Raw genomic sequence first — 288,358 nt, 5'->3', positions numbered from 1 at the left:
ATATGTATTTTATGTAATGTATAATGCTCGTCTTTAGTAATCGTTAAAAATATGTTAAAATCATGTTTAATGTTGATTTGAAAACCGTCTCATGCTGTGTTTTTTGTTAGTGTTTAATTGATTGAATGCGTTATTGACTTTACATCTGGATGGTGGGGGCCATTTCGTTGGTGGAAATTTTTTGACTCTTTCTTTGTCGGTAGCCATTTTATTGGTGGGATACTCTAATCATAGCTGTTGCAAGATTTTACACGGCCAATTTGGATGTGATTTTATACTGAGTAAGACAATGACGGTTATCGTCAATAATTGGAGTCAATTTGCTGCTTCTCTATGTTTACTCATGAGACAGCTTTCAATTTTGTAATCATGTGTACTATAAAAATGTGTTTGGTACAATCAGACCATATACCCCATATGGCCGTGTCTCTGCAGAGTTCAGCCGCCATCTTGAAATGGAGCTCCGGTCCTGGGAGGGTTAATACCAGCATCATAGGTGTTAAACAATGGCGCTAAGTGTCGCATGTATACATGCAATGTTTTAATGTTTTTAATTAAAGTAAAAATGGTTTTGAAGGTGTGCTGCAGTGCAGCAAATGAAGGGTTACTGTACAAATGTATAGTTATAATGTGTAAAGTAATAAATGTATTTTGGCTGTTTGTGTGCGCTGCAGCGCAGGTAGTTAACCGGCCCGCAGCAGTGAATGGGTAAGCTCCTGGCGCTAGGCCCGGAAGTGCAACTGTGTAATGTATAAATATTTACGTGTAAAATGTGTGCATGACCTCTGTGTAGAAATAAAATGCACTTACCTGTCCCTAGTGGTCCAGTGGGGGATACAGTGGCAGCCTTGGATCCTTCAACCCCCGGCAGCCAGCTTCAGTGGCTGCCGGAAGGACTTACAAACTAGCCTCCTGGGATCAAATAGATCCAGGAGGTGCAGCGCCTCCTGGGGGTCCCAGGAAGCTAAGCCGCATACTGGAGCACAAAGAGCTTCAGGTAGTGGCAGGGCAGGCACTGCTGCCCCAGGATCTGGCTGCTTTTCCCCTAGTACTGTTTTCGGCCAGTGAGTGGGAGCCAGACCCCGGTGCAGGGTGCCTGGTAGTGGTTTTATTTTGTTCCTGCCTCTAACAGACGGGTACCAGGGGAGGAGAGTGGGCTGAGCCCCCCTCTCCCTGGCAGCTCTGGAAGCCACAAAGAAGTCCGTTGGTGGCAGCAGCAAAAGCCCCTCCTACTGCGGTTAGTGGGAGCATTTGGGAGAAAGAAAGGGAACGGTGGCAAGGCAAGCCAAGCCGGTCCCCATCAATGCAACAGACAGGGTGGCATAGTAGGTCCATCCTTTTGCACCCCTGACAAAGTGTTATCACGAAACACATAGGGTTGGTATTTTTGCACTCTGTGTTTTGTTTTAGTCATTGAACCTTGGTGGTGCTGTCTGGTCTGGACACGCTGCAGCTTTTCATAAAAGATGATAGGGCAGTGGTGACTCAGTGGTTAGCCTCACAGCACTGGGGTCATCAGTTCATGGCCCTATCTGTGTGGAGTTTGTATGTTCTCCCCGTGTTTGCGTGAGTTTTCTCCGGGTGCTCCAGTTTCCTCCCACACTCCAAAAACATACTGGTAGGTTACTTGGCTGCTAATAAATTTTCCTTAGTCTCATGCTGTCTGTGTGTGTGTGTGTGTGTGTGTGTGTGTGTGTGTTAGGGAATTTAGACTGTAAGCTCCAATGGGGCAGGGACTGATGTGAGTGAGTTCTCTGTACAGCGCTGTGGAATTAGTGGCGCTATATAAATAGTTGCTGCTGATGATGATGATTCAGATAATCTACATTATTGTTTTATTCTTGTAAGATTTTTTATCTGCTGTTTTGATTAAATACTTTTGGAAACAATTCCCCACATGTGTGGCCACATATTGTGGCTCTTTATTTTTCGTATCTATCCATTGGATTTGGTGCTATTTGGAGATTTGCCTATGAGGATTACAGATAAGCCTCATTGTATTTCTTAATTGTATGCATTTCATATTCAAAAAATATTTATATCATGGTGTTTAGTAATACTACACTATCAGTGCTCTTTGGCTGTATTTGTATTTCCATTTCTAGATTGCTCCCTTGCTGGTTGGTGTTTTTTTTATGTTGGAATAGCTGCAATCAACTTATGAGAAAACATCATTGAGCCCATGCTTGTTTGTGTCAGTTTTTCTTACAGACTAGAGAACTTCTGTGTATGTAAACATTTACGGCGTTTACAAAGATTTTCGCTTGCGTGTCTCTCGCTAGCAAAGGAAAGATGCATATAGGAATTTGCTGGCGCTATGTAAATAAATGTTGATGATCATGATGATGATTGTGTATGCTTAGTGAATTTAAATTCAATAGTGACATTATGTTACTAGGCATACTTGACAACATAACTTCTCTCCTAGAGATCATGGAGGGAAAGTGGCGTGTGTGTGTGTGTGGGGGGGAGGGGGGGGGGGTGGCATGACACAGTGATTCGCGTCATTTTTGCCTCACCAGCAACCTCGCGCCCTAGACTTAGTGGCATCAAGGGTGGAGAGGAGGCTGAGCCCCCCTCTTCCTGGCAGCTTGTGGACAGGTGGAAAGTACACTTTTCTCCCTGCCAGTAACTAGATTGTTAAAGTTGTGAGGTTAAAGGTGTGAGGTGTAAAGATTCAAGAGGCTTTATTATCTCCTGATAGGTTATGTGCCCAAAACTGTATAAAACAAACTGTATTGTATATTTCAACATATATTTCAACTATACTTCTGTATGATCATCAGTACCTCTAAGTAGTGTGTAATGGTCCTTGTACGGACCCTTTAGGAGCAATAAATCATCACTGCTTCTAAGATTCTGCTGACATGACGACTATTGCCTGCTGTAACCTATGATCAACAGACAAGAGCTTATACTCTACTCCGTTCCCCGACTTTCCTGTTTTGATCCCAGCTTCTCCGTGTCAACGTTCTGCCCGCTATCCAGCAGTCCTGATCCAAAGTAAGCCAGCCACTAGCAAAGAGGTGCTTCAGCAGCTATATTCAATACTATACATTACTAAGTAACCTATTTTAGGTACTGGTGAAGGAGCCTGATGGTGGCAGCTCTATCCTTGTATAACTATGGCACAGTTGGCATTCACAGTCAGCAAGTGTCTGGTGGTAGGTGAGACACCAGTAGCAGCGGTAAGTAACGGGCAGTTACTGACGGATGGAAAGAAGTCCAGATAAACTGCAGTAAGACCTATCCAAAAAATAAGTCCGACTGGCAGAGTAAGTCCATCTGGTCACAATGAGTGTAGTTTAATAACAATTCACAACATATTAATTGTATGAATTCTACTACTATAGTATATGAATGGGGAGGAGAGTTGACATAGCAAAAAGGTGATGGGGATTGGAGGACTGAGAAGAAATGAGGGTTTGAATAAGGATTGTTTGGTGAGGGATTGGGCGGAGCTGTAGGAGGAGAGGATAGATTTGAAGTGAAAGAAGTGGGCCAGGGAGCTAGATTTCCTCCAGAGCCACTCAGCAGGGGGCATGAAGGGAGACTGGAAGAGAGGAACATGGAGGGGAGGGAGAGATACAGGGGCAGAAGAAACAGGAAGAGTGTAGAGAGCAATAATAACATCTGTGAATCACATTAAAATGAATAAATGAAGTAATAGAAACAGTAAAATGTAATAAAATACAGGCAATAACAATTGGTAATGTTATATAGAGTAAATAGCTAGGCAGAGAAACAAGAGTTTACTAAAATAAATAATGAAAGACCTCAGATACAGGGAGTCCGGAAGGTAAGTGTCCACAGGAGTCTTCAGGTACAGGTGAGTCCAGAAGGAGCAGGAGTACAGATGATTCCATGATTCCAGGAGACCAAGTGAGACCAGCTGGGAGGGGTCAGGTGATTTCAGGAGATCAAGGTAAAGAGAAGTAGCAGATCCAGATGTAATTTGACAGACAGGAAAACTAAGGTAAATTCAGGAGGGGTAGTGAAGGTGGCCACAGGGGCCTACAGGGGAGGGGAGGTTGGAGAGAGGACAATGGCGGTAGTTGGTCAACTGCACAGTAGGTGGTAGGAGGAAGAGCAGAACAGGAGTCCAGAGGCACTGCAGGAGGGATGGGGGAACAAGGTACAAAGCAGGGGTTCTGCTGGCACAGCAGGATGCAGGGAGGAAAGAAGGGCAGAGCAGGGGTCCGGAGGCACTGCGGGAGGCAGGGTGGAGGAAGAGACACGGGGCCAATGGATCCGGTAATGTAGGCCACGATGAGAAAAACAAGCGGAGGGGTCGGTGGCTTCAGGGAGTTACTGGGAGCACAGATGGAGGCAATGGAGCAGGAAAGAGCAAGCAGCGACCTGAGACATTCAAAAATCGAGTCAGCGGGGAGTATGTAGGTAGCAGGAGTGGCAGAAAGCAGAACCATGAGCTGGAGACAGGACTAGAAGACATGAGGGCAGAGAGGGCCCAAGCCGTGGCCTGGTGTAAATGGCAGCATCAGCGGCTGGGGACGGAGTAGCAGGCGACAGTCGGCAGGAGCAGGCATGAGACATCAGGAACAGGCATCCAGGAGCAGACATTTGGTAGAAGGCATCAGGAAGGGATTCAGAGACTGCAGGGCCGGTAGTAGAAGCAGGTGAGGCCGGAGAGTAAGGGCCAAGTCACGACCTGTAGTAGATGCAGCAGCTGGGGATCGGATCAGTAGGAGGAAGCGCCCATAAGAGGGGGTCACTGAATTCAACAGCCATCAGCAGCATATAGCAGCAGCAGTAGCAGGTATCTCCATAGGTGAAATGTGGGGCTCAGATGGATTTCCAAGGTGGGTTCCAATGGAGAGCACATAGGACACGTCAGTCTTGTTCAGGAGCCGCAAGATAGTCGTATTAGTGGTTAATGAGGGTACAACTAATAATTAGTGATGTTGTAACGTACTGCACGTGTGATGTGTTGCAGACAATAAAGCATTTACATATAAGAGTAGTGTTTGTGCAGTAAAACCGTAAGAAGTGTTTTTCTTCTTGACATGTAAAGTGGTATTAAAGCATAATAAAAAGTAATGCTGATGTGCTAGAACACCTTAAATCCACAGTGTTATTATAAAAGGGTTAATATGATGTAATTGGTAAGAGCCAAAGATGTGTTATGGCTAATGAGTCTAAATGAGTCTATACGTGCATTTGTGTTTGGGCTTGGCTTACATGTAAATACGCCTACTGGAAAACCAGGCCCTTATGTTGCCAATGCCGATTTAGGCCCGTACGCAGGTGTTCTGCATATGGGTGTAAATACGCTATGTATGCACTTGGCGTAATCCAGGCACATATGCGTCCAAGGCAGAGCAATTGTATATGGGCAAAATTGCTTTCATGTGTTTTTTTAAAAAGAACGAAAATTGTGTTCCTTTTACAGTCAACTCTTCATCAGCATTTATTCAATAAGTTTGCAAAATGGAAACATGGCTTCTCTCCCTATCATTGCCGGCATGGCAGCGGTCCCGCCTCAGGTGAAATCTGGAGGTCCTCTAGATACATAGCTCCACTACCAGCAGTGACAAGAGCAAGGGCATAGAGCACCTCTAGAGAACGCTTTTTATTAAACAGTTTTATAGGACTGGTCTACACCAAGAAGGCTACATGTCTTTCACAGACAGATTAACTGTATATACATAAATACACACAGTAGCTTATAGAGCATAATAAGAATAACATAATTTGGGCTACTGACAAAACAGGGGCCTCTGTGGTCTTAACCTTTATTTGAACATTTGCTTTTTTGACATACCCACCTCTCCTTGAACATGTTAATAACTTGGGCACATAAAAGGGTAAAATGTATCTTGACCACTGTCCATTTATGATGCCAAGTTTAAGCCCTCATTTTACCTCAGCATTTTGAGCATCAAGTTTGTAAGTTCTCACATCTGGAACGTTTAAGCCCCCTAAATCATATAGTAGTCATTATCCTTATAGGCATTTCAGGGTATTTTTGTTTTACAAAGGAAGATGGTGAAGTCCTTAGATCTTTATGATCTACATGTTTAAGTAATAAAGGTAAGCCCTACAAAAAGTATAACAATTCTGTTTAATGCAGCTCTCTATGCCAGATATAATGGTAGTGTTAACCATTTAGTAAATTGTCATTTAGACCACTTATCTCAATGATAGAAAATATTTTCTTGCCTCAATTTACCAATAAACACTGAATGACACCGGTGCAGGCCCGGCCATGTGGTGTTCTTGGTGGAAGGTTAAAATCTTCTTGCCAGCACAACCCATCTGCAATATGTCATCTTTGTCCTCTTTATGAGAAAAGGTAAAGTTAAAAGTGCCAAACTCCACCTTAACAGTCATCACTTGTCCCCACCAGTCCAGAGGAGCCAGTTGAACGGGTTATGGTCAGTGACGACTGAGAATTAGTAACGATACAGGAAGGGCTGGATATTTTTAGGTACCCATACAAAGGATAGGCACTACTTCTTAATTGTGGCATAAGCCATCTCCCAGTCCAGTAGCATCAAAGAAAAGTATTTTGACCACATGGCTCAGCACCGCTCCTAGGGCACATTTCGAGACATCGTTCAACACTATGAATAACTGCTCAATGTAAGGCGATGGCACTCTACTTTCTATAGTAGCCGGCTATTTCGTAAAATGGCCAGCGCCTGCTTTTGTTTTTCAGGCCAAGGCCAATTCACTATGACTTTGGCCACTCTGGACAAATCTTATACCCTTCAACATCATGTCTTGGTACAACACCTCCACCATGTTCATCTGACATTTGTATGACATAATAAGCATCCTGATATCTCGGATGTGGTGTAGCAGCCTGGCTACAAGCTCAAGGTGCTCCTACTCGAGTGTCACTGAAAATAGCTAGATCATCCAGATGTGATTGTCACTTTGTTCAGCCTTCAATAGTCCAGGCACAACCAGGTAGTTCTGACCTTCTTCAGTACAAGCATGGCATTAGCTGCCCAGGAGCAGCGTGAAGGGACGTTTATGACCCAATGGCAGCATTTCATCAATCTAGTTCTTGAAGATGTAGAGTACCTGGAGACCATTCAATATGTGTGGTGCCTAATGAGCTGAGTCTCCCCAGTCTCAACATGATGGGCGCTGATGAGTGTACCAAGGTCTGCCAGAAAAATTGATGCTACTGTATTCTAGTACCTTCATCTACCAGGTCTGCATGTTGTAGGATCTCTGCATCTCTATCTGTACTACCTCTACCATTAATATGGGAGGGAATCTGGCTCCATCAACAGGCAACAAATAGCCATTGCCCTTCTTCCTTACTATATGTAATCCGCTGCCCATGCTGCTGCACCACGGTGTATGTACTGGCACAGGCACCTTGTAACCTTGCAGAGATTAATACCAGGACTCACTGACCAACCTGTAAATCCCTATCCCATGTGTGTCAGTATAGTCCTACCCCTGTTTGCCCTACGCAGATTGAAGCTTGAAGCAGGTTATCTCCAAAATACACCACAAGCTTTCCCTCAAGTACTTAATGTATTTAAGGAAATGTATTTTGGGAACACTAATGGCCCTTTCCCAGGTCTCCCACACCAACTCCAGCAGCCCTTGGAATTTCTGGCCATATAACTACTGGAACGTTGAGAACCCTGTGAGTTTCTGTGGCACCTCCAAATATGCTAATAGGGGTTGCTGCAGGGTTCACTACCAGTCTCCTTCTTCTAAGTTAAACACTTGAGAAACCTATGGTTTGGGAATAGTACATGGTGGTGTGCCGCTTTTTTCCAGAATATCTGTATCAACGCCCTGTGGAATTAAGACACCTGATCCTTGTTTCTTGGTAATCATCTAAAGATGTCCATAAAAAAACATATGCCACATACTTGGCTTCTATGGATGCCAGAGTAACATCATTGGGGGCATTGGGTAGATTAACCAGGGATGGGTTGGTCTGATGGCCTTTCGGGCAACCATTCCCATATCTACCCCTAAGTTGTTTGTTTAATTCAGATCATTATTCACCATTGGCAGTTCATTACAGGCTTATATGTTGGACTCCACAAGGATGTGGGCAGGGAGATGGTGTTGTGGTTGAATCCCTCTCCGGCATGGCTGTGAGTCACCACTTACACAATGTGGCTTGCCAGGCCCTTTTCTAGGTTGTTCTCTATGAATATATCAGTAAGACGTTTGTCCAATAAGTTCACTTCCTCAAAAGCTCGATCCTGTCTCCAATTGGGGTTAACCTGGGAACTTCCAAGTAGTGCCCTTCTGATTTCAGCATATAGTCTGCAAGCCACCAGAGTCAAGGCTTGGTACTCCTCAAGGGAACTCCTGGTCAAGCTTGGAACCACATATCAGGGCCACTCTAAATCCTCAGTTCAATGGACTCTAATCAAGAACTTGAATAAGTGCATATGGGTGTCTATGTCAGTCACTTCCTTGACAGTAAGCAAATCCATGTACCTCAATTGATGCCCTGGGTTTACCATTTTCAAACTGAATTTCAAATAATGTGCCACAGTCGGAGAAATTTAAAAAAAAATTAAAAAATATATACAACCACTGCTTCATCATCACTGTCATGTATCAATAGCAAATTTGTAAATAGATGCCTAAGATTCATTGAAGTGGACCTACCTGGTATAATACCAAATTGACCCAGGCTTACAATTTCATGAATTATTTTATTTAACTGAAAAGCGAATACTTAAATACAACTTTTAAATAAAAGTTAATATCTTAACATCCGTTGCCAATAGAGATATTGACCTGTAAAAGTCTGGATATAAAAGATTTTTACCTGTATTGAGAAGGACAATTATAAGAGCTTTCTCATTACAAAACAAATTGAATGTTTCTTGCAATTTAAGAAGAATAAACCTTTTATGTTTCTCGTACAGCTCTGTTGGTGTCCCATCAAGTACACGGGCCCCACCGTTTGGAAACAAATCAAGCACTACATCCAATTCTTCTAAAGTCGAGTATCTAAAAATGTATCACTGTCTTTAGACAGAATTGTCAAAACAATGACATCTTATTATGAGGATAAATACTCAGGAGTATACTGAACCCGTATGTGGGTGAAATATATACCAAATATATGTGTGTTTAAAATCAATTATTCCCCTGATCATCCACTGCTGCTGATATACATAGGTTATCATTTAGAAAATACCAGACAGCTGCCCGTTAGTAGTATCTGTATATTACCGGGTGCCTGGAGAAAAAGTAATCTATATTAGTTTTATCAATAAGATAATATCAGACCATTGTTTTTGAGCAAGTAACCACTAAATATGTGATTCCTCATTATGGGCCTGATTCATCTTCAGATATAAGTCCATACGTGTGCAGTATCTAGCGTGACATCGCTGTGCGCATCCGCAGGATGGGACTATTGCAAATTAACGCAATTGAATGCAATTCATGTCCAAACGCAGATGACTGCTTATGACTTGAAGGGCAGAACGGGGGAGGGAAGGGGCTGATGAACGTATCCCAGGTACAGTAAGGACGTTCCCACACAGATGCAGCCGATTCAAGTTCTGCCGTTCTCCTAAGTAGGCTTCTTTATAGACATAAGGTGTAAGTGACGGATGATAGTGATGACCAAACACGGCGCTCACTCTCACAATCTATTGGGATGATTGACACCTTTTTCATTTTTTACAATTTCATTGTGAGAAAAAAAGAATTGCATCAAATGAATTTGACAAATTGCATTGTATTGTATGGTTCAAAAAGTTTATACCTAGTGTCGAAGTCAGCATATTGGATAAAGTCATTTCAATTAAAATCGAGCAAACTTGGTTGTCTTTGTTTGAAAAGATGCGTACGGTACGCTACGGCGTGGAAGGGCACTCTACGGCGTGGAAGGGCGTACGCAGCTGCAACACGTGGCAACAACAGTATTTAGTCTTTTACATACATTCGCACAAACACGCACACTTGTAAAATAGTACACATTAATGGTAGTTGCAACACATAGTCATTTATGTCGAAATATAGTAGTATTTATATGTAATATTATAAGTTATAGGCATATCAGTAAAACATATGGTACACGTTGAAGGAATCTAGTCATGTGTGGTATCATACTAATCCTCTTCGCATTTGCAACTGTCCGGTTCACAGAGTGCATACGCAAGTTATTAATGTTAAGGAATTATGGACTATTATGATGAGTAATCTTGGCGGGAAGATCGGAGCTCATCCCCATGAGAGATGACCCCCTCCTTTGGATTCCTTAGCTTAAACTAGCCTATGATCTGCAACCCCCTGGACCCTCCTGATGCCTGGACCAATAGAAGCAAGCCACGCCTTTCCATTGTTTTACTGTATCTCTGTTTGCATATAAGCAGCAGCTCCTCATCCAGAGTTCAGTCACCTAGACCACAGACTTCAGGACTGAATGACTGTTCACTGGATCCAGAGCGCCTGCGATAAGTAACGGCTGTACTTATTATTATTTCGCTAAGATATATCTACTGCTACTTTTTGAGAATAAATCTTTGTGTGTTGGAAACACAAATCGAAATTCGACAATCGTTATTGGATAGCGACAAAACGCTCATAACACTAGTTGCATAAATTAGCAGTGCAGTGTTCCTGTAGAAATATTCAGTACTCATAGCTCTGTCTGTCATAGAAGGGATCCTAGTACTGAGAAGAGCTGCTGGAACTCTCTACTGGATAGAAAGATCTTTCTTCTCCTAGTCCCAGCACCTGGATGAACAGAACAGCAGTATATTACAGAGCTCGGGAAGAGCTGCTCCATTATCATTGTTTGCATATATAGTTCTAGTTCAAAACGTGGAGACCATCCCGGGAAAGATGGCCCCAAGTCCCATTACCAGACCTCTCCAGTCTTCACTGACATTTAAGGCTTTAGACTTTGATTTTATAAAAACATTTTTCACATTCAGTAAATGAATATGGCCTCTACCCTGTATGGATATTATGGTGATAAAACCAGCTAAGTTGGTTATGAAACACATGTTACATTCAGTATCTCAGGGTGACTCTTGTGTGTGAATCTTCTGGTGAGTGACAAGTAAAACACTTGCTGCATTCAGAGCATTTAAATGGTTTCTCTCCTGTGTGAATCCGTTCATGTTTTACAAGATTTGAGTTCTGGTTAAAACATTTGCTACATTCAAAGCAGTTATATGGTCGTTCTCCTGTGTGAATCCGCTGATGAAATAACAAGCTGTGACCTTGTTTAAAAACATTTATTACATTTAGAACATGGAAAAGACATCTCTTTTATGAGACTCATCATGTGTTTGATTAGTAACAAGTTACGAGTAGAAGGATTCTCCTATTGAAAAATAGAAAGAGCTTGTGTGAAAACCTTCTAGTTAAAGAATAATTAGCATCTGTGTGATTTGTTGGCTGTTTATACTCAGAGAACAAGGTCCTTTTCCAAGAAGTCTTCTGTTCTCAGTGGGAATCCTTGTAGATTACTTCTCTGATTGAAAAATAGGAACAGTTTGTGTGAAAACCTTCTAGTTAAAGAATAATTAGCATCTGTGGCCGATATGACTTGTTGGTTGTTGATGCTCAGGGAACAATGTCCTTTTCTGAGAAGTCTTCTGTTCTCAGTGGGAATCCAGCTCATTAATTCATCTGTCAAGAAAAGATGAGTTTATTATTTATATTGTTATTTAATAATTACCTGTGTGAATCTACATTAACAGTAGTAGTGTTATATTGTATAAGGAACATGAACTATGTTTATATAACTAACAAATATGACTCATCCATTGAACATTGCTTTCATCTTTGTGCACATTGTCACATTATTGGGATCCTTTTGCCAGTTAATTGTGCAGATAAGAGAACTCTATCCTCCTACAGCAGATACCAATTCTTATTAAGATATTACAAATAGTCTATTAAGAGATTATAAAAATTGCTTAAATGTTTGCAAAATGCTAGTGAAAATCTCCTGTAGAATCCACAGTACTGATAGAGAATATATAGATATATTACACACAGGACCCACAGTACTGATAGAGAATATATAGATATATTACATACATAACCCACAGTATTGATAGAGAATATATAGATATATTACATATATAACCCACAGTACTGATAGAGAATATATAGATATATTACATACATAACCCACAGTACTGATAGAGAATATATATGGATATATTACACATATGACCCCACTATACTGATGTAGAGTATATAAATATATAATACACACATGATATACCAGTACTGACAGATAATATATAAATATATGACACGTGATACCACAGTACTGCTACAGTACACTGATAGAGTTCCTTTAGATCCGTCATACATTTAATATAACGCGTTCAATGGATGGTTCATGCAACTATTTGGGACTAAATTTTAAGTTATTGTTCAAAAACAGTTAATTTAGATTATGTGGTATGTCTATTACTTCTGTATCTATCTATCTATCTATCTATCTATCTATCTAACCAAAAAGCAGATTGCGCATAAGATGTTCTAATCAAGATAAATACATGTGAAAATAAATATACAAATGACTCATAATGTAATTGTACCTATGTTTACTAAATGCAGTACATAAAAATGAATATAAATCACATAAACTGATCCACAGGCTCATAGGGACCTCGCAATCTGCTTTTTGGTTTGTTACGGAATCTTATTTTTGGTTTGTTAGAACATCTCATGCGCAATCTGCTTTTTGGTTTGTTATGTCTGTTTATTAGAGGATTTGCACTTCTTCTTTTTGATTTGCTGCATCTGATGTTCCTTTGATATTTGCATGTTTATAGTGCTACCTATTAGCGCCGGAGATATCTATTATATTGTCTATCTATTTATCTATCATACTATTTGAACATATAACTATATTTGCCCAAATAACATAAATAAAGTGATAAATCAGCACTAAAACACAGATAGAGGGCTAGATTAACTAAGCTGCGGGTTTGAAAAAGTGGAGGTGTTGCCTATAGCAACCAATCAGATTCTAGCTGTCATTTATTTAGTACTTTCTACAAAATGATAGCTAGAATCTGATTGGTTGCTATAGGCAACATCCCCACTTTTTCAAACCTGCAGCTTAGTAAATCTAGCCCAGAGTCTCATAGAGTTGGAAAAATGAGGGAAATAACGATAGGTCCTAAATGACTAAATTAGACTGATTAGCACATTAAAAATGACAATATGCAATTAATAATAAACATGCAGACAATGAGATAGATGAAGGATGTGATGTAATTGGACCAAAGACTTAAGGATAATAAAATTAACAGCATTTATTCTAAATACAAGATGAATGAATACTGATCACATAGGTTAACTGACTAATAAGCATGGAGAACAAAAATGCAAAATTGCAAGAGCTATACTAAACAACAAGGGTAAAAGTTTTTCCCCTCCCTATCGTTATTTTCCTAATTTGTTAACTCTATGAGACTCTGGCCAACATTTTGATCTTGTATCATAAAACTCCACCTGGTATGTGGGTCTCCCACATGCTATATTATAACAGTGCATCCCAGAACACTATCCCTTGGTTACAGCAGGGGGCAGCACAGAACTTCTGTCAGCAATGAGTGATGTTCTGTAGAGCCAGAGGCACAACTGTACTAGATGAGTGATGTATGGAAGCATCATGTGACTTCTGCTATGCTTCTCCTCTTGTGTTGGTGTTGGTGAGCACTGATAAACTATTGTTTCTCTCAGAGACAGACTGGCCTATTGGCCGTGCAGAGACTCCTGTGTTACACGGGCTCCTCGTGTGCCCGCTCTTCCCACACTAACATTATACTGCTACATAAGAGATGAAGGGGAAGGAAATTCACTGCTGAGGAACCTTCCTCTGCTCCAGGGCTCTGATTGTGACCTGTCTGTGCAACTAGCACTAACAAGGACGTGAGATGTAGATTTATACATCACATATTCCCAATGCATCTGGGGTACCAGATTTTGGAGAATCTAGCTATGTGGCACAAATGTAGAATTTGTGTGAACATTTCCTACTTATAAATGTATAATAGAATGTCCCATCATTATCAACAAATGCTCTGAATATACATGTATTTTATACATTTATAAATGATTATTCTATAGCTTATACTCGGGAGGATCGCTTACATAATTAAAACATATAAAACTGTCACTCTAAGATTTTTCTTGTGCACCCATCCCCTCCTTCACTGATCAGACAGTGGGGGAATAATTATCCTTTGTTTGTTACCTATAGTTAGATTTTGGTCCACTGCAGTTGTGTGAATGTTCCAGACTTTATGAGCAGCGGAGGTGCCTTAAGCCACCGCAACTCACTGTCCTTGATGAAACAACGGCCGGGTTGAGAACCGGAAGTGACGTTCCAGTCATCATGGAGACAACCGGGACTTCATTTCCGGTTCTCGGCCCGGCAGTTGCTAAGGCAATGGTGATGACGCTTTTGGTGGTTGAACGCCGTGTCTCAGCATCAAGGGCAGCCGGGTGTGTGCGCAACTTGTTTAATTAATCTTATTACAACCTTCTGGGCTGATTTATTACCTCTGTGCCTCCCACGTTTTCATTGGTTCATCTATGTTTATAAGGTAGGAAGGGCTTAGCCTTCCTGCCGGTTATAGCGTTTCTGTTCCAGATAGCTGACCTGCTCCTGCCCGTTCTACTGAATCTTGGATTGAATTTCTGTGGATGTCCCTTGACTTGTTTAATGGACCTTGATTGTATGCTTATTGCCTTGACCTCTGCCTTGTTGATTGAATACGCTTATTGCCTCAGTCCTTAGACACCAGCCAGTTTCTGACCATCGCTACCTTCAGCCTCCTCCTCCTGTTCTATGCTGTGGTGATTCATAAACTTGCCCTACATTAGAGTTTAAGACCTGGGAGCATTTGAGTACCTGTGAGCACAACGAGCTCTACGGGAAAGGCGGCTCCTATAGCTGAAGACCTCTAGTCCTTGTTCTGCAAGTCTATGATATAGCCTTTAGCCATAACACCAGAGTGCCAGTTTCGGTTAAGTGCTGAGGTAATGCAGATGTGTTTGATTTCCCAGAATTCCTTGGGGGAATGGGAGTCTGGCATTTATTAGTTATTATTTAGTGTTAAATAGATGAGAACTCAAATATTTGTAGTGAGATAAGCCCTATGCAAGGTTTTAAAATATATTTCCTAATGTAAAATAAAAAACAATTGTTGTTCCATTTTGATGTGGGCTGGTTAGGTCAATATGTGGGGAATAATTACCATACCTGTGGTAGTAATGTCTAAGTTCATTGTCTGGTCTGGAAAAAGAAAGGTAGGGAAGATATTTGGCATGAGGACGGCCGTTAGAGTAAGCTGTACATGGGCTCAGCTCTTTGCCCAAGCTTCCACTTTTACATATTCTCCCATCTATGAAGCATTGCAATCACTTGTCAGCATACTGGACCTCATCATGTTAGAGCTGCAGAAACTGCCTTCTCTATTACCCTCGGCCAGGGCTGGTAAAGTACACTTCACCTCTTCCATTGCCCTGCACACTGTGGATCAACTGTCCCTTTAAACTCTCTGATTACCTATATAGGTAATACACAGTTATTCATATCTCTGACATCTCTCCATCATGCACATACTCACCACACATTTACCAGCTTACATAAAACTAAATAAACCTCACATCCACAAATCATCCCTGCATGTCCTCTTTTTCACCCTGCTCCTACACATGGCTGCTGGTGACATCTCACTTAACCCTGGGCCCCTTACAATCCCCACTCTCTACAAAAATGCTTTGTTAATGAGAGTATTTAGAGAAGAACGGCCAGACTGGATCAAGCTGACAGGATGGTGAAAGTAACTGAAATAACAATGTGTGAAAACAATGGCATGAAGAAGAGCATCTATGACTCCCTCCCAAACGCTTCATTCTGCCAAAGACCGCTGCCCCTCCTCCTTACTCATTACATCCTCACACTCCTGCCTCCAAAATGTCTCATGTGTGTCTATCTCCTCTGGAACTCATTACCTCCTCAATCAGACTCCTACCTCTCTCCATGACTTCAGACAGGCTCTAAAAGCCCATTTCTTCATCGAAACGTATCAGCTCTCCTCCTTACTCACCCCTGCTCCCCTGTCTCACCCTCTCTGTATCACCGCCATTCATTTGCCTCTCCCCTTTAGACTGTAATATCTCACAAGTAGGATCTCTTCCTTTCTGTTCTTTTTCCCCCAATAATTTTGCCACCAGCATGTCAATGCCTTCCCCTCTATTCCTCAATAAGGAAATCTGATCCTGTTCACAGCGACCACTCTACTGGGTACAGGTCCATGCTCCTCAGTGCTGTTTCCAATATTCTGCCTATATCGTAGTGTATCTTTATTTGTTGTTTTGTTTTGTCTTGTTTTGCCATGTTAGGTTTTACTGTATACTCGCTGTATTGCATTGTGGACCCTTTGTGGTGACTTTAGTTTAAAGATAATAATAGTAATAATAATAATAGCTGAGGAGAAATTGACTGGCATAGAGATCAATAGATTTCTATAATGCACTGAGTCTGTTGTCCATAAGTACAGCAGTATTATACCAGTCAGTGAGTCATCTGCTTAGGAACAGTGAATTAATCTGGCCAAACAGTCTTGGGTATGACAATTGTTTTAGCACCCCCATATCCCCATAGCTGCATTGGACCAGTTAGCTGATATCAATGCACATGTGCAGCCGCCATTACACAGGGAATTGGTGTTTCTCTTGAGGATAGGAGACAAGGGAATACAGGAGATAACAGAGAATACTATATATATTTCCATCTACTGACCACCCTCTATAATTTTATTGGTTGCCAGATTGGCAGCCCGGCACGACCACCTAAATATCACCCCTGGTTCCATTTTACAAAAATTAGAAGAATGTACAATATTCATGAATGTTGAAAAAAAGAAATTAGTTCTGCAATCAAAATCAGATTCTACACATTTATCCTTATCAGTTTTTATTCAACATCAAGTGTTATGGAAACATCTGTCAGTAATGTAAATTGTACTCCCTGAGATTGTTTGAACATTCAGTCTATATGCAGGACAGTCCTGTCTGATTTGTCTCAGTATGTACTATGTTACATAGCTTATAAGGTTGGAAAAAGACATCAATCCATCAAGTACAACCTATTATGGATCTCCTGCGATCCCTCACTTATATTTGAAATTGATCCAGATTAAGCAACCGCCAATCTGTTTTAATTAGGAAAAATCCCTCCAGACCCAATACTGCAGTCCTATTTTTTTCCCTTATCCACTACTATCATTCATTTTAATTAATGGTCGTATCCCTGGATAAACTTTTTCACTAAAAAGTTGTCTAACCCCTTCCTTAAACATATCAATTGCATCTGCCATCACAACCTTCCCTGGCAGTGAATTCCATATCTTGACTGTCCTTACTGTAAAGATCCCCTTCCTTTGCTGGTTGTCAAACTTCTTCTCCTCTAACCTTAGGGGGTGACTGCGTGTTCGGTGTATAGTCCTTGGGGTAAAACGTTCCCATGAAAGTTCTCTGTATTGAACCTTAATGTATTTGTACATAGTAATCATATCCCCTCTTAGACGTCTCTTTTCTAAAGTAAACATGCCTCAATCTGGCTAACGTTTTCTCATAGCTTAATAACTCCATACCCTTTATCAATTTTATCACCCTTCTCTGAACCCTTTTTAGCTCCAAAATATATTATTTATAGAGTGGTGCTGTCACGGTCACTAGAGTTCTTGACCCAGCGTTCTGCCAGTTGTTATCACTACTCTCGAGGCGCGGAGTCTAATTTAGCGACTGGTCTTCTCCAGGGACCCCCGCAAGAGGGTTTGGGTGTTTGCGGCGTTACTAGGTAGGTCGCGGCCCTCAAGAGAGTGCAGCAACGGAATACCGCTAAATATAGAGATAGACAATAATGAAGATGCGAGGATACACAGGAGAGCAAATGTATATAATATATATATATATATATATATATATATATATATATATATATATATATATATGATGGTTGTAGCGACAACTGTCCAGCCAGGAGGAGAGATGAGACAGATTTAGGATAAACAAACAGAGGTAATGTTAGCCCATATGAGGCTAAAGGGGTCAGTCCAACAGGAGAGATATAGCATGGGCTATGGTGACAGAATGAGAGATGGCCAGCGAATTGTTAGAGAAACGATAATGGAACAAAAGTCAATGAGTGATAGGTTTACCACGGATGTGGCTGAAAAGTATCCGGCCAACAGGTGAGAAGCAGCGGTCACTACAGCATACAGCGGTTTATAGCAAATCCCTATCAGCAACTTCTCTGAACTTTTCCTCCACTGGATATTTCCACCCACAATGCCTCTATATTATCAGCAATATTCTTGTGAATAACTTCCTGAATACTTGGTTTTATCTCTGGCTTAATATAAAAACATACTCCTGCTCACATTTTTATTTACCATATCCCTCCTGAAGAGAGTATATCCTTCCAAGTTAACTGCCCAGTCTTATGTATCATCCCACCAGGTCTTCGTAATGCCTATAATATCATACTGCTCATTCATTGCTACTAGTTCTAATTCCACCACTTTACCTGTCAGGCTTCTTTCATTTACAAGCATAGACTTAAGTCCATTGCCTCCCTTAGGTATTCCTTTGTGCTTTAACAAAGGCCTTGTCACGGGCACTAGGAGTTTCTACCCAGGATTCACCAGGTGTGATTATGCTTACCAGAGGGGCGGAGTTTATCACAGCGATCCTCTGGGCAGTATGGTGAATGGTTGGAACAGTACAACAACTTGGGATAAGGAAAGTCAATGGAGAGTCAGCGACTTGCAGCTATGCTGCAGGAGAGTCAGCGACTTGCAACTATAATGCGGAGGTAGGTATAACAACTGATGTGCAGTGAAGAGTCGTGCCAGTGCAGGAGGGTAGCGGGGAGAGTCAGTGGTCTGCAGATAGCAAGTTGTACCACTGCTGTGATGGGAAGAGTTGTCCAGGTGCAGGTAGGAGCGGGAGCGTCAGTGGTCTGCGGATAGCAAGTTGTACCACTGCTGTGATGGGAAGAGTTGTCCAGGTGCAGGTAGGTAGCGGGAGCGTCAGTGGTCTGCGGATAGCAAGTTGTACCACTGCGGTGAGGGGAAGACTTGTCCAAGTGCAGGTAGGTGGCGGAATAGCGGGTAGTCTGTAGCGGCAAGTATACCACTGATGAGCAAGGGAGACTTGTCCAAATGCAGACAAGCAGCTGAATAGCAAATAGTCTGTGGCGGGTACATTACCACAGATGAGCAGAGCAGGCTTGTCCAGGTGCAGGTATGCAGCGGAATGGCAAGCAGTCTATAGCGGGTATGTTTACCACAGAAGAGCAGATAAGGCTTGTCCAGGTGTAGGCATGCAGCGGAGTAGAGGTAGTCTGTAGCGGGCAAGTTTACCACGGATGAGCAGAGAGGACTTGTCCACAGCAAAACCGATCACACGGGCAGAACACAAGAGTCTCAAGGGAATGAGAACCAAGGAGTCTCAAGGGAATGAGAACCAAGAACAGGCAACGATACTAAGGACACAGGTGCCTTAAATAGTGAGTGGTGATTGATTCACCAATAGGATTAAAAGCAAGGTTTTAAGTTCAAGAGTCCTGCACATGCGCAATCCAGTCAAGATGGCGGACGGCCGCGGCTTAGGACAGGCGCCGGCAGGCATGAGAGAGAGCCACGTGCCAGACCAGAGGCACTAACTGTCCGGTGAGTGACAGTACCCCCCCCTTTTAAAGGTGGGCACAGAACACTTGAAACCGGGTTTGCCCGGATATTTGGAATAAAATTTCTTTAGAAGAGCTGGAGCATTGAGATCTTCTGCTCGGATCCAAGAGCGCTCCTCAGGGCCAAAACCCTTCCAATGCACCAGGAAGCGAAGGTTTCCACGAGAGATTTTGGCATCCAGTATATGGGTAATCTCGAACTCCTCCTCTTGATGAGCTTGAACTGGGCGAGGTACTGAAGGAGGAACCGAGAATCGGTTGATGATGAGAGGCTTGAGTAATGAAACGTGGAAGGAATTGGAGATCCGAAGTTTCTTTGGTAATAACAACATTAAACACATGGGATTAATCACTTGAGTGATTTTACATGGACCAATATAACGTGGGGCAAACTTCATGGAAGGAACCTTCAGGCGAATATTCCTGGTAGAAAGCCATACGCGGTCTCCAATTTTGAGTGGTGAAATTGCTCGCCTCTTTTTGTCAGCAAAAAATTTATATCTGGAAGATTCCTTCTTCAGGGAGGTTTTAACCTGAGACCAGATAGTTTTAAATCTCTGGCATAAATTCTCCACAGCAGGAACTTGGGTGGGAGGGAGGGCAGGAAATTCTGGGAGAGACGGATGGTGACCGTATACCCCAAAGAAAGGTGTTTTCGAAGATGACTCGTGATACATATTATTGTGGGCGAATTCAGCCCATGGAAGCAAGTCTACCCAATTGTCCTGGTTGGCTGAGGAAAACATTCTTATGAAAGTCTCTAAATCCTGGTTGACTCTCTCAGTCTGCCCATTTGACTGAGGATGGTATGATGATGATAATGACAGTCGAATACCCAAGGTTTTGCAAAGGGCTCGCCAGAATCTGGACACGAACTGCACTCCTCTGTCCAAAACGATCTCAGATGGACATCCATGAATCCGAAAAATTTCCTTGATGAAATGGTCAGCCAATGTAGATGAAGAGGGTAATCCTGTCAAAGGAATGAAATGGGCCATCTTTGAGAATCTATCTACCACTACCCAGATGGTATTACATTTCTTGCTGGGGGGAAGATTAGTGACAAAGTCCATACTTATATGGGTCCATGGTTTGGAAGGAATAGGTAGTGGTTGGAGTAGGCCCGCCGGTGTTCTACGGGAGGTTTTAAATTGGGAACAAATGTCACAAGCAGCCACAAATTCTTTGACATCTTTTCTAATCGAGGGCCACCAATAGCTCCGAGAGAGAATCTCTAGTGTTTTTAGTTCTCCAGAATGTCCAGTGAAACGAGAGGAGTGATACCACGACAAAATCTTTTTACGCAGAGGTGGTGGCACAAGGGTTTTCCCAAATGGTAGAACATTGGTGGAAGAAGTGGCCAAACTCACAGATTTAGGATCCAATATAGGACGGTCAAAACAATCTTCAACGTCAGCGGAAGCAGCAACCGCCCGAGACAATGCATCAGCTTTTTTATTTTTTGAAGCCGGTTTGAAAGTTAGGATTAAATCAAAGCAAGAGAAAAAAAGTGACCATCTTGCTTGTCGGGGGTTCATACATTGAGCTGACTGTAAATAGATGTAACAGATTCTGGATACTATATTACTAATCTTGATTAGCACTGGCTTACCTGAGGTGCGGAGTCTAACGATCTCCCCGGTGTTCACCAAGAACCGCCGCAAGGCGAGGGTGGGCTTCGCTGCCAGGAGTCGCAGGTCGCGGTCCCCAGGTTCGCCTCAAGATGTAGTACAGCGGAGTGAAGCGGTGGTAGCGGAGTCAAACAAGCCGGTTCGGTACACAGGAATGGAGTCAGGCAGAATCAGAAGGCAACTCGGAGTCAACAAGCCAGGTTCGGTACACGGGTCACAAGAATAGGAGAATGGTCAGCAAGCCGGGTCGGTACACAGGGATAGGAGAGCCAGGGAAGTCAAACAGGCAGAGATCAGCACACAGGAGACACTGGAAACTGGAAGACACAGCAATCCACGAAGAGCAGGAGCCAGGAACAGGTAAGTGTTGCTCTGACACTCAGCGTTTTTATACTGAAGGGGATTCAAAATCCCTGCCTCTAAGGTTGTGGTCATGTGACCGCCTCCGGGTGCGGTCACATGGTCCTGAATGCGGAAGTGCGGCTGGACGGAGCGGCGGGGATCAGGTAAGTCCGTGACAGTACCCCCTGCCATAAAGGTGGACTCCGAACACCTAATAGGGTTTCAAAGGAAATTTTTTATGGAAGGATTTAAGTAGACGGGGAGCATGTAGATCAATGGCTCTTACCCATGAGCGCTCCTCAGGGCCGTAACCCTTCCAATCTACCAAGAACTGTATGGCACCTTGAACTTTACGAGAATCTAGGATAGTTTTAATCTCGTATTCAACTTGATCCAGATCCACAGCAGGAGGAGGAGTTCTGGATGAGGTGGAGAATCTGTTGGTTACCATCGGTTTTAACAAGGAGACATGGAAGACATTGGGTATGCGTAAAGAGGGAGGCAGACTCAATCTAAAGGCTACGGGATTAATAATCTCAGATATAGCGAATGGGCCAATAAACTTGGGAGCAAATTTTTTACTGGGAACCTTTAAACGAATGTTCTGGGTGGATAGCCATACCCTGTCACCAACTGCAAAACTTGGAGTCATTCTTCTCCTTTTATCGTAGAATTTTTTGGAACGAGTAGTTGCTTGCTTTAAATTTGTCTTGGTTTGTTCCCAAATATCAGAGAAGTTACGAAACAGAGAGTCCACTGCTGGAACTTCAGAAGATGAGACTTGAGAGAAGGTGGGTAGTCTAGGATGGCAGCCATACAGAACAAAAAAGGGGGAGTTAGAGATGGCCCCATGGAAATGGTTGTTATGGGCGAACTCGGCCCAAGGGAGAAGGTCCACCCAGTTGTCTTGGTTACTAGAGATAAATATTCTTAGAAACTTCTCTAATTCTTGGTTGGTTCTCTCAGTAGCCCCATTGGACTGGGGATGATATGCGGAAGAAAAGTCAAGCTTAATCCCGGATTTATTGCAAAAAGACCGCCAAAATTTTGATATGAATTGTGATCCCCTATCGGAGACAATATGTTGAGGACAGCCATGGAGGCGAAATATTTCTTTAATAAAAATATCGGCTAAGGAGGAGGAAGAAGGAAGGCCTTTGAGAGCAATAAAGTGGGCTGTTTTAGAGAAGCGATCCGTGACCACAAGCACTACAGTACAGGATTTGGAAGGGGGAAGGTCCGTGATAAAATCCATGGAGATCTGTGACCAAGGGTAATCAGGAATGGGTAATGGGAGCAAGCATCCATAAGGCTTCTTCCTAGAGGTCTTGTGTTGAGCACATTTGGAACAAGCAGTAACAAATCTCTTCACATCCTCCAGCAGGTAAAAAGCGACGGGAAAAGAATCCGCAGGGATGAAGTTTTCCAGAAGGACCTCGCTGTGATAGTACGGCTCCTGTGCCAACAGAAGAGGCATCTACCTCCAGGACAAAAGGACGAGAACAATCTGGCTGTTGAAGAATGGGTGCAGATGAAAAGAGAGACTTTAATAATATAAAGGCTTGGATAGCCTCAGAGGACCAAATACCAGCATCAGCAGATTTGCGGGTCAATGCTGTGATGGGAGCCACGAGAGAGGAGTACCCCTTGATAAATTGACGATAATAGTTGGAGAATCCTAGGAAGCGTTGAGTGGCCTTAAGGCCCGAAGGTTGGGGCCAGTCAAGTATGGCTTTCAATTTTGTGGGATCCATCTGTAGACCGGTGCCCGAAATAATATATCCCAGGAAGGGAATTTGTCTGTCACGGGCACTAGGAGTCTTTACCCAGGGATCACCAGGTGATAAGCTTACCAGAGCAGTATAGGTGGTAATATGGTACTCTGGTAGCAGGGTGATCACGGAACAGGAGACAGCAGATGATAGAGATGCTCAGGAAAGTCTATGACTAGCAGCACTGGTAATATATATGTAGTAATACACGAGGAACTGTATGGACAGAGGACACGTAAGGGAAGTCAGTGGTCTGCGGTAGCAAGTTGTACCACTGCTATAGTGAGGAGGAATGTCCAACAGAAACGAGGAGGTGATGAGAGTCAGCGGTCTGTGGTTAGCAAGTTGTACCGCTGTCTGGGTGAAGGAATGGAATCCAAGTGGAGGTATCCGGGGAGTCAGTGGTCTGCGTTAGCAAGTTGTACCACTGCTATGTGAGAGGATACTGGAACAGGTGACACAGGAAACAGGGATCAGTGGTCTGCCTCTAGCAAGTTGTACCACTGAATATATATGTGAGGAGGAGCACGGGGAGAGACTGCAATACAGAGGATACTCGGACACCTTGAACTTGATTCACAATGACATGCACAATATAGTAATGACTGAACAGCACTGCAATAATAGAAAGTCACAGAAACTATCCGGGCAAAAGATAACACAGTCAATGATGGCAATAGTCTCAGCGGATAGTAAACTCCAGAGGAGAACAACTCAGTCCAGCAAGATATGCAATACACCAGCACAGTCAATGAGAAGTATGCATACCGTGGTTCAGGAGCAAGCTGTCAGACAGGAGTGCAGAGATACCTGAACGGCTGATGGCCGGCAGGATGCGAAGTCCCTGGAGGGTGAAGCGGTAATCAAGTAGGTGCAGCGCACAGGTAGGTAGACCAGCAGGGGAACAAATACTCAGGAAGCAGTAGTATGTAGAACTGGACTCCTGGAGGACCCTGAAGAGTAGCGATGGTCTATAGACGAGATGAAAGCAGTGAGGCGCAGATCCGATGCAGACTGGGAGTAGAGACCAGCAGGAACACTTGAGAAGCACGGAGAGCGGATCAGCTGTTGTAGACACGAGTAGAACTGAGGAGTAGCAGCCAGCAGGACTCTGCAGGTACACGGAGGTAGCGGATAGCAACCAGCAGGTGCAGCCACGATGAAACACGGGAGAGCAGAGCTAAGCTGGAACTGTTGAGCGTGGAGAGCAGCGGATAGGAATCAGTTGTAGCAGTCTCGAGGAACACGGGAGAGTTGAGATGAGCTGAAGACTGAAGCGCACGGAGGCAGCAGATAGGAATCAGCCAAACAGTCACGATGAAACACAGGAGGGTTGAAGTGGTCTGAGGACTGTAGTGCACGGAGGCAGCGGATAGGAATCAGCTAACAGTCACGATGAAACACAGCAGAGTTGAAGTGGTTTGAAGACTGTAGTGCACGGAGGCAGCGGATAGGAATCAGCTAACAGTCACGATGAAACACAGCAGAGTTGAAGTGGTTTGAAGACTGTAGTGCACGGAGGCAGCGGATAGGAATCAGCTAACAGTCACGATGAAACACAGCAGAGTTGAAGTGGTTTGAAGACTGTAGTGCACGGAGGCAGCGGATAGGAATCAGCTAACAGTCACGATGAAACACAGGAGAGTTGAAGTGGTCTGGAAACCACAGGAGTAGAAGTGGTCTGGAAACCACAGGAATCAGCAGCGCTGAATACACGAGGAAACACAGGAACACCTTCAGAGGCTCATGGGGAATGAGACTCCAAGATCAGGCAACGTGGTATTGACCACAGGTGCTTAATATAGGGAGTGTTGCCTGATCAGCCAATTAAGTTAAAGGAACAGGTACTGAAGGTTTTGAAAGGGCTGCACATGCGCAGACCCTCAGGATGGTGGACGGCCACGGTTCCTAAACATACGGGAAGAAGCACTCACAGTCTGGTGAGTGACAGTACCCCCCCTTTTAAAGGTGGGCACAGAAGGCCTTGAACCGGGCTTGTCCGGATTTTTGGAATAAAACTTCTTAAGAAGAGCTGGGGCGTTGAGATCTTCAGCTTTGATCCATGAACGCTCCTCAGGACCAAAGCCCTTCCAATGAACGAGGAAACGGAGAACTCCTCGCGAAATTTTTGCGTCCAATACATGAGTAATCTCGAAATCTTCCTCCTGATGAACTTGAACTGGCTGAGGTGCTGAAGGAGGAGCCGAGAAACTGTTGATGATGAGAGGTTTGAGCAAGGACACATGGAAGGCATTGGAAATACGAAGGTTCTTAGGAAGTAGAAGTTTGAAACAAACTGGATTTATCACTTGAATGATCCTATATGGACCAATAAAACGAGGAGCAAATTTCATAGATGGGACCTTCAAACGAATATTTTTGGTAGATAACCAGACACGATCTCCAATTTTTAGTGGTGGAATAGCCTGCCTCTTCTTATCTGCGAAAGACTTATATTTGGCAGATGTCTTCTTTAAACAGGTTTTGACCTGAGACCAAATATTTTTGAAGGTCTGACAAACAGTCTCTACAGCAGGAACTTGGGTGGGAGGGAGGGCAGGAAATTCCGGAAAAGACGGATGGTGACCGTAAACCACAAAGAATGGAGTTTTGGACGATGACTCATGGTACATGTTGTTATGGGCGAATTCAGCCCAAGGAAGCAATTCTACCCAGTTGTCTTGATTGGCTGATGAGAACATCCTTATAAAGGTCTCGAGATCTTGATTGACCCGTTCAGTTTGTCCGTTTGATTGCGGATGGTAAGAAGATGAGAGTGCTAATCGTATGCCCAAGGTTTTACAAAGGGCCCGCCAGAATCTGGAAACGAATTGTACTCCTCTATCTGACACAATCTCAGACGGACATCCATGGATACGAAAGATTTCCTTAACGAAATGTTCAGCCAGAGTAGACGAGGAAGGCAAACCAGACAAAGGGACAAAATGAGCCATTTTCGAAAATCTGTCTACCACTACCCAAATAGTATTACAATTTTTACTAGATGGCAGATCAGTAACAAAGTCCATACTAATATGGGTCCAGGGCTTGGACGGAATGGGTAGTGGTTGCAGCAACCCCGCTGGAGTTCTGCGGGAGGATTTAAACTGAGAACACAATTCACAAGAAGCAACAAACTCTTTGACGTCTCTCCTCATCGAGGGCCACCAGTAACTTCGAGAGAGAATCTCAAAGGTCTTGCGTTCACCAGCATGTCCAGAAAAACGAGAAGAATGGAACCACAAAAGGATTTTCCTCCTAAGAGTAGGAGGCACGAGGGTCTTCCCAAATGGTAGCACTTTGGTGGAAGAAGCAGCCAGCGAGATACATTTGGGGTCTAGTATAGAATGGTTGGAAACCTCTTCAACGTCAGAGGACGTCACAAAAGCTCGAGATAGAGCGTCAGCTTTCTTGTTCTTGGCAGCTGGTTTGAAGGTTATGATTAATTCGAAACGGGAAAAGAAAAGAGACCATCTTGCTTGATGAGGATTCAAGCATTGGGCAGACTGTAGGTATGACAGGTTCTTATGATCCGTGAAAATCGTCACAGCGTGACGAGCTCCTTCCAATAAGTATCTCCACTCCTCTAATGCAACTTTGATAGCCAGCAACTCCTTGTCCCCGATCGTGTAATTTTTCTCTGCAGGCAGGAGACCCCGAGAGTAAAAGGCACAAGGATGGAATTTTTGTTGCTCCGAGCGTTGGGAGAGAATGGCTCCTAAGCCCACATTAGAGGCATCTACTTCTAGGAAGAAGGGAAGTGTCACATCAGGCTGTCGAAGAATGGGAGCAGAGGAGAAGGACTCTTTAAGAATTTGAAAGGCTTGGAGGGCCTCGGATGACCATTGCTTAGTATTGGACCCTTTACGAGTCAGGGCCACAATAAGAGATGCAATGGACGAGAAGTCTTGAATGAAGCGTCTATAGTAATTGGCGAAACCTAAAAAACGCTGGATAGCACGAAGAGTAGTTGGCTGGGGCCAATGTAATACAGCATTCACCTTTTCTGGATCCATTTTTAGGCCAACTCCGGAAACAATATACCCCAAAAATGGAATCTGGGGCAACTCGAATGAACATTTTTCTAGTTTGCAGAATAATGAATTTTTCCGGAGTCTGGAAAGGACCTCTGCCACATGTTGGTGATGAGAAGGCAGGTCCTGTGAAAAGATCAATTTGTCGTCCAGGTAGACAACGACACATACATATAACAAGTCCCGAAAGATCTCATTAATGAAGCCTTGGAAAACAGCGGGGGCATTGCACAACCCGAAAGGCATTACTAGATATTCATAATGCCCATCTCTGGTGTTGAACGCTGTCTTCCATTCGTCACCGGGCCGGATTCTAATTAAATTATAGGCACCACGAAGATCCAACTTGGTAAAGATCCGAGCTCCCTTGATGCGATCAAATAACTCAGTGATCAACGGAATGGGATACCGATTCTTAATAGTAATGGCATTGAGTCCACGAAAATCTATGCAGGGGCGTAGTGATCCATCCTTCTTTTTTACGAAGAAGAACCCGGCTCCAGCGGGAGAGGTGGAAGGTCGAATAAACCCTCGCTGGAGATTCTCCTGGATGTACTCAGATGTAGCTTGAGTTTCAGGTAACGAAAGTGGATAGACCCGACCCCTAGGAGGAGTCTTGCCAGGTAGAAGATCGATCGGACAATCCCAAGAACGATGAGGAGGAAGACGTTCAGACTGAGCTTTATCAAAAACATCGGCAAATGAAGCATACTGAGGAGGGAGTCCCGGTGAGGAAGATGAGATGGAAGATTGCTGTACTTTAAGAGGAATGACTTGAGAAAGACAACGATGATGACATTCAGCTCCCCAAGACGTAACTTGAGGAGTGCGCCAGTCAATCTGGGGAGAATGACATTGAAGCCATGGAAGGCCTAAGACAATCGGACTTGTCGTAACAGGAAGAATTAAAAACGAAATCTCTTCATGGTGTAGCACACCAATCTGAAGCGTTACTGGAGACGTACTCTGGGTGATGAGACCATTGATGAGACGTGATCCATCTATAGCAGTCACAGTAATCGGTGTTTTCAAAGTAATCACTGGTAGGGACCATTGATTCACTAGGGATTTAGAAATGAAATTTCCTGCTGCTCCAGAATCAATCAGTGCCTGAGACTCAAAGGATTTGGTAGCAAAGGAAATCGTAACATCAAAAGCGCAGACTTTTAATTTCGTAGAAGATGGAGAGGACTCCAGGGACCCTAACTTCACCTCTCCAGAACTAGTTAGGGCCTGGCATTTCCCGATTTCTTAGGGCAAGAACTGAGCATATGTGTGGAATCAGCACAATAGATACAAAGTCTATTCTTTACTCTTCGTTTCCTCTCTTCTAAAGATAATTTGGAACGTCCTATCTCCATGGGAATCACGGAAGGTGAAGCTGGACGAAATTGAGGGGTTGAACGAAGAGGTGCTTTAACTGAAGTTGTTTTCTCAGATTCTCTTTCACGAAACCTCATGTCTACACGATGGCAAAGAGAGATCAAATCTTCTAATGACGTAGGAAGCTCTTGGGTAGTCAGTGCATCTTTAATTTTATCGGAGAGCCCCTGCCAGAAGGCGGCAATTAATGCTTCAGTGTTCCACTGAAGTTCAGAGGCTAATATCCTAAATTGAAAGACGTACTGGCCTACTGTATGAGAACCCTGACGTAAACGAAGAATGCTGGAAGCAGCGGAGGTCACACGACCTGGTTCATCGAACACACTTCGGAACGTAGAAATGAATTTGGCACTATCTTGTAATACAGGATCGTTTCTCTCCCACAGAGGGGAGGCCCAAGCCAGAGCTTGTCCAGAAAACAATGAGATAAGATAGGCCACTCTGGAACGATGGGTAGAAAAATTTTGAGGTTGGAGCTCAAAATGAACTGAGCATTGGTTGAGAAAACCCCTACAAGTTTTGGGGTCTCCATCGTACTTTGACGGAGTAGGCAGGTGAAGCGTGGAAGCTGTAGACACCTGGGATGGCACTGGGGAAACGGAGGAAAGCACAGGAGCTTCAACATTAGCTGTAACAGGCTGTCCAGATGGTCCTTGGAAGGCTAACGACTGGTAGCATTGAAGTAACAGCTGTTGGCGAGCATCCTGTTGCTCCACACGGGTGACCAGATGCTGCAGCATCTCTTTGGCTGTAGGTTCCGTATCTGGGTCTGTCATGGCCTGATCTTACTGTCACGGGCACTAGGAGTCTTTACCCAGGGATCACCAGGTGATAAGCTTACCAGAGCAGTATAGGTGGTAATATGGTACTCTGGTAGCAGGGTGATCACGGAACAGGAGACAGCAGATGATAGAGATGCTCAGGAAAGTCTATGACTAGCAGCACTGGTAATATATATGTAGTAATACACGAGGAACTGTATGGACAAAGGACACGTGAGGGAAGTCAGTGGTCTGCGGTAGCAAGTTGTACCACTGCTATAGTGAGGAGGAATGTCCAACAGAAACGAGGAGGTGATGAGAGTCAGCGGTCTGTGGTTAGCAAGTTGTACCGCTGTCTGGGTGAAGGAATGGAATCCAAGTGGAGGTATCCGGGGAGTCAGTGGTCTGCGTTAGCAAGTTGTACCACTGCTATGTGAGAGGATACTGGAACAGGTGACACAGGAAACAGGGATCAGTGGTCTGCCTCTAGCAAGTTGTACCACTGAATATATATGTGAGGAGGAGCACGGGGAGAGACTGCAATACAGAGGATACACGGACACCTTGAACTTGATTCACAATGACATGCACAATATAATAATGACTGAACAGCACTGCAATAATAGAAAGTCACAGAAACTAGTAGCGATGGTCTAGACGAGATGAAAGCAGTGAGGCGCAGATCCGATGCAGACTGGGAGTAGAGACCAGCAGGAACACTTGAGAAGCACGGAGAGCGGATCAGCTGTTGTAGACACGAGTAGAACTGAGGAGTAGCAGCCAGCAGGACTCTGCAGGTACACGGAGGTAGCGGATAGCAACCAGCAGGTGCAGCCACGATGAAACACGGGAGAGCAGAGCTAAGCTGGAACTGTTGAGCGCGGAGAGCAGCGGATAGGAATCAGTTGTAGCAGTCTCGAGGAACACGGGAGAGTTGAGATGAGCTGAAGACTGAAGCGCACGGAGGCAGCAGATAGGAATCAGCCAAACAGTCACGATGAAACACAGGAGGGTTGAAGTGGTCTGAGGACTGTAGTGCACGGAGGCAGCGGATAGGAATCAGCTAACAGTCACGATGAAACACAGCAGAGTTGAAGTGGTTTGAAGACTGTAGTGCATGGAGGCAGCGGATAGGAATCAGCTAACAGTCACGATGAAACACAGCAGAGTTGAAGTGGTTTGAAGACTGTAGTGCACGGAGGCAGCGGATAGGAATCAGCTAACAGTCACGATGAAACACAGCAGAGTTGAAGTGGTTTGAAGACTGTAGTGCACGGAGGCAGCGGATAGGAATCAGCTAACAGTCACGATGAAACACAGGAGAGTTGAAGTGGTCTGGAAACCACAGGAGTAGAAGTGGTCTGGAAACCACAGGAATCAGCAGCGCTGAATACACGAGGAAACACAGGAACACCTTCAGAGGCTCATGGGGAATGAGACTCCAAGATCAGGCAACGTGGTATTGACCACAGGTGCTTAATATAGGGAGTGTTGCCTGATCAGCCAATTAAGTTAAAGGAACAGGTACTGAAGGTTTTGAAAGGGCTGCGCATGCGCAGACCCTCAGGATGGTGGACGGCCACGGTTCCTAAACATACGGGAAGAAGCACTCACAGTCTGGTGAGTGACATTGTCTCTGCTCGAAGGTGCATTTCTCCAATTTGCAAAATAACTTATTTTTTCGGATACGAGAGAGGACCTCCAATACATGAGTACGATGAGATGCTAGATCTTGAGAAAAGATGAGAATGTCGTCCAAGTAGATGACTACAGATTGGTACAAGAGGTCTTGAAACAATTCATTCATAAAGCTCTGAAATATGGCTGGGGCATTGCATAGCCCGAAAGGCATGACCAGATATTCAAAGTGGCCGTCTCGGGTGTTAAACGCCGTCTTCCATTTATCCCCCTCCTTAATGCATATAAGGTTATAATCTCCTCTGAGGTCAAGTTTAGAAAAGATGGTGGCACCCTTAATCCGGTCAAATAATTCATAAATCAGTGGCAGTGGATACCGATTTTTAACGGTAATGGCATTCAGGCCTCTGTAATCAATGCAAGGGCGGAGGCCCCCATCTTTCTTTTTTACGAAGAAGAAGCCAGCCCCAGCTGGGGAGGCAGACTTGCGGATGAAGCCCCTGTTTAGATTTTCTTGGATGTACTCCTCCATAGCCTTAGACTCCGGGAGGGAAAGGGGGTAAACACGGCCCCTGGGAATGGGTTTACCAGGTATCAGATCAATGCCACAGTCCCAGATTCTTTGAGGGGGAAGTCTAGTGGCCTCTTGTTGACAAAAAACATCAGAGAAGGTTTGGTATGGCTCAGGCAGGAGAGTCACAGGAAATTCTTGGGAACGTCTGGGACTATTCGGAGGAACCACTCTCTGTAGGCAGCGAGAGAAGCAGGACTGTCCCCAGGACAATATGTGACCAGATTTCCAGTCCAAGGTGGGAGAGTGGACACGAAGCCATGGAAGTCCTAGGATGACTGGGTTGGTAGATCTCTGTATTACTAGAAAAGAAATCTTCTCCCGATGAAGTGCTCCTATCTGAAGCAGAAGAGGAATAGTGCGTACCAGGATGGACCCCTCAGGAATTCTTCCCCCATCAATGGCCATCAGAGAGATGGGTTGTCCAAGGCTTGTGTGGGAATAGCGAATTGTTTAACTACTGTGGCAGAAATGAAATTTCCTGCGGCTCCGGAATCTAGAAGAGCCGACTGCGGGAAGGTCTTTTGTCCTAACTGAAGGGAAATGGGAATAGACAGGCAATCATTACTATTGGGAACTGACTGACACTGAGAAAAGAGGCCCAACGATACAGCTCCAGAACTCGTTAGGCCCTGTCGTTTCCCGAGCGTTTGGGACAAGAACTCAGAAGATGGCCACTCTCTCCACAATATAAACACAACTTGTTCCGAAATCTCCTCTCCCTCTCTTCGGCTGATAGGCGGGTCCTCCCAAGTTGCATGGGCTCTTCAGGGGGAAGAACAGGGGTTTGGAAGTTGGGGGCCAAGCGAATCATACTACGCCGCGACTGTTCCTTCTCGGAATTACGTTCCTTGAAACGCAAATCAACTTTGACACAGAGGGAGATAATGTCGTCCAAAGACGTAGGGAGTTCCTGGGATACCAACTCGTCTTTGATTCGGTCTGAAAGGCCCTGCCAGATTGTAGCTACAAGGGCCTCATCGTTCCAGCGAAGTTCAGAGGCCATGGTTCTGAAGTGGACCGCATACTGCCCCACAGACTGGTTTCCCTGGCGGAGACGTAGTAAGCCGGAAGCGGCATTGGACACCCTTCCTGGCTCATCAAATATTTTCTTGAAGGTGGACAAGAAGAGGTTGAAGTTATGTAGAATGGGGTCGTCCCTCTCCCATAAGGGGGAAGCCCATGCTAAAGCTTGACCGGACAATAACGAAATCACATAGGCCACTTTCGTTTTTCCGGAGGGGAAGTTCCCAGGTAGAAGCTCGAATTGTATGGAGCATTGATTTAAAAATCCTCTGCAATTTTTAGGGTCTCCATCGAACTTGGGTGGGTTAGGTAACCGTAGCTGCGAGGAAGAAGCTGCTGCTGCGGCCTGAGGTACAGGGGCCACTGCCGGCCCAGGTGATCCACCAGCCACTAGGGTGTTCTGGACAACATCCAACCGAGTGGATAGACTATTGAGGAATTTTAAAAGTTGCTCTTGGTTAGCTTCTTGCTTATCCATCCTTCCTACTAAATGCTCCACCAGATCTTTAGCTGTGGTATCCATGGTCAGAGCAAACTGTAACAGATTCTGGATACTATATTACGAATTTTGATTAGCACTGGCTTATCTGAGGTGCGGAGTCTAACGATCTCCCCGGTGTTCACCAAGAACCGCCGCAAGGCGGGGTGGGCTTCACTGCCAGGAGTCGCAGGTCGCGGCCCCCAGGTTCGCCTCAAGATGTAGTACAGCGGAGTGAATCGGTGGTAGCGGAGTCAAACAAGCCGGTTCGGTACACAGGAACGGAGTCAGGCAGAATCAGAAGGCAACTCGGAGTCAACAAGCCAGGTTCGGTACACGGGTCACAAGAATAGGAGAATGGTCAGCAAGCCGGGTCGGTACACAGGGATAGGAGAGCCAGGGAAGTCAAACAGGCAGAGATCAGCACACAGGAGACACTGGAAACTGGAAGACACAGCAATCTACGAAGAGCAGGAGCCAGGAACAGGTAAGTGTTGCTCTGACACTCAGTGAGTGTCAGAGTGAGGTTTTTATACTGAAGGGGATTCAAAATCCCCGCCTCTAAGGTTGTGGTCATGTGACCCCCTCCGGGTGCGGTCACATGGTCCTGAATGCGGAAGTGCGGCTGGACGGAGCGGCGGGGATCAGGTAAGTCCGTGACAATAGAGAAGATTTTTGTGGTCAGTAAAAATAGTCAAGGGGTGACGAGCCCCTTCCAGTAAATATCTCAACTCCTCTAAAGCCACTTTTATGGCCAATAGCTCTTTATCCCCGATAGTATAGTTCTTCTCGGCAGGTAGAAGAGCTCGGGAGTAGAAAGCACAGGGATGGAATTTCCTTTGTTCTGATCTTTGGGATAGAATGGCCCCTAGTCCAATATTAGAAGCATCTACTTTGAGGAAGAAGGGAAGGGTCACGTCAGGTTGTCAAAGAACAGGAGCGGTGGAGAACGCCTTCTTAAGGAATTGAAATGCTTTAAGTGCCTCAGCCGACAATTGCTTGGTATTGGCGCCCTTACGGGTCAGAGCCACGATTGGGTAGACAATGGAGAAGAAACCTTGAATGAAGCGTCGATAATAGTTCGCGAATCCTAAGAAGCGTTGAATCGCCCTGAGAGTAGTTGGCTGGGGCCAAAGTAGCACTGCATTGACTTTCTCCAGATCCATCTCTAGACCAACTCCAGAAACAATATATCCCAAGAATGGAATCTGGGATAATTCAAAGGAACATCTTTCTAACTTGCAGAATAGTAATGTCACGGGCACTAGGAGTCTTTGCCCAGGATATCACCAGATGTAGTCTTACCAGAGTAGTGTATACACACAGTGGTCCTCTGATAGTAGGGTGACTAGCGGAATAGAAGAATCAGCAGATGGTGAGAGAATGCTAAAGGAAAGTCTATGACTAGCAGCAACTGGTTATGGATTAGACAAAATGAACACGAGGATCTTGATGGACGTGAAGACGTGAGGAAAGTCAGTGGTCTGCGTACTGCTATAGTGAGAGGAGTTGTCCAGGAATAGATAGGTAGTGAAGTCAGTGGTCTGCGTACAGCAAGTTGTACCACTGCTTGTAGTGATGGGACTGGTTCTAGGTGTAAGTAGGTAACGGGGAAGTCAGTGGTCTGCGTTCAGCAAGTTGTACCACTGCTATAGGTGAGGATAGGCACTAGTGTAGATGAGTGAACATAGAAGGTAACACGGAGAGCACAAGGAACTTGATCCCAAATGGTATATACAATACAATAGCAAATGACAAGCGCTGCTTGAGAGATACAAAGTCACTACTGAGATCCAGGTCAAAAGAGGCAAAGTCAATAGCATCTATATCTTCTTAAGATAGAGGACTCCGTAGATGAGCAGGACACAGTCCAAGCGGATATGCAATAAACTAGTAAAGTCAATAGAAGGTAAGCATACCGCGATTCAGTTGAGCAGGCTGTCACGAGAGAAACACAGGGATAGCTGAGCGGCTGAACGCAGACACGAGTAGAGACCACAGGAGAGTGGTAGCGGTAATCCGTGTCTGTGTAGCACACAGGCAGAGAACTTGACACAAGTGGAGCAATGATGATTCTTGCAGAAATCAGCAGGAACTGAAGATACGATGAGACACAGGAGAGTTGAAGCGGTCTGGAAACCGGCAATGCAATAGTCAGGAATGAGCTGGGGCTGAAGACACGATGAAACACAGGAGAGTTGAAGCGGTCTGGAAACCGGCAATGCAATAGTCAGGAATCAGCTGGAACTGAAGACACAATGAAACACAGGAGAGTTGAAGCGGTCTGGAAACCGGCAATGCAATAGTCAGGAATCAGCTGGGGCTGAAGACACGATGAAACACAGGAGAGTTGAAGCGGTCTGGAAACCGGCAATGCAATAGTCAGGAATCAGCTGGAACTGAAGACACGATGAAAGACAGGAGAGTTGAAGCGGTCTGGAAACCGGCAATGCAATAGTCAGGAATCAGCTGGAACTAAAAGACACGAGGGGAAACACAGGAACAGTGGGGACTCGGGCCACCAAGCAGGTGGTAGCCGCCCCCTCCCCTCTCGGCTATATATATATATATATATATATATATGTATAATTTTATGAGGCTAATATCATATTAACAGTAAGGGACCAGCAAAAAAACGTTATGCCACACAGTAGTGCCCCAGTTCACTTCATACCCCCTAATTGTGTCCCCAATTCATCTTATGCCTCATAGTTGCCCCCAGAAACTCATAGTATGCCACAGTTGCCCCCAGAAACTCATAGTATGCCACAGTTGCCCTCAGAAATACGTAGCATGCCACAGTTGCCCCCACAAATACATAATATGCCACAGTTGCCCCCACAAATACATAGTATGCCACAGTTGCCCCCAGAAATACAAAGTATGCCACAGTTGCCCCCAGAAATACAAAGTATGCCACAGTTGCCCCCAGAAATATATTGTATGCCACAGTTGCCCCCAGAAATATATTGTATGCCATAGTTGCCCCCAGAAATATTTAATATGCCACAGTTGCCCCCAGAAATACAAAGTATGCCACAGTTGCCCCCAGAAATACAAAGTATGCCACAGTTGCCCCCAGAAATATATAGTATGCCATAGTTGCCCCCAGAAATATATAATATGCCACAGTTGCCCCCACAAATACATAGCATGCCACAGTTGCCCCCACAAATACATAATATGCCACAGTTGCCCCCACAAATACGTAGCGTGCCACAGTTGCCCCCACAAATACATAATATGCCACAGTTGCCCCCACAAATACATAGTATGCCACAGTTGCCCCCAGAAATACAAAGTATGCCACAGTTGCCCCCACAAATATATAGCATGCCACAGTTGCCCCCACAAATACATAATATGCCACAGTTGCCCCCACAAATACATAGCATGCCACAGTTGCCCTACAAATACATAATATGCCACAGTTGCCCCCAGAAATACAAAGTATGCCACAGTTGCCCCCAGAAATATATAGTATGCCATAGTTGCCCCAGAAACATATAATATGTCACAGTTGCCCCCACAAATACATAGCATGCCACAGTTGCCCCCACAAATACATAATATGCCACAGTTGCCCCCACAAATACATAATATGCCACAGTTGCCCCACAAATACATAATATGCCAAAGTTGCCCCCAGAAATACAAAGTATGCCATAGTTGCCCCCAGAAATATATAATATGCCACAGTTGCCACCAGAAATATATAATATGCCACAGTTGCCCTCAGAAATACATAGCATGCCACAGTTACCCCCAGAAATATATAATATGCCACAGTTGCCCCCACAAATACAAAGTATGCCAAGTATATGTGCCCCTCACTTTGCTGCTCTTACTTACCTTTGTAGACTCGTCTTTCTCCTGGACCTGGGTTGGAGCTGCTTCAGTAAAGCAGCCAATGATGGCCGAAACGGAGCTTCTGCGCATGCGCAGAAGCTCCGTTTCGGCCATCACTGGCTGCTTTGCTGAATGAAGCAGCTTCACTGTGGCATACTTCGTTAATGAAACAGCTTCAGTTAAGCAGCCGGTGATGGCCGAAACGGAGCTTCTGCGCATGCGCAGAAGCTCCGTTTCGGCCATCATCGGCTGCTTTACTGAAGCAGCTTCAGCGTCGGCGTGCCAGACAAAAGTGGTCAGCGTGCCACGTCTGGCACGCGTGCCGGGGGTTGCCGACCCCTGGTCTAGAGCGTCCTATCTCCATGGGTTCTACAGGAGGTGGAAGGTGACAAACTCGAGATGTCGGGTGAACGGAGACTTTAGATGAACTTTCTCTTTCAGAATCTCTTTTTTGAAATCTTATGTCTACTCTGTGGCACAGAGAAATCAAATCATCTAAGGAAGAGGGTAACTCTTGTGAGGTCAGAGCGTCTTTTATTTTGTCAGCAAGACCCTGCCAGAAGGCAGCTATCAGCGCCTCACTGTTCCATTGGAGTTCAGAGGCAAGTGTACGGAATTGGATTACGTACTGGCCTACTGAACGGGATCCTTGGCGTAGTCTGAGAATACTGGAGGCAGCAGAAATAACACGACCAGGTTCGTCAAAAATTCTTCGGAAAGTTGAAATAAATATGGCACTATTTTCTAATAGAGGGTCATTTCTTTCCCACAGAGGGGAGGCCCATGCCAGAGCCTGTCCAGAAAACAAAGAAATTAGATAGGCAACTTTAGAGCGATGAGTAGGGAAATTGTGAGGTTGAAGTTCAAAATGAATGGAACACTGGTTGAGAAAACCCCTACATGTTTTTGGGTCTCCATCATATTTAGCGGGAGTAGGCAGGTGTAGCGTAGAAGTGGTAGACACCTGGGATGGCACTGGGGGAGAAGAAGACACTGGAGGATCAACAGTAGCTGATACATTTTGCACAGGGTCTCCTCGGGCGGCTATGGCCTGGAAACATTGGAACAGCTGCTGCTGCCGAACATCTTGTTGTTCAATCCGAGTAACCAGATGCTGCAGCATCTCCCTAGCTGTTGGTTCCGATCCTGGGTCTGTCATGGCCTGTTCTTACTGTCACGGGCACTAGGAGTTTCTACCCAGGATTCACCAGGTGTGATTATGCTTACCAGAGGGGCGGAGTTTATCACAGCGATCCTCTGGGCAGTATGGTGAATGGTTGGAACAGTACAACAACTTAGGATAAGGAAAGTCAATGGAGAGTCAGTGACTTGCAGCTATGCAGCAGGAGAGTCAGCGACTTGCAGTTATGCAGCAGGAAAGTCAGCGACTTGCAACTATATTGCAGAGGTAGGTATAACAACTTATGTGCAGTGAAGACTCGTGCCAGTGCAGGAGGGTAGCGGTGAGAGTCAGTGGTCTGCAGATAGCAAGTTGTACCACTGCTGTGATGGGAAGAGTTGTCCAGGTGCAGGTAGGAGCGGGAGCGTCATTGGTCTGCGGATAGCAAGTTGTACCACTGCGGTGAGGGGAAGAGTTGTCCAGGTGCAGGTAGGTAGCGGGAGCATCAGTGGTCTGCGGATAGCAAGTTGTACCACTGCGGTGATGGGAAGACTTGTCCAGGTGCAGTTAGGTAGCGGGAGCGTCAGTGGTCTGCGGATAGCAAGTTGTACCACTGCGGTGAGGGGAAGACTTGTCCAGGTGCAGGTAGGTGGCGGAATAACGAATAGTCTGTGGCGGGTACGTTACCACTGATGAGCAGAGCAGGCTTGTCCAGGTGCAGGTATGCAGCGGAATGGCAAGCAGTCTATAGCGGGTACGTTTACCACAGAAGAGCAGATAAGGCTTGTCCAGGTGTAGGCATGCAGCAGAGTAGAGGTAGTCTGTAGCGGGCAAGTTTACCACGGATGAGCAGAGAGGACTTGTCCACAGCAAAACCGATCACACGAGCAGAACACAGGAAGCACCTAGGAGTCTCAAGGGAATGAGAACCAAGAACAGGCAACGATACTAAGGACACAGGTGCCTTAAATAGTGAGTGGTGATTGATTCACCAATAAGATTAAAAGCAAGGTTTTAAGTTCAAAGAGTCCTGCACATGCGCAATCCAGTCAAGATGGCGGACGGCCGCGGCTTAGGACAGGCGCCGGCAGGCATGAGAGAGAGCCACGTGCCAGACCAGAGGCACTAACCGTCCGGTGAGTGACAGGCCTCTTCTTAACGGCTGTGCTTTCATTTCCCCCCTCTCCACTCCCTTGCCTCTTGTTAAATTCCTCCTTACTACTCTCAATGTCTATCCCATAAATTCTTGCTTGACCCTCTCTCCAGCCTTCTAACCATCCTTTCCCCTAGCACAGCAGCCCCCTCCTCATTCAGGTACAATACATTTTTACAATAAAGATGACAACTGACCGAGAATTCAGCCCAGTGCTCTAAGAATCCAAAACCCTCCTTCCTTCACCAATATTTTAGCCACGCATTAACCTCCCTAATCTCCCGCTGCCTCCCTGGACTAGCGCAAGGTACAGGTAGTAATTTAAAAAAAAAACCTATTTGTTATGTGTATACATTTAATGTGCTGCTACTTAAAATAAAAAAAACCCCAATAAAAAACAGAATTTACACATTTATCCAATTAAGATTTTATTGAACATTAAGTGTTATAGAAACATCTTCCAGTAACGTAAAGTGTAATTACTGAGAGTCTATATGCAGACAGTCCTATCTGATTTGTATCACTATGTACTATGTTACTGTTTGTTAGTTATCTGTATTCTTCTAATGTGCAATATAATCTATGAAGGATCTTTATTAGTAACCTGGAAAACAGTGTGAGCTCCTTGGGATTTATTTAATAACATGGTGAGAAGAAAAAGAATGTGTTGTAGCCAATAGCAACCAGATATCAGCTATTAGCAGCCCGGTGTCATCAAACCAACTAATGGGATCATCTGATTGGCTGGTATGAAACACAGCAACCAGTGTTTTATTTGCATCGTGTTACTAAACAGTACAAAGTAGTCATGTCAGAGGGAGATAAGACAACAATAGAAAGGTATGAGGGAAAGAATAAGAAGGAATAACAGGGACCAATAGGAGCACTTCTAGTATGATACAGGGCAGTGTGCAGTGTTCCTGTAGAAATATTCAGTACTCATAGCTCTGTCTGTCATAGAAGGGATCCCAGTACTGAGAAGAGCTGCTGGAACTATCTACTGGATAGAAAGATCTTTCTTCTCCTAGTCCCAGCACCTGGATGAACAGAACAGCAGTATATTACAGAGCTCGGGAAGGGATGCTCCATTATCATTGTTTGTATATATAGTTCTAGTTAAATGGAGACCATCCCGGGTGAAGATACCCACAACCCCCATTGTCAGATCTCTTCAGTCTTCTCTGACATTTAAGGCTTTAGACTTTGATTTTAGATAAAACATTTGTCACATTAAAATAATGAAAATGGCCTTTACCCTGTATGGAAATTATGATGATACAGCAAGTTAGCTTGGTTGTGAAACACATCTTACATTCAGTATCTCAGGGTGACTCTTGTGTGTGAATCTTCTGGTGAGTGACAAGTGTTTTCTTTTGAGTAAAACACTTGCTGCATTCAGAGCATTTAAATGGTTTTTCTCCTGTGTGAATTCTCTGATGTTCAGCAAGATGTGACTTCTGGCTAAAACACTTGCTGCATTCAGAGCATTTAAATGGTTTTTCTCCTGTGTGAATCCTCTGATGTTCTACAAGATATAACTTGTGGCTAAAACACTTGCTGCATTCAGAGCATTTAAATGGTTTTTCTCCTGTGTGAATTCTCTGATGTTCAGCAAGATGTGACTTCTGGCTAAAACACTTGCTGCATTCAGAGCATTTAAATGGTTTTTCTCCTGTGTGAATCCTCTGATGTTCAGCAAGATATGACTTCTGGCTAAAACACTTGCTGCATTCAGAGCATTTAAATGGTTTTTCTCCTGTGTGATTTCTCTGATGTTTAGCAAGATTTGAAGCATGGGTAAAGAACTTACTGCATTTAGAGCATTTAAATGGTTTCTCTCCTGTGTGAATCCTCTGATGTTCAGCAAGATATGACTTGTGGCTAAAACACTTGCTGCATTCAGAGCATTTAAATGGTTTCTCTCCTGTGTGAATCCTCTGATGTTTAACAAGACTTGGCTTCTGAGTAAAACACTTGCTGCATTCAGAGCATTTAAATGGTTTCTCTCCTGTGTGAATCCGTTCATGTTTTACAAGATTTGACTTCTGGGCAAAACACTTGCTACATTCAGAGCAGTTATATGGTCGTTCTCCTGTGTGAATCCGCTGATGTTTAACAAGTTGTGACTTTGTTTTAAAACATTTGTTACATTCAGAGCAGTTATATGGTCGTTCTCCTGTGTGAATCCGCTGATGTTTAACAAGTTGTGACTTTGTTTTAAAACATTTGTTACATTCAGAACATGGAAAAGACTTCTCTCCTTTGAGGCTCATCATGTGTTTGATTAGTAACAAGTTACGAGTAGAAGGATTCTCCTATTGAAATATAGAGAGAGCTTGTGTGAAAACCTTCTAGTTAAAGAATAATTAGCATCTGTGGCTGATGTGATTTGATGGCTGTTTATACTCAGAGAACAAGGTCCTTTTTCTGAGACGTCTTCTGTTCTCAGTGGGAATCCTGCTCATTAATTCATCTGTCAAAACAGGATGAGTTTATTATTTATATTATTATTTAATAATTCCCTGGGTGAATCTACATTAACAGTTGTAGTATTATATTGTATAAGGAACATGAACTATATTTATATACACTAACAAATATGTCTCAGTAATTGACCATTGCTTTCATCTTTGTGCACATTGTCACATTATTAGGACCTGATTAGCAGTTAATTGTGCAGATAAGAGAACTCTATCCTCCCACCGCAGATACCAATACTTATTAAGATAATACACATAGTCTATTAAGAGATTATAAAAATTGCTAAAAAGTTTTCAAAATGCTTGTGAAAATATCCTGTATAATCCCACAGCACTGATAGAGAATATTTATATATATTACACACAGGACTCCACTATACTGATGTAGAGCATATGAATATGTATTACACACATGATACAGCAGTACTGATAGATAATATATAGATAAATATATTACACATGTGATTCCACACTAGTGATGTAGAATATATACATAGATATTACACACATGATACCATAATACTGATGGAGAATACATAAATATTTATTACAAACATGATCCCACAGTACTTATAGAAATGTATAGATGTATATTACAAACATGATCCCACAGTACTATTACAGTACTCAGAGAGATTTCCTTTATAACCTTCATACATTTATTATCACACGTTAAGGGATGGTTCATGAAACTACTTGAGCCTAAAGTGTAGTTATTGTTCAATAACAGTTGATTCATGTGGCAAGTATATTATTCCTGTACATACTATGTGTATTGATACTTTTGAACATATAACGGCACTGCCAAATATAGGATTAATTAGATACATAAAATATAAAGTGTATTATCTGAGTATTTAAAGCACATATCATGTAAACCCAGATTCATTTTGCAGCACAATATTTACTAATAGATAATACAACAAACAGAATATATAATTTATAGTAGTGTACCCTCATTATTACAACACTGTTAGATTGCAAAACTAACTATATAAAGAATATTAAGGCAAGAACACATTAAACATTGTTTAAAAGACAATATCTGCAACATAATATATGCAATAATTTGTGCATCTATCAATATATTATTGTGCATAATATAATTACCTTATTCTGTAGGCTTCTACTTCTCTCTCTCAATGGTCATTATTACTGTTCCATCCTTCCAGCTCTCCAACCTCCAACTAACTAACACCAGCCTGATACAGCCTATTTATAGTCATTACTCCCCATCTCTATTCAATAGTTTCTGGGATGACCAAAAAGTATTCTCAGACTGTTTGTCACCTAAGGTCACATAGTACAAAGGAGAATTCTAATTACACCTTGCAAGGTGGTAAAATATTTTATTCTAATTAGATCACAGCAGTCTCCAACATCTTGTTATGTAAACAAATGGACCTTTTGTTTAGGATCCACCTATTGTCTAGGCAGACAGTGTGACCTGTTAGGGTCTAGGAAAATATGTAAATTTTCTTTCCTCCCAGCAGCTTCTCATGTACACATCCTTCACATGTAAATTAGATATAAATATTTCTAAAGTCACTTACTAGAAATTAAAATTCTAATCAGGTATTTGGCAAATTCTTTCATTCTAATTAGATCACAGCAGTCTCTGATTCCCTGTTATATCAACAAATTGACTTTTGGCTTAGAAGTTACCTAGGAGACAGTGTGAGCAGAAATACCTGTATTATATATCAGCTGTAACTCTGATCCAAAATGATTCACTTTTAAAAATAAGCCATATAACACACACACCTTGTAATAAAAACAAATAAGCCATATAACATATGCAACCTATAATAAATACAAATAAGGCAAATAACATATACACCTTGTAATAAATATAAATAAGCCATATAACATACACACCTTGTAATAAATATAAATAATACATATAATACACATACCTTATAATAAATACAAATAAGCCCTATAACACACATCTTGTAATAAATATAAATAAGTCATATAATACACACCTTATAATAAATAAGTAATATAAACACACAAACACCTTGCATAAATATAAAAAAGCAGTATAACACACAAACACACCTTGAAATAAATACAAATAAGCCATATAACACACGCACTTTGTAATATATGTAAATAAGCCACACACACACACACACACCCACCCTGTAATAAATGCAAAAAATCCATATATCACATACATTGAAATAAATATAAATAAGTCATAAAACAAACACACTGTAAAAAATACAAATAAGCCATATAACACACACTTTCTAATAACTAAAAACAAGCCATATAACACACACCTTGAAATAAGCACACACAAGCCATATTACACACACACCTAGTAAGATATATAAATGAGCCATATGACACACACCGTGCAATAAATATAAATAAGCCAAATAACACACACACACCTTGAATTAAATACAAATAAGAGATATAACACACACATCTTTTAATAAAGACAAATAAGCCAAATAACACACACACCTAGAAAGAAATGCAAATAAGCCATATAACACATACCTCGAAATAAATACAAATAATCCTCATAACACACATCTTGTACTTGCAATAAGGTCACATAGTACAAAGGAAAATTCTAATTAGACCTTGTCAGGTGGTAACATCTTGCAGCTTAGTTAGATCACAGCAGTCTCCAACATCTTGTTATGTCAACAAATGGACCTTTTGTTTAGGATCCACCTATTGTCTAGGCAGACAGTGTGACCTGTTAGGGTCTCGGAAAATATTTAAATTTTTATTCATCAGAGCAGCTTCTCATGTACACATCCTTCACATGTAAATGAGATATAAACATTCCTAAAGTCACTTATATCAACAAATGGACATTTTATTTAGAATTTACCTAGGAGACAGTGTGAGCAGAAATACCTGTATTATATATCAGCTGTAACTCTGATTCTAAAATGATTCACTGTTAAAAATAAGCCATATAACACACACACATTGTAATAAATGCAAATAAGTCATATAACACACACACACCTTGTCATAAATATAAAAGCCATATAACACACACACATTGTAATAAATACAGATAAGCAATATAACACACAAACACACACACCTTGCAATAAATGCAAATAAGTCACACACACACCTTTTAATAAATAGAAATAAGTTATATAACATACACCTTGTAAAAAATACAAATAAGCCGTATAACATACACACACCGTGAAATAAATAAAATATTGTACGTTCATACAATATAATACAATACTTTCAAATAATCCTTAATATAAAGGCTCAACTGCTCTTTCTTCTTATACATCCTCAACCAGGAAACACAAAGGGATAGTCATAATAATATGGTAATAACATCAAGGTATGAAAAGCAGGCTCTACATATGGACACAAGTAATATTCAGTGCACATGCGCTGTAGTGAAACGCGTTTTTTCTGCCATGAAACGCACTCTGCGTCCAACTGTACATTAATCCTTCAGTGTCTTATTCTAGACTTCCATTCTTTATCTGTATGTACATGCATTTTGCCATATTTGAGTGTAATTGTCTTAATCTGCATATTTAGATACCTACACAATATTACTTCTTTTGTTCTGCCTCAGTTCTCAGTATGTTTTTATTCTATTTAATCTAAAATGTGCTTAAGTGTAATTTTTAAGATACAATTGTTCTGAGAATCCTCATGTATAATGTACAGAAATTACATTTTTTAAATATTAAAAACAACACATACAGCAGGGGAATGAGCTATTGTCCACGTGTCCTGCAATGAGACATATGTCATGGAGGTGACTGTGAGAGAATAATGCAGACATCATTTTCTTGCAGTTATCTCTGTGCCATGTATGTCACTGCTGTCTATGTGGCCTGGAAACCTTAGACTGTCATTACTGGTGGTATACTAGTGTCATATAAAGAGCTTCCTGCAGAACTATCTCACTGGGTGAACCTATTCCAAATTATGCTCAGATACAGGGCTGTCAGTGTAATTGTCTGTTCTCTTTGGAGAACTTTGATTCTCAGCTAAACAGATTTTTCGTTCAACTTCAGATTCTAATTTCTTCAAACATTATATTTGTAAGTGATTAGTACTGGCAAAAATTTAGCTTTCTGATTATTGCTGCAACCAGCCACATGGAAGACGTGCATTAATAACTACTGTCTGTCTGAAACACAGGGCCTAGCATTGAGGTCAACATTTTAGTGTCATAAGACTCCACCTGGTATGTGGGTATCCCACATGCTTTATTATAACAGTGCATCCCAGAACACTATCCCTTGGTTACAGCAGGGGGCAGCACAGAACTTCTATCAGCAATGAGTGATGTTCTGTAGAGCCAGAGGCACAACTGTACTAGATGAGGGATGTATGGAAGCATCATGTGACTTCTGCTATGTGATGTTATTGCTTAGATATGCTTAATGTTTGTAGACACTCCCTTATATGTTTAAGCTTGAATCTTTAGTGATGGTCCCTAAGACCATGGGGAATGCTGGGAAGTGGGTGTGGCCAGTGTGCAATGTACCCAGAGTCTGCAAATGGCTGAATAAAGAGCTCAGCAGTGCCCACCCATGCTTCAGTGTCCTGATGAACTGATTTACAAGTATATTAACAAAACATGGTGTCACAAGAAGTTTTAACTGGACTGCTAGAGCTCAGAGTGTGAAAGGATCCTGCAGAAGTCTGTAAAGCTGTGACACGCAGTGTCTGAATATCTGCCTTGTGCTCTGGTCACATCAAACAGTGAGTAACTATGGATAGGCTGTCTCCTCCAGCAGGCATGCTCATGTCTGGCAACTTGTCTGAAAACTGGAAAAGATTTAAACAAGGGTTTAATATATATCTTGCTGCATGTGGAGCTGATGCAATGGAGGATAAAACAAAGTCATCCATCTTCCTCCATGTGATAGGAGAGGATGTGCTGGACATTTATAACAGTTTTCAGTTTGCTGAAGGGCAGAATATGGTGCTATCTTCTATAATGCAAAAGTTTGAAGATTACTTTGTGCCAAGGAAAAATGTGACATATGAAAGATATAAGTTTTTCACCTGTGATCAGAAGTCTGAAGGAGGATTAGAGCAAATCTTCCGATAAGTGATGAACTGCTTAATACGCATAACTCAGCATTGGTGAGACTGAGTAAGGTACGTCAACAGGAGAAACAGAAACTGTACCATGATAGGCGAGCAAAAAGCTTATCTGATCTAAGATCAGGTGACCAAGTCCGTCTCCGAGATCATGAGAAAGGCATTTGGATGCAGAAAGGTATTGTGCAAGCACAAGTAGCACCAAGATCTTATATTGTACGTACAGATCGTGGAACAGAAGTAAGAAGAAATCGGGTCGATTTAAGATCTCAACCCAACCATAGTGATGGCAACACGACTGAAGAATACCCTTCATCTGACATGTATGATGGACTTGATAATGGTGAACAAACCATGATGGAAGAAAGGTCCAACATGGTTGACGAAACACAGACTTTGTGTGAAAGACCCATAAGAGAAATACGCAGACCTGAGAGACTCATTGAAACGTGTTAGATGATGTTCTTAATGTTATATCGTTGAATTGTTATACTGAAGGATACAGGGCTTATCTTTAAAGAAAAGAAGATGTGATGTTATTGCATTAGATATGCTTAATGTTTGTAGACACTCCCTTATATGTTTAAGCTTGGATCTTTAGTGATGGTCCCTAAGACCATGGGGAATGCTGGGAAGTGGGTGTGGGGCAGTGTGCAATGTACCCGGAGTCTGCAAATGGCTGAATAAAGAGCTCAGCAGTGCCCACCCATGCTTCAGTGTCCTGATGAACTGATTTACAAGTATATTAACAAAACATGCTATTCTTATGTTGGTGTTGGTGAGCACTGAAAAACTATTTTTTCTCTCAGAGACAGACTGGCCTATTGGTCGTGCAGAGACTCCTGTGTTACACAACCTCCTTGTGTGCCCGCTCTTCTCACACTAACATTATACTGCTACATAAGAGATGAAGGTGAAGCAAATTCACTGCTGAGGAATCTTCCTCTGCTCCAGGGCTGATTGTGACCCGTCTGTGTAACTAGCACTAACAAGGACTTGAGATGTAAATTTATACATCACATATTCCCAATGCATCTGGGGCATAGCCGGATTAAGGGGGGGGCACAGGGGGCACGTGCCCCGGGCCCCCCTATCTCCAAGGGCCCCCTGCCGCTGCACGAACTCTCCTGCTGTCAGTTTTCAGTGAAAAAAGGGAATTAAGCAGAAAGGCAAACTATGAGGAAAAAGGAGATGAGAAAGGCACAGTAAGGAATAAGGGGAGAGAGGCACAGTAAGGAATAAGGGGAGAGAGGCACAGTAAGGAATAAGGGGAGAGAGGCACAGTAAGGAATAAGGGGGAGAGGCACAGTAAGGAATAAGGGGGAGAGGCACAGTAAGGAATAAGGAGAGAGGCACAGTAAGGAAAAAGGAGAGAGGCACAGTAAGGAATAAGGAGAGAGGCACAGTAAGGAATAAGAAGAGAGGCACAGTAAGGAATAAGGAGAGAGGCACAGTAAGGAATAAGGAGAGAGGCACAGTAAGGAATAAGGAGAGAGGCACAGTAAGGAATAAGGAGAGAGGCACAGTAAGGAATAAGGAGAGAGGCACAGTAAGGAATAAGGGGAGAGAGGCACAGTAAGGAAAAAGGGGAGAGAGGCAAAGTAAGGAATAAGGAGAGAGGCACAGTAAGAAATAAGGGGAGAGAGGCACAGCATAAGAAAAAAAGGGGGGAGAGGCACAGATTGAGGAAAAATGGGGAGACAGGCACAGTATGAGGGAAAAGTGCGGGAGAGAGGCACAGTATAAGGAAAAGGTGCGGGAGAGAGGCACAATATTGGGGACTATTAATTTAAGATGGGGTGGTTTGGGGAGAATGAGGTCTCTATTAAATGTGCCTATGAATTATTTAATGGCAGTGACAGGTTCGGGAAATAGGTATATTTCTGAAATGCAAATACTATTCATTTATTGCTGGACCTGTTTGTAGGGAGGGAAATAGGTTTATTTATTAAATATGAATACTAATATTTTAATGTTGGGGCTGGAGAAAGGCCTAATTATTAATCGTGGGTGGTATTGATTTAACGCCGGGGCTGGCTGTAATTTTCTAAATGTACCCTTTTTTTCCCCAAATAGGTCCTCCAACATTCCAGGATCCAGACAAGCCGCAACTAAAGAAACCTGCAGCACAGGTGGTGAAAGTGAGAAGAACAGGTAGGAGAGAGCAGCAGAGTCTGTGAAATGTTGTAATTCTAGTGGGACAATCCTAATTTTTGGTGACCGTTCAATGGTGTACAAAACAATGCAGGTTTTTTTTTGTCTGTAGGAGGGTGCATCAACACACCCATTAGCAATTTTGAATAAATATTGAATAAAATTGTAGTATATATATATATATATATATATATATATATAAAATGTCAAAATATGTGTTATGTTATCAATGTTTATTTTTTTATGTTAATTTTAGTATGCTGTATCATTGCTAGTTTTAGTGTGCGGTATAGTTGTATTTTTAATGTGTGGTGTCAATGCCCATTTTAATGTGGGGGTTTTGATGATTGTTTTAATGTGAAGTATTTTAGTTTGTGGAGTAATGACTTTTCTTGTGCAGACAAGCTAGACGAGCACTCTGGGAGAGCTGTAAATGTCGTAATGCAGGATGTGTCAATGCTTACAGCCTTATACCCAATGAAGACACTATGCTCTTAATTTTAGATTTTAGGGGCCCCCCTGTCTTAAGTGCCCCGGGCCCCCCAAAGCCTTAATCCAGCTCTGATCTGGGGTACCAGATTTTGGGGAATCTAGTTATGTGACACATATGTAGAGTTATGGTGGACAATTCTTACTAATATATTTATAATAGAATGTCCCATCATTATCAACAAATACTCTGAACATACATGTATTTTATACATTTATAAATTATTATTTTATAGCTTATACTTGGGATTATTGCTTGCATAATGAAAACATATAAACAAAAAAACATTAAAACATATAAAACTGTCACTCCAAGATTTTGTTTGTGTACCCATCCCCTCCTTCACTGATCAGACAGTGGGGGAGTAATTATCATTTGTTTGTTACCTATAGTTAGATTTTGGTCCATTACTGGTGCATGAATGTTCCAGAGTGACAGTTTTCAGTAAAGTGCGCAGGTAATGCAGATGTGTTGGATTTCCCAGAATTCCATGGGGCTATAAGCAATGAAAAAGTTCAGCAATGGAAGTCTGTCATTTTTTTCAGTTGCTATTTAGTGTTGAATGGATGAGAAATCAAATATTTGTAGTGAGATAAGCCCTATACAAGGATTCAAAAGATATTTCCTTATATCAACTAGATACCAATTGTTGTTTCATTTTGATGTGGGCTTGTTAGGTCAATATGTGGGGAATAATTACCATAGCTGTGGTAGTAATGTCTAAGTTTATTGTCTGGTCTGGAATAAAGAGAGGTAGGGAAAATATCTGGCATGTGGGCGGCAGTTAGAGTAAGCTGTACATTGGTTCAATTCTTTGCCCAAGCTCCCACTTTTCCTTATTCTCACAAATATAAAACATTGGAATTCTCTGAATTCTGTTAACAAACATCACAGTAACACTGAAGACCAGCTCAACTGTCATCGCTGTTATACATATTTTCAGCTGCCCACTAAGCTCAACTGTCACCGCTATTGTCATCTCTGATTGGCTGCTGGACCCTCTGCACTCATCTGTCAGCATCCTGGACCTCGTCGTGTTAGAGCTGCAGAAACTGCCTTCTCTATTAACCTCAGCCAGGGGGCGGTAAAGTACACTTCACCTCTTCCATTGCCCTGCACACTGTGGATCAACTGTTCCTTCAAACTCTCTGATTACCTGTATAGGAAATACACATTTATTCATATCTCTGACATCTCTCCATCATGCACATACTCACCACACATTTACCAGCTTACATAAAAAGAAATAAACCTCACACCCACAAATCATCCCTGCATGTCCTCTTTTTCACCCTGGGCCCCTTACAATCCCCACTCTCTGCAAAAATGCTGTTAATGAGAGTATTTAGAGAAGAATGGCCAGACTGGATCAAGCTGACAGGATGGTGAAAGTAACTGAAATAATAATGTGTGAAACAATGGCATGAAGAAGAGCATCTATGACTCCCTCCCAAACTCTTCATTCTGCCAAAGACCGCTGCCCCTCCTCCTTACTCATTACATCCTCACACTCCAGCCTCCAAAATGTCTCATGTGTGTCTATCTCCTCTGGAACTCATTACCTCCTCAATCAGGCTCCTACCTCTCTCCATGACTTCAGACAGGCTCTAAAATCCAATTTCTTCATCAAAACTAGGGATGTGCACCGGCGACTTTTGAGGTCTCGTGTTTTGTGTTTTGGATCTGGATTTTCTCGATGTTTTGGGTTCGGATTTGTTTCGCAAAACACCTGCCGAAAGGCTTTGGTTCGGATTTAAGGTTTTGGATTCGGATTTTTTTTGAAAAAAACCTAAAAAGTGTAAAAATCAAGTTTTTGGGCTTATTTTCACTCCTACGCTATTATTAACATCAATAACATTCAATAACAACAATTCCCACTAATTTAAAGGCTATTCTGAACACCTAACACCTCACAATATATGTTTTTTTTTAGTACAAAACATTGCAATGAGGTATCTTTCTGGACTGCGTAGAGGAGTGTTCCCCACAATATAATTAAAAACCCATCAACTGGTCTGAATTACACCCAAAAATAGTATCTAGACTGCGAAGAGGACTGGCCACTGGCCACCACAATATAATATATAGAAAACCTTCAACAGGTCTGAATTACACCCAAAAATAGTATCTGGACTGCGTAGAGTAGTGGGCACCACAATAAAAAATATATAGAAAACCTTCAACAGGTCTGCATTACACCCAAAAATAGTATCTGGACTGCGTAGAGGACTGGCCACTGGCCACCACAATATAATATATAGAAAACCTTCAACAGGTCTGCGTAACACCTGAAAATAGTATCTGGACTGCGTAGAGGACTGGCCACTGGCTACCACAATATAATATATAGAAAACCTTCAACAGGTCTGCATTACACCCAAAAATAGTATCTGGACTGCGTAGAGTAGTGGGCACTGGGCACCACAATAAAAAATATAGAAAACCTTCAACAGGTCTGCATTACACCCAAAAATAGTATCTGGACTGCGTAGAGTAGTGGGCACTGGGCACCACAATAAAATATATAGAAAACCTTCAACAGGTCTGAATTACACCCAAAAATAGTATCTGGACTGCGTAGAGGACTGGCCACTGGTCACCACAATAAAAAATATATAGAAAACCTTCAACAGGTCTGAATTACACCCAAAAATAGTATCTGGACTGCGTAGAGTAGTGGGCACTGGGCACCACAAAAAAAAATATATAGAAAACCTTCAACAGGTCTGAATTACACCCAAAAGTAGTATCTGGACTGCGTAGAGTAGTGGGCATTGGGCACCACAATAAAATATATAAAAAACCTTCAACAGGTCTGCATTACACTGCACATACGGCTGCTCCTCCATCCTCTCCATCATATACATGTTGGAGTTTCAGCGTGTGAAAACCTCTTGTTTTTGATGTCAGTGCATTTTGAATATTTATCAATTTGCCCCACAACACTGAATGTACTTTATCTATGATACGCATCTATCTTTCTTGACTGCATAGTGTGGTGGCCCCGGTACACAATTTGGTACCGAGGCCACAATATAATTAAAAAACCCTCCACGGGTCAGAATTCCACCAAAAAAGGGTTTGGACTGCGTAGTGTGGTGTGCCCGGAACACAATTTTTTACAGTGCCAACAATATTAGTAAAAAATTGGGCATCAACTGTCACCATTGTTTAATATCTGATACACCTAAATATGGACTGCACAGTGGAGTGGCCCCGGTAGTAAATTTGGTGCCGGGGCCACAATACCTCCTCCAACTTCCAAGTGTAGTGTTTATAAAGACAGACAGCATCTAAGTGTTATTAGTTGACTTTCTTAACCCTAAAATTGTCCCTGTTGCAAATATTCGTGCAATGGAGAGTTACTTTTTCATTGAAAGACTCAAGCTTTCAAGTGTAGTGTTTATAAAATATAAACAACAATACAGTAGTTTTAGAGCACGTCAATACCTCTTGTTTTAAATTATGACAGAGCATTTTACTTTTGGTTTAATTTCTTGAATTTGTTTAAATTTGGTTTTACTTTTTGAACATGGCAAACGACTGTTGATTGGTCATATAATGCAAAAAAAAAGTTCCAAGATGGAATTGTCCTTGGGCCCTCACACCCACCCTTATGTTGTTGAAATAGGACATGCACACTTTAACAAACCAATCATTTCAGCGACAGGGCCTACCAAACAACTTTGGCTGAAATGACACAGGTGCCTTAAATAGTGAGTGGTGATTGATTCACCAATAGGATTAAAAGCAAGGTTTTTAAGTTCAAGAGTCCTGCACATGCGCAATCCAGTCAAGATGGCGGACGGCCGCGGCTTAGGACAGGCGCCGGCAGGCATGAGAGAGAGCCATGTGCCAGACCAGAGGCACTAACCGTCCGGTGAGTGACAGGCCTCTTCTTAACGGCTGTGCTTTCATTTCCCCCCTCTCCACTCCCTTGCCTCTTGTTAAATTCCTCCTTACTACTCTCAATGTCTATCCCATAAATTCTTGCTTGACCCTCTCTCCAGCCTTCTAACCATCCTTTCCCCTAGCACAGCAGCCCCCTCCTCATTCAGGTACAATCCATTTTTACAATAAAGATGACAACTGACCGAGAATTCAGCCCAGTGCTCTAAGAATCCAAAACCCTCCTTCCTACACCAATATTTTAGCCACGCATTAACCTCCCTAATCTCCCGCTGCCTCCCTGGACTAGCGCAAGGTACAGGTAGTAATTTAAAAAAAACCTATTTGTTATGTGTATACATTTAATGTGCTGCTACTTAAAATAAAAAAAAAACCAATAAAAAACAGAATACATTTATCCAATTAAGATTTTATTGAACATTAAGTGTTATAGAAACATCTTCCAGTAACGTAAAGTGTAATTACTGAGAGTCTATATGCAGACAGTCCTATCTGATTTTTATCACTATGTACTATGTTACTGTTTGTTAGTTATCTGTATTCTTCTAATGTGCAATATAATCTATGAAGGATCTTTATTAGTAACCTGGAAAACAGTGTGAGCTCCTTGGGATTTATTTAATAACATGGTGAGAAGAACAAGAATGTGTTGTAGCCAATAGCAACCAGATATCAGCTATTAGCAGCCCGGTGTCATCAAACCAACTAATGGGATCATCTGATTGGCTGGTATGAAACACAGCAACCAGTGTTTTATTTGCATCGTGTTACTAAACAGTACAAAGTAGTCATGTCAGAGGGAGGTGAGACAACAATAGAAAGGTATGAGGGAAAGAATAAGAAGGAATAACAGGGACCAATAGGAGCACTTCTAGTATGATACAGGGCAGTGTGCAGTGTTCCTGTAGAAATATTCAGTACTCATAGCTCTGTCTGTCATAGAAGGGATCCCAGTACTGAGAAGAGCTGCTGGAACTATCTACTGGATAGAAAGATCTTTCTTCTCCTAGTCCCAGCACCTGGATGAACAGAACAGCAGTATATTACAGAGCTCGGGAAGGGATGCTCCATTATCAGTGTTTGTATATATAGTTCTAGTTAAATGGAGACCATCCCGGGTGAAGATACCCACAACCCCCATTGTCAGATCTCTTCAGTCTTCTCTGACATTTAAGGCTTTAGACTTTGATTTTAGATAAAACATTTGTCACATTAAAATAATGAAAATGGCCTTTACCCTGTATGGAAATTATGATGATACAGCAAGTTAGCTTGGTTGTGAAACACATCTTACATTCAGTATCTCAGGGTGACTCTTGTGTGTGAATCTTCTGGTGAGTGACAAGTGTTTTCTTTTGAGTAAAACACTTGCTGCATTCAGAGCATTTAAATGGTTTTTCTCCTGTGTGAATTCTCTGATGTTCAGCAAGATGTGACTTCTGGCTAAAACACTTGCTGCATTCAGAGCATTTAAATGGTTTTTCTCCTGTGTGAATCCTCTGATGTTCTACAAGATATAACTTGTGGCTAAAACACTTGCTGCATTCAGAGCATTTAAATGGTTTTTCTCCTGTGTGAATTCTCTGATGTTCAGCAAGATGTGACTTCTGGCTAAAACACTTGCTGCATTCAGAGCATTTAAATGGTTTTTCTCCTGTGTGAATCCTCTGATGTTCAGCAAGATATGACTTCTGGCTAAAACACTTGCTGCATTCAGAGCATTTAAATGGTTTTTCTCCTGTGTGATTTCTCTGATGTTTAGCAAGATTTGAAGCATGGGCAAAGAACTTACTGCATTTAGAGCATTTAAATGGTTTCTCTCCTGTGTGAATCCTCTGATGTTCAGCAAGATATGACTTGTGGCTAAAACACTTGCTGCATTCAGAGCATTTAAATGGTTTCTCTCCTGTGTGAATCCTCTGATGTTTAACAAGACTTGGCTTCTGAGTAAAACACTTGCTGCATTCAGAGCATTTAAATGGTTTCTCTCCTGTGTGAATCCGTTCATGTTTTACAAGATTTGACTTCTGGGCAAAACACTTGCTACATTCAGAGCAGTTATATGGTCGTTCTCCTGTGTGAATCCGCTGATGTTTAACAAGTTGTGACTTTGTTTTAAAACATTTGTTACATTCAGAGCAGTTATATGGTCGTTCTCCTGTGTGAATCCGCTGATGTTTAACAAGTTGTGACTTTGTTTTAAAACATTTGTTACATTCAGAACATGGAAAAGACTTCTCTCCTTTGAGGCTCATCATGTGTTTGATTAGTAACAAGTTACGAGTAGAAGGATTCTCCTATTGAAATATAGAGAGAGCTTGTGTGAAAACCTTCTAGTTAAAGAATAATTAGCATCTGTGGCTGATGTGATTTGATGGCTGTTTATACTCAGAGAACAATGTCCTTTTTCTGAGACGTCTTCTGTTCTCAGTGGGAATCCTGCTCATTAATTCATCTGTCAAAACAGGATGAGTTTATTATTTATATTATTATTTAATAATTCCCTGGGTGAATCTACATTAACAGTTGTAGTATTATATTGTATAAGGAACATGAACTATATTTATATACACTAACAAATATGTCTCAGTAATTGACCATTGCTTTAATCTTTGTGCACATTGTCACATTATTAGGACCTGATTACCAGTTAATTGTGCAGATAAGAGAACTCTATCCTCCCACCGCAGATACCAATACTTATTAAGATAATACACATAGTCTATTAAGAGATTATAAAAATTGCTAAAAAGTTTTCAAAATGCTTGTGAAAATATCCTGTATAATCCCACAGCACTGATAGAGAATATTTATATATATTACACACAGGACTCCACTATACTGATGTAGAGCATATGAATAGGTATTACACACATGATACAGCAGTACTGATAGATAATATATAGATAAATATATTACACATGTGATTCCACACTAGTGATGTAGAATATATACATAGATATTACACACATGATACCATAATACTGATGGAGAATACATAAATATTTATTACAAACATGATCCCACAGTACTTATAGAAATGTATAGATGTATATTACAAACATGATCCCACAGTACTATTACAGTACTCAGAGAGATTTCCTTTATAACCTTCATACATTTATTATCACACGTTAAGGGATGGTTCATGAAACTACTTGAGCCTAAAGTGTAGTTATTGTTCAATAACAGTTGATTCATGTGGCAAGTATATTATTCCTGTACATACTATGTGTATTGATACTTTTGAACATATAACGGCACTGCCAAATATAGGATTAATTAGATACATAAAATATAAAGTGTATTATCTGAGTATTTAAAGCACATATCATGTAAACCCAGATTCATTTTGCAGCACAATATTTACTAATAGATAATACAACAAACAGAATATATAATTTATAGTAGTGTACCCTCATTATTACAACACTGTTAGATTGCAAAACTAACTATATAAAGAATATTAAGGCAAGAACACATTAAACATTGTTTAAAAGACAATATCTGCAACATAATATATGCAATAATTTGTGCATCTATCAATATATTATTGTGCATAATATAATTACCTTATTCTGTAGGCTTCTACTTCTCTCTCTCAATGGTCATTATTACTGTTCCATCCTTCCAGCTCTCCAACCTCCAACTAACTAACACATGCCTGATACAGCCTATTTATAGTCATTACTCCCCATCTCTATTCAATAGTTTCTGGGATGACCAAAAAGTATTCTCAGACTGTTTGTCACCTAAGGTCACATAGTACAAAGGAGAATTCTAATTACACCTTGCAAGGTGGTAAAATATTTTATTCTAATTAGATCACAGCAGTCTCCAACATCTTGTTATGTAAACAAATGGACCTTTTGTTTAGGATCCACCTATTGTCTAGGCAGACAGTGTGACCTGTTAGGGTCTAGGAAAATATGTAAATTTTCTTTCCTCCCAGCAGCTTCTCATGTACACATCCTTCACATGTAAATTAGATATAAATATTTCTAAAGTCACTTACTAGAAATTAAAATTCTAATCAGGTATTTGGCAAATTCTTTCATTCTAATTAGATCACAGCAGTCTCTGATTCCCTGTTATATCAACAAATTGACTTTTGGCTTAGAAGTTACCTAGGAGACAGTGTGAGCAGAAATACCTGTATTATATATCAGCTGTAACTCTGATCCAAAATGATTCACTTTTAAAAATAAGCCATATAACACACACACCTTGTAATAAAAACAAATAAGCCATATAACATATGCAACCTATAATAAATACAAATAAGGCAAATAACATATACACCTTGTAATAAATATAAATAAGCCATATAACATACACACCTTGTAATAAATATAAATAATACATATAATACACATACCTTATAATAAATACAAATAAGCCCTATAACACACATCTTGTAATAAATATAAATAAGTCATATAATACACACCTTATAATAAATAAGTAATATAAACACACAAACACCTTGCATAAATATAAAAAAGCAGTATAACACACAAACACACCTTGAAATAAATACAAATAAGCCATATAACACACGCACTTTGTAATATATGTAAATAAGCCACACACACACACACACCCACCCTGTAATAAATGCAAAAAATCCATATATCACATACATTGAAATAAATATAAATAAGTCATAAAACAAACACACTGTAAAAAATACAAATAAGCCATATAACACACACTTTCTAATAACTAAAAACAAGCCATATAACACACACCTTGAAATAAGCACACACAAGCCATATTACACACACACCTAGTAAGATATATAAATGAGCCATATGACACACACCGTGCAATAAATATAAATAAGCCAAATAACACACACACACCTTGAATTAAATACAAATAAGAGATATAACACACACATCTTTTAATAAAGACAAATAAGCCAAATAACACACACACCTAGAAAGAAATGCAAATAAGCCATATAACACATACCTCGAAATAAATACAAATAATCCTCATAACACACATCTTGTACTTGCAATAAGGTCACATAGTACAAAGGAAAATTCTAATTAGACCTTGTCAGGTGGTAACATCTTGCAGCTTAGTTAGATCACAGCAGTCTCCAACATCTTGTTATGTCAACAAGTGGACCTTTTGTTTAGGATCCACCTATTGTCTAGGCAGACAGTGTGACCTGTTAGGGTCTCGGAAAATATTTAAATTTTTATTCATCAGAGCAGCTTCTCATGTACACATCCTTCACATGTAAATGAGATATAAACATTCCTAAAGTCACTTATATCAACAAATGGACATTTTATTTAGAATTTACCTAGGAGACAGTGTGAGCAGAAATACCTGTATTATATATCAGCTGTAACTCTGATTCTAAAATGATTCACTGTTAAAAATAAGCCATATAACACACACACATTGTAATAAATGCAAATAAGTCATATAACACACACACACCTTGTCATAAATATAAAAGCCATATAACACACACACACATTGTAATAAATACAGATAAGCAATATAACACACAAACACACACACCTTGCAATAAATGCAAATAAGTCACACACACACCTTTTAATAAATAGAAATAAGTTATATAACATACACCTTGTAAAAAATACAAATAAGCTGTATAACATACACACACCGTGAAATAAATAAAATATTGTACGTTCATACAATATAATACAATACTTTCAAATAATCCTTAATATAAAGGCTCAACTGCTCTTTCTTCTTATACATCCTCAACCAGGAAACACAAAGGGATAGTCATAATAATATGGTAATAACATCAAGGTATGAAAAGCAGGCTCTACATATGGACACAAGTAATATTCAGTGCACATGCGCTGTAGTGAAACGCGTTTTTTCTGCCATGAAACGCACTCTGCGTCCAACTGTACATTAATCCTTCAGTGTCTTATTCTAGACTTCCATTCTTTATCTGTATGTACATGCATTTTGCCATATTTGAGTGTAATTGTCTTAATCTGCATATTTAGATACCTACACAATATTACTTCTTTTGTTCTGCCTCAGTTCTCAGTATGTTTTTATTCTATTTAATCTAAAATGTGCTTAAGTGTAATTTTTAAGATACAATTGTTCTGAGAATCCTCATGTATAATGTACAGAAATTACATTTTTTAAATATTAAAAACAACACATACAGCAGGGGAATGAGCTATTGTCCACGTGTCCTGCAATGAGACATATGTCATGGAGGTGACTGTGAGAGAATAATGCAGACATCATTTTCTTGCAGTTATCTCTGTGCCATGTATGTCACTGCTGTCTATGTGGCCTGGAAACCTTAGACTGTCATTACTGGTGGTATACTAGTGTCATATAAAGAGCTTCCTGCAGAACTATCTCACTGGGTGAACCTATTCCAAATTATGCTCAGATACAGGGCTGTCAGTGTAATTGTCTGTTCTCTTTGGAGAACTTTGATTCTCAGCTAAACAGATTTTTCGTTCAACTTCAGATTCTAATTTCTTCAAACATTATATTTGTAAGTGATTAGTACTGGCAAAAATTTAGCTTTCTGATTATTGCTGCAACCAGCCACATGGAAGACGTGCATTAATAACTACTGTCTGTCTGAAACACAGGGCCTAGCATTGAGGTCAACATTTTAGTGTCATAAGACTCCACCTGGTATGTGGGTATCCCACATGCTTTATTATAACAGTGCATCCCAGAACACTATCCCTTGGTTACAGCAGGGGGCAGCACAGAACTTCTATCAGCAATGAGTGATGTTCTGTAGAGCCAGAGGCACAACTGTACTAGATGAGGGATGTATGGAAGCATCATGTGACTTCTGCTATGTGATGTTATTGCTTAGATATGCTTAATGTTTGTAGACACTCCCTTATATGTTTAAGCTTGAATCTTTAGTGATGGTCCCTAAGACCATGGGGAATGCTGGGAAGTGGGTGTGGCCAGTGTGCAATGTACCCAGAGTCTGCAAATGGCTGAATAAAGAGCTCAGCAGTGCCCACCCATGCTTCAGTGTCCTGATGAACTGATTTACAAGTATATTAACAAAACATGGTGTCACAAGAAGTTTTAACTGGACTGCTAGAGCTCAGAGTGTGAAAGGATCCTGCAGAAGTCTGTAAAGCTGTGACACGCAGTGTCTGAATATCTGCCTTGTGCTCTGGTCACATCAAACAGTGAGTAACTATGGATAGGCTGTCTCCTCCAGCAGGCATGCTCATGTCTGGCAACTTGTCTGAAAACTGGAAAAGATTTAAACAAGGGTTTAATATATATCTTGCTGCATGTGGAGCTGATGCAATGGAGGATAAAACAAAGTCATCCATCTTCCTCCATGTGATAGGAGAGGATGTGCTGGACATTTATAACAGTTTTCAGTTTGCTGAAGGGCAGAATATGGTGCTATCTTCTATAATGCAAAAGTTTGAAGATTACTTTGTGCCAAGGAAAAATGTGACATATGAAAGATATAAGTTTTTCACCTGTGATCAGAAGTCTGAAGGAGGATTAGAGCAAATCTTCCGATAAGTGATGAACTGCTTAATACGCATAACTCAGCATTGGTGAGACTGAGTAAGGTACGTCAACAGGAGAAACAGAAACTGTACCATGATAGGCGAGCAAAAAGCTTATCTGATCTAAGATCAGGTGACCAAGTCCGTCTCCGAGATCATGAGAAAGGCATTTGGATGCAGAAAGGTATTGTGCAAGCACAAGTAGCACCAAGATCTTATATTGTACGTACAGATCGTGGAACAGAAGTAAGAAGAAATCGGGTCGATTTAAGATCTCAACCCAACCATAGTGATGGCAACACGACTGAAGAATACCCTTCATCTGACATGTATGATGGACTTGATAATGGTGAACAAACCATGATGGAAGAAAGGTCCAACATGGTTGACGAAACACAGACTTTGTGTGAAAGACCCATAAGAGAAATACGCAGACCTGAGAGACTCATTGAAACGTGTTAGATGATGTTCTTAATGTTATATCGTTGAATTGTTATACTGAAGGATACAGGGCTTATCTTTAAAGAAAAGAAGATGTGATGTTATTGCATTAGATATGCTTAATGTTTGTAGACACTCCCTTATATGTTTAAGCTTGGATCTTTAGTGATGGTCCCTAAGACCATGGGGAATGCTGGGAAGTGGGTGTGGGGCAGTGTGCAATGTACCCGGAGTCTGCAAATGGCTGAATAAAGAGCTCAGCAGTGCCCACCCATGCTTCAGTGTCCTGATGAACTGATTTACAAGTATATTAACAAAACATGCTATTCTTATGTTGGTGTTGGTGAGCACTGAAAAACTATTTTTTCTCTCAGAGACAGACTGGCCTATTGGTCGTGCAGAGACTCCTGTGTTACACAACCTCCTTGTGTGCCCGCTCTTCTCACACTAACATTATACTGCTACATAAGAGATGAAGGTGAAGCAAATTCACTGCTGAGGAATCTTCCTCTGCTCCAGGGCTGATTGTGACCCGTCTGTGTAACTAGCACTAACAAGGACTTGAGATGTAAATTTATACATCACATATTCCCAATGCATCTGGGGCATAGCCGGATTAAGGGGGGGCACAGGGGGCACGTGCCCCGGGCCCCCCTATCTCCAAGGGCCCCCTGCCGCTGCACGAACTCTCCTGCTGTCAGTTTTCAGTGAAAAAAGGGAATTAAGCAGAAAGGCAAACTATGAGGAAAAAGGAGATGAGAAAGGCACAGTAAGGAATAAGGGGAGAGAGGCACAGTAAGGAATAAGGGGAGAGAGGCACAGTAAGGAATAAGGGGAGAGAGGCACAGTAAGGAATAAGGGGGAGAGGCACAGTAAGGAATAAGGAGAGAGGCACAGTAAGGAAAAAGGAGAGAGGCACAGTAAGGAATAAGGAGAGAGGCACAGTAAGGAATAAGAAGAGAGGCACAGTAAGGAATAAGGAGAGAGGCACAGTAAGGAATAAGGAGAGAGGCACAGTAAGGAATAAGGAGAGAGGCACAGTAAGGAATAAGGGGAGAGAGGCACAGTAAGGAAAAAGGGGAGAGAGGCAAAGTAAGGAATAAGGAGAGAGGCACAGTAAGAAATAAGGGGAGAGAGGCACAGTAAGGAATAAGGGGAGAGAGGCACAGTAAGGAATATGGGGGGGAGAGAGGCACAGCATAAGAAAAAAAGGGGGGAGAGGCACAGATTGAGGAAAAATGGGGAGACAGGCACAGTATGAGGGAAAAGTGCGGGAGAGAGGCACAGTATAAGGAAAAGGTGCGGGAGAGAGGCACAATAGTGGGGACTATTAATTTAAGATGGGGTGGTTTGGGGAGAATGAGGTCTCTATTAAATGTGCCTATGAATTATTTAATGGCAGTGACAGGTTCGGGAAATAGGTATATTTCTGAAATGCAAATACTATTCATTTATTGCTGGACCTGTTTGTAGGGAGGGAAATAGGTTTATTTATTAAATATGAATACTAATATTTTAATGTTGGGGCTGGAGAAAGGCCTAATTATTAATCGTGGGTGGTATTGATTTAACGCCGGGGCTGGCTGTAATTTTCTAAATGTACCCTTTTTTTCCCCAAATAGGTCCTCCAACATTCCAGGATCCAGACAAGCCGCAACTAAAGAAACCTGCAGCACAGGTGGTGAAAGTGAGAAGAACAGGTAGGAGAGAGCAGCAGAGTCTGTGAAATGTTGTAATTCTAGTGGGACAATCCTAATTTTTGGTGACCGTTCAATGGTGTACAAAACAATGCAGGTTTTTTTTTGTCTGTAGGAGGGTGCATCAACACACCCATTAGCAATTTTGAATAAATATTGAATAAAATTGTAGTATATATATATATATATATATAAAATGTCAAAATATGTGTTATGTTATCAATGTTTATTTTTTTATGTTAATTTTAGTATGCTGTATCATTGCTAGTTTTAGTGTGCGGTATAGTTGTATTTTTAATGTGTGGTGTCAATGCCCATTTTAATGTGGGGGTTTTGATGATTGTTTTAATGTGAAGTATTTTAGTTTGTGGAGTAATGACTTTTCTTGTGCAGACAAGCTAGACGAGCACTCTGGGAAAGCTGTAAATGTCGTAATGCAGGATGTGTCAATGCTTACAGCCTTATACCCAATGAAGACACTATGCTCTTAATTTTAGATTTTAGGGGCCCCCCTGTCTTAAGTGCCCCGGACCCCCCAAAGCCTTAATCCAGCTCTGATCTGGGGTACCAGATTTTGGGGAATCTAGTTATGTGACACATATGTAGAGTTATGGTGGACAATTCTTACTAATATATTTATAATAGAATGTCCCATCATTATCAACAAATACTCTGAACATACATGTATTTTATACATTTATAAATTATTATTTTATAGCTTATACTTGGGATTATTGCTTGCATAATGAAAACATATAAACAAAAAAACATTAAAACATATAAAACTGTCACTCCAAGATTTTGTTTGTGTACCCATCCCCTCCTTCACTGATCAGACAGTGGGGGAGTAATTATCATTTGTTTGTTACCTATAGTTAGATTTTGGTCCATTACTGGTGCATGAATGTTCCAGAGTGACAGTTTTCAGTAAAGTGCGCAGGTAATGCAGATGTGTTGGATTTCCCAGAATTCCATGGGGCTATAAGCAATGAAAAAGTTCAGCAATGGAAGTCTGTCATTTTTTTCAGTTGCTATTTAGTGTTGAATGGATGAGAAATCAAATATTTGTAGTGAGATAAGCCCTATACAAGGATTCAAAAGATATTTCCTTATATCAACTAGATACCAATTGTTGTTTCATTTTGATGTGGGCTTGTTAGGTCAATATGTGGGGAATAATTACCATAGCTGTGGTAGTAATGTCTAAGTTTATTGTCTGGTCTGGAATAAAGAGAGGTAGGGAAAATATCTGGCATGTGGGCGGCAGTTAGAGTAAGCTGTACATTGGTTCAATTCTTTGCCCAAGCTCCCACTTTTCCTTATTCTCACAAATATAAAACATTGGAATTCTCTGAATTCTGTTAACAAACATCACAGTAACACTGAAGACCAGCTCAACTGTCATCGCTGTTATACATATTTTCAGCTGCCCACTAAGCTCAACTGTCACCGCTATTGTCATCTCTGATTGGCTGCTGGACCCTCTGCACTCATCTGTCAGCATCCTGGACCTCGTCGTGTTAGAGCTGCAGAAACTGCCTTCTCTATTAACCTCAGCCAGGGGGCGGTAAAGTACACTTCACCTCTTCCATTGCCCTGCACACTGTGGATCAACTGTTCCTTCAAACTCTCTGATTACCTGTATAGGAAATACACATTTATTCATATCTCTGACATCTCTCCATCATGCACATACTCACCACACATTTACCAGCTTACATAAAAAGAAATAAACCTCACACCCACAAATCATCCCTGCATGTCCTCTTTTTCACCCTGCTCCATCACATGGCTGCTGGTGACATCTCACTTAACCCTGGGCCCCTTACAATCCCCACTCTCTGCAAAAATGCTGTTAATGAGAGTATTTAGAGAAGAATGGCCAGACTGGATCAAGCTGACAGGATGGTGAAAGTAACTGAAATAATAATGTGTGAAACAATGGCATGAAGAAGAGCATCTATGACTCCCTCCCAAACTCTTCATTCTGCCAAAGACCGCTGCCCCTCCTCCTTACTCATTACATCCTCACACTCCAGCCTCCAAAATGTCTCATGTGTGTCTATCTCCTCTGGAACTCATTACCTCCTCAATCAGGCTCCTACCTCTCTCCATGACTTCAGACAGGCTCTAAAATCCAATTTCTTCATCAAAACTAGGGATGTGCACCGGCGACTTTTGAGGTCTCGTGTTTTGTGTTTTGGATCTGGATTTTCTCGATGTTTTGGGTTCGGATTTGTTTCGCAAAACACCTGCCGAAAGGCTTTGGTTCGGATTTAAGGTTTTGGATTCAGATTTTTTTTGAAAAAAACCTAAAAAGTGTAAAAATCAAGTTTTTGGGCTTATTTTCACTCCTACGCTATTATTAACATCAATAACATTCAATAACAACAATTTCCACTAATTTAAAGGCTATTCTGAACACCTAACACCTCACAATATATTTTTTTTTTTAGTACAAAACATTGCAACGAGGTATCTTTCTGGACTGCGTAGAGGAGTGTTCCCCACAATATAATTAAAAACCCATCAACTGGTCTGAATTACACCCAAAAATAGTATCTGGACTGCGTAGAGGACTGGCCACTGGCCACCATAATATAATATATAGAAAACCTTCAACAGGTCTGAATTACACCCAAAAATAGTATCTAGACTGCGTAGAGGACTGGCCACTGGCCACCACAATATAATATATAGAAAACCTTCAACAGGTCTGAATTACACCCAAAAATAGTATCTGGACTGCGTAGAGTAGTGGGCACCACAATAAAAAATATATAGAAAACCTTCAACAGGTCTGCATTACACCCAAAAATAGTATCTGGACTGCGTAGAGGACTGGCCACTAGCCACCACAATATAATATATAGAAAACCTTCAACAGGTCTGCGTAACACCTGAAAATAGTATCTGGACTGCGTAGAGGACTGGCCACTGGCCACCACAATATAATATATAGAAAACCTTCAACAGGTCTGCATTACACCCAAAAATAGTATCTGGACTGCGTAGAGTAGTGGGCACTGGGCACCACAATAAAAAATATAGAAAACCTTCAACAGGTCTGCATTACACCCAAAAATAGTATCTGGACTGCGTAGAGTAGTGGGCACTGGGCACCACAATAAAATATATAGAAAACCTTCAACAGGTCTGAATTACACCCAAAAATAGTATCTGGACTGCGTAGAGGACTGGCCACTGGTCACCACAATAAAAAATATATAGAAAACCTTCAACAGGTCTGAATTACACCCAAAAATAGTATCTGGACTGCGTAGAGTAGTGGGCACTGGGCACCACAATAAAAAATATATAGAAAACCTTCAACAGGTCTGAATTACACCCAAAAGTAGTATCTGGACTGCGTAGAGTAGTGGGCATTGGGCACCACAATAAAATATATAAAAAACCTTCAACAGGTCTGCATTACACTGCACATACGGCTGCTCCTCCATCCTCTCCATCATATACATGTTGGAGTTTCAGCGTGTGAAAACCTCTTGTTTTTGATAATGTCAGTGCATTTTGAATATTTATCAATTTGCCCCACAACACTGAATGTACTTTATCTATGATACGCATCTATCTTTCTTGACTGCATAGTGTGGTGGCCCCGGTACACAATTTGGTACCGAGGCCACAATATAATTAAAAAACCCTCCACGGGTCAGAATTCCACCAAAAAAGGGTTTGGACTGCGTAGTGTGGTGTGCCCGGAACACAATTTTTTACAGTGCCAACAATATAATTAAAAAATTGGGCATCAACTGTCACCGTTGTTTAATATCTGATACACCTAAATATGGACTGCACAGTGGAGTGGCCCTGGTAGTAAATTTGGTGCCGGGGCCACAATACATCCTCCAACTTCCAAGTGTAGTGTTTATAAAGACAGACAGCTTCTAAGTGTTATTAGTTGACTTTCTTAACCCTAAAATTGTCCCTGTTGCAAATATTCGTGCAATGGAGAGTTACTTTTTCATTGAAAGACTCAAGCTTTCAAGTGTAGTGATTATAAAATATAAACAACAATACAGTAGTTTTAGAGCACGTCAATACCTCTTGTTTTAAATTATGACAGGGCATTTTACTTTTGGTTTAATTTCTTGAATTTGTTTAAATTTGGTTTTACTTTTTGAACATGGCAAACGACTGTTGATTGGTCATATAATGCAAAAAAAAAGTTCCAAGATGGAATTGTCCTTGGGCCCTCACACCCACCCTTATGTTGTTGAAATAGGACATGCACACTTTAACAAACCAATCATTTCAGCGACAGGGCCTACCAAACAACTTTGGCTGAAATGATTGGTTTGTTTGGGCCCCCACACCAAAAAAGCTATTCATCTCTCCCTATACAGACTAAACAGGCTCTACTGAGGCAAGATGTCGTCCTCATCCTCAACCTCTGATTCCTCTCCCCCTACAGTGTGTACTTCCTCCTCATCACACATTATCAATTCGTCCCCGCTGAACTCCACAACCACAGGTCCCTCTGTACTATCTGGAGGGCAGTGCTGTACTTTATTGAGGAATTGATTATTCATTTTTATAAACATCATTTTTTCAACGTTATGAGGAAGCAACCTCCTTCGCCGCTCACTGACCAGGTTCCCCCCTGCACTAAAAACTCTTTCCGAGTACACACTGGAGGGGGGACAACTCAGGTAAAATAGAGCCAGTTTGTACAGGGGCTTCCAAACTGCCTTTTTTTCCTGCCAGTAACAATATGGACTGTCTGACATGTCTACTTGGATGGTGTCAGCAAAGTAATCATCCACAATTTTTTCTATTGTGACAGCATCCAATGCAGCGAAAGTAGACATGTCTGCAATAGTTGGCAGAACCTTCAGTCCGGACCAGATGTTATCAGCATCCCCGCCAGCGCCTCTCTTAGGAAAACTGAGCTTTTTCCTCGCAGCCATAGATGTGGAAGAAAATGAGGGTGGAGCTGTTGGCATGTCACGGTCCTCTTCAGAGGACAATCTCCTGACCAGCAGGTCTTTGCACCGCTGTAGACTTGTGTCCGCCGGAAACAGAGACACAACATACGCTTTAAACCGAGGATCGAGCGCGGTGGCCAGAATGTATTCCTCTGACTTTAAAAGAGTGACCACCCTCGGATCCTGGCAAAGCGTACGAAGGGCTACATCCACAAGAGCTACATGCTTGGTGTAATCGCAATGGCTTACCAGCTCCTCCCTCACTTTCTCCAGCTGCTTCTGCAACAGCCTGATCAGGGGAATGACCTGACTCAAGCTGGCAGTGTCGGAACTGACTTCTCGTGTGGCAAGTTCAAATGGCTGCAGAACCTTGCACAACACGGAAATCAGTCTCCACTGCGCTTGACTGAGGCGCATCCCCACTCCTTTGCCTATGTCGTAGGTGGCTGTGTAGGCCTGAATGGCCTTTTGCTGCTCCTCCATCCTCTGCAGCATATAGAGGGTGGAGTTCCAGCGCGTCACAACCTCTTGTTTGAGGTGATGGCAGGGCAGGTTCATGCTTTTTTGATGTGCCTCTAGTCTGCGGTAGGCACTGGCTGAATGCCGAAAGTGTCCAGCAATTTTGCGCGCCACCGCAAGCATCTCCTGCACACCATTGTCACTCTTGAGGTAATGCTGCACCACCAAATTAATGGTGTGGGCAAAACATGGGACGTGCTGGAAATTGCCCATATTTAATGCCCGCACAATGTTACTGGCATTGTCTGACACCACAAATCCCCATGAGAGTCTAAGTGGGGTAAGCCACTGGGAGATAATTTCCCTCAGTTTCTCTAATATGTTGTCAGCATTGTGCCTCATATTAAAGCCTGTAATACACAATGTTGCCTGCCTTTGCACGAGCAGCCATTTTGTAGATGCTGCTACTGATGCAGCTGTTGCTGTTGCTGCGGAAGGGGATGCATCTACCCAGTGGGCTGTCACAGTCATATAGTCCTTCGTTTGCCCAGAACCACTTGTCCACATGTCCGTGGTTAAGTGGACAGTGGGTTCAACCGCATTTTTTAGAGCACTGAGGACACTTGATCGTACTTCTCTGTACATTTTTTGTATCGCCTGCCTAGTGAAGTGGAATCTCGACGGGATTTGGTACCGGGGACACAATACCTCCATCAACCCTCTAAATCCCACTCCACTGATGGCGGACACCGGGCGCACGTCTAACACCAACATTGCAGTTACAGCCGCAGTTATACGCTTTGCAATAGGGTGACTACTATCGTATTTTGTGGTCATGGCAAACGACTGTTGGACGGTCAATTGTTTTGTGAAAGACTTAGCGGTCTTACGACTTCCCCTCTGGGAAGATTACCGACTAACAGCAGCAACAGCAGCAGTGGCAGTAGTAGGCGTACCGCTGCAGGATTCCTCAGATGAATCCCGTATTGAGGAGGACTCAGTCTGGCTGCTGACTTGGGCTGCAGGACTGAATCTGATGGAGATTGTGGAGGAAGTTGACGAGGAGGGTGTTGCTGGTGTGTATCCAACTGGACCACGGGATTTAGGTGTCCCTGTACCGATGAGGGTCCTAGCCCCAGTTCCTGAACTAACCACTGAACTATGAAGGTTATTCAGGTGACGTATAAGGGAGGATGTTCCTAGGTGTGCAAGATCCTTACCCCTGCTTATTTGAGCTTTACATAAGCTACATATGGCCATACATTGGTTGTCTGGATTTGGATAAAAATAACTCCAGACCGAAGAGGTGCATTTTTTGGTCTTCTGACCAGGCATGACGATGGGCTTTTTCATCCCATGGACATCAGCTGTTTCCCCCCCTGGTGCCTCATTTACAATAACCACATCACCATCCTCATCATCAAGTTCCTCCACAGCGCCAGCTACATCATCAGTAGGCTCCTTCCGAGCCACATCTTCCCGTACAGTGATGGGAAGGTCAGGCTTGACAACCACCAACACCCTTGGACTCGCCTTGGGGATTTGTGATAATTTCTCTTTAGAAGGCAGAGTTGTTTGCTGTTTTGTTGCTGACAGCATAACTCTCTTCAATTTTTTGTAGGGGGGGGTGAGGAGGAGGAGGGCTAAGATCCGTGGGTGAAGCTGAACCACTAGTCATGAACACGGGGCAGGGCCTAAGCCGTTCCTTGCCACTCTGTGTCGTAAATGGCATATTGGCAACTTTACGTTTCTCCTTAGATGATTTTAAGTTTCTCTTTTTGATACTTTTTCTTAACTTGGGCTTTTTGGATTTTACATGCCCGGTACTACGAGATTGGGCATCGGGCTTGGAAGACGACGTTGATGGCATTTCATCGTCTATGTCATGACTAGTGGCAGCAGCTTCAGCATTAGGAGGAAGTGGGTCTTGATCTTTCCCTACTTTATCCTCCAAATTTTTGGTCTCCATTATATGTAGCACAAGATACTGCAGAATGTGTGAACTTGGTAATATTGCAGTACCAATGGACTTATACTGCTGGATTGGTTTTGCAAATTTGGTTATAATTACTTTTTTATTTTTTTTTTATTTTAATTTTTTTTATAACTTTTTTTTTATTTTTTAAAATAATGGGGAAATAACTATGCCCTTAGAAGCACAGAGCACAGGACACAGCACCACTGGACTGAACAGGACACAGCACAGGACCCAGCAGCACTACTGAACTCAGCAGGACAGAGCACAGGACACAGCACCACTGAACTGATACTGCAGAATGTGTGAACTTTGTAATATTGCAGTACCACTGGAATTTTACTGCTGAATGTGTGAACTTGGTAATATTGCAGTACCAATGGGCTTATACTGCAGGATTGGTTGTGCAAATTTTGTGGTAATTAAAAAAAAATTTAATTAGTTTTTGGTATTTTTTTTAAATAACTTTTTTTTATTTTTTTAAACACAGGGGAATATTGGGGAAATAACTATGCCCTTAGAAGCACAGAGCACAGGACACAGCACCACTGGACTGAACAGGACACAGCACAGGACCCAGCAGCACCACTGACCTCAGAAGGACAGAGCACAGGACACAGCACCACTGGACTGAGCACAGCACAGCACTGAACAGCACGAGATATAGCAGGACAGAGGACCACCTAACACACCCTCCCTCTACCCTGATCAATGCCCGAGTGAAGATGGCGGCGACTAGCGGGGAATTTATAGGATCCGAGTATCGCGAGATCCGACAAGGGGATTATGAGTCAGAGCCTCAGTTTCAGATTTGAATTTGGCGCCAATACCCGGATCTGTCTCGGATCCGACTCGGATCGTCAACGTTTGGGTGGGCTCGGATCTCATAAATCCGAGTGCGCTCATCTCTAATCAAAACATATCAGCTCTCCTCCTTACTCACCCCTGCTCCCCTGTCTCATCTTCTCCATATCACCGCCATTTATTTGCCTCTCCCATTTAGACTGTAATATCTCACAAGCAGCCCTCTTCCGTTCTGTTCTTTTTTCCCCAATAATTTTGCCACCAGCATGTCAATGCCTTCCCTCTATTCCTCAGTAAAGAAATCTGATCCTGTTCACAGCGACCTCTCTACTGGGTACAGGATCAGCTTGTGCTAATTGTATCCCTTCTATTTCCCCCTCTCCTCATGCCTCTTGTTTCAATGAGAGGTCATTCCCATCCTAGCTCCTTAGTGCTGGTTCTAATATTGGGAATTGGTGCTTTTCTGAAGGATAGGAGACAAGGGAAAACAGGAAGTAACAGAGAATACTATGTATCTTTCCATCTACTGACCACCCTCTATAATTTTATTGGTTGCCAGATTGGCAGCCCGGCATGACCACCTAAATATCACCCCTGGTTCCATCTTCCAAAAAGTAGATGAATGTACAATATTCTTGAATGTTGAAAAAAGAAATTAGTTCTGCAATCAAAATCAGATTCTACACATTTATCTATATCAGTTTTTATTCAACATCAAGTATTATGGAAACATCTGCCAGTAATGTGAATGGTAATTCCAGGTATTGTTTGAACATAGAGTCTATATACAGGACAGTCCTGTCTGATATGTCTCAGTATTATTATTATTTTATTATTAATTTTTATTTATAGTGCGCCACAAAATATCCGTAGCGCCGTACAAGGACAAACAATGGCACAGCACAAGGTGAAACAGCACAGTACAAAGCAACGGTAAGCACTATAACTCTGGGAGCTCAAAGCACAACTAGAAAGAGAGGGTGGGGGATAATCAGTACAGGCTGGTAACTTGAGCTCAAGAGGGTGGGCGCGAATGACAGGTTAAGAGCCACTGAGAGGAGCAGAGAGAAGCGAGAGGAGTCGGAGGGCAGAAGGTCCAAGAGGAGGTGGGCTGAGTAGCTGGAGAGCGCAGTTAAAAGTGATGGAAACAGGAGGTAGGAGAGCTCTGCTCAAAGGAGCATACAATCTAAAGGAAGAGGAAGACAGACAGAGACACAAGAATGAGACGGAGAGACGGGTGAAACGGAGACGGAGTCGAGGAGGGGGGAGATGGGAAGAAGGGATGAGACAGAGAGGTAGCCAACAGGTGGGAGTTTAGGCATGTGACTGGAAGGCTTTTAAGAAAAGGTGGGTTTTTAATGTTCGTTTGAAAGAGGACAGATTAGGGGAAGTTCTGATGGAGCAGGGGAGCTTGTTCCAATGGAGGGGAGCCGTGCGGGTAAAGTCTTGGATACGTGCGTGAGAAAAGATAATCAGAGAGGAAGAAAGGCGACGATCATTGGACGATCGCAGTGGGCGGGATGGAGTGTGAATAGAGATAAGGTTGGAGATGTAGGGAGCAGTGGAGTTGGTGAGGGCCTTGTAAGTCAGAGTGAGGAGCTTGAAAAGGATTCTGTATTGGAAGGGGAGCCAGTGAAGTGCTTGGTAGAGTGGGGAGACAGAAGTGGAACAGTGAGAGAGGAAGATAAGCCCAGCAGCGGCATTGAGTACAGATCTAAGAGGAGCGAGATGAGAGAGGGGGAGGCCGATAAGGAGAAGGAGAAGGTTGCAGTAGTCCAAGCGGGAGATAATCAGTGACCCTGTATATCAGTAATTAGCATAGTGTAACTAGTTGCGTATGTGACACACTATTTCATAAGCGGTACTTTGGGACATTACTATTCCCTGTATAGCGATTTACTGCCCTAATAACTAGCAACTAAAGAGCCAGTATTAATGATACACTGCTTAAATAATATGCATTACACAACGGACATACATACTAATACTAATTTATGCTGCCATCTAGAGGCTATTACTTGCTAGTTAGATAGAGTTACAATGTTTCTCTGTTTATGAGAGCTTAATACCCCCATAGGAATAATTTTTGAACTCATTGAGACATCACCACAATTTGGGGACCTATGTGGAGGGTCTCTTTCTGTTGTATGAAACAATTAATCATCTAGACACTATTGACTAATAGGGTATCTTCACAGTTTATTCAGGTTTTCAGGACATTGTACATTCTAGCCAGCCCTACAACCGGATTGTTTTATTTTAAATTCTTTCTATCTCAACACTTTATTTTCTAATATTTCGCCCATGTATCATCTTGGTTGAATACTCACCAATGTTTTTAATATATATCAATAAAGATTTATGTATTAATGCAACATAATGTTTTTACCTGAAGTGCTTCTCTGGTCATAACTTTTTCTCCCCCTTTGTATTAATATAAAAACATACTCCTGCTCCCCTTTTTATTTACCATATCCCTCCTGAAGAGAGTATATCCTTCCAAGTTAACTGCCCAGTCATGTCTATCATCCCACCAGGTCCTCAAAATGCCTATAATATCATACTGCTTATTCATTGCTACTAGTTCTAATTCCACCATTTTACCTGTCAGGCTTCTTTCATTTACAAGCATACACTTAAGTCCATTCAGGGCCGGATTAAGGGAATGGAGGCCCCTGGGCTAAGGGCGCCTCCATTCCCTCGTGAGGCCCCCAATGTGAGCCACCAGCCCCCCCCCAAGCGCTTACCTGTCAGTTCAGTCCTCCATCCCCGGCGCGCTGTAAGCTCCTTACTGAGGAGAGCTCGCGAGAGTTCACTCGCGAGATCTCCTCAGTAAACAGATTACTGAGCGCCGGGGACGGAGGACTGAACTGACTGTGCTCAGCAGCATTGATTGGGCTGGGGGCGCCACTGCCCCCGGACCAATCAATAATGCTGCTGAAAACTTTGAAGGGCCCCTGGATGCCCGAGGCCCCTGGGCTATAGCCCAGTTAGACCTCGGGTTAATACGGCCCTGAGTCCATTGCCTCCCTTAGGTATTCCTTTTTGCTTTAACAAAGGCCTCTTCTTATCGGCTGTGCTTCCATTTCCCACCTCTCCACCCCCTTGACTCTTGTTAAATTCCTCCTTACTACTCTCAATGTCTATCCCATAAATTCTTGCTTGACCCTCTCTCCAGAAGCCTAGTTTAAAATCTCCTGCAACCTTCTAACCATCCTCTCCCCTAGCACAGCAGCCCCCTCCTCATTCAGGTACAATCCATCTCTACAATTAAGATGACAACTGACTGAGAATTCTGCCCAGTGCTCTAAGAATCCAAAACCCTCCTTCCTACACCAATCTTTTAGCCACGCATTAACCTCCCTAATCTCCCACTGCCTCCCTGGACTAGAGCATGGTACAGGTAGTAATTTAAAAAAAAACCTATTTGTTATGTGTATACACTTAATGTGCTGCTACTTCAAATAAAAAAAACAAACAATAAAAAACAGAATTTACACATTTATCCAATTAAGATTTTATAGAACATTAAGTGTTATAGAGACATCTTCCAGTAATGTAAAGTGTAATTACAGAGAGTCTATATGCAGGACAGTCCTATCTGATTTGTATCACTATGTACTATGTGACTGTTTGTTAGTTATCTGTATTCTTCTAATGTGCAATATAATCTATGAAGGATCTTTATTAGTAGCCTGGAAAACAATGTGAGCTCCTTGGGATTTATTTTAAAACATGATGTGAAGAACAAGAATGTGTTGTAGCCATTAGCAACCAGATATCAGCTATTAGCAGCCTGGTGTCATCGAACCAACTAATGTGATCATCTGATTGGCTGCTATGAAATAGAGCAACCAATGTTTTACTTGCATCCTTTTACTAAACAGTACAAAGTAGTCATGTCAGAGGGAGATAAGACAACAATAGAAAGGTATGAGGGAAAGAATAAGAAGGAATAACAGGGACCAATAGGAGCACTTCTAGTGTGATACAGGGCAGTGTGCAGTGTTCCTGTAGAAATATTCAGTACTCATAGCTCTGTCTGTCATAGAAGGGATCCCAGTACTGAGAAGAGCTGCTGGAACTCTCTACTGGATAGAAAGATCTTTCTTCTCCTAGTCCCAGCACCTGGATGAACAGAACAGCAGTATATTACAGAGCTAGGGAAGGGATGCTCCATTATCAGTGTTTGTATATATAGTTCTAGTTCAATGGAGACCATTCCGGAGGAAGATACCCTCAAGTCCCATTACCAGATCTCTTCAGTCTTCTCTGACATTTAAGGCTTTAGACATTGATTTTAGATAAAAAAAATTCTCACATTAAAATAATGAAAATGGCCTTAAGCCTGTATGGAAATTATGATGATACAGCAAGTTAGCTTGATTATAAAACACATGTTACATTCAGTATCTCAGGGTGACTCTTGTATGTAAATCCACTGTTGAGTGACAAGTGTTATCTTTTGAGTGAAACACTATCTGCATTCAGAGCATTAAAATGGTTTTTCTCCAGTGTGAATCCTCTGATGTTCAGCAAGATGTGAAGCCTGGGTAAAGCACTTGCTGCATTCAGAGCATTTAAATGGTTTCTCTCCTGTATGAAGCATCTGATGTCTAGCAAGATTTGAAGCCTGATTAAAACACTTGCTGCATTCAGAGCATTTAAATGGTTTCTCTCCTGTGTGAATCCTCTGATGTTTAACAAGACTTGGCTTCTGAGTAAAACACTTGCTGCATTCAGAGCATTTAAATGGTTTATCTCCTGTGTGAATTAGCTGATGTTTAGCAAGATTTGAAGCCTGAGTAAAGCACTTGCTGCATTCAGAGCATTTAAATGGTTTCTCTCCTGTATGAAGCATCTGATGTCTAGCAAGATTTGAAGCCTGATTAAAACACTTGCTGCATTCAGAGCATTTAAATGGTTTCTCTCCTGTGTGAATCCTCTTATGTTTTTCAAGAACTGACTTGTAAGAAAAACATTTGCTGCATTCAGAGCATTTAAATGGTTTCTCTCCTGTATGAATCATCTGATGTTCAGCAAGATGTAAAGCCCGGGTAAAGCACTTGCTGCATTCAGAGCATTTAAATGTTTTTTCTCCTGTGTGAATCTTCTGATGTTGAGCAAGAGTTGAAGCATGGGTAAAGAACTTGCTGCATTCAGAGCATTTAAATGGTTTCTCTCCTGTGTGAATCCTCTTATGTTTTTCAAGAACTGACTTGTAAGAAAAACATTTGCTGCATTCAGAGCATTTAAATGGTTTCTCTCCTGTATGAATCATCTGATGTTCAGCAAGATGTGAAGCCCGGGTAAAGCACTTGCTGCATTCAGAGCATTTAAATGTTTTTTCTCCTGTGTGAATCTTCTGATGTTGAGCAAGAGTTGAAGCATGGGTAAAGAACTTGCTGCATTCAGAGCATTTAAATGGTTTCTCTCCTGTGTGAATCCTCTTATGTTTTTCAAGAACTGACTTGTAAGAAAAACATTTGCTGCATTCAGAGCATTTAAATGGTTTCTCTCCTGTATGAATCATCTGATGTTCAGCAAGATGTGAAGCCCGGGTAAAGCACTTGCTGCATTTAGAGCATTTAAATGTTTTTTCTCCTGTGTGAATCTTCTGATGTTGAGCAAGAGTTGAAGCATGGGTAAAGAACTTGCTGCATTCAGAGCATTTAAATGGTTTCTCTCCTTTGTGAATCCTCTGATGTTCAGCAAGATATGACTTGTGGCTAAAACACTTGCTGCATTCAGAACATTTAAATGGTTTCTCTCCTGTGTGAACCCTCTGATGTTCAGCAAGATATGACTTGTGGCTAAAACACTTGCTGCATTCAGAGCATTTAAATGGTTTCTCTCCTGTGTGAATCCTCTGATGTTTAACAAGACTTGGCTTCTGAGTAAAACACTTGCTGCATTCAGAGCATTTAAATGGTTTCTCTCCTGTGTGAATCCGTTCATGTTTTACAAGATTTGACTTCTGGGCAAAACACTTGCTACATTCAGAGCAGTTATATGGTCGTTCTCCTGTGTGAATCAGCTGATGTTTAACAAGTTGTGACTTTGTTTTAAAACATTTGTTACATTCAGAACATGGAAAAGACTTCTCTTCTTTGAGGCTCATCATGTGTTTGATTAGTAACAAGTTACGAGTAGAAGGATTCTCCTATTGAAATATAGAGAGAGCTTGTGTGAAAACCTTCTAGTTAAAGAATAATTAGCATCTGTGGCTGATATGATTTGATGGCTGTTTATACTCAGAGAACAATGTCCTTTTTCTGAGACGTCTTCTGTTCTCAGTGGGAATCCTGCTCATTAATTCATCTGTCAAAACAGGATGAGTTTATTATTTATATTATTATTTAATAATTCCCTGGGTGAATCTACATTAACAGTTGTAGTGTTATATTGTATAAGGAACATGAACTATATTTATATACACTAACAAATAGGTCTCAGTAATTGACCATTGCTTTCATCTTTGTGCACATTGTCACATTATTAGGACCTCATTACCAGTTAATTGTGCAGATAAGAGAACTCTATCCTCCCACCGCAGATAACAATACTTAGTAAGATAATATATATAGTCTGTTAAGAGATTATAAAAATTGCTGAAAAGTTTTCAAAATGCTTGTGAAAATATCATGTATAATCCCACAGCACTGATAGAGAATATTTATATATATTACACACAGGACTCCACTATACTGATGTAGAGCATATGAATATGTATTACACACATGATACAGCAGTACTGATAGATAATATATAGATAAATATATTACACATGTGATTCCACACTAGTGATGTAGAATATATACATAGATATTACACACATGATACCACAGTACTGATGGAGAATATATAAATATTTATTACAAACATGATCCCACAGTACTTATAGAAATGTATAGATGTATATTACAAACATGATACCACAGTACTGCTACAGTACTCGGATAGATTTCCCTTATAACCTTCATACATTTATTATCACACGTTACAAGTATATTATTCCTGTACATACTGTGTGTATTTATACTTTTGAACATATAACTCACTGCCAAATATAGGATTAATTGGATACATAATATATAAAGTGTATTATCTGGGTATTTAAAGCACATATCAGGTAAACCCAGATTCATTTTGCAGCACAATATTTACTAATAGATAATACAACAAACAGAATATATAAGTTATAGTAGTGTACCCTCATTATTACAACTCTGTTAGATTGCAAAACTAACTATATAAAGAATATTAAGGCAAGAACACATTAAAGATTGTTTAAAAGACAATATCTGCAACATAATATATGCAATAATTTGTGCATCTATCAATATATTATTGTGCATAATATAATTACCTTATTCTGTAGGCTTCTACTTCTCTCTCTCTCAATGGTCATTATTACTGTTCCATCCTTCCAGCTCTCCAACCTCCAACTAACTAACACCAGCCTGATACAGCCTATTTATAGTCATTACTCCCCATCTCTATTCAGTAGTTTCTGGGATGACCAAAAAGTATTCTCAGACTGTTTGTCATCTAAGGTCACATAGTACAAAGGAGAATTCTAATTAAACCTTGCAAGGTGGTAAAATATTTTATTCTAATTAGATCACAGCATTCTCCAACATCTTGTTATGTCAACAAATTGACCTTTTGTTTAGGATCCACCTTATGGCTAGGCAGACACTGTGACCTGTTAGGGTCTAGGAAAATGTGTAAATTTTCTTTCCTCCCAGCAGCTTCTCATGTACACAACCCTCACATGTAAATTAGATATAAATATTTCTAAAGTCACTTACTAGAAAGGAAAATTCTAATCAGGTATTTGGCAAATTCTTTCATTCTAATTAGATCATAGTAGTTTCTGATTCCCTGTTATATCAACAAATTGACTTTTGGCTTAGAAGTTACCTAGGAGACAGTGTGAGCAGAAATACCTGTATTATATATCAGCTGTAACTCTGATCCAAAATGATTCACTTTTAAAAATAAGCCATATAACACACACACCGTGTAATAAAAACAAATAATCCATATAACACACACCTTGTAATAAATAGAATGGTTTTTTATTCCCCCTTCACATCTGACACAGTACTGGACAGCGCTAGTGGTTTCCATTATCAACAACTATTCTATGGCTATGTGCTACTAAGGACGCATAATTTTGTAAAGCCATATAACATATGCAACCTATAATAAATACAAATAAGGCAAATAACATATACACCTTGTAATAAATATAAATACGCCATATAACATACACACCTTGTAATAAATATAAATAAGACATATAATACACATACCTTATAATAAATACAAATAAGCCCTATAACACACATCTTGTAATAAATATAAATAAGTCATATAACACAGACTTGATAATATATATAAATAAGTCATATTATACACATCTTATAATAAATAAGTCATATAAACACACAAACACCTTGCATAAATATAAAAAAGCAGTATAACACACACACACACACCTTGAAATAAATACAAATAAGCCATATAACACACGCACTTTGTAATATATGTAAATAAGCCACACAACACACACACACACCCACCCTGTAATAAATGCAAACAATCCATATATCACATACATTGAAATAAATATAAATAAGTCATAAAACAAACACACTGTAAAAAATACAAATAAGCCATATAACACACACTTTCTAATAACTAAAAACAAGCCATATAACACACACCTTGAAATAAGCACACACAAGCCATATTACACACACACCTAGTAAGATATATAAATGAGCCATATGACACACACTGTGCAATAAATATAAATAAGCCAAATAACACACACACCTTGAATTAAATACAAATAAGACATATAACACACACATCTTTTAATAAAGACAAATAAGCCAAATAACACACACCTAGAAAGAAATGCAAATAAGCCATATAACACATACCTCAAAATAAATACAAATAAGCCTCATAGCCCACATCTTGTACTTGCAATAAGGTCACATAGTACAAAGGAAAATTCTAATTAGACCTTGTCAGGTGGTAACATCTTGCATCTTAGTTAGATCACAGCAGTCTCCAACATCTTGTTATGTCAACAAATGGACCTTTTGTTTAGGATCCACCTATTGTCTGGGCAGACAGTGTGACCTGTTAGGGTCTCGGAAAATATTTAAATTTTCATTCATCAGAGCAGCTTCTCATGTACACATCCTTCACATGTAAATGAGATATAACCATTCCTAAAGTCACTTATATCAACAAATGGACATTTTATTTAGAATTTACCTAGGAGACAGTGTGAGCAGAAATACCAGTATTATATATCAGCTGTAACTCTGATTCTAAAATGATTCACTGTTAAAAATAAGCCATATAACACACACACATTGTAATAAATGCAAATAAGTCATATAACACACACACATTGTCATAAATATAAAAGCCATATAACACACACACATTGTAATAAATACAGATAAGCAATATAACACACAAACACACACACCTTGCAATAAATGCAAATAAGTCACACACACACTTTGTAATAAATTGAAATAAGTTATATAACATACACCTTGTAAAAAATACAAATAAGCCATATAACATACACACACCGTGAAATAAATAAAATATTGTACGTTCATACAATATAATACAATACTTTCAAATAATCCTTAATATAAAGGCTCAACTGCTCTTTCTTCTTATACATCCTCGACCAGGAAACACAAAGGGATAGTGATAATAATATGGTAATAACATCAAGGTATGAAAAGCAGGCTCTACATATGGACACAAGTAATATTCAGTGCACATGCGCTGTAGTGAAACGTGTTTTTTCTGCCATGAAACGCACTCTGCGTCCAACTGTACATTAATCCTTCAGTGTCTAATTCCAGACTCCCATTCTTTATCTGTATGTACCTGCACCTTGCCATATTTGAGTGTAATTGTCTTAATCTGCATTTTTAGATACCTACACGATATTACTTCTTTTCTTCTGCCTCAGTTCTCAGTATGTTTTTATTCTATTTAATCTAAAATCTGCTTAAGTGTAATTTTTAAGATACAATTGCTCTGAGAATCCTCATGTATAATGTACAGAAATTATATTTTAAAAAAAATTAAAAAACAACACATACAGCAGGGGAATGAGCTATTGTCCACATCTCCTGCAATGAGACATATGTCATGGAGGTGACTGTGAGAGAATAATGCAGACATCATTTTCTTGCAGTTATCTCTGTGCCATGTATGTCACTGCTGTCCATGTGGCCTGGAACCCTTGGACTGTCATTATTGGTGGTATTTAAATTATGCTCAGATACAGGGCTGTCAGTGTAATTGTCTTTTTCCTTTGGAGAACTTTGATTCTCAGCTAAACAGATTTTTCGTTCAACTTCAGATTCTAATTTCTTCAAACATTATATTTCTAAGTGATTAGTACTGGCAAAAATGTAACTTTCTGATTATTGCTGCAACCAGCCACATAGAAGACGTGCATTACTAACTATTGTCTGTCTGAAATATAGGACCTGGCATTGAGGTCAACATTTTGATCTTAGTGTCATAAGACTCCACCTGGTACGTGTGTCTCCTACATGCTTTATTATAACAGTGCATCTCAGAACACTATCCCTTGGTTACAGCAGGGGGCAGCACAGAACTTCTATTAGCAATGAGTGATGTTCTGTAGAGCTAGAGGCACAACTGTACTAGATGAGTGATGTATGGAAGCATCATGTGACTTCTGCTATGCTACTCCTCTTGTGTTGGTGTTGGTGAGCACTGAAAAACTATTGTTTCTCTCAGAGACAGACTGGCCTATTGGCCGAGCAGAGACTCCTGTGTTACACGCAGGGCCTGATTAAGGGTTCTGGCCGCCCTAGGCTAATACGGCCGCAGCGCCCCCCCTCCACCGAATATATAGGTGTATAGGAACACTCCTGAATATGAATGTTCAGGTGTATTCTCCAGCATTCAAATTTAGACAGATTGTGCCATTGTCTCTTACCTGTTCTTGCTCTTCTCTCTTGCAACTTTGTTATCCTCTCGCTGGCTTCTGGAAAGTTGGCGTCCTGTTTTGAAAATGCAAAAATGTATTAAAATGCAAAATGTTAACAAACCCTGAATGATTAGGCCCTTTAGTTAAAACAAAACACTCCATTATGGCCAGCTAAAAGTACCCCATTGGACAGGCATATATAAGCAATATCTGAATATTTGTTTTCAATCAAATACAAACCTCTACCAGCCCTATCTCACTAATATTTAGTATTCTAGTGATTGCTGAGACCACCCATGTGACCACCACACAATCATGAGATTCTGCCCCCCAAAGCTGCTCTATTTTTTAAATACCCCTGCAGCCATTTTCCTTAACCACAACCCCCCCCCCCACAGCCATTTTCCTTAACCCCTGCTGCAGCCATTTCCTTTACCTCCCACCCTGCATCCATCCCCCTTGCAGCTATTTTCCTTACCTCCACTCTGTAGCTATCCCCCCCGTCACATCAAAACTCCCCCAGTCACATATATCAGCCCCCCTCCTCTGCCCTCCTTCATACATATCAACCTCTCTCCCTCCCTATAGATTTTCATGGGAGCCCCCCCTCCCACCCTATAGATTTGTATGACAGTCCCCCTCTCCCTCCCTATACATATGCATGACAGTCCCCCCTCTCCCTCCCTATAGACATGCAGGGTAGTCCCCCCCCCTCCCTATAGATATGCAGGGTAGTCCCCCCCCCTCCCTATAGATATGCAGGGTAGTTCCCCCCCCTCCCTATAGATATGCAGGGTAGTTCCCCCCCTCCCTATAGATATGCAGAGTAGTTCCCCCTCCTCCCTATAGATATGCAGGGTAGTTCCCCCCCTTCCTATAGATATGCAGGGCAGTTCCCCCTCCCTATAGATATGCAGGGCAGTTCTCCCCCTCCCTATAGATATGCAGGGCAGTTCCTCCCCTCCTTATAGATATGCAGGGCAGTTCCCCCCTCCCTATAGATATGCAGGGCATTTCCCCCCCCCCTCCCTATAGATATGCAGGGCAGCTCCCCCCCCTCCCTATAGATATGCAGGGCAGTTCCCCCCCCCCTTCCTATAGATATGCAGGGCAGTTCCCCCCTCTCCCTATAGATATGCAGGGCAATTCCCCCCTCCCTATAGATATGCAGGGTAGTTCCCCCCCCCCTCCCTATAGATATGCAGGGCAGTTCCCCCTCCCTATAGATAAGCAGGGCAGTTCTCCCCCTCCCTATAGATATGCAGGGCAGTTCCCCCCCTCTCCCTATAGATATGCAGGGCAGTTCCCCCCCTCCCTATAGATATGCAGGGCAGTTCCCCCCTCCCTATAAATATGCAGGGCAGTTCCCCCCCTCCCTATAGATATGCAGGGCAGTTGCCCTCCCTATAGATATGCAGGGCAGTTCCCCCCTCCCTATAGATATGCAGGGCAGTCCCCCCCCCTCCCTATATATATGCAGGGCAGTTCCCCTCCCTATAGATATGCAGGGCAGTTCCCCTCCCTATAGATATGCAGGGCAGTTCCCCCCCCCCTCCCTATAGATATGCAGGGCAGTTCCCCCCCTCCCTATAGATATGCAGGGCAGTTTCCCCCCCCCTCCCTATAGGTATGCAGGGCAGTTCCCCCCCTCCCTATAGATATGCAGGGCAGTTCTCCACCCCCTCCCTATAGATATGCAGGGCAGTTCCCCCCTCCCTATAGATATGCAGGGCAGTTCCCCCCTCCCTATAGATATGCAGGGCAGTTCCCCCCCCTCCCTATAGATATGCAGGGCAGTCCCCCCTCCCTATAGATATGCAGGGCAGCTCTCCACCCCCTCCCTAAAGATATGCAGGGCAGTTCCCCCCTCCCTAAAGATATGCAGGGCAGTTCCCCCCCCTCCCTATAGATATGCAGGGCAGTTCCCCCCCTCCTCCCTATAGATATGCAGGGCAGTTCCCCCCCCCTCCCTATAGATATGCAGGGCAGTTCCCCCCCTCCCTATAGATATGCAGGGCAGTTCCCCCCTCCCTATAGATATGCAGGGCAGTTCCCCCCCTCCCTATAGATATGCAGGGCAGTTCCCCCCCCTCCCTATAGATATGCAGGGCAGTTCCCCCCCTCCCTAAAGATATGCAGGGCAGTTCCCCCCCCCTCCCTATAGATATGCAGGGCAGTTCCCCCCTTCACTTACCTGTAGTTGTGCCAGCGTCGCTCCTCAGATCAGCAGATAGGAAGTGAAGACGTCCTGCTTCCTGTCTGCTGCACAGCAACAGGCAGCCTGGTGATTGGCTGTGAGTTGCTAACCACTGACCACCAATGCTTTTGATCGTCGAGCCCTCCACCCCCCCGCGGCAACCACCCCCTCGCGGCGACCCCCCTCCCCCACCCCGAAGAAAAAAATGAATGAAGAAAAAAAAAAAAATACCCGCAGCGCCGCGCCCCCCCGGGACCCAGCGCCCCAGGCTGCAGCCTGGTCGGCCTAGTGGTTGATCAGGCCCTGGTTACACGGCCTCATTGTTTACTGCAGGGGCGAACGGAGGATTGCCGACCCAAAAAAAAAAACCCACCCCCCGCGAGAGCTGCTGCGCATGCGCAGCAGCTCAGTTTCTTCAGCGCTGTCCTATACAGCAGCCGCGGCGCTGTCTAAGAAGCATCCGCGGCGGTGCTGTATACACTACAGCACCGCCGCGGACGCTTCTTTGACAGCGCCGCGGCTGCTGTATAGGACAGTGCAGCTATAGCGGCCACTTAGCGCAGGGGGGGGGGTTTCTGGAGACTCAGAAACCCCCCTGCGTGCGCCACTGTACTGCTACATAAGAGATGAAGGTGAAGCAAATTCACCGCTGAGGAATCTTCCGCTGCTCCAGGGCTCTGATTGTGACCTGTCTGTGTAACTAGCACTAACAAGGATGTGAGTTGTAAATTTATACATCACATATTCCCAATGCATCTGGGGTACCAGATTTTGGGGAATCTAGTTATGTGGCACATATGTAGAGTTATGGTGGACAATTCCTACTAATATATTTATAATAGAATGTCCCATCATTATCAAGAAATACTCTGAACATACATGTATTTTATAAATTTATAAATAATTATTTTATAGCTTATATTTGGGATTATTGCTATAAACAGAAAAACATTAAAACATATAAAACTGTCACTCCAAGATTTTGTTTGTGTACCCATCCCCTCCTTCACTGATCAGACAATGGGGGAATAATTATCATTTGTTTGTTATCTATAGTTAGATTTTGGTCCATTACTGGTGCATGAATGTTCCAGAGTGACAGTTTTCGGTAAAGTGCGCAGGTAATGCAGATGTGTTGAATTTCCCAGAATTCCCTGGGGCTAAAAGCAATGAAAAAGTTCAGCAATGGGGGTCTGGCATTTTTTTCAGTTGCTATTTAGTGTTGAATGGATGAGAAATCAAATATTTGTAGTGAGATAAGCCCTATGCAAGGATTCAAAAGATATTTCCTTATATCATCTAGATACCAATTGTTGTTTCATTTTGATGTGGGCTTGTTAGGTCAATATGTGGGGAATAATTACCATACCTGTGGTAGTAATGTCTAAGTTCATTGTCTGGTCTGGAATAAAGAGAGGTAGGGAAAATATCTGGCATGTGGGCGGCAGTTAGAGTAAGCTGTACATTGGTTCAATTCTTTGCCCAAGCTCCCACTTTTCCTTATTCTCACAAATATAAAACATTGGAATTCAATGAATTCTGTTAACAAACATCACAGTAACACTGAAGATCAGCTCAACTGTCATCACTGTTATACATATTTTCAGCTGCCCACTGAGCTCAACTGTCACACTGCTATTGTCATCTCTGATTGGCTGCTGGACCCTCTGCACTCATCTGTCAGCATCCTGGACCTCGTCGTGTTAGAACTGCAGAAACTGCCTTCTCTATTAACCTCAGCCAGGGGGCGGTAAAGTACACTTCACCTCTTCCATTGCCCTGCACACTGTGGATCAACAGTTCCTTCAAACTCTCTGATTACCTGTATAGGTAATACACATTTATTCATATCTCTGACATCTCCCCATCATGCATCTACTCACCACACATTTACCAGCTTACATAAAAAGAAATAAACCTCACACCCACAAATCATCCCTGCATGTCCTCTTTTTCACCCTGCTCCATCACATGGCTGCTGGTGACATCTCACTTAACCCTGGGCCCCTTACAATCCCCACTCTCTGCAAAAATGCTGTTAATGAGAGTATTTAGAGAAGAACGGCCAGACTGGATCAAGCTTACAGGATGGTGAAAGTAACTGAAATAACATTGTGTGAAGAATAGCATCTATGAATCCCTTCCAAACTCTTCATTCTGCCAAAGACCGCTGCCCCTCCTCCTTACTTATTACATCCTCACACTCCAGCCTCCAAAATGTCTCACGTGTGTCTATCTCCTCTGGAACTCATTACCTCCTCAATCAGGCTCCTACCTCTCTCCAAGACTTCAGACAGGCTCTAAAAGACCATTTCTTCATCAAAATGTATCAGCTCTCCTCCTTACTCACCCCTGCTCCCCTGTCTCATCTTCTCCATATCACCGCCATTTATTTGCCTCTCCTCTTTAGACTGTAATATCTCACAAGCCGCCCTCTTCCTTTCTGTTCTTTTTCCCCCAATAATTTTGCCACCAGCATGTCAATGCCTTCCCTCTATTCCTCAGTAAGGAAATCTGATCCTGTTCACAGCGACCACTCTACTGGGTACAGGATCAGCTTGTGCTAATTGTATCCCTTCTATTTCCCCCTCTCCTCATGCCTCTTGTTTCATTGAGAAGTCATTCCCACCCTAGCTCCTTAGTGCTGGTTCTAATATTGGGAATTGGTGCTTTTCTGAAGGATAGGAGACAAGGGAAAACAGGAAGTAACAGAGAATACTATGTATCTTTCCATCTACTGACCACCCTCTATAATTTTATTGGTTACAAGATTGGCAGCCCGGCATGACCACCTAAATATCACCCCTGGTTCCATCTTCCAAAAAGTAGATGAATGTACAATAATCATGAATGTTGAAAAAAGAAATTAGTTCTGCAATCAAAATCAGATTCTACACATTTATCTATATCAGTTTTTATTCAACATCAAGTGTTATGGAAACATCTGCCAGTAAAGTGAATGGTAATTCCAGGTATTGTTTGAACATTCAGTCTATATACAGGACAGTCCTGTCTGATATGTCTCAGTATTATTATTATTTTATTATTAATTTTTATTTATAGGGCGCCACAAAATATCTGTAGCGCTGTACAAGGACAAACAATGGCACAGTACAAGGTGAAACAGCACAGTGCAAGCAACAGTAAGCACTACAACTCTGGGAGCTCAAAGCACAGCTAGAAAGAGAGGGTGGGGGATAATCAGTGCAGGCTGGTAACTTGAGCCCAAGAGGGTGGGCACGGATGACAGGTTAAGAGCCACTGAGGAGCAGAAAGAAGCGAGAGGAGTCGGAGGGCAGAAGGTCTGTGAGGAAGTGGGCTGAGTAGCTGGAGAGCGAAGTTAAAAGTGATGGAAACAGGAGGTAGGAGAGCCCTGCTGAAAGGAGCATACAATCAAAAGGGAGGGGAAGACAGACAGAGACACAAGGATGAGACGGAGAGACGGGTGAAACGGAGACGGAGTCGAGGAGGGGGCGAGATGGGAAGAAGTGACAGTGAGGTAGCCGACAGGTGGGAGGTTAGGCATGTGACTGGAAGGCTTTTAAGAAAAGGTGGGTTTTTAATGTTCGTTTGTAAGAGGACAGATTAGGAGAAGTTCTGATGGAGAAGGGGAGCTTGTTCCAATGGAGGGGAGCCGCACGGTAGAAGTCTTGGATACGTGCATGAGAAGAGATAATCAAAGGGGAAGAGAGGCGACGATCGTTGGACGATCGCAGTGGGCGGGATGGAGTGTGAATAGAGATAAGGTTGGAGATGTAGGGAGCAGTGGAGTTGGTGAGGGCCTTGTAAGTCAGAGTGAGGAGCTTGAAAAGAATTCTGTAAAGGAAGGAGAGCCAGTGAAGGGCTTGGTAGAGTGAGGAGACAGAAGTGGAATGCCAATACTTTATTTGCCCTTGCAGTTGCTGCTTGACATTGAGCACTACTGCTAAGTCTACTGTCTATGAGCACTCCCAAATCCTTTTCCATTATAGATTCCCCTAAATTAATCCCATTTAATGACCTTTTCAGGATCCATGTAGAGAAAATACATTTTGCTCTGATTTTATTACCTTACAAAGTTTAGTGTCATCTGCAAAAACGGAAACTTTACTCTCTAAACCATCACCCAGGTCATTAATAAATATATTAAAAAAGGAGTGGCCGCAGCACGGAACCTCCAGGTACTTCACTTGAAAGTTTTGACCAGTTAGAAAATGTTCCATCTATCACAAGTCTCTGTTCCCTATTCTCTAACCATTTTTCAACCCAAGTACAAATGTTGTTTCCAAGACCCAGTTCCCTTATTTTGTAAACTAACCTCTTGTGTGGCACTGTATTATTCCTACCATTTGTTCCTCTCAAGTAAATACTGAAGGAAAGAAAGTGTTTAATACCTCTGCTTCTTCCTTAATTTCATTTATCAGTTCACCCATCTCACTTCTTAGGGGTCCTATATTATCTTTTTTAATCCTTTTGCCATTTATATGCTTAAAAAACTTTTTGGGTTTGTCTTACTTTCTTTTGCAACTTGTTTTTCATTTTCTAATTCAGCCAATCTAATTTCCTTTTTGCATGTTTTATTACAGTCCTTGTACCTACAAAGGATTCCTCAGACCCTTCAGACTTAAACAATTTAAAAGCACACTTCTTCCTTTGCATTTCTTTCCTTATCTTTTTATTTATCTACATTGGTTTAGACTTAGATCTTTTACATTTATTTCCCATAGGAATGAACTTATACGTGTATGTGTCCAACAATTTAATTCTATGCACTTTATAGACTACTTTAGCATATTAAAATTAACCTTTCTAAAGTTGATCCCTTATACCGTTGCTTCTGGAATCTAATTTCAAATGAGACCATATTATGATCATTGTTTCCCAAGTGCTCCCTTACTTAGATATTTGATATTACGTCTACTTATTTGTTATTACTAGGTCCAGTATAGTCCAGTTTCTAGACGGTTCATCTACTAATAGGGACATGTCATGGTCTTTTAGCGTGTTCAGAAACCTGTTGCCTGTAGCTGCACCGCAGGTCTCAGTACTCCGATCAATGTCTGGATAATAAAAACTCCCCATAATTAAAAACTGACCTAGTTGTGTAGCCTTTTCAATTTGCTGTAGAAGTTGAGCTTCCTCAATCATACTAATAACTGGTAGTTTATAGCAAATCCCTATCAGCAACTTCTCTGAACTTTTCCTCCACTGGATATTTCCAGCCACAATGTCTCTATATTATCACCAATATTCTCGTCAATAACTTCCTGAATACTTGGTTTTATCTCTGGCTTAATATAAAAAACATACTCCTGCTCCCCTTTTATTTACCATATCCCTCCTGAAGAGAGTATATCCTTCCAAGATAACTGTCCAGTCATGTGTATCATCCTACCAGGTCTTCGTAATGCCTATAATATCATACTGCTCATTCATTGCTACTAGTTCTAATTCCACCATTTTACCTGTCAGGCTTCTTTCATTTACAAGCATACACTTAAGTCCATTGCCTCCCTTAGGTATTCCTTTTTGCTTTAACAAAGGCCTCTTCTTATCGGCTGTGCTTCCATTTCCCCCCTCTCCACCCCCTTGACTCTTGTTATATTCCTCCTTACTACTCTAAATGTCTATCCCATAAATTCTTGCTTGACCCTCTCTCCAGAAGCCTAGTTTAAAATCTCCTCCAACCTTCTAACCATCCTCTCCCCTAGCACAGCAGCCCCCTCCTCATCCAGGTACAATCCATCTCTACAAATAAGATGACAACTGAGCGAGAATTCTGCCCAGTGCTCTAAGAATCCAAAACCCTCCTTCCTACACTCCTCCTGACTTTTAGCCACGCATTAACCTCCCTAATCTCCCGCTGCCTCCCTGGACTAGCGCAAGGTACAGGTAGTAGTTCCAAAAAAACTATTTGTTAGTTATGTGTATACATTTAATGTGCTGCTACTTAAAATAAAAAAACCAATAAAAAACAGAATCTACACATTTATCGAATTAGGTTTTATTCAACATTAGGTGTTATAGAAACATCTGCCAGTAATGTAAAGTGTAATTACAGAGAGTCTATATGCAGGACAGTCCTATCTGATTTGTATCACTATGTACTATGTGACTGTTTCTTAGTTATGTGTATTCTTGTAATGTGCAGTAATCTATGAAGGATCTTTATTAGTAGCCTGGAAAACAATGTGAGCTCCTTGGGATTTATTTAATAACATGGTGAGAAGAACAAGAATGTGTTGTAGCCAATAGCAACCAGATATCAGCTATTAGCAGCCCGGTGTCATCAAACCAACTAATGTGATCATCTGATTGGCTGCTATGAAATACAGCAACCAATGTTTTACTTGCATCATGTTACTAAACAGTACAAAGTAGTTATGTCAGAGGGAGATAAGACAACAATAGAAAGGTATGAAGGAAAGAATAAGAAGGAATAACAGGGACCAATAGGAGCACTTCTAGTGTGATACAGGGTAGTGTGCAGTGTTCCTGTAGAAATATTCAGTACTCATAGCTCAGTCTGTCATAGAAGGGATCCCAGTACTGAGAAGAGCTGGTGGAATTCTCTACTGGATAGAAAGATCTTTCTTCTCCTAGTCCCAGCACCTGGATGAACAGAGCAGCAGTATATTACAGAGCTCAGGAAGGGATGCTCCATTATCATTGTTTGTATATATAGTTCTAGTTCAATGGAGACCATCCCGGGGGAAGATACCCACAAGTCTAATAACCAGACCTCTTCAGTCTTCTTTGACATTTAAGGCTTTAGACTTTGATTTTAGATAAAACATTTGTCACATGAAAAAAAATGAAAATTGCCTTTACCCTGTATGGATCATATGATGATACAGCAAGTTAACTTGGTTATAAAATGTATGTTACATTCAGTATTCTCAGGGTGACTCTTGTGTGTGAATCTTCTGGTGAGTGACAAGTGTTATCTTTTGAGTAAATCACTTGTTGTATTCAGAGCATTTAAATGGTTTTTCTCCTGTGTGAATCCTCTGATGTTCAACCTGATGTGAATCCTGAGTAAAGCACTTGTTGCATTTAGAGCATTTAAATTTTTTTACTTCTGTGTGAATCTTCTGATGTTTTACAAGATATGACTTGTGGCTAAAACACTTACTGCATTCAGAGCATTTAAAAGGTTTTTCTCCAGTATGAATCATCTGATGTTCAGCAAGATGTGATGCCTGGGTAAAGAATTTGCTGCATTCAGAGCATTTAAATGGTTTTTCTCCAGTGTGAATCCTCTGATGTTCAGCAAGATGTGAAGCCTGGGTAAAGTACTTACTGCATTCAGAGCATTTAAATGGTTTTTCTCCTGTGTGAATCCTGTGATGTTCAGCAAGATGTGAAGCCTGGGTAAAGTACTTACTGCATTCAGAGCATTTAAATGGTTTCTCTCCTGTGTGAATCCTCTGATGTTTTGCAAGAACTGACTTGTCAGAAAAACATTTGCTGCATTCAGAGCATTTAAATGGTTTTACTTCTGTGTGAATCTTCTGATGTTTTACAAGATATGACTTGTGGCTAAAACACTTACTGCATTCAGTGCATTTAAAAGGTTTTTTTCTTGTGTGAATCCTCTGATGTTCAGCAAAATGTGAAGCCTGGGTAAAGAGCTTACTGCATTCAGAGCATTTAAATGGTTTTTCTCCTGTGTGAATCCTCTGATGTTGAGCAAGATGTGAAGCCTGGGTAAAGAACTTACTGCATTCAGAGCATTTAAATGGTTTCTCTCCTGTGTGAATCCTCTGATGCTTTACAAGAACTGACTTGTAAGAAAAACATTTGCTGCATTCAGAGCATTTAAATGGTTTCTCTCCGGTATGAATCCTCTGATGTTTTACAAGATCTGACTTGTAGGTAAAACATTTGCTGCATTCAGAGCATTTAAATGGACGTCCTCCTCTGTGAATCCATTCATGTTTTACAAGTTCTGACCTTGTTTGAAAACAATTGTTACATTCAGAACATGGAAATGACTTCTCTCCTTTGAGACTCATCATGTGTTTGATTAGTAACAAGTTACGTGTACAAGGATTCTCGTATTGAAAAATAGGAACAGTTTGTGTGAAAAACTTGTAGTTAAAGAAGAATGGTGGACGATATGACTTGTTGGTTGTTGATGCTCAGAGAACAATGTCCTTTTCCGAGAAGTCTTCTGTTCTCAATGGGAATCCAGCTCATTAATTCGCCTGTCATAAAAAAAGATGATTATATTATTATTTAATAATTACCCCGGGTGAACCTACATTAACAGTAGTAGTATTATATTGTACAAGGAACATGAACTATATTTATATGCATTAACAGATATGACTCAGATATTGACCATTGTATTCATCTTTGTGCACATTGTCACATTATTGGGACCCCATTTGCCAGTTAATTGTGCAGATAAGAGAACTCTATCCTCCCACATGAGAAGCCAATACTTATTAAGATAATACACATAGTCTATTAAGAGATTATAAAAATCACTAAAAATTTGCAAAGTGCTAGTGAAAATATCCTGTATAACCGCACAGTACTGATAGATTATACACACGATCCCACTATACTGATGTAGGGCATATTAATTTATATTACACACATGGTAAAGCAGTACTGATAGATGATATATATATGTGTATATAGTACTGATGGATAATACATAAATATTTATTACAAACATGATTCAACAGTACTTATAGAAATGTATACATATATATTACACAAAGGATCCCATAGTACTGCTACAGTACTCGGGTAGAAATTCTTTATTTCCATCATACATTTATTATCACACGTTCAATGGATGGTTCATGAAACTATTTGGGCTTAAATTTTAAGTTATTGTTCAACAGGAGTTGATTTAGATTATGTGGTAAGTATATTATTCCTGTATTTACTCTATGTATCCTGTCTATCTATCTATCTATCTATCTATGATACTATTTGAACATATAATTATACTGCCAAATTTAGGATTAATTAGATACATAATATATAAAGTGTGCTATCTGGGTATATAAAGTACAAGTCATATAACCCCAGCCTCATTTTGCAAAACAATATTTGCTAATAGATAATACAACAATCAGCATATATAACACATAGTAGTGTACTCTCACAATTATAATTCTGTTAGATTGCAATACTAACTGTATAATGGATATAAAGGCAAGAACACATCACACATTGCTAAAAAAAAAGACAATATCTGCAACATAATATCTGCAATCATTTGTACATCTGTGAATATATTCTGATGCAAAATATAATTACCTTATTCTGCAGTTTTCTCTTTCTCTCTCTATTCCTCCTGCTTATTCTTACTGTTCCATCCTTCCAGCTCTCCAACCACCAACTAACTAACACCAGCCTGATACAGCCTATTTATAGTCATTACTCCCCATCTCTCTTCAATAGTTTCTGCGATGACCAAAAAGTATTCTCAGACTGTTTGTCACCTAAGGTCACATAGTACAAAGGAAAATTCTAATTAGACCTTGTCAGGTGGTAACATCTTGCATCTTAATTAGATCACAGCAGTCTCCAACATCCTGTTATGTAAACAAATGGACCTTTTGTTTAGGATCCACCTATTGTCTAGGCAGACAGTGTGACCTGTTAGGGTCTCGGAAAATATGTAAATTTTCTTTCCTCCCAGCAGCTACACATCCTTCACATGTAAATGAGATATAAACATTCCTAAAGTCACTTACTAGAAAGGAAAATTCTAATCAGGTATTTGGCAAATTCTTTCATAATTAGATCATAGTAGTCTCTGATTCCCTGTTATATCAACAAATTGACTTTTGGCTTAGAAGTTACCTAGGAGACAGTGTGAGCAGAAATACCTGTATTATATATCAGCTGTAACTCTGATCCAAAATGATTCACTTTTAAAAATAAGCCATATAACACACACACCTTGTAATAAAAACAAATAAGCCATATAACATATGCAACCTATAATAAATACAAATAAGGCAAATAACATATACACCTTGTAATAAATATAAATACGCCATATAACATACACACCTTGTAATAAATATAAATAAGACATATAATACAAATACCTTATAATAAATACAAATAAGCCCTATAACACACATCTTGTAATAAATATAAATAAGTCATATAACACAGACTTGATAATATATATAAATAAGTCATATAATACACATCTTATAATAAATAAGTCATATAAACACACAAACACCTTGCATAAATATAAAAAAGCAGTATAACACACACACACCTTGAAATAAATACAAATAAGCCATATAACACACGCACTTTGTAATATATGTAAATAAGCCACACAACACACACACACCCACCCTGTAATAAATGCAAACAATCCATATATCACATACATTGAAATAAATATAAATAAGTCATAAAACAAACACGCTGTAAAAAATACAAATAAGCCATATAACACACACTTTCTAATAACTAAAAACAAGCCATATAACACACACCTTGAAATAAGCACACACAAGCCATATTACACACACACCTAGTAAGATATATAAATGAGCCATATGACACACACCGTGCAATAAATATAAATAAGCCAAATAACACACACACCTTGAATTAAATACAAATAAGACATATAACACACACATCTTTTAATAAAGACAAATAAGCCAAATAACACACACACCTAAAAGAAATGCAAATAAGCCATATAACACATACCTCGAAATAAATACAAATAAGCCTCATAACACACATCTTGTACTTGCAACAAGGTCACATAGTACAAAGGAAAATTCTAATTAGACCTTGTCAGGTGGTAACATCTTGCAGCTTAGTTAGATTACAGCAGTCTCCAACATCTTGTTATGTCAACAAATGGACCTTTTGTTTAGGATCCACCTATTGTCTGGGCAGACAGTGTGACCTGTTAGGGTCTCGGAAAATATTTACATTTTCATTCATCAGAGCAGCTTCTCATGTACACATCCTTCACATGTAAATGAGATATAAATATTCCTAAGGTCACTTATATCAACAAATGGACATTTTATTTAGAATTTACCTAGGAGACAGTGTGAGCAGAAATACCTGTATTATATATCAGCTGTAACTCTGATTCTAAAATAATTCACTGTTAAAAATAAGCCATATAACACACACACACATTGTAATAAATGCAAATAAGTCATATAACACACACACCTTGTCATAAATATAAAAGCCATATAACACACACACATTGTAATAAATACAGATAAGCAATATAACACACAAACACACACACCTTGCAATAAATGCAAATAAGTCACACACACACCTTGTAATAAATAGAAATAAGTTATATATCATACACCGTGTAAAAAATACAAATAAGCCGTATAACATACACACACTGTGAAATAAATAAAATATTGTACGTTCATACAATATAATACAATACTTTCAAATAATCCTTAATATAAAGGCTCAACTGCTCTTTCTTCTTATAAATCCTCGACCAGGAAACACAAAGGGATAGTGATAATAATATGGTAATAACATCAAGGTATGAAAAGCAGGCTCTACATATGGACGCAAGTAATATTCAGTGCACATGCGCTGTAGTGAAACGTGTTTTTTCTGCCATTAACAGGGCCGGACTGGCCATCTGGCACTTCTGGCAAATGCCAGAAGGGCCGATGGCTATATGGGCCGGCCCGACTCCCCCTGTCTTCTTGGTGGCTGGTTCCAGGAACCAGCCACCTCTGCTGTGCGCTCCCCAGCTCCCTCCCCTGTTATGCTGTGCAGCCAGTTACACTGGTGAGTGGTGAGTTTCCATTTTTTTTTTAATTTGCTTTTTTTTTTACTGAAGAGGGGGGGGGGTCGCGGGGGTGCCGCGATTTTCCGGGGGGGGGGGGGGGGGGTCGCGGGGGTGCCGCGATTTTCGGGTGGATGGGGGGTGCCGCAATTTTCGGGGGGGGGGGGGGGTCGTGGGGGTGAGAGCCAGGGGGTGCTGGGAAAGGGGGTGAGAGCCAGGGGGTGCTGGGAGAGGGGGTGAGAGAGCCGAAGGGGGTGCTGGGAAAGGGGGTGAGAGAGCCAAAGGGGAAGGGGGTTCTGGGAGAGGGGTGAGAAAGCCAGGGGGTGCTAGGAGAGGGGGTGAGAGAGCCAGGGGGAAGGGGGCGCTGGGAGATGGGGTGAGAGAGACAGGGTGGTAGGGGGTGCAGGAAGAGGAGTGAGAGTGCCGGGGGGGTAGAGGGTGCAGGAAGACGTGTGAGAGAGCCAGGGGAGTAGGTGGTACAGGAAGATGTGTGAGAGCCAGCGGAGAAGGTGGTGCAGGGGGTTAAGTGAGAGGGACAAAGGAGAAGATGGTGCAGGGGCATAGGTAAAAGAAAGTGTAAAGGGAGAGACATCTTAAGAATGGGAATGTCAGGGATGCAGCCATCATAAAACACAAGTAGTAATGAAGAATTAAAATGCACAGAGGGGACAAGTGTTAAAAAAAAAAAAAAATCAAGCCTTCATACTCCACCTATATTTTCTATACCCCCACTCCTAAATTTCTGCTTCGACCACTGCCCTCTATTCCTGCTCCCGACTGCCTGTTTGAGCTGACAGCTGCTGATCCCTCCTCGCCCAGCGCGCCCACTAGGAGAACAGAACACAGGATGCCATAATCAGGTAAGTTCATATATTTTCTTGTGTGCAATATGTTTTTAACCATCCTTTCTTGAACTGGGGACACTGCAGCGTATCCAATAATGTTTAACACTATGTATTGCTCAGTATTGCGTTGTAATGTTTTTTGCATATTTATCTGTACAGAGATTTTTAATTAAGAGCAAAAAACATTGCTTGTCATAAATTTTATCTGTAATTGTGTCAATATATCTATTTTTGTTTGTATTGTAAATGATGTATTAAGCTGCTCTTGGGACTCACACTCAGTATCTGATATGCTGTACCAATTTTTATTTGTGAATGAGTTTTTATCTGAGCTTTACTAATGATTTGGGAGCACTACTATGGCATAATATGATTTGTGGGCACTTCTGCATGACCAAATATGAATTGAGGGTAACACTATGTGGCATAATATGACCGTGTGGCACTACGATGTGGCATAATATGAACTGGGCACACTACGGTGTGGCATTATATGAACTTCTGCCAAAGGCAAGTCTTTCATTGTTGAATATGACGGGAGCCCAAAGAAGTTGCTGTATCGGGGCCCAAAATTCCTCTTGTTAGCTCTGCCTGTGAGTCAAGGGGGTAGACGCCTCCAGGTAAATAATCTAAATGTTTCCTATCTAATCAAACTGATGGATCACATCCAATTATTTCTCACCCACCTCCTCTATCCCCCTTAATTTATATACTGTGTTATTTAAAATGAATAGAAAAGACGCATATCCAATTACTGTAGTAAAACAAAAATATTTTTCTCTGACATTTTGCTGTAGATGGAAATACTTTTAATACGGCTGCGTGGGTTCAACTGATCATTCAATAGTTATGTTTTTTTTTAGATATATTTTAGTTTTATTTCATGTGGAATGATTCATGAAAATTCTGCCATTACTATTTAATTGAGGGAAAAGGATACCTGTTACCTATATGTGTGTAAGTACTCTGTTCGTTGTTGCTATTTTGTGGGAGATTTGAAAAAAGCAAAACATTGTTTCCTACAGTGGCGTCTGTATAATTGGTGGTATTGCTGTAGTATGGGGCGGCGTGGTGGTGGCAATGTTGTAGTGTGTTTGGGGCTTAGTATTGCTAATAAGTAGGAGAGGGTATTGCTATAATGTGGGGGGGTGATGCTGGACACTGTAATGTGGGGGGTGATGCCGGTTGCTGTAATGTGGGGGGTCATTCTGGACGCTGTAATGTGGGGGGTGATGCTGGATGCTGTAATGTGGGGGGTGATGCCGGTTGCTGTAATGTGGGGGGTGATGCTGGATGCTGTAATGTGGGGGGTGATGCTGGATGCTGTAATGTGGGGGGTGATGCCGGTTGCTGTAATGTGGGGGTGATGCCGGTTGCTGTAATGTGGGGGGTGATGCTGGATGCTGTAATGTGGGGGGTGATGCTGGTTGCTGTAATGTGGGGGGTGATGCCAGTTGCTGTAATGTGGGGGTGATGCTGGATGCTGTAATGTGGGGAGTGATGCTGGACGCTGTAATGTGGGGGTGATGCTGGTTGCTGTAATGTGGGGGGTGATGCTGGTTGCTGTAATGTGGGGGGTGATGCCGGTTGCTGTAATGTGGGGGTGATTGATGTAGTATGAGTGTGTGTGGGGGGTTATTTATTGCTGTAATTTGGGTACTAATAATGTATTGTCATGGTGTTTATTGATGTAATTGGGGTGCTAATAATGTAATGTTGAGGGTCATTAGGAGAAATAAATACCCCCCCCCCCCCACACACACACACTCATACTACATCATGTTGTACTGCACCAGCATCAGTGTGCAACAATATAGTGCATGGAACCCACAACACGTGGGCCTGTGTGCTTTAAATGCCAGGGCTGATTTTTAGTCCCAGTCCGGCCCTGGCCATGAAACGCACTCTGCGTCCAACTGTACATTAATCCTTCAGTGTCTAATTCTAGACTTCCATTCTTTTTCTGTATGTACCTGCACCTTGCCATATTTGAGTGTAATTGTCTTCTGCATATTTAGATACCTACACGATATTACTTCTTTTGTTCTGCCTCAGTTCTCAGTATGTTTTTATTCTATTTAATCTAAAATGTGCGTAAGTGTAATTTTTAAGACACAATTGTTCTGAGAATCCTCATGTATAATGTAGGGATGTGCACCGGCGACTTTTGAGGTCTCGTGTTTTGTGTTTTGGATCCGGATTTTCGTTATTTTTGAGGTTCGGATTTGTCTCGCAAAACACTTGACGAAAGGTCTCGGTTCGGATTTAAGGTATTGGATTCGGATTTTTTTTGAAAAAAACATAAAAAGTTTAAAAATCAAGTTTTTGGGCTTATTTTCACTCCTAGGCTATTATTAACCTCAATAACATTCAATAACAAGCATTTCCACTAATTTACAGTGTATTCTGAACACCTCACAATATAGTTATTAGTCCAAAACGTTGCAACAAGGTATCTTTCTGGACTGCGTAGAGGAGTGGGTCACCACAATATATATTAAAAACCCTGAACTTTTATGATTCGCACCAATAATTGTACCTGGACTGCGTAGAGGAGTGGGTCACCACAATATATTAAAAACCCTGAACTTTTATGAATCGCACCAATAAATGTACCTGGACTGCGTAGAGGAGTGGGTCACCACAATATATATAATAAGAAAACCATCAACTGGTTTGATTCGCACCAATAAATGTACCTGGACTGCGTAGAGGAGTGGGTCACCACAATATATTAAAAACCCTGAACTTTTATGAATCGCACCAATAAATGTACCTGGACTGCGTAGAGGAGTGGGTCACCACAATATATATAATAAGAAAACCATCAACTTGTTTGATTCGCACCAATAAATGTACCTGGACTGCGTAGAGGAGTGGGTCACCACAATATATTAAAAACCCTGAACTTTTATGAATCGCACCAATAAATGTACCTGGACTGCGTAGAGGAGTGGGTCACCACAATATATTAAAAACCCTGAACTTTTATGAATCGCACCAATAAATGTACCTGGACTGCGTAGAGGAGTGGGTCACCACAATATATTAAAAACCCTGAACTTTTATGAATCGCACCAATAAATGTACCTGGACTGCGTAGAGGAGTGGGTCACCACAATATATATAATAAGAAAACCATCAACTGGTTTGATTCGCACCAATAAATGTACCTGGACTGCGTAGAGGAGTGGGTCACCACAATATATATAATAAGAAAACCATCAACTTGTTTGATTCGCACCAATAAATGTACCTGGACTGCGTAGAGGAGTGGGTCACCACAATATATTAAAAACCCTGAACTTTTATGAATCGCACCAATAAATGTACCTGGACTGCGTAGAGGAGTGGGTCACCACAATATATATAATAAGAAAACCATCAACTTGTTTGATTCGCACCAATAAATGTACCTGGACTGCGTAGAGGAGTGGGTCACCACAATATATTAAAAACCCTGAACTTTTATGAATCGCACCAATAAATGTACCTGGACTGCGTAGAGGAGTGGGTCACCACAATATATATAATAAGAAAACCATCAACTTGTTTGATTCGCACCAATAAATGTACCTGGACTGCGTAGAGGAGTGGGTCACCACAATATCTTAAAAACCCTGAACTTTTATGAATCGCACCAATAAATGTACCTGGACTGCGTAGAGGAGTGGGTCACCACAATATATATAATAAGAAAACCATCAACTTGTTTGATTCGCACCAATAAATGTACCTGGACTGCGTAGAGGAGTGGGTCACCACAATATATATAATAAGAAAACCATCAACTTGTTTGATTCGCACCAATAAATGTACCTGGACTGCGTAGAGGAGTGGGCACTGGGCACCACAATAAAATATATAAAAAACCTTCAACAGGTCTGCATTACACTACACATACGGCTGCTCCTCCATCCTCTCCATCATATACATGTTGGAGTTTTAGCGTGTGACAACCTCTTGTTTTTGATAATGTCAGTGCATTTTGAATATTTTTCAATTTGCCCCACACCACTGAATGTACTTTATCTATGATACGCGTGGGTGAAGCTGAACCACTAGTCATGAACACGGGCCAGGGCCTAAGCCGTTCCTTGCCACTCCGTGTCGTAAATGGCATATTGGCAACTTTACGTTTCTCCTCAGATGATTTTAAGTTTCTCTTTTTGCTACTTTTTCTTAACTTGGGCTTTTTGGATTTTACATGCCCGGTACTACGAGATTGGGCATCGGGCTTGGAAGACGACGTTGATGGCATTTCATCGTCTATGTCATGACTAGTGGCAGCAGCTTCAGCATTAGGAGGAAGTGGGTCTTGATCTTTCCCTACTTTATCCTCCAAATTTTTGGTCTCCATTATATGTAGCACAAGATACTGCAGAATGTGTGAACTTGGTAATATTGCAGTACCAATGGACTTATAATGCTGGATTGGTTTTGCAAATTTGGTTATAATTATTATATATTTTTTATTTTTTTTTAATTTTTTATTTTTTTTTACTTTTTTTTTATTTTTTACAAACTTGGGAATAATGGGGAAATAACTATGCCCTTAGAAGCACAGAGCACAGGACACAGCACCACTGGACTGAACAGGACACGGCACAGGACCCAGCAGCACTACGGAACTCAGCAGGACAGAGCACAGGACACAGCACCACTGGACTGATACTGCAGAATGTGTAAACTTTGTAATATTGCAGTACCACTGGACTTTTACTGCTGAATGTGTGAACTTGGTAATATTGCAGTACCAATGGGCTTATACTGCAGGATTGGTTGTGAAAATTTTGTGGTAATTAAAAAATATTAAAGTAGTTTTTGGTATTTTATAAAAAAAACTTTTTTTTATTTTTTTAAACACAGGGGAATATTGGGGAAATAACTATGCCCTTAGAAGCACAGAGCACAGGACACAGCACCACTGGACTGAACAGGACACAGCACAGGACCCAGCAGCACCACTGACCTCAGAAGGACAGAGCACAGCACACAGCACCACTGGACTGATACTGCAGAACACAGCACAGCACAGCACAGCACAGCACAGCACTAAACAGCACAGCACTAAACAGCACAGCACTAAACAGCACAGAACTAAACAGCACAGAGGACCACCTAACACACCCTCCCTCTACCCTGATCAATGCCCGAGTGAAGATGGCGGCGACTAGCGGGGAATTTATAGGATCCGAGTATCGCGAGATCCGACAACGGGATTATGAGTCAGAGCCTCAGTTTCACTTTTGAATTTGGCGCCAATACCCGGATCTGTCTCGGATCCGACTCGGATCCGCAACGTTCGGGTGGGCTCGGATTTCAGAAATCCGAGCGCGCTCATCCCTAGTATAATGTAGAGAAATTACATTTTAAATTTTTTTAAAAACAACACATACAGCAGGGGAATGAGCTATTGTCCACGTGTCCTGCAATGAGACATATGTCATGGAGGTGACTGTGAGAGAATAATGCAGACATCATTTTCTTGCAGTTATCATTGTGTCATGTATATCACTGCTGTCCATGTGGCCTGGAAACCCTTGTACTGTCATTATTGGTGGTATCCAAATTATGCTCAGATACATGGCTGTCAGTGTAATTATTGAAGCATGAAGAGGATAGGAAGAATTGTGTATTGGAAGGCACTCAGCGATCTTCTTGTTAACAATAAAAAAACTTTTACTTTATTAATATACTTAAAATATACCTCCTAATTGAATAGCGAAATAATTATTATTATTTCGCTATTCAATTAGGAGGTATATTTTAAGTATATTAATAAAGTAAAAGTTTTTTTATTGTTAACAAGAAGATCGCTGAGTGCCTTCCAATACACAATTCTTCCTATCCTCTTCATGCTTCAATAATAGCTATCTGTGTAATAGTGCAGCACCCAGTAAATTATTCCAACATTTATAATTATATTTTGATACTGGAATAGCGATACCTAGTGCAGTGGTACCCTCCTGTCAGTGTAATTGTCTGTTCTCTTTGGAGAACTTTGATTCTCAGCTAAACAGATTTTTCGTTCAACTTCAGATTCTAATTTCCTCAAACATCATATTTCTAAGTGATTAGTACTGGCAAAAATGTAACTTTCTGATTATTGCTGCAACCAGCCACATAGAAGACGTGCATTACTAACTATTGTCTGTCTGAAATATAGGACCTAGCATTGATGCCAACATTTTGATCTTAGTGTCATAAGACTCCACCTAGTATGTGAGTCTCCCACATGCTATATTATAACTAGAGATGGTCACTGACCCCCGTGTTTTGGTTTTGGATTCGGTTTTGGATCTGGATTACCGTTGTGTTTTGGTTTTGGTTTTGGTTTTGCAAATCCGCCATTGCGTGTTTTGGTTTTGGTTTTGGTTTTGTTTGGTTTTGTTTTGCTATTTTGTTGGAAAATACATGTTTTTGTGCCTAAAATAACCCAATTTAGTGCTCCAACTGTTTTAGAGATAAGTAATCTAATTGTTGAGGTAATAAATCATCCAAAAAAACTGTTTAATTCTTCGTTGGTAGGCCTTCGTTTATTCTACACACAAAACAGATTGTCTTCCTCTCCATCTATGCATATTGGCAATGCAGCCATCGTCTTTGAATCTATATTACACCCTACACTTATAGTTAAATATGTAAAGAAATGGAAAAAGACAGTTTGCTTTCTGTCTCTATAGGCCCCCCTCCACTTTTTTAAAAAAACAAAAAATTCAGCCGTTATAGACTGTACAATATTAATTGACATGGGGAAAGCCAGTTTGGTTTCTGTCTCTCTAGGCCCCCCTCCACTTGTATAAAATACCAAAAAATCCAGCCGTTATAGACTGTACAATATTAATTGACATGGAGAAAGCCAGTTTGGTTTCTGTCTCTCTAGGCCCCCCTCCACTTGTATAAAATACTAATAAATTCAGCCGTTATATACTGTACAATATAAATTGAAATGGACAAAGGCAGTTTGGTATCTGTCTGCATCAGATCCTCTCTCCACTAGGAGTAAAATAGAAAACTATTCAGCCGTTATATAATCTAGAATATAAATAGAAATTGAGAAAGGCAATTTGGTATCTGTCTGCATCATAATCATCAACATCATCATTAGCGCCCTCGTCGCCTACACAAATCTCCCCCTCATCCTCTTCTAATTCCAAAGTGGCATCCTCAATTTGGGTATCACTGGCTACACTCGGGCTATTAAGGCACACATCAGCAGAATGCTCACGATTAGACATCCCACTGTTGGATGGACTCTCCACAGGGATTGTTGTCATTTGTGAATCAGAGCAAATATTCTCCTGTAATGCCTCACTGTTATCTTGCAGCTCGGCTTTGACGCGTAACAGTAGTTGTGCACCAATTGTAGGCTGGGTAACTTTTTGGGATCTGCCACTAATAGCCAAAGGTGAAGGCCTCATTCTCTCTTTGCCACTGCGTGTGTAGAATGGCATGCTTGCAATTTTTTTTTTATCGTCACTTAACTTTTGCTCAGTTACACTTCTTTTTCGCTTCAATACAGTAAAAATTTTTTTGGTTTTTGTTTTTTGCACTAATTTGAAAACACTCTGTTGTTTGACATCGCCTTGGCCAGATGACGTACTGGGAACACTAACATCAGGACTGGTGACAGAACCTGGTTGCTCATTCAGATCATATGTGGACTGCTTTGAATCCATTCTGAGCGCAAACCACTGGGGAGTGCTAAAAATTATTTAGTAGATTCTGCTGACAGATATGACTTTTGACAGCCAGAAATATTAATGCACAATTAGGGAGGACACCCCAAAAACACTGAGGAGTGCTAAAATTTATTGAGTAGATACTGCTGACAGATATGACTTTTGACAGCCAGAAATATTAATGCACAATTAGAGAGGACACCCCAAAAACACTGAGGAGTGCTTAAAATTATTGAGTAGATACTGCTGACAGATATGACTTTTGACAGCCAGAAATATTAATGCACAATTAGAGAGGACACCCCAAAAACACTGAGGAGTGCTTAAAATTATTGAGTAGATACTGCTGACAGATATGACTTTTGACAGCCAGAAATATTAATGCACAATTAGAGAGGACACCCCAAAAACACTGAGGAGTGCTAACATTTATTGAGTAGATACTGCTGACAGATATGACTTTTGACAGCCAGAAATATTAATGCACAATTAGGGAGGACACCCCAAAAACACTGAGGAGTGCTAAAATTTATTGAGTAGATACTGCTGACAGATATGACTTTTGACAGCCAGAAATATTAATGCACAATTAGGGAGGACACCCCAAAAACACTGAGGAGTGCTAAAATTTATTGAGTAGATACTGCTGACAGATATGACTTTTGACAGCCAGAAATATTAATGCACAATTAGAGAGGACACCCCAAAAACACTGAGGAGTGCTTAAAATTATTGAGTAGATACTGCTGACAGATATGACTTTTGACAGCCAGAAATATTAATGCACAATTAGAGAGGACACCCCAAAAACACTGAGGAGTGCTTAAAATTATTGAGTAGATACTGCTGACAGATATGACTTTTGACAGCCAGAAATATTAATGCACAATTAGAGAGGACACCCCAAAAACACTGAGGAGTGCTTAAAATTATTGAGTAGATACTGCTGACAGATATGACTTTTGACAGCCAGAAATATTAATGCACAATTAGAGAGGACACCCCAAAAACACTGAGGAGTGCTTAAAATTATTGAGTAGATACTGCTGACAGATATGACTTTTGACAGCCAGAAATATTAATGCACAATTAGAGAGGACACCCCAAAAACACTGAGGAGTGCTTAAAATTATTGAGTAGATACTGCTGACAGATATGACTTTTGACAGCCAGAAATATTAATGCACAATTAGAGAGGACACCCCAAAAACACTGAGGAGTGCTTAAAATTATTGAGTAGATACTGCTGACAGATATGACTTTTGACAGCCAGAAATATTAATGCACAATTAGAGAGGACACCCCAAAAACACTGAGGAGTGCTAACATTTATTGAGTAGATACTGCTGACAGATATGACTTTTGACAGCCAGAAATATTAATGCACAATTATGGGGGACAACCCAAAAGCGCTGGGGAGTGCCAAATATGAAGAAAAAATAATAAACCTCTATCCTCCTCTCTGCACTAGCGATTTTGGTTAGAGCAATTGCAAGAACAATATTGTATTCTTTCTCTGTCCCTGCTCTAATTAGCCTATGACTACACCCTGCTCTCTCCCTCTGTCAAATGGCGATGGATTGCTGTGGAGGCGTGTATTTATAAAGTTGAAGTATCGCGAGAACCGAGTCCCGAGATCCGACGACGTCACAATGACGTTCGGCCTCGATTTGGATTCGGAATTGGCGGGAGAGTACCGAGCTGCTCAGCTCGGTACTCGGATACCCAAAGTTCGGGTGGGTTCGGTTCTCGGAGAACCGGACCCGCCCATCTCTAATTATAACAGTGCATCCCAGAACACTATCCCTTGGTTACAGCAGGGGGCAGCACAGAACTTCTATCAGCAATGAGTGATGTTCTGTAGAGCCAGAGGCACAACTGTACTAGATGAGTGATGTATGGAAGCATCATGTGACTTCTGCTATGCTTCTCCCCTTGTGTTGGTGTTGGTGAGCACTGATAAACTATTGTTTCTCTCAGAGACAGACTGGCCTATTGGCCGTGCAGAGACTCCTGTGTTACACGGCCTCCTTGTGTGCCCGCTCTTCCCACACTAACATTATACTGCTACATAAGAGATGAAGATGAAGCAAATTCACTCCTGAGGAATCTTCCTCTGCTCCAGGGCTCTGATTGTGACCTGTCTGTGTAACTAGCACTAACAAGGACGTGAGATGTAATGTTATACATCACATATTCCCAATGCATCTGGGGTACCAGATTTTGGGGAATCTAGCTATGTGGCACATATGTAGAGTTATGGTGGACAATTCCTACTAATATATGTATAATAGAATGTCCCATCATTATCAACAAATACTCTGAACATACATGTATTTTATACATTTATAAATTATTATTTTATAGTTTATACTTGGTATTATTGCTTGCATAATGAAAACATATAAACAGAAAAACATTAAAACATATAAAACTGTCACTCCAAGATTTTGTTTGTGTGCCCATCCCCTCCTTCACTGATCAGACAGTGGGGGAACAATTATCATTTGTTTATTATCTATAGTTAGATTTTGGTCCATTACTGGTGTATAAATGTTCCAGAGTGACAGTTTTCGGTTAAGTGCGGAAGTAATGCAGATGTGTTGGATTTCCCAGAATTCCCTGGGGCTATAACCAATGAAAAAGTTCAGCAATGGGAGTCTGGCATTTATTACAGTTGCTATTTATTGTTGAATGGATGAGAAATCAAATATTTGTAGTGAGATAAGCCCTAGGCAAGGTTTCAAATGTTATTTCCTTATATCAACTAGATACCAATTATTGTTCCATTTTGATGTGGGCTTGTTAGGTCAATATGTGGGGAATAATTACCATACCTGTGTTATTCCAGACCAGACAATGAACTTAGACATTACTACCAGAGGTAGGGATGATATCTGGCATGAGGACGGCAGTTAGAGAAAGCTGTACATTGGTTCAGCTCTTTGCCCAAGCTCCCACTTTTCCTTATTCTCACAAATATAAAACATTGGAATTCTCTGAATACTGTTATCAAACATCACAGTAACACTGAAGATCAGCTCAACTGTCATCACTGTTATACATATTTTCAGCTGCCCACTGAGCTCAACTGTCACCGCTATTGTCATCTCTGATTGGCTGCTGGACCCTCTGCATTCATCTGTCAGCATCCTGGACCTCGTCGTGTTAGAGCTGCAGAAACTGCCTTCTCTATTAACCTCAGCCAGGGGGCGGTAGAGTACACTTCACCTCTTCCATTGCCCTGCACACTGCGGATCAACTGTTCCTTCAAACTCTCTGATTACCTGTATAGCCAATACACATTTATTCATATCTCTGACATCTCTCCATCATGCACCTGCTCGCCATACTCACCAGCTTAAATAAAAAGAAATAAACCTCACACCCACAAATCATCCCTGCATGTCCTCTTTTTCACCCTGCTCCATCACATGGCTGCTGGTGACATCTCACTTAACCCTGGGCCCCTTACAATCCCCACTCTCTGCAAAAATGCTTTGTTAATGAGAGTATTTAGAGAAGAACGGCCAGACTGGCTCAAGCTGACAGGATGGTGAAAGAAACTGAAATAACAATGTGTTAAAACAATGGCATGAAGAAGAGCATCTATGACTCCCTCCCAAACGCTTCATTCTGCCAAAGACCGCTGCCCCTCCTCCTTACTCATTACATCCTCACACTCCTGCCTCCAAAATGTCTCCCATGTGCCTCCCCCCCCCTCTGAAACTCATTACCTCCTCAATCAGACTCTCTACCTCTCTCCAAGACTTCAGGCAGGCTCTAAAAGACCATTTCTTCATCAAAACGCTCTGCTCCTTACTCACCCCTGCTCCCCTGTCTCCCCTTCTCCGTATCACCGCCATTTATTTGCCTCTCCCCTTTAGACTGTAATATCTCACAAGCAGCCCCCTTCCTTTCTGTTCTTTTTCCCCCAATAATTTTGCCACCAGCATGTCAAAGCCTTCCCTCTATTCCTCAATAAAGAAATCTGATCCTGTTCTCAGCGACCTCTCTACTGGGTACAGGATCAGCTTGTGCTAATTTTCTCCCTTCTATTTCCCCCTTTCCTCATGCCTCTTGTTTCAATGAGAGTTTATCCCCATCCTAGCTCCTCAATATTGTTTCCAATATTCCTTGCCAGAGTATTATTCAGCCTATATTGTTAGTGTATCTTTATTTGTTGTTTTTGTTTTGTCTTGTTTTGCCATGTTATGTTTTACTGTATACTCTCTGTACGGCAATGTGGACCCTTTGTGGTGCCTTTTAAATTAAGGATAGTATTAATAATAATAATAACAATAATAACTGGGCAGACATTGACTGGCATAGCGATCAATTCATTTCTATAACACACCGACTATGTTGTCCTTAAGTACGGTAGTATTATACCGGTCAGTGAGTCATCTGATTAGAAACAGTAACCTAAGCTGGCCAAAAAGTCTTGGGTGTGACAATTGTTTTAGCACCCCCATATCCACACAGCTATATTTGAACAGTTAGTTGATATCAATGCACATGTGTAGCCACCATTACACAGGGAATTGGTGTTTCTCTGGAGGATATTAGACAAGGAAAAACAGGAGGTAGCAGAGAATACTTTGTATATTTTCTTCTAATGAGCACCCTCTATATTTTATTGGTTGCCAGATTGTCACTCCTGCATGACCACCTAAATATCACCCCTGGTTCCATCTTACAAAATATAGAAGAATGTACAATATTCCATAATTATGAAAAGAGATTAGTTCTGCAATCAAAATCAAATTATTCAAATTTATCCATATCGGTTTTTATTCAACATCAAGTGTTATGTAAACATCTGCCAGTAATGTGAATGGTAATTCCAGATATTGTTTGAACATTCAGTCTATATGCAGGACCTGTCTGATTTGTCTCAGTATGTACTATGTTACATAGTTGATGATGTTGGAAAAACACACCAGTCTATAAAGTTCAACCTATTTTGGATCTCCTGCGATCCCTCATTTATATTTGAAATTGATCCAGATTAAACAACCGCCAATCTGTTTCAATCAGGAAAAATCCCTCCATATCCAATATTGCAGTCCTATTTTTCCCCTTATCCACTACTATCCTTCATTTTAATTAAGGGTCCTATCCCTGGATACACTTTTCCGTTAAAAATTTGTCTAATCCTTTCTGAAACATATCAATAGAATCTGCCATCACAAGCTTCCCTGACAGTGAATTCCATTTCTCGACTGCCCTTACTGTAAAGAACCCCTTCCTTTGCTGGTTGTGAAACTTCTTCTCCTCTAACCTTACAGGATGACTGAGTGTCCTGTGTATAGTTCTTGGGGTAAAACGTTCCCATGAAAGTTCTCTGTAATGAACCTTAATGTATTTGTACATAGTAATCGTATCCCCTCTTAGACGTCTCTTTTCTAAAGTTAACATCCCTAAACCTGGCTAACCTTTATCAATTTTATCGCCCTTCTCTGAACCCTTTCTAGTTCCAAAATAACTTACTTATAGAGTGGTGTCCAGAACTGTACCCAGTATTCAAGATGAGGTCTTACCACCGATTTAAACAGTGGGAAAATTACACTGTCTTCCCTTGCATCTGTGTCCCTTTTTATGCATGCCAATACTTTATTTGCCCTTGCAGCAGCTGCTTGACATTGAGCACTATTGCTAAATCTACTGTCTAGGAGCACTCCCAAATCCTTTTACAATATAGATTCCCCTAAATTAATTCCATTTAACTTAAAGATTGTGTGTTTGTTTTGGATCCCTAAATGCATAACCTTACATTTATTTATGTTAAACCTCATATTCCATTTGGCCGGCCAATCATCATTAATTTATGTCCCTCTGTAGAGAAAATACATCTTCCTCTGATTCTATTACCTTACAAAGTTTAATGTCATTTGCAAAAACGGAAACTCTCTAAACCATCACCAAAGTCATTAATAAATATATTAAAAAAATTGTAGCCGCAGTATGGAACCTCGTGTTACTCCACATAACTTTTGACCAATTAGAAAATGTTCCATTTATCACAACTCTCTGTTCCCTATTCTCTAACCAGTTTTTGACCCAAGTACAAATGTTGTTTCCAAGACCCACTTCTGTTATTTTGTGAACTAACCTCTTGTGTGGCACTGTATTATTCCTACCATTTGTTCCTCTCAAGTAAACACTGAAGAAAATAAATAATACCTCTGCTTTTTACTTAGTATCATTTATCAATTCACCCATCTCACTTCTTAGGGATCCTATATTATCTTTTTTTAATCCTTTTGCCATTTATATACTTAAACTTTTGGGGTTTCTCTTACTTTCTTTTGCAACTTGTTTTTCATTTTCTAATTTAGCAAATCTAATTTTCTTTTTGCATGTTTTATTACAATCCTTGTACCTACAGAAGGATTCCTCAGACCCTTTAGACTTAAACAGTTTAAATGCACGCTTCTTCCTTTGCATTTCTTCTCTTGACTTTTTATTTATCCACATTGGTTTAGACTTAATTCTTTTACATTTTCTTCCCACAGGAATGAACTTATACTGTAATAGAAAAATTATGGTACAAATATATGTTGGATAAACCAATATTGATGTGTATAAAATCTGTTGGTGAAATGATTTCTTTCTGTATTCTGTGAAATGGTTAAATTGTTTTTCTATGTTATACTCTACAATAGGGCATCTATTCATAGGATGTTAAAATGGTCAGCAGCTGTCATGCTATATAGAGAGAAGAGTGTAAGAGGTCACATATGCCCTTTGACCTGCTTAGGCATAGAAATCTGTGTACTATGAAGAGATTATATATAACCAACTTTGTCCTTTTGAGGTATATTCTTTAGTATGTGATGTGGTTAGTGACGTATGTAAGAGGGGTGGTGTTACTTCTATATAACTTGTGTCTTACATGGAGGATATTGTCGTGTTTCATGATGAATACAGACCATTGCATATGCAATTTGCAAGAATAAAGATAACCTTTGCTTTTTCAAATACTTATATTATTTTTGAATCATTTATGCGTTAACATTATGGAGGTCCCACGAGAAATATCTATAATTATCGATCAGCCAACACTTCTGGAAGAGGGGAGAGGAAAATATATACTCAATAGTGGCCACAAAAGGTAATATATTTTTATCTTATGATTATATATTTCTGTCTCCCACTCTCTGGGTTTGCTGAAAAGGTATTTATAGTTATCTCTGTAAGTGTGAAATTGCAAACGTATCTTTAATTGTTTGTCTATATGCTTTATATATTTGAATAGAAGTATAAGCATAGTTTTGGTACCAATTAGAATCTCTATTTTCTGTTTATTACTCAGAGACTGTTATACCTTGTTAGCTATGGAATGAATAAGTGAATATATGTGAGTGTGATTGGGCTTTCTTTACGAGGCCAGAATCCAGGTCAGTTGCCAAATTCAAATATCACTCAGGTTAACGTTTGAAGGAGGCAAAGCATAGTCCCAAGTCACTTAAGGTGAAACATAAAAATATACTATAAGACCTTAGATAGCAGTGCGTGTAATATGTGTGTATGATAAGTCCAGGATTTATCTGACGAGATAAAGTGTGATGTCGCTTATAACGGTTGGAGCCTGTAAGCAGGGAGTTGCATATTAATAGTGGTTGTAGCCCTATTACCATAGCGCAGACTGACTGGAGTATAAAAAAGATAAGCTGCGCCATGGAAGCATATGCAACCACACTGGAAAAGCCTAATGATAGGTTGATAATTTCCCCCTGGTTCTCCAGTGGCTGTTATGTTCCATAAATATGAAAAACAGTCTGTTCAATATGTGCATAAATGGTTAACAAGGTGTCCTGAATTTACAGAAAAAGGAAATTTTGATATAAATGTCCTAGGAGAAATAGGAAAGGATGTTTTTAAAAGTAAAGAAACGCAAGCTTTGCAATTTTGGTTAAATGAGGCTAATTGTCAAACCCTTAACAATAGTACAAGAGTTGAAATTTATGTACAGTGGAATTTTGCTATGGCTAAATTTTTAGATTGTTCTAAAGTTTTTTTGATTAAACAGGGTACAATTGAAAGGGTTAGAGAATATAATGCTAGATTCAGAAGAGAAGTTGTAAATCATTTGGGTGTTTCTGATGTGTTTGCAAAAGCGGATTTTAAAAGTATTTTGACTAGTGCTTTTGTGGAGGGGTTGAAAAACAATTTAAAAGTCAGAGTGCAAATTCATGACCATCTTTGGGTTATGAAGGATATTGATGCCTTAGCCGCAATTGCTGCACATCATGAGGATAATATGGTAATTAAAAAGGTTGAAACTAATGCAAGGGTTAAAAATCCTGACAGAAGTAACAGATCACAAGTGATATGTTATAACTGCCAGGAGAGGGGGCATTTTGCCAAGTATTGCAGAAAGCCTAGGAAACAGAGACAATCTGGTAAGACCAGATCAAATTGACGGTCTCCAGCAACTTTTGTACACATGTGTCCAGTATTAAAAAAAACAAAAACAATGTATAGGACCCCATTGTGAATATGATGGTTAATGATAATAAGCATGGATTTCTGATTGATATGGGAGTTGCAAGATCAGTATTACAAAATGAAATTTCATTACCAATTACTGACAGAATTGCTATAGGAGTCGCTGATCATGTAATTTCTTTAAAAGAAATAGTCAGTAAAAGTCACTTTAGGTCATATCACAGATAAACATTTTTTTATTGGCAGCAAATGCTCCTTCTAATTTGTTAGGTAGAGACTTGTTGTGTAAATTAGGATGTTCAATATATTGTACTCCGGATGGAGTGTTTTTAGACATACCTGAGAGAAATAGACATGCAGATAGCTCTTGATATAGATACTAATATGTCTTATCACGACACATATGGAATTCAGCTTGTATGGTGTTAACAACCAGGGCTGAATAAAATGGTAGATGACATGCTAGAAAATGTAGCTAGTCAGTTGTGGACTATAGATTTAAATGAGACTGGGAAAATGAAGATTAGCCCGATCTCTGTTAAATTGAAACCAAATGTACCAAATTATGAGTTGTCACTTACTTTGTTTTGTCACGAATATTCAGGTCATACAGCTGGTGTTTTGACATAGCCCCATGGGAATATCCCCAGACCTGTTGCATACTACTGTAAGAAACTTGATCCCATGGCTAGAGGGTTTCCAAATTGTATTAAAATATGTTGCAACCACAGCTATATTGGTAGACAAATATGCTAATAGTTTTGGGAAATCCACTTACTGTTCAAGTGTCACATGTTGTACTAACACTTTTAAAATGTCATATAATTAGATATGTTACAAATGCCAGACTAACAAAATGGGAATTGATTCTTCTAATGGCTGCAAATATTACACTTGTTAGATGTAACGTTTTAAATATTCTGCTACAATTGTTTATTACTTCTGATATTGAATCTGATAAGATTAAAAAGAGAGGGGAAGGTATATTTGAATACACCAGATAATGATTTGGCATCAAGTGAATCAGATGAGGAGAATGCAAACAAAAGTGAACGTCAGAATTTTGAATATTTTGTTCATGAACCACATGATTGTGTTGTATACATGCAGCAAACTACTGCATCATGATCAGATTTAAAAAATACTATTGTAAAATCCTGATTTGATGTTATATGTAGATGGTAGTTGTCATAAGAGAAATGATACAGGAGCATTACAGTCAGGATTTGCAATAGTGGATGATAACGTGACTATATATTCTGAAAGCTTATCGGTTCCACATTTTGCTCAGATGCTGAATTAAAATTATTAATTAAAGCTTGTCAATTGGCAGAGAATAAAACAGTAAATATTTACACTGATAGTAGATATGGATTTGGTGTTGTTGACGATTATGCTAAAATTTGGCGACAAAGAAATGTCATTACAGCTGATGGTACAATAGTCGCTCATCATGAAATTGTAAATGAATTATTGAATGCTATTCAATTACCAAAATAGGTAGCAGTTATTAAATGCCAAGCGCATATGACAGGACATGATGAAGTAACAAAAGGAAATCATAGAGCTAACTTAACTGCTAAGAGAGCAGCAGAAAAGGACATTGCACAGATTGTTGAAAATACTAAAATTCTAAATGTTGCAATACCTGATTAAACTGAACTAATTGAGATGAAAAAAAGTTGTGTTTCACAGGGAAAGGCCCGATGGGAAATGGCAGGATGTCAAATTGGTAAAGATGGACTGTGGCATGGAAAGGGAGGTAAGCCTGTAATTCTCAGAGCACTCTTACCAGCATTGGCACAAATGAGTCATGGATTAACCCATGCAGGTAAGGCTGCTATGAAGAATATAGTCCATATGTATTGGTATGCACCTGGATTTTCAGCCATAGCTGCCAGGTACTGTGATTGATGTATTATCTACCTACAGAGTAATGCAGGGAAGGCAGTAAAAACAATACCTAATTACCTGCCACCAACTGACGGCCCATTTCAAATAATTCAAATTGATTTTATCCAACTTCCTAAGTGTAGGATGTTAGAATATGTATTAATATGTGTTGATAAATTTTGTGGTTGGGTTGAAGGTTACGCAGTTGCAAAAGCCACCGTTAATGTTACAGCTAAGAAAAAATGTACAAGAATTTGTATGTAGATATGGCATACCACAGGTACTTTCTTCTGATCGAGGTCATCATTTTATTGGATCTGTTTTTAAGCAAATGTGTGAATTGTTAGTTATAAAACATCTTTATGTACCGTACCATCCACAAAGTAGTGGGAAAGTTGAAAGATACGAGATTATTAAAAATAAACTGTCTAAAGTATTCAAGGAAACAAGGATGCTATGGCCTGATGCATTGCCAATAGTTTTACATGCTATCAGATTAACCCTTTGAGGTCCTCTCAATTTATCACCGTATGAGATTCTTTTGGAAGAATTCCCAATTTAACTCTGAATTGCAATACCAGTCAAAGCCAAGTTAATAATGTGACTTAACTACATTCTATCATTTACTAAACAGTTGAGACAGATTCAAGCTGCTGTGATAGGCACACAACCGATTCCGATTGACAGAGCCTGTCATAATTTGAATTTGAGAAATTGGATGATGATAAGAAGTTTTTTAAGATCCGAATCGTTGACTGATCGGTGGTGAGGTCCATATCTCGTGCTATTAACGACGCCAACAGCATTAAAGGTCAAAGAAAAAGCACTTGGATACACGCTTCCCATTGAAAGAAAGCAGTCGATCCTGAACAAGTGTGAAGATAATTATCACCTTTATTCTACAAGTAAGGGATATTTCTGAGACCATAATAATGTCTCAGCCCTTACAAAGACAAGATGCTCTCCACTTGACGAAGTCAGGGGATGAAAATCTTGTGAAGAGGAAAAGACAAGAAACGGAAAGAAACTGGTATTCAGAGTTAATTGGTCCACAGCCAAATTTGAAATTATGGACATTGCTATTTGTTTTAACATTAATCATGTTTGCAATTGGTATTTTTCTTGATCTATATGTTTACAGCCCTGTATATGGACAACAGAACTATAATGTAACGGTTTTGGAAAGGAGAGTTAAATGAGATGCATCACAGAACCAATGTGGAGATTTATCTCCAACATAAACATGTATTTGTAAATATTGTGAGCATCATATGAAAAAACTATGCGTACAATGGTGCTTAGATGATCCAATTTTTTTTAGTGATCGACATCCAATAATGTATTTCATTAGTTAATAGGAAAAAATGTAATACTAGTGAGTGTTGGGTTTATACACAAGTACCTCATAGACATTATAATGTTGGTCTTATACCATTTCCTATAAATGAAAAAGTAAAATTAGGTGAAAAGAAATGTGGTAATAAAATGAAAGAAGAGTATAGTACTACAATGCCATCACATATAAAATTGATAAAGTATTATAATGTGATACATGAAAATATAACATGTTATAATAAAACTACAAAACCTACGATTCAACAGAAAGGAGTGAATTATAAAGTATCGAAAATATGTTTAGGAATAATAAAGGAACGTTTGAGGATTGTATAGTTTAATTCTTTAACAATAATTGAAAAATTGATTAATATAACATTGAGTGGGAATATAATTAGGTGGACGATACATTCTGTTAATCGGACCACTAGTGAATTGGGCTATGAGGCAGCTCATAGTTTAATATCTGATATACCATATACATTTCCTGAGAATTTGTATTTCATATGTGGAAGGCGAGCATATAAATGGCTACCTCCAAATTTTGAAGGTATATGTTATATTGGGAGAATTAATTCCTAGTACAATGATAATGGGACATCGAGATCTGGTTGACATGGTCGCTCAGGACTTAAAACGCAGAACGAGGAGATCTGTAAAAACTGTAAGTACTAAATATAAACATCTTTTTAAAACAGAACATTCAGTCAAAGTAGGGGTAGGTTTTGAAAATGTTTTCACTCATGGACATGTGGGATATTTAAATAATATTAAAGCAATTGAATAATTAGCTGATTTGTTGGATAACATTACAGAAATTTATGATGACACTTTTAGATATGTTTCCAAGGAGTTTCGATCGTATGAAACTAAATTAATCCAACATAGATTAATATTAGATTATTTAACTGCACAAAGTAGTGGATATTGTCACATTTTAGAAACGGTTTATAATGTGTATTAGTGTATGTACATTTTGAATAATAAGACAAACCGAGAGGAAGAAATAGATAAATATATGTTACATATTTCAAAATTAAAAAATGAATTCAGAATAAGTCATAATAACATTGATACAGAAGATGATAATTGGTGAGAGAATTTGATAGTGGATTCCTTCTACTTGATTTACAGGTATATTCTCAGGAATATTAGGGTAGTGGAAAGGACTATTTTGGACATTAGAAAAATATGCTATTATTTTTTTTTTAATAATACGTGCATTAATTTATCTTCTTTTAAAATGTAGTCTCGGATTCACAAAGGAATGTTTCTATTGCATTGAAGAATGTCAAGGAGGATGGAATATTTGTACCACAACTTAAATAAACATTTCTCTTTGATAGTTAGTTTTATAAAGAATATTAATATCTCTTTTTATATTTTTTTTGTAGTTGATATGTTTTTTTTAAGTTAAAGGTTATAGTGTGTGAATAGTTTTCACAAAGAGGGGAAATGTAATAGAAAAATTATGGTACAAATATATGTTGGATAAACCAATATTGATGTGTATAAAATCTGTTGGTGAAATGATTTCTTTCTGTATTCTGTGAAATGGTTAAATTGTTTTTCTATGTTATACTCTACAATAGGGCATCTATTCATAGGATGTTAAAATGGTCAGCAGCTGTCATGCTATATAGAGAGAAGAGTGTAAGAGGTCACATATGCCCTTTGACCTGCTTAGGCATAGAAATCTGTGTACTATGAAGAGATTATATATAACCAACTTTGTCCTTTTGAGGTATATTCTTTAGTATGTGATGTGGTTAGTGACGTATGTAAGAGGGGTGGTGTTACTTCTATATAACTTGTGTCTTACATGGAGGATATTGTCGTGTTTCATGATGAATACAGACCATTGCATATGCAATTTGCAAGAATAAAGATAACCTTTGCTTTTTCAAATACTTATATTATTTTTGAATCATTTATGCGTTAACAATACGTGTATGTGTCCAACATTTTAAAGACAGCTTGCTTTTCTTCCGTATTTTTCCTTTAAAAACTTTGTCCCAGTCTATGCACTTTATAGACTCCTTTAGCATATTAAAATTTGTCTTTCTAAAGTTTAAAGTCCTAGTTGATCCCTTATAACGTTGCTTCTGGAAACTAATTTCAAATGAGACCATATTATGATCACTGTTTCCCAAGTGCTCCCTTACTTGAATATTTGATATTAGCTCCCTGCGCTCGGCCAACGACCGCCGCCTCTCCTCCACTCTTATCACCTCTTCCCACTCCACAATCCAAGTCTTTTCCTGTGCAGCCCCCCTTCTCTGGAACAACCTCCCTTGTTCCATCCGTCTCTCTCCTACTCTGTGCTCCTTCAAATGTGCACTCAAAACTCACCTCTTCCTCAAAGCCTACCAACCATCTACTTAACCCCCATCTCCTCCTTTTATCTCGTCCTCCCTTCTCTCCTCTTGCCTCAACTGGCTCCTCTTGTGCCTGGTTTGTTTACCCTCCCTTAGGATGTAAGCTCGTATGAGCAGGGCCCCCTCCACTCCTGTCTCCATACCTATTCTTCAGCTCCGTCTTTACTGCATATGACTGGCCGGAGTTTCTGAAGTATTGGTACTTTGTTCATTGTTCTGTATAGTTTCACCCTGTATAGTCTACTGTTAGTACTGTGTGTGGCGCTGCGGATACCTAGTGGCGCCTAACAAATAAATGATGATAATAATAATAATTACGTCTACATTATTTGCTATTACTAGGTCCAGTAAAGTCCAGTTTCTAGTTGGTTTCTCTACTAATTGGGACATATAATGGTCGTTTAGCGTGTTCAGAAACCTGTTCCCATAGCTATACCACAGGTCTCAGTACTCCAATCAATGTCTGGATAATTAGAACTCCCCATAATTAAAACTTGACCTAGTTGTGTAGCCTTTTCATTTTACTGTAGAAGTTGGGCTTTCTCAATCATACTAATAACTGGTGGTTTATAGCATATCCCTGTCAGCAACTTCTCTGAACTTTCTCCTCCACTGGATATTTTCACCCACAATGCCTCTATATTATCACAAATTTTCTCGTAAATAACTTTTTGAATAATTGGTTTTATCTCTGGCCTAATATAAAAACATAATTCTCCTCCCCTTTTATTTACCCAATCCCTCCTGAAGAGAGTATATCCTTCCAAATTGTCTCCACAGTCATGTGTATCATCCCACCAGGTCTTCGTAATACCTATAATATCATATTGCTCATTCATTGCTACCAATTCTAACTCCACCATTTTACCTTTATGGCTTCTTGCATTTACAAGCATAGACTTAAGTCTATTGCCTCCCTTAGGTATTCCTTTGTGCTTTAACAAGGGCCTCTTCTTATCGGCTGTGCTTCTCTCCAATCTTCTTCCCATCCTCTCCCCTAGCACAGCAGCCCGTTCCTCATTCAGGTACAATCCATCTCAACAATAAAGACGACAACTGACCAGTGAAATCAGCCCAGTGCTCTAAGAATCCAAAACCCTCCTTCCTACATCAATCTTTTAGCCACGCATTAACCTCCCTAATCTAACGCTGCCTCCCTGGACTAGCGCATGTTACAGGTAGTATTTCCAAAATATCTATTTGTTAGTTATGTGTATACATTTAACGTTACTCAAAATGAAATAACAATAAAAAACAGAATCTACACATTTATCCATATAAGATTTTATTGAACATTAAGTGTTATAGAAACATCAGCCAGTAACGTAAATGGTAATTACAGAGAGTCTATATGCAGGACAGTCCTATCTGATTTGTATCACTATGCACTATGTCACTGTGTGTTAGTTATCTGTATTCTACTAATGTGCAATAATCTATGAAGAATCTTTATTAGTAGCCTGGAAAACAATGTGAGCTCCTTGGGATTTATTTAAAAACATGATGTGAAGAACAAGAATGTGTTGTAGCCAATAGCAACCAGATATCAGCTATTAGCAGCCTGGTGTCATCAAACCAACTAATGGGATCATCTGATTGGCTGCTATGAAATAAAGCAACCAGTGTATTGCTTGCATCATGTTACTAAACAGTACAAAGTAGTCATGTCAGAGGGAGGTGAGACAACAATAGAAAGGTATGAGGGAAAGAATAAGAAGGAATAACAGGGACCAATAGGATCACTTCTAGTGTGATACAGGGCAGTGTGCAGTGTTCCTGTAGAAATATTCAGTACTCATAGCTCTGCTGCCATAGAAGGGATCCCAGTACTGAGAAGAGCTGCTGGAACTCTCTACTGGATAGAAAGATCTTTCTTCTCCTAGTCCCAGCACCTGGATGAACAGAACAGCAGTATATTATAGAGCTCAGGAAGGGATGCTCCATTATCATTGTTTGTATATATAGTTCTAGTTCAAATAATGGAGACCTTCCGGGGGGAAGATACCCACAAGTCCTATTGCCTGACTTCTTCAGTCTTCTCTGACTTTGATATCATATAAAACATTTGTCACATTCAGAAAATTAAAATTGCCTTTACCTTGTATGGATATTATGATGATACAGCAAGTTAACTTGGTAATGAAACACATGTTACATTCAGTATCTCAGGGTGAGTCTTGTGTGTGAATCTTCTGGTGAGTGACAAGTGTTTTCTTTTGAGTAAAACACTTGCTGCATTCAGAGCATTTAAATGGTTTTTCTCCTGTGTGAATCCTCTGATGTTCAGCAAGATTTGAAGCCCGGGTAAAGAACTTACTGCATTCAGAGCATTTAAATGGTTTTTCTCCTGTGTGAGTGCTCTGATGTTTAACAAGACTTTGCTTAAGAGTAAAACACTTGCTGCATTCAGAGCATTTAAATGGTTTTTCACCTTTGTGAATCCATTCATGTCTTACAAGATTTGACTTCACTGCAAAACACTTGCTACATTCAGAGCAGTTATATGGTCGCTCTCCTGTGTGAATCCTCTGATGTTCAACCAGATTTGAAGCCTGGGAAAAGCACTTGTTGCATTCAGAGCATGTAAAAGGTTTTACTCCCATGTGAATCCTCTGATGTTTTACAAGATTTGACTTGTGGCTAAAACACTTGCTGCATTCAGAGCATGTATAAGGTTTTTCTTCTGTGTGATTCTTCTGATGTGTAGCAAGATGTGAAGCCTGGGTAAAGCACTTGTTGCATTCAGAGCATTCAAAAGGTTTTACTCCTGTGTGAATCCGCTGATGAAGAACAAGTTTTGACCTTGTTTTAAAACATTTGTTACATTCAGAACATGGAAAAGATTTATCTGCTTTGAGACTCATCATGTGTTTGATTAGTAACAAGTTACGTGTAGAAGGATTTTCCTATTGAAAAATAGGAACAGTTTGTGTGAAAACTTTCTAGTTAAAGAATAATTAGCATTTGTGGCTGATATGACTTGTTGGTTGTTGATGCTCTGAGAACAAGGTCCTTTTCCGAGAAGTCTTCTGTTCTCAGTAGGAATCCCGCTCATTAATCCATCTGTCAAAAAAGATGAGTTTATTATTTATATTATTATTTAATAATTACTTGTGTGAATCTACATTAACAGTAGTAGTGTTATATTGTATAAGGAACATGAACTATATTTATATACACTAACAAATATGTCTCAGTAATTGACCATTGCTTTCATCTTTGTGCACATTGTCACATTATTGGGACCCAATTGTCAGTTAATTGTGCAGATAAGAGAACTCTATCCTCAAACAGCCGATACCAATTCTTATTAAGATAATACACATAGTCTGCAAATTTTTTAGCAATTCTTATACTGTCTTAACATAGTAATAATGAAAATATCCTCCATAATCCCATAGTACTCATATATATATTACACATGTGATGCTTCAATATATATTATATATATATATATATATATATATATATATATATATATATATATACACACACACACACACACATATACACACTACACATGTGATACCACAGTACTGATGGAGAGTACATAAATATTTTTTGCAAACATAATTCACAGTACTTATAGAAATGTGTGTGTATATATATATATATATATATATATATATATATATATTACACATTTGATCCCACAGTACTGCAACAGTACTCAGATAGAGTTCCCTTATAGCCTTCACAAATTTATTATCATGCGGTCAATGGATGGTTCATAAAACTACTTGAGCCTAAATTGTAAATTTAGACTCATACTTGTATAAATATGTACAAGTATGTACAGGAATAATATACCTACCACATAATCTAAATCAACATAGGTGACCACATGTGGCTGTCCATCAATATATTAAGGTATATGTTATGCATCTATGATACTATTTAAACATATAACCACACTGCAAAACATAGGATTAATTAGATACATAATATATAATGTGTATAATCTGGGTGTAAATCATGTAAACCCAGATTCATTTTTCAGCACAATATTTACTAATAGATAATACAACAAACAGAATATATAATGCATAGTAGTGATTCCCATTATTATAACTCTGATAAATTGCAACGCTAACTATATATAGAATGTTACAGCAAGAACACATCAAACATTGTTAAAAAATACAATATCTGCAACATAATATCTGCAATCATTTGTGCATGTATCAATATATTCTGTTTAGTTTTCTACTTCTCTCTCTCTCTCCATGCTCATTCTTACTGTTCCATCCTTCCAGCTCTCCAACCTCCAACTAACTAACACCAGCCTGATACAGCCTATTTATAGTCATTCCTCCCCATCTCTCTTCAATAGTTTCTGGGATGACCAAAAAGTATTCTCAGACTGTTTGTCACCTAAGGTCTCATAGTACAAAGGTAAATTCTAATTAGACCTTGTCAGGTGGTAACATCTTGCATCTTAGTTAGATCACAGCAGTCTCCAACATCTTGTTATGTCAACAAATGGACCTTTTGTTTAGATCCACCTATTGTCTAGGCAGACAGTGTGACCTGTTAGGGTCTAGGAAAATGTGTAAATTTTCTTTCCTCCCAGCAGCTTCTCATGTACACATCCTTCACATGTAATTTAGATATAAACATTCCTAAAGTCACTTACTAGAAAGGAAAATTCTAATCAGGTAGTTTGCAAATTTGTTCATTCTATTTAGATTTTAGCATTCTCTGATACCCTGTTATATCAACATATTCACTTTTCATTTAGAATTTACCAAGTAGACAGTGTGAGCAGAAATACCTCTATTATATATATGTTGTACCTCTAATTCCAAAATGATTCACTGTTAAAAATAAGCCATATAACAAAGACACCTTGTAATAAATACAAAGAAGCCAAATAAGACACACACCTTGTAATAAATATAAATAAACCATATAACACACACACCTTGTAATAAATACAAAGAAGCCATATAAGACACACACCTAGTAATAAATACAAAGACGCCATATAAGACACACACCTTGTAATAAATAGAAATAAGCCATATAACACACACCTTGTAATAAATATAAATAAGTCACAAAACACACGCAGCTTGTAATAAATTCAAATAAGGCATATAACTCACACACCTTGTAATAAATATAAATAAGATATATAACACACACCTTGTAATAAATATATATAAGCCATATAATGCACACACCTTGTAATAAATACAAATAAGCCATATAACACACACCTTGTAATATTTACAAATAAGCCATATAGCGCACAGACCTTGTAATATAAATAAGCCATATAGCGCACAGACCTTGTAATAAGTACAAATAAGCCATATAACACTCACACCTTGTAATAAATATAAATGAGCCATATAATACACACACACACCTTGTAATAAACACAAAGAAGCCATATAACACATACTCCTTGTAATAAATATAAATAAGCCATATAACACACACACACCTTGTAATAAATATAAATAAGCCATATAACACACATACCTTGTAATAAATATAAATAAGCCATATAACACACACACCTTGTAATAAATACAAATAAGCTATATAACACACACAGCTTGTAAAAAATAAATAAAATATAAACAAGCTTTATAACACACACACCTTGTAATAAATACAAATAAGCCATATAGCGCACAGCACGGTGGCTAAGTGGTTAGCACTTCTGCCTCAGGAGTTCGATTCCCAACCATGGCCTTATCTGTGTGGAGTTTGTATGTTCTCCCAGTGTTTGCATGGGTTTCCTCCTCCCACAATTCAAAAATATACTAGTAGGTTAATTGGCTTGTTTCAAAATTGACCCTAGTCTCTCTCTGTGTATGTATGTATGTATGTTAGGGAATTTAGACTGTAAGCTCCAATGGGGCAGGGACTGATGTGATTGACTTCTCTGTACAGCGCTGCGGACTTAGTGGTGCTATATAAATAAAATATGATGATGATATAACGCACAGACCTTGTAATAAATATTAATAAGCTATATAACACACACACCTTGTAAAAAATACAAATAAGGAATATAACGCACAGACTTTGTAATAAATAATCCATATAACACACACTCCTTGTAATAAACACAAATAAGCCATATAACGCACATACCTTGTAATAAATATAAATAATCCATATAACACACATTCCTTGTCATTAGAGATGGTCACTGACCCCCGTGTTTTGGTTTTGGATTCGGTTTTGGATCTGGATTACCGTCGTGTTTTGGTTTTGGTTTTGCAAAACCGCCATTGCGTGTTTTGGTTTTGGTTTTGTTTGGTTTTGTTTTGCTATTTTTTGGGAAAATCCATGTTTTTGGGCCTAAATTAACCCAATTTAGTGCTCCAACTGTTTTAGAGACAAGTAATCTAATTGTTGAGGTAATAAATCATCCAAAAAAACAGTTTAATTCTTCGTTGGTAGGCCTTCATTTATTCTACACACAAAACAGATTGTCTTCCTCTCCATCTATGCATATTGGCAATGCAGCCATCGTCTTTGGATGTATATTACACCCTACACTTATAGTTAAATATGTAAAGAAATGGAAAAAGACAGTTTGCTTTCTGTCTCTATAGGCCCCCCTCCACTTTTTTAAAAAAACCAAAAATTCAGCCATTATAGACTGTACAATATTAATTGACATGGAGAAAGCCAGTTTGGTTTCTGTCTCTCTAGGCTCCCCTCCACTTGTATAAAATACTAATAAATTCAGCCGTTATATACTGTACAATATAAATTGAAATGGACAAAGGCAGTTTGGTATCTGTCTGCATCAGATCCTCTCTCCACTAGGAGTAAAATAGAAAACTATTCAGCCGTTATATAATCTAGAATATAAATAGAAATTGAGAAAGGCAATTTGGTATCTGTCTGCATCATAATCATCAACATCATCATTAGCGCCCTCGTCGCCTACACAAATCTCCCCCTCATCCTCTTCTAATTCCAAAGTGGCATCCTCAATTTGGGTATCACCGGCTACACTCGGGCTATTAAGGCACACATCAGAAGAATGCTCACGATTAGACATCCTACTGTTGGATGGACTCTCCACAGGGATTGTTGTCATTTGTGAATCAGAGCAAATATTCTCCTGTAATGCCTCACTGTTATCTTGCAGCTCGGCTTTGACGCGTAACAGTAGTTGTGCACCAATTGTAGGCTGGGTAAATTTTTGGGATCTGCCACTAATAGCCAAAGGTGAAGGCCTCATTCTCTCTTTGCCACTGCGTGTGTAGAATGGCATGCTTGCAATTTTTTTTTTATCGTCACTTAACTTTTGCTCAGTTACACTTCTTTTTCGCTTCAATACAGTAAATTTTTTTGGGGGTTTTGTTTTTTGCACTAATTTGAAAACACTCTGTTGTTTGACATCGCCTTGGCCAGATGACGTACTGGGAACACTAACATCAGGACTGGTGACAGAACCTGGTTGCTCATTCAGATCATATGTGGACTGCTTTGAATCCATTCTGAGCGCAAACCACTGGGGAGTGCTAAAAATTATTTGGTAGATACTGCTGACAGATATGACTTTTGACAGCCAGAAATATTAATGCACAATTAGGGAGTACACCCCAAAAGCACTGAGGAGTGCTAAAAATTATTTAGTAGATACTGCTGACAGATATGACTTTTGACAGCCAGAAATATTAATGCACAATTAGGGAGGACACCCCAAAAGCACTGAGGAGTGCTAAAAATTATTTAGTAGATACTGCTGACAGATATTACTTTTGACAGCCAGAAATATTAATGCACAATTAGGGAGGACACCCCAAAAGCACTGAGGAGTGCTAAAAATTATTTAGTAGATACTGCTGACAGATATGACTTTTGACAGCCAGAAATATTTATGCACAATTAGGGAGGACACCCCAAAAGCACTGAGGAGTGCTAAAAATTATTTAGTAGATACTGCTGACAGATATGACTTTTGACATCCAGAAATATTAATGCACAATTAGGGAGGACACCCCAAAAGCACTGAGGAGTGCTAAAAATTATTTAGTAGATACTGCAGACAGATATTACTTTTGACAGCCAGAAATATTAATGCACAATTAGGGAGGACACCCCAAAAGCACTGAGGAGTGCTAAAAATTATTTAGTAGATACTGCTGACAGATATGACTTTTGACAGCCAGAAATATTAATGCACAATTAGGGAGGACACCCCAAAAGCACTGAGGAGTGCTAAAAATTATTTAGTAGATACTGCTGACAGATATGACTTTTGACAGCCAGAAATATTTATGCACAATTAGGGAGGACACCCCAAAAGCACTGAGGAGTGCTAAAAATTATTTAGTAGATACTGCTGACAGATATGACTTTTGACAGCCAGAAATATTTATGCACAATTAGGGAGGACACCCCAAAAGCACTGAGGAGTGCTAAAAATTATTTAGTAGATACTGCTGACAGATATGACTTTTGACAGCCAGAAATATTTATGCACAATTAGGGAGGACACCCCAAAAGCGTTGGGGAGTGCCAAATATGAAGAAAAAATAATAAACCTCTATCCTCCTCTCTGCACTAGCGATTTTGGTTAGAGCAATTGCAAGAACAATATTGTATTCTCTGTCCCTGCTCTAATTAGCCTATGACTACACCCTGCTCTCTCCCTCTGTCAAATGGCGATGGATTGCTGTGGAGGCGTGTGTTTATAAAGTTGAAGTATCGCGAGAACCGAGCCCCGAGATCCGACGACGTCACAATGACGTTCGGCCTCGATTTGGATTCGGAACGGGCGGGAGAGTACCGAGCTGCTCAGCTCGGTACTCGGATACCCAAAGTTCGGGTGGGTTTGGTTCTCGGAGAACCGGACCCGCCCATCTCTATATATTACACACATGACCCACAGTAGTGATAGAGAATTTGTATGGATATATTACACACATGATCCCACTATACTGATGTAGAGTATATAACTATATATTACACATATGATATAGCAGTACTGACAGATAATATATAGATATATTACACATGTGATACCACAGTACTGCTACAGGTCACGGATAGAGTTCCTTTATATCCGTCAGGGGTGGGCTGGGCCGGACACGAAAAAGGCTATTTTTGGGCGGTACAGGTACCGGCCCAATTCTATTACTTTGGTCCCTCCTCTGGGACCAGCCACCTTCCATCATTAGCCGCCGATTTGCGGACCCTCCCCCTCTCCCCGCCCTCCCCTTGTGAGTCCTATCATATGACTCGGTGTCACATGGGATGCGCACCACATGACAGGTGCCATCCCATGTGTGAAGATCAGCGCACAGACAGAACAAGGTAAGTGTTGTGTGTGCTGTCAATATAGTGTGTGTGTGTGCTGTCAATGTAATGTGTGTGCTGTCAATGTTGTGTGTGTGCTGTCAATGTTGTGTGTGTGCTGTCAATACAGTGTGTGTGCTGTCCATACAGTGTGTGTGTGCTGTCCATACAGTGTGTGTGTGCTGTCCATACAGTGTGTGTGCTGTCCATACAGTGTGTGTGAGATGTCAATACAGTGTGTGTGCTGTCCATACAGTGTGTGTGCGGTCCATACAGTGTGCGTGCTGTCCATACAGTGTGTGTGATGTCAATACAGTGTGTGTGCTGTCCATACAGTGTGTGTGCGGTCCATACAGTGTGTGTGCTGTCCATACAGTGTGTGTGTGTGCTGTCCATACAGTGTGTGTGCTGTCCATACAGTGTGTGTGAGATGTCAATACAGTGTGTGTGCTGTCAATACAGTGTGTGTGCTGTCCATACAGTGTGTGTGAGATGTCAATACAGTGTGTGTGCTGTCAATACAGTGTGTGTGCTGTCCATACAGTGTGTGTGTGCTGTCCATACAGTGTGTGTGTGCTGTCCATACAGTGTGTGTGCTGTCCATACAGTGTGTGTGAGATGTCAATACAGTGTGTGTGCTGTCCATACAGTGTGTGTGCGGTCCATACAGTGTGCGTGCTGTCCATACAGTGTGTGTGTGATGTCAATACAGTGTGTGTGCTGTCCATACAGTGTGTGTGCGGTCCATACAGTGTGTGTGCTGTCCATACAGTGTGTGTGTGTGCTGTCCATACAGTGTGTGTGCTGTCCATACAGTGTGTGTGAGATGTCAATACAGTGTGTGTGCTGTCCATACAGTGTGTGTGCGGTCCATACAGTGTGTGTGCGGTCCATACAGTGTGTGTGTGTGCTGTCCATACAGTGTGTGTGCTGTCCATACAGTGTGTGTGAGATGTCAATACAGTGTGTGTGCTGTCCATACAGTGTGTGTGCTGTCCATACAGTGTGTGCGTGCTGTCCATACAGTGTGTGTGAGATATCAATACAGTGTGTGTGCTGTCCATACAGTGTGTGTGAGATGTCCATACAGTGTGTGTGTGCTGTCCATACAGTGTGTGTGTGCTGTCCATACAGTGTGTGTGCTGTCCATACAGTGTGTGTGAGATGTCCATACAGTGTGTGTGTGCTGTCCATACAGTGTGTGTGCTGTCCATACAGTGTGTGTGAGATGTCAATACAGTGAGCGTGCTGTCCATACAGTGTGTGTGTGCTGTCCATACAGTGTGTGCGTGCTGTCCATACAGTGTGTGTGAGATATCAATACAGTGTGTGTGCTGTCCATACAGTGTGTGTGTGCTGTCCATACAGTGTGTGCGTGCTGTCCAAACAGTGTGTGTGAGATATCAATACAGTGTGCGTGCTGTCCATACAGTGTGTGTGTGCTGTCCATACAGTGTGTGTGTGCTGTCCATACAGTGTGTGTGTGCTGTCCATACAGTGTGTGTGCTGTCCATACAGTGTGTGTGAGATGTCAATACAGTGTGTGTGCTGTCCATACAGTGTGTGTGCTGTCCATACAGTGTGTGCGTGCTGTCCATACAGTGTGCGTGCTGTCCAAACAGTGTGTGTGAGATATCAATACAGTGTGTGTGCTGTCCATACAGTGTGTGTGTGCTGTCCATACAGTGTGTGTGTGCTGTCCATACAGTGTGTGTGCTGTCCATACAGTGTGTGTGAGATGTCAATACAGTGTGTGTGATGTCCATACAGTGTGTGTGATGTCCATACAGTGTGTGTGCTGTCCATACAGTGTGTGTGTGCTGTCCATACAGTGTGTGTGTGCTGTCCATACAGTGTGTGTGTGCTGTCCATACAGTGTGTGTGCTGTCCATACAGTGTGTGTGAGATGTCCATACAGTGTGTGTGTGCTGTCCATACAGTGTGTGTGTGCTGTCCATACAGTGTGTGTGCTGTCCATACAGTGTGTGTGAGATGTCCATACAGTGTGTGTGTGCTGTCCATACAGTGTGTGTGAGATGTCAATACAGTGAGCGTGCTGTCCATACAGTGTGTGTGTGCTGTCCATACAGTGTGTGTGTGCTGTCCATACAGTGTGTGTGTGCTGTCCATACAGTGTGTGTGTGCTGTCCATACAGTGTGTGTGAGATGTCAATGTAATGTGTTTGCTATCCATAAAGTGTGTGTGCTGTCCATACAGTGCGTGTGAGATGTCAATACAGTGTGTGTGTGCTGTCCATACAGTGTGTGCGTGCTGTCCATACAGTGAGTGTGTTTTGTCCATACAGTGTGTGTGAGATGTCAATACAGTGTGTGTGTGCTGTCCATACAGTGTGTGTGTGCTGTCCATACAGTGTGTGTGTGCTGTCCATACAGTGTGTGCATGCTGTCCATACAGTGTGTGTGCTGTCCATACAGTGTGTGTGAGATATCAATACAGTGTGTGTGCTGTCCATACAGTGTGCGTGCTGTCCATACAGTGTGTGTTTGCTGTCCATACAGTGTGTGTGTGCTGTCCATACAGTGTGTGTGTGCTGTCCATACAGTGTGTGTGAGATGTCAATTCAGTGTGTGTGCTGTCCATACAGTGTGTGTGAGATATCAATACAGTGTGCGTGCTGTCCATACAGTGTGTGTGTGCTGTCCATACAGTGTGTGTGAGATGTCAATTCAGTGTGTGTTCTGTCCATACAGTGTGTGTGTGCTGTCCATACAGTGTGTGTGTGAGATATCAATACAGTGTGCGTGCTGTCCATACAGTGTGTGTGCTGTCCATACAGTGTGTGTGAGATGTCAATACAGTGTGTGTGCTGTCCATACAGTGTGTGTGAGATGTCAATACAGTGTGCGTGCTGTCCATACAGTGTGCGTGCTGTCCAAACAGTGTGTGTGAGATATCAATACAGTGTGCGTGCTGTCCATACATTGTGTGTGCTGTCCATACAGTGTGTGTGCTGTCCATACAGTGTGTGTGAGATGTCAATGTAATGTGTTTGCTATCCATAAAGTGTGTGTGCTGTCCATACAGTGTGTGTGAGATGTCAATACAGTGTGTGTGTGCTGTCCATACAGTGTGTGTGCTGTCCATACAGTGTGTGCGTGCTGTCCATACAGTGAGTGTGTTTTGTCCATACAGTGTGTGTGAGATGTCAATACAGTGTGTGTGTGCTGTCCATACAGTGTGTGTGTGCTGTCCATACAGTGTGTGCGTGCTGTCCATACAGTGAGTGTGTTTTGTCCATACAGTGTGTGCGTGCTGTCCATACAGTGAGTGTGTTTTGTCCATACAGTGTGTGTGAGATGTCAATACAGTGTGTGTGTGCTGTCCATACAGTGAGTGTGTTTTGTCCATACAGTGAGTGTGTTTTGTCCATACAGTGTGTATGAGATGTCAATACAGTGTGTATGTGTGTGATGTCAATACAGTGTGTGTGTGTGTGTGTGTGTGTGTGTGTGTGTGTGTGTGTGTGTGTGTGTGGAGCATGTCATTATAATGTGTGAGGAAAAGGGGAGCATGTTAATATAATGTGTGAGGGATGGGGGGGTCTTAATTTATTGTGGGAGGTAGGCTATTTAATGGTGGAGTGCATGAGGGGGCTAGTTATTTAATGGGTTCTATTTTGTTTGTGGGGTGGTGGGGGGCAATTTAATTTATTGGTGAGCCTGTTTGGATGGAGAGAAATAGGTTTATATATGAAATGTGTTTGCTATGTAAGTTGGTTGGAGAAAATTGGATTTATTTAGCAAATGAGAATATTATTATTTTAAGGTTAGGGCTGGATGGAGGCCTAATTATAAAATGTGGCTGCTATTAATTTAACACTGTTTGGAGTTTTCTAAAATTTATGCACCTATTTTTTTTCCTAATAGGGCATCCAACATTCCAGGATCCAGACAAGCAGCAAATGAGTTAAGAAACCAGCACTCACAAGTGGTGGAAGTGATAAGAACAGGTAGGAGAGATTAGGACAGTCTGCCAACTGTCCTGTATCTGGTGAGACATTCCCGAATTTGGGTGACTGTCTCACTTAGGATAGTTGGGAAGTATTTCCTGCTTCACACTGTACTACTTGTGAAGGCAGAGCTGCATGCACCTAGCTGTAGTACACACAGTATTGCCTGTGTATTTATCTAAAATTATAATCATGTTACATCATAGGGGCTCCCTGTCGAAAGTGCCCCAGGCTCCCCAGCGCTTTAATCAAGCTATGTCGGATTGACACCAAGTGCTCTACTCTTCCTTCCAGTACCACCTCTAATATTATTTGGTTTAGGTTAGCCCTAAAACAAATTTTCCTATTAGTATATAGGGTGAAGCAAAAACATCAGGTTTTTTAAATAAGCAGGCTATGTGCATTTTGATAAATCCCAGTATAATCAGCCAGGTATGTTTAAAAAACATACCTAAAGTAGTTTAGTAAGAAGAAACATATAAAATAAAATGCAATATAAAGGGAGGTTCTTTTTGTTGCATTATTTATTTTTATTATTTAAGATTTATCATTTATTATAACAAAGTATCTCTGGGTTAAGCAACACTAAAGTAGGCTCTTTTATATTGATAAATATATATAGTGTCGAAAACCAACCTTTAAGGAAGGACCGTTACTTATAGGCCAGTGCAATGTGCTTTATCCCCGGGCTAAAGTCTGCCAGTCCTCCCCTGATATCCGTCATACAGTTATTATCACACATTCAATGGATGGTTCATGAAACTATTTGGGCATAAATTTTAAGTTATTGTTCAAAAACAGTTGATTTAGATTATGTGGTATGTCTATTACTCCTCTATCTACCTATCTATCTACCTATCTATCTACTATCTATCTACTATCTATCTACTATCTATCTACCTATCTATCTATCTATCTATCTATCTATCTATCTATCTATCTATCTATCTATCTATCTATCTATCTATCTATATATCTACCTACCTATCTATATATCTACCTACCTATCTATCTATCTATCTATCTATCTATCTATCATACTATTTGAACATATAACTATACTGCCAAATGTAGAATTTGGTAGATACATATTATGTAAAGTGTATTATCTGGGTATATAAACTACAAACACATGACACATTGCTGAAAAGGGCAATATCTGTAACAAAATATCTGCTATCATTTGGGCATGTATCAATATACTATTGTGCATAATATAATTACCTTATTGTGTAGTTTTCTACTTCTCTCTCTCTCTCCATGCTCATTATTACTGTTCCATCCTTCCAGCTCTCCAACCACCAACTAACTAACACCAGCCTGATACAGCCTATTTATAGTCATTACTCCCCATCTCTCTTCAATAGTTTCTGGGATGACCAAAAAGTATTCTCAGACTGTTTGTCACCTAAGGTCACATAGTACAAAGGAAAATTCTAATTAGACCTTGGAAGGTTTTAAAATATTTATTCTAATTAGAGTATTGCAGTCTCCAGCATCCTGTTATGTCAACAAATGGACCTTTTGTTTAGGACCCACCTATTGTCTAGGCAGACAGTGTGACCTGTTAGGGTCTAAGAAAAGGTGTACATTTTATTTACTCAGAGCAGCTTCTCATGTAAACCTAAATGAGATATAATCATTCTTAAAGTCACTTACTACAAAAAAAATGTAATCAGGTAGTTGGTAAATTCTTTCATTTTAATTAGATCACAGCAGTCTCTGATACCCTGTCATATCAACAAATGGACTTTTTGTTTAGAATTTACCTAGCAGACAGTGTGAATAGAAATACCTGTTTTATATATCAGCTGTAACTCTGATTCCAAAATGATTCACTGTTAAAAATAAGACAGGTAACATACACACTTTGTTAAAATACAAATAAGCCAGATAACACACAACCTATAATAAATACAAAGAAGCCAAATAACATATACACCTTGTAATAAATATAAATAAGCCATATACCACACACCTTACAATAAATATAAGTAAGCCATATAACAGACACACTGTAATAAATATAAATAAGACATATAACAGACATCCCTTATAATAAATACAATTAAGCCCTATAACACATATCTTGTAATAAATTTAAATAAGTCATATAACACACAACTTATATTAAATATAAATAAGTTATATAACAGACACCTTGTAATAAATATAAATAAGCCATATAACATACACATTGAAATAAATATAAATAAGCCATAAAACAAACACACTGTAAAAAATACAAACAAGCCATTAGTTATTACACACCTTGTAATAACTAAAAATAAACCATTTAACACACACCTTGTAATAAATTCAAATAAATAATATAACACACACACCTTGTAATAAATATAACTAAGCCATATAACACACACACCTTGAAATAAACACAAATAAGCCATATAACACACAGACCTAGTAAGAAATACAAATACGCCATATGACAAACACCTTGTAATAAATACAAATAAGCCACATAACACACACACACACACACACACACACACACACACACACATTATAATAAATACAAATAAGCCATATAACACACGCCTTGAAAGAAATACAAATAAGCCATATAACACACACACTGCTTTTAATAAATACAAATAAGCCATATAACACACACACACCTTGTAATAAATAGAATATGTTTTTATCGCACACAGTACTGGACAGCGCTAGTGGTTCCCATTATCAACAACTATTCTATGGCATTATCTACTACACACAAAGCATTAGCTTGATACTTATTTTAGATGTCCTATATCATCTTCCCATTTTGTCCTAAGCATTGAAAGGATTTCTGTAATCAAAACTCAGCAAAACAATATTCGAAATGTTTTTCTTTTGACTCTATTTTGGAGAAAAGTTTTCTTTGGAGATGCAGTGAACTTGGGTTTACCATTATCAAATTGAATTTCAAGAATGTGCCGAAGTTGGAGAAATGTTAAAAATACAGTTTTTGGAACACTCAATTCCAACTGTATTTCTATAAGAGATTTAAATATATTTTGGACATAAAGCTGACTCATTCTTGTCAGCCAGAGATCACTATCTCCAAATTGCAATATCTGGGGAATAATTACCATACCTGTTGTAGTAATGTCTAAGTTCATTGTCTGGTCTGGAAAAAGAAAGGTAGGGAAGATATTTGGCATGAGGACGGCCGTTAGAGTAAGCTGTACATGGGCTCAGCTCTTTGCCCAAGCTCCCACTTTTACATATTCTCACATCTATGAAGCATTGCAATCACTTGTCAGCATCCTGGACCTCATCATGTTAGAGCTGCAGAAACTGCCTTCTCTATTACCCTCAGCCAGGGCTGGTAAAGTACACTTCACCTCTTCCATTGCCCTGCACACTGTGGATCAACTGTTCCTTCAAACTCTCTGATTACCTATATAGCTAATACACAGTTATTCATATCTCTGACATCTCTCCATCATGCACCACACTCGCCACACTCACCAGCTTACATAAAACTAAATAAACCTAACATCCACAAATTATCCCTGCATGTCCTCTTTTTCACCCTGCTCCTACACATGGCTGCTGGTGACATCTCACTTAACCCTGGGCCCCTTACAATCCCCACTCTCTACAAAAATGCTTTGTTAATGAGAGTATTTAGAGAAGAACGGCCAGACTGGATCAAGCTGACAGGATGGTGAAAGTAACTGAAATAACAATGTGTGAAACAATGGCATGAAGAAGAGCATCTATGACTCCCTCCCAAACTCTTCATTCTGCCAAAGACCGCTGCCCCTCCTCCTTACTCATTACATCCTCACACTCCAGCCTCCAAAATGTCTCATGTGTGTCTATCTCCTCTGGAACTCATTACCTCCTCAACCAGACTCTCTACCTCTCTCCAAGACTTCAGACAGGCTCTAAAAGACCATTTCTTCATCAAAATGTATCAGCTCTGCTCCTTACTCACCCCATCTCCCCTGTCTCATCTTCTCCATATCACCGCCATTTATTTGCCTCTCCCCTTTAGACTGTAATATCTCACAAGCAGCCCTCTTCCTCTCTGTTCTTTTTCCCCCAATAATTTTGCCACCAGCATGCCAATGCCTTCCCTCTATTCCTCAGTAAGGAAATCTGATCCTGTTTGCTACGACCACTCTACTGGGTACAGGATCAGCTTGTGCTAATTGTATCCCTTCTATTTCCCCCTTTCCTCATGCCTCTTGTTTCAATGAGAGGTCATTCCCATCCTAGCTCCTTAGTGCTGGTTCTAATATTGGGTATTGGTGCTTTTCTGAAGGATAGGAGACAAGGGAAAACAGGAAGTTACATATACTATACTATATATCTTTCCATCTACTGATCTCCCTCTATAATTTTATTGGTTGCCAGATTGGCAGCCCGGCATGACCACCTAAATATCACCCCTGGTTCCATCTTCCAAAAAGTAGATTAATGTACAATATTCATGAATGTTGAAAAAAGAAATTAGTTCTGCAATCAAAATCAGATTCTACACATTTATCCATATCAGTTTTTATTCAACATCAAGTGTTATGGAAACATCTGCCAGTAACGTGAATGGTAATTCCAGGTATTGTTTGAACATTCAGTCTATTTACAGGACAGTCCTGTCTGATATGTCTCAGTATTATTATTATTATTTTTTTATTCATTTTTATTTATAGGGCACCACAAAATATCCATAGTGCCGTACAAGGACAAACAATGGCACAGCACAAGGTGAAACAGCACAGTACAAGCAACAGTAAGCACTATAACTCTGGGAGCTCAAAGCTCAGCTAGAAAGAGAGGGTGGGGGATAATCAGTACAGGCTGGAAACTTGAGCTCAAGAGGGTGGCCGCAGATGACAGGTTAAGAGCCACTGAGAGGAGCAGAAAGAAGCGAGAGGAGTCGGAGGGCAGAAGGACCGAGGGGAGGTGAGCTGAGTAGCTGGAGAGTGAAGTTAAAAGTGATGGAAACAGGAGGTAGGAGAGCCCTGATGAAAGGAGCATACAATCTAAAGGGAGGGGAAGACAGACAGAGACACAAGGATGAGACGGAGAGATGGGTGAAACGGAGACGGAGTCGAGGAGGGGGGGGGAGATGGGAAGAAGGGAAGAGACAGAGAGGTAGCCAACAGGTGGGAGGTTAGACACGTGACTGGAAGGCTTTTAAGAAAAGGTGGGTTTTTAATGTTCGTTTGAAAGAGGACAGATTAGGGAAAGTTCTGATGGTGCGAGGGAGCTTGTTCCAATGAGGGGAGCCGCACGAGAGAAGTCTTGGATACGTGCATGAGAAGAGATAATCAGAGGGGAAGAAAGGCGACGATCGTTGGACGATCACAGTGGGTGGGATGGAGTGTGAATAGAGATAAGGTTGGAGATATAGGGAGCAGTGGAGTTGGTGAGGGCCTTGTAAGTCAGAGTGGTAGCTTGAAAAGGATTCTGTAGGGGAAGGGAAGCTAGTGAAGGGCTTAATAGAGTGAGGAGAAAGAAGTGGAACGGTGAGAGAGGAAGATAAGCCTAGCAGCGGCGTTGAGTACAGATCTAAGAGGAGCGAGATGAGAGAGGGGGAGGCCGATAAGGAGAAGGTTGCAGTAGTCCAACGGGAGATAATCAGAGAGTGGATGAGAGATTTGGTGGCATCCTGGGAGAGGAAGAGCTGAATGCGGGCAATGTTGCGTAGCTGAAAGCGGCAGGAATTGGCAAGAGAGTGAATGTGAGGGGCAAAGGAGAGAGAGGAGTCGAGGATGACACCCAGGCAGCGAAGTTGGGGAACAGCAGAGATAGAGTAGTTGTCGACAGTGATAGAGAGGTCAGAGGAGAAGGAGGTATGAGGGGGAGGTAAGACAATGAGTGTGTACTATGTTACATAGTTGATGAGGTTGGAAAAAGACATCATTCCTTAAAGTTCAACTTATTATGGATCTCCTGTGATCCCTCACTTATATTGGAAATTGATCCAGATTAAGCAAGCGGCAATCTGTTTCAATCAGGAAAAATCCCTTCAGACCCAATATTGCAGTCTTATTTTTTCCCCATATCCACTAATTTCCTTCATTTTAATTAAGGGTCGTATCCCTGGAAACACTTTTCCGTAAAAAATTTGTCTAACCCTTTCTTAAACATATAATAGAATCTGCCATCACAACCTTCCCTGGCAATGAATTCCATATCTATCCTTACTGTAAAGATCCGCTTCCTTTGCTGATTGTGAAACGTCTTCTCCTCTAACCTTAGGGGGTGACTGCGTGTCCTGTGTATACTTCATGGGCTAAAATGTTCCCATGAAAGTTCTCTATATTGAACCTTAATGTATTTGTACATAGTAATCATATCCCCTATTAGACATCTCTTTTATAAAGTAAACATGCCTAAACCGGGCTAACCTTTTCTCATAACTTAATAACTCCATACCCTTTATCAATTTTATCGCCCTTCTCTGAACCCTTTCTAGTTTAAAATATCTTATTTATAGAGTGTTGCCCAGAACTGTACTGCATATTCAAGATGAGGTCTTACCACCGATTTAAACAGTGGCAAAATTACACTGTCTTCCCTTGCATCTATGCCCTTTTTTAGGCATGCCAATACTTTATTTGCCCTTGCAGTTGCTGCTTGACATTGAGCACTACTGCTAAGTCTTCTGTCTATGAACACTCCCAAATCCTTTTCCATTAAATTAATCCCATTTAATGACCTTTTCAGGATCCATGTAGAGAAAATACATTTTTCTCTGATTTTATTACCTTACAAAGTTTAGTATCATCTGCAAAAATGGAAACTTTACTCTCTAAACCATCACCCAGGTCATTAATAAATATATTAAAAAAGAAGTGGCCGCAGCACGGAACCTCGAGGTACTTCACTTGAAAGTTTTGACCAATTAGAAAATGTTCCCTATTCTCTAACCATTTTTCGACCCAAGTACAAATGTTGTTTCCAAGACCCAGTTCCCTTATTTTGTAAACTAACCTCTTGTGTGGCACTGTAAAATCCTACCATTTGTTCCTCTCAAGTAAATACTGAGGAAAGAAAGTGTTTAATATCTCTGCTCTTTTCCTTAATTTCATTATCAGTTCACCCATCTCACTTCTTAGAGGTCCTATATTATCTTTTAAATCCTTTTGCCATTTATATACTTAAAAAACTTTTTGGGGTTTGTCTTACTTTCTTTTGCAACTTGTTTTTCATTTTCTAATTCAGCCAATCTAATTTCCTTTTTGCATGTTTTATTACAGTCCTTGTACCTACGAAGAATTCCTCAGACCCTTCAGACTTAAACAACTTAAAAGCACACTTCTTCCTTTGCATTTCTTTCCTTATCTTTTTATTTATCCACATTGGTTTAGACTTAGATCTTTTACATTTACTTCCCATAGGAATGAACTTATACGTGTATGTGTCCAACAATTTAAAGACAGTCCACTTTGCTTCTGTATTTTTTTCTTCAAAAAAGTTGTCCAGTCTATGCACTTTATAGACTCCTTTAGCATATTAAAATTAGCCTTTCTAAAGTTGATCCCTTATACCCGTTGCTTCTGGAAACTAATTTCAAATGAGACCATATTATGATCATTGTTTCCCAAGTGCTCCCCTCACTTAGATATTGATATTGCGTCTACTTATTTGTTATTGCCAGGTCCAGTATAGTCCGTTTTCTAGACGTTTATCTACTAATTGGGACATGTACTGGTCATTTAGCGTGTTCAGAAACCTGTTGCATATAGCAGCACCGCAGTGTCAGTACTTCCGATCAATGTCTGGATAATAAAAACTTCCTAAAATTAAAACTTGACCTAGTTGTGTAGCCTTTTCAATATGCTGTAGAAGTTGAGCTTCCTCAATCATACTAATAACTGGTGGTTTATAGCAAATCCCTATAAGCAACTTCTCTGATCTTTTCCTACACTGGATATTTCCACCCACAGTGTCTCTATATTATCACCAATATTCTCGTCAATAACTTCCTGAATACTTGGTTTTATCTCTGGCTTAATATAAAAAACATACTCCTGATCCCATTTTATTTACCATATCCCTCCTGAAGAGAGTATATCCTTCCAAGTTAACTGCCCAGTCATGTGTATCATCCTACCAGGTCTTAGTAATGCCTATAATATCATACTGCTCATTCATTGCTACTAGTTATAATTCCACCATTTCACCTGTCAGGCTTCTTTCATTTACAAGCATACACTTAAGTCCATTGCCTCCCTTAGGTATTCCTTTTTGCTTTAATAAAGGCCTCTTCTTATCGGCTGTGCTTCCATTTCCCCCTCTCCACCCCCTTGACTCTTGTTAAATTCCTCCTTACTACTCTCAATGTCTATCCCATAAATTCTTGCTTGACCCTCTCTCCAGAAGCCTAGTTTAAAATCTCCTGCAAACTTCTAACCATCCTTTCCCCTAGCACAGCAGCCCCCTCCTCGTCCAGGTACAATCCATCTCTACAATAAAGATGACAACTGACCGAGAGTTCAGCCCAGTGCTCTAAGAATCCAAAACCCTCCTTCCTACACCAATCTTTAGCCACGCTTAACCTCCCTAATCTCCCGCTGCCTCCCTGGACTAGCGCATTGTACAGGTAGTAGTTCCAAAAAAACTATTTGTTAGTTATGTGTATACATTTAATGTGCTGCTACTTAAAATAAAAAAAACAATAAAAAACAGAATCTACACATTTATCCAATTAGGTTTTATTCAACATTAAGTGTTATAGACACATCTGCCAGTAACATAAATGGTAATTACAGAGAGTCTATATGCAGGAGAGTCCTATCTGATTTGTATCACATGTACTATGTCACTGTTTGTTAGTTATGTGTATTCTTCTAATGTGCAGTAATCTATTAAGGATCTTTATTAGTAGCCTGGAAAACAATGTGAGCTCCTTGGGATTTATTTAATAACCTGGTGAGAATAACAAGAATGTGTTGTAGCCAATAGCAACCAGATATCAGCTATTAGCAGCCTGGTGTCATCAAACCAACTAATGTGATCATCTGATTGGTTGCTATGAAATACAACAACCAGTGTATTACTTGCATCATGTTACTGAACAGTACAAAGTAGTCATGTCAGAGAGAGATAAGACAACAATAGAAAGGTATGAGGGAAAGAATAAGAAGGAATAACAGGGACCAATAGGAACACTTCTAGTGTGATACAGGACAGTGTGCAGTGTTCCTGTAGAAATATTCAGTACTCATAGCTCTGTCTGTCATAGAAGGGATCCCAGTACTGAGAAGAGCTGCTGGAACTATCTACTGGATAGAAAGATCTTTCTTCTCCTAGTCCCAGCACCTGGATGAACAGAACAGCAGTATATTGCAGAGCTCAGGAAGGGATGCTCCATTATCATTGTTTGTATATATAGTTCTAGTTCAATGGAGACCATCCCGGGTGAAGATAACCACAAGTCTAATAACCAGACCTCTTCAGTCTTCTTTGACATTTAAGGCTTTAGACTTTGATTTTATATAAAACATTTGTCACATGAAAAAAAATGAAAATTGCCTTTACCCTGTATGGATAATATGATGATACAGCAAGTTAACTTGGTTATAAAATGTATGTTACATTCAGTATTCTCAGGGTGACTCTTGTGTGTGAATCTTCTGGTGAGTGACAAGTGTTATCTTTTGAGTAAATCACTTGTTGCATTCAAAGCATTTAAATGGTTTTTCTCCTGTGTGAATCCTCTGATGTTCAACCTGATGTGAATCCTGAGTAAAGCACTTGTTGCATTCAGAGCATTTAAAAGGTTTTACTTCTGTGTGAATCTTCTGATGTTTTACAAGATATGACTTGTGGCTAAAACACTTGCTGCATTCAGAGCAATTAAAAGGTTTTTCTCCAGTATGAATCTTCTGATGTTCAGCAAGATGTGAAGCCTGGGTAAAGAATTTGCTGCATTCAGAGCATTTAAATGGTTTTTCTCCAGTGTGAATCCTCTGATGTTCAGCAAGATGTGAAGCCTGGGTAAAGTACTTACTGCATTCAGAGCATTTAAATGGTTTTTCTCCTGTGTGAATCCTGTGATGTTCAGCAAGATGTGAAGCCTGGGTAAAGTACTTACTGCATTCAGAGCATTTAAATGGTTTCTCTCCTGTGTGAATCCTCTGATGTTTTGCAAGAACTGACTTGTCAGAAAAACATTTGCTGCATTCAGAGCATTTAAATGGTTTTACTTCTGTGTGAATCTTCTGATGTTTTACAAGATATGACTTGTGGCTAAAACACTTACTGCATTCAGTGCATTTAAAAGGTTTTTTTCTTGTGTGAATCCTCTGATGTTCAGCAAAATGTGAAGCCTGGGTAAAGAGCTTACTGCATTCAAAGCATTTAAATGGTTTTTCTCCTGTGTGAATCCTCTGATGTTGAGCAAGATGTGAAGCCTGGGTAAAGAACTTACTGCATTCAGAGCATTTAAATGGTTTCTCTCCTGTGTGAATCCTCTGATGCTTTACAAGAACTGACTTGTAAGAAAAACATTTGCTGCATTCAGAGCATTTAAATGGTTTCTCTCCGGTATGAATCCTCTGATGTTTAACAAGATCTGACTTGTAAGTAAAACATTTGCTGCATTCAGAGCATTTAAATGGTTTCTCTCCGGTATGAATCCTCTGATGTTTTACAAGATCTGACTTGTAGGTAAAACATTTCCTGCATTCAGAGCATTTAAATGGACGTTCTCCTCTGTGAATCCATTCATGTTTTACAAGTTCTGACCTTGTTTGAAAACAATTGTCACATTCAGAACATGGAAATGACTTCTCTCCTTTGAGACGCATCATGTGTTTGATTAGTAACAAGTTACGTGTACAAGGATTCTCGTATTGAAAAATAGGAACAGTTTGTGTGAAAAACTTGTAGTTAAAGAAGAATGGTGGACGATATGACTTGTTGGTTGTTGATGCTCAGAGAAAAATGTCCTTTTCTGAGAAGTCTTCTGTTCTCAATGGGAATCTAGCTCATTAATTCGCCTGTCAAAAAAAAAGATGATTTTATTATTTATATTATTATTTAATAATTACCCCGGGTGAACCTACATTAACAGTAGTAGTATTATATTGTACAAGGAACATGAACTATATTTATATGCATTAACAGATATGACTCAGATATTGACCATTGCTTTCATCTTTGTGCACATTGTCACATTATTTGGACCCCATTTGCCAGTTAATTGTGCAGATAAGAGAACTCTATCCTCCCACCGCAGATACCAATACTTATTAAGATAATACACATAGTCTATTAAGAGATTTTAAAAATCACTAAAAATTTGCAAAGTGCCAGTGAAAATATCCTGTATAACCGCACAGTACTGATAGAGAATATATAGATTATACACACGATCCCACTATACTGATGTAGGGCATATTAATTTATATTACACACATGGTACAGCAGTACTGATAGATGATGTATATATGTGTATATAGTACTGATGGATAATACATAAATATTTATTACAAACATGATTCATAGTACTTATAGAAATGTATAGATGTATATTACACAAAGGATCCCACAGTACTGCTACAGTACTCGGGTAGAAATCCTTTATTTCCATCATACATTTATTATCACACGTTCAATGGATGGTTCATGAAACTATTTGGGCTTAAATTTTAAGTTATTGTTCAACAGGAGTTGATTTAGATTATGTGGTAAGTATATTATTCCTGTATTTACTCTATGTATCCTGTCTATCTATCTATCTATGATACTATTTGAACATATAATTATTCTGACAAATTTAGGATTAATTAGATACATAATATATAAAGTGAGCTATCTGGGTATATAAAGTACAAGTCATATAACCCCAGCCTCATTTTGCAAAACAATATTTGCTAATAGATAATACAACACTCAGCATATATAACACATAGTAGTGTACTCTCACAATTATAATTCTGTTAGATTGCAATACTAACTGTATAATGGATATAAAGGCAAGAACACATCACACATTGCTAAAAAAAAAGACAATATCTGCAACATAATATCTGCAATCATTTGTACATCTGTGAATATATTCTGATGCAAAATATAATTACCTTATTCTGCAGTTTTCTCCTTCTCTCTCTATTCCTCCTGCTTATTCTTACTGTTCCATCCTTCCAGCTCTCCAACCACCAACCACCAACTAACACCAGCCTGATACAGCCTATTTATAGTTATTACTCCCCATCTCTCTTCAATAGTTCCCGGGATGACCAAAAAGTATTCTCAGACTGTTTGTCACCTAAGGTCACATAGTACAAAGGAAAATTCTAATTTGACCTTGTCAGGTGGTAACATCTTGCATCTTAATTAGATCACAGCAGTCTCCAACATCCTGTTATGTAAACAAATGGACCTTTTGTTTAGGATCCACCTATTGTCTAGGCAGACAGTGTGACCTGTTAGGGTCTCGGAAAATATGTAAATTTTCTTTCCTCCCAGCAGCTTCTCATGTACACATCCTTCACATGTAAATTAGATATAAATATTTCTAAAGTCACTTACTAGAAAGGAAAATTCTAATCAGGTATTTGGCAAATTCTTTCATTCTAATTAGATAATAGTAGTTTCTGATTCCCTGTTATATCAACAAATTGACTTTTGGCTTAGAAGTTACCTAGGAGACAGTGTGAGCAGAAATACCTGTATTATATATCAGCTGTAACTCTGATCCAAAATGATTCACTTTTAAAAATAAGCCATATAACACACACCTTGTAATAAAAACAAATAAGCCATATAACACATGCAACCTATAATAAATACAAATAAGGCAAATAACATATACACCTTGTAATAAATATAAATATGCCATATAACATACACACCTTGTAATAAATATAAATAAGACATATAATACACATACCTTATAATAAATACAAATAAGCCATATAACACACATCTTGTAATAAATATAAATAAGTCATATAACACAGACTTGATAATATATATAAATAAGTCATATAATACACATCTTATAATAAATAAGTCCTATAAACACACAAACAACTTGCATAAATATAAAAAAGCAGTATAACACACACACACACCTTGAAATAAATACAAATAAGCCATATAACACACGCACTTTGTAATATATGTAAATAAGCCACTCAACACACACACACCCACCCTGTAATAAATGCAAATAATCCATATATCACATACATTGAAATAAATATAAATAAGTCATAAAACAAACACACTGTAAAAAATACAAATAAGCCATATAACACACACTTTCTAATAACTAAAAACAAGCCATATAACACACACCTTGAAATAAGCACACACAAGCCATATTACACACACACCTAGTAAGATATATAAATGAGCCATATGACACACACCGTGCAATAAATATAAATAAGCCAAATAACACACACACCTTGAATTAAATACAAATAAGACATATAACACACACATCTTTTAATAAAGACAAATAAGCCAAATAACACACACACCTAAAAAGAAATGCAAATAAGCCATATAACACATACCTCGAAATAAATACAAATAAGCCTCATAGCCCACATCTTGTACTTGCAATAAGGTCACATAGTACAAAGGAAAATTCTAATTAGACCTTGTCAGGTGGTAACATCTTACATCTTAGTTAGATCACAGCAGTCTCCAACATCTTGTTATGTCAACAAATGGACCTTTTGTTTAGGATCCACCTATTGTCTAGGCAGACAGTGTGACCTGTTAGGGTCTAGGAAAATATGTAAATTTTCATTCATCAGAACAGCTTCTCATGTACACATCCTTCACATGTAGATGAGATATAAACATTCCTAAAGTCACTTATATCAACAAATGGACATTTTATTTAGAATTTACCTAGGAGACAGTGTGAGCAGAAATACCTGTATTATATATCAGCTGTAACTCTGATTCTAAAATGATTCACTGTTAAAAATAAGCCATATAACACACACACATTGTAATAAATGCAAATAAGTCATATAACACACACACCTTGTCATAAATATAAAAGCCATATAACACACACACATTGTAATAAATACAGATAAGCAATATAACACACAAACACACACACCTTGCAATAAATGCAAATAAGTCACACACACACCTTGTAATAAATAGAAATAAGTTATATAACATACACCTTGTAAAAAATACAAATAAGCCGTATAACATACACACACCGTGAAATAAATAAAATATTGTACGTTCATACAATATAATACAATACTTTCAAATAATCCTTAATATAAAGGCTCAACTGCTCTTTCTTCTTATACATCCTCGACCAGGAAACATAGAGGGATAGTGATAATAATATGGTAAAAACATCAAGGTATGAAAAGCAGGCTCTACATATGGACACAAGTAATATTCAGTGCACATGCGCTGTAGTGAAACGCGTTATTTCTGCCATGAAACGCACTCTGCGTCCAACTGTACATTAATCCTTCAGTGTCTAATTCTAGACTTCCATTCTTTATCTGTATGTACATGCATTTTGCCATATTTGAGTGTAATTGTCTTCTGCATATTTAGATACCTACACGATATTACTTCTTTTGTTCTGCCTCAGTTCTCAGTATGTTTTTATTCTATTAAATCTAAAATGTGCTTAAGTGTCATTTTTAAGATGCAATTGCTCTGAGAATCCTCATGTATAATGTACAGAAATTACATTTTAAAAAAATTAAAAAACAACGCATACAGCAGGGGAATGAGCTATTGTCCACGTGTCCTGCAATGAGACACATGTCATGGAGGTGACTGTGAGAGAATAATGCAGACATCATTTTCTTGCAGTTATCTCTGTGCCATGTATATCACTGCTGTCCATGTGGCCTGGAAACCCTTGGACTGTCATTATTGGGGGTATCCAAATTATGCTCAGATACAGGGCTGTCAGTGTAATTGTCTGTTCTCTTTGGAGAACTTTGATTCTCAGCTTCAGATTCTAATTTCTTCAAACATTATATTTGTAAGTTATTAGTACTGGCAAAAATGTAACTTTCTGATTATTGCTGCAACCAGCCACATAGAAGACGTGCATTACTAACTATTGTCTGTCTGAAATATAGGACCTGGCATTGAGGTCAACATTTTGATCTTAGTGTCATAAGACTCCACCTGGTACGTGTGTCTCCCACATGCTTTATTATAACAGTGCATCCCAGAACACTATCCCTTGGTTACAGCAGGGGGCAGCACAGAACTTCTATCAGCAATGAGTAATTTTCTGTGTAGCCAGAGGCACAACTGTACTAGATGAGTGATGTATGGAAGCATCATGTGACTTCTGCTATGCTTCTCCCCTTGTATTGGTGTTGGTGAGCACTGATAAACTATTGTTTCTCTCAGAGCCAGACTGGCCTATTGGCCGTGCAGAGACTCCTGTGTTACACGACCTCCTTGTGTGCCCGCTCTTCCCACACTAACATTATACTGCTACATAAGAGATGAAGGTGAAGCAAATCCACTGCTGAGGAATCTTCCTCTGCTCCAGGGCTCTGATTGTGACCTGTCTGTGTAACTAGCACTAACAAGGACGTGATATGTAAATTTATACATCACATATTCCCAATGCATCTGGGGTACCAGATTTTGGGGAATCTAGTTATGTGACACATATGTAGAATTTGGGTGGACAATTCCTACTAATATATTTATAATAGAATGTCCCATCATTATCAACAATTACTATGAATATACATGTATTTTATGCATTTATAAATGATTATTTTATAGCTTATACTTGGGATTATTGCTTGCATAATGAAAACATATAAACAGAATAACACTAAAACATATATACAATCAAACAGTGGGGGAATAATTATTATTTGTTTGTTACCTATAGTTAGATTTTGGTCCATTACTGGTGCATGAATGTTCCATAGTGACAGTTTTCGGTAAAGTGCGGAGGTAATGTAGATGTGTTGGATTTCCCAGAACTCCCTGGGGCTATAACCAATGAAAAAGTTCAGCAATGGGAGTCTGGCATTTATTTGAGTTGCTATTTATTGTTGAATGGATGATTAATCAAATATTTGTAGTGAGGTAACAATGCAAGGATTCAAAAGATATTTCCTTATATCAACTAGATACCAATTATTGTTCCATTTTGATGTGGGCTTGTTAGGTCAATATGTGGGGAATAATTACCATACCTGTGGTAGTAATGTCTAAGTTCATTGTCTGGTCTGGAATAAACAGAGGAAGGGACGATATCTGGCATGAGGGCGGCAGTTAGAGTAAGCTGTACATTGGTTCAACTCTTTGCCCAAGCTCCCACTTTTCCTTATTGTCACAAATATAAAACATTGGAATTCTCTGAATACTGTTAGCAAACATCACAGTAACACAGAAGATCAGCTCAACTCCGAATTACTTGGTCTTGCTTGGTCACGAGTGACCAGGGCCTGATTAAGGGTTACAGCCGCCCTAGGCTACTACACTGGTTACCGCCCCCCCCCCCCCCGCACCAATGTGTGGGTAAATAAAAAATAAATATATATATATATATAGATAGATATATGTAAACAAAATTGTAAAACATTAATTAATACCTAAAACACACTTCATTATGCACTTCCTCTCTTACCTGATCTTGCAGCGTAGACTACCTGGTGTTCTCTTTTGCTTGTTCTTGGAGCGTTGTCCGTTGCCTGGCTTCTGGAAACTTGGGAGTCCTGTATTTAAAATGTGCAAAAATTGTATTATAGTGCCAAATTTTAACAAACCCTGAATGATACAAAACAACCCCCTAGTACAGACATAGACAATAAAATATATGAAATTTATTTACACTCATATAGTAACATCTACCAGCCCTGTCTATCTAGTATTTAGTATTCTAGTGACCGCTGAAACCACAGTCAGCATCCACATCACCGCCACACAATACAGAGATCCTCAAGCTATTTCATCACCTCCCCCACCAGCCAATTCATCCCCCCTATCGACCCGCAACAGACAGTGTATGACTCCCCTATCCAATTCATTAACCCCCCCTTGTAGCCAGTTCATTACCTCCCTATTGCCATTTCATTAATCCCCCCTATCCAATTCATTAACCCCCCTCTAGCTAGTTCATTACCTCCCCATTTTTACTTCATTAATCCCCTCCCCTAGCCATTTCATTAACCCGCTCCATCCAATTCATAAGCACCCCCTATCCAATTTATAAGCCCCCCCTGTAGCCAGTTCATTAATCCCCATTTGCACTTCATTAATCCCCCCTAACCATTCCATTAATCCCCCCATCCAATTCATAAGCCCCCCCTCTAACCAGTTCATTACCTCCCCATTTTCACTCCATTAATCCCCCCTATCCAATCCATACTAGTCAGTTCATTAATCCCCCCATATCCAATTTATAAGACCCCCCCCCCTCGTTAGCCACATTAGCCAGTTTATTAATCCCCCCCAGTCATCTCCCCCCCCTCCACATCCGATGTGTCTCCCCTCCCCCCTGATATTTAACAAGCTGCACTTACCTTGCTGTCTTCTGTTCCTCCTCTCACCAGCCGGCGCTTCTGTCATCTTCACACGCAGCTAACAGCATCCGACACTGTTAGCTGCACTGTCACTGCGGGCGCGCTCTCTGTGATTAGTGTGGTCACGTGAGATGTGAGATCTCACGTGACCACACTAAGCAATACACTGACTAACAGCAGCAGCTAACAGCATCAGATGCTGTTAGCTGCGTGATTGGGTATAGGAACATGTGGGACCGCCCCCTTGTGGCCAGGGGCGGCCCATCAGAGGAAAAAGATCACCGGTATTTGAAGAAAAAAACAAAAAAGAAAAAAAACCAGCTTGCTAATGTACCGCGCTGCGCCCCCCAGCGCCCCAGGCTGCAGCCTGGTCAGCCTAGTAGTTGATCAGCCCTGCGAGTGACCTTACAAGAAGAAGGCTCAGTAATATATTTAGATCGCGCACTAATAGAGAAAGACGAAGGCCTCATTCTTTCTTTGCCACTGCGTGTGTAGAATGGCATGTTGTCATTTTTTTTTCTCTGCAGTTAACTTTTCATCAGTTACAGCTCTTTTTCTCTTCAACATGGTAAAAGGGGTTTTTTGTGTGTTTTTCCCCCTGACTTAAAAAGACTATGTACTTTTACATAGGCTTTACCAGATGACGTACAGGGAAGACTACCATCAGGACTGCTGCCATCAGCTGCTTGCTGATCCTGCTCATATGTGGACTGCTGTGAATCAATTTTAATGAGACCCCAAACACTTGTAATGCAAATTCAGAAATATATAGTGCTGGTATATAATAATTTCAACACCAGAAAATAGCTTTGATCAAAGAGGGGAATATCTGACACCCCAAACACTTGTAGTGCAAATTCAGAAATATAAAGTGCTTGTATATAATAATTTCAACACCAGAAAATAGATTTTTTGGAGCAGGGGTAAATGTCACACCCCAAGCACTTTCTTTTGCAACTTGTTTTTCATTTTCTAATTTAGCAAATCTAATTTTCTTTTTGCATGTTTTATTACAATCCTTGTACCTATAGAAGGATTCCTCAGACCCTTTAGACTTAAACAGTTTAAATGCACGCTTCTTCCTTTGCATTTCTTCTCTTGCCTTTTTATTTATCCACATTGCTTTAGACTTAATTCTTTTACATTTACTTTCCATTGGAATGAACTTATACGTGTATGTGTCCAACATTTTAAAGACAGCCAACTTTACTTTTATATTTTTTTCTTCAAAATCTTTGTCCCAGTCTATGCACTTTATAGACTCCTTTAGCATATTAAAATTTGTCTTTCTAAAGTTTAAAGCCCTAGTTGATCCTTATAACATTGCTTCTGGAAACTAATTTCAAATGAGACCATATTATGATCACTGTTTCCCAAGTGCTCCCTTACTTGAATATTTGATATTACGTCTTCATTATTTGTTCCTCTACTAATTGGGACATTATTTGCTATTACTAGGTCCAGTATAGTCCAGTTTCTAGTTGGTTTCTCTACTAATTCGGACATGTAGTGGTCTTTTAGCGTGTTCAGAAACCTGTTCCAATAGCTATACCACAGGCCTCAGTACTCCAATCAATGTCTGGATAATTAGAACTCCCCATAATTAAAACTTGACCTTGTTGTGTAGCCTTTTCCTTTTGCTGTAGAAGTTGGGCTTTCTCAATCATACTAATAACTGGTGGTTTATAGCATATCCCTATCAGCAACTTCTCTGAACTTTCTCCTCCACTGGATATTTCCACCCACAATGCCTCTATATTATCACCAATTTTCTAGTAAATAACTTTTTGAATAATTGGTTTTATCTCTGGCCTAATATAAAAACATAATTCTCAGCCCCTTTTATTTACCCAATCCCTCCTGAAGAGAGTATATCCTTCCAAGTTGACTCCACAGTCATGTGTATAATCCCACCAGGTCTTCGTCATACCTATAATATCATATTGCTCATTCATTGCTACCAATTCTAACTCCACCATTTTACCTTTATGGCTTCTTGCATTTACAAGCATAGACTTAAGTCCATTACCTCCCTTAGGTATTCCTTTGTGCTTTAACAAGGGCCTCTTCTTATTGGCTGTGCTTCCCTTTCCCCCCTCTCCACCCCCTTGACTCTTGTTAAATTCCTCCTTAAAACGCTCAATGTCTATCCCATAAATACTTGCTTGGCCCTCCTCCCTGGAGCTTAGTTTAAAAATCTCCTCCAATCTTCTAACCATCCTCTCCCCTAGCACCGCAGCCCCCTCCTCATCCTGGTACAATACATCTCAACAATAAAGATGATAACTGACCAGTGAAATCAGCCCAGTGCTCTAGGAATCCAAAACCCTCCTTCCTACATCAATTTTTTAGCCACACATTAACCTCCCTAATCTCCTGCTGCCTCCCTGGACTAGCGCATGGTACAGGTAGTATTTCCCAAAAAATCTATTTGTTAGTTATGTGTATACATTTAACATTACTTAAAATGAAATAACATAAAAAAAAAACAGAATCTACACATTTATCCAATTAAGATTTTATTCAACATTCGGTGTTATAGAAACATCTGCCAGTAACGTAAATGGTAATTACAGAGAGTCTATATGCAGTACAGTCCTATCTGATTTGTATCACTATGTACTATGTCACTGTGTGTTAGTTATGTGTATTCTTCTAATGTGCAATAATCTATGAAGGATCTTTATTAGTAGCCTGGAAAACAATGTGAGCTCCTTGGGATTTATTTAAAAACAAGATGTGAAGAACAAGAATGTGTTGTAGCCAATAGCAACCAAATATCAGCTATTAGCAGCCTGGTGTCATCAAACCAACTAATGTGATCATCTGATTGGCTGTGTCACTCACCGGACTGTGAGTGCTTCTTCCCGGACATTTAGGAACCGTGGCCGTCCTCCATCCTGAGGGACTGCGCATGCGCAGCCCTTTCTATACCTCCAGTGTATGTTCCTTTAACTTAATTGGCAGATCAGGCAACCTCCCTATATTAAGCACCTGTGGTCAACACCACATTGCCTGATCTTGGAGTCTCATTCCCCATGAGTCTCTGAAGGTGTTCCTGTGTTTCCTCGTTTATTCAGCCCAGCTGATTCCTGTGGTTTCCAAACCACTTCTACCTCTGTGGTTTCCAAACCACTTCTACTACTGTGGTTCCCATACCACTTCTACCATCTACTGTATCATCGTGACTGTGAGCTGATTCCTATCCGCTGCCTCCGTGCACTACAGTCTTCAAACCACTTCTCCTACTGTGGTTCCCATACCACTTCTACCATCTACTGTATCATCGTGACTGTGAGCTGATTCCTATCCGCTGCCTCCGTGCACTACAGTCTTCAAACCACTTCTCCTACTGTGGTTCCCATACCACTTCTACCATCTACTGTATCATCGTGACTGTGAGCTGATTCCTATCCGCTGCCTCCGTGCACTACAGTCTTCTAACCACTTCTACTCTACCATTTATTATTGGGACTGTTAGCTGATGCCTATCCGCTGCCTCCGTGCACTACAGTCTTCAACCTGCAACCCGTCTGTGTTTCATCGTGACTGTTTGGCTGATTCCTATCCGCTGCCTCTGTGCGCTTCAGTCTTCAGTCCTTGTCAACGCTCCCGTGTTTCCTTGAGTCTGCCTCCACTATTGCTACCCGCTATTCTCCGTGATCAACAGTGCCTGTTCAACTCTGCTCTCCCGTGTCCCATCGTTACGGCACCTGCTGGTTGCTATTGGCTACCTCCGTGTTCCCGCAGAGACCCGCTGCTGCTACTCCTCAGCACTACTCATCCATCTACTGCTGATCCGCTCTCCACGCTTTCCTGTGTTCCCTGCTGGTCTACCTACCCGTGCGCTGCACCTACTAGACCACCGCTTCACCCATCCAGGGACTTCGCATCCTGCCGGCCTCCTGCCGTTCAGGTATCTCTGCACTCCTGTCTGACTGCCTCCTGAACCACGGTATGCATACTTCTCATTGACTGTGCTGTGTATTGCATACCTTGCTGGACTGTGTTGGTTCTCCTCTGGAGTGTGCTATCCGCTGAGTCTATTGCCATCATTGACTGTGTTATCTTATGCTGGACTACTTCAAGAGACTTTCTATATTGGCAGTATTGTTCAGTCATCTATACATTTATATTGTGCATATCACTGTGGTTCAAAGTCAAGGTGCCCGTGTATATCTTGTGTTGCAGTCTCTCCCCGTGCACCTCCTCACATATATATTCAGTGGTACAACTTGCTGAAGGCAGACCACTGATCCCTGTTTCCTGTATCACCTGTTCCAGTATCCTCTCACATAGCAGTGGTACAACTTGCTATCGCAGACCACTGACTACCCGGATACCTCCACTTGGATTCCACTCCTTCACTCAGACAGCGGTACAACTTGCTATCTGCAGACCGCTGACTCTCATCACCCCCTCGTTTCTGTTGGACATTCCTCCTCACTATAGCAGTGGTACAACTTGCTACCGCAGACCACTGACTACCTTCACGTGTCCTTTGTCCATACAGTTCCTCGTGTATTACTACCTCCATATTGCCAGTGCTGCTAGTCATAGACTTTCCTGAGCATCTCATCATCTGCTATTTCCTGTTCCGTGATCACCCTGCTACCAGAGTACCATATTACCACCTATACTGCTCTGGTAAGCCTATCACCTGGTGATCCCTGGGTAAAGACTCCTAGTGCCCGTGACAGTAAGATCAGGCCATGACAGACCCAGATACGGAACCTACAGCCAAAGAGATGCTGCGGCATCTGGTTACTCGTATTGAGCAACAGGAAGTTCGCCAACGGCATTTACTGCGGTGTTACCAGGCCTTAGCCTCCCAAAGACCGTCTGTACAAGATGCCACAACTACTGTTGATGCTCCTGTGCCTTCCTCCGTTTCCCCAGTGCCATCCCAGGTGTTTACAGCTTCCACGCTTCACCTGCCTACTCCGTCAAAATACGATGGAGACCCCAAAACTTGTAGGGGTTTTCTTACTCAATGCTCAGTTCATTTTGAGCTCCAACCTCAAAATTTTTCTACCCATCGTTCCAGAGTGGCCTATCTTATTTCATTGTTTTCTGGACAAGCTCTCGCATGGGCTTCCCCTCTGTGGGAAAGAAACGATCCATTGTTACAGGATAGTGCCGAGTTTATTTCCACGTTCCGAAGTGTATTCGATGAACCAGGTCGTGTCATTTCCGCTGCATCCAGCATTCTCCGTCTTCGCCAAGGATCTCGCACTGTGGCTCAGTACGTCATTCGATTTAGGATCTTAGCCTCTGAACTTCAGTGGAACACTGAAGCACTAGTTGCCGCCTTCTGGCAGGGGCTTTCCGATAAAATTAAAAACGCACTGACTTCACAAGAACTACCCTCCTCTTTAGATGATTTGATCTCTCTTTGCCATCGGGTAGACCTGAGGTTTCGTGAAAGAGAACCTGAGAAAACAACTTCGGTTAAAACACCTCCTCTCTCAAATCCTCAATTTCACCCAGCTTCATCTCCGGTGATACCCATGGAGATAGGTCGCTCCAAATTAACTTTAGAGGAGAGGGACCGAAGAATAAAGAATAGACTTTGTATCTATTGTGCCGATTCTACGCATATGCTCAATTCTTGTCCCAGGAGATGCCGGGCTCTAACCAATACTGGGGAGATAAGGTTAGGGTTCCTGCAGTCCTCTCCATCGTCTATGAAATCTAAAGTCTGCGCTTTTGATGTGACTATTTCCTTTGCTACCAAAACCTTTGAGTCACAGGCATTGATTGATTCCGGAGCAGCAGGAAATTTTATTTCCAAATCATTAGTAAATCAATGGTCTCTACCAGTGATTACCTTAAAAACACCCATTACTGTGACGGCTATAGATGGATCACGTCTCATCAACGGTCTCATCACCCAGAGTACGTCTCCAGTAACCCTTCAGATTGGTGCCCTGCATCATGAAGAAATATCGTTTTTGATCCTTCCTGTTACGACAAGTCCGATTGTCTTAGGCCTTCCATGGCTTCAGTGTCACTCTCCCCAGATTGACTGGCGCACTCCTCGAGTTACATCTTGGGGAACTGAATGTCATCATCGTTGTCTCTCCCAAGTGGTTTCATTCAAAAGACAGCATTCGTCTATTCCACCAGGTCCTCCTCCACAAGATCCTTCATCTACGGATCTGTGTGATAAAGTTCAGTCTGAACGCCTTCCTCCTCATCGGGCGTTCATGACGTCATCGGACGTTGAAGATGGATCTCAGGAGTCATCTTCAAAAAGTCAAGTGCTGGTGGTTCACGGTCACCATCCGTCTTTTCCGGAATTTCCTGCCCTCCCGCCCACCCAAGTTCCTGCGGTGGAAACTGTTTGTCAGACCTTTAAAAATATCTGGTCTCAGGTCAAAACCTGTTTAAAGAAGACATCTATCAAATATAAATCTTTCGCTGATAAGAAGAGGCGGGCTATTCCACCACTAAAAATTGGAGATCGTGTCTGGTTATCCACAAAAAATATTCGTTTGAAGGTTCCATCCATGAAATTCGCCCCTCGTTTTATTGGTCCATATAGGATCATTCAAGTTATCAATCCAGTATGTGTGAAACTCCTTCTTCCTAAGAGTCTTCGGATTTCTAATGCCTTCCATGTATCTTTGCTCAAACCTCTTATTATCAACCGTTTTTCAACTCCTCCCTCAGCACCGCAGCCAGTTCAAGTTCATCAGGAGGAGGATTTCGAGATTACTGAGGTATTGGATGCAAAAATTTCGCGAGGAGTCCTCCGTTTCCTCGTTCATTGGAAGGGCTTTGGTCCTGAAGAGCGTTCATGGATCAAAGCTGAAGATCTTAATGCTCCTGCCCTTCTGAAGAAGTTTTATTCCAAAAATCCGGACAAGCCCGGTTCCAGGCGTTCTGTGCCCACCTTTAAAAGGGGGGGTACTGTCACTCACCGGACTGTGAGTGCTTCTTCCCGGACATTTAGGAACCGTGGCCGTCCTCCATCCTGAGGGACTGCGCATGCGCAGCCCTTTCTATACCTCCAGTGTATGTTCCTTTAACTTAATTGGCAGATCAGGCAACCTCCCTATATTAAGCACCTGTGGTCAACACCACATTGCCTGATCTTGGAGTCTCATTCCCCATGAGTCTCTGAAGGTGTTCCTGTGTTTCCTCGTTTATTCAGCCCAGCTGATTCCTGTGGTTTCCAAACCACTTCTACCTCTGTGGTTTCCAAACCACTTCTACTACTGTGGTTCCCATACCACTTCTACCATCTACTGTATCATCGTGACTGTGAGCTGATTCCTATCCGCTGCCTCCGTGCACTACAGTCTTCAAACCACTTCTCCTACTGTGGTTCCCATACCACTTCTACCATCTACTGTATCATCGTGACTGTGAGCTGATTCCTATCCGCTGCCTCCGTGCACTACAGTCTTCAAACCACTTCTCCTACTGTGGTTCCCATACCACTTCTACCATCTACTGTATCATCGTGACTGTGAGCTGATTCCTATCCGCTGCCTCCGTGCACTACAGTCTTCTAACCACTTCTACTCTACCATTTATTATTGGGACTGTTAGCTGATGCCTATCCGCTGCCTCCGTGCACTACAGTCTTCAACCTGCAACTCGTCTGTGTTTCATCATCGTGACTGCTAGCTGATTCCTATCCGCTGCCTCCGTGCACTACAGTCTTCAACCTGCAACTCGTCTGTGTTTCATCATCGTGACTGCTAGCTGATTCCTATCCGCTGCCTCCGTGCACTACAGTCTTCAACCTGCAACCCGTCTGTGTTTCATCGTGACTGTTTGGCTGATTCCTATCCGCTGCCTCTGTGCGCTTCAGTCTTCAGTCCTTGTCAACGCTCCCGTGTTTCCTTGAGTCTGCCTCCACTATTGCTACCCGCTATTCTCCGTGATCAACAGTGCCTGTTCAACTCTGCTCTCCCGTGTCCCATCGTTACGGCACCTGCTGGTTGCTATTGGCTACCTCCGTGTTCCCGCAGAGACCCGCTGCTGCTACTCCTCAGCACTACTCATCCATCTACTGCTGATCCGCTCTCCACGCTTTCCTGTGTTCCCTGCTGGTCTACCTACCCGTGCGCTGCACCTACTAGACCACCGCTTCACCCATCCAGGGACTTCGCATCCTGCCGGCCTCCTGCCGTTCAGGTATCTCTGCACTCCTGTCTGACTGCCTCCTGAACCACGGTATGCATACTTCTCATTGACTGTGCTGTGTATTGCATACCTTGCTGGACTGTGTTGGTTCTCCTCTGGAGTGTGCTATCCGCTGAGTCTATTGCCATCATTGACTGTGTTATCTTATGCTGGACTACTTCAAGAGACTTTCTATATTGGCAGTATTGTTCAGTCATCTATACATTTATATTGTGCATATCACTGTGGTTCAAAGTCAAGGTGCCCGTGTATATCTTGTGTTGCAGTCTCTCCCCGTGCACCTCCTCACATATATATTCAGTGGTACAACTTGCTGAAGGCAGACCACTGATCCCTGTTTCCTGTATCACCTGTTCCAGTATCCTCTCACATAGCAGTGGTACAACTTGCTATCGCAGACCACTGACTACCCGGATACCTCCACTTGGATTCCACTCCTTCACTCAGACAGCGGTACAACTTGCTATCTGCAGACCGCTGACTCTCATCACCCCCTCGTTTCTGTTGGACATTCCTCCTCACTATAGCAGTGGTACAACTTGCTACCGCAGACCACTGACTACCTTCACGTGTCCTTTGTCCATACAGTTCCTCGTGTATTACTACCTCCATATTGCCAGTGCTGCTAGTCATAGACTTTCCTGAGCATCTCATCATCTGCTATTTCCTGTTCCGTGATCACCCTGCTACCAGAGTACCATATTACCACCTATACTGCTCTGGTAAGCCTATCACCTGGTGATCCCTGGGTAAAGACTCCTAGTGCCCGTGACAGGCTGCTCTGAAACACAGCAATCAGTGTATTACTTGCATCATGTTACTAAACAGTACAAAGTAGTCATGTCAGAGGGAGATAAGACAACAATAGAAAGGTATGAGGGAAAGAATAAGAAGGAATAACAGGGACCAATAGGAGCACTTCTAGTGTGATTTTGGGCAGTGTGCAGTGTTCCTGTAGAAATATTCAGTACTCATAGCTCTGTCTGTCATAGAAGGGATCCCAGTACTGAGAAGAGCTGCTGGAACTCTCTACTGGATAGAAAGATCTTTCTTCTCCTAGTCTCAGCACCTGGATGAACAGAACAGCAGTATATTACAGAGCTCGTGAAGGGATGTCCCATTATCATTGTTTGTATATATAGTTCTAGTTTAAATAATGGAGACCTTCCGGGGGGAAGATACCCACAAGTCCTATTGCCTGACTTCTTCTGTCTTCTCTGACTTTGATATCATATAAAACATTTGTCACATTCAGAAAATTAAAATTGCCTTTACCTTGTATGAATATTATGATGATACAGCAAGTAAACTTAGTAATGAAACACATGTTACATTCAGTATCTCAGGGTGAGTCTTGTGTGTGAATCTTCTGGTGAGTGACAAGTGTTTTCTTTTGAGTAAAACACTTGCTGCATTCAGAGCATTTAAATGGTTTTTCTCCTGTGTGAATCCTCTGATGTTCAGCAAGATTTGAAGCCCGGGTAAAGAACTTACTGCATTCAGAGCATTTAAATGGTTTTTCTCCTGTGTGAATGCTCTGATGTTTAACAAGACTTTGCTTCAGAGTAAAACACTTCCTGCATTCAGAGCATTTAAATGGTTTTTCACCTTTGTGAATCCATTCATGTCTTACAAGATTTGACTTCACTGCAAAACACTTGCTACATTCAGAGCAGTTATATGGTCGTTCTCCTGTGTGAATCCTCTGATGTTCAACCAGATTTGAAGCCTGGGAAAAGCACTTGTTGCATTCAGAGCATTTAAAAGGTTTTACTCCCATGTGAATCCTCTGATGTTTTACAAGATTTGACTTGTGGCTAAAACACTTACTGCATTCAGAGCATGTATAAGGTTTTTCTTCTGTGTGATTCTTCTGATGTGTAGCAAGATGTGAAGCCTGGGTAAAGCACTTGTTGCATTCAGAGCATTTAAAAGGTTTTACTCCTGTGTGAATCCGCTGATGAAGAACAAGTTTTGACCTTGTTTTAAAACATTTGTTACATTCAGAACATGGAAAAAATTTATCTGCTTTGAGACTCATCATGTGTTTGATTAGTAAAAAGATACGTATAGAAGGATTTTCCTATTGAAAAATAGGAACAGTTTGTGTGAAAACTTTCTAGTTAAAGAATAATTAGCATCTGTGGCCGATATGACTTGTTGGTTGTTGATGCTCTGAGAACAATGTCCTTTTCCAAGAAGTCTTCTGTTCTCAGTAGGAATCCCACTCATTAATCCATCTGTCAAAAAAGATGAGTTTATTATTTATATTATTATTTAATAATTACTTGTGTGAATCTACATTAACAGTATTAGTGTTTTATTGTACAAGGAACATAAACTGTATTTATATACACTAACAGATATGTCTCAGTAATTGACCATTGCTTTCATTTTTGTGCACAGTGTCACATTATTGGGACCTCGTTGCCAGTTAATTGTGCAGATAAGAGAACTCTATCCTCAAACAGCCGATACCAATTCTTATTAAGATAATACTCATAGAATGTTAAGACAGTATAAAAATTGCTAAAAAATTTGCATTGGAATAATGAAAATATCCTCCATAATCCCATAGTACTGATATATACATTACATATGTAATGCTTCAATATATATATATATATATATATATATATATATATATATATATATATACACTACACATGTGATACCACAGTACTGATGGAGAGTACATAAATATTTTTGCAAACATAATTCACAGTACTTATAGAAATGTATAGATATATATATTACACATATGATCCCACAGTACTGCTACAGTACTCAGATAGAGTTCCCTTATATCCTTCATACATTTATTATCACGCGGTCAATGGATGGTTCATGAAACTACTTGAGCCTAAATTGTAAATTTAGACTCATACTTGTATAAATATGTACAAGTATGTACAGGAATAATATACCTACCACATAATCTAAATCAACATAGATGACCACATGTGGCTGTCCATCAATATATTAAGGTATATGTTATGCATTTATGATACTATTTAAACATATAACCACACTGCGAAACATAGGATTAATTAGATACATAATATATAATGTGTATAATCTGGGTGTAAATCATGTAAACCCAGATTCATTTTTCAGCACAATATTTACTAATAGATAATACAAAAAACAGAATATATAATGCATAGTAGTGTATCCCCATTATTATAACTCTGATAAATTGCAAAGCTAACTTTATATAGAATGTTACAGCAAGAACACATCAAACATTGTTAAAAAATACAATATCTGCAACATAATATCTGCAATCATTTGTGCATGTATCAATATATTCTGATGCATAATATAATTACCTTATTGTGTAGTTTTCTACTTCTCTCTCTCCATGCTCATTCTTACTGTTCCATCCTTCCAGCTCTCCAACCACCAACTAACTAACTTACACCAGCCTGATACAGCCTATTTATAGTCATTACTCCCCATCTCTCTTCAATAGTTTCTGGGATGACCAAAAAGTATTCTCAGACTGTTTGTCACCTAAGGTCACATAGTACAAAGGTAAATTCTAATTAGACCTTGTCAGGTGGTAACATCTTGCATCTTAGTTAGATCACAGCATTCTCCAACATCCTGTTATGTCAACAAATGGACCTTTTGTTTAGGATCCACCTATTGTCTAGGTAGACAGTGCGACCTGTTAGGGTCTAGGAAAATATGTAAATTTTCTTTCCTCCCAGCAGCTTCTCATGTACACATCCTTCACATGTAATTTAGATATAAACATTCCTAAAGTCACTTACTAGAAAGGAAAATTCTAATCAGGTAGTTTGCAAATTTGTTCATTCTATTTAGATTTTAGCATTCTCTGATACCCTGTTATATCAACATATTCACTTTTCATTTAGAATTTACCAAGTAGACAGTGTGAGCAGAAATACCTCTATTATATATATGTTGTACCTCTAATTCCAAAATGATTCACTGTTAAAAATAAGCCATATAACAAAGACACCTTGTAATAAATACAAAGAAGCCAAATAAGACACACACCTTGTAATAAATATAAATAAACCATATAACACACACACACCTTGTAATAAATACAAAAACGCCATATAAGACACACACCTTGTAATAAATATAAATAAGTTACAAGACACTTGTTATTATTACAGACTGTGTGTAACTCACATAATACACACACCTTGTAATAAAGATAAATAAGCCATATAACACACACCTTGCAATATATACAAATAAGCCATATAACACACACAGCTTGTAAAAAAAATCAATAAAATATAAATAAGCCATATAATACTTACCTTGTAATAAATACAAATAAGCTATGTAACACACACACACCTTGTAATAAATATAAATAAGTCACAAAACACACGCAGCTTGTAATAAATTCAAATAAGGCATATAACACACACACACACCTGGTAACAAATACAAATAAGCCATATAAAACACAACTTTTGTAATAAATACAAATAAGCCATATAAGACACATAGCTCGTAAAAAATAAATAAAATATAAATAAGATATATAACACACAACTTGTAATAAATATATATAAGTCATATAATGCACATACCTTGGAATACATATAAATAAGCCATATAACACACTTACCTTGTAATAAATACAAATAAGCCATATAACACACACACCTTGTAATATTTACAAATAAGCCATATAGCGCACAGACCTTGTAATAAATACAAATAAGCCATATAACACACACACCTTGTAATATTTACAAATAAGCCATATAGCGCACAGACCTTGTAATATAAATAAGCCATATAGCGCACAGACCTTGTAATAAATAGAAATAAGCCATATAACACACACACCTTGTAATATTTACAAATAAGCCATATAGCGCACAGACCTTGTAATAAATATAAATAAGCCATATAATGTACACACCTTGGAATACATATAGATGAGCCATAGAACACACATACACACACACACACACACACACACACACACACACACCTTGTAATAAACACAAAAAAAGCCATATAACACATACTCCTTGTAATAAATATAAATAAGCCATATAACACACACACATTATAATAAATATAAATAAGACATATTACACACATACCTTGTAATAAATATAAATAAGCCATATAACACACATACCTTGTAATAAATATAAATAAGCCATATAGCGCACAGCACGGTGGCTAAGTGGTTAGCACTTCTGCCTCATAGCACTGGGGTCATGAGTTCGATTCCTAACCATAGCCTTATCTGTGTGGAGTTTGTATGTTCTCCCAGTGTTTGCGTGGGTTTCCTCCTCCCACAATTCAAAAATATACTAGTAGGTTAATTGGCTTGTTTCAAAATTGACCCTAGTCTCTCTCTGTGTATGTATTCATGTTAGGGAATTTAGACTGTAAGCTCCAATGGGGCAGGGACTGATGTGATTGAGTTCTCTGTACAGCGCTGCGGACTTAGTGGTGCTATATAAATAAAATATGATGATGATATAACGCACAGACCTTGTAATAAATATTAATAAGCTATATAACACACACACCTTGTAATAAATATAAATAAGGAATATAACGCACAGACTTTGTAATAAATATAAATAATCCATATAACACACACTCCTTGTAATAAACACAAATAAGCCATATAACGCACATACCTTGTAATAAATATAAATAATCCATATAACACACACTCCTTGTCATAAATATCAATAAGGCATATAACACACACTAATATGCCATATAACACACATATCTTGTAATAAATGCAAATACTGTATGTCCGTACAATATAATACCATACATACAAATTATCCTTCATATAAGGACTCAGCTCTTCTTTCTTGTAAGAAGGATAGTGATAACAATAGGGTAAAAACATCAAGGTATGTAAAGCTGGCTGTACCTATGGACACAAGTGTAAGTAATATTTAGAACACATGCGTAGTAGTGAATTGCGTGTTTTTTTGCCATGAAACACAGTTTTCAGCCAACCCTACGTAGAAAACTACATAATATGTCTTCGTTTGTTCTTCCTCAGTTCCCAGTATGTTTTTTTTTATTCAATCTAAAATCTGGTTAAGTGTAGTTTCTAGGATACAAATGTTCTGAGAATTCACAGCACAGGACTTCTGTCAGCAATGAGAGATGTTCTGTAGAGCCAGAGGCACAACTGTACTAGATGAGGGATGTATGGAAGCATCATGTGACTTCTGCTATGCTTCTCCCCTTGTGTTGGTGTTGGTGAGCACTGATAAACTATTGTTTCTCTCAGAGACAGACTGGCCTATTGGCCGTGCAGAGACTCCTGTGTTACACGGCCTCCTTGTGTGCCCGCTCTTCCCACACTAACATTATACTGCTACATAAGAGATGAAAGTAAAATAAATTCACTGCTGAGGAATCTTCCTCTGCTCCAGGGCTCTGATTGTGACCTGTCTGTGTAACGAGCACTAACAAGGACGTGAGATGTAATGTTATACATCACATATTCCCAATGCATCTGGGGTACCAGATTTTGGGGAATTTCTTTTGCAACTTGTTTTTTCTTTTTCTAATTTAGCCAATCTAATTTCCTTTTTACATGTTTTATTACATTCCCTGTACCTACGCTTTTTCTTTTGCATTTCTTCCCTTGCCTTTTTATTTATCCACATTGGTTTAAACTTAATTCTTTCACATTTACTTTCCATCGGAATGAATTTATATGTGTATGTGTCCAACATTTTAAAGACAGTCCCCTTTAATTCCGTATTATTTCCTTTAAAAACTTTGTTCCAGTCTAAGCACTTTATAGACTCTTCGCATATTAAAATGTGCCTTTCTAAAGTTTAAGGTCCAAGTTGATCCTTTATAACATTGCTTCTGAAAATTAATTTCAAATCAGACCATATTATGATCACTGTTTCTCAAGTGCTCCCTTACTTGAATATTTGATATTACGTCTACATTATTTGTTATTACTATGTCCAGGACAATCCGGTTCCTAGTTGGTTCCTCAACTAATTGGGACATGTAATGGTCTTTTAGCATGTTCAGAAACCTGTTGCACATAGCTGCACCGCAGGTCTCAGTACTCCAATGAATGTCTGCATAAATAAAACTCCCCATAATTAAAACTTGATCTAGCTGTGTAGCCTTTTCAATTTGCTGTAGAAGTTGGGCTTCCTCAATTATACTATTAACTAATGGTTTATAGTAAATCCCTATCAGCAACTTCTCTGAACCTTTTCCTCCACTGCATATTTCCACCCACAATGCCTCTATATGATCACCAATATTCACGTAAATAACTTAATGTATACTTGGTTTTAACTCTGGCTTAATATAAAAACATACTCCTGCTCCCCTTTTATTTACCCTATCCCTCCTGAAGAGAGTATATCCTTCCAAGTTGACTGCCCAGTCATGTGTATCATCCCACCAGGTCTTTGTAATACCTATAATATCATACTGCTCATTCATTGCTACTAGTTCTAATTTCCCCATTTGACCTGTAAGACTTTTTGCATTTACAAGCATACACGCATGGCATATAAGTCCATTACCTCCCTTTTAGCTTTAACAAAGGCCTCTTCTTATCGGCTGTGCTTCCATTTCCGCCCTCTCCACACCCTTGACTCTTGTTATATTCCTCCTTACTACTCTCAATGTCTATCCCATAAATACTTGCTTAACCCTCTCTCCCGAAGCCTAGTTTAAAATCTCCTGCAAACTTCTAACCATCCTTTCCCCTAGCACAGCAGCCCCCTCCTCATTCAGGTACAATCCATCTCTACAATTAAGATGACAACTGACCGAGAATTCTGCCCAATGCTCTAAGAATCCAAAACCCTCCTTCCTACACCAATCTTTTAGCCACGCATTAACCTCCATAAACTCCCACTGCCTCCCTGGACTAGCGCATGGTACAGGTAGTAATTTTTTTAAAAAAACTATTTGTTATGTGTATACATTTAATGTGCTGCTACTTAAAATAAAAAAAACAAACAATAAAAAACAGAATTTACACATTTATCCAATTAAGATTTTATTGAACATTAAGTGTTATAGAAACATCTTCCAGTAATGTAAAGTGTAATTACAGAGAGTCTATATGCAGGACAGTCCTATCTGATTTATATCACTATGTACTATGTTACTGTTTGTTAGTTATCTGTATTCTTCTAATGTGCAATATAATCTATGAAGGATCTTTATTAGTAGCCTGGAAAACAATGTGAGCTCCTTGGGATTTATTTTAAAACATGATGTGAAGAACAAGAATGTGTTGTAGCCAATAGCAACCAGATATCAGCTTTTAGCAGCCTGGTGTCATCGAACCAACTAATGTGATCATCTGATTGGCTGCTATGAAATAGAGCAACCAATGTTTTACTTGCATCCTTTTACTAAACAGTACAAAGTAGTCATGTCAGAGGGAGATAAGACAATAGAAAGGTATGAGGGAAAGAATAAGAAGGAATAACAGGGACCAATAGGAGCACTTCTAGTGTGATACAGGGCAGTGTGCAGTGTTCCTGTAGAAATATTCAGTACTCATAGCTCTGTCTGTCATAGAAGGGATCCCAGTACTGAGAAGAGCTGCTGGAACTCTCTACTGGATAGAAAGATCTTTCTTCTCCTAGTCCCAGCACCTGGATGAACAGAACAGCAGTATATTACAGAGCTCAGGAAGGGATGTCCCATTATCATTGTTTGTATATATAGTTCTAGTTCAATGGAGACCATTCCGGAGGAAGATACCCTCAAGTCCCATTACCAGATCTCTTCAGTCTTCTCTGACATTTAAGGCTTTAGACATTGATTTTAAATAAAAAAAATTCTCACATTAAAATAATGAAAATGGCCTTAAGCCTATATGGAAATTATGATGATATAGCAAGTTAGCTTGATTATAAAACACATGTTACATTCAGTATCTCAGGGTGACTCTTGTATGTAAATACACTGTTGAGTGACAAGTGTTATCTTTTGAGTGAAACACTATCTGCATTCAGAGCATTTAAATGGTTTTTCTCCAGTGTGAATCCTCTGATGTTCAGCAAGTGAAGCCTGGGTAAAGCACTTGCTGCATTCAGAGCATTTAAATGGTTTATCTCCTGTGTGAATCAGCTGATGTTTTGCAAGATTTGAAGCCTGAGTAAAGCACTTGCTGCATTCAGAGCATTTAAATGGTTTCTCTCCTGTATGAAGCATCTGATGTTCAGCAAGATGTGAAGCCTGATTAAAGCACTTGCTGCATTCAGAGCATTTAAATGGTTTCTCTCCTGTGTGAATCCTCTTATGTTTTTCAAGAACTGACTTGTAAGAAAAACATTTGCTGCATTCAGAGCATTTAAATTGTTTCTCTCCTGTATGAATCATCTGATGTTCAGCAAGATGTGAAGCCTGGGTAAAGCACTTGCTGCATTCAGAGCATTTAAATGTTTTTTCTCCTGTGTGAATCTTCTGATGTTGAGCAAGAGTTGAAGCATGGGTAAAGAACTTGCTGCATTCAGAGCATTTAAATGGTTTCTCTCCTGTGTGAATCCTCTTATGTTTTTCAAGAACTGACTTGTAAGAAAAACATTTGCTGCATTCAGAGCATTTAAATTGTTTCTCTCCTGTGTGAATCATCTGATGTTCAGCAAGATGTGAAGCCCGGGTAAAGCACTTGCTGCATTCAGAGCATTTAAATGTTTTTTCTCCTGTGTGAATCTTCTGATGTTGAGCAAGAGTTGAAGCATGGGTAAAGAAGTTGCTGCATTCAGAGCATTTAAATGGTTTCTCTCCTTTGTGAATCCTCTGATGTTCAGCAAGATATGACTTGTGGCTAAAACACTTGCTGCATTCAGAGCATTTAAATGGTTTCTCTCCTGTGTGAATCCTCTGATGTTTAACAAGACTTGGCTTCTGAGTAAAACACTTGCTGCATTCAGAGCATTTAAATGGTTTCTCTCCTGTGTGAATCCGTTCATGTTTTACAAGATTTGACTTCTGGGCAAAACACTTGCTACATTCAGAGCAGTTATATGGTCGTTCTCCTGTGTGAATCCGCTGATGTTTAACAAGTTGTGACTTTGTTTTAAAACATTTGTTACATTCAGAACATGGAAAAGACTTCTCTTCTTTGAGGCTCATCATGTGTTTGATTAGTAACAAGTTACGAGTAGAAGGATTCTCCGATTGAAATATAGAGAGAGCTTGTGTGAAAACCTTCTAGTTAAAGAATAATTAGCATCTGTGGCTGATATGATTTGATGGCTGTTTATACTCAGAGAACAATGTCCTTTTTCCGAGACGTCTTCTGTTCTCAGTGGGAATCCTTCTTAATAATTCACCTGTCAAAACAGGATGAGTTTATTATTTATATTATTATTTAATAATTCCCTGGGTGAATCTACATTAACAGTTGTAGTGTTATATTGTATAAAGAACATGAACTATATTTATATACACTAACAAATAGGTCTCAGTAATTGACCATTGCTTTCATCTTTGTGCACATTGTCACTTTATTAGGACCTCATTACCAGTTAATTGTGCAGATAAGAGAACTCTATCCTCCCACCGCAGATACCAATACTTAGTAAGATATTACACATAGTCTATTAAGAGATTATAAAAATTGCTAAAAAGTTTTCAAAATGCTTGTGAAAATATCATGTATAATCCCACAGCACTGATAGAGAATATTTATATATATATTACACACAGAACTCCACTATACTGATGTAGAGCATATGAATATGTATTACACACATGATACAGCAGTACTGATCGATAATATATAGATATATATATTACACATGTGATTCCACACTAGTGATGTAGAATATATACATAGATATGACACACATGATACCATAATACTGATGGAGAATACATAAATATTTAATACAAACATGATCCCACAGTACTTATAGAAATGTATAGATGTATATTACAAACATGATACCACAGTACTGCTACAGTACTCGGAGAGATTTCCTTTATAAACTTCATACATTTATTATCACATGTTAAGAGATGGTTCATGAAACTACTTGAGCTTAAAGTGTAGTTATTCTTCAACAACAGCTGATTCATGTGGCAAGTATATTATTCCTGTACATACTATGTGTATTTATACTTTTGAACATATAACTGCACTGCCAAATATAGGATTAATTGGATACATAGTATATAAAGTGTATTATCTGGGTATTTAAAGCACATATCATGTAAACCCAGATTCATTTTGCAGCACAATATTTACTAATAGATAATACAACAAACAGAATATATAATTTATAGTAGTGTACCCTCATTATTACAACACTGTTAGATTAAAAAACTAACTATATAAAGAATATTAAGGCATGAACACATTAAAGATTGTTTAAAAGACAATATCTGCAACATAATATCTGCAATCATTTGTGCATCAATCAATATATTATTGTGCATAATATAATTACCTTATTATGTAGTCTTCTACTTCTCTCTCTCAATGCTCATTCTTACTGTTCCATCCTTCCAGCTCTCCAACCACCAACTAACACCAGCCTGATAGAGCCTATTTATAGTCATTCCTCCCCATCTCTCTTCAATAGTTTCTGGGATGACCAAAAAGGATTCTCAGGCTGTTTGTCGCCTAAGGTCACATAGTACAAAGGAGAATTCTCATTAAACCTTGCAAGGTGGTAAAATATTTTATTCTAATTAGATCACAGCAGTCTCCAACATCCTGTTATGTCAACAAATGGACCTTTTGTTTAGGACTCACCTATTGTCTAGGCAGACAGTGTGACCTGTTAGGGTCTCAGAAAATGTGTAAATTTTCTTTAATCAGAACAGCTTCTCATGTAAACCTAAATGAGATATAAACATTCCTAAGGTCACATACTACTAAAAAAATATAATCAGGTAGTTGGTAAATTCTTTCATTCTAATTAGATCATAGTAGTCTCTGATTCCCTGTAATATCAACAAATTGAATTTTGGCTTAGAAGTTACCTAGCAAACAGTGTGAGCAGAAATACCTGTATTATATATCAGCTGTAACTCTGATCCAAAATGATTCACTTTTAAAAATAAGCCATATAACACACACACACCTTGTAATAAAAACAAATAAGCCATATAACATACACAACCTATAATAAATATAAATAAGTCAAATAACATATACACCTTGTAATAAATATAAATAAGCCATATACATACATACCTTGTAATAAATATAAATAAGGCAAATAACATATACACCTTGTAATAAATATAAATAAGCCATGTAACACACATACCTTATAATAAATACAAATAAGCCCTATAACACATATCTTGTAATAAATATAAATAAGTCATATAACACAGACTTCATAATATATATAAATAAGTCATATAACACACACCTTATAATAAATACAAATAAGTCATATAAACACAAACACCTTGTAATAAATATAAAAAAGCAGTATAACACACACACACCTTGAAATAAATACAAATAAGCCATATAACACACGCACTTTGTAATATATGTAAATAAGCCACATAACACACACACACCCTGTAATAAATGCAAATAATCCATATATCACATACATTGAAATAAATATAAATAAGTCATAAAACAAACACACTGTAAAAAAATACAAATAAGCCATATAACACACACCTTGAAATAAGCACACACAAGCCATATTACACACACACCTAGTAAGATATACAAATGAGCCATATGACACACACCTTGCAATAAATATAAATAAGCCAATTAACACACACACCTTGAATTAAATACAAATATGACATATAACACACACACACACACACACCTAGTAAGAAATGCAAATAAGCCATATAACACATACCTCAAAATAAATACAAATAAGCCTTATAACACACACATCTTGTACTTGCAATATCTGCAACATAATATATGCAATAATTTGTGCATCTATCAATATATTATTGTGCATAATATAATTACCTTATTTTGTAGGCTTCTACTTCCTCTCCATGCTCATTCTTAATGTTCCATCCTTCCATCTATCCAACCAGCAACTAACTAACACCAGCCTGATACAGCCTATTTATAGTCATTACTCCCCATCTCTCTTCAATAGGTTCTGGGATGACCAAAAAGTATTCTCAGACTGTTTGTCCCCTAAGGTCACATAGTACAAAGGAAAATTCTAATTAGACCTTGTCAGGTGGTAACATCTTACATCTTAGTTAGATCACAGCAGTCTCCAACATCTTGTTATGTCAACAAATGGACCTTTTGTTTAGGATCCACCTATTGTCTAGGCAGACAGTGTGACCTGTTAGGGTTTCGGAAAATATGTAAATTTTCATTCATCAGAGCAGCTTCTCATGTACACATCCTTCACATGTAAATGAGATATAAACATTCCTAAAGTCACTTACTATAAAGGAAAATTCTAATCAGGTAGTTGGTAAATTTGTTCATTCTAATTAGATCACAGCAGTCTCGGATACCCTGTTATATCAACAAATGGACTGTTTATTTAGAATTTACCTAGTAGACAGTGGGAGCAGAAATACCTGCTTTATATATCAGCTGTAACTCTGAATCCAAAATAATTCACTGTTAAAAATAAGCCATATGATTCCAGATCTGCGCCTTGGCTTTTGGGACAGGCAGGGGGCTAACCGGGTGCGAGACCTTATGGAGGGAGGTTCACTTCTCTCTTTTTCCCACATTCAAGAGAGATATGATGTCCCAGTCCGTGACTTTTACAAGTACCTCTAAATTAGACATTGGGTGCATTCTCATCCCTCATTCCCACCGGCCTTGAAACCGGCTCCCCCTGGTATTATGTCGTCTCTCTCTCCCACTTCTCACGCGGGAGGCATCTCGGTTTGGTACCGACTCTTGATGGTTCCTGTGGACAGCAGAGATCTCTCGGTGCAGGGGATTTTAGAGAAAGAACTAAATTTAGATATTTCACCAGAGGTCTGGTCGAAAATCAATCAGAATATATACAAAATGTCAAAGTGTATTAACCATTCAGAAATGCTTATTAAAATGATTCACAGGGTGTTTCTCACGCCAGACAAACTGCATAAAATCTGGCCGTCAGAAACTGTACTGTTGGAGAAACTGTGGGGAAGTTGGTACGCTCATACACGTGTTTTGGAACTGCCCTAAACTACAACCTCTTTGGGTTGAAATTTTCCAGCTAATCACCCAGGTCACTAAGGATGATTTATCCCCATGTCCGGCTATGGCACTTTTATACCTATATCCCCCTCATCTTCAGCGTCATAACCACTATGCGGCTGGGCACATTCTCATATCAGCCAGAGCCGCAATAGCTCAAAGCTGGAAATCCCCCTTGGTTCCATCTCTTAGCAAAATCATCAGCAAAGTACAACACAGCTATGAGGTGGAAACCATAGGCTTTAACTTTTCCTCAAGAGCTTCCTCGCCCCTGGTTAAATGGTTCACATGGTACGAATTCTTTTCAAAGTATAGACCTGTGTCTGCCACCTAAATCTCCCATGCTGTATAACCCTCTGGAGGGTAGATGTCCTGCTCTCAAAATGTGCCTTTATGGTTGATTGGGGTGAATACGGCCAGTCTCCGACCCCTGCCCCCCTGTCTGTCTCCCTCCTCCTCCCCATTGAAGTCTTTGTCTTATGTGTACTTGAATGTTTTACTGTGTTATTGTTTTTTGGTACTTTTTTGATGGTTTATGGGCAGTTATGTTTGACTTATTGGATCTACATAATGCACTGTACTCTGTGGTAACTGCTATGTTTGTTACATATTCTTTTACTAAAAACTTAATAAAAACCTTTTGAGAAAAAAAAGAACAAGCCATATAACACACACATATTGTAATAAATACAAATAAGTCAAATAACACACACACCTTGTAATAAATATAAAAGCCATATAACACACACACACATTGTAATAAATACAGATAAGCAATATAACACACACACACACACACACACACACACACACCTTGCAATAAATGCAAATAAGTCACACACGCACACCTTGTAATAAATATAAATAAGTTATATAACATACACCTTGTAAAAAATACAAATAAGCCATATAACACACACACACCGTGAAATAAATAAAATATTGTACGTTCATACAATATAATACAATACTTTCAAATAATCCTTAATATAAAGGCTCAACTTCTCTTTCTTCTTTTATTATTATTAATTTTTATTTATAGGGCGCCACAAAGTATCCTTAGCGCCGTACAAGGACAAACAATGGCACAGTACAAGGTGAAACAGCACAGTACAAGTAACAGTAATCACTATAACTCTGGGGGCTCAGGCACAGCATGAAAGAGAGGGAGGGAGGGGAAAAGTGAGTACAGGCAGGTAACTATGGCCCAAGAGGGTGGGCACGGATGACAGGTTGGGAGTCACTGAGGGGAGCGGAGAGAAGCGAGAGGAGACAGAGGGCAGAGGGACTGAGAGGAGGTAAGCTGAGTAGCTGGAGAGCGCAGTTAAAAGTGATGGAAACAGAAGGTAGGAGAGTCCTGCTCAATGGAGCGAACAATCTAAAGGGAGGGGAAGACAGACAGACACATGGATGAGACGGAGAGACGGGAGAAACGGAGACGGAGTCGAGGAAGGGGGAGAAGGGAAGAAGGGATGAGAAAGAGAGGTAGCCGACCGGTGGGAGTTTAGGCATGAGACTGGAAGGCTCATGCCTAAACTCGACCAGGAAACACAGAGGGATAGTGATAATAATATGGTAAAAACATCAAGGTATGAAAAGCAGGCTCTACATATGGACACAAGTAATATTCAGTGCACATGCGCAGTAGTGAAAGGAGTTTTTTCTGCCATGAAACGCACTTTGTGTCCAACTGTACATTAATCCTTCAGTGTCTAATTCTAGACTTCCATTCTTTTTCTGTATGTACCTGCACCTTGCCATATTTGAGTGTAATTGTCTTCTGCATATTTAGATACCTACACAATATTACTTCTTTTGTTCTGCCTCAGTTCTCAGTATGTTTTTATTCTATTTAATCTAAAATCTGCTTAAGTGTCATTTTTAAGATGCAATTGCTCTGAGAATCCTCATGTATAATGTACAGAAATTATATTTTAAAAAAATTAAAAACAACACATACAGCAGGGGAATGAGCTATTGTCCACGTGTCCTGCAATGAGACACATGTCATGGAGGTGACTGTGAGAGAATAATGCAGACATCATTTTCTTGCAGTTATCTCTGTGTCATGTATGTCACTGCTGTCCATGTGGCCTGGAAACCTTAGACTGTCATTACTGGCGGTATACTAGTGTCATATAAAGAGCTTCCTGCAGAACTATCTCACTGGGTGAACCTATTCCAAATTATGCTCAGATACAGGGCTGTCAGTTTAATTGTCTGTTCTCTTTGGAGAACTTTGATTCTCAGCTAAACAGATCTTTCGTTCAACTTCAGATTCTAATTTCTTCAAACATTATATTTGTAAGTGATTAGTACTGGCAAAAATTTAGCTTTCTGATTATTGCTGCAACCAGCCACATGGAAGACGTGCATTACTAACTATTGTCTGTCTGATACATAGGACCTGGCATTGAGGTCAACATTTTAGTGTCATAAGACTCCACCTGGAATGTGGGTCTCCCACATGCTTTATTATAACAGTGCATCCCAGAACACTATCTCTTGGTTACAGCAGGGGGCAGTACAGAACTTCTATCAGCAATGAGTGATGTTCTGTAGAGCCAGAGGTACAACTGTACTAGATGAGTGATGTATGGAAGCATCATGTGACTTCTGCTATGCTTCTCCCCTTGTGTTGGTGTTGGTGAGCACTGATAAACTATTGTTTCTCTCAGAGACAGACTGGCCTATTGGCCGTGCAGAGACTCCTGTGTTACACGGCCTCCTTATGTGCCCGCTCTTCCCACACTAACATTATACTGCTACATAAGAGATGAAGGTGAAGCAAATTCCCTGCTGAGGAATCTTCCTCTGCTCCAGGGCTCTGATTGTGACCTGTCTGTGTAACTAGCACTAACAAGGACGTGAGATGTAAATTTATACATCACATATTCCCAATGCATCTGGGGTACCAGATTTTGGGGAATCTAGTTATGTGACACATATGTAGAGTTATGGTGGACAATTCATACTAATATATTTATAATAGAATGTCCCATCATTATCAACAATTACTCTGAACATACATGTAATTTATACATTTATAAATGATTATTTTATTGCTTATACTTGGGATTATTGCTTGCATAATGAAAACATATAAACAGAAAAACATTAAAACATATAAAACTGTCACTCCAAGATTTTGTTTGTGTACCCATCCCCTCCTTCACTGATCAGACAGTAGGGGAATAATTATCATTTGTTTGTTACCTATAGTTAGATTTTGGTCCATTACTGGTGCATGAATGCTCCAGAGTGACAGTTTTCAGTAAAGTGCGCAGGTAATGCAGATGTGTTGGATTTCCCAGAATTCCCTGGGGCTATAAGCAATGAAAAAGTTTAGCAATGGGAGTCTGGCATTTATTACAGTTACTATTTATTGTTGAATGGACGATAACTAGTGAGATAAGCCCTATGCAAGGATTCAAGAGATATTTCCTTATATCAACTAGATACCAATTGTTGTTTCATTTTGATGTGGGCTTGTTAGGTCAATATGTGGGGAATAATTACCATACCTGTGGTAGCAATGTCTAAGTTCATTGTCTGGTCTGGAATAAAGAGAGGTAGGGAAAATATCTGGCATGTGGGCGGCAGTTAGAGTAAGCTGTACATTGGTTCAATTCTTTGCCCAAGCTCCCACTTTTCCTTATTCTCACAAATATAAAACATTGGAATTATCTGAATACTGCTAACAAACATCACAGTAACACTGAAGATCAGCTCAACTGTCATCGCTGTTATACATATTTTCAGCTGCCCACTGAGCTCAACTGTCACACTGCTATTGTCATCTCTGATTGGCTGCTGGACCCTCTACACTCATCTATCAGCATCCTGGACCTCGTCGTGTTAGAGCTGCAGAAACTGCCTTCTCTATTAACCTCAGCCAAGGGGCGGTAAAGTACACTTCACCTCTTCCATTGCCCTGCACACTGTGGATCAACAGTTCCTTCAAACTCTCTGATTACCTATATAGGTAATACACATTTATTCATATCTCTGACATCTCCCCATCATGCATCTACTCACCACACATTTACCAGCTTACATAAAAAGAAATAAACCTCACACCCACAAATCATCCCTGCATGTCCTCTTTTTCACCCTGCTCCATCACATGGCTGCTGGTGACATCTCACTTAACCCTGGGCCCCTTACAATCCCCACTCTCTGCAAAAATGCTTTGTTAATGAGAGTATTTAGAGAAGAATGGCCAGACTGGATCAAGCTTACAGGATGGTGAAAGTAACTGAAATAACATTGTGTGAAAACAATGGCATGAAGAAGAGCATCTATGACTCCCTCCCAAACTCTTCATTCTGCCAAAGGAGTGGGCCCAGCACGGAACCTCCAGGTACTTCACTTGAAAGTTTTGACCAGTTAGAAAATGTTCCATTTATCACAAGTCTCTGTTCCCTATTCTCCAACCATTTTTCAACCCAAGTACAAATGTTGTTTCCAAGACCCAGTTCCCTTATTTTGTAAACTAACCTCTTGTGTGGCACTGTATTATTCCTACCATTTGTTCCTCTCTAGTAAATACTGAAGGAAAGAAAGTGTTTAATACCTCTGCTTCTTCCTTAATTTCATTTATCAGTTCACCCATCTCACTTCTTAGGGGTCCTATATTATCTTTTTTAATCCTTTTGCCATTTATATGCTGAAAAAACTTTTTGGGTTTGTCTTACTTTCTTTTGCAACTTGTTTTTCATTTTCTAATTCAGCCAATCTAATTTCCTTTTTGCATGTTTTATTACAGTCCTTGTACCTACAAAGGATTCCTCAGACCCTTCAGACTTAAACAATTTAAAAACACACTTCTTCCTTTGCATTTCTTTCCTTATCTTTTTATTTATCTACATTGGTTTAGACTTAGATCTTTTACATTTATTTCCCATAGGAATGAACTTGTACGTGTATGTGTCCAACAATTTAAGTCTATGCACTTTATAGACTACTTTAGCATATTAAAATTAACCTTTCTAAAGTTGATCCTTTATACCGTTGCTTCTGGAAACTAATTTCAAATGAGATCATATTATGATCATTGTTTCCCAAGTGCTCCCTTACTTAGATATTTGATATTACGTCTACATTATTTGTTACTACTAGGTCCAGTATAGTCCAGTTTCTAGACGGTTCATCTACTAATTGGGACATGTAATGGTCATGGTCATTTAGAATATATCTGTTCGATTGCTCTGATTTGGAGTCCTTCCAAAGACCCACCTCTACAAACATTAACGTGTAATGATAAACTGTGAGTTTTCACATTTTTAATAATATTTCTAAACTGCTCCGTGAATCGCACTCCCACGGAACGTATTGTGCATCCCACGTATTGCAACCTGCAGGAACAATGAATGAAATAGACAACAAATGTAGACCGACAATTTAAAAATTTTTCAATAGGGAATTTCTCCCCAGAAACATGGGAAACAAAGTAGACACATTTGTGGTCCGCAGACCTACATGTAAGACAGTTCTTTCTACCACAACGATAAAAACCATTAGGTCTAGTGATAAGCCAATTCGCCATTGTTGAATCATTAGATAACTTCGCCATTTTCTTCGGATCAAAGAAACTCGGTGCCAGATATTCTTTGAGATTGCGGGATCTTCTAAACACCACATTATTTTCTTTTGAAACAGAAGAACTTAATAGATGATCAGCTGTCAATATCCTAGAGTTCTTATTAATAATATGTCTAATCTGGTAGGCGTAACTATTATGTTGGGTAATAAACACTAGAGGTCTTACATCCTTCTTTTTCTTGTTCTTATTCATGGACAACTGTTTAAAGAGATTGGTTCTATCAATATCATCTACACCGTCAAGGGCTTGTTGTAACACTGTGGTTGGATATCCCTGATCAACAAAAGAATGATATACTGTAGCAACATGTTTATTAAAATCTTTATTAGTTGAACAATTCCTTTTCACCCTTAGGAATTGGTCCCTGGGAATATTATCTTTCCAGGGTTTAAAGTGTTTACTCTTATAGTGTAAAAAACTAGGGCATCAATAGGCTTGGAGCATGTTTCCGTACAAATAATGTTATCACTTACCTTTAATGTGATATCCAAAAAGTAAATAGTAGTGTTATTGGAACTACTCGTGAAACGTAAACCAAAATCATTGTGATTAAGATGTGCAAGAAAAGAAGAAATAGACATATCGTCCCCATCCCAAATGAAAAAAAAATCATCAATATATCTGCCATAGTGGACCAGGTTCGCCGCGAATTCAGAACCCCAAATGTAATGCTCCTCGAAGAGCCCCATATAGAGGTTAGCAAAACTCGGTGCAAACCTGGTCCCCATGGCCGTGCCCAGTGTCTGTAAATAAAAGTGATATCAAAGGATAGAATATATCAGGAATGGGCGCTGATGTGTACCCCAAAGCTGCCAAAAGTACACAGGAAAGACCACTATCTTCCCAATGTAGACATTCAATATAATACAAAAATAGTATACCTTCCAGCGCTAAGTGGTTCAACATAGATAAGAGTTCATCTGTGCCATAATTGTATGGAATACTGTAACAAACAAAATAGAGAACACATAGAGTAGTATTGTCCCAACAGAGTTGAATAAATAGTTTCCAACAGGATGTGCCCTTCTCCAGATGTGCTGAAATTATATAATCAGATGTGAATGAACCACGTGAAGGGGTACCCTCAGGGGATCTGCTTACAGAATTAATTCTTGTATCCAGCGTCTATGTAAACCTCTGGTAGTAATCTTCCTTCTCCAAAAGTACTCCAGCATTCAACATATAATACCAGAAACAAAATGCTCATAGCATAATTCCATTTAATAGAGACATATATTAAAACAGATAAAAACAGGAACTTATAGTTCTCCTATGTGCGTACCATGGAACAGTATTATAAAGCATAAACAGTGAAATGAAGTGGATTACCCGGGTCCAGTTCTCTCCTCACTATCGATGCATCACAAATCCAGGTATAGGCTGAGATTGCCGTGGGTCCACTGACGCGTTTCAAGTCCAAATGGGGACTCTTTATCAAGGTAAATGGAATTCTCTGAATATTGTTAGCAAACATCACAGTAACACTGAAGATCAGCTCAACTGTCATCGCTGTTATACATATTTTCAGGTGCCCATTGAGCTCAACTGTCACACTACTATTGTCATCTCTGATTAGCTGCTGGACCCTCTGCACTCATCTATCAGCATCCTGGACCTCGTTGTGTTAGAGCTACAGAAACTGCCTTCTCTATTAACCTCAGCCAGGGGGCGGTAAAGTACACTTCACCTCTTCCATTGCCCTGCACACTGTGGATCAACTGTTCCTTCAAACTCTCTGATTACCTATATAGGTAATATACATTTATTCATATCTCTGACATCTCTCCATCATGCACCTACTCACCACACATTTACCAGGTTACATAAAAATAAATAAACCTCACACCCACAAATCATCCCTGCATGTCCTCTTTTTCACCCTGCTCCATCACATGGCTGCTGGTGACATCTCACTTAACCCTGGGCCCCTTAAAATCCCCACTCTCTGCAAAAATACTGTTAATGAGAGTATTTAGAGAAGAATTTGCCAGACTGGATCAAGCTGACAGGATGGTGAAAGTAACTGAAATAACAATGTGTGAAACAATGGTGTCACGGGCACTAGGAGTCTTTACCCAGGGATCACCAGATGGTAGGCTTACCAGAGCAATGTAGATGGTAATAGGGTACTCTGGTAGCTGGGTGATCACGGAACATGAAATGATGGCCGATGAGATGCTCAGGAAAGTCTATGACTAGCAACACTGGTAATAATGAGGTAATGATACACAAGGAACTGTATGGACAAGGACACGTGAAGGTAGTCAGTGGTCTGCGATAGCAAGTTGTACCACTGCTATAGTGAGGAGGAATGTCCAACAGAAACAAGGAGGTGATGAGAGTCAGCGGTCTGCGGGTAGCAAGTTGTACCGCTGTCTGAGTGAAGGAATGGAATCCAAGTGGAGGTATCCAGGTAGTCAGTGGTCTGCGGTAGCAAGTTGTACCACTGCTATGTGAGAGGATAATGGAACAGGTGATACCGGAAACAGGGATCAGTGGTCTGACATCAGCAAGTTGTACCACTGCATATATATGTGAGGAGGTGCACGGGGGAAGACTGCAACACAGGATATACACAGGCACCTTATACACAATCCACAGTAATATGCACAATATAGGTATATATATATGTAAATGACTGAGCAGGTCTGCAATCTAGAAAGTCTCTTGAAGTAGTCCAGCACAATTATAACACAGTCAATGATGGCAATAGACTCAGCGGATAGCAGACTCCAGAGAGAACCAAACACAGTCCAGCAAGATATGCAATACACAGCACAGTCAATGAGAAGTATGCATACCGTGGTTCAGCAGTAGCAGTCAGATGAGATAGCAGCGGTACCTGAGCGGCTAGAGGCCGACTGGATAGAAAGTCCCTGGACAGGTGAAGCAGAGGTCTAGCAGGTGCAGCGCACAGGTGAGTAGACCAACAGGGACACGAATCCACAGGAGTCAGCAACACGTGGAACTGGACTCATAGGAGACCCAGGAGAATGGAGATGATCCAGCAGAGGGTAGTAGATGAGATACAAATCCAATGCTGACAGGAGGGTAGAGACCAGTGGAACACGTGAAGGCGTGGAGAGTGGATCAGCAGGAGATGGACGATAGCGCTGACCACAGCAGCAGGGCTCAGCGGCACACGGAGGAAACCAGTAGCAACCACAGGAACCAACAGCGATGGGAAACAGGAGTGCAGCGCAGGGCAGGAGCTGTTGACCACGAAGTGTAGCAGATGGTCATGAAAGCGGCAGTCTCGAGGAAGCCACAGCAAAGATGAGATGAGACTGTAGTGCACGGAGGCAGCGGATAGTAATCAGCTGGCAGTCACGATGTTGAACACAGGCGAGTTGCAAGCAGGAGACTGTAGTGCACGGAGGCAGCGGATAGTAGCCAGCTGGCAGTCACGATGATGAACACAGGCGAGTTGCAAGCAGGAGACCGTAGTGCACAAAGGCAGCGGATAGTAGTCAGCTGGCAGTCACGATGATGCACACAGGCGAGTTGCAAGCAGGAGACTGTAGTGCACAGAGGCAGCGGATAGGAATCAGCAAACAGACTTGATGAGAAGCAGGTGAGTGAAGTAAAAGCTGGAGTGCACGGAGGCAGCGGATAGCAATGAGCAAACAGTCACATTGATATAAAATAACGTTGAAGTGGTTTAGAAGACTGTAGTGCACGGAGGCAGCGGATAGGAATCAGCAAACAGTCCTGATGATACAGTTGATGGTAGAAGTGGTTTAGAAGACTGTAGTGCACGGAGGCAGCGGATAGGAATCAGCAAACAGTCCTGATGATATAGTTGATGGTAGAAGTGGTATGGAAACCACAGGAATAGAAGTGGTTTGGAAACCACAGGAATCAGCAGCGCTGAATACACGAGGAATACAGGAACACCTTCAGAGACTCATGAGGAATGAGACTCCAAGATCAGGCAACGTGGTGTTGACCACAGGTGCTTAATATAGGGAGTGTTGCCTGATCTGCCAATTGAGTTAAAGGGGTATACACTGAAGTATAGAAAAGGGCTGCGCATGCGCAGACCCTCAGGATGGTGGACGGCCACGGTTCCTAAATGTCCGGGAAGAGGCACTCACGGTCCGGTGAGTGACAGTACCCCCCCTTTTAAAGGTGGGCACAGAACGCCTGGAACCGGGCTTGTCCGGATTTTTGGAGTAAAACTTCTTCAAAAGGGCAGGAGCATTAAGATCTTCAGCTTTGATCCAAGAGCGCTCCTCAGGACCAAAGCCCTTCCAATGAACGAGGAAACGGAGGACTCCTCGCGAAATTTTTGCATCCAATACCTCAGTAATCTCGAAATCCTCCTCCTGATGAACTTGAACTGGCTGCGGAGCTGATGGAGGAGTTGAGAAAGGGTTGATGATAAGAGGTTTGAGTAAAGACACATGAAAGGCATTGGAAATCCGAAGATTCTTAGGAAGAAGAAGTTTAACACATACTGGATTGATTATTTGAATGATCCTATATGGACCAATAAAACGAGGGGCGAATTTCATAGATGGAACCTTCAAACGAATATTTTTGGTAGATAACCAGACACGATCTCCAATTTTTAGTGGTGGAATAGCCCGCCTCTTCTTATCTGCGAAAGACTTATATTTGTTAGATGTCTTCTTTAAACAGGTTTTGACCTGAGACCAGATATTTTTGAAGGTCTGACAAGCAGTCTCCACAGCAGGAACTTGGGTGGGAGGGAGGGCAGGAAAATTCGGAAAAGACGGATGGTGACCGTGAACCACCAGCACTTGACTTTTTGAAGATGGCTCCTGAGATCCATCTTCAACGTCCGATGACGTCACGAACGCCCGATGAGAAGGAAGGCGTTCAGACTGAACCTTATCACACAGATCCGTAGATGAAGGATCCTGTGGAGGAGGACCTGGTGGAATAGACGAATGCTGTCTTTTGAATGAAACCATTTGAGAGAGACAACGATGATGACATTCAGCTCCCCAAGATGTAACTTGAGAAGTGCGCCAGTCAATCTGGGGAGAATGACATTGAAGCCATGGAAGGCCTAAGACAATCGGACTTGTCGTAACAGGAAGAATTAAAAACGAAATCTCTTCATGGTGTAGAACACCAATCTGAAGAGTTACTGGAGACGTACTCTGGGTGATGAGACCGTTGATGAGACGTGATCCATCGATAGCCGTCACAGTAATGGGTGTTTTTAAAGTAATCACTGGTAGGGACCATTGATTCACTAGTGATTTAGAAATGAAATTTCCTGCTGCTCCGGAATCAATCAATGCCTGTGACTCAAAGGATTTGGTAGCAAAGGAAATCGTAACATCAAAAGCGCAGGCTTTAGATTTCCTAGACGATGGAGAGGACTCCAGGAACCCTAACCTTATCTCCCCAGTATTGGTTAGAGCCCGGCATTTCCTGGGACAAGAATTGAGCATATGCGTAGAATCGGCACAATAGATACAAAGTCTATTCTTTATTCTTCGGTCCCTCTCCTCTAAAGTTAATTTGGAGCGACCTATCTCCATGGGTATCACCGGAGATGAAGCTGGGTGAAATTGAGGATTTGAGAGAAGAGGTATTTTAACCGAAGTTGTTTTCTCAGGTTCTCTTTCACGAAACCTCAGGTCTACCCGATGGCAAAGAGAGATCAAATCTTCTAAAGAGGAGGGTAGTTCTTGTGAAGTCAGTGCGTTTTTAATTTTATCGGAAAGCCCCTGCCAGAAGGCGGCAACTAGTGCTTCAGTGTTCCACTGAAGTTCAGAGGCTAAGATCCTAAATCGAATGACGTACTGAGCCACAGTGCGAGATCCTTGGCGAAGACGGAGAATGTTGGATGCAGCGGAAATGACACGACCTGGTTCATCGAATACACTTCGGAACGTGGAAATAAACTCGGCACTATCCTGTAACAATGGATCGTTTCTTTCCCACAGAGGGGAAGCCCATGCGAGAGCTTGTCCAGAAAACAATGAAATAAGATAGGCCACTCTGGAACGATGGGTAGAAAAATTTTGAGGTTGGAGCTCAAAATGAACTGAGCATTGAGTAAGAAAACCCCTACAAGTTTTGGGGTCTCCATCGTATTTTGACGGAGTAGGCAGGTGAAGCGTGGAAGCTGTAAACACCTGGGATGGCACTGGGGAAACGGAGGAAGGCACAGGAGCATCAACAGTAGTTGTGGCATCTTGTACAGACGGTCTTTGGGAGGCTAACGCCTGGTAACACCGCAGTAAATGCCGTTGGCGAACTTCCTGTTGCTCAATACGAGTAACCAGATGCCGCAGCATCTCTTTGGCGGTAGGTTCCGCATCTGGGTCTGTCATGGCCTGATCTTACTGTCACGGGCACTAGGAGTCTTTACCCAGGGATCACCAGATGGTAGGCTTACCAGAGCAATGTAGATGGTAATAGGGTACTCTGGTAGCTGGGTGATCACGGAACATGAAATGATGGCCGATGAGATGCTCAGGAAAGTCTATGACTAGCAACACTGGTAATAATGAGGTAATGATACACAAGGAACTGTATGGACAAGGACACGTGAAGGTAGTCAGTGGTCTGCGATAGCAAGTTGTACCACTGCTATAGTGAGGAGGAATGTCCAACAGAAACAAGGAGGTGATGAGAGTCAGCGGTCTGCGGGTAGCAAGTTGTACCGCTGTCTGAGTGAAGGAATGGAATCCAAGTGGAGGTATCCAGGTAGTCAGTGGTCTGCGGTAGCAAGTTGTACCACTGCTATGTGAGAGGATAATGGAACAGGTGATACCGGAAACAGGGATCAGTGGTCTGACATCAGCAAGTTGTACCACTGCATATATATGTGAGGAGGTGCACGGGGGAAGACTGCAACACAGGATATACACAGGCACCTTATACACAATCCACAGTAATATGCACAATATAGGTATATATATATGTAAATGACTGAGCAGGTCTGCAATCTAGAAAGTCTCTTGAAGTAGTCCAGCACAATTATAACACAGTCAATGATGGCAATAGACTCAGCGGATAGCAGACTCCAGAGAGAACCAAACACAGTCCAGCAAGATATGCAATACACAGCACAGTCAATGAGAAGTATGCATACCGTGGTTCAGCAGTAGCAGTCAGATGAGATAGCAGCGGTACCTGAGCGGCTAGAGGCCGACTGGATAGAAAGTCCCTGGACAGGTGAAGCAGAGGTCTAGCAGGTGCAGCGCACAGGTGAGTAGACCAACAGGGACACGAATCCACAGGAGTCAGCAACACGTGGAACTGGACTCATAGGAGACCCAGGAGAATGGAGATGATCCAGCAGAGGGTAGTAGATGAGATACAAATCCAATGCTGACAGGAGGGTAGAGACCAGTGGAACACGTGAAGGCGTGGAGAGTGGATCAGCAGGAGATGGACGATAGCGCTGACCACAGCAGCAGGGCTCAGCGGCACACGGAGGAAACCAGTAGCAACCACAGGAACCAACAGCGATGGGAAACAGGAGTGCAGCGCAGGGCAGGAGCTGTTGACCACGAAGTGTAGCAGATGGTCATGAAAGCGGCAGTCTCGAGGAAGCCACAGCAAAGATGAGATGAGACTGTAGTGCACGGAGGCAGCGGATAGTAATCAGCTGGCAGTCACGATGTTGAACACAGGCGAGTTGCAAGCAGGAGACTGTAGTGCACGGAGGCAGCGGATAGTAGCCAGCTGGCAGTCACGATGATGAACACAGGCGAGTTGCAAGCAGGAGACCGTAGTGCACAAAGGCAGCGGATAGTAGTCAGCTGGCAGTCACGATGATGCACACAGGCGAGTTGCAAGCAGGAGACTGTAGTGCACAGAGGCAGCGGATAGGAATCAGCAAACAGACTTGATGAGAAGCAGGTGAGTGAAGTAAAAGCTGGAGTGCACGGAGGCAGCGGATAGCAATGAGCAAACAGTCACATTGATATAAAATAACGTTGAAGTGGTTTAGAAGACTGTAGTGCACGGAGGCAGCGGATAGGAATCAGCAAACAGTCCTGATGATACAGTTGATGGTAGAAGTGGTTTAGAAGACTGTAGTGCACGGAGGCAGCGGATAGGAATCAGCAAACAGTCCTGATGATATAGTTGATGGTAGAAGTGGTATGGAAACCACAGGAATAGAAGTGGTTTGGAAACCACAGGAATCAGCAGCGCTGAATACACGAGGAATACAGGAACACCTTCAGAGACTCATGAGGAATGAGACTCCAAGATCAGGCAACGTGGTGTTGACCACAGGTGCTTAATATAGGGAGTGTTGCCTGATCTGCCAATTGAGTTAAAGGGGTATACACTGAAGTATAGAAAAGGGCTGCGCATGCGCAGACCCTCAGGATGGTGGACGGCCACGGTTCCTAAATGTCCGGGAAGAGGCACTCACGGTCCGGTGAGTGACAGTACCCCCCCTTTTAAAGGTGGGCACAGAACGCCTGGAACCGGGCTTGTCCGGATTTTTGGAGTAAAACTTCTTCAAAAGGGCAGGAGCATTAAGATCTTCAGCTTTGATCCAAGAGCGCTCCTCAGGACCAAAGCCCTTCCAATGAACGAGGAAACGGAGGACTCCTCGCGAAATTTTTGCATCCAATACCTCAGTAATCTCGAAATCCTCCTCCTGATGAACTTGAACTGGCTGCGGAGCTGATGGAGGAGTTGAGAAAGGGTTGATGATAAGAGGTTTGAGTAAAGACACATGAAAGGCATTGGAAATCCGAAGATTCTTAGGAAGAAGAAGTTTAACACATACTGGATTGATTATTTGAATGATCCTATATGGACCAATAAAACGAGGGGCGAATTTCATAGATGGAACCTTCAAACGAATATTTTTGGTAGATAACCAGACACGATCTCCAATTTTTAGTGGTGGAATAGCCCGCCTCTTCTTATCTGCGAAAGACTTATATTTGTTAGATGTCTTCTTTAAACAGGTTTTGACCTGAGACCAGATATTTTTGAAGGTCTGACAAGCAGTCTCCACAGCAGGAACTTGGGTGGGAGGGAGGGCAGGAAAATTCGGAAAAGACGGATGGTGACCGTGAACCACCAGCACTTGACTTTTTGAAGATGGCTCCTGAGATCCATCTTCAACGTCCGATGACGTCACGAACGCCCGATGAGAAGGAAGGCGTTCAGACTGAACCTTATCACACAGATCCGTAGATGAAGGATCCTGTGGAGGAGGACCTGGTGGAATAGACGAATGCTGTCTTTTGAATGAAACCATTTGAGAGAGACAACGATGATGACATTCAGCTCCCCAAGATGTAACTTGAGAAGTGCGCCAGTCAATCTGGGGAGAATGACATTGAAGCCATGGAAGGCCTAAGACAATCGGACTTGTCGTAACAGGAAGAATTAAAAACGAAATCTCTTCATGGTGTAGAACACCAATCTGAAGAGTTACTGGAGACGTACTCTGGGTGATGAGACCGTTGATGAGACGTGATCCATCGATAGCCGTCACAGTAATGGGTGTTTTTAAAGTAATCACTGGTAGGGACCATTGATTCACTAGTGATTTAGAAATGAAATTTCCTGCTGCTCCGGAATCAATCAATGCCTGTGACTCAAAGGATTTGGTAGCAAAGGAAATCGTAACATCAAAAGCGCAGGCTTTAGATTTCCTAGACGATGGAGAGGACTCCAGGAACCCTAACCTTATCTCCCCAGTATTGGTTAGAGCCCGGCATTTCCTGGGACAAGAATTGAGCATATGCGTAGAATCGGCACAATAGATACAAAGTCTATTCTTTATTCTTCGGTCCCTCTCCTCTAAAGTTAATTTGGAGCGACCTATCTCCATGGGTATCACCGGAGATGAAGCTGGGTGAAATTGAGGATTTGAGAGAAGAGGTATTTTAACCGAAGTTGTTTTCTCAGGTTCTCTTTCACGAAACCTCAGGTCTACCCGATGGCAAAGAGAGATCAAATCTTCTAAAGAGGAGGGTAGTTCTTGTGAAGTCAGTGCGTTTTTAATTTTATCGGAAAGCCCCTGCCAGAAGGCGGCAACTAGTGCTTCAGTGTTCCACTGAAGTTCAGAGGCTAAGATCCTAAATCGAATGACGTACTGAGCCACAGTGCGAGATCCTTGGCGAAGACGGAGAATGTTGGATGCAGCGGAAATGACACGACCTGGTTCATCGAATACACTTCGGAACGTGGAAATAAACTCGGCACTATCCTGTAACAATGGATCGTTTCTTTCCCACAGAGGGGAAGCCCATGCGAGAGCTTGTCCAGAAAACAATGAAATAAGATAGGCCACTCTGGAACGATGGGTAGAAAAATTTTGAGGTTGGAGCTCAAAATGAACTGAGCATTGAGTAAGAAAACCCCTACAAGTTTTGGGGTCTCCATCGTATTTTGACGGAGTAGGCAGGTGAAGCGTGGAAGCTGTAAACACCTGGGATGGCACTGGGGAAACGGAGGAAGGCACAGGAGCATCAACAGTAGTTGTGGCATCTTGTACAGACGGTCTTTGGGAGGCTAACGCCTGGTAACACCGCAGTAAATGCCGTTGGCGAACTTCCTGTTGCTCAATACGAGTAACCAGATGCCGCAGCATCTCTTTGGCGGTAGGTTCCGCATCTGGGTCTGTCATGGCCTGATCTTACTGTCACGGGCACTAGGAGTCTTTACCCAGGGATCACCAGATGGTAGGCTTACCAGAGCAATGTAGATGGTAATAGGGTACTCTGGTAGCTGGGTGATCACGGAACATGAAATGATGGCCGATGAGATGCTCAGGAAAGTCTATGACTAGCAACACTGGTAATAATGAGGTAATGATACACAAGGAACTGTATGGACAAGGACACGTGAAGGTAGTTAGTGGTCTGCGATAGCAAGTTGTACCACTGCTATAGTGAGGAGGAATGTCCAACAGAAACAAGGAGGTGATGAGAGTCAGCGGTCTGCGGGTAGCAAGTTGTCCGCTGTCTGAGTGAAGGAATGGAATCCAAGTGGAGGTATCCAGGTAGTCAGTGGTCTGCGGTAGCAAGTTGTACCACTGCTATGTGAGAGGATAATGGAACAGGTGATACCGGAAACAGGGATCAGTGGTCTGACATCAGCAAGTTGTACCACTGCATATATATGTGAGGAGGTGCACGGGGGAAGACTGCAACACAGGATATACACAGGCACCTTATACACAATCCACAGTAATATGCACAATATAGGTATATATATATGTAAATGACTGAGCAGGTCTGCAATCTAGAAAGTCTCTTGAAGTAGTCCAGCACAATTATAACACAGTCAATGATGGCAATAGACTCAGCGGATAGCAGACTCCAGAGAGAACCAAACACAGTCCAGCAAGATATGCAATACACAGCACAGTCAATGAGAAGTATGCATACCGTGGTTCAGCAGTAGCAGTCAGATGAGATAGCAGCGGTACCTGAGCGGCTAGAGGCCGACTGGATAGAAAGTCCCTGGACAGGTGAAGCAGAGGTCTAGCAGGTGCAGCGCACAGGTGAGTAGACCAACAGGGACACGAATCCACAGAGGTCAGCAACACGTGGAACTGGACTCATAGGAGACCCAGGAGAATGGAGATGATCCAGCAGAGGGTAGTAGATGAGATACAAATCCAATGCTGACAGGAGGGTAGAGACCAGTGGAACACGTGAAGGCGTGGAGAGTGGATCAGCAGGAGATGGACGATAGCGCTGACCACAGCAGCAGGGCTCAGCGGCACACGGAGGAAAACCAGTAGCAACCACAGGAACCAACAGCGATGGGAAACAGGAGTGCAGCGCAGGGCAGGAGCTGTTGACCACGAAGTGTAGCAGATGGTCATGAAAGCGGCAGTCTCGAGGAAGCCACAGCAAAGATGAGATGAGACTGTAGTGCACGGAGGCAGCGGATAGTAATCAGCTGGCAGTCACGATGTTGAACACAGGCGAGTTGCAAGCAGGAGACTGTAGTGCACGGAGGCAGCGGATAGTAGCCAGCTGGCAGTCACGATGATGAACACAGGCGAGTTGCAAGCAGGAGACCGTAGTTGCACAAAGGCAGCGGATAGTAGTCAGCTGGCAGTCACGATGATGCACACAGGCGAGTTGCAAGCAGGAGACTGTAGTGCACAGAGGCAGCGGATAGGAATCAGCAAACAGACTTGATGAGAAGCAGGTGAGTGAAGTAAAAGCTGGAGTGCACGGAGGCAGCGGATAGCAATGAGGCAAACAGTCACATTGATATAAAAATAACGTTGAAGTGGTTTAGAAGACTGTAGTGCACGGAGGCAGCGGATAGGAATCAGCAAACAGTCCTGATGATACAGTTGATGGTAGAAGTGGTTTAGAAGACTGTAGTGCACGGAGGCAGCGGATAGGAATCAGCAAACAGTCCTAGATATAGTTGATGGTAGAAGTGGTATGGAAACCACAGGAATAGAAGTGGTTTGGAAACCACAGGAATCAGCAGCGCTGAATACACGAGGAATACAGGAACACCTTCAGAGACTCATGAGGAATGAGACTCCAAGATCAGGCAACGTGGTGTTGACCACAGGTGCTTAATATAGGGAGTGTTGCCTGATCTGCCAATTGAGTTAAAGGGGTATACACTGAAGTATAGAAAAGGGCTGCGCATGCGCAGACCCTCAGGATGGTGGACGGCCACGGTTCCTAAATGTCCGGGAAGAGGCACTCACGGTCCGGTGAGTGACAGTACCCCCCCTTTTAAAGGTGGGCACAGAACGCCTGGAACCGGGCTTGTCCGGATTTTTGGAGTAAAACTTCTTCAAAAGGGCAGGAGCATTAAGATCTTCAGCTTTGATCCAAGAGCGCTCCTCAGGACCAAAGCCCTTCCAATGAACGAGGAAACGGAGGACTCCTCGCGAAATTTTTGCATCCAATACCTCAGTAATCTCGAAATCCTCCTCCTGATGAACTTGAACTGGCTGCGGAGCTGATGGAGGAGTTGAGAAAGGGTTGATGATAAGAGGTTTGAGTAAAGACACATGAAAGGCATTGGAAATCCGAAGATTCTTAGGAAGAAGAAGTTTAACACATACTGGATTGATTATTTGAATGATCCTATATGGACCAATAAAACGAGGGGCGAATTTCATAGATGGAACCTTCAAACGAATATTTTTGGTAGATAACCAGACACGATCTCCAATTTTTAGTGGTGGAATAGCCCGCCTCTTCTTATCTGCGAAAGACTTATATTTGTTAGATGTCTTCTTTAAACAGGTTTTGACCTGAGACCAGATATTTTTGAAGGTCTGACAAGCAGTCTCCACAGCAGGAACTTGGGTGGGAGGGAGGGCAGGAAAATTCGGAAAAGACGGATGGTGACCGTGAACCACCAGCACTTGACTTTTTGAAGATGGCTCCTGAGATCCATCTTCAACGTCCGATGACGTCACGAACGCCCGATGAGAAGGAAGGCGTTCAGACTGAACCTTATCACACAGATCCGTAGATGAAGGATCCTGTGGAGGAGGACCTGGTGGAATAGACGAATGCTGTCTTTTGAATGAAACCATTTGAGAGAGACAACGATGATGACATTCAGCTCCCCAAGATGTAACTTGAGAAGTGCGCCAGTCAATCTGGGAGAATGACATTGAAGCCATGGAAGGCCTAAGACAATCGGACTTGTCGTAACAGGAAGAATTAAAAACGAAATCTCTTCATGGTGTAGAACACCAATCTGAAGAGTTACTGGAGACGTACTCTGGGTGATGAGACCGTTGATGAGACGTGATCCATCGATAGCCGTCACAGTAATGGGTGTTTTTAAAGTAATCACTGGTAGGGACCATTGATTCACTAGTGATTTAGAAATGAAATTTCCTGCTGCTCCGGAATCAATCAATGCCTGTGACTCAAAGGATTTGGTAGCAAAGGAAATCGTAACATCAAAAGCGCAGGCTTTAGATTTCCTAGACGATGGAGAGGACTCCAGGAACCCTAACCTTATCTCCCCAGTATTGGTTAGAGCCCGGCATTTCCTGGGACAAGAATTGAGCATATGCGTAGAATCGGCACAATAGATACAAAGTCTATTCTTTATTCTTCGGTCCCTCTCCTCTAAAGTTAATTTGGAGCGACCTATCTCCATGGGTATCACCGGAGATGAAGCTGGGTGAAATTGAGGATTTGAGAGAAGAGGTATTTTAACCGAAGTTGTTTTCTCAGGTTCTCTTTCACGAAACCTCAGGTATACCCGATGGCAAAGAGAGATCAAATCTTCTAAAGAGGAGGGTAGTTCTTGTGAAGTCAGTGCGTTTTTAATTTTATCGGAAAGCCCCTGCCAGAAGGCGGCAACTAGTGCTTCAGTGTTCCACTGAAGTTCAGAGGCTAAGATCCTAAATCGAATGACGTACTGAGCCACAGTGCGAGATCCTTGGCGAAGACGGAGAATGTTGGATGCAGCGGAAATGACACGACCTGGTTCATCGAATACACTTCGGAACGTGGAAATAAACTCGGCACTATCCTGTAACAATGGATCGTTTCTTTCCCACAGAGGGGAAGCCCATGCGAGAGCTTGTCCAGAAAACAATGAAATAAGATAGGCCACTCTGGAACGATGGGTAGAAAAATTTTGAGGTTGGAGCTCAAAATGAACTGAGCATTGAGTAAGAAAACCCCTACAAGTTTTGGGGTCTCCATCGTATTTTGACGGAGTAGGCAGGTGAAGCGTGGAAGCTGTAAACACCTGGGATGGCACTGGGGAAACGGAGGAAGGCACAGGAGCATCAACAGTAGTTGTGGCATCTTGTACAGACGGTCTTTGGGAGGCTAACGCCTGGTAACACCGCAGTAAATGCCGTTGGCGAACTTCCTGTTGCTCAATACGAGTAACCAGATGCCGCAGCATCTCTTTGGCGGTAGGTTCCGCATCTGGGTCTGTCATGGCCTGATCTTACTGTCACGGGCACTAGGAGTCTTTACCCAGGGATCACCAGATGGTAGGCTTACCAGAGCAATGTAGATGGTAATAGGGTACTCTGGTAGCTGGGTGATCACGGAACATGAAATGATGGCCGATGAGATGCTCAGGAAAGTCTATGACTAGCAACACTGGTAATAATGAGGTAATGATACACAAGGAACTGTATGGACAAGGACACGTGAAGGTAGTCAGTGGTCTGCGATAGCAAGTTGTACCACTGCTATAGTGAGGAGGAATGTCCAACAGAAACAAGGAGGTGATGAGAGTCAGCGGTCTGCGGGTAGCAAGTTGTACCGCTGTCTGAGTGAAGGAATGGAATCCAAGTGGAGGTATCCAGGTAGTCAGTGGTCTGCGGTAGCAAGTTGTACCACTGCTATGTGAGAGGATAATGGAACAGGTGATACCGGAAACAGGGATCAGTGGTCTGACATCAGCAAGTTGTACCACTGCATATATATGTGAGGAGGTGCACGGGGGAAGACTGCAACACAGGATATACACAGGCACCTTATACACAATCCACAGTAATATGCACAATATAGGTATATATATATGTAAATGACTGAGCAGGTCTGCAATCTAGAAAGTCTCTTGAAGTAGTCCAGCACAATTATAACACAGTCAATGATGGCAATAGACTCAGCGGATAGCAGACTCCAGAGAGAACCAAACACAGTCCAGCAAGATATGCAATACACAGCACAGTCAATGAGAAGTATGCATACCGTGGTTCAGCAGTAGCAGTCAGATGAGATAGCAGCGGTACCTGAGCGGCTAGAGGCCGACTGGATAGAAAGTCCCTGGACAGGTGAAGCAGAGGTCTAGCAGGTGCAGCGCACAGGTGAGTAGACCAACAGGGACACGAATCCACAGGAGTCAGCAACACGTGGAACTGGACTCATAGGAGACCCAGGAGAATGGAGATGATCCAGCAGAGGGTAGTAGATGAGATACAAATCCAATGCTGACAGGAGGGTAGAGACCAGTGGAACACGTGAAGGCGTGGAGAGTGGATCAGCAGGAGATGGACGATAGCGCTGACCACAGCAGCAGGGCTCAGCGGCACACGGAGGAAACCAGTAGCAACCACAGGAACCAACAGCGATGGGAAACAGGAGTGCAGCGCAGGGCAGGAGCTGTTGACCACGAAGTGTAGCAGATGGTCATGAAAGCGGCAGTCTCGAGGAAGCCACAGCAAAGATGAGATGAGACTGTAGTGCACGGAGGCAGCGGATAGTAATCAGCTGGCAGTCACGATGTTGAACACAGGCGAGTTGCAAGCAGGAGACTGTAGTGCACGGAGGCAGCGGATAGTAGCCAGCTGGCAGTCACGATGATGAACACAGGCGAGTTGCAAGCAGGAGACCGTAGTGCACAAAGGCAGCGGATAGTAGTCAGCTGGCAGTCACGATGATGCACACAGGCGAGTTGCAAGCAGGAGACTGTAGTGCACAGAGGCAGCGGATAGGAATCAGCAAACAGACTTGATGAGAAGCAGGTGAGTGAAGTAAAAGCTGGAGTGCACGGAGGCAGCGGATAGCAATGAGCAAACAGTCACATTGATATAAAATAACGTTGAAGTGGTTTAGAAGACTGTAGTGCACGGAGGCAGCGGATAGGAATCAGCAAACAGTCCTGATGATACAGTTGATGGTAGAAGTGGTTTAGAAGACTGTAGTGCACGGAGGCAGCGGATAGGAATCAGCAAACAGTCCTGATGATATAGTTGATGGTAGAAGTGGTATGGAAACCACAGGAATAGAAGTGGTTTGGAAACCACAGGAATCAGCAGCGCTGAATACACGAGGAATACAGGAACACCTTCAGAGACTCATGAGGAATGAGACTCCAAGATCAGGCAACGTGGTGTTGACCACAGGTGCTTAATATAGGGAGTGTTGCCTGATCTGCCAATTGAGTTAAAGGGGTATACACTGAAGTATAGAAAAGGGCTGCGCATGCGCAGACCCTCAGGATGGTGGACGGCCACGGTTCCTAAATGTCCGGGAAGAGGCACTCACGGTCCGGTGAGTGACAAATGGCATGAAGAAGAGCATCTATGACTCCCTCCCAAACTCTTCATTCTGCCAAAGACCGCTGCCCCTCCTCCTTACTTATTACATCCTCACACTCCTGCCTCCAAAATGTCTCATGTGTGTCTATCTCCTCTGGAACTCATTACCTCCTCAATCAGGCTCCTACCTCTCTCCAAGACTTCAAACAGGCTCTAAAAGCCAATTTCTTCATCAAAACGTATCAGCTCTCCTCCTTACTCACCCCTGCTCCCCTGTCTCATCTTCTCCATATCACCGCCATTTATTTGCCTCTCCCCTTTAGACTGTAATATCTCACAAGCCGCCCTCTTCCGTTCTGTTCTTTTTCCCCCAATAATTTTGCCACCAGCATGTCAATGCCTTCCCCTATATTCCTCAGTAAAGAAATCTGTTCCTGTTTGCTACAAACACTCTACTGGGTACAGGATCAGCTTGTGCTAATTGTATCCCTTCTATTTCCCCCTTTCCTCATGCCTCTTGTTTCAATGAGAGGTCATTCCCATCCTAGGTCCTTAGTGCTAGTTCTAATATTGGGAATTGGTGCTTTTCTGAAGGATAGGAGACAAGGGAAAACAGGAAGTAACAGAGAATACTATGTATCTTTCCATCTACTGACCACCCTCTATAATTTTATTGGTTGCCAGATTGGCAGCCCGGCATGACCACCTAAATATCACCCCTGGTTCCATCTTTCAAAAAGTAGATTAATGTACAATAATCATAAATGTTGAAAAAAGAAATTAGTTCTGCAATCAAAATCAGATTCTACACATTTATCCATATCAGTTTTTATTCAACATCAAGTGTTATGGAAACATCTGGAAAGTGAAGTGAATGGTAATTCCAGGTATTGTTTGAACATTCAGTCTATATACAGGACAGTCCTGTCTGATATGTCTCAGTATTATTATTATTTTATTATTAATTTTTATTTATAGGGCGCCACAAAATATCTGTAGCGCCATACAAGGACAAACAATGGCACAGTACAAGGTGAAACAGCACAGTGCAAGTAACAGTAAGCACTATAACTCTGGGAGCTCAAAGCACAGCTAGAAAGAGAGGGTGGGGGATAATCAGTACAGGCTGGTAACTTGAGCCCAAGAGGGTGGGCACGGATGACAGGTTAAGAGCCACTGAGGAGCAGAGAGAAGCGAGAGGAGTCGGAGGGCAGAAGGTCCGTGAGGAGGTGGGCTGAGTAGCTGGAGAGCGAAGTTAAAAGTGATGGAAACAGGAGGTAGGAGAGCCCTGCTGAAAGGAGCATACAATCAAAAGGGAGGGGAAGACAGACAGAGACACAAGGATGAGACGGAGAGATGGGTGAAACGGAGACGGAGTCGAGGAGGGGGCGAGATGGGAAGAAGGGATGAGACAGTGAGGTAGCCGACAGGTGGTAGGTTAGGCATGTGACTGGAAGGCTTTTAAGAAAAGGTGGGTTTTTAATGTTCGTTTGTAAGAGGACAGATTAGGAGAAGTTCTGATGGAGAAGGGGAGCTCGTTCCAATGGAGGGGAGCCGCACGGTAGAAGTCTTGGATACGTGCATGAGAAGAGATAATCAGAGGGGAAGAGAGGCGACGATCGTTGGACGATCGCAGTGGGCGGGATGGAGTGTGAATAGAGATAAGGTTGGAGATGTAAGGAGCAGTGGAGTTGGTGAGGGCCTTGTAAGTCAGAGTGAGGAGCTTGAAAAGAATTCTGTAAAGGAAGGAGAGCCAGTGAAGGGCTTGGTAGAGTGAGGAGACAGAAGTGGAATGCCAATACTTTATTTGCCCTTGCAGTTGCTGCTTGACATTGAGCACTACTGCTAAGTCTACTGTCTATGAGCACTCCCAAATCCTTTTCCATTATAGATTCCCCTAAATTAATCCCATTTAATGACCTTTTCAGGATCCATGTAGAGAAAATACATTTTGCTCTGATTTTATTACCTTACAAAGTTTAGTGTCATCTGCAAAAACGGAAACTTTACTCTCTAAACCATCACCCAGGTCATTAATAAATATATTAAAAAAGGAGTGGCCCCAGCACAGAACCTTGAGGTACTTCACTTGAAAGTTTTGACCAGTTAGAAAATGTTCCATTTATCACAAGTCTCTGTTCCCTATTCTCTAACCATTTTTTAACCCAAGTACAAATGTTGTTTCCAAGACCCAGTTCCCTTATTTTGTAAACTAACCTCTTGTGTGGCACTGTATTATTCCTACCATTTGTTCCTCTCAAGTAAATACTGAAGGAAAGAAAGTGTTTAATACCTCTGCTTCTTCCTTAATTTCATTCATCAGTTCACCCATCTCACTTCTTAGGGGTTCTATATTATCTTTTTTAATCCTTTTGCCATTTATATGCTTAAAAAACTTTTTGGGTTTGTCTTACTTTCTTTCGCAACTTGTTTTTCATTTTCTAATTCAGCCAATCTAATTTCCTTTTTGCATGTTTTATTACAGTCCTTGTACCTACAAAGGATTCCTCAGACCCTTCAGACTTAAACAATTTAAAAACACACTTCTTCCTTTGCATTTCTTTCCTTATCTTTTTATTTATCTACATTGGTTTAGACTTAGATCTTTTACATTTATTTCCCATAGGAATGAACTTGTACGTGTATGTGTCCAACAATTTAAGTCTATGCACTTTATAGACTACTTTAGCATATTAAAATTAACCTTTCTAAAGTTGATCCTTTATACCGTTGCTTCTGGAAACTAATTTCAAATGAGACCATATTATGATCATTGTTTCCCAAGTGATCCCTTACTTAGATATTTGATATTACGTCTACATTATTTGTTACGACTAGGTCCAGTATAGTCCGGTTTCTAGACGGTTCATCTACTAATTGGGACATGTACTGGTCATTTAGCGTGTTCAGAAACCTGTTGCATATAGCTGCACCGCAGGTCTCAGTACTCCGATCAATGTCTGGATAATAAAAACTTCCTATAATTAAAACTTGACCTAGCTGTGTAGCCTTTTCAATTTGCTGTAGAAGTTGAGCTTCCTCAGTCATACTAATAACTGGTGGCTTATAGCAAATCCCTATCAGCAACTTCTCTGAACTTTTCCTCCACTGGATATTTCCACCCACAATGCCTCTATATTATCACCAATATTCTCGTCAAAAACTTCCTGAATACTTTGTTTTATCTATGGCTTAATATAAAAACATACTTCTGATCCCCTTTTATTTACCATATCCCTCCTGAAGAGAGTATATCCTTCCAAGTTAACTGTCCAGTCATATGTATCATCCCACCAGGTCTTCGTAATACCTATAATATCATACTGCTCATTCATTGCTACTAGTTCTAATTCCACCATTTTACCTGTCAGGCTTCTTTCATTTACAAGCATACACTTAAGTCCATTGCCTCCCTTAGGTATTCCTTTTTGCTTTAACAAAGGCCTCTTCTTATCGGCTGTACTTTCATTTCCCCCCTCTCCACCCCCTTGACTCTTGTTAAATTCCTCCTTACTACTCTCAATGTCTATCCCATAAATTCTTGCTTGACCCTCTCTCCAGAAGCCTAGTTTAAAATCTCCAACCTTCTAACCATCCTCTCCCCTAGCACAGCAGCCCCCTCCTCATTCAGGTACAATCCATATCAACAATAAAGACGACAACTGACTGAGAAATCAGCCCAGTGCTCTAAGAATCCAAAACCCTCCTTCCTACACCAATCTTTTAGCCATGCATTAACCTCCCTAATCTCCCGCTGCCTCCCTGGACTAGCGCAAGGTACAGGTAGTAATTTAAAAAAAAACTATTTGTTATGTATATACATTTAATGAGCTGCTACTTAAAATAAAAAAAAAAAACAATAAAAAACAGAATTTACACATTTATCCAATTAAGATTTTATTGAACATTAAGTGTTATAGAAACATCTTCCAGTAACGTAAAGTGTAATTACTGAGAGTCTATATGCAGACAGTACTATCTGATTTGTATCACTATGCACTTTGTCACTGTTTGTTAGTTATCTGTATTCTTCTAATGTGCAATATAATCTATGAAGGATCTTTATTAGTAGCCTGGAAAACAATGTGAGCTCCTTGGGATTTATTTAATAACATGGTGAGAAGAACAAGAATGTGTTGTAGCCAATAGCAACCAGATATCAGCTATTAGCAGCCCGGTGTCATCAAACCAACTAATGGGATCATCTGATTGGCTGGTATGAAACACAGCAACCAGTGTTTTATTTGCATCGTGTTACTAAACAGTACAAAGTAGTCATGTCAGAGGGAGATAAGATAACAATAGAAAGGTATGAGGGAAAGAATAAGAAGGAATAACAGGGACCAATAGGAGCACTTCTAGTATGATACAGGGCAGTGTGCAGTGTCCCTGTAGAAATATTCAGTACTCATAGCTCTGTCTGTCATAGAAGGGATCCCAGTACTGAGAAGAGCTGCTGGAACTCTCTACTGGATAGAAAGATCTTTCTTCTCCTAGTCCCAGCACCTGGATGAACAGAACAGCAGTATATTACAGAGCTCGGGAAGGGATGCTCCATTATCATTGTTTGTATATATAGTTCTAGTTAAATGGAGACCATCCCGGGTGAAGATACCCACAACTCCCATTGCCAGATCTCTTCAGTCTTCTCTGACATTTAAGGCTTTAGACTTTGATTTTAGATAAAACATTTGTCACATTAAAATAATGAAAATGGCCTTTACCCTGTATAGAAATTATGATGATACAGCAAGTTAGCTTGGTTGTGAAACACATCTTACATTCAGTATCTCAGGGTGACTCTTGTGTGTGAATCTTCTGGTGAGTGACAAGTGTTTTCTTTTGAGTAAAACACTTGCTGCATTCAGAGCATTTAAATGGTTTTTCTCCTGTGTGAATTCTCTGATGTTCAGCAAGATGTGACTTCTGGCTAAAACACTTGCTGCATTCAGAGCATTTAAATGGTTTTTCTCCTGTGTGAATCCTCTGATGTTCTACAAGATATAACTTGTGGCTAAAACACTTGCTGCATTCAGAGCATTTAAATGGTTTTTCTCCTGTGTGAATTCTCTGATGTTCAGCAAGATGTGACTTCTGGCTAAAACACTTGCTGCATTCAGAGCATTTAAATGTTTTTTCTCCTGTGTGATTTCTCTAATGTTTAGCAAGATTTGAAGCATGGGTAAAGAACTTACTGCATTTAGAGCATTTAAATGGTTTCTCTCCTGTGTGAATCCTCTGATGTTCAGCAAGATATGACTTGTGGCTAAAACACTTGCTGCATTCAGAGCATTTAAATGGTTTCTCTCCTGTGTGAATCCTCTGATGTTTAACAAGACTTGGCTTCTGAGTAAAACACTTGCTGCATTCAGAGCATTTAAATGGTTTCTCTCCTGTGTGAATCCGTTCATGTTTTACAAGATTTGACTTCTGGGCAAAACACTTGCTACATTCAGAGCAGTTATATGGTCGTTCTCCTGATGTTTAACAAGTTGTGACTTTGTTTTAAAACATTTGTTACATTCAGAACATGGAAAAGACTTCTCTTCTTTGAGGCTCATCATGTGTTTGATTAGTAACAAGTTACGAGTAGAAGGATTCTCCTATTGAAATATAGAGAGAGCTTGTGTGAAAACCTTCTAGTTAAAGAATAATTAGCATCTGTGGCTGATATGATTTGATGGCTGTTTATACTCAGAGAACAATGTCCTTTTTCTGAGACGTCTTCTGTTCTCAGTGGGAATCCTGCTCATTAATTCACCTGTCAAAACAGGATGAGTTTATTATTTATATTATTATTTAATAATTCCCTGGGTGAATCTACATTAACAGTTGTAGTGTTATATTGTATAAGGAACATGAACTATATTTATATACACTAACAAATAGGTCTCAGTAATTGACCATTGCTTTCATCTTTGTGCACATTGTCACTTTATTAGGACCTCATTACCAGTTAATTGTGCAGATAAGAGAACTCTATCCTCCCACCGCAGATACCAATACTTATTAAGATAATACACATAGTCTGTTAAGAGATTATAAAAATTGCTAAAAAGTTTTCACAATGCTTGTGAAAATATCCTGTATAATCCCACAGTACATAGATATTACACACATGATACCATAGTACTGATGGAGAATATATAAATATTTATTACAAACATGATCCCACAGTACTTATAGAAATGTATAGATGTATATTACACACATGATACCACAGTACTTATAGAAATGTATAGATGTATATTACACACATGATACCACAGTACTTATAGAAATGTATAGATGTACATTACAAACATGATACCACAGTACTGCTACAGTACTCGGAGAGATTTCCTTTATAACCTTCATACATTTATTATCACACGTTAAGGGATGGTTCATGAAACTACTTGAGCTTAAAGTGTAGTTATTCTTCAACAACAGTTGATTCATGGGGCAAGTATATTATTCCTGTACATACTGTGTGTATTTATACTTTTGAACATATAACTCACTGCCAAATATAGGATTAATTGGATACATAGGGCCTGAGCCATTAAGGCAAAAAAGGAGTAAATGTTCTCTGGGACAAACCATGTTACAATACAAGGGGTGCAAATTAGTTTTTTATTTTGCACATAAGTTAAATACTGGCTGTTTTTTTTATCTAGCACACAAAAACTTGCTAGCTTGTTATAACACCGAAATTTAAAGCTGATCCAGGACATGTCCTACCCCAACTATAAATCTGTCCCCACATTTTAAATTTACCTCCCCCTCCAATGCAACATGGTTTTGCCCAGGTGCAAATGTTACTCCTTTTTTATGCTTTGCTCTCCTTGATGACTCAGGCCCATAGTATATAAAGTGTATTATCTGGGTATTTAAAGCACATATCATGTAAACCCAGATTTATTTTGCAGCACAATATTTACTAATAGATAATACAACAAACAGAATATATAATTTATAGTAGTGTACTCTCATTATTACAACACTGTTAGATTGCAAAACTAACTATATAAAGAATATTAAGGCAAGAACACATTAAAGATTGTTTAAAAGACAATATCTGCAACATAATATATGCAATAATTTGTGCATCAATCAATATATTATTGTGCATAATATAATTACCTTATTATGTAGTCTTCTACTTCTCTCTCTCAATGCTCATTATTACTGTTCCATCCTTCCAGCTCTCCAACCACCAACTAACTAACACCAGCCTGATACAGCCTATTTATAGTCATTACTCCCCATCTCTATTCAATAGTTTCTGGGATGACCAAAAAGTATTCTCAGACTGTTTGTCACCTAAGGTCACATAGCACAAAGGAAATTATAATTAGACCTTGGAAGGTGGTAATTTATTTTATTCTAATTAGAGCATAGCAGTCTCCAGCATCCTGTTATGTCAACAAATGGACCTTTTGTTTAGGACTCACCTATTGTCTAGGCAGACAGTGTGACCTGTTAGGGTCTCAGAAAATGTTTAAATTTTCTTTAATCAGAACAGCTTCTCATGTAAACCTAAATGAGATATAAACATTCCTAAGGTCACTTACTACAAAAAATTCTAATCAGGTAGTTGGTAATTTCTTTCATTCTAATTAGATCATAGTAGTCTCTGATACCCTGTTATATCAACAAATGGACTTTTCGTTTAGAATTTACCTAGCAGACAGAGTGAGCAGAAATACCTGTATTATATATCAGCTGTAACTCTGATTCCAAATGATTCACTTTTAAAAATAAGCCATATAACACACACACCTTGTAATAAAAACAAATAAGCCATATAACATACACAACCTATAATAAATACAAATAAGGCAAATAACATATACACCTTGTAATAAATATAAATAAGCCATGTAACATACACACCTTGTAATGTATATATATATATATATATATATATATATATATATATATATATATATATATATAAATAAGACATATAACACACATACCTTATAATAAATACAAATAAGCCCTATAACACACATCTTGTAATAAATATAAATAAGTCATATAACACAGACTTCATAATATATATAAATAAATCATATAACACACACCTTATAATAAATACAAATAAGTCATATAAACACACAAACACCTTGTAATAAATATAAAAAAGCAGTATAACACACACACACCTTGAAATAAATACAAATAAGCCATATAACACACACACCTTGTAATATATGTAAATAAGCCACATAACACACACACACACACACACACACACACACACACACACACACACACACACACACACACACACACACACACACCTGTAACAAATGCAAATAATCCATATATCACATACATTGAAATAAATATAAATAAGTCATAAAACAAACACACTGTAAAAAATACAAATAAGCCATATAACACACACCTTGAAATAAGCACACACAAGCCATATTACACACACACCTAGTAAGATATACAAATGAGCCAAATAACACACACACCTTGAATTAAATACAAATACGACATATAACACACACACCTAGTAAGAAATGCAAATAAGCCATATACCACATACCTCGAAATAAATAGAAATAAGCCTCATAACACTCACATCTTGTACTTGCAATATCTGCAACATAATATATGCAATAATTTGTGCATCTATCAATATATTATTGTGCATAATATAATTACCTTATTCTGTAGGCTTCTACTTCCTCTCCATGCTCATTCTTACTGTTCCATCCTTCCAGCTCTCCAACCTCCAACTAACTAACACCAGCCTGAAACAGCCTATTTATAGTCATTACTCCCCATCTCTCTTCAATAGGTTCTGGGAGGACCAAAAAGTATTCTCAGACTGTTTGTCACCTAAGGTCACATAGTACAAAGGAAAATTCTAATTAGACCTTGTCAGGTGGTAACATCTTGCAGCTTAGTTAGATCACAGCAGTCTCCAACATCCTGTTATGTCAACAAATGGACCTTTTGTTTAGGATCCACCTATTTTTTGATTGAAAAAGTAGCTTTATTTTGTATAAAGTACAAAAAACACAGTTCATACGTTTCATTCAAGTGTACACAGTACACCGTAAGACATGATCATGCATATGTAATAAATATAAAAAAGCAGTATAACACTCACACACCTTGAAATAAATACAAATAAGCCATATAACACACGCACCTTGTAATATATGTAAATAAGCCACATAACACACACACACACACACACACACACACACACACTGTAATAAATGCAAATAATCCATATATCACATACATTGAAATAAATATAAATAAGTCATAAAACAAACACACTGTCAAAAATACAAATAAGCCATATAACACACACCTTGAAATAAGCACACACAAGCCATATTACACACACACCTAGTAAGATATACAAATGAGCCAAATAACACACACACCTTGAATTAAATACAAATACGACATTTAACACACACACCTAGTAAGAAATGCAAATAAGCCATATACCACATACCTCGAAATAAATACAAATAAGCCTCATAACACACACATCTTGTACTTGCAATATCTGCAACATAATATATGCAATAATTTGTGCATCTATCAATATATTATTGTGCATAATATAATTACCTTATTCTGTAGGCTTCTACTTCCTCTCCATGCTCATTCTTACTGTTCCATCCTTCCAGCTCTCCAACCTCCAACTAACTAACACCAGCCTGAAACAGCCTATTTATAGTCATTACTCCCCATCTCTCTTCAATAGGTTCTGGGATGACCAAAAAGTATTCTCAGACTGTTTGTCACCTAAGGTCACATAGTACAAAGGAAAATTCTAATTAGACCTTGACAGGTGGTAACATCTTGCATCTTAGTTACATCACAGCAGTCTCCAACATCTTGTTATGTCAACAAATGGACCTTTTGTTTAGGATCCACCTATTTTTTGATTGAAAAAGTAGCTTTATTTTGTATAAAGTACAAAAAACACAGTTCATACGTTTCATTCAAGTGTACACAGTACACCGTAAGACATGATCATGCATATGTAATAAATATAAAAAAGCAGTATAACACTCACACACCTTGAAATAAATACAAATAAGCCATATAACACACGCACCTTGTAATATATGTAAATAAGCCACATAACACACACACACACACACACACACACACACACACACACACTGTAATAAATGCAAATAATCCATATATCACATACATTGAAATAAATATAAATAAGTCATAAAACAAACACACTGTAAAAAATACAAATAAGCCATATAACACACACCTTGAAATAAGCACACACAAGCCATATTACACACACACCTAGTAAGATATACAAATGAGCCAAATAACACACACACCTTGAATTAAATACAAATACGACATTTAACACACACACCTAGTAAGAAATGCAAATAAGCCATATACCACATACCTCGAAATAAATACAAATAAGCCTCATAACACACACATCTTGTACTTGCAATATCTGCAACATAATATATGCAATAATTTGTGCATCTATCAATATATTATTGTGCATAATATAATTACCTTATTCTGTAGGCTTCTACTTCCTCTCCATGCTTATTCTTACTGTTCCATCCTTCCAGCTCTCCAACCTCCAACTAACTAACACCAGCCTGAAACAGCCTATTTATAGTCATTACTCCCCATCTCTCTTCAATAGGTTCTGGGATGACCAAAAAGTATTCTCAGACTGTTTGTCACCTAAGGTCACATAGTACAAAGGAAAATTCTAATTAGACCTTGACAGGTGGTAACATCTTGCATCTTAGTTACATCACAGCAGTCTCCAACATCTTGTTATGTCAACAAATGGACCTTTTGTTTAGGATCCACCTATTTTTTGATTGAAAAAGTAGCTTTATTTTGTATAAAGTACAAAAAAACACAGTTCATACGTTTCATTCAAGTGTACACAGTACACCGTAAGACATGATCATGCATATGTTTTAGTACAAAACAGGGCATAAAGTACAAGACATAACATCCTACACTATTGTCACGGGCACTAGGAGTCTTTACCCAGTATCACCCGCTGATGGTCTTATCAGAGCAGTAGAATTGGTATATGATACTCTGGTGGCAGGGTGATAATGGAACTGGAAACAGCAGATGGTTAGAGAATGCTCAGAAAGTCTATGACTAGCAGCACTGGTAAACAATAGGTAACTGAACACGAGGATCTGGATGGACAAGGACACGTGATTGTAGTCAGTGGTCTGCGTACGGCAAGTTGTACCACTGCTATAGTGAGAAGAATGTCCAGGAGTAATAAGGAGGTGGAAGTCAGCGGTCTGCGTATAGCAAGTTGTACCGCTGTCTGTAGTGAAGGAATGGAATCCAGGTGAAGGTAACGGGGAAGTCAGTGGTCTGCGTTTAGCAAGTTGTACCACTGCTTATGTGAGAGTATATATGCAACTGGTGACACAGGGAAACAGGAATCAGTGGTCTGCCTCTAGCAAGTTGTACCACTGAATATATATGTGAGGAAGGACACGAGGAGATAAATGCTATGCAGAGTCTACACGGGTACACTGAACTTGATCCCACGTTGAACTGCACACAATAATAATAATGAATGAACAGCACAGCACAGATAAACAAAGTCACTAGAATAGTCCAGCAAAAGGAAACACAGTCAATAATAGCAATAGTCTCAGAGGATGGAAACTCCGGAGGAGAACAACTCAGTCCAGATGGATATGCAATACACCAGCACAGTCAATGAGAAGTATGCATACTGTGGTTCAGATGAGCAGGCTGTTAGAGATAGCTGCAGGGATACCTGAGCGGCAGGGAACTGACGAGATGAGAAGTCCTTGCAGAATGGAAGCGGCAGGTAGGTGCAGCGCACTGTAGGTAGGCCAGCAAGGACGACAAATACTCAGGACGCAGTAATATATCGAATTGAACAGCAGGAGACCACGGGAGAGCTGAAGCGATGTAGCAGAGCTGGAAGCCGAGGGGCGTAGACTTGATGCTAACAGGCAAGTTGACACAAATGGACACACTGTAGAAGCAGTAGGCAGCGGGTCAGCTGACGGCAGGTAGAATGCAGACTGGAGCGCTGAGACGAGCAGGACTCTGTAGACACGCTGAAGTAGCTAACAGGAATCAGCTGGAACAGTAGCGATGTAACACAGGAGAGTTGGAGAGATCTGTAACTTGTTAGACACACGGAGGCAGTGGATAGGAATCAGCTGCTGGAGTCACAATGAAACACAGGAGAGTTTGCAGTAATCTGTAACTGTAGATATACGGAGACAGCGGATAGGAATCAGCTGCTGAAGTCACTAGGAAACACAGGAGAGTTTGCAGTAATCTGTAACTGTAGATACACGGAGGCAGCGGATAGGAATCAGCTGCTGAAGTCACTAGGAACACGAGGAATAGAAGTGGTCTGGAAACCACAAACGGCAAACAGGAATCAGCATCAGCTGAACACACGAGCAGGCACTGGAACACCTTCAGAGACTCATGAGGAATGAGACTCTAAGATCAGGCAATGTGGTATTGACCACAGGTGCTTAATATAGGGAGTGTTGCCTGATCAGCCAATTAAGTTAAAGGAACAGAACTGAAGGTTAAAAGGGACTGCACATGCGCAGTAACCATTATAATTGACGGACACGGTTCCTAGCTACCTTAGAAGTAGCACTCACAGTCCGGTGAGTGACAGTACCCTCCCTTTTAAAGGTGGGCACAGAACACCTGGAACCGGGTTTGTCCGGAAATTTGGTATAGAACTTTTTCAAGAGGGCTGGAGCGTTGAGATCTTCAGCTTTGATCCATGAACGCTCCTCAGGACCAAAACCTTTCCAATGCACGAGGAAACGAAGAACTCCTCGCGAAATTTTAGCATCCAAAACCTGAGTAATCTCAAAGTCTTCCTCCTGATGAACTTGAAGTGGCCGAGGTGCTGAAGGAGGGACCGAGAAACGGTTGATGATGAGAGGTTTGAGCAAGGAAACATGGAAGGCGTTGGAAATACGAAGACTCTTGGGAAGTAAAAGTTTGAAGCAAACTGGATTTATAACTTGAATGATCCTATATGGACCAATAAAACGGGGAGCAAATTTCATGGATGGAACCTTCAAACGAATATTCTTAGTAGATAGCCCCACCCGGTCTTCGACTTTCAATGGTGGAATAGCCCGTCTCTTTTTGTCTGCAAAAGACTTATATCTGGCAGATGTCTTCTTTAAACAGGTTTTTACCTGGGCCCAAATATTTCTGAAGGTTTGACACAAAGTCTCAACAGCAGGAACTTGGGTGGGCGGGAGGGCAGGAAATTCCGGGAAAGACGGATGGTGACCGTAAACCACAAAGAATGGAATTTTAGATGATGACTCATGGTACATGTTGTTATGAGCGAATTCAGCCCAAGGAAGTAATTCTACCCAGTTGTCTTGATTGGCTGACGAGAACATCCTTAAGAAAGTCTCAAGATCTTGGTTGACTCTTTCAGTTTGTCCGTCAATTGAGGATGGTAGGAAGATGAGAGTGCTAATCGTATGCCCAAGGTCTTGCAAAGGGCCCGCCAGAATCTGGAAACGAATTGTACTCCTCTATCTGACACGATCTCGGACGGACATCCATGGATACGGAAAATTTCTCTAATGAAATGTTCAGCCAGGGTAGAAGAAGAAGGTAAACCAGACAAGGGAACGAAATGCGCCATCTTCGAAAATCTATCCACCACTACCCAATTGCAATTCTTACTAGGAGGAAGCTCAGTAACAAAGTCCATACTAATATGGGTCCAAGGCTTAGATGGAATGGGTAGTGGCTGAAGCAACCCCGCTGGAGTTCTGCGGGGGGTCTTGAACTGGGAGCATAAATCGCATGCCGCGATAAATTCTTTGACATTTCTCCTCATAGAAGGCCACCAATAACTTCAAGAGAGGATTTCAAAGGTCTTGCGTTCACCAGCGTGTCCAGAGAAACGAGAAGAGTGAAACCATGAAAGGATTTTTTTCCTAAGAGCAGGAGGCACGAGGGTCTTCCCAAATGGTAGCACTTTAGTGGAAGAAGCAGCCAGAGAAACACATTTGGGGTCTAATATAAAGTGGTTAGGACTCTCTTCAACGTCTGAGGACGTCACAAAGGCTCGAGATAGAGCGTCTGCTTTTTTATTCTTTGCAGCTGGTTTGAAGGTTATGATTAGATCAAAACGGGAAAAGAAAAGAGACCATCTTGCCTGACGAGGATTTAAACATTGAGCAGACTGTAGGTATGACAAATTTTTATGATCCGTAAAAATTGTCACCGGATGACGAGCTCCCTCTAACAAATATCTCCACTCCTCCAATGCTACTTTAATAGCCAGCAACTCCTTGTCCCCGATGGTGTAATTCTTTTCCGCAGGCAGAAGACCCCGAGAGTAAAAGGCACAAGGATGGAATTTTTGTTGCTCCGATTTCTGGGAGAGAATGGCTCCTAAACCAACATTAGAGGCGTCTACTTCTAGGAAGAAGGGAAGCGTCATATCAGGCTGTCGAAGGATGGGAGAAGAGGAGAAGGACTCTTTAAGAAATTGAAAGGCTTGGAGAGCCTCAGATGACCATTGCTTAGTATTGGCCCCTTTGCGAGTTAGAGCCACAATGGGAGATGCAATTGAAGAGAAGTCTTGAATGAAGCGTCTATAGTAGTTGGCAAAGCCTAAAAAACACTGAATGGCACGAAGAGTAGTTGGCTGAGGCCAAAGTAACACAGCATTCACCTTTTCTGGATCCATTTGTAGACCAACTCCGGAAACAATATAACCCAAAAATGGAATCTGGGGCAACGCAAATGAACATTTTTCTAATTTACAGAATAATGAATTTTTCCGGAGTCTGGAAAGAACTTCGGCCACTTGTTGGTGATGTGAAGGCAGGTCTTGGGAAAAGATGAGTATGTCGTCCAGATATACTACGACACATACATATAACAAGTCCCGAAAGATCTCGTTAATGAAGCCCTGGAAAACAGCAGGGGCATTACATAACCCGAAGGGCATTACTAAGTATTCATAATGCCCATCTCTGGTGTTAAAAGCTGTTTTCCATTCGTCACCGGACCTGATTCTAATCAAGTTGTAGGCACCACGAAGATCCAACTTAGTAAAAATCCGGGCTCCCTTGATCCGATCAAACAACTCAGTAATCAGAGGAATGGGATACCGATTTTTGATAGTGATAGCATTAAGTCCACGAAAATCTATGCAAGGGCGTAATGATCCATCTTTCTTCTTCACAAAGAAGAACCCAGCTCCAGCGGGAGAAGTAGAAGGTCGAATAAATCCTCGCTGGAGATTCTCTTGGATGTATTCAGCAGTAGCCTGAGTCTCAGGTAATGAAAGTGGATACACACGACCCCTAGGTAGAGTCTTGCCAGGTAACAGGTCAATTGGACAATCCCATGAACGATGAGGGGGAAGATGTTCAGACTGAGCTTTATCAAACACGTCGGCAAATGAAGCATACTGAGGAGGAAGTCCCGGTGAGGAAGGTGAAATGGAGGTTTGCTGTATTTTACGAGGAACAACACGAGAAAGACAATGTTGGTGACATTCAGGTCCCCAAGACGTAACTTGAGGAGTGCGCCAGTCAATCTGGGGAGAATGACATTGAAGCCATGGAAGGCCTAAAACAATCGGACTTGTAGTAACAGGAAGGATTAAAAACGAAATTTCTTCTCGGTGTAGAACACCAATCTGAAGGGTCACTGAAGACGTACTTTGGGTGATGAGACCGTTGATAATACGTGATCCATCGATAGCAGTCACCGTAACAGGAGTCTTCAGGGTAATCACTGGTAGGGACCATTGATTTACAAGGGATTCAGAAATGAAATTTCCCGCAGCTCCTGAATCAATCAGAGCTTGGGACTCAAAAGACTTAGTAGCAAATGAAATGGTAACGTCAAATGCACAGATTTTTGATTTCGTAGAAGATGGAGAGGACTCCAGGGACCCTAACTTCACCTCTCCAGAACTAGTTAGGGCCTGGCATTTCCTGATTTTTTGGGGGTATGACTGGAGCATATGTGTGGCATCAGCACAATAGATACAAAGTCTATTCTTAGTTCTTCGATTCCTCTCTGCAGAGGTTAGTTTGGAACGTCCAATCTCCATTGGTATTACCGGAGGTGAAGCAGGACGAATTTGAGAAGTGGAACGAAGAGATGTTTTAGCTGAAGTAGTTCTCTCAGAGTCCCTCTCACGAAATCTGAGATCCACACGATGACAAAGAGAAATCAAATCTTCTAAAGACGTAGGGAGTTCTTGAGTAGTCAGTGCATCTTTAATTTTATCCGAGAGCCCCTGCCAGAAGGCGGCAATTAACGCTTCAGTGTTCCACTGAAGCTCAGAGGCTAAGATCCTAAATTGAATGACGTACTGTCCTACTGTACGAGAACCCTGTCGTAAACGAAGAATGCTGGAGGCAGCGGAAATAACACGACCTGGTTCATCGAATACATTACGAAACATGGAAATAAATTTGGCACTATCCTGTAACAACGGATCATTTCTTTCCCACAGAGGGGAAGCCCATGCGAGAGCTTGTCCGGAGAATAATGAGATGAGATAGGCCACTCTGGAACGATGAGTAGAAAAGTTTTGAGGTTGGAGCTCAAAATGTACTGAGCATTGGTTGAGGAAACCTCTACATGTTTTGGGATCTCCATCATACTTTGACGGAGTTGGCAGGTGAAGCGTGGAAGCCGTAGACACCTGGGATGGCACTGGGGAAACGGAGGAAAGCACAGGAGCATCAATAGAAGCTGTAATATTCTGCCCAGACGTTCTTTGGGAGACTAACGTCTGGTAACATTGTAGTAATAGTTGTTGACGAACATCCTGTTGTTCCACACGGGTGACCAGATGCTGCAGCATCTCTTTAGCTGTGGGTTCCGAATCTGGGTCTGTCATGGCCTGATCTTACTGTCACGGGCACTAGGAGTCTTTACCCAGTATCACCCGCTGATGGTCTTATCAGAGCAGTAGAGTTGGTATATGATACTCTGGTGGCAGGGTGATAATGGAACTGGAAACAGCAGATGGTTAGAGAATGCTCAGAAAGTCTATGACTAGCAGCACTGGTAAACATTAGGTAACTGAACACGAGGATCTGGATGGACAAGGACACGTGAGGGTAGTCAGTGGTCTGCGCACGGCAAGTTGTACCACTGCTATAGTGAGAAGAATGTCCAGGAGTAATAAGGAGGTGGAAGTCAGCGGTCTGCGTATAGCAAGTTGTACCGCTGTCTGTAGTGAAGGAATGGAATCCAGGTGAAGGTAACGGGGAAGTCAGTGGTCTGCGTGTAGCAAGTTGTACCACTGCTTATGTGAGAGGATATATGCAACTGGTGACACAGGGAAACAGGAATCAGTGGTCTGCCTCTAGCAAGTTGTACCACTGAATATATATGTGAGGAAGGACACGAGGAGATAAATGCTATGCAGAGTCTACACGGGTACACTGAACTTGATCCCACGTTGAACTGCACACAATAATAATAATGAATGAACAGCACTGCACAGATAAACAAAGTCACTAGAATAGTCCAGCAAAAGGAAACACAGTCAATAATAGCAATAGTCTCAGAGGATGGAAACTCCGGAGGAGAACAACTCAGTCCAGATGGATATGCAATACACCAGCACAGTCAATGAGAAGTATGCATACCGTGGTTCAGATGAGCAGGCTGTTAGAGATAGCTGCAGGGATACCTGAGCGGCAGGGAACTGACGAGATGAGAAGTCCTTGCAGAATGGAAGCGGCAGGTAGGTGCAGCGCACTGTAGGTAGGCCAGCAAGGACGACAAATACTCAGGAAGCAGAAGTATATGGAATTGAACAGCAGGAGACCACGGGAGAGCTGAAGCGATGTAGCAGAGCTGGAAGCCGAGGAGCGTAGACTCGATGCTAACAGGCAAGTTGACACAAATGGACACACTGTAGAAGCAGTAGGCAGCGGTCAGCTGATGGCAGGTGGAATGCAGACTGGAGCGCTGAGACGAGCAGGACTCTGTAGACACGCTGAAGTAGCTAACAGGAATCAGCTGGAACAGTAGCGATGTAACACAGGAGAGTTGGAGAGATCTGTAACTTGTTAGACACACGGAGGCAGTGGATAGGAATCAGCTGCTGGAGTCACGATGAAACACAGGAGAGTTTGCAGTAATCTGTAACTGTAGATATACGGAGACAGCGGATAGGAATCAGCTGCTGGAGTCACGATGAAACACAGGAGAGTTTGCAGTAATCTGTAACTGTAGATATACGGAGACAGCGGATAGGAATCAGCTGCTGGAGTCACGATGAAACACAGGAGAGTTTGCAGTAATCTGTAACTGTAGATATACGGAGACAGCGGATAGGAATCGGCTGCTGAAGTCACTAGGAACACGAGGAGTAGAAGTGGTCTGGAAACCACAAACGGCAAACAGGAATCAGCATAAGCTGAACACACAAGGAGGCACTGGAACACCTTCAGAGACTCATGAGGAATGAGACTCCAAGATCAGGCCACGTGGTATTGACCACAGGTGCTTAATATAGGGAGTGTTGCCTGATCAGCCAATTAAGTTAAAGGAACAGAACTGAAGGTTAAAAGGGACTGCACATGCGCAGTTACCATTATAATGGACGGACACGGTTCCTAGCTACCTTAGAAGTAGCACTCACAGTCCGGTGAGTGAAAACTATATACATCAAGTACTGCACTAACCATTCAAACTTTAAGCCGTATCACAGTGCAATAAAATAAGGTATATGAGGTATTAACATTCACTTACTTGCAAGGAATATTCTAATTCGACCTTGTCAGGTGGTAACATCTTGCATTATAATTATATCACAGCGTTGTCCACCATCCTGTTATATCAAAAAATGGATCTTTTGTTTAGGATCCACCTATTGTCTAGGCAGACAGTGTGACCTGTTAGGGTCTCGGAAAAAATGTAAATTTTCATTCATCAGAGCAGCTTCTCATGTACACATCCTTCACATGTAAATGAGATATAAACATTCATAAAGTCACTCACTATAAAGGAAAATTCTAATCAGGTAGTTGGTAAATTTGTTCATTCTAATTAGATCACAGCAGTCTCGGATACCTTCTTATATCAACAAATGGACTGTTTATTTAGAATTTACCTAGTAGACAGTGGGAGCAGAAATACCTGTATTATATATCAGCTGTAACTCTGTTTCCAAAATAATTCACTGTTAAAAATAAGCCATATGATTCCAGATCTGCGCCTTGGCTTTTGGGACAGGCAGGGGGCTAACCGGGTGCGGGACCTTATGGAGGGAGGTTCACTTCTCTCTTTTTCCAAATTCAAGAGAGATATGATGTCCCAGTCCGTGACTTTTACAAGTACCTCCAAATTAGACATTAGGTGCATTCTCATCCCTCATTCCCACCAGCCTTGAAACCGGCTCCCCCTGGTATTATGTCGTCTCTCTCTCCCACTTCTCACGCGGGAGGCATCTCGGTTTGGTACTGACTCTTGATGGTTCCTGTGGACAGCAGAGATCTCTCGGTGCAGGGGATTTGGGAGAAAGAACTAAATTTAGATATTTCACCAGAGGTCTGGTCGAAAATCAATCAGAATATATACAAAATGTCAAAGTGTATTAACCATTCAGAAATGCTTATTAAAATGATTCACAGGGTGTTTCTCACGCCAGACAAACTGCATAAAATCTGGCCGTCAGAAACTAAGTACTGTTGGAGAAACTGTGGGGAAGTTGCTACGCTTATACACGTTTTTTGGAACTGCCCTAAGCTACAACCTCTTTGGGTTGAAATTTTCCAGCTAATCACCCAGGTCACTAAGGATGATTTATCCCCATGTCCGGCTATGGCACTTTTATACCTATATCCCCCTCATCTTCAGCGTTATAATCACTAAGCAGGCTCTACATATGGACACAATTGATATTCAGTGCACATGCGCTGTAGTGAAACGCGTTTTTTCTGCCATGAAACGCACTCTGCGTCCAACTGTACATTAATCCTTCAGTGTCTAATTCTAGACGTCCATTCTTTATCTGTATGTACATGCATTTTGCCATATTTGAGTGTAATTGTCTTAATCTGCATATTTAGATACCTACACAATGTTACTTCTTTTGTTCTGCCTCAGTTCTCAGTATGTTTTTATTTTATTTAATCTAAAATGTGCTTAAGTGTAATTTTTAAGATACAATTGCTCTGAGAATCCTCATGTATAATGTACAGAAATTACATTTTAAAAAAATTAAAAAACAACACATACAGCAGGGGAATGAGCTATTGTCCACGTGTCCTGCAATGAGACACATGTCATGGAGGTGACTGTGAGAGAATAATACAGACATAATTTTCTTGCAGTTATCTCTGTGTCATGTATATCACTGCTGTCCATGTGGCCTGGGAACCTTAGACTGTCATTATTGGGGGTATCCAAATTATGCTCAGATACAGGGCTGTCAGTGTAATTGTCTGTTCTCTTTGGAGAACTTTGATTCTCAGCTAAACAGATTTTTCGTTCAGCTTCAGATTCTAATTTCTTCAAACATTATATTTGTAAGTGATTAGTACTGGCGAAAATTTAGCTTTCTGATTATTGCTGCAACCAGCCACATGGAAGACGTGCATTACTAACTATTGTCTGTCTGATACATAGGACCTGGCATTGATGCCAACATTTTGATCTTAGTGTCATAAGACTCCACCTGGTATGTGGGTCTCCCACATGCTTTATTATAACAGTGCATCTCAGAACACTATCCCTTGGTTACAGCAGGGGGCAGCACAGGACTTCTATCAGCAATGAGTGGTGTTCTGTGTAGCCAGAGGCACAACTGTACTAGATGAGTAAATACTGAAGGAAAGAAAGTGTTTAATTCCTCTGCTTTTTCCTTAATTTCATTTATCAGTTCACCCATCTCACTTCTTAGAGGTCCTATATTATCTTTTTTAATCCTTTTGCCATTTATATACTTAAAAAACTTTTTGGGGTTTGTCTTACTTTCTTTTGCAACTTGTTTTTCATTTTCTAATTCAGCCAATCTAATTTCCTTTTTGCATGTTTTATTACAGTCCTTGTACCTACGAAGAATTCCTCAGACCCTTCAGACTTTAACAATTTTAAAGCACACTTCTTCTTTTGCATTTCTTTCCTTATCTTTTTATTTATCCACATTGGTTTAGACTTAGATCTTTTACATTTACTTCCCATAGGAATGAACAATTTAAAAACAGTCCACTTTTCTTCTGTATTTTTTTCTTCAAAAACTTTGTCCCAGTCTATGCACTTTATAGACTCCTTTAGCATATTAAAATTAGCCTTTCTAAAGTTGATCCCTTATACCGTTGCTTCTGGAAACTAATTTCAAATGAGACCATATTATGATCATTGTTTCCCAAGTGCTCCTTCACTTAGATATTTGATATTGCGTCTACTTATTTGTTATTGCCAGGTCCAGTATAGTCCGGTTTCTAGACGGTTTATCTACTAATTAGGACATGTACTGGTCATTTAGCGTGTTCAGAAACCTGTTGCATATAGCTGCACCGCAGGTGTCAGTACTCCGATCAATGTCTGGATAATAAAACTTCCTAAAATTAAAACTTGACCTAGTTGTGTAGCCTTTTCAATATGCTGTAGAAGTTGAGCTTCCTCAATCATACTAATAACTGGTGGTTTATAGCAAATCCCTATAAGCAACTTCTCTGATCTTTTCCTACACTGGATATTTCCACCCGCAATGTCTCTATATTATCACCAATATTCTCGTCAATAACTTCCTGAATACTTGGTTTTATCTCTGGCTTAATATAAAAAACATACTCCTGATCCCATTTTATTTACCATATCCCTCCTGAAGAGAGTATATCCTTCCAAGTTAACTGTCCAGTCATGTGTATCATCCTACCAGGTCTTAGTAATGCCTATAATATCATACTGCTCATTCATTGCTACTAGTTCTAATTCCACCATTTCACCTGTCAGGCTTCTTTCATTTACAAGCATATCCCATAAATTCTTGCTTGACCCTCTCTCCAGAAGCCTAGTTTAAAATCTCCTGCAAACTTCTAACCATCCTTTCCCCTAGCACAGCAGCCCCCTCCTCATTCAGGTACAATCCAGCTCTACAATAAAGATGACAACTGACCGAGAATTTAGCCCAGTGCTCTAAGAATCCAAAACCCTCCTTCCTACACCAATCTTTAGCCACGCATTAACCTCCATAATCTCCCACTGCCTCCCTGGACTAGCGCATTGTACAGGTAGTAGTTCCAAAAAAACTATTTGTTAGTTATGTGTATACATTTAATGTGCTGCTACTTAAAATAAAAAAAACAATAAAAAACAGAATCTACACATTTATCCAATTAGGTTTTATTCAACATTAAGTGTTATAGACACATCTGTCAGTAACATAAATGGTAATTACAGAGAGTCTATATGCAGGACAGTCCTATCGTATTTGTATCACTATGCACTATGACACTGTTTCTTAGTTATGTGTATTTTTCTAATGTGCAGTAATCTATTAAGGATCTTTATTAGTAGCCTGGAAAACAATGTGAGCTCCTTGGGATTTATTTAATAACATGGTGAGAATAACAAGAATGTGTTGTAGCCAATAGCAACCAGATATCAGCTATTAGCAGCCTGGTGTCATTGAACCAACTAATGTGATCATCTGATTGGCTGCTATGAAATACAGCAACCAGTGTATTACTTGCATCATGTTACTGAACAGTACAAAGTAGTCATGTCAGAGGGAGATAAGACAACAATAGAAAGGTATGAGGGAAAGAATAAGAAGGAATAACAGGGACCAATAGGAGCACTTCTACTGTGATACAGGGTAGTGTGCAGTGTTCCTGTAGAAATATTCAGTACTCATAGCTCTGTCTGTCATAGAAGGGATCCCAGTACTGAGAAGAGCTGCTGGAACTCTCTACTGGATAGAAAGATCTTTCTTCTCCTAGTCCCAGCACCTGGATGAACAGAACAGCAGTATATTACAGAGCTCAGGAAGGGATGCTCCATTATCATTGTTTGTATATATAGTTCTAGTTCAATGGAGACCATCCCGGAGGAAGATACCCACAAGTCTAATAACCAGACCTCTTCAGTCTTCTTTGACATTTAAGGCTTTAGACTTTGATTTTATATAAAACATTTGTCACATGAAAAAAAATGAAAATTGCCTTTATGGATAATATGATGATACAGCAAGTTAACTTGGTTATAAAATGTATGTTACATTCAGTATTCTCAGGGTGACTCTTGTGTGTGAATCTTCTGGTGAGTGACAAGTGTTATCTTTTGAGTAAATCACTTGTTGCATTCAGAGTATTTAAATGGTTTTTCTCCTGTGTGAATCCTCTGATGTTCAACCTGATGTGAATCCTGAGTAAAGCACTTGTTGCATTTAGAGCATTTAAAAGGTTTTACTTCTGTGTGAATCTTCTGATGTTTTACAAGATATGACTTGTGGCTAAAACACTTACTGCATTCAGAGCATTTAAAAGGTTTTTCTGCAGTATGATTCATCTGATGTTCAGTAAGATGTGAAGCCTGGGTAAAGAATTTGCTGCATTCAGAGCATTTAAATGGTTTTTCTCCTGTGTGAATCCTGTGATGTTCAGCAAGATGTGAAGCCTGGGTAAAGTACTTACTGCATTCAGAGCATTTAAATGGTTTTTCTCCTGTGTGACTCCTCTGATGTTCAGCAAGATGTGAAGCCTGGGTAAAGTACTTACTGCATTCAGAGCATTTAAATGGTTTCTCTCCTGTGTGAATCCTCTGATGTTTTGCAAGAACTGACTTGTCAGAAAAACATTTGCTGCATTCAGAGCATTTAAATGGTTTTACTTCTGTGTGAATCTTCTGATGTTTTACAAGATATGACTTGTGGCTAAAACACTTACTGCATTCAGTGCATTTAAAAGGTTTTTTTCTTGTGTGAATCCTCTGATGTTCAGCAAAATGTGAAGCCTGGGTAAAGAGCTTACTGCATTCAGAGCATTTAAATGGTTTTTCTCCTGTGTGAATCCTCTGATGTTGAGCAAGATGTGAAGCCTGGGTAAAGAGCTTACTGCATTCAGAGCATTTAAATGGTTTCTCTCCTGTGTGAATCCTCTGATGCTTTACAAGAACTGACTTGTAAGAAAAACATTTGCTGCATTCAGAGCATTTAAATGGTTTCTCTCCGGTATGAATCCTCTGATGTTTAACAAGATCTGACTTGTAAGTAAAACATTTGCTGCATTCAGAGCATTTAAATGGTTTCTCTCCGGTATGAATCCTCTGATGTTTTACAAGATCTGACTTGTAGGTAAAACATTTGCTGCATTCAGAGCATTTAAATGGACGTTCTCTGTGAATCCATTCATGTTTTACAAGTTCTGACCTTGTTTGAAAACAATTGTCACATTCAGAACATGGAAATGACTTCTCTCCTTTGAGACTCATCATGTGTTTGATTAGTAACAAGTTACGTGTACAAGGATTCTCGTATTGAAAAATAGGAACAGTTTGTGTGAAAAACTTGTAGTTAAAGAAGAATGGTGGACGATATGACTTGTTGGTTGTTGATGCTCAGAGAACAATGTCCTTTTCCGAGAAGTCTTCTGTTCTCAATGGGAATCCAGCTCATTAATTCGCATGTCAAAAAAAAAGATGATTTTATTATTTATATTATTATTTAATAACCGGGTGAACCTACATTAACAGTAGTAGTATTATATTGTACAAGGAACATGAACTATATTTATATGCATTAACAGATATGACTCAGATATTGACCATTGTATTCATCTTTGTGCACACACATGGTAAAGCAGTACTGATAGATGATATATATATGTGTATATAGTACTGATGGATAATACATAAATATTTATTACAAACATGATTCAACAGTACTTATAAAAATGTATACATATATATTACACAAAGGATCCCATAGTACTGCTACAGTACTCTGGTAGAAATCCTTTATTTCCATCATACATTTATTATCACACGTTCAATGGATGGTTCATGAAACTATTTGGGCTTAAATTTTAAGTTATTGTTCAACAGGAGTTGATTTAGATTATGTGGTAAGTATAGTATTCCTGTATTTACTCTATGTATCCTGTCTGTCTATCTATCTATCTATGATACTACTTGAACATATAATTATACTGCCAAATTTAGGATTAATTAGATACATAATATATAAAGTGAGCTATCTGGGTATATAAAGTACAAGTCATATAACCCCAGCCTCATTTTGCAAAACAATATTTGCTAATAGATAATACAACAATCAGCATATATAACACATAGTAGTGTACTCTCACAATTATAATTCTGTTAGATTGCAATACTAACTGTATAATGGATATAAAGGCAATAACACATCACGCATTGCTAAAAAAAAAGACAATATCTGCAACATAATATCTGCAATCATTTGTACATCTGTGAATATATTCTGATGCAAAATATAATTACCTTATTCTGCAGTTTTCTCTTTCTCTCTCTATTCTTCCTGCTTATTCTTACTGTTCCATCCTTCCAGCTCTCCAACCACCAACTAACTAACACCAGCCTGATACAGCCTATTTATAGTCATTACTCCCCATCTCTCTTCAATAGTTTCTGGGATGACCAAAATGTATTCTCAGACTGTTTGTCACCTAAGGTCACATAGTACAAAGGAAAATTCTAATTAGACCTTGTCAGGTGGTAACATCTTGCATCTTAATTAGATCACAGCAGTCTCCAACATCCTGTTATGTAAACAAATGGACCTTTTGTTTAGGATCCACCTATTGTCTAGGCAGACAGTGTGACCTGTTAGGGTCTCGGAAAATATGTAAATGTTCTTTCCTCCCAGCAGCTTCTCATGTACACATCCTTCACATGTAAATGAGATATAAACATTCCTAAAGTCACTTACTAGAAAGGAAAATTCTAATCAGGTATTTGGCAAATTCTTTCATAATTAGATCATAGTAGTCTCTGATTCCCTGTTATATCAACAAATTGACTTTTGGCTTAGAAGTTACCTAGGAGACAGTGTGAGCAGAAATACCTGTATTATATATCAGCTGTAACTCTGATCCAAAATGATTCACTGTTAAAAATAAGCCATATAACACACACAAATTGTAATAAATGCAAATAAGTCACACACACACCTTGTAATAAATAGAAATAAGTTATATAACATACACCTTGTAAAAAATACAAATAAGCCATATAACATACACACACCGTGAAATAAATAAAATATTGCACGTTCATACAATATAATACAATACTTTCAAATAATCCTTAATATAAAGGCTCAACTGCTCCTTCTTCTTATAAATCCTCGACCAGGAAACACAAAGGGATAGTGATAATAATATGGTAATAACATCAAGGTATGAAAAGCAGGCTCTACATATGGACAGAAATCAACAACAGAACGAAAGAAATCTCTGGCACTAATATGAATATCACAGGTATAGGAAGAAGAACACAATTTCTGACCAGGTAACAAATGCAGCAGCTCTCAAAAGGAGGTAGTGTTAACCCTCCCAACAAAGCATACAAAAGGGAAAAAGGAGAGTTGCGCAGAAGTACCTAATAGGTTTTTAATAAAAAATGTCAAACAGCTGTGTAAAATACATGTATCACATACTGACAACCACAAAGTTACGGTGGAACGTATACTATGTATACACTAGCTTTTCTAAGAAACAAATAAAATAAAAATGTAAAGATAAAAATAGATCTCAATAAAAAACAGATCACATGACCTCATAATCATGTATATACATGCATATATTGCGATGCAACCCAATACACCTATTTATCACCAGCTGGTAAATATAATTGGGATATCCAGATTTAATTGGATCCTGCAGGATATAAGGAAGGCAGAGAAATTGTTTTTCCCTTTTAGCTCTTCAAATATATAAATACAGTTGAAATTGAACTATTACATGTACATGCAAATGATGTTTCTTAATGGAGTTTAGATCTTCAGAAAACTGTCCTTATAAGGATCAAATATAGATGTTATCCAGTCATCAAACAGTGCAAGGGAATAATGAAAATGCTGTTAATTATCCAGAAAGTGGAATCTCTTGTCACAGTCACTGTTATAAAACAAATATGATCCTATATATAGAGAGAACCACACTTTGTGTGTGAAACATCAAATAGAGGCACCGCTTATTAGTGCTTCAGCGGCTATTGGCAATCAAATACCACATGTCTCCAAGAATAAAAACAGTTCCGTTATTGTGGATCTAATATGAATAATATCCGGTAAATAGACAGATGAAGAGAATTTGAATATTATAAATCATCAGTAAAATAAGATCTGTCGCAACCGCAACTGAAATTCAATAACAATTCCGTATATCGAACCATACTATGTATGTTAAGCGTCCAACAGAGGTGCAGTTTATTTCAGCTTCAGTGGCTCTATATAATCAAAAGACCACATACCTCTGGGGATCCAAATCGGCTGATGATGAGTGTCTGTCAGCTATGGCAAAGATTGACCACCTAACCAGAAAGCGGGTCAGGATAAAAAACATTCAGCAGTTCCTTCGGTGCGCACCAAATCCGGATCCAGACACACAAATGACGTGTGGATGATAGGTCCCAATAATAATAGCGTTTCAGGCTTGGTAATAGCAATCAAATTACTCAGGCACTCAGATAGTGGTAGGCAACATAAAACAAGGCGACGCGTTTCGTCTGATGAACAGACTTTTTCAAACAGTATCATATGGACACAAGTAATATTCAGTGCACATGGGCTGTAGTAAAAATGTGTTTTTTCTGCCATGAAACGCACTCTGCGTCCAACTGTACATTAATCCTTCAGTGTCTAATTCTAGACTTCCATTCTTTATCTGTATGTACCTGCACCTTGCTGTATTTGAGTGTAATTGTCTTCTGCATATTTAGATACCTACACAATATTACTTCTTTTGTTCTGCCTCAGTTCTCAGTATGTTTTTATTCTATTTAATCTAAAATCTGCTTAAGTGTAATTTTTAAGATGCAATTGCTCTGAGAATCCTCATGTATAATGTACAGAAATTACATTTTAAAAAAATTAAAAAACAACACATACAGCAGGGGAATGAGCTATTGTCCACATGTCCTGCAATGAGACACATGTCATGGAGGTGACTGTGAGAGAATAATACAGACATCATTTTCTTGCAGTTATCTCTGTGTCATGATATCACTGCTGTCCATGTGCCCTGGAAACCCTTGGACTGTCATTATTGGGGGTATCCAAATTATGCTCAGATACAGGGCTGTCAGTGTAATTGTCTTTTTCCTTTGGAGAACTTTGATTCTCAGCTAAACAGATTTTTCGTTTAACTTCAGATTCTAATTTCCTCAAACATTATATTTCTAAGTGATTAGTACTGGCAAAAATGTAACTTTATGATTATTGCTGCAACCAGCCACATAGAAGACGTGCATTACTAACTACTGTCTGAAACATAGGACCTAGCATTGATGCCAACATTTTGATCTTAGTGTCATAAGACTCCACCTGGTATATGGGTCTCCCACATGCTTTATTATAACAGTGCATCTCAGAACACTATCCCTTGGTTACAGCAGGGGGCAGCACAGAACTTCTGTCAGCAATGAGTGATGTTCTATAGAGCCAGAGGCACAACTGTACTAGATGAGTGATGTATGGAAGCATCATGTGACTTCTGCTATGCTTCTCCCCTTGTGCTGGTGTTGGTGAGCACTGATAAACTATTGTTTCTCTCAGAGCCAGACTGGCCTATTGGCCGTGCAGAGACTCCTGTGTTACACGGCCTCCTTGTGTGCCCGCTCTTCCCACACTAACATTATACTGCTACATAAGAGATGAAGGGGAAGGAAATTCACTGCTGAGGAATCTTCCTCTGCTCCAGGGCTCTGATTGTGACCTGTCTGTGTAACTAGCACTAACAAGGATGTGAGATGTAAATTTATACATCACATATTCCCAATGCATCTGGGGTACCAGATTTTGGGGAATCTAGTTATGTGGCACATATGTAGAATTTGGGTGGACAAAATTCCTACTAATATATTTATAATAGAATGTCCCATCATTATCAACAAATACTCTGAATATACATGTATTTTATGCATTTATAAATTATTGTTTTATAGCTAATACTTGGGATTATTGCTTGCATAATGAAAACATATAAACAGAATAACACTAAAACATATATACAATCAAACAGTGGGGGAGTAATTATCATTTGTTTGTTACCTACAGTTAGATTTTGTTCCATTACTGGTGCATGAATGTTCCATAGTGACAGTTTTCGGTAAAGTGCGCAGGTAATGCAGATGTGTTGGATTTCCCAGAATTCCCGGGGGCTATAAGCAATGAAAAAGTTCAGCAATGGGAGTCTGGCATTTATTTCAGTTGCTATTTATTGTTAAATGGATGATTAATCAAATATTTGTAGTGAGATAAGCCCTATGCAAGGATTCAAAAGATATTTCCTTATATCAACTAGATACCAATTATTGTTCCATTTTGATGTGGGCTTGTTAGGTCAATATGTGGGGAATAATTACCATACCCCCCCCCCCCCGCACCAATGTGTGGGTAAATAAAAAATAAATATATATATATATATAGATATATGTAAACAAAATTGTAAAACATTAATTAATACATAAAACACACTTCATTATGCACGTCCTCTCTTACCTGATCTCGCAGCGTAGACTACCTGGTGTTCTCTTTTGCTTATTCTTGGAGCGTTGTCCGTTGGCTTCTGGAAACTTGGGAGTCCTGTATTTAAAATGTGCAAAAATTGTATTATAGTGCCAAATTTTAACAAACCCTGAATGATACAAGACAACCCCCTAGTACAGACATAGACAATAAAATATATGAAATTTATTTACACTCATTTAGCAACATTTACCAGCCCTGTCTATCTAGTATTTAGTATTCTAGTGACCGCTGAAACCACAGTCAGCATCCACATCACCGCCACACAATACAGAGATCCTCAGGCTATTTCATCACCTCCCCCACCAGCCAATTCATCCCCCCTATCGACCCGCAACAGACAGTGTATGACTCCCCTATCCAATTCATTAACCCCCCCTTGTAGCCAGTTCATTACCTCCCTATTGCCATTTCATTAATCCCCCCTATCCAATTCATTAACTCTCCTCTAGCCAGTTCATTACCTCCCCATTTTTACTTCATTAATCCCCTCCCCTAGCCATTTCATTATCCCGCTCCATCCAATTCATAAGCCCCCCCTATTCAATTCATAAGTCCCCCCTGTAGCCAGTTCATTAATCCCCATTTGCACTTCATTAATCCCCCCTAACCATTCCATTAATCCCCCCATCCAATTCATAAGCCCCCCTCTAACCAGTTCATTACCTCCCCATTTTCACTACATTAATCCCCCCTATCCAATCCATACTAGTCAGTTCATTAATCCCCCCATATCCAATTTATAAGACCCCTCCTCGTTAGCCACATTAGCCAGTTTATTAGTCCCCCCAGTCATCTCTCCCCCTCCACATCCGATGTGTCTCCCCTCCCCCCTGATATTTAACAAGCTGCACTTACCTTGCTGTCTTCTGTTCTTCCTCTCACCAGCCGGCGCTTCTGTCATCTTCACACGCAGCTAACAGCATCCGACGCTGTTAGCTGCACTGTCACTGCGGGCGCGCTCTCTGTGATTAGTGTGGTCACATGAGATGTGAGATCTCACGTGACCACACTAAGCAATACACTGACTAACAGCAGCAGCTAACAGCATCAGATGCTGTTAGCTGCGTGATTGGGTATAGGAACATGTGGGACCGCCCCCTTGTGGCCAGGGGCGGCCCATCAGAGGAAAAAGATCGCCGGTATTTGAAGAAAAAAACAAAAAAGAAAAAAAAACAGCTTGCTAATGTACCGCGCTGCGCCCCCCAGCGCCCCAGGCTGCAGCCTGGTCAGCCTAGTAGTTGATCAGGCCCTGCGAGTGACCTTACAAGAAGAAGGCTCAGTAATATTTTTAGATCGCGCACTAATAGAGAAAGACGAAGGCCTCATTCTTTCTTTGCCACTGCGTGTGTAGAATGGCATGTTGTCATTTTTTTTTCTCTGCAGTTAACTTTTCATCAGTTACAGCTCTTTTTCTCTTCAACATGGTAAAAGGGTTTTTTTGTGTGTTTTTTTCCCTGACTTAAAAAGACTATGTACTTTTACATAGGCTTTACCAGATGACGTACAGGGAAGACTACCATCAGGACTGCTGCCAGCAGCTGCTTGCTGATCCTGCTCATATGTGGACTGCTGTGAATCAATTTTAATGAGACCCCAAACACTTGTAATGCAAATTCAGAAATATATAGTGCTGGTATATAATAATTTCAACACCAGAAAATAGCTTTGATCAAAGAGGGGAATATCTGACACCCCAAACACTTGTAGTGCAAATTCAGAAATATAAAGTGCTTGTATATAATAATTTCAACACCAGAAAATAGATTTTTTGGAGCAGGGGTAAATGTCACACCCCAAGCACTTTCTTTTGCAACTTGTTCTTCATTTTCTAATTTAGCAAATCTAATTTTCTTTTTGCATGTTTTATTACAATCCTTGTACCTACAGAAGGATTCCTCAGACCCTTTAGATTTAAACAGTTTAAATGCACGCTTCTTCCTTTGCATTTCTTCTCTTGCCTTTTTATTTATCCACATTGCTTTAGACTTAATTCTTTTACATTTACATTCCATTGGAATGAACTTATAAGTGTATGTGTCCAACATTTTAAAGACAGCCAACTTTACTTTTATATTTTTTTCTTCAAAATCTTTGTCCCAGTCTATGCACTTTATAGACTCCTTTAGCATATTAAAATTTGTCTTTCTAAAGTTTAAAGCCCTAGTTGATCCCTTATAACATTGCTTCTGGAAACTAATTTCAAATGAGACCATATTATGATCACTGTTTCCCAAGTGCTCCCTTACTTGAATATTTGATATTACGTCTTCATTATTTGTTCCTCTACTAATTGGGACATTATTTGCCATTACTAGGTCCAGTATAGTCCGGTTTCTAGTTGGTTTCTCTACTAATTCGGACATGTAGTGGTCTTTTAGCGTGTTCAGAAACCTGTTCCAATAGCTATACCACAGGCCTCAGTACTCCAATCAATGTCTGGATAATTAGAACTCCCCATAATTAAAACTTGACCTTGTTGTGTAGCCTTTTTATTTTGCTGTAGAAGTTGGGCTTTCTCAATCATACTAATAACTGGTGGTTTATAGCAAATGCCTATCAGCAACTTCTCTGAACTTTCTCCTCCACTGGATATTTCCACCCACAATGCCTCTATATTATCACCAATATTCTAGCAAATAACTTTTTGAATAATTGGTTTTATCTCTGGCCTAGACTTAAGTCCATTGCCTCCATTAGGTATTCCTTTGTGCTTTAACAAGGGCCTCTTCTTATCGGCTGTGCTTCCCTTTCCCCCCTCTCCACCCCCTTGACTATTGTTAAATTCCTCCTTAAAACGCTCAATGTCTATCCCATAAATACTTGCTTGCCCCTCCTCCCTGAAGCTTAGTTTAAAATCTCCTCCAACCTTCTAACCATCCTCTCCCCTAGCACAGCAGCCCCCTCCTCATCCTGGTACAATACATCTCAACAATAAAGATGATAACTGACCAGTGAAATCAGCCCAGTGCTCTAAGAATCCACAAACCCTCCTTCCTACACCAATCTTTTAGCCACACATTAACCTCCCTAATCTCCTGCTGCCTCCCTGGACTAGTGCATGGTACAGGTATTATTTCCCCAAAAATTTATTTGTTAGTTATGTGTATACATTTAACGTTACTTAAAATGAAATAACATTAAAAAATCAGAATCTACACATTTATCCAATTAAGATTTTATTCAAAATTCGGTGTTATAGAAACATCTGCCAGTAACGTAAATGGTAATTACTGAGAGTCTATATGCAGGACAGTCCTATCTGATTTGTATCACTATGTACTATGTTACTGTTTGTTAGTTATGTGTATTCTTCTAATGTGCAATAATATATGAAGGATCTTTAATTAGTAACCTGGAAAACAATGTGAGCTCCTTGGGATTTATTTAAAAACATGATGTGAAGAACAAGAATGTGTTGTAGCCAATAGCAACCAGATATCAGCTATTAGCAGCCTGGTGGCATCAAACCAACTAATGGGATCATCTGATTGGCTGCTATGAAATACAGCAACCAGTATATTACTTGCATCATGTTACTGAACAGTACAAAGTAGTCATGTCAGAGGGAGATAAGACAACAATAGAAAGGTATGAGGGAAAGAATAAGAAGGAATAACAGGGACCAATAGGAGCACTTCTACTGTGATACAGAGCAGTGTGCAGTGTTCCTGTAGAAATATTCAGTACTCATAGCTCTGTCTGTCATAGAAGGGATCCCAGTACTGAGAAGAGCTGCTGGAACTCTCTACTGGATAGAAAGATCTTTCTTCTCCTAGTCCCAGCACCTGGATGAACAGAACAGCAGTATATTACAGAGCTCAGGAAGGGACGTCCCATTATCATTGTTTGTATATATAGTTCTAGTTCAAATAATGGAGACCTTCCGGGGGGAAGATACCCACAAGTCCTATTGCCTGACTTCTTCTGTCTTCTCTGACTTTGATATCATATAAAACATTTGTCACATTCAGAAAATTAAAATTGCCTTTACCTTGTATGAATATTATGATGATACAGCAAGTTAACTTGGTAATGAAACACATGTTACATTCAGTATCTCAGGGTGACTCTTGTGTGTGAATCTTCTGGTGAGTAACAAGTGTTTTCTTTTGAGTAAAACACTTGCTGCATTCAGAGCATTTAAATGGTTTTTCTCCTGTGTGAATCCTCTGATGTTCAGCAAGATTTGAAGCCCGGGTAAAGAACTTGCTGCATTCAGAGCATTTAAATGGTTTTTCTCCTGTGTGAATGCTCTGATGTTTAACAAGACTTTGCTTCAGAGTAAAACACTTGCTGCATTCAGAGCATTTAAATGGTTTTTCACCTTTGTGAATCCATTCATGTCTTACAAGATTTGACTTCACTGCAAAACACTTGCTACATTCAGAGCAGTTATATGGTCGTTCTCCTGTGTGAATCCTCTGATGTTCAACCAGATTTGAAGCCTGGGAAAAGCACTTGTTGCATTCAGAGCATTTAAAAGGTTTTACTCCTGTGTGAATCCTCTGATGTTTTACAAGATTTGACTTGTGGCTAAAACACTTGCTGCATTCAGAGCATGTATAAGGTTTTTCTTCTGTGTGATTCTTCTGATGTGTAGCAAGATGTGAAGCCTGGGTAAAGCACTTGTTGCATTCAGAGCATTTAAAAGGTTTTACTCCTGTGTGAATCCGCTGATGAAGAACAAGTTTTGACCTTGTTTTAAAACATTTGTTACATTCAGAACATGGAAAAGATTTATCTGCTTTGAGACTCATCATGTGTTTGATTAGTAACAAGTTACATGTAGAAGGATTTTCCTATTGAAAAATAGGAACAGTTTGTGTGAAAACTTTCTAGTTAAAGAATAATTAGCATCTGTGGCCGATATGACTTGTTGGTTGTTGATGCTCAGAGAACAAGGTCCTTTTCCGAGAAGTCTTCTGTTCTCAGTAGGAATCCCGCTCATTAATCCATCTGTCAAAAAAGATGAGTTTATTATTTATATTATTATTTAATAATTACTTGTGTGAATCTACATTAACATTATTAGTGTTATATTGTACAAGGAACATGAACTGTATTTATATACACTAACAAATATGTCTCAGTAATTGACCATTGCTTTCATTTTTGTGCACAGTGTCACATTATTGGGACCTCGTTGCCAGTTAATTGTGCAGATAAGAGAACTCTATCCTGCCACAGCAAATACCAATACTTATAAATATAATAAACATAGTCTATTAAGAGATTATAAAAATTGCTAAAACGTTTTCAAAATGCTAGTGAATATATCCTGTATAATCCCACAGTACTGATAGAGAATATATAGATATATTACACACAGGACTCCATTACACTGATGTAGAGCATATTAATATGTATTACAGCCGATACCAATTCTTATTAAGATAATACTCATAGTCTGTTAAGACAGTCTAAAAATTGCTAAAAAATTTGCATAGTAATAATGAAAATATCCTCCATAATCCCATAGTACTGATATATATATTACACATGTGATGCTTCAATATATATATATACACACACACTACACATGTGATACCACAATACTGATGGAGAGTACATAAATATTTTTTGCAAACATAATTCACAGTACTTATGGAAATGTATAGATATATATTACACATTTGATCCCACAGTACTGCAACAGTACTCAGATAGAGTTTCCTTATAACCTTCACACATTTATTATCACGCGGTCAATGGATGGTTCATGAAACTACTTGAGCCTAAATTGTAAATTTAGACTCATACTTGTATAAATATGTAGAAGTATGTAAGTATGTACAGGAATAATATACCTACCACATAATCTAAATCAACATAGGTGACCACATGTGGCTGTCCATCAATATATTAAGGTATATGTTATGCATTTATGATACTATATAAACATATAACCACACTGCGAAACATAGGATTAATTAGATACATAATATATAATGTGTATAATCTGGGTGTAAATCATGTAAACCCAGATTCATTTTTCAGCACAATATTTACTAATAGATAATACAAAAAACAGAATATATAATGCATAGTAGTGTATCCCCATTATTATAACTCTGATAAATTGCAACGCTAACTATATATAGAATGTTACAGCAAGAACACATCAGACATTGTTAAAAAATACAATATCTGCAACATAATATCTGCAATCATTTGTGCATGTATCAATATATTCTGATGCATAATATAATTACCTTATTGTGTAGTTTTCTACTTCTCTCTCTCCTGCTCATTCTTACTGTTCCATCCTTCCAGCTCTCCAACCACCAACTAACTAACTTACACCAGCCTGATACAGCATATTTATAGTCATTCCTCCCCATCTCTCTTCAATAGTTTCTGGGATGACCAAAAAGTATTCTCAGACTGTTTGTCACCTAAGGTCACATAGTACAAAGGAAAATTCTAATTAGACCTTGGAAGGTGGAAAAATCGTTCATTCTAATAAGATCACAGCAGTCTCCAACATCCTGTTATGTCAACAAATGGACCTTTAGTTTAGGATCCACCTATTGTCTAGGCAGACAGTGTGACCTGTTAGGGTCTAGGAAAATATGTAAATTTTCTTTCCTCCCAGCAGCTTCTCATGTACACATCCTTCACATGTAATTTAGATATAAACATTTCTAAAGTCACTTACTAGAAAGGAAAATTCTAATCAGGTAGTTTGCAAATTTGTTCATTCTATTTAGATTTTAGCATTCTCTGATACCCCGTTATATCAACATATTCACTTTTCATTTAGAATTTACCAAGTAGACAGTGTGAGCAGAAATACCTCTATTATATATATGTTGTACCTCTGATTCCAAAATGATTCACTGTTACAAAAAAGCCATATAACAAAGACACCTTGTAATAAATACAAAGAAGCCAAATAAGACACACACCTTGTAATTAATATAAATAAACCATATAACACACACACCTTGTAATAAATACAAAGAAGCCATATAAGACACACACCTAGTAATAAATAGAAATAAGCCACAGAAAACACACACCTTGTAATAAATACAAATAAGCCATATATCACACACCTTGCAATATATACAAATAAGCCATATAACACACTCAGCTTGTAAAAAAATCAATAAAATATAAATAAGCCATTTAATACTTACCTTGTAATAAATAGAAATAAGCTATGTAACACACACACTTTGTAATAAATATAAATAAGTCACAAAACACACGCAGCTTGTAATAAATTTAAATAAGGCATATAAAACACAACTTTTGTAATAAATACAAATAAGCCATATAAGACACATAGCTCGTAAAAAATAAATAAAATATAAATAAGATATATAACACACACCTTGTAATAAATATATATAAGCCATATAATGCACACACCTTGGAATACATATAAATAAGCCATATAACACACTTACCTTGTAATAAATACAAATAAGCCATATAACACACACACCTTGTAATATTTACAAATAAGCCATATAGCGCACAGACCTTGTAATAAATACAAATAAGCCATATAACACACACACCTTGTAATATTTACAAATAAGCCATATAGCGCACAGACCTTGTAATATAAATAAGCCATATAGCGCACAGACCTTGTAATAAATACAAAAAGCCATATAACACACACACACCTTGTAATATTTACAAATAAGCCATATAGCGCACAGACCTTGTAATAAATATAAAAAAGCCATATAATGTACACACCTTGGAATACATATAAATGAGCCATATAACACACATACACACACACACACACATACCTTGTAATAAACACAAAAAAGCCATATAACACATACTCCTTGTAATAAATATAAATAAGCCATATAACACACACACCTTGTAATAAATATAAATAAGCCATATAACACACACACCTTGTAATAAATATAAATAAGCCATATAACACACACACATTGTAATAAATATAAATAAGCCATATAACACACATACCTTGTAATAAATATAAATAAGCCATATAACACACACCCCTTCTAATAAATACAAATAAGCTATATAACACACACAGCTTGTAAAAAATAAATAAAATATAAACAAGCTTTATAACACACACACATTGTAATAAATATAAATAAGCCATATAACACACATACCTTGTAATAAATATAAATAAGCCATATAACACACATACCTTGTAATAAATACAAATAAGCCATATAGCGCACAGCACGGTGGCTAAGTGGTTAGCACTTCTGCCTCATAGCACTGGGGTCATGAGTTCGATTCCCAACCATAGCCTTATCTGTGTGGAGTTTGTATGCTCTCCTAGTGTTTGCGTGGGTTTCCTCCTCCCACAATTCAAAAATATACTAGTAGGTTAATTGGCTTGTTTCAAAATTGACCCTAGTCTCTCTCTGTGTCTGTATGTATGTATGTATGTTAGGGAATTTAGACTGTAAGCTCCAATGGGGCAGGGACTGATGTGATTGAGTTCTCTGTACAGCGCTGCGGACTTAGTGGTGCTATATAAATAAAATATGATGATGATATAACGCACACACCTTGTAATAAATATAAATAATCCATATAACACACACTCCTTGTCATAAATATAAATAAGGCATATAACACACACTAATATGCCATATAACACACATATCTTGTAATAAATGCAAATACTGTATGTCCGTACAATATAATACCATACATACAAATTATCCTTCATATAAGGACTCAGCTCTTCTTTCTTGTAAGAAGGATAGTGATAACAATAGGGTAAAAACATCAAGTTATGTAAAGCTGGCTGTACCTATGGACACAAGTGTAAGTAATATTTAGTACACATGCGTAGTAGTGAATTGCGTGTTTTTTTGCCATGAAACACACTTTTCGGCCAACCCTACGTAGTAAACTACATAATATGTCTTCGTTTGTTCTTCCTCAGTTCCCAGTATGTTTTTTTTTATTCAATCTAAAATCTGGTTAAGTGTAGTTTCTAGGATACAAATGTTCTGAGAATTCACAGCACAGGACTTCTATCAGCAATGAGTGATGTTCTGTGTAGCCAGAGGCACAACTGTACTAGATGAGTGATGTATGGAAGCATCATGTGACTTATGCTATGCCTCTCCCCTTGTGTTGGTGTTGGTGAGCACTGATAAACTATTGTTTCTCTCAGAGACAGACTGGCCTATTGGCCGTGCAGAGACTCCTGTGTTACACGGCCTCCTTGTGTGCCCGCTCTTCCCACACTAACATTATACTGCTACATAAGCAGAGATGAAAGTAAAATAAATTCACTGCTGAGGAATCTTCCTCTGCTCCAGGGCTCTGATTGTGACCTGTCTGTGTAACGAGCACTAACAAGGACGTGAGATGTAAATTTATACATCACATATATTCCCAACGCATCTGGGGTACCAGATTTTGGGGAATCTAGCTATGTGGAATAATGTAGCATTTGAGTGAACAATTCCTACTAATTTCTGTATAATAGAATGTCCCATCATTATCAACAAATACTCTGAATATACATGTATTTTCTACATTTATAAATGAGTATTGTATAGCTTATACATGGAATGATTACTTACATAATGTCCATATAACAATCTGGAAAGTCAAAACATATAAAACTGTCACACTAAAGATTTTGTTTGTGTACCCACCACATCCTTCTCTTATCAGACAGTGGGGGAATAATTATCATTTGTTTGTTATCTAATACTTACATTTTGGTTCATTGTTGGTTTATGAATATCCCAGAGTGTCTAATCACCTGTCATAGTCAGTGGTATAAGAGCGGAAGTAATGCTGTTGTTTATGATTTCCCAGAATTCCTGGAATTGGGGCTACAAGCAATGGTAAAGTTCAGCAATGGGAGCCTGACATTTATTACAGTTACTTTTAAGTGTTGATTGGATGAGGAATCAAATATTTGCAGTGAGACTAGCCCTATGCAAGGTTATAAAAGTGATTGTGTCAACGATATTTCTTGAGTGGTCAGTGATTAGATAAGCTGTATCAATACGGCCAACTGCAGAGTTAATGAAACACACAGGTTTGTTGTTTGCAAGAACTCTGATTTATCAGACTAAAGAGATCAGTTTTGAAGTTCTCATTATGTAGACAGATCACAATCACGCAAGTGTATAAAATATGGCATTATGTCAACTACTAACAAAGTACATATCTGCGTTATGAATCCCAGTGCATTCACGAAGAGCAAAGTGTCTTTATTCAGGTAAATATATTAACAAAGATAACTTAAATCCACGGATAACAGGTTCCAAAAGAGACTGTATAGTAAAATGGCAAGAACAAGTATAATAAGTTTTACCCCAGTCCAGAAGGCACATGGCTGTCCAGGAAAGCAGACAGAGTCCAGGGATAAAGCAGTGATCAGACAAACAAATCCAAATAGCCAGGCAGAGATCAAGCAAATTAGCGAGGTCCAGAAGTCTGTCCAAAAGGTCAGGGCAACAGGCAGAATAGCGTGGTCCAAGGTACAGGCAAATGATTCGGGGTCTCAGGCAAGCAGGCAAGGTCCAAGGTACAGGCAGGGGTCATATACAGAAGTTCAGTCCAGCAGGTGTATATCAAATAGCACAGGAGCAGGTTAGCAGCAGCCAGGAACAAACGGGATGAACTGCACAGAGCACAGCTAGAGGCAGGTACTTAAAGCAGTGCAACAGGTGCAGTTCTAATCAGGCATAATACAAGGAGATTAACTCCTTCAGGCACGTAGAAGAGTTCAGGTACAGAACAGCAGCACCTCTGATGGTATGAGGCACTGCTGCTAGGTACAAACAACAGACAGAGTTGTAACAATCTGAAGGCAGAGAGCTTGAGAGATGCCTAGATCTGCTAATATGTGTCCTAACACTTCTCCAGTTAAATGTGTTCCCCTATCACTTTCTATTACCTCTGGGGCATCATATCTGCAAACCACTTCTGACATCAATTTATTTTCTACGGTTCTGGTATTTGCTGTTCTGCAGGGCCCAAGCCTCGGGCCAACCGGAGAAGAGGTCCACACACACCAAAACATTCTCATACCCTGCAACCTTATGTAGTTGTGTAAAATCAATCTGTAGTCTTTGAAATAGATAATCAGCTCTGGGCACGGTTTTAGCAGGCACTACAATAGTTTTGGCAGGATTATGCAAACCACAAATGGTACAGATTGTAGTATAAGCTTGTGCTGCCTGGGTGAAGCCTGGTGCTATCCAGTACTTGTCTAAGGTATTTACCATCATGTCCCTTGAAAAGTGCCTCACCATGAAACATCTGGGCCATTCGTGGGTAGAGTGAATGGGGCAGGCAACTATTGCCCGTACCTAATTTGTTTCCTTCGCCGTCAGCTTTCTCTATTCTGTCCTATCTTTTACCTGTTTCTGCATCTCCTTTAGTATGTCAAAATCAAATGGGTCAATTGTCACAGTTACTATATTAACTGTACAGGTCTTCAAGGCTGCTTCCTTGGCTGCCTAGTTCTGCAAGTGCAGTTCTTTTAACCTGTAAAGTATTGTCTCGGGTGTGTGCTTTCACCTACACCACAGCCTCCTGCCTTACATTGGTTTAGACTTAATTATTTTACATTACTTCCCATAGGAATGAACTTATACGTGTATGCTTCCAACATTTTAAAGACAGTCCACTTTTCTTCCGTATTTTTGTCTTCAAAAAAATTGTACCAGTCTAAGCACTTTATAAACTCTTTCAGCATATTAAAATTTATCTTTCTAAAGTTTAAAGTCCTAGTTGATCCCTTATAACGTTGCTTCTAGAAACTAATTTCAAATGATACCATATTATGATCACTGTTTCCCAAGTGCTCCCTTACTTGAATAATTGTTATTACGTCTACATTATCTGTTCTTCTACTAATTGGGACATGTAATGGTCTTTTATCGTGTTCAGAAACCTGTTGTCCATAGCTGCACCGCAGGTGTCAGTACTCCAATCAATGTCTGGATAATTAGAACTCCCCATAATTAAAAACTGACCTAGTTGTGTAGCCTTTTCAATTTGCTGTAGAAGTTGAGCTTCCTCAATCATACTAATAACTGGTGGTTTATAGCATATCCCTATCAGCAACTTCTCTGAACTTTTCCTCCACTGGATATTTCCACCCACAATGCCTCTATATTATCACCACTATTCTTGTAAATAATTTCCTGAATACTTGGTTTTATTTCTGTCTTAATATAAAGACATACTCCTGCTTCCCTTTTATTTACCCTATCCCTCCTGAAGAGAGTATATCCTTCCATGTTGACTGTCCAATTATGTGTATCATCCCGCCAGGTGTTGGTAATACCTATAATATCATATTTCTCATTCATTTTTAAAAGTTCTATTTCCACCATTTTACCTGTCAGGCTTCTTACACTTACAAGCATACACTTAAGTCCATTGCCTCCCTTAGGTATTCCTTTTTGCTTTAACAAGGGCCTCTTCTTATCGGCTGTGCTTCCATTTCCCCCCTCTCCACCCCCTTGACTCTTGTTAAATTCCTCCTTACTACTCTCAATGTCTATCCCATAAGTACTTGCTTGACCCTCTCTCCTGAAGCCTAGTTTAAAATCTCCTCCAACCTTCTACTCATCCTGTCCCCTAGCACTGCAGCCCCCTCCTCATTCAGGTGCAATCCATCACGACAATAAAGACGACAACTGACTGAGAAATCAGCCCAGTGATCTAAGAATCCAAACCCCTCCTTCCTACATCAATTTTTTAGCCACGCATTAACCTCCCTAATTTCCCGCTGCCTCCCTGGACTAGCGCAAGGTACAGGTAGTAATTATAAAAAAACTATTTGTTAGTTATGTGTATACATTTAATGTGCCCATACTTAAAATAAAAAAAACAGAATCTACACATTTATCCAATTAAGATTTTATTCAACATTAAGTGTTATAGAAGCATCTGCCAGTAACATAAATGGTAATTACAGAGAGTCTATATGCAGGATAGTCCTATCTGATTTGTATCACTATGTACTATGACACTGTTTGTTAGTTATGTGTATTCTTCTAATGTGCAATATAATCTATGAAGGATCTTTATTAGTAGCCAGGAAAACAATGTGAGCTCCTTGGGATTTATTTAATAACATCGTGAGAAGAACAAGAATGTGTTGTAGCCAATAGCAACCATATATCAGCTATTAGCAGCCTGGTGTCATCAAACCAACTAATGTGATCATCTGATTGGCTGCTATGAAACACAACAACCAGTGTATTACTTGCATCATGTTACTAAACAGTACAAAGTAGTCATGTCAGAGGGAGGTGAGACAACAATAGAAAGGTATGAGGGAAATATTAAGAAGGAATAACAGGGACCAATATGAGCACTTCTAGTGTGATACAGGGCAGTGTGCAGTGTTCCTGTAGAAATATTCAGTACTCATAGCTCTGTTGTCATAGAAGGGATCCCAGTACTGAGAAGAGCTGCTGGAACTGTACTGGATAGAAAGATCTTTCTTCTCCTAGTCCCAGCACCTGGATGAACAGAACAGCAGTATATTACAGAGCTCGGGAAGGGATGCCCCATTATCATTGTTTGTATATAGAGTTCTAGTTCATACAATGTAGACCATCCCGGGGGAAGATACCCACAAGTCCCATTACCAGACCTCTTCAGTTTTCTCTGACATTTATGGCTTTTGACTTTGATTTTTTATAAAACATTTGTCACATTAAAAAAATGAAAATTGCCTTTACCCTGTATGGATATTATGATGATACAACAAATTAACTTGGTTATGAAACACATGTTACATTCAGTATCTCAGGGTGACTCGTGTGTGTGAATCTTCTGATGGTTTACAAGATATGACTTGTGGCTAAAACACTTGCTGCATTCAGAGCATTTAAATGGTTTCTCTCCTGTGTGAATCCTCTGATGTTCAGCAAGATGTGAAGCCCGGGTAAAGCACTTGCTGCATTCAGAGCATTTAAATGGGTTTTCTCCTGTGTGAATCCTCTGATGTACAGCAAGAGATGAAGCTTGGGCAAAGCACTTGCTGCATTCAGAGCATTTAAATGGTTTTTCTCCTGTGTGAATCCTCTGATGTTCAGCAAGATATGAAGCTTGGGCAAAGCACTTGCTGCATTCAGAGCATTTAAATGGTTTTTCTCCTGTGTGAATCCTCTGATGTCTAACAAGACTTTGCTTCAGAGTAAAACTTTTGCTGCAATCAGAGCATTTAAATGGTTTCTCTCCTGTGTGAATCCGTTCATGTTTTACAAGATTTGTCTTATGTGCAAAACTCTTTGTACATTCAGAGCAGTTATATGGTCGTTCTCCTGTGTGAATCCGCTGATGAAGAACAAGTTGTGACCTTGTTTTAAAACATTTGTTACATTCAGTACATGGAAAAAACTTCTCTCCTTTGAAACTCATGATGTGTTTCATTAGTAACAATTTAATTGTAGAAGGATTCTCTTATTGAAAAATAGGAACAGTTTGTGTGAATACCTCCTAGTTAAAGAAGAATTAGCATCTGTGGCCGATATGACTTGTTGGTTGTTGATGCTCAGAGAACAATGTCTTTTTCCGAGAAGTCTTCTGTTCTCAGTGGGAATCCTGCTCATTTATTCACCTGTGAAAAAGAGATGAGTTTAATTTAATAATTACCTGGGTGAATCTACATTAACAGTAGTAGTGTTATATTGTATAAGGAACATGAACTATGTTTATATACACTAACAAATATGTCTCAGTAATTGACAATTGCTTTCATCTTTGTGCACATTGTCACATTATTGGGACCCAATTGTCAGTTAATTGTGCAGATAAGAGAACTCTATCCTCCCACAGCAGATACCAATACTTATTAAGATAATATACATAGTCTATTAAGAGATTATAAAAATTGCTAAAATGTTTTCAAAATGCTAGTGAAAATATCCTGTAGCATCCCACAGTACTGATAGGGAATATATAGATATATTACACACAGGACCCCACTATGTAGATATAGAGCATATAAATATGTATTAAACACATGATACAGCAGTACTGACAGATAACACACATATATATTTATATATATATATACACACACACACATAAAAAAAATAATATATATATATATATATATATATATATATATATATATATATATATATTACAAACATGATTCTACAGTAGTTGGAGAAATGTATAGATATATATCACAAACATGATCCCACAGTACTGCTACAATACTCGGATACATTTCTTTTATAACCTTTATACATTTGTTATCACACGTTAAAGGGATGGTTCCTGAAACTACTTGAGCCAAAATTGTGAATTATTGTTCAACAACAGTTGAGTTAGAATATTTGGCAAGTATATTATTCCTCTACTTATTGTATATATATATATATATATATATATATATATATATATATATATATATATGTATATATATATATATGTGTGTATATATATATATATATATATATATATATATATATTTATATATATTACCATAAAACATAGGTGACAATATATGACTGCCCATCAATATATTTAGGCATATATTTTTCATTTATGATACTATTTGAACATATAACTACACTGACAAATACAGTATTAATTAGATACATAATATATAAAGTGTATTATCTGGGAATTTAAAGCACATATTATGTAAACCCAGATTCATTTTGCAGCACAATATTTACTGATAGATAATACAACAAACAGAATATATAATTCATAGTAGTGTACTCTCATTATTATAACTCTGTTAGATTGCAAAACTAACTATATAAAGAATATTAAGGCAAGAACATTGTTAAAAATACAATATCTGCAACATAATATCTGCAATCATTTTTGCATGTATCAATATACTATTGTGCATAATATAATTACCTTATTCTGTAGGCTTCTACTTCTCTCTCTCAATGCTCATTCTTACTGTTCCATCCTTCCAGCTCTCCAGTCACCAACTAACTAACACCAGCCTGATACAGCCTATTTATAGTCATTACTCCCCATCTCTCTTCAATAGTTCCCAGGATGACCAAAAACTATTCTCAGACTGTTTGTCACCTAAGGTCACATAGCACAAAGGAAATTATAATTAGACCTTGGAAGGTGGTAATTTATTTTATTCTAATTAGAGCATAGCAGTCTCCAGCATCCTGTTATGTCAACAAATGGACCTTTTGTTTAGGACCCACCTATTGTCTAGGCAGACAGTGTGACCTGTTAGGGTCTAGGAAAATGTTTAAATTTTCTTTAATCAGAGCAGCTGTAAACCTAAATGAGATATAAAAATCCCTAAAGTCACATACTACAAAACAATTCTAATCAAGTAGTTGGTAAATTATATCATTATAGTTAGATCTTAGTAGTCTCTGATTTCCTGTTATATCAACAAATGGACTTTTGGCTTAGAAGTTACCTAGCAGATCGTGTGAGCAGAAATACCTGTATTATATATCAGCTGTAACTCTGATCCAAAATGATTCACTGTTAAAAATAAGCCATATAACACACACACCTTGTAATAAAAACAAATAAGCCATATAACATACACAACTTATAATAAATACAAATAAGCCAAATAACATATACACATTGTAATAAATATAAATAAGCCATATAACATACACACCTTGTAATAAATATAAATAAGACATATAACACACATATCATATAATAAATACAAATAAGCCCTATAACACACATCTTGTAATAAATATAAATAAGTCATATAACAAACACCTTGTAATAAATATAAATAAGACACAAAACACACACACACTGTAATAAATGCAAATAATCCATATAACACACACATTGAAATAAATATAAATAAGTCATAAAACAAACACACTGTAAAAAATACAAACAAGCCATATAACAAACACATATTTTAATAAATACAAATAAGCCATATAACACACACATCATTTAATAAATACAAATAAGCCATATAATACAAACACACCTTGTAAGAAATACAAATAAGCTATATAACACACACCTTGAAATAAATACAAATAAGCCACATAACACGCACATATTGTACTAAATACAAATAATCCATAGAACACACACCTTGTAATAAATAGAATGGTTTTTTATTCCCCCTTCACATCTGACACAGTACTGGACAGCGCTAGTGGTTTCCATTATCAACAACTATTCTATGGCTATGTGCTACTAAGGACGCATAATTTTGTAAATATTTTGGTGTGATACCTGAAATTACTGCAGAATCTGTATGATCCATCCTGAGAAAGAATAAATTGCAAAGTGGTTCAGTAAATGCTGCGTGAGCAGGGCCGGATTTACCGCTAGGCAACCTAGGCACCTGCTTAGGGCCTAGCGGCTCTCGGGGGGCACAGCTGGGGGGGACAGGAGCGATTTAAAAAAAAATAAAATTCGGCCCCTCCCCCGACTCGCGAATCGGGTCCCGGTAGCCTCTTCTCCTCTCAGTGTCTCAGTGATAGAGAGAGGAGAAGAGGCTGCCGGGACCCGACGAGCGATCACGTGACTTTTTTTTTTTTCATATCTGGACTGACCGAGGAGGAGCAGCGCGCCGGAGAAGAAAGGCAATAGAGAGGTAAGTAAAACAACGGAGGGACAGAGGTGGTGATGGTGAAGGGGCACAGAAGTGTTGATGGTGATGGGCACAGAGGTGGTGATGGTGAAGGGCACAGAGATGGTGATTGGCACAGAAGTGGTGATGGTGAAGGGCACAGAGATGGTGATGGTGAAGGGGCACAGAATTGGTGATAGTGATTGGCACTGAGGTGGTGAAGGGGCACATAATTGGTGATGGTGATTGGCACAGAGGTGGTGATGGGCACAGAGGTGGTGATGGTGAAGGGCACAGAGGTGGTGATGGTGAAGGGCACAGAGGTGGTGATTGTGAAGGGGCACAGAATTGGTGATGGTGATTGGCACAGAGGTGGTGATGGTGATTGGCACAGAGGTGGTGATGGTGAAGGGCACAGAGGTGGTGATGGTGAAGAGGCACAGAGGTGGTGATGGGCACAGAGGTGGTGATGGTGAAGAGGCACAGAGGTGGTGATGGTGATTGGCACAGAAGTGGTGATGGTGAAGGGCACAGAGGTGGTGATGGTGAAGAGGCACAGAGGTGGTGATGGTGATTGGCACAGAAGTGGTGATGGTGAAGGGCACAGAGGTGGTGATGGGCACAGAGGTGGTGATGGTGATTGGCACAGAGGTGGTGATGGGCACAGAAGTGGTGATGGTGAAGGGCACAGAGGTGGTGATGGGCACAGAGGTGGTGATGGGCACAGAGGTGGTGATGGTGAAGAGGCACAGAGGTGGTGATGGTGATTGGCACAGAAGTGGTGATTGTGAAGGGCACAGAGGTGGTGATGGGTACAGAGGTGGTGATGGTGATGGGCACAGAGGTGGTGATGGTGATGGGCACAGAGGTGATGGTGAAAGGGCACATGTGATATTGTGAAGGGGCAAAAGTGACAATGAAGGGGCACAGTGTGATGATAGAGGGACAAAAGTGAAAAGAGCACATACTTGGATTTATGCGTATTATTTTTGCAAACAACTTAAGTATTTCTGCCCTGACTTCAATATTTATTAAGTTGTTTTGACCCAACTACTTAAAAAAACGTGACTGCTTGGTAATTATTTAGGGGTGCCTTTTTCTGCAGCAGGGTGGCCTTGCTCTTTTCACATGTTAGGTACGCCCCCAAAGATACAAGCCACGCCCTCACCTCCTTTGGCGGCACATGCTTTCATATCTACTTAACTATAGGGGTATATGGTAGGCATGCGGCGGCACATGCTTTCACTTCTACATAACTATAGGGGTATATGGTAGGCTGCAATAATATAGTGCTATGGATTGTTTCAGGGAGGGGGCCCAAAAACAATATCCTGCCTAGGGCCCTATGAGGTCTAAATCCGGCTCTGTGCGTGAGGGGCATTTTTTTATTTGGTGTACTTGTCACAGTACGTACTATACCCCAAATACAGACAGCCTGAACAATAATAGGGGACATATTTTTTTACAGATCACTAGTAAAACATCCAGTAGTGGTGTATGATGGAGCCTTGGCTGTTTTAATGCATTTATTTTAATAAGTTTCCAACCGAGTGCTGAAGATCTACTAACAGTGATGCCCAATAATGGAGTCTAGAATGTAGAAGGGCTAACCTTCCAAGAGCACAAGGCCTGTATAAGTCTCAATTTAATTCTCGCCCTTTTATCTGGCCATATTAAGGAGGAGACATGTTGACCAATATTAGTAAAAATCTATCCTGGTATACAGATAGGTGAATGTTATAATACATATATAAAGTTTGGTTGGACAAACATTTTAATTAAGTGAATTCTACCTATTACCAGAGGAGGCTATTTCTTCCATATGCTGGATATAAAATCTAAGAAATCAATTAAAGAGCCATTGTCAATAATATAACCTTGGGGCTGTCTGAGATCCAAATACTTAAGTAATACCTAAGTATTTGAATTATGTAACCCATTGAGAGAATAAAAATGTCCAGAATTTTGTGAATAATTCTTACGAATAGGGAAAATAGTTGATTTAGACCAATTGATTATGAGACCTGAATAAAATTCAAATTTCTCAACAACCCTGAATCAGGTTTTTGAGAGAGTAATTTGCATTCAATAATAATAACATCATCCGTTTTCAAAGCAATCTTTTTAGTTCTGTCACATAATGATAGCCCAGATATACCAGAATTTATTTTACTTATACACGTCAGATGTTCTATTACCAGTGGAAATGTTGGGCAGTCTTGACACGTCCCCCTACCTAAAAAACGTTTATTGGAAATACAGCCTTTTACTCTACTCTTGCTGCAAGAGTCACTATAAAGTAATTTTACCCAGTTAGTGAAATCAAGACCAATACAAAAATTTTGCAAATCTTTCCAAACATAGGGCCAGTTGTCAAAATCAAAAGTCTTAGGGCTAGATTTACTAACAGGCAGGATGCTCGACGTGTTTAATCTGCCATGCATATATAAAGCACTGCCTGCCACTTTTTTTTTCATAGGGTTTTGAGGAGTATAGAGAGAGGGGTTTGGAGAATTGTGGATTGGTGATAGTTGGTTTAGAGTGGTCTGCGCCCCCCAGCGCCCCAGGCTGCAGCCTGGTCAGCCTAGTAGTTGATCAGGCCCTGCGAGTGACCTTACAAGAAGAAGGCTCAGTAATATTTTTAGATTGCGCACTAATAGAGAAAGACGAAGGCCTCATTCTTTCTTTGCCACTGCGTGTGTAGAATGGCATGTTGTCATTTTTTTTTCTCTGCAGTTAACTTTTCATCAGTTACAGCTCTTTTTCTCTTCAACATGGTAAAAGGGTTTTTTTGTGTGTTTTTTTCCCTGACTTAAAAAGACTATGTACTTTTACATAGGCTTTACCAGATGACGTACAGGGAAGACTACCATCAGGACTGCTGCCAGCAGCTGCTTGCTGATCCTGCTCATATGTGGACTGCTGTGAATCAATTTTAATGAGACCCCAAACACTTGTAATGCAAATTCAGAAATATAGTGCTTGTATATAATAATTTCAACACCAGAAAATAGATTTTTTGGAGCAGGGGTAAATGTCACACCCCAAGCACTTTCTTTTGCAACTTGTTCTTCATTTTCTAATTTAGCAAATCTAATTTTCTTTTTGCATGTTTTATTACAATCCTTGTACCTACAGAAGGATTCCTCAGACCCTTTAGATTTAAACAGTTTAAATGCACGCTTCTTCCTTTGCATTTCTTCTCTTGCCTTTTTATTTATCCACATTGCTTTAGACTTAATTCTTTTACATTTACAGGGCTAGATTTACTAACAGGCAGGATGCTCGACGTGTTTAATCTGCCATGCATATATAAAGCACTGCCTGCCACTTTTTTTTTCATAGGGTTTTGAGGAGTATAGAGAGAGGGGTTTGGAGAATTGTGGATTGGTGATAGTTGGTTTAGAGTGGTCTTGTGCAGCGATTTCTGATTGAAGTGTGAATAGTCCTGTGGTCTTTTTCAGTTTTGTGCCTTTACTTTCTCATTTAATTTCTGTCTTGTATTTATTGTATTTGTCTAGTCCTTTGTCTCTGTTACTTGTGTGTGAGAGTGTTGTGAGTGTTTCTGTAGTTAGTCTAGTTTGTCCGTTCTTCAGTGTTTCTTTTTTTTGTGTATTCATTGTGAATATGGCCAGAGATAGGAGGGGGGCAGAGGCTGAGGAGAGATAGATGGAGGTGGAGGGGACAGAGGAAGGTGAGGAAGGGTTAGAGGAGACAGGACAGGGCAGGAAGTCCAAGTCAGGGAGGAATGTCAGATTGTCTCATGATGAAAATTGTGTGCTGGTCCACAATATAGTTCCCTGCTACGAAATTATATTAGGGAATCTAGCAGCCTGTACTCCGCTCAGGCGGCGCTACCAATTGTGTGACCAAATCTGTGAGGCCGTGAACGCAGTGGGGCCATTAAAGCGGTCAGTATACTGCTTTAAAAAAAAAATGCACTAATTCCTAGGTTCCTAAACTGTGCGCCGATGCTCCCAGGGGTGCCGCGGCACTGTCACAGGGGTGCCGTGGACAGGAAGAAGAAGAAGGAAAAAAAACCCCAAAAAAACCAACTACTTACCAATCCGGCGGCGCCCAGGACCCAGCATCCTCCTCCTTCCTCGCTTCTCACTGAATGCCGGGCTTGACGTCATGCCCGGCATTCAGTGAGAAGCGAGGAAGGAGGAGGATGCTGGGTCCCGGATTGGTAAGTTTCTCTCTTTTTTTTTTCTTTTCTTCTTCCTGTCCACGGCGGGATACAGAGGGGGCACAGCGAGGGGGCAGAGCGCGGAGGCAGAGGTGGCAGAGCGCGGAGGCCGAGGGGGCAGTGCGCGGAGGCAGAGGGGGCAGAGCACGGAGGCTGAGGCGGGCAGATGCTGCAGGGGCAGAGCGCGGAGGCTGAGGGGGCAGATGCAGCAGGGGCAGAGCGCGGTGTCTGAGGGGGCAGAGCGCAGATGCTGAGGTGGCAGAGCGTGGGGGCAGTGGGGGCAGAGCGCAGAGGCTGAGGGGGCAGAGCGTGGAGGCTGAGGGGGCAGAGCGCAGATTTTGAGGGGGCAGAGCGCAGGGGCAGATCGCAGATGCAGCAGGGGCAGAACGCTGAGGCTGAGGGGGCAGATGCAGCAGGGGCAGATCTCGCAGCGTAGACTACCTGGTGTTCTCTTTTGCTTATTCTTGGAGCGTTGTCCGTTGGCTTCTGGAAACTTGGGAGTCCTGTATTTAAAATGTGCAAAAATTGTATTATAGTGCCAAATTTTAACAAACCCTGAATGATACAAGACAACCCCCTAGTACAGACATAGACAATAAAATATATGAAATTTATTTACACTCATTTAGCAACATTTACCAGCCCTGTCTATCTAGTATTTAGTATTCTAGTGACCGCTGAAACCACAGTCAGCATCCACATCACCGCCACACAATACAGAGATCCTCAGGCTATTTCATCACCTCCCCCACCAGCCAATTCATCCCCCCTATCGACCCGCAACAGACAGTGTATGACTCCCCTATCCAATTCATTAACCCCCCCTTGTAGCCAGTTCATTACCTCCCTATTGCCATTTCATTAATCCCCCCTATCCAATTCATTAACCCCCTCTAGCCAGTTCATTACCTCCCCATTTTTACTTCATTAATCCCCTCCCCTAGCCATTTCATTATCCCGCTCCATCCAATTCATAAGCCCCCCCTATTCAATTCATAAGTCCCCCCTGTAGCCAGTTCATTAATCCCCATTTGCACTTCATTAATCCCCCCTAACCATTCCATTAATCCCCCCATCCAATTCATAAGCCCCCCTCTAACCAGTTCATTACCTCCCCATTTTCACTACATTAATCCCCCCTATCCAATCCATACTAGTCAGTTCATTAATCCCCCCATATCCAATTTATAAGACCCCTCCTCGTTAGCCACATTAGCCAGTTTATTAGTCCCCCCAGTCATCTCTCCCCCTCCACATCCAATGTGTCTCCCCTCCCCCCTGATATTTAACAAGCTGCACTTACCTTGCTGTCTTCTGTTCTTCCTCTCACCAGCCGGCGCTTCTGTCATCTTCACACGCAGCTAACAGCATCCGACGCTGTTAGCTGCACTGTCACTGCGGGCGCGCTCTCTGTGATTAGTGTGGTCACATGAGATGTGAGATCTCACGTGACCACACTAAGCAATACACTGACTAACAGCAGCAGCTAACAGCATCAGATGCTGTTAGCTGCGTGATTGGGTATAGGAACATGTGGGACCGCCCCCTTGTGGCCAGGGGCGGCCCATCAGAGGAAAAAGATCGCCGGTATTTGAAGAAAAAAACAAAAAAGAAAAAAAAAAAGCTTGCTATTGTACCGCGCTGCGCCCCCCAGCGCCCCAGGCTGCAGCCTGGTCAGCCTAGTAGTTGATCAGGCCCTGCGAGTGACCTTACAAGAAGAAGGCTCAGTAATATTTTTAGATCGCGCACTAATAGAGAAAGACGAAGGCCTCATTCTTTCTTTGCCACTGCGTGTGTAGAATGGCATGTTGTCATTTTTTTTTCTCTGCAGTTAACTTTTCATCAGTTACAGCTCTTTTTCTCTTCAACATGGTAAAAGGGTTTTTTTGTGTGTTTTTTTCCCTGACTTAAAAAGACTATGTACTTTTACATAGGCTTTACCAGATGACGTACAGGGAAGACTACCATCAGGACTGCTGCCAGCAGCTGCTTGCTGATCCTGCTCATATGTGGACTGCTGTGAATCAATTTTAATGAGACCCCAAACACTTGTAATGCAAATTCAGAAATATAGTGCTTGTATATAATAATTTCAACACCAGAAAATAGATTTTTTGGAGCAGGGGTAAATGTCACACCCCAAGCACTTTCTTTTGCAACTTGTTCTTCATTTTCTAATTTAGCAAATCTAATTTTCTTTTTGCATGTTTTATTACAATCCTTGTACCTACAGAAGGATTCCTCAGACCCTTTAGATTTAAACAGTTTAAATGCACGCTTCTTCCTTTGCATTTCTTCTCTTGCCTTTTTATTTATCCACATTGCTTTAGACTTAATTCTTTTACATTTACATTCCATTGGAATGAACTTATAAGTGTATGTGTCCAACATTTTAAAGACAGCCAACTTTACTTTTATATTTTTTTCTTCAAAATCTTTGTCCCAGTCTATGCACTTTATAGACTCCTTTAGCATATTAAAATTTGTCTTTCTAAAGTTTAAAGCCCTAGTTGATCCCTTATAACATTGCTTCTGGAAACTAATTTCAAATGAGACCATATTATGATCACTGTTTCCCAAGTGCTCCCTTACTTGAATATTTGATATTACGTCTTCATTATTTGTTCCTCTACTAATTGGGACATTATTTGCCATTACTAGGTCCAGTATAGTCCGGTTTCTAGTTGGTTTCTCTACTAATTCGGACATGTAGTGGTCTTTTAGCGTGTTCAGAAACCTGTTCCAATAGCTATACCACAGGCCTCAGTACTCCAATCAATGTCTGGATAATTAGAACTCCCCATAATTAAAACTTGACCTTGTTGTGTAGCCTTTTTATTTTGCTGTAGAAGTTGGGCTTTCTCAATCATACTAATAACTGGTGGTTTATAGCAAATGCCTATCAGCAACTTCTCTGATCTTTCTCCTCCACTGGATATTTCCACCCACAATGCCTCTATATTATCACCAATATTCTAGCAAATAACTTTTTGAATAATTGGTTTTATCTCTGGCCTAGACTTAAGTCCATTGCCTCCATTAGGTATTCCTTTGTGCTTTAACAAGGGCCTCTTCTTATCGGCTGTGCTTCCCTTTCCCCCCTCTCCACCCCCTTGACTATTGTTAAATTCCTCCTTAAAACGCTCAATGTCTATCCCATAAATACTTGCTTGCCCCTCCTCCCTGAAGCTTAGTTTAAAATCTCCTCCAACCTTCTAACCATCCTCTCCCCTAGCACAGCAGCCCCCTCCTCGTTCTGGTACAATACATCTCAACAATAAAGATGATAACTGACCAGTGAAATCAGCCCAGTGCTCTAAGAATCCACAAACCCTCCTTCCTACACCAATCTTTTAGCCACACATTAACCTCCCTAATCTCCTGCTGCCTCCCTGGACTAGTGCATGGTACAGGTATTATTTCCCCAAAAATTTATTTGTTAGTTATGTGTATACATTTAACGTTACTTAAAATGAAATAACATTAAAAAATCAGAATCTACACATTTATCCAATTAAGATTTTATTCAAAATTCGGTGTTATAGAAACATCTGCCAGTAACGTAAATGGTAATTACTGAGAGTCTATATGCAGGACAGTCCTATCTGATTTGTATCACTATGTACTATGTTACTGTTTGTTAGTTATGTGTATTCTTCTAATGTGCAATAATATATGAAGGATCTTTAATTAGTAACCTGGAAAACAATGTGAGCTCCTTGGGATTTATTTAAAAACATGATGTGAAGAACAAGAATGTGTTGTAGCCAATAGCAACCAGATATCAGCTATTAGCAGCCTGGTGGCATCAAACCAACTAATGGGATCATCTGATTGGCTGCTATGAAATACAGCAACCAGTATATTACTTGCATCATGTTACTGAACAGTACAAAGTAGTCATGTCAGAGGGAGATAAGACAACAATAGAAAGGTATGAGGGAAAGAATAAGAAGGAATAACAGGGACCAATAGGAGCACTTCTACTGTGATACAGAGCAGTGTGCAGTGTTCCTGTAGAAATATTCAGTACTCATAGCTCTGTCTGTCATAGAAGGGATCCCAGTACTGAGAAGAGCTGCTGGAACTCTCTACTGGATAGAAAGATCTTTCTTCTCCTAGTCCCAGCACCTGGATGAACAGAACAGCAGTATATTACAGAGCTCAGGAAGGGACGTCCCATTATCATTGTTTGTATATATAGTTCTAGTTCAAATAATGGAGACCTTCCGGGGGGAAGATACCCACAAGTCCTATTGCCTGACTTCTTCTGTCTTCTCTGACTTTGATATCATATAAAACATTTGTCACATTCAGAAAATTAAAATTGCCTTTACCTTGTATGAATATTATGATGATACAGCAAGTTAACTTGGTAATGAAACACATGTTACATTCAGTATCTCAGGGTGACTCTTGTGTGTGAATCTTCTGGTGAGTAACAAGTGTTTTCTTTTGAGTAAAACACTTGCTGCATTCAGAGCATTTAAATGGTTTTTCTCCTGTGTGAATCCTCTGATGTTCAGCAAGATTTGAAGCCCGGGTAAAGAACTTGCTGCATTCAGAGCATTTAAATGGTTTTTCTCCTGTGTGAATGCTCTGATGTTTAACAAGACTTTGCTTCAGAGTAAAACACTTGCTGCATTCAGAGCATTTAAATGGTTTTTCACCTTTGTGAATCCATTCATGTCTTACAAGATTTGACTTCACTGCAAAACACTTGCTACATTCAGAGCAGTTATATGGTCGTTCTCCTGTGTGAATCCTCTGATGTTCAACCAGATTTGAAGCCTGGGAAAAGCACTTGTTGCATTCAGAGCATTTAAAAGGTTTTACTCCTGTGTGAATCCTCTGATGTTTTACAAGATTTGACTTGTGGCTAAAACACTTGCTGCATTCAGAGCATGTATAAGGTTTTTCTTCTGTGTGATTCTTCTGATGTGTAGCAAGATGTGAAGCCTGGGTAAAGCACTTGTTGCATTCAGAGCATTTAAAAGGTTTTACTCCTGTGTGAATCCGCTGATGAAGAACAAGTTTTGACCTTGTTTTAAAACATTTGTTACATTCAGAACATGGAAAAGATTTATCTGCTTTGAGACTCATCATGTGTTTGATTAGTAAAAAGATACGTATGGAAGGATTTTCCTATTGAAAAATAGGAACAGTTTGTGTGAAAACTTTCTAGTTAAAAATAATTAGCATCTGTGGCCGATATGACTTGTTGGTTGTTGATGCTCTGAGAACAAGGTCCTTTTCCAAGAAGTCTTCTGTTCTCAGTAGGAATCCCACTCATTAATCCATCTGTCAAAAAAGATGAGTTTATTATTTATATTATTATTTAATAATTACTTGTGTGAATCTACATTAACAGTAGTAGTATTATATTGTACAAGGAACATGAACTATATTTATATACACTAACAGATATGTCTCAGTAATTGACCATTGCTTTAATTTTTGTGCACAGTGTCACATTATTGGGACCTCAATGCCAGGTAATTGTGCAGATAAGAGAACTCTATCCTCCCACCGCAGATACCAATTCTTATTAAGATAATACTCATAGAATGTTAAGACAGTATAAAAATTGCTAAAAAAAATTGCTTAGTAATAATGAAAATATCCTCCATAATCCCATAGTACTCATATATATATTACACATGTGATGCTTCTATATATATATATATATATATATATATATATATATATATAAAAATATATACACACTACACATGTGATACCACAGTACTGATGGAGAGTACATAAATATTTTTTGCAAACATAATTCACAGATATATATTACACATTTGATCCCACAGTACTGCTACAGTACTCAGATAGAGTTTCCTTATAACCTTCACACATTTATTATCACGCGGTCAATGGATGGTTCATAAAACTACTTGAGCCTAAATTGTAAATTTAGACTCATACTTGTATAAATATGTAGAAGTATGTAAGTATGTACAGGAATAATATACCTACCACATAATCTAAATCAACATAGGTGACCACATGTGGCTGTCCATCAATATATTAAGGTATATGTTATGCATCTATGATACTATTTAAACATATAACCACACTGCGAAACATAGGATTAATTAGATACATAATATATAATGTGTATAATCTGGGTGTAAATCATGTAAACCCAGATTCATTTTTCAGCACAATATTTACTAATAGATAATACAAAAAACAGAATATATAATGCATAGTAGTGTATCCCCATTATTATAACTCTGATAAATTGCAAAGCTAACTATATATAGAATGTTACAGCAAGAACACATCAAACATTGTTAAAAAATACAATATCTGCAACATAATATCTGCAATTATTTGTGCATGTATCAATATATTCTGATGCATAATATAATTACCTTATTGTGTAGTTTTCTACTTCTCTCTCTCCATGCTCATTATTACTGTTCCATCCTTCCAGCTCTCCAACCACCAACTAACTAACTTACACCAGCCTGATACAGCCTATTTATAGTCATTACTCCCCATCTCTCTTCAATAGTTTCTGGGATGACCAAAAAATATTCTCAGACTGTTTGTCAACTAAGGTCACATAGTACAAAGGAAAATTCTAATTAGACCTTGGAAGGTGGAAAAATCGTTCATTCTAATTAGATCACAGCAGTCTCCAACATATTGTTATGTCAACAAATGGACCTTTTGTTTAGGATCCACCTATTGTCTAGGCAGACAGTGTGACCTGTTAGGGTCTAGGAAAATATGTAAATTTTCTTTCCTCCCAGCAGCTTCTCATGTACACATCCTTCACATGTAATTTAGATATAAACATTTCTAAAGTCACTTACTAGAAAGGAAAATTCTAATCAGGTAGTTTGCAAATTTGTTCATTCTATTTAGATTTTAGCATTCTCTGATACCCCGTTATATCTACATATTCACTTTTCATTTAGAATTTACCAAGTAGACAGTGTGAGCAGAAATACCTCTTTTATATATATGTTGTACCTCTGATTCCAAAATGATTCACTGTTAAAAATAAGCCATATAACAAAGACACCTTGTAATAAATACAAAGAAGCCAAATAAGACACACACCTTGTAATAAATATAAATAAACCATATAACACACACACACCTTGTAATAAATACAAAAACGCCATATAAGACACACACCTTGTAATAAATAGAAATAAGCCACAGAAAACACACACCTTGTAATAAATAAAAAGAAGCCATATAAGACACACACCTTGTAATAAATATAAATAAGTTACAAGACACTTGTAATTATTACAGACTGTGTGTAACTCACATAATACACACACCTTGTAATAAAGATAAATAAGCCATATAACACACACCTTGCAATATATACAAATAAGCCATATAACACACACAGCTTGTAAAAAAAATCAATAAAATATAAATAAGCCATATAATACTTACCTTGTAATAAATACAAATAAGCTATGTAACACACACACCTTGTAATAAATATAAATAAGTCACAAAACACACGCAGCTTGTAATAAATTCAAATAAGGCATATAACACACACACACACCTGGTAACAAATACAAATAAGCCATATAAAACACAACTTTTGTAATAAATACAAATAAGCCATATAAGACACATAGCTCGTAATAAATAAATAAAATATAAATAAGATATATAACACACAACTTGTAATAAATATATATAAGCCATGTAATGCACACACCTTGGAATACATATAAATAAGCCATATAACACACTTACCTTGTACTAAATACAATTAGGCCATATAACACACACACCTTGTAATATTTACAATTAAGCTATATAGTGCACAGACCTTGTAATAAATACAAATAAGCCAAATAACACACACACCTTGTAATATTTACAAATAAGCCATATAGCGCACAGACCTTGTAATATAAATAAGCCATATAGCGCACAGACCTTGTAATAAATACAAATAAGCCATATAACACACACACACCTTGTAATATTTACAAATAAGCCATATAGCGCACAGACCTTGTAATAAATATAAATAAGCCATATAATGTACACACCTTGGAATACATATACATGAGCCATATAACACACACACACACACTGTAATAAATATAAATAAGCCATATAACACACACACATTGTAATAAATATAAATAAGCCATATAACACACATACCTTGTAATAAATATAAATAAGCCATATAACACACACACCTTGTAATAAATAGAAATAAGCTATATAGCACACACAGCTTGTAAAAAATAAATAAAATATAAACAAGCTTTATACCACACACACCTTGTAATAAATACAAATAAGCCATATAGCGCACAGCACGGTGGCTAAGTGGTTAGCACTTCTGCCTCATAGCACTGGGGTCATGAGTTCGATTCCCAACCATAGCCTTATCTGTGTGGAGTTTGTATGTTCTCCCAGTGTTTGCGTGGGTTTCCTCCTCCCACAATTCAAAAATATACTAGTAGGTTAATTGGCTTGTTTCAAAATTGACCCTAGTCTCTCTCTGTGTATGTATGTATGTATGTATGTATGTATGTTAGGGAATTTAGACTGTAAGCTCCAATGGGGCAGGGACTGATGTGATTGAGTTCTCTGTACAGCGCTGCGGACTTAGTGGTGCTATATAAATAAAATATGATGATGATATAACGCACAGACCTTGTAATAAATATAAATAAGCTATATAACACACACACCTTGTAAAAAATACAAATAAGGAATATAACGCACAGACTTTGTAATAAATATAAATAATCCATATAACACACACTCCTTGTAATAAACACAAATAAGCCATATAACGCACATACCTTGTAATAAATATAAATAATCCATATAACACACACTCCTTGTCATAAATATGCCATATAACACACATATCTTGTAATAAATGCAAATACTGTATGTCCGTATAATACCATACATACCTTGTAATAAATATAAATAAGCTATATAACACACACACACCTTGTAAAAAATACAAATAAGGAATATAACGCACAGACTTTGTAATAAATATAAATAATCCATATAACACACACTCCTTGTAATAAACACAAATAAGCCATATAACGCACATACCTTGTAATAAATATAAATAATCCATATAACACACACTCCTTGTCATAAATATGCCATATAACACACATATCTTGTAATAAATGCAAATACTGTATGTCCGTACAATATAATACCATACATACAAATTATCCTTCATATAAGGACTCAGCTCTTCTTTCTTGTAAGAAGGATAGTGATAACAATAGGGTAAAAACATCAAGTTATGTAAAGCTGGCTGTACCTATGGACACAAGTGTAAGTAATATTTAGTACACATGCGTAGTAGTGAATTGCGTGTTTTTTTGCCATGAAACACACTTTTCGGCCAACCCTACGTAGAAAACTACATAATATGTCTTCGTTTGTTCTTCATCAGTTCCCAGTATGTTTTTTTTTATTCAATCTAAAATCTGGTTAAGTGTAGTTTCTAGGATACAAATGTTCTGAGAATTCACAGCACAGGACTTCTATCAGCAATGAGAGATGTTCTGTGTAGCCAGAGGCACAACTGTACTAGATGAGTGATGTATGGAAGCATCATGTGACTTCTGCTATGCCTCTCCCCTTGTATTGGTGTTGGTGAGCACTGATAAACTATTGTTTCTCTCAGAGACAGACTGGCCTATTGGCCGTGCAGAGACTCCTGTGTTACACGGCCTCCTTGTGTGCCCGCTCTTCCCACACTAACATTATACTGCTACATAAGCAGAGATGAAAGTAAAATAAATTCACTGCTGAGGAATCTTCCTCTGCTCCAGGGCTCTGATTGTGACCTGTCTGTGTAACTAGCAGTAACAAGGACGTGAGATGTAAATTTATACATCACATATTCCCAATGCATCTGGGGTACCAGATTTTGGGGAATCTAGTTATGTGGCATAAATGTAGCATTTGAGTGAACAATTCCTACTAATTTCTGTATAATAGAATGTCCCATCATTATCAACAAATACTCTGAATATACATGTATTTTCTACATTTATAAATCAGTATTGTACAGCTTATACATGGAATGATTACTTACATAATGTCCATATAACAATCTGGAAAGTCAAAACATATAAAACTGTCACACCAAAGATTTTGTTTGTGTACCCACCACATCCTTCTCTTATCAGACAGTGGGGGAATAATTATCATTTGTTTATTATCTAATACTTACATTTTGGTTCATTGTTGGTTTATGAATATCCCAGAGTGTCCAATCACCTGTCATAGTCAGTGGTATAAGAGCAGAAGTAATGCTGTTGTTTATGATTTCCCAGAATTCCTGGAATTGGGGCTACAAGCAATGGTAAAGTTCAGCAATGGGAGCCTGACATTTATTACAGTTACTTTTAAGTGTTGATTGGATGAGGGATCAAATATTTGTAGTGAGACTAGCCCTATGCAAGGTTATAAAAGTGATTGTGTCAACGATATTTCTTGAGTGGTCAGTGATTAGATAAGCTGTATCAATACGGCCAGCTGCAGAGTTAATGAAACACACAGGTTTGTTGTTTGCAAGAACTCTGATTTACTCAGACTAAAGAGATCAGTTTTGAAGTTCTCATTATGTAGACAGATCACAATCACGCAAGTTTATAAAATATGGCATTATGTCAACTACTAACAAAGTACATATCTGTGTTATGAATCCCAGTGCATTCACGAAGAGCAAAGTGTCTTTATTCAGGTAAATATATTAACAAAGATAACTCAAATCCACGGATAACAGTTTCCAAAAGAGACTGTATAGTAAAATGGCAGGAACAAGTATAATAAGTTTTACCCCAGTCCAGAAGGCACAAGGCTGTCCAGGAAAGCAGACAGAGTCCAGGGATAAAGCAGTGATGAGACAAACAAATCCAAATAGCCAGGCAGAGATCAAGCAAATTAGCGAGGTCCAAAAGTCTGTCCAAAAGGTCAGGGCAACAGGCAGAATAGCGTGGTCCAAGGTACAGGCAAATGATTCTGGGTCTCAGGCAAGCAGGCAAGGTCCAAGGTACAGACAGGGGTCATACACAGAAGTTCAGTCCAGCAGGTATATATCAAATAGCACAGGAGCAGGTTAGCAGCAGCCAGGAACAAACGGATGAACTGCACAGAGCACAGCTAGAGGCAGGTACTTAAAGCAGTGCAACAGGTGCAGTTCTAATCAGGCATAATGCAAGGAGATTAACTCCTTCAGGCACGTAGAAGAGTTCAGGAATAGAACAGCAGCACCTCTGGTGGTATGAGGCACTGCTGCTAGGTACAAACAACAGACATAGTTGTAACATAGCCCCCCCTTTAAGGAGCGGATTCCAGACGCTCCATACAAGCTCCCTTCAGGTATTCCTCCTCTTCTTTTTCTTTTTATGGGATCTTCCTGAAGATCCAATTGGGCTCTTTTCCAAAGGAGTACAGAGAAGACCCAATTCCTCAAAAACAAAAGAATTGGTAAGTTCGTCCACTAAGTCTCTTGTATCTTCAACGAATTCACTCTCAGAGTCTGAGTCCCAGCCAAGGGTCGGGATAGGACCTTTTATTCTATTAGAAGATGGCGGTATGCCCAAAAAGCCAGTCACCAAGGTTGGTGTTTGTTGTGACTGAAGTGGCAAAGCAAGGTTTTTCCCGTTCTTGCTAACCTTCTCCCTAGGTGACCTAGACTGTCTGATGGAAGACACATTCATAGAGGTCTTATGGACAAGTGCAGGAACTGACGCACAGGCTGGAATGGGCACAGAAAAATCGTGATCAGATGACTTGACTATGGATGGAGTGTACTTCTGACAAACAGCATTAACAAAGTCCATGGTATTATGAATAATGGGGTCATCGGAATTTTGTAATGAGAAGGCCCAGGTTTGTGGCTCCCCTCTAAAACACATAATGATTGAACCCACTTGGTTAAATTGGTCAACAAAATAATCTGGACATTCTTGAAACTGTTTCATGGAAAGTTCGAGTACTGTAACAAACTGTTTGATGTCTCCATCAAAGAGGACTGGAGGAGGATCTGATGACTCAGAAGATGCTTTTGGGCATTCAGGCTCAATAGCAGTCTCTGGAGAGTACCCAGCTTGTGCAGCAGTCTCTGGAGAGTCCTCAACTGAAATGGCACGGGACGGCAAGTTGGGCACACTTGACGGGGAGCCTGGACTGGGCACAGCACTCTGACTGGATAGCACTGTGAGATGCCTCAGAGCAGACAGCACTGTGAGATGCTTCAGAGCAGACAGCACTGTGAGATGCCTCAGAGCAGACAGCACTGTGAGATGCCTCAGAGCAGACAGCACTGTGAGATGCCTCAGAGCAGACAGCACTGTGAGATGCCTCAGAGCAGACAGCACTGTGAGATGCCTCAGAGCAGACAGCACTGTGAGATGCCTCAGAGCAGACAGCACTGTGAGATGCCTCAGCGCAGACAGCACTGTGAGATGCCTCAGCGCAGACAGCACTGTGAGATGCCTCAGCGCAGACAGCACTGTGAGATGCCTCAGCGCAGACAGCACTGTGAGATGCCTCAGCGCAGACAGCACTGTGAGATGCCTCAGTGCAGACAGCACTGTGAGATGCCTCAGCACAGACAGCACCAAGTGGTAACTCGGGCTGAACCGCATAGACAAGCAACTCGGGCTGAACCGCATGGACAGGCAACTCGGGCTGAACCGCATGGACAGGCAACTCGGGCTGAACCGCATGGACAGGACATTCGGGCTGAACCGCATGGACAGGCAACTCGGGCTGAACCGCATGGACAGGCAACTCGGGCTGAACCGCATGGACAGGCAACTCGGGCTGAACCGCATGGACAGGCAACTCGGGCTGAACCGCATGGACAGGCAACTCGGGCGGTGTTTCTGTTCAGGAACAGAACAGCAGCACCTCTGGTGGTATGAGGCACTGCTGCTAGGTACAAACAACAGACAGAGTTGTAACAATCTGAAGGCAGAGAGCTTGAGAGATGCCTAGATCTTCTAATATGTGTCCTAACACTTCTCCAGTTAAATGTGTTCCCCTATCACTTTCTATTACCTCTGGGGCATCATATCTGCAAACCACTTCTGACATCAATTTCTTTTCTACGGTTCTGGTATTTGCTGTTCTGCAGGGCCCAAGCCTCGGGCCAACTGGAGAAGAGGTCCACACACACCAAAACATTCTCATACCCTGCAACCTTATGTAGTTGTGTAAAATCAATCTGTAGTCTTTGAAATGGATAATGAGCTCTGGTCACGGTTTTAGCAGGCACTACGATAGTTTTGCCAGGATTATGCAAACCACATATGGTACAGATTGTAGTATAAGCTTGTGCTGCCTGGGTGAAGCCTGGTGCTATCCAGTACTTGTCTAAGGTATTTACCATCATGTCCCTTGAAAAGTGCCTCACCATGAATTATCTGGGCCATTCGTGGGTAGAGTGAATGGGACAGGCAGCTATTGCCCGTACCTAATTTGTTTCCTTCGCCGTCAGTTTTCTCTATTCTGTCCTATCTTTTACCTGTTTCTGCATCTCCTTTAGTATGTCAAAATCAAATGGGTCAATTGTCACAGTTACTATATTAACTGTACAGGTCTTCAAGGCTGCTTCCTTGGCTGCCTAGTTCTGCAAGTGCAGTTCTTTTAACCTCTAAAGTATTGTCTTGGGTGTGTGCTTTCACCTACACCACAGCCTCCTGCCTTACATTGGTTTAGACTTAATTATTTTACATTACTTCCCATAGGAATGAACTTATACGTGTATGCTTCCAACATTTTAAAGACAGTCCACTTTTCTTCCGTATTTTTGTCTTCAAAAAAATTGTACTAGTCTAAGCACTTTATAAACTCTTTCAGCATATTAAAATTTGTCTTTCTAAAGTTTAAAGTCCTAGTTGATCCCTTATAACGTTGCTTCTAGAAACTAATTTCAAATGAGACCATATTATGATCACTGTTTCCCAAGTGCTCCCTTACTTGAATAATTGTTATTACGTCTACATTATCTGTTCTTCTACTAATTGGGACATGTGATGGTCTTTTATCGTGTTCAGAAACCTGTTGTCCATAGCTGCACCGCAGGTGTCAGTACTCCAATCAATGTCTGGATAATTAGAACTCCCCATAATTAAAAACTGACCTAGTTGTGTAGCCTTTTCAATTTGCTGTAGAAGTTGAGCTTCCTCAATCATACTAATAACTGGTGGTTTATAGCAAATCCCTATCAGCAACTTCTCTGAACTTTTCCTCCACTGGATATTTCCACCAACAATGCCTCTATATTATCACCACTATTCTTGTAAATAATTTCCTGAATACTTGGTTTTATTTCTGTCTTAATATAAAGACATACTCCTCCTCCCCTTTTATTTACCCTATCCCTCCTGAAGAGAGTATATCTTTCCATGTTGACTGTCCAATCATGTGTATCATCCCGCCAGGTGTTGGTAATACCTATAATATCATATTTCTCATTCATTTTTAAAAGTTCTATTTCCACCATTTTACCTGTCAGGCTTCTTACACTTACAAGCATAGACTTAAGTCCATTGCCTCCAATAGGTATTCCTTTGTGCTTTAACAAGGGCCTCTTCTTATCGGCTGTGCTTCCCTTTCCCCCCTCTCTACCCCCTTGACTCTTGTTAAATTCCTCCTTAAAACACTCAATGTCTATCCCATAAGTACTTGCTTGCCCCTCCTCCCTGGAGCTTAGTTTAAAATCTCCTCCAATCTTCTAACCATCCTCTTCCCTAGCACCGCAGCCCCCTCCTCATCCTGGTACAATACATCTCAACAATAAAGATGATAACTGACCAGTGAAATCAGCCCAGTGCTCTAGGAATCCAAAACCCTCCTTCCTACATCAATTTTTTAGCCACACATTAACCTCCCTAATCTCCTGCTGCCTCCCTGGACTAGCGCAAGGTACAGGTAGTATTTCCCAAAAAATCTATTTGTTAGTTATGTGTATACATTTAACGTTACTTAAAATGAAATAACATTAAAAAATCAGAATCTACACATTTATCCAATTAAGATTTTATTCAAAATTCGGTGTTATAGAAACATCAGCCAGTAACATAAATGGTAATTACAGAGAGTCTATATGCAGGACAGTCCTATCTGATTTATATCACTATGCACTATGACACTGTTTGTTAATTATGTGTATTCTTCTAATGTGCAATAATATATGAAGGATCTTTAATTAGTAACCTGGAAAGCAATGTGAGCTCCTTGGGATTTATTTAAAAACATGATGTGAAAAACAAGAATGTGTTGTAGCCAATAGCAACCAGATATCAGCTATTAGCAGCCTTGTGTCATCAAACCAACTAATGTGATCTTCTGATTGGCTGCTATGAAATAGAGCAACCAGTGTATTACTTGCATCATGTTACTAAACAGTACAAAGTAGTCATGTCAGCGAGAGATAAGACAACAATAGAAAGGTATGAGGGAAAGAATCAGAAGGAATAACAGGGACCAATAGGAGCACTTTTAGTATGATACAGGGCAGTGTGCAGTGTTCCTGTAGAAATATTCAGTACTCATAGCTCTGCTGTCATAGAAGGGATCCCAGTACTGAGAAGAGCTGCTGGAACTCTCTACTGGATAGAAAGATCTTTCTTCTCCTAGTCCCAGCACCTGGATGAACAGAACAGCAGTATATTACAGAGCTCAGGAAGGGATGTCCCATTATCATTGTTTGTATATATAGTTCTAGTTCAAATAATGGAGACCTTCCGGGGGGAAGATACCCACAAGTCCTATTGCCTGACTTCTTCTGTCTTCTCTGACTTTGATATCATATAAAACATTTGTCACATTCAGAAAATTAAAATTGCCTTTACCTTGTATGAATATTATGATGATACAGCAAGTAAACTTAGTTATGAAACACATGTTACATTCAGTATCTCAGGGTGACTCTTGTGTGTGAATCTTCTGGTGAGTGACAAGTGTTTTCTTTTGAGTAAAACACTTGCTGCATTCAGAGCATTTAAATGGTTTTTCTGCTGTGTGAATCCTCTGATGTTCAGCAAGATTTGAAGCCCGGGTAAAGAACTTACTGCATTCAGAGCATTTAAATGGTTTTTCTCCTGTGTGAATGCTCTGATGTTTAACAAGACTTTGCTTCAGAGTAAAACACTTGCTGCATTCAGAGCATTTAAATGGTTTTTCACCTTTGTGAATCCATTCATGTCTTACAAGATTTGACTTCACTGCAAAACACTTGCTACATTCAGAGCAGTTATATGGTCGTTTTCCTGTGTGAATCCTCTGATGTTCAACCAGATCTGAAGCCTGGGAAAAGCACTTGTTGCATTCAGAGCATTTAAAAGGTTTTACTCCCGTGTGAATCCTCTGATGTTTTACAAGATTTGACTTGTGGCTAAAACACTTACTGCATTCAGAGCATGTATAAGGTTTTTCTTCTGTGTGTTTCTTCTGATGTGTAGCAAGATGTGAAGCCTGGGTAAAGCACTTGTTGCATTCAGAGCATTTAAAAGGTTTTACTCCTGTGTGAATCAGCTGATGAAGAACAAGTTTTGACCTTGTTTTAAAACATTTGTTACATTCAGAACATGGAAAAGATTTATCTGCTTTGAGACTCATCATGTGTTTGATTAGTAAAAAGATACGTATGGAAGGATTTTCCTATTGAAAAATAGGAACAGTTTGTGTGAAAACTTTCTAGTTAAAGAATAATTAGCATCTGTGGCCGATATGACTTGTTGGTTGTTGATGCTCTGAGAACAATGTCCTTTTCCGAGAAGTCTTCTGTTCTCATTAATCCCGCTCATTAATCCATCTGTCAAAAAAGATGAGTTTATTATTTATATTATTATTTAATAATTACTTGTGTGAATCTACATTAACAGTATTAGTGTTATATTGTACAAGGAACATGAACTGTATTTATATACACTAACAAATATGTCTCAGTAATTGACCATTGCTTTCATTTTTGTGCACAGTGTCACATTATTGGGACCTCGTTGCCAGTTAATTGTGCAGATAAGAGAACTCTATCCTCAAACAGCCGATACCAATTCTTATTAAGATAATACTCATAGTCTAAAAATTGCTAAAAAATTTGCATAGTAATAATGAAAATATCCTCCATAATCCCATAGCACTGATATATATATTACACATGTGATGCTTCAAAATATATATATATATATATATATATATATATATATATATATATATACACACACACTACACATGTGATACCACAATACTGATGGAGAGTACATAAATATTTATGCAAACATAATTCACAGTACTTATAGAAATGTATAGATATATATTACACATTTGATACCACAGTACTGCTACAGTACTCAGATAGAGTTTCCTTATAACCTTCACACATTTATTATCACGCGGTCAATGGATGGTTCATGAAACTACTTGAGCCTAAATTGTAAATTTAGACTCCTACTTGTATAAATATGTAGAAGTATGTAAGTATGTACAGGAATAATATACCTACCACATAATCTAAATCAACATAGGTGACCACATGTGGCTGTCCATCAATATATTAAGGTATATGTTATGCATCTATGATACTATTTAAACATATAACCACACTGCGAAACATAGGATTAATTAGATACATAATATATAATGTGTATAATCTGGGTGTAAATCATGTAAACCCAGATTCATTTTTCAGCACAATATTTACTAATAGATAATACAACAAACAGAATATATAATGCATAGTAGTGTATCCCCATTATTATAACTCTGATAAATTGCAAAGCTAACTATATATAGAATGTTACAGCAAGAACACATCAAACATTGTTAAAAAATACAATATCTGCAACATAATATCTGCAATCATTTGTGCATGTATCAATATATTCTGATGCATAATATAATTACCTTATTGTGTAGTTTTCTACTTCTCTCTCCATGCTCATTCTTACTGTTCCATCCTTCCAGCTCTCCAACCACCAACTAACTAACTTACACCAGCCTGATACAGCCTATTTATAGTCATTACTCCCCATCTCTCTTCAGTAGTTTCTGGGATGACCAAAAAATATTCTCAGACTGTTTGTCAACTACGGTCACATAGTACAAAGGAAAATTCTAATTAGACCTTGGAAGGTGGAAAAATCGTTCATTCTAATTAGATCACAGCAGTCTCCAACATCCTGTTATGTCAACAAATGGACCTTTTGTTTAGGATCCACCTATTGTCTAGGCAGACAGTGTGACCTGTTAGGGTCTAGGAAAATATGTAAATTTTCTTTCATCCCAGCAGCTTCTCAGGTACACATCCTTCACATGTAATTTAGATATAAACATTTCTAAAGTCACTTACTAGAAAGGAAAATTCTAATCAGGCAGTTTGCAAATTTGTTCATTCTATTTAGATTTTAGCATTCTCTGATACCCTGTTATATCAACATATTCACTTTTCATTTAGAATTTACCAAGTAGACAGTGTGAGCAGAAATACCTCTTTTATATATATGTTGTACCTCTAATTCCAAAATGATTCACTGTTAAAAATAAGCCATATAACAAAGACACCTTGTAATAAATACAAAGAAGCCAAATAAGACACACACCTTGTAATAAATATAAATAAACCATATAACACACACACACACCTTGTAATAAATACAAAAACGCCATATAAGACACACACCTTGTAATAAATAGAAATAAGCCACAGAAAACACACACCTTGTAATAAATAAAAAGAAGCCATATAAGACACACACCTTGTAATAAATATAAATAAGTTACAAGACAATTGTAATTATTACAGACTGTGTGTAACTCACATAATACACACACCTTGTAATAAAGATAAATAAGCCATATAACACACACCTTGCAATATATACAAATAAGCCATATAACACACACAGCTTGTAAAAAAAATCAATACAATATAAATAAGCCATATAATACTTACCTTGTAATAAATACAAATAAGCTATGTAACACACACACACCTTGTAATAAATATAAATAAGTCACAAAACACACGCAGCTTGTAATAAATTCAAATAAGGCATATAACACACACACACACCTGGTAACAAATACAAATAAGCCATATAAAACACAACTTTTGTAATAAATACAAATAAGCCATATAAGACACATAGCTCGTAAAAAATAAATAAAATATAAATAAGATATATAACACACAACTTGTAATAAATATATATAAGCCATATAATGCACACACCTTGGAATACATATAAATAAGCCATATAACACACTTACCTTGTACTAAATACAATTAGGCCATATAACACACACACCTTGTAATATTTACAATTAAGCTATATAGTGCACAGACCTTGTAATAAATACAAATAAGCCAAATAACACACACACCTTGTAATATTTACAAATAAGCCATATAGCGCACAGACCTTGTAATATAAATAAGCCATATAGCGCACAGACCTTGTAATAAATACAAATAAGCCATATAACACACACACACACCTTGTAATATTTACAAATAAGCCATATAGCGCACAGACCTTGTAATAAATATAAAAAAGCCATATAATGTACACACCTTGGAATACATATAAATGAGCCATATAACACACATACACACACACACACACACACACACACACATACCTTGTAATAAACACAAAAAAGCCATATAACACATACTCCTTGTAATAAATATAAATAAGCCATATAACACACACACCTTGTAATAAATATAAATAAGCCATATAACACACACACATTGTAATAAATATAAATAAGCCATATAACACACATACCTTGTAATAAATATAAATAAGCCATATAACACACACCCCTTCTAATAAATACAAATAAGCTATATAACACACACAGCTTGTAAAAAATAAATAAAATATAAACAAGCTTTATAACACACACACATTGTAATAAATATAAATAAGCCATATAACACACATACCTTGTAATAAATATAAATAAGCCATATAACACACATACCTTGTAATAAATACAAATAAGCCATATAGCGCACAGCACGGTGGCTAAGTGGTTAGCACTTCTGCCTCATAGCACTGGGGTCATGAGTTCGATTCCCAACCATAGCCTTATCTGTGTGGAGTTTGTATGCTCTCCTAGTGTTTGCGTGGGTTTCCTCCTCCCACAATTCAAAAATATACTAGTAGGTTAATTGGCTTGTTTCAAAATTGACCCTAGTCTCTCTCTGTGTCTGTATGTATGTATGTATGTTAGGGAATTTAGACTGTAAGCTCCAATGGGGCAGGGACTGATGTGATTGAGTTCTCTGTACAGCGCTGCGGACTTAGTGGTGCTATATAAATAAAATATGATGATGATATAACGCACACACCTTGTAATAAATATAAATAAGGAATATAACGCACAGACTTTGTAATAAATATAAATAATCCATATAACACACACTCCTTGTCATAAATATAAATAAGGCATATAACACACACTAATATGCCATATAACACACATATCTTGTAATAAATGCAAATACTGTATGTCCGTACAATATAATACCATACATACAAATTATCCTTCATATAAGGACTCAGCTCTTCTTTCTTGTAAGAAGGATAGTGATAACAATAGGGTAAAAACATCAAGTTATGTAAAGCTGGCTGTACCTATGGACACAAGTGTAAGTAATATTTAGTACACATGCGTAGTAGTGAATTGCGTGTTTTTTTGCCATGAAACACACTTTTCGGCCAACCCTACGTAGAAAACTACATAATATGTCTTCGTTTGTTCTTCCTCAGTTCCCAGTATGTTTTTTTTTATTCAATCTAAAATCTGGTTAAGTGTAGTTTCTAGGATACAAATGTTCTGAGAATTCACAGCACAGGACTTCTATCAGCAATGAGTGATGTTCTGTGTAGCCAGAGGCACAACTGTACTAGATGAGTGATGTATGGAAGCATCATGTGACTTATGCTATGCCTCTCCCCTTGTGTTGGTGTTGGTGAGCACTGATAAACTATTGTTTCTCTCAGAGACAGACTGGCCTATTGGCCGTGCAGAGACTCCTGTGTTACACGGCCTCCTTGTGTGCCCGCTCTTCCCACACTAACATTATACTGCTACATAAGCAGAGATGAAAGTAAAATAAATTCACTGCTGAGGAATCTTCCTCTGCTCCAGGGCTCTGATTGTGACCTGTCTGTGTAACGAGCACTAACAAGGACGTGAGATGTAAATTTATACATCACATATATTCCCAACGCATCTGGGGTACCAGATTTTGGGGAATCTAGCTATGTGGAATAATGTAGCATTTGAGTGAACAATTCCTACTAATTTCTGTATAATAGAATGTCCCATCATTATCAACAAATACTCTGAATATACATGTATTTTCTACATTTATAAATGAGTATTGTATAGCTTATACATGGAATGATTACTTACATAATGTCCATATAACAATCTGGAAAGTCAAAACATATAAAACTGTCACACTAAAGATTTTGTTTGTGTACCCACCACATCCTTCTCTTATCAGACAGTGGGGGAATAATTATCATTTGTTTGTTATCTAATACTTACATTTTGGTTCATTGTTGGTTTATGAATATCCCAGAGTGTCTAATCACCTGTCATAGTCAGTGGTATAAGAGCGGAAGTAATGCTGTTGTTTATGATTTCCCAGAATTCCTGGAATTGGGGCTACAAGCAATGGTAAAGTTCAGCAATGGGAGCCTGACATTTATTACAGTTACTTTTAAGTGTTGATTGGATGAGGAATCAAATATTTGCAGTGAGACTAGCCCTATGCAAGGTTATAAAAGTGATTGTGTCAACGATATTTCTTGAGTGGTCAGTGATTAGATAAGCTGTATCAATACGGCCAACTGCAGAGTTAATGAAACACACAGGTTTGTTGTTTGCAAGAACTCTGATTTATCAGACTAAAGAGATCAGTTTTGAAGTTCTCATTATGTAGACAGATCACAATCACGCAAGTGTATAAAATATGGCATTATGTCAACTACTAACAAAGTACATATCTGCGTTATGAATCCCAGTGCATTCACGAAGAGCAAAGTGTCTTTATTCAGGTAAATATATTAACAAAGATAACTCAAATCCACGGATAACAGGTTCCAAAAGAGACTGTATAGTAAAATGGCAAGAACAAGTATAATAAGTTTTACCCCAGTCCAGAAGGCACATGGCTGTCCAGGAAAGCAGACAGAGTCCAGGGATAAAGCAGTGATCAGACAAACAAATCCAAATAGCCAGGCAGAGATCAAGCTAATTAGCGAGGTCCAGAAGTCTGTCCAAAAGGTCAGGGCAACAGGCAGAATAGCGTGGTCCAAGGTACAGGCAAATGATTCGGGGTCTCAGGCAAGCAGGCAAGGTCCAAGGTACAGGCAGGGGTCATATACAGAAGTTCAGTCCAGCAGGTGTATATCAAATAGCACAGGAGCAGTTTAGCAGCAGCCAGGAACAAACGGGATGAACTGCACAGAGCACAGCTAGAGGCAGGTACTTAAAGCAGTGCAACAGGTGCAGTTCTAATCAGGCATAATGCAAGGAGATTAACTCCTTCAGGCACGTAGAAGAGTTCAGGTACAGAACAGCAGCACCTCTGATGGTATGAGGCACTGCTGCTAGGTACAAACAACAGACAGAGTTGTAACAATCTGAAGGCAGAGAGCTTGAGAGATGCCTAGATCTGCTAATATGTGTCCTAACACTTCTCCAGTTAAATGTGTTCCCCTATCACTTTCTATTACCTCTGGGGCATCATATCTGCAAACCACTTCTGACATCAATTTATTTTCTACGGTTCTGGTATTTGCTGTTCTGCAGGGCCCAAGCCTCGGGCCAACCGGAGAAGAGGTCCACACACACCAAAACATTCTCATACCCTGCAACCTTATGTAGTTGTGTAAAATCAATCTGTAGTCTTTGAAATAGATAATCAGCTCTGGGCACGGTTTTAGCAGGCACTACAATAGTTTTGCCAGGATTATGCAAACCACATATGGTACAGATTGTAGTATAAGCTTGTGCTGCCTGGGTGAAGCCTGGTGCTATCCAGTACTTGTCTAAGGTATTTACCATCATGTCCCTTGAAAAGTGCCTCACCATGAAACATCTGGGCCATTCGTGGGTAGAGTGAATGGGGCAGGCAACTATTGCCCGTACCTAATTTGTTTCCTTCGCCGTCAGCTTTCTCTATTCTGTCCTATCTTTTACCTGTTTCTGCATCTCCTTTAGTATGTCAAAATCAAATGGGTCAATTGTCACAGTTACTATATTAACTGTACAGGTCTTCAAGGCTGCTTCCTTGGCTGCCTAGTTCTGCAAGTGCAGTTCTTTTAACCTGTAAAGTATTGTCTCGGGTGTGTGCTTTCACCTACACCACAGCCTCCTGCCTTACATTGGTTTAGACTTAATTATTTTACATTACTTCCCATAGGAATGAACTTATACGTGTATGCTTCCAACATTTTAAAGACAGTCCACTTTTCTTCCGTATTTTTGTCTTCAAAAAAATTGTACCAGTCTAAGCACTTTATAAACTCTTTCAGCATATTAAAATTTATCTTTCTAAAGTTTAAAGTCCTAGTTGATCCCTTATAACGTTGCTTCTAGAAACTAATTTCAAATGATACCATATTATGATCACTGTTTCCCAAGTGCTCCCTTACTTGAATAATTGTTATTACGTCTACATTATCTGTTCTTCTACTAATTGGGACATGTAATGGTCTTTTATCGTGTTCAGAAACCTGTTGTCCATAGCTGCACCGCAGGTGTCAGTACTCCAATCAATGTCTGGATAATTAGAACTCCCCATAATTAAAAACTGACCTAGTTGTGTAGCCTTTTCAATTTGCTGTAGAAGTTGAGCTTCCTCAATCATACTAATAACTGGTGGTTTATAGCATATCCCTATCAGCAACTTCTCTGAACTTTTCCTCCACTGGATATTTCCACCCACAATGCCTCTATATTATCACCACTATTCTTGTAAATAATTTCCTGAATACTTGGTTTTATTTCTGTCTTAATATAAAGACATACTCCTGCTCCCCTTTTATTTACCCTATCCCTCCTGAAGAGAGTATATCCTTCCATGTTGACTGTCCAATTATGTGTATCATCCCGCCAGGTGTTGGTAATACCTATAAAATCATATTTCTCATTCATTTTTAAAAGTTCTATTTCCACCATTTTACCTGTCAGGCTTCTTACACTTACAAGCATACACTTAAGTCCATTGCCTCCCTTAGGTATTCCTTTTTGCTTTAACAAGGGCCTCTTCTTATCGGCTGTGCTTCCATTTCCCCCCTCTCCACCCCCTTGACTCTTGTTAAATTCCTCCTTACTACTCTCAATGTCTATCCCATAAGTACTTGCTTGACCCTCTCTCCCGAAGCCTAGTTTAAAATCTCCTCCAACCTTCTACTCATCCTGTCCCCTAGCACTGCAGCCCCCTCCTCATTCAGGTGCAATCCATCACGACAATAAAGACGACAACTGACTGAGAAATCAGCCCAGTGCTCTAAGAATCCAAACCCCTCCTTCCTACATCAATTTTTTAGCCACGCATTAACCTCCCTAATTTCCCGCTGCCTCCCTGGACTAGCGCAAGGTACAGGTAGTAATTATAAAAAAACTATTTGTTAGTTATGTGTATACATTTAATGTGCCCATACTTAAAATAAAAAAAACAGAATCTACACATTTATCCAATTAAGATTTTATTCAACATTAAGTGTTATAGAAGCATCTGCCAGTAACATAAATGGTAATTACAGAGAGTCTATATGCAGGATAGTCCTATCTGATTTGTATCACTATGTACTATGACACTGTTTGTTAGTTATGTGTATTCTTCTAATGTGCAATATAATCTATGAAGGATCTTTATTAGTAGCCAGGAAAACAATGTGAGCTCCTTGGGATTTATTTAATAACATCGTGAGAAGAACAAGAATGTGTTGTAGCCAATAGCAACCATATATCAGCTATTAGCAGCCTGGTGTCATCAAACCAACTAATGTGATCATCTGATTGGCTGCTATGAAACACAACAACCAGTGTATTACTTGCATCATGTTACTAAACAGTACAAAGTAGTCATGTCAGAGGGAGGTGAGACAACAATAGAAAGGTATGAGGGAAATATTAAGAAGGAATAACAGGGACCAATATGAGCACTTCTAGTGTGATACAGGGCAGTGTGCAGTGTTCCTGTAGAAATATTCAGTACTCATAGCTCTGTTGTCATAGAAGGGATCCCAGTACTGAGAAGAGCTGCTGGAACTCTCTACTGGATAGAAAGATCTTTCTTCTCCTAGTCCCAGCACCTGGATGAACAGAACAGCAGTATATTACAGAGCTCGGGAAGGGATGCCCCATTATCATTGTTTGTATATAGAGTTCTAGTTCATACAATGTAGACCATCCCGGGGGAAGATACCCACAAGTCCCATTACCAGACCTCTTCAGTTTTCTCTGACATTTATGGCTTTTGACTTTGATTTTTTATAAAACATTTGTCACATTAAAAAAATGAAAATTGCCTTTACCCTGTATGGATATTATGATGATACAACAAATTAACTTGGTTATGAAACACATGTTACATTCAGTATCTCAGGGTGACTCGTGTGTGAATCTTCTGATGGTTTACAAGATATGACTTGTGGCTAAAACACTTGCTGCATTCAGAGCATTTAAATGGTTTCTCTCCTGTGTGAATCCTCTGATGTTCAGCAAGATGTGAAGCCCGGGTAAAGCACTTGCTGCATTCAGAGCATTTAAATGGGTTTTCTCCTGTGTGAATCCTCTGATGTTCAACAAGATATGAAGCTTGGGCAAAGCACTTGCTGCATTCAGAGCATTTAAATGGTTTCTCTCCTGTGTGAATCCTCTGATGTACAGCAAGAGATGAAGCTTGGGCAAAGCACTTGCTGCATTCAGAGCATTTAAATGGTTTTTCTCCTGTGTGAATCCTCTGATGTTCAGCAAGATATGAAGCTTGGGCAAAGCACTTGCTGCATTCAGAGCATTTAAATGGTTTCTCTCCTGTGTGAATCCTCTGATGTACAGCAAGAGATGAAGCTTGGGCAAAGCACTTGCTGCATTCAGAGCATTTAAATGGTTTTTCTCCTGTGTGAATCCTCTGATGTCTAACAAGACTTTGCTTCAGAGTAAAACTTTTGCTGCAATCAGAGCATTTAAATGGTTTCTCTCCTGTGTGAATCCGTTCATGTTTTACAAGATTTGTCTTATGTGCAAAACTCTTTGTACATTCAGAGCAGTTATATGGTCGTTCTCCTGTGTGAATCCGCTGATGAAGAACAAGTTGTGACCTTGTTTTAAAACATTTGTTACATTCAGTACATGGAAAAAACTTCTCTCCTTTGAAACTCATGATGTGTTTCATTAGTAACAATTTAATTGTAGAAGGATTCTCTTATTGAAAAATAGGAACAGTTTGTGTGAATACCTCCTAGTTAAAGAAGAATTAGCATCTGTGGCCGATATGACTTGTTGGTTGTTGATGCTCAGAGAACAATGTCTTTTTCCGAGAAGTCTTCTGTTCTCAGTGGGAATCCTGCTCATTTATTCACCTGTGAAAAAGAGATGAGTTTAATTTAATAATTACCTGGGTGAATCTACATTAACAGTAGTAGTGTTATATTGTATAAGGAACATGAACTATGTTTATATACACTAACAAATATGTCTCAGTAATTGACAATTGCTTTCATCTTTGTGCACATTGTCACATTATTGGGACCCAATTGTCAGTTAATTGTGCAGATAAGAGAACTCTATCCTCCCACAGCAGATACCAATACTTATTAAGATAATATACATAGTCTATTAAGAGATTATAAAAATTGCTAAAATGTTTTCAAAATGCTAGTGAAAATATCCTGTAGCATCCCACAGTACTGATAGGGAATATATAGATATATTACACACAGGACCCCACTATGTAGATATAGAGCATATAAATATGTATTAAACACATGATACAGCAGTACTGACAGATAACACACATATATATTTATATATATATATACACACACACACATAAAAAAAATAATATATATATATATATATATATATATATATATTACAAACATGATTCTACAGTAGTTGGAGAAATGTATAGATATATATCACAAACATGATCCCACAGTACTGCTACAATACTCGGATACATTTCTTTTATAACCTTTATACATTTGTTATCACACGTTAAAGGGATGGTTCCTGAAACTACTTGAGCCAAAATTGTGAATTATTGTTCAACAACAGTTGAGTTAGAATATCTGGCAAGTATATTATTCCTCTACTTATTGTATATATATATATATATATATATATATATATATATATATATATATATATATGTGTGTATATATATATATATATATATATATTTATATATATTACCATAAAACATAGGTGACAATATATGACTGCCCATCAATATATTTAGGCATATATTTTTCATTTATGATACTATTTGAACATATAACTACACAGTATTAATTAGATACATAATATATAAAGTGTATTATCTGGGAATTTAAAGCACATATTATGTAAACCCAGATTCATTTTGCAGCACAATATTTACTGATAGATAATACAACAAACAGAATATATAATTCATAGTAGTGTACTCTCATTATTATAACTCTGTTAGATTGCAAAACTAACTATATAAAGAATATTAAGGCAAGAACATTGTTAAAAATACAATATCTGCAACATAATATCTGCAATCATTTTTGCATGTATCAATATACTATTGTGCATAATATAATTACCTTATTCTGTAGGCTTCTACTTCTCTCTCTCAATGCTCATTCTTACTGTTCCATCCTTCCAGCTCTCCAACCACCAACTAACTAACACCAGCCTGATACAGCCTATTTATAGGCATTACTCCCCATCTATATTCAATAGTTTCTGGGATGACAAAAACTATTCTCAGACTGTTTGTCACCTAAGGTCACATAGCACAAAGGAAATTATAATTAGACCTTGGAAGGTGGTAATTTATTTTATTCTAATTAGATCACAGCAGTCTCCAGCATCCTGTTATGTCAACAAATGGATCTTTTGTTTAGGACTCACCTATTGTCTAGGCAGACAGTGTGACCTGTTAGGGTCTAGGAAAATGTTTAAATTTTCTTTAATCAGAGCAGCTGTAACCTAAATGAGATATAAAAATCCCTAAAGTCACATACTACAAAACAATTCTAATCAAGTAGTTGGTAAATTATATCATTATAGTTAGATCTTAGTATTCTCTGATTTCCTGTTATATCAACAAATGGACTTTTGGCTTAGAAGTTACCTAGCAGATCGTGTGAGCAGAAATACCTGTATTATATATCAGCTGTAACTCTGATCCAAAATGATTCACTGTTAAAAATAAGCCATATAACACACACACCTTGTAATAAAAACAAATAAGCCATATAACATACACAACTTATAATAAATACAAATAAGCCAAATAACATATACACCTTGTAATAAATATAAATAAGCCATATAACATACACACCTTGTAATAAATATAAATAAGACATATAACACACATATCATATAATAAATACAAATAAGCCCTATAACACACATCTTGTAATAAATATAAATAAGTCATATAACAAACACCTTGTAATAAATATAAATAAGACACAAAACACACACACACTGTAATAAATGCAAATAATCCATATAACACACACATTGAAATAAATATAAATAAGTCATAAAACAAACACACTGTAAAAAATACAAACAAGCCATATAACAAACACATATTTTAATAAATACAAATAAGCCATATAACACACACATCATTTAATAAATACAAATAAGCCATATAATACAAACACACCTTGTAAGAAATACAAATAAGCTATATAACACACACCTTGAAATAAATACAAATAAGCCACATAACACGCACATATTGTACTAAATACAAATAATCCATAGAACACACACCTTGTAATAAATAGAATGGTTTTTTATTCCCCCTTCACATCTGACACAGTACTGGACAGCGCTAGTGGTTTCCATTATCAACAACTATTCTATGGCTATGTGCTACTAAGGACGCATAATTTTGTAAATATTTTGGTGTGATACCTGAAATTACTGCAGAATCTGTATGATCCATCCTGAGAAAGAATAAATTGCAAAGTGGTTCATTAAGTGCTGCGTGAGCAGGGCCGGATTTACCGCTAGGCAACCTAGGCACCTGCTTAGGGCCTAGCGGCTCTCGGGGGGCACAGCTGGGGGGGACAGGAGCGATTTAAAAAAAAAAAAATTCGGCCCCTCCCCCGACTCGCGAATCGGGTCCCGGTAGCCTCTTCTCCTCTCAGTGTCTCAGTGATAGAGAGAGGAGAAGAGGCTGCCGGGACCCGACGAGCGATCACGTGACTTTTTTTTTTTATATCTGGACTGACCGAGGAGGAGCAGCGCGCCGGAGAAGAAAGGCAATAGAGAGGTAAGTAAAACAACGGAGGGACAGAGGTGGTGATGGTGAAGGGGCACAGAAGTGTTGATGGTGATGGGCACAGAGGTGGTGATGGTGAAGGGCACAGAGATGGTGATTGGCACAGAAGTGGTGATGGTGAAGGGCACAGAGATGGTGATGGTGAAGGGGCACAGAATTGGTGATAGTGATTGGCACTGAGGTGGTGAAGGGGCACATAATTGGTGATGGTGATTGGCACAGAGGTGGTGATGGGCACAGAGGTGGTGATGGTGAAGGGCACAGAGGTGGTGATTGTGAAGGGGCACAGAATTGGTGATGGTGATTGGCACAGAGGTGGTGATGGTGATTGGCACAGAGGTGGTGATGGTGAAGGGCACAGAGGTGGTGATGGTGAAGAGGCACAGAGGTGGTGATGGGCACAGAGGTGGTGATGGTAAAGAGGCACAGAGGTGGTGATGGTGATTGGCACAGAAGTGGTGATGGTGAAGGGCACAGAGGTGGTGATGGTGAAGAGGCACAGAGGTGGTGATGGTGATTGGCACAGAAGTGGTGATGGTGAAGGGCACAGAGGTGGTGATGGGCACAGAGGTGGTGATGGTGATTGGCACAGAGGTGGTGATGGTGATTGGCACAGAGGTGGTGATGGGCACAGAAGTGGTGATGGTGAAGGGCACAGAGGTGGTGATGGGCACAGAGGTGGTGATGGGCACAGAGGTGGTGATGGTGAAGAGGCACAGAGGTGGTGATGGTGAAGAGGCACAGAGGTGGTGATGGTGATTGGCACAGAAGTGGTGATTGTGAAGGGCACAGAGGTGGTGATGGGTACAGAGGTGGTGATGGTGATGGGCACAGAGGTGGTGATGGTGATGGGCACAGAGGTGATGGTGAAAGGGCACATGTGATATTGTGAAGGGGCAAAAGTGACAATGAAGGGGCACAGTGTGATGATAGAGGGACAAAAGTGAAAAGAGCACATACTTGGATTTATGCGTATTATTTTTGCCAACAACTTAAGTAAGTATTTCTGCCCTGACTTCAATATTTATTAAGTTGTTTTGACCCAACTACTTAAAAAAACGGGACTGCTTGGTAATTATTTAGGGGTGCCTTTTTCTGCAGCAGGGTGGCCTTGCTCTTTTCACATGTTAGGTACGCCCCCAAAGATACAAGCCACGCCCTCACCTCCTTTGGCGGCGCATGCTTTCATATCTACTTAACTATAGGGGTATATGGTAGGCATGCGGCGGCACATGCTTTCACTTCTACATAACTATAGGGGTATATGGTAGGCTGCAATAATATAGTGCTATGGATTGTTTCAGGGAGGGGGCCCAAAAACAATATCCTGCCTAGGGCCCTATGAGGTCTAAATCCGGCTCTGTGCGTGAGGGGCATTTTTTTATTTGGTGTACTTGTCACAGTACGTACTATACCCCAAATACAGACAGCCTGAACAATAATAGGGGACATATTTTTTTACAGATCACTAGTAAAACATCCAGTAGTGGTGTATGATGGAGCCTTGGCTGTTTTAATGCATTTATTTTAATAAGTTTCCAACCGAGTGCTGAAGATCTACTAACTGTGATGCCCAATAATGGAGTCTAGAATGTAGAAGGGCTAACCTTCCAAGAGCACAAGGCCTGTATAAGTCTCAATTTAATTCTCGCCCTTTTATCTGGCCATATTAAGGAGGAGACATGTTGACCAATATTAGTAAAAATCTATCCTGGTATACAGATAGGTGAATGGTGTAATACATATATAAAGTTTGGTTGGACAAACATTTCAATTAAGTGAATTCTACCTATTACCAGAGGAGGCTATTTCTTCCATATGCTGGATATAAAATCTAAGAAATCAATTAAAGAGCCATTATTGTCAATAATATAACCTTGGGGCTGTCTGAGATCCAAATACTTAAGTAATACCTAAGTATTTGAATTATGTAACCCATTGAGAGAATAAAAATGTCCAGAATTTTGTGAATAATTCTTACGAATAGGGAAAATAGTTGATTTAGACCAATTGATTATGAGACCTGAATAAAATTCAAATTTCTCAACAACCCTGAATCAGGTTTTTGAGAGAGTAATTTGCATTCAATAATAATAACATCATCCGTTTTCAAAGCAATCTTTTTAGTTCTGTCACATAATGATAGCCCAGATATACCAGAATTTATTTTACTTATACACGTCAGATGTTCTATTACCAGTGGAAATGTTGGGCAGTCTTGACACGTCCCCCTACCTAAAAAACGTTTATTGGAAATACAGCCTTTTACTCTACTCTTGCTGCAAGAGTCACTATAAAGTAATTTTACCCAGTTAGTGAAATCAAGACCAATACAAAAATTTTGCAAATCTTTCCAAACATAGGGCCAGTTGTCAAAATCAAAAGTCTTAGGGCTAGATTTACTAACAGGCGGGATGCTCGACGTGTTTAATCTGCCATGCATATATAAAGCACTGCCTGCCACTTTTTTTTTCATAGGGTTTTGAGGAGTATAGAGAGAGGGGTTTGGAGAATTGTGGATTGGTGATAGTTGGCTTAGAGTGGTCTTGTGCAGCGATTTCTGATTGAAGTGTGAATAGTCCTGTGGTCTTTTTCAGTTTTGTGCCTTTACTTTCTCATTTAATTTCTGTCTTGTATTTATTGTATTTGTCTAGTCCTTTGTCTCTGTTACTTGTGTGTGAGAGTGTTGTGAGTGTTTCTGTAGTTAGTCTAGTTTGTCCGTTCTTCAGTGTTTCTTTTTTTTGTGTATTCATTGTGAATATGGCCAGAGATAGGAGGGGGGCAGAGGCTGAGGAGAGATAGATGGAGGTGGAGGGGACAGAGGAAGGTGAGGAAGGGTTAGAGGAGACAGGACAGGGCAGGAAGTCCAAGTCAGGGAGGAATGTCACATTGTCTCATGATGAAAATTGTGTGCTGGTCCACAATATAGTTCCCTGCTACGAAATTATATTAGGGAATCTAGCAGCCTGTACTCCGCTCAGGCGGCGCTACCAATTGTGTGACCAAATCTGTGAGGCCGTGAACGCAGTGGGGCCATTAAAGCGGTCAGTGGCTCACTGCCGCAAAAGATTCTCTGACATTAAGAGGAGGCTTAAAGAAAAATTGGCTGATGAAAGAAAGCCAGCAAGAAGAACAGGTGGGGGACCCCCACTTCGTGTGGAATACACCAGCTATGAGGAGGAGATTGTAGAGGGGGTAAATGTGCAGGATACAGATGCACCCTCGTTTGGCCAAGCAGTTGGTGAGTTATTTGCATTTTTCACTCTAACAGTATTGCAAGTACACATGTTTTTTTTCAAACACATTTTTCAAATATACTGTATATATTGCAAATAATTGTTGCTGCAAATACATTGTATGCTTTTTCTAATACATCCAGATTCGCCTGTAACAGACTCCACTCCGAGTCTAAGGTCTACACCTCCACCTTCTGTGAAGGATTCTGCCCCTGAAGAGCAAGCAGGTGCGTGTACTCTGTTTGGGGGCGAAACAATGGAGTTAGATGTTTTTATGTGCAAATGTTGGTGTACATGTAATATATCTTGATTTTTATATGGTTTGCAATGAAAACATCATGTACTACACAGAGGGAGAACTAAAATAGTATTAGCTAACCCAAAAGCACAGTCTTGCCTCATTTTGCATCCTGCACCATCATATTTGTTGTTCAAAATAATTTGCTTTTCTATCCCCCTCACCCATGCATAGTCCAAATGAGAATGTGTATTCAAAAGTTAAAAATTGCATCCTTAAGCAGGTTGCATAGGACAAGTAATGAGGAATGCAAACTTTGTTAAACAATCTGTATTTGAAAAAGAATATTATTTTCTATCCAGTGTCCAGAATGCAATATACAAACATAATATATTCTATATACTTTCCATTTTTTTTCAAACACAGGACCTTCTTCATATCAGCCTGCTCAGCGGGAGTCCTTGGCCATGTCACCTCCCACAGAGGATGAAACAGTCATCCCCCTCCAAGCTGTTGATGCCCCTGTCTCTACCCTCCAGGAGCAAACACCTGGGCCAGTAGAACAAACCGAACAGCAGCAAACTGCGCCGCCTACATTGGATACAGGGAGAGAAATGGCACAGACAATTGGCAAATTTCAACTTCAACATGTCTCATATTGTGGGCCATTTGAGGCGTGCACACCGCAGTAATAGCCAAATACCTGCTGCCTTAAATAGAATTGCCACAGCTATAGAGCAATCGAATGTTACGATGGTCCAAATGACTGGTGCTGTGGAGGCATTACATTCTACTGTAAGGGAGGTGAATGCTAATGTGAATCGGATGGCAGGCCAAATCCATCATGAAATTATCCCTGCACCTATCTCATCTGCCACAACCAGTACCGCTAGCACGCCGAGTAGATCCGTCCAGAGTACACCTCCAATGAGAGGTGCTCGCACCAGGAGTGGCCGAAAGGGAGGAGAGAGTGGCTCCAGAGGTACAGATGTACCAGCCAAAAGGCGTCGCTAGCCTAATGCCTCTGTTTTCTGTATATATATTTTTATGCATGTGTATGCATTGTAAATTTTCAGTTTATGCGTTCTACTGCAATAAATGCGGATACATTTCAATGCTATCAGTCTTTCTTTTCTGCCAATTAAACAACAGTATACTGCTTTAAAAAAAAAATGCACTAATTCCTAGGTTCCTAAACTGTGCGCCGATGCTCCCAGGGGTGCCGTGGCACTGTCACAGGGGTGCCGTGGACAGGAAGAAGAAGAAGAAGGAAAAAAAACCCCAAAAAAACCAACTACTTACCAATCCGGCGGCGCCCAGGACCCAGCATCCTCCTCCTTCCTCGCTTCTCACTGAATGCCGGGCTTGACGTCACGCCCGGCATTCAGTGAGAAGCGAGGAAGGAGGAGGATGCTGGGTCCCGGGCGCCGCCGGATTGGTAAGTTTCTCTCTTTTTTTTTTTTTTTCTTTTCTTCTTCCTGTCCACGGCGGGATACAGAGGGGGCACAGCGAGGGGGCAGAGCGCGGAGTCTGAGGGGGCAGAGCGCGGAGGCAGAGGTGGCAGAGCGCGGAGGCAGAGGGGGCAGTGCGCGGAGGCAGAGGGGGGAGATGCTGCAGGGGCAGAGCGCGGAGGCTGAGGGGGCAGATGCAGCAGGGGCAGAGCGCTGAGTCTGAGGGGGCAGAGCGCAGATGCTGAGGTGGCAGAGCGTGGGGGCAGTGGGGGCAGAGCGCGGAGGCTGAGGGGGCAGAGCGCGGAGGCTGAGGGGGCAGAGCGCAGATTTTGAGGGGGCAGAGCGCAGGGGCAGATCGCAGATGCAGCAGGGGCAGAACGCGGAGGCTGAGGGGGCAGATGCAGCAGGGGCAGAGCGCGGAGGCTGAGGGGGCAGAGCACAGATGTTGAGGGGGCAGAGCGCAGGGGCAGATCGCAGATGCAGCAGGGGCAGAACGCGGAGGCTGAGGGGGCAGATGCAGCAGGGGCAGAGCGCGGAGGCTGAGGGGGCAGAGCACAGATTTTGAGGGGGCAGAGCGCAGATGCTGAGGTGGCAGAGCGTGGGGGCAGTGGGGGCAGAGCGCGGAGGCTGAGGGGGCAGAGCGCGGAGGCTGAGGGGGCAGAGCGCAGATTTTGAGGGGGCAGAGCGCAGGGGCAGATCGCAGATGCAGCAGGGGCAGAACGCGGAGGCTGAGGGGGCAGATGCAGCAGGGGCAGAGCGCGGAGGCTGAGGGGGCAGAGCACAGATTTTGAGGGGGCAGAGCGCAGGGGCAGATCGCAGATGCAGCAGGGGCAGAACGCGGAGGCTGAGGGGGCAGATGCAGCAGGGGCAGAGCGCGGAGGCTGAGGGGGCAGAGCACAGATGTTGAGGGGGCAGAGCGCAGGGGCAGATCGCAGATGCAGCAGGGGCAGAACGCGGAGGCTGAGGGGGCAGATGCAGCAGGGGCAGAGCGCGGAGGCTGAGGGGGCAGAGCACAGATTTTGAGGGGGCAGAGCGCAGATGCTGAGGTGGCAGAGCGTGGGGGCAGTGGGGGCAGAGCGCGGAGGCTGAGGGGGCAGAGCGCGGAGGCTGAGGGGGCAGAGCGCAGATTTTGAGGGGGCAGAGCGCAGGGGCAGATCGCAGATGCAGCAGGGGCAGAACGCGGAGGCTGAGGGGGCAGATGCAGCAGGGGCAGAGCGCGGAGGCTGAGGGGGCAGAGCACAGATTTTGAGGGGGCAGAGCGCAGGGGCAGATCGCAGATGCAGCAGGGGCAGAACGCGGAGGCTGAGGGGGCAGAGCACAGATGTTGAGGCACATAGAAGAGTTCAGGTACAGAAGAGAGGCACCTCTGATGGTATGAGGCACTGCTGCTAGGTACAAACAACAGACAGAGTTGTAACAATCTAAAGGTAGAGAGCTTGAGAGATGCCTAGATCTGCTAATATGTGTCCTAACACTTCTCCAGTTAAATGTGTTCCCCTATCACTTTCTATTACCTCTGGGGCATCATATCTGCAAACCACTTCTGACATCAATATATTTTCTACGGTTCTGGTATTTGCTGTTCTGCAGGGCCCAAGCCTTGGGCCAACCGGAGAAGAGGTCCACACACACCAAAACATTCTCATACCCTGCAACCTTATGTAGTTGTGTAAAATCAATCTGTAGTCTTTGAAATGGATAATGAGCTCTGGGCACGGTTTTAGCAGGCACTACGATAGTTTTGCCAGGATTATGCAAACCACATATGGTACAGATTGTAGTATAAGCTTGTGCTGCCTGGGTGAAGCCTGGTGCTATCCAGTACTTGTCTAAGGTATTTACCATCATGTCCCTTGAAAAGTGACTCACCATGAATTATCTGGGCCATTCGTGGGTAGAGTGAATGGGGCAGGCAGCTATTGCCCGTACCTAATTTGTTTCCTTCACCGTCAGTTTTCTCTATTCTGTCCTATCTTTTACAGACACCTGTTTCTGCATCTCCTTTAGTATGTCAAAATCAAATGTGTCAATTGTCACAGTTACTATATTAACTGTACAGGTATTCAAGGCTGCTTCCTTGGCTGCCTAGTTCTGCAAGTGCAGTTCTTTTAACCTCTAAAGTATTGTCTCGGGTGTGTGCTTTCACCTACACCACAGCCTCCTGCCTTACATTGGTTTAGACTTAATTATTTTACATTACTTCCCATAGGAATGAACTTATATGTGTATGCTTCCAACATTTTAAAGACAGCCCACTTTTCTTCCGTATTTTTGTCTTCAAAAAAATTGTACTAGTCTAAGCACTTTATAAACTCTTTCAGCATATTAAAATTTGTCTTTCTAAAGTTTAAAGTCCTAGTTGATCCCTTATAACGTTGCTTCTAGAAACTAATTTCAAATGAGACCATATTATGATCACTGTTTCCCAAGTGCTCCCTTACTTGAATAATTGTTATTACGTCTACATTATCTGTTCTTCTACTAATTGGGACATGTAATGGTCTTTTATCGTGTTCAGAAACCTGTTGTCCATAGCTGCACCGCAGGTGTCAGTACTCCAATCAATGTCTGGATAATTAGAACTCCCCATAATTAAAAACTGACCTAGTTGTGTAGCCTTTTCAATTTGCTGTAGAAGTTGAGCTTCCTCAATCATACTAATAACTGGTGGTTTATAGCATATCCCTATCAGCAACTTCTCTGAACTTTTCCTCCACTGGATATTTCCACCCACAATGCCTCTATATTATCACCACTATTCTTGTAAATAATTTCCTGAATACTTGGTTTTAATTCTGTCTTAATATAAAGACATACTCCTCCTCCCCTTTTATTTACCCTATCCCTCCTGAAGATAGTATATCTTTCCATGTTGACTGTCCAATCATGTGTATCATCCCGCCAGGTGTTGGTAACACCTATAATATCATATTTCTCATTCATTTTTAAAAGTTCTATTTCCACCATTTTACCTGTCAGGCTTCTTACACTTACAAGCATACACTTAAGTCCATTGCCTCCCTTAGGTATTCCTTTTTGCTTTAACAAAGGCCTCTTCTTATCGGCTGTACTTTCATTTCCCCCCTCTCCACCCCCTTGACTCTTGTTAAATTCCTCCTTACTACTCTCAATGTCTATCCCATAAATACTTGCTTGACCCTCTCTCCCGAAGCCTAGTTTAAAATCTCCTTCAACCTTCTACTCATCCTCCCCCCTAGCACAGCAGCCCCCTCCTCATTCAGGTACAATCCATCACGACAATAAAGACGACAACTGACTGAGAAATCAGCCCAGTGCTCTAAGAATCCACAAACCCTCCTTCCTACACCAATATTTTAGCTACGCATTAACCTCCCTAATCTCCCGCTGCCTCCCTGGACTAGCGCATGGTACAGGTAGTAATTTTAAAAAAAAAACTATTTGACATGTGTATACATTAAATGTGCTGCTACTTAAAATAAAATAAAAAAACAATAAAAAAACAGAATTTACACATTTATCCAATTAAGCTTTTATTGAACATTTAGTGTTATAGAAACATCTTCCAGTAACGTAAAGTGTAATTACAGAAAGTCTATATGCAGGACAGTCCTATCTGATTTATATCACTATGTACTATGTCACTGTTTGTTAGTTATGTGTATTCTTCTAATGTGCAATATAATCTAAGAAGGATCTTTATTAGTAGCCTGGAAAACAATGTGAGCTCCTTAGGATTTATTTAATAACATGGTGAGAAGAACAAGAATGTGTTGTAGCCAATAGCAACCAGATATCAGCTATTAGCAGCCTGGTGTCATCAAACCAACTAATGGGATCATCTGATTGGCTGGAATGAAACACAGCAACCAGTGTTTTACTTGCATTATGTTACTAAACAGTACAAAGTAGTTATGTCAGAGGGAGATAAGACAACAATAGAAAGGTATGAGGGAAATAATAAAACAAAATAACAGGGACCAATAGGAGCACTTCTAGTGTGATACAGGGCAGTGTGCAGTGTTTCTGTAGAAATATTTAGTACTCATAGCTCTGTCTGTCATAGAAGGGATCCCAGTACTGAGAAGAGCTGCTGGAACTCTCTACTGGATAGAAAGATCTTTCTTCTCCTAGTCCCAGCACCTGGATGAACAGAATAGCAGTATATTACAGAGCTCAGGAAGGGATGCACCATTATCATTGTTTGTATATATATTACTAGTTCAATGGAGACCATTCCGGGGGAAGATACCCACAAGTCCCATTACTAGACCTCTTCAGTCTTCTTTGACATTTAAGGCTTTAGACTTTGATTTTACGTAAAATATTTGTCACATTCAAAAAATGAAAATTGCCTTGACCCTGTATGGATATTATGATGATACAGCAAGTTAACTTGGTTATGAAACACATGTTACATTCAGTATCTCAGGGTGATTCTTTCGTGTGAATCTTCTGGTGAGTGACAAGTGTTATCTTTTGAGTAAAACACTTGCTGCATTCAGAGCATTTAAATGGTTTCTCTCCTGTGTGAATCCGCTGATGTTTTACAAGAATTGACTTCTGAGTAAAACACTTGCTGCATTCATCGCATTTAAATGGTTTTTCTTCTGTGTGAATTTTCTGATGTTTTACAAGATATGACTTGCGGCTAAAACACTTGCGGCATTCAGAGCAATTATATGGTTTTTCTCCTGTGTGAATCCTCTGATGTTCAGCAAGACTGAAAGCCCAGGTAAAGCACTTGCTGCATTCAGAGCATTTAAATGGTTTCTCTCGTGTGTGAATCATCTGATGTTTAACAAGACTTTGTTCCATAGTAAAACATTTGCTGCATTCAGAGCATTCAAATGGTTTCTCTCCTGTGTGAATCATCTGATGTTTTACAAGACTTTGTTTCATAGTAAAACATTTGCTGCATTCAGAGCATTTAAATGGTTTCTTACCTGTGTGAATCATCTGATGTTTTACAAGACTTTGTTTCATAGTAAAACATTTGCTGCATTCAGAGCATTTAAATGGTTTTTCTCCTGTGTGAATCCGTTCATGTTTTACAAGATTTGACTTCTGGGCAAAACACTTGCTACATTCAGAGCAGTTATATGGTCGTTCTCCTGTGTGAATCCTGTGATGAAGAACAAGTTGTGACCTTGTTTTAAAACATTTGTTACATTCAGAACATGGAAAATACTTTTCTTCTTTGAGGCTCATCATGTGTTTGATTAGTAACAAGTTACATGTAGAAGGATTCTCCTATTGAAAAATAGGAACAGTTTGTCTGAAAACCTTCTAGTTAAAGAATTGTTAGCATCTGTGGCTGATATGACTTGTTGGTTGTTGATGCTCAGAGAACAATATCCTTTTCTGAGAAGTCTTCTGTTCTCAGTGGGAATCCTGCTCACTAATTCACCTGTCAAAAAAGATGAGTTTATTATTTATATTATTATTTAATAATTACCTGTGTGAGTCTACATTAACAGTTGTAGTGTTATATTGTATAAGGAACATGAACTATATTTATATACACTAACAAATAGGTCTCAGTAATTGACCATTGCTTTCATTTTTTTGCACATTGTCACATTGTTGGGACCTCATTACCAGTTAATTGTGCAGATAAGAGAACTCTATAATCCCACCGCAGATACCAATACTTATTAAGATAATACACATAGTCTATTAAGAGATTATAAAAATTGCTAAAAAGTTTTCAAAATGCTTTTGAAAATATCCTGTAGAATCCCACAGCACTGATAGAGAATATTTATATATATTACACACAGGACTCCACTATACTGATGTAGAGCATATAAATATGTATTACACAGATGATACAGCAGTACTGATATAGATATATATATATATATATATATATATATATATATATATATATATATATATATATCTGACAAATATGATGCCACAGTACTGGTGGTGAATATATAAATATATATTAAAGATGTGATACAGTACTGATAGATTATATATATATATATAGTACGCATGTGATTCCACACTACTAATGTAGAATATATACATAGATATTACACGTGTGATACCATAGTACTGATGGAGAATACATAACATGATACCACAGTACTGCTACAGTACTCGGATAGAGTTCCTTTATGACCTTCATACATTTATTATCACACGATAAAGGGATGGTTCATGAAACTACTTGAGCCTAAATTGTAAGTTTTGGTCAACGACAGTTGACTAAGAATATTTGGCAAGAATATTATTCCTGTACATACTGTGTGTGTGTGTGTGTGTGTGTGTATATATATATCTATATCATAAAACATAGGTGACAATATATGACTGTATTTGGAAGTGTATAATTACACTTCCAAATACAGGATTAATTAGATACATACAGTGTATTATTTGGGTATTTAAAGTACAAATCATGTAAACCCAGGCTCATTTTTGCAGCACAATATGTACTAATAGATAATACAACAAACAGGATATACAATTCATAGTAGTGTATCCTCATTATTATAACTCTGTTAGATTGCAAAACTAACTATATAAAGAATATTAAGGCAAGAACACATCAAACGTTGTTAAAAAGACAATATCTGCAATATAGTATCTGCAATCATTTGTGCATCTATCAATATATTATTGTGCAGAATATAATTACCTTATTTTCTACTTCTCTCTCTCCGTGCTCATTCTTACTGTTCCATCCTTCCAGCTCTCCAACCACCAACTAACTAACACCAGCCTGATACATCCTATTTATAGTCATTACTCCCCATCTATATTCAATAGTTTCTGGGATGACCAAAAAGTATTCTCAGACTGTTTGTCACCTAAGGTCACATAGTACAAAGGAAAATTCTAATTAGACCTTGGAAGGTGGTAAAATATTTTACTCTAATTAGATCACAGCAGTCTCCAGCATCCTGTTATGTCAACAAATGGACCTTTTGTTTAGGATCCACCTATTGTCTAGGCAGACAGTGTGACCTGTTAGGGTCTAGGAAAATATGTAAATTTTCTTTCCTCCCAGCAGCTTCTCATGTACACATCCTTCACATGTAAATGAGATATAAACATTCATAAAGTCACTTACTATAAAGGAAAATTCTAGTCAGGTAGTTGGTAAATTTGTTCATTCTAATTAGATCACAGCAGTCTCCGATACTCTGTTACATCAACATATAGACTTTTGTTTAGAATTTACCTAGGAGACAGTGTGAACAGAAATACCTGTTTTATATATCAGCTGTAACTCTGATTCTAAAATAATTCACTGTTAAAAATAAGCCATAAAAAACACACCTTGTAATAAATACAAATAAGCCACATAACACACACACACAGCTTGCAATAAATATAAAAGCCATATAACACACACACCTTGTAATAAATACAAATAAGCCACATACCATACACAATTTATAATAAATACAAATAAGCCATATAACACACACACCTTGTATTAAATACAAATAAGCCACATACCATACACAACTTATAATAAATACAAATAAGCCATATAACACACACACCTTGTAATAAATACAAATAAGCCACATACCATACACAACTTATAATAAATACAAATAAGCCATATAACACACACACCTTGTAATAAATAGAAATAAGCCACATACCATACACAACTTATAATAAATACAAATAAGCCATATAACACACACACCTTGTAATAAATAAAAATAAGCCATATAGCACACACCTTATAATATATACAGATAAGCAATCTAACACACACATACACCTTGTAATAAATAAAAATAAGCCATATAACACACACACACATACATAGTGGATCTTAGAATCT

General features: G+C 40.0%; 2 protein-coding genes across 2 annotated transcripts; both read right to left on the bottom strand.

Moving 5' to 3' along the window:
* Window positions 1-40,791: 40,791 nt before the first annotated feature.
* Window positions 40,792-55,830, bottom strand: LOC142151206 (uncharacterized). The gene is made up of 2 exons (XM_075206574.1): window positions 54,890-55,830; window positions 40,792-41,737 (listed from the first exon to the last, which is right to left on the bottom strand). The coding sequence occupies exons 1-2, from the start codon at window positions 55,828-55,830 to the stop codon at window positions 40,792-40,794; spliced, it is 1,887 nt and encodes a 628-aa protein (XP_075062675.1).
* Window positions 55,831-75,924: 20,094 nt separating this feature from the next.
* LOC142150627 (uncharacterized) lies at window positions 75,925-285,750 on the bottom strand. Its single transcript, XM_075205823.1, is given in 16 exon segments — window positions 75,925-77,471; window positions 91,725-92,548; window positions 121,188-121,808; window positions 126,355-126,369; window positions 141,896-142,939; window positions 159,258-159,728; window positions 166,970-167,961; window positions 199,423-200,052; window positions 217,948-218,971; window positions 228,434-229,060; window positions 238,182-238,495; window positions 239,555-239,566; window positions 250,522-250,997; window positions 262,005-262,528; window positions 271,743-272,504; window positions 284,984-285,750. Coding segments are annotated over 16 exon segments (10,650 nt in total).
* Window positions 285,751-288,358: the final 2,608 nt, after the last annotated feature.

This window comes from Mixophyes fleayi, chromosome 4 (genome assembly GCF_038048845.1).
Source record: "Mixophyes fleayi isolate aMixFle1 chromosome 4, aMixFle1.hap1, whole genome shotgun sequence".
Lineage (NCBI taxonomy): Eukaryota > Metazoa > Chordata > Amphibia > Anura > Limnodynastidae > Mixophyes > Mixophyes fleayi.
This window is presented reverse-complemented; position numbering and strand designations above follow the sequence as displayed.

Bases quoted from the DNA above. Each gene is read 5' to 3' on its own strand.
- LOC142151206 (XM_075206574.1), bottom strand. From the start codon at position 55,830: ATGAGCCTCAAAGGAGAGAAGTCTTTTCCATGTTCTGAATGTAACAAA. The intron at 41,738-54,889 runs GTCACCCTGAGA...ACACATGATGAG, and splicing joins CAGAAGATTCACACACAAGA to CCTCAAAGGAGAGAAGTCTT.